The sequence below is a fragment of the Syngnathus floridae genome, chromosome 3, assembly GCF_059516105.1.
Source record: "Syngnathus floridae isolate MCC-2025c chromosome 3, RoL_Sflo_1.0, whole genome shotgun sequence".
NCBI lineage: Eukaryota > Metazoa > Chordata > Actinopteri > Syngnathiformes > Syngnathidae > Syngnathus > Syngnathus floridae.
In genome coordinates this window covers 8,473,214-8,717,006 of record NC_142415.1, presented here as the reverse complement: position 1 = coordinate 8,717,006, position 243,793 = coordinate 8,473,214, and the positions used below count along the sequence as shown (strand labels likewise).

The window sequence follows — 243,793 nt, the reverse complement described above, 5'->3', positions numbered from 1 at the left end:
GCTGCAACTTTGATGTGCTCTGCTTTCAAATTATCTATGCAATCTATACATTACTGATATAATATTGTTGCAAAAAGCATGGCCAAATGTTTTAACAAACCAGTCCAAATTCCCCTATATACACACTGTACATTCTTTACAAATTCAAAATGGCAGCATGGCCAATATATGTTTTACATGTCTGCCTCACAGTTGGCAGGGTCCAGGTTCGAATCTCAGCTCAATCCATCTTTACATGTTTATCCTGTGCGGGTTTCCATATGCTTGCGTTTAACAAAAACACTTTGAGGGATTAAACCTGCTCGTGCCTCACATTTGATAACACACGATTTCATATCACGAGAGTCCATTTATCGTCTCCCACTTGATAATTCTCCAGCTGCATCTCCTGCTTTGTGGCAAAATGAATGCTACTCAAGAGAGTGGCAGAGAGTGTCTTGGTGGTCGCTGCAGTAATCTCGTGTCAGTCGGCAGTATTGATCCGTGACGCTATCCAGCCCACTCAGGCACGTTTGCAGGACCACTGCAGCAACAGCAGCCATCATGACAGGCAAAGAGCCTCTTGGCATTCGCTCGGACAGTGTTTAGAGTATCGACCTTATCTCACAGGATGTTATCGGCCATTTTGTATTGCGCTAGTTCTTATTAGGGTAGTGAGTGAGCTGGCGCCTATCCCAGACGACTCTGGGGAAGAAGGCGGTCGTACACCCGGGATTGGTCACCAGCCATTTGGAAGGAAACCAGAGTATCCACAAAAAAAACATGCAAGCACAGGGAGAACATGCAAACGCAACACAGGAAGCTCAGAAGCAGGTGGCATTTTTGCTCTTCACTCTTAAAACTGCTGGGTCAAAAGTAACAAGACAGAGCCGGATTATTAATAGCAAGTGCATTGGATTGAGGATTTGACACAGCACCTTGGGACAATATTTTGATCCGACTAGAAAAAAATTCAAAGAAACGGATTACCACAGGAGTCACCACAGCAAGTCACTCACATGGTACGTTTGTCAGTTTCACACTACAGTAGCCCACAACCCAGTCGCCACTGATGTTTTCTAAGAACGTTCCATCACCTTAAATACTTTGTCCAAAATGGCCACCAGCTTCAGCTCTTCAACCCAATCTGCTGAATGAAAAATATTTAACCCAACATCGAGTAAAAGTAACTAAATCAGCCACAAAATCAACAGCAAGTGGGTTACAAAAACGAGACAGCATTTTTTTTTTGGGTGTGAATGTTAAATGTTATACAAATACGTAACAGGCAAGACATTCCTATAAAAATGACATTATGCAGCGCAATGTTTTTGTGAAACGAATCGGTCAATTTCTATAAGAAGACAAATGATCTATTTTCAGGTATTGGACATGGAAAAATATGCAATAGACCTCCCATAAATTGCCTCATGTCTATTTCTTCACAAAGTCTGTGACTGGCATGCCTGTGAAGTGGTGCGAGAAGAATGGAGCTGTTGTTGATGCCCTAATGAAAGGCTCCTTCCTCTCTAAAGACGATGCACTTTGGTGACTCGCAGCATATGCGCCAATGACACAATCACTGAGCCCGTGGCAGCCGAGTCAGATAAAGCTGCTCCACTAAGATGCCAGCAGGGGGTCTTTGAGCTGTCTCCGGCAGATGAGCAGAGGGAGGAATTTTGGGAGACGGTGCTCAGAGCAAACAAGCAAACAGTGTGTGCAGATAAACAACAATAGCAAAAAGCATGCGGTGCCCGCCACTGAGTGGCCTCAATTGAAATGCAAAGCTTTGCTCCTTCGCTTCCTCGCACAGCGATGAGTAGAAGGCTTCCCAAGCATCGTTATGCTGATTCAAACAGCAATCTTCACTTTTTTCTTTTTTTTTTTTTTAATCACGCATTAATAGCGTCATCATGAAACGTGGTAGGAGCGCAAAACTAATCATCAGGCCTGTCTCTCTCTCTTGGCGTGTCCATGCTATAATTTAACTTCAAGCTCAAACGCTGGCTTATGTATAAATCAGACATCAATAGAATTGCTAAAGGGCAACCACAACCGACAGAGCAGTCTTTGTCAAGACTTGATAAGGCTCTGTTTTCTCTTGTTAACCATATTGTCAGCCTGACCTCATTTTTGGTAAGCAAAAACATGCAGTGCACAAGTTGGAAGACAAATATACGAACTGCATTTGTGTTATAGAGGCGCCGAACTGAAAAAGAAACTTGAAACGTTGTAAAGTTGCATGAATTGAAATAGTTTTTTAAAGTTAGGTAGTTGGTTGTTTGTGTGGGAAATTTGGCATGTCAATCAAACAAATTCCTTTATTCATTACTTTTCTCATCACCTCATTCTTCATTTATTCTTTAATTCATTTTTTGTGAGATTTCATAAAAGTATGACTTAATTCTTGTAACATTATAAGGAGTCTTTTTTATTCATTCTATCAGCCGCAATGCTCAATTATAATTTTTCAAAGTTAAAATTTTTATTGTTTTTGTAATGCCGTGAGCTTTTATTACAGCCCTAAAATCAGTTATGTAGCAAATGCATGATACATACAAATAAACTAATTCCCCCATAAAGGAAGTTGTGCCAATTAAAAATATTTTTAAGCGCTATATGAATTGATCACCTTTGCTAAGGTAGTGAGCCACTTTGCTTTACAACTGAATGACTAAACTGCTTTCTCGATAATATTTATAGGGCAACACTATAAATTCTTCCATATTAAAGAGGCAAAAATGCCTCTGTGATGTGGAAGTGGCACAACACAGCAGACTGTTTGAGAACAGATCACAACTAATGCTTAAATTATTAAAGTTTTGAGCCACTGTTGGCATTTCAGTAAACACTGAAAAAGTGCTTTTTCTCAACAGTACAAATTACCTTATCTCCTCTACATAGTTCTTTACTTGTATTTGAACCTGACCATGAAATTGGCCTCAAAGGAAAAACATCTGCGTTTATAATTAAGATATATTTAAAGTTTTGGGCTGATCATATCCTTTGAAGCGAGAAGATTACAAATCAGGTCAGCTCTCCAAGCTCCACTTCGCCGTGTTACAACTACATCTGCTTTACAGCCCGACTGTAAACACTAGCATCTCTCTTAAATCTCATTTTCAATTGGACTGCCATGTTCCAGGTGTCAGCCACCAGCACTGCTGAGAGACGAAGACGTGTTCCACTGGGAAATTTGGTTCGCACTCTATTTGCTGTCCCCCAGTTACAACTTGGATGCCAAGCGTGGCTGTAAACATGTCTCGTTACAAACAAGCGCAGGCAGCCACATGAGAGAAACAGTTTTTTATGAGATGAGGAGGAAACTTAGATGATCTGTGAATTGGATCCGCTTAATTATCTGGAAAAGGTGATCTCTTTTTATGTCATTTATAGAAACATACATCACACACCCATCCAGGACTTGTTTCCATTCAGCGTTTTAGCTAAATGGCGGCCTCCACTCACATATGACATGATGTAAACACGCACTGTACATCTGTCTGTCAACTCGCATACACTTGATTTGTCCATTTAAATGTGCAAAACTTTCATGCATTTGCAGATAAATGTCACATGGGTTGTGTAACCTTCCCCACCTTTTTTAGGAGCTTCTAAAATTAACAACCTAAATAGCAAACTGGTCCCAAAGGGAATCTTACCTCGCTCCTGATAGCCATTCTGTCACTGCTGAACCTGATATTTATTAAATCAAGTGTAAAGGTTCATCATCTGTCTATAAGCAGGAACAAGTTTCACTTTTCAGAGTGAGCTGAGATTTCCATATTATGCATTGTTTTCACGGTTTTGAACAGTCTTTTGTGTTAGAACCGTGGAAAACATCTTTTTATTTGAGTCTTGCCTCAACTATTTACCAACCATCCTGTTTGTCATTATCCACTGATTAGCGGTCAGCAAAACTGTGTGAAAGCAAAAAAATCTTGGTGAAGATCCAAGAGCAGCATGGATAGTTCTAACCGCTGACCACTGACTTAGGTATGGAATTAAGAAATGCAAAAAAACTGATGTCAAAAATACTCGTTCTTCCTTAATTTTTTATGCAGACCAATGTGATCAGACTACTACATTTGGAATAGTAAGGCGTTAAGAGTAGTTAATTACTTAAAATGGCTGTTATAATTGAGTTATGATCATAATCAGCATCACTGTTGGTAGATGCAACTGATATTTGGATTGGGGCCGCTTTCGCAGGCGATGTGAAATGTAAAAAGATGAGGGATGGCAAAGCAACGTTCCACAAATAAGTGCAGCAACTCGCAGGCCATCAAGCAGCTTTGTTGAGCAAAACCACTTAAGGCATGCAGCGTGCTTAATGACAACTCCAGTCTCTTGGTTACCTAAGCAGCATATGTAAATATGATTCGCTAGACTGCAGTTCAATCAGGAAAGATCCAAAGAGAATGAGTCAAAGAGGTTGAGCAGCTCTGTGGCCAGTCAGGATGCCGTCATCTCGATTGGCCAGTCAGGATGCCGTCATCTTGATTGGCCCTGTCAGCCACAGACATCCACTCTGGGATGATGTGATGTGGCGCACTGCCGCTCATCAACTTGGGTGAACAGGCAATCGCGATGAAGACGAGGTGACAGTTAAAAGACGACGGGCGAGCCACTGAAATGACAGCTGACACTTTTGATGACATGACTCAAGTGGGCATGTGGATGTCCTCAGTTAGCGGATTGGATTGGACAAAAGTCAGAGAGAGGGTGTGTGTGTGTGTGTGTGTGTGTCTTGCTAAGACTCACTTTGCAAAACAAGACTAAAGTGATCATTTTGACTGATTTGAACAGGTCAAGAAGCATCCTTGCCATGGATTACCAAGGTTATTTTTACTCATTGTAAGAATCTTTGACAGCAAGCTACCATATCCAAACATTTAACATGCAATATGTTTAAAATAAATGTGCATTCTTGCTTTTAACGTTTATTGATTGCAAATGCAAACTTGTCACTAGCTACTGAATGAAGGACCGGAAAATTAATAAATAAGCACAATATGTAGGAAATCTGTACAACACTCTTGAATGTCATTTGGAAACGCATTACTCTATATACTCATGACATTTGACATATATATTTTTCTGTTTGAACCTGACAAAAACATTTCTATTTATATGACAAACCATTATAATCGTGTAAGCATCTTTGTACAACACTGATATTTATCTTAGCAGCATGTGTTTCCATTCCCGTCAACCTACTGTTGGAAATTCAATCGTCTCTGGTACAAACAAGTATATTTTTTTTGTAAACAACGTGAAACAATTGCTTGTTTAGACCATTTCATGACCACCAAGTGAGAGTCATGAAACAGAAAGAAAAACAGCCGATTTTACTGTAAAGCAAAACACTCACCCTATGCAGCTACATCTCATGATTTAGAGAGTTCGAATGCTAAATCTTTCTTCTCAACAGGGGGGGTGAATTTGGACAACATGGCGACGATCCCTCCATATGAATTCATTCCTCCACCTTTGATTTTCTCTTGGAGGTTTTGGGTCGTGGGTCCTCTGATTGGGCTGGTTCTGGGGAACCTGGAGGATCAGAAGGCGGGCTGGGAACACTGTCCACGTCTGGGTCAGGGTCAAGTGACGTGGAGGGCTCTTCAGAGCAAGACAGAGATGACAAAGAAATATAAGTACATAGTTTAAAGTACACGCACATTTCTATGTAGGATCAAATTCTGTTCTAAAAACAGTTACAAGCACAGTACGTTTATATTGTGAAAACATGACCAACAATTTATATGGATGCAGGCTGTTACCAAGTCAAGACAATAGCCAGTGTAGTAAAAGTGCTTAGTTAGAAACAACACAATGCCCATGGGTTTGCTTACCTTTCAACAATGAAAGAAGCTAACAATTATTTATATGCAGCCTTTGTATCACACACATAAAACAACTCTGTTCCAGTCAAGATTGTGTCATACTATAGCTTGAGGTCATTTTACGTATTGAATGGAGCAGTAGAAGGAAAAAATGTGGTTTCCATTACTCAGTGAAGGTGAGCGACTCTCTTGTGCGAGTGAAACATGTTTTTTGCCCAATAAACAAAAAGCACACATTGACTGCATATTAGAGAGGTCAAACGTACTTGTTGGTGGCTGGATATTCTTGTTGTAGCTGGCAGCAGAAGACATGGCCTGACCCAGGGCTTGGTTAGTGCCAAGGGGAGCGCCCGGGCTCGGAGTAGCTGCTCCCGAGCTCAGTTTGGACTTGGAGCCCTTGGATGGTTTAGTCCACACTATGCTCTCAGGCACCTGCAGTGCTGCTCCCATCTTCAGAGCCATGTCTATGAGCTGCGACAAGGAGCCAAGCACTTCAAGAGGATGCAACAGATTTAATAACGGCTATCGCCACATCAGCAGATCGGGTACCTCTGGGTCAAAGTCAAAGCTGCTGCTGCTGTCTCTCTGCATGTTGACTTTTCTCTCCATTTCCTGATACTGATTCAGCGCTCCCTTTTTGTCACCGTGGTTGTAGAGGAAGATTGAGAAGTTCAGGTTGACCAGAGGGTTTGCTCTGCAAAAAAATGTCACCAAGATTAACAGAATTAATATACTAGGTGTTGTGAGAGAGACTATAGGACAACCTACTGGTCCAGATTCACAGCTTGCTCGTACGCTCTGGTGGCATTCTCCACGTCATCCAAGTTCGTCAAAGCCACTGTAAGCAAGGATCCACTTTACTTCAAATATACGCATTGGCGGAGATAGAGATGGCACTGCCCCCGTGAGATATGCTTGTGCCTGGCCACATTGACTTTTAGATATTTTACAAAGTTTTTCCCCACATTTGCCTTTGTCCACTGTAAAGAATGTATACTGAATGTTCATCAGCATTTTCCGAGAAATTTGGGGTTTGTTTTGTGGACTCCATGAGATATCCACTGCTGCAGTGTGTAAAATGTAATTCAAATTTATTTTTTAAATTTTATTAGTGCTAATTAAGAGAGCATATGTATGAACTGTATTTGCCACAATGTATATAATTTAATCTATTTCATTTATTTATTTATTTTTAATTTATATTCTTGACATAAAACTTAATGTGTCTTAACTTTTCAGACAGCCTCTTGGAACCCATTGTGTTTGTGAATTAACTACCTGTACTATAGAAGGCCATGATGACCTGCGCAATGTAAATTCCAAATGTTATTGGGTTTTTTCCCTCCTCATTTGTGCTGGTACCTGCCAGAAGCATGTAGAGCTCGCCCAATCGTGGGCTGAGGTTGATAGCGGCGCTGAGGAAGTGGAAAGCAGAAGCATACTGCTGCATGGTCAAGTGTACCAGCCCCAGGTTGTACAACACTTTCCAGTCAAAAGGAGACAAGTAGTGAGCTCGCTTCAGGCAACTGATGGCCTGGGAAAGGAAAGATGAGAAAAAGAGAGATGTCAGGAGCTGACTCTGACAAGTAATTCAAAAAAGTAATATGTCAAAAAAAAACTAGTGACACTCCACAGACAAACTGCAGCATCAAGGTCTGTCCATCAATGTTGAAAATTCCTTTTTTTTTTTTAAAGTCGAAACTTAAAGTGGAAGTCGACCACAAACTTGTCTCTGAGATGGAAAAGACAAGTGAATTTTGCTGCTTAACTCATCTTTTACAACGGCAATATTGATCAGAATGTCATGTTTAGATTAGTGGGAGCACATACAACATATTATTGTAAAGAAAAATTTCAAGTTGACCACTTTAACGGTCAGAGTATTTGAGAACTACACTTATAATAAAGGAAGACATTCTGATCTGTGAAGTGTCTTGTGAAGAGTACAAGTGTAATTTTATTAGCTGTCAAGATGTTCTGGGTGGAGGGATGATACAAAATCAGTAGACTTGGGAATTTCAAGTTATGAATGTATTTATAGTTATAGACTGTAAAGCACATATCCACAGTAAAGACATAAAAAATATAATAAAAGATGACGTGACAACCAGCTGTGTATGTTGCTTTGAATTTCCGTTTTGGTCTTAACTAAAAAGCCTGACTTGACTGACGTGTTTTCCTTGTTGCATGGCTCTCCACCAGGCATTGACTTATTTTAAAAGTAGTGCCGCTGACAGACTGACCCAGATGAAATATATTTTATGAGCATATTGAAGAAGACATCCTTAGCAAATAATGTCTAGTCTACGTGAGATGAACTACTTTTATTAGAAGATGAAAGATTCACAGCTGACTTCACTGTAGTTTGAAAAAAACAATCATCTAAAAACCTTGGTGCCCCACTTTTAGGCACCACAACATAGTGCAAATATACCATTCACTTTTTTGTAGAATCCTTTTGTTGTGGATTACTAGATGCAGAGTGTAATCCAGCAGTACTTACGGCAACGTATTTCTTTTTGCCAAAGAAGCACATGCCGATGTTGTTCCAGAGAGGGGGGCTTTCAGGCACAGCACATGCTGCCACCCGGTACTTGTTCATGGCAACATCAAAGTCGCCGTGGGTCTGCATCATGCTGCCTGCGGCCAGGATGGCCTGCAGATGAAAACAATCATTAGCGAGGTATTACTGGAATCCTGCGTGCCCTTTGAAACAGGATGAACGATGGATCGGACCATCTGACGAGCAGTGACCTTTTCAAATTTGGATGATTCAATGTAATGCTATGACCAAAGCTGATCAAACTAAAGAAACCAAAGACGACAGCACATTGCGCATGCATGCACCTTATAATTGTTGGGGTCAAATGTGAGGGCATTTCCAAGGTGCTCAAAAGCTTTTTGGTATTTACCAAGCTGTAGGGGAAAAAAAATAGAACAACAATTTAACTGTCAATACAACACAATTCCCCCTTGCACGCATGATACCAATGATACCGTTTGACCTACTGAGAGAAAGAGCAGACCGAGAGTTGTCAGCAGTTCCGTGTTCTCCGGAGAGAATCTAAAAAGAGAAAGAGACAATAAAAAAAGAAATAAGTGACACTTAATGATCCATCTTAATCTTCCGCAAGCGTGGTTATTATTCAGAGATTGTGCTGATTATTCATTCAGGATCCATTTCAATGCAACGGTGGCATAATAATTGAAAAAGAAATGTTAACGAGGCGGCCCATCATTGTTTAAACCAAACGCGTTATTTAAGCAACCGGCGTTGGAGCACTTGATTAATTCATTTACTGCCACCAGGAGGCAGATTTAATGAGCGCCATGACATGGACGTCATTTCCTTATTTACAACAAGGCTGGATGTTTAAATATTCAACATATGAATAGATATGGAAATGAACCAAATCAATACAGAAGCAAAAAGTCCCCTCGAGTGAAAATTTCAGGATGGAAACTCAGTGACAAAACATGGGCACAAAAACCAGGAGGAAACATTTACATAAAAAAAAAAAAAAAAAAAACTCATTATGTCTTGTGGGATGCATCCAAAAGGATGGATGGCAGTAGTTCCAAGTGGTTATTGGAAAAGTGTGAGGGAAAAAAAGTCTGAGAGGGTTGACACACTGACAGTGCAAAAGTACAAAACATCCGAAAATAGAGTAAAGAAGCAAACAAGCAAATAAAAACAGAAAGGAAAGCTCTGCAATATGCTTCTGACTCGCAGCGCCCCAAAGTAATACAATGCAAAGCACTACTTTACTTTACTAATATTTAAAAAAAAATAAGCTCCTTCCCTCACATAAACAAAGCTCAAGAACACACCAAGATGCCTTAAGATGGCGCTAAAGCAATACTTTTACATTAGTGGGGCTTGGACAGATCACAAATAAAGCAAATAGGTGAGTTTTTGAATGAATAATAAATTACTAGATGAATTTGTGAGTAGCAAATCCCAAATATTTGTGGAAACACTACACGAATTTTTTTTTATTTCGGCATGACAAGTGCCCATGAATGCAGCGAGCTCCCAAAACACGCTCCACCTGCAGTGTCGTTTTTGCCCTTAGTAGGATTATGCAAGAACTCTCAAATTTAAACATTAAACTTTGGGCAGTGGTGAGGCATGAGTTGAAAACAATACATTTCATACTACAAATCTGGATTGGATGCAGAACTCCCATTTGCCCTGCCCCAGATTAGAAAGCAGCAGAGATACGTCACTCTCAGTCAATACACAAATGATCGTTTTTGAACTATTTTTAGGGTGTGGTCTTTATTCTATCGAGTTGAGACCCATTTTATTTTAATGTGATGTTAAATGCGCTTTTTTTTTTTTAGTTCAATCCGAGCTCAACTTACTCCACTGCCCTCTTGTACACATCAATGGCGTTGTCAGTTTCTCCGGCCAGCAAGTGGACTTTGCCAAGCATCATGAAAGTTGCGTCGTGTTTGTTTAACTGGAGAGCCATGTTGAGTTGCTCCTTGGCCTGACACACAGAAGACAAAAAATATATTTTCAAATTGAGAACTGATAAACAATGCTTGGTTCTATCAGCATACTCACATGTACGAAGTCTTTGATGAAGAGATAGCACACTCCCAGATTGTGACTGATCTCCTGAAGTGAGGAAAAGGTGGATATTTACCAGTGAATTTAAAGTACTATGTGGTCCTTTTGGACACAGTTGGATGGCAGCTTGAGTGCAGTCATCCTTCAATACTACTGATCCTGATTTCCCAAAACTTTGGCAAGCAGTGTAAAATGTTATGCCCCATGGCACAGAGCACATCACATGAAGGGAAATTATGCACATATTTGTAAGAGTGCAGCTACTTGACTAGACCGCCCGCAGGCCTGCATGTGGTGCGTTATGAAATTACCTATGTTTATTGCAAAGAAGGAGCCATAAGGCTGTGGTTAAGTAAGCAAATGGATCTGGTTCAGCACACAGAGGGTAGACGGCATTGTAAAATGGCCCGGAATATTTGGGCGAGCATAAACGTGCAGATGTTCTTTTGATAACACGGGGTTCAAATGAGGGTGAATCTGGACAGTTCAACGTTTTCTTTCTCTTTAAGCGTTATAAATAAGACTATCTATATTGTTCGGTACATCAAGTACCGTAGGAGTGCTTTTTTTTTTACCCAGTCTTTCTCATTGAGTCTTGCAGCTTCACGGTAGAATTCAATCGCTGCTTTGTGCTTTCCCAGTAAAAACCTACAAGACAAGCATATAAGAAATGCACCATCTTAGCATGCTCAACAGATATTCTATTCGTCCTACATAGGTTAACAGTTGTAGTCACGCATGGACTTCTAATCTTTGCCCAAAGTATTAGTAGTGCTGAGAGCATGAGTAAAATTCTTCCGGATGTTGGGCCAGGCTGAAGCTAACTTACAGTGATCTGGCTACTTGCTTCAGATTGTCAGCACTGCTGGGATTAAGGATGGCACAGCTCTGAAACAGCTCCAGGGATTGTTGAATCTTGCCCTCCAGGCGCAAGATTAGTGCTGTGGCAAGAAAAAAAGAATAGCTTAAATTGGATCCAAAAAAACTTCAAACATCTAAGGAACAGTAAGCGGTCCAAAACGTTGCATGTCAGCACAACAAGGGGATCTTATTCCACTTTATGTTCACCAGCTCACCTTGCACATATATGGCATATTCGCACATTCCATTTGTCTCCTGCAACTGCTCCTTAATGATTACCTTCATGGAGAGAATTGAGAAAAGTGAGTGAAACAGCCATTAACCTCTCTGGTTTGACAAGCACTGTGGAAAAAAGTAGGCTAGAATGAATTACATGGGTGAAGGCTATTTACCTTACAGATGTCATAATCTTTGTGTATGTAGTGTTGGTGGATGAGCCAGTTTCTCCTCTCAACTATTGGAAGCTCAGGGGCTGAAATAGAGCACATAGAAAAGCGAGTTGTGTTCATTACCATTTTCCATTCACATCACGTCTTTGCGGACGGCTGAGTGATTTATTCGAAGAGTCCCCTCCTTTTGCAGTCATTATTACATCTCTGAGCCAAAGCCGCACGGCCCGCTGCCAGTCACGGCTTGTAAGCGTTTTTCCCCTCTTAGAAACGCAAGCCTCGCTCTATTTGAGACCATTTTCAATTCATACAGTCCTAATTTGTCTAATGAATAAACAATCTGCCACCCAATCTGACAGCAGACGTTAACGCTGCAGACAAAATTGCAATCAACTCACAAGTCACGATGTGAATGTTTCCACACCTACAGTCTTTTTAGCATTGCAGCAGGTAAAGGTAGTCTGCTCGTTGCCCGGGCAACAACGTCTCTCACTAGTCAGGTGCTGGTGACAGAAGGACGATAGGATAGAGGAAGAATTTGGATCATTACAAATCGGACCACGACGGTTGAAATCTTCTTACCAATAAAGGGCAACCTAGATCTAAATTGTATTAAAGTCTAAAAATAGGATTAACGACATTGTGAACAGAGGTTTTCGGCTTAAATCTGCTACTGACATTTCAGAATATCATTAATGAACTGCCTGTGTGAGACTAGTATGTATTACACCAAAGCTCCCTTCGGTTTCGTTGCTGTCAGCACTTCAAGCAGCGCGCCTTTGATTTGCCGCTAAAAACGCGGCCACTTCCAAGTTGTTCTCAGAAATCCTCTCCATGGCTGAATGAGCTTCAAACGCACTCACTGGGTCAAGATTGGGAATGGTCCTATTTGTAGTGACCTAATCCGCTTTCCTCCTGCTGAGACAGCAATCATATTCTCTCAGCTGTGCCCCCAAAGCTCCTCGGTGTCCACTACTGAAATCTGGGGAGCAGCGATGGCCGACGTATATTCCTCCAAGTTTTGTATGAATAATAATATATTTTTTAAAAGTTGCCAGGAAAGAGGACACAGCATGGAGTCTTCTAAAAATAGTCTTGTACTGCAAAACTTCATCCCACACATGATGGTGTCTTCCATTGTTATATTTGATCAAGCTAATGCTTGCATGCGCTCCAACTCTGCTAATAAGGAAGAAGAGCAGACGAGACGCACGCTGAGATCAAAAGACGCTCTGGGAAAAAGAAATGGAAAACATGAAAAGTAGAACTTTGACCTCCCCCAAAAAACCATATATGCTATGTCATTCTGTATTTAATTCTTCATTTAGAATTAAAAGATTTTTCGATGAAGTATAATTACATAGCCATAATTTCAGTTGTACACGTCATCGGTTAAGTCGTATAAGTAGCTATGGTCTTTTAGTTTATTTTATGCAGCACTCAAAATTTTGTCATGCTGCTGAGTTATATAATTAAAATGTCACAGAGCAATATTTTTGTGAATGTGTAATGCATAACCTAAGTTGACCTCATTTAGTATGTTGAATAGTCAAGACCATTTAAATTAAGTAAGAGTAAAATGATTAAATGACTAATTATTTAGACTCAAAACATTGCAAACAAGACATAACCAAACATAATAGAGAGCGGTAGAACCGATTAAAGAACATAAAAGTACTGTTTAATTAACATAGGCTTATTTGCTCATCCGAAGAAAAAAAGGTACAGTATATGGTAAATTACAACCTTTCACATGAGTCACAAATAACAAGTACTACTATTGTTTTGTTATGATTGTTTTGTGAATTTCTGTACAAAGGGGTGGGGGGGGGGGGGGATATTTCTTCATTATAGCCCACGATGGGAAAGGAGGAGAGTGACCCCTTCAGGAGAGTTAGCGTCACACATGGATTAGTACCCAGGAGGGAAAAAACATCAAGTGGAAAATTTGGTCCAAAATGTGAAATGAAAACAAATACTAGTAACTTTGATCTAGACATTGTTTATTTAAAAAAAGGTCCAGTAACTTTACCTTTAGGTGCACGACGCTTTTTTACTTCTGAGACCATAGGGGGCTGAAATACATAAAATGCAAATATTCAAAATTAACTACCAGGATACAATGCATAGTAAAACACTGACATACACAGAAAAAAAAAAAAATCTCCACCGATCCTTGTACTCCTGCTGAATGAGTGCAAACGTTTGTTATTCCAGACAGCTCAAACATGACTTTATGATTTAGATACTATGAGAATGTGACTCGTCTGTCTTGATTATTCATTGTTTTGAGAACGCATATGGAAATGAAATGTCTTGACAGTGTAAACTACGTGTTTTTCTAAGCTGTAACATTGACCTCTATCAGATGAGGGGTTTAAAAAAAACGCTAGTTACTGCTAGCATTGGGATAATTAACTTAGCTCCGACTTGGGTTGGCTTCGTGTCGCCTTAAAATCTGTCCGTATTCATATCGTACCCCAGAATGACTTCCGTGCATTCTGACAAAAGCATACTAACTCCAAGTGTTGTGTAAACATGGATGTAAACGACATCAGGTTATGACTTAAAACTCACCACAGTAGGTTGCTCCACATCCGCCATCTTGAAGCTTTCAAAGCTGGAAGCTAGATGTTGCCATGGATACAAGTGGGGAAGGCGGAGTTGAGCAGCCTATCGAAAGTGCGCCCCCTACAGGTTCTCGAACTTACTTTTTCTTTGCGCGTTTCCACTGAGGATACCGACTGAACATAACTTGTAAAAATTAGACACTCGAAGGGGTTCAAGGGAAGGGTTGGATGCGGAAGCGAATATTTCGAATTCTAAACTGTTTGTTTCTCTGCTCTGTACGTGCAAAAGCCGGGGTTTAATAATAATAAACCTCCCAAATATCAAATAATACAATTTGGATGACCATTCTGGACGACACAACACCGATACTAAGATTAAGGAGGGATTTATTCAATCAACTGTCCCATCAGAAGCCCTAAAAATAAAAAATATATAAAAGTATTTTTCCAACATACCTACATACATACAACATACCTAAGAAAAAAACATTTCTCAAGACAAAAGAAAAAGAAAAGTGATACAATTTAAAAAATAAAAAATATATGGAGATAGGTAGGTTACATCTGCTTAAGGCACAAAAAATTTGCTAGGATTTAGAGTGCTTTAATAGTGACAACGAAGATTGAAATTATGTTAACTTAAAATGCATTCTGCGGCCTTGTAATTGTTTTCTGTACACAGAAAGTTCGCCACCCATAAATATTTTCTACCCTTCGAAGGTAAAGGTGAAGTATTTTGAGGGCATCCTTCATTTATTTAGCATCATCATCCTAGATCGGGAATTTCTGAACATTTGAAAGTAATTATCAATTCAGACTAAAGCTTCTACTTTTATTAAGATGACTAACAGAAAAGAGAACAGCAGAAGCCAAACAAGTGACACAGACATCAACCAGACTTGGAAATGCAATTTTTGATAAAATGGTGACTCGTAATAACTAGTAATAATATAAAATGTTTAAAAGCCATTGACTATTAAAAACAAGGCTGAATCGACAATCAACGTCAAAGGAGTTTTACATTGGTGAAATCTGTAATACAATTAGCAGTGTCGGGAAAATGGACACAAACATGTTCTTTTGCTCGTTAATCTACTTTCTTGGTTACGGTTTGCATTGTCCCTGAATAAACAAACATGTGCCGCGCACTTTAAGATTCCAAATAAGCATGGAATTCTTGGCAAATCAAAATGTATAAAATGCGATCATCTGTTTAAGACAAGTTAATGTTGGCTTGTGAACAATTTTCGTTTCACCCTTCATTAAAGCCAAATTCCTTCATTACTTATTAAAAGCATACACAAGAAAATATGCAAAAGTGGGCCGTAGTAACAAGTAACCTTCACCTAGAGATGCACTATTACCGAGGCTGTGCATGCAGAGACTATGAAAATAATTGACCTCAGCCATCTGTTTTCACAAGTTTGGACCGCAACATTTTCAGCTGCTAACCTGTTCTTTATCAGGGGTCCCTCGCTCAAGGCCAGAATTAACAATTTCACTTCATTTTTTTTTCATTTTTCCACTTCATTATTCCTTCGTTATTAAAAATAAAAAATAATACAATAATACTACTGGCAGGATCTAAACTTCAAAACTAATTAAACTGGGCTCTAAAAGTTGCACATTGACCTTATCTGACATCCGAGTGTTTTTCTTGTGGTGATGCAATGTTAATATGGCCTGCCTCCAATTCAGCGTTGTTTGATAACAGCCTCATCTTGCCCAATTGTGTTGAGGTGTACTCACTGTAGAGTGCATTTCAAAGCATGAACAAGCCATAGATCACTCAAAAGCTATCATGGCTGGACTTGTACATTCTTAAATATAGCATACAACCATGTGTAGCACATTTGTTTAACACAAACCACAACTATGTGGCAACACGATTGTGAGCATTGTGTTTCTTTTCCCAATTTATCATATGTACATCAAGGAATTGACAGGTTTAAGAGAACACGGAAAAACGTCACGTTTTAGTCCCTGCTAAAGGCTCCCTGAGCAGCTGTTGCAGCAGCAGACTGGAAGGTTCTGTTGGTCAGGACACCACTGGAGAACTCCTGCTGAGCCTTGCTGAAGCTGGCTCCTGTACGTCTGTACTTGGAATGGACCTTCGTGGCAAAGAATCATAAATCATATATTAACTGCTTAACAGCGATTTCATGATGAATTTCTACTCTACATTTTTATAATATACTGTATTGTTTAAAGAGGAAGTAAACCCCAAAATTGCCTTTGTAAAATGTTCTGTGCAGTACGACTAGACGACAGACAGGCTCAGCAATTTTCTGAGGCTGAGCCGTGATTTGTTGTGACCTGAGACCTGGCAACTGTAATGACATTTTCAGTCGACAGCAAGTGGCAAAATGGCCTCCCCGTGAGATGAATAAAAACGGGTGAATTTTGCTGCTTAACTCATATTCCACAAACGCAATATTAATCAGAATGCCATGTATAGACTCGTGGAGGTGCATACAACATATTATTGTAAAGAAAATTTTGTGGTTGACTCCCCTTGAAGTGATGACAATCTACGTATATGCTATGACTGAGAGAGACACACATGTACACAGTAACACTTAAGTGGTCTGCTAAGGAATAAATATCTTTAGCAAAGCTGTCAAAAGCATAGTTTGGAATACCATTTTTAGCAGCATGACGGCCAGGACGGCGTTGACAGTGAAAAAGCCAGCCACAACCATCATGACCACGGCCACAGCCAGGTTTTTGTTGATCATGCTGATGGACGCAATCCAGCCACTGTCAACATTGCAGACATGCAAACGTGCTATCAACAAAACAGGAAGCACTATGTAGCAGCATACAATATGAATGAATACATATGCTAGACCTTCACCAGTTTTTGGCGGCGGAAAAATAAGGTCAACGAACATACTGTATTTCAAGAGTATCAAGAGGAAATGCAAAGAGAAAGGAATCACACACTTACAAAGTATAGAACCCCTTAAAGAAGACAACAGTGATCTGTCAAAGAGACACAAAAGAGAAGCTCAAGTAGAAGCCAACAGTACAAACACACCCAAGAAAATGCATGACTCCATCCATGTGGTGGCCTAGGACATGCAGATTATCCCCCAAGTGTACCGCTCACCTGTTGCCCCACTTGGGGATCCCCACACACTGAACGATGTACACGGCCACTTGGAAGAAAAAGACGAAGAAGAAGAAGAAGAAGCTGAAGGAACTGTCGGACCTGGAAACAAAAGATGGACACACAAAACAAGGAAGGAAGTGAAACTGCAAAATTTTGATAATCCATTTGGTCCATGAGCACAAAGCCAGGAATTGAGCAGAGTATACCTGAAGGCTCTGTATACAGGTCTGTACCAGCAGATGAAGGCGACAGGAGTGAAGAGGAGGAACCAGAGGATGGACAGACCAAAGTCAACGCCATACTGAGAGTCCACAGTGAAGTAGGCCAGGCAGGCCAGCACGTTGAGGAACAGGGTCACACAATGAACTGCACAAGCACAACCACCGACATACATGAACAGTGAATGACTAGAACCTAAACCAACAGACTGTCATGTGCCTGTAATTAATGGATTACTAATTGTTTTGTTGGTTATCAAAAACAAATATTTGTGGGACACTGGAACTGTGACAGTCATGTCAAGTCATAATAAATACATTTAAAAATGCAAGCACTTTCCACATTATGAGGCAGATTTCTATGTGTTTATTTTTTTTCATCTGCATATACCGTTTAAGGAGCTATGTCTACCACGATATCTAGAATAAACCTTCTGCTATTTGTGGGTGACGGGGACCTGCTGTGAACAGCAAACATTGGTTAAAGACTGGGTTTGGAGAGAACCATAAAGTACCAACATTACGTCTGGCATATATAATTGTGAAGCCGAGTTATATAAACTACTGCATTCAGTAGTTAAATTGTTCAACAAACCACTCCCACATGAGGCTGAATAGTATAGGCAGCCTAAATAACACGCAAGAACAAACTGACGTGACCTCACTCAGGGGAAAACAGGCACTAGCATGATAATGAAAAATTGAATTTAGTAATTTATGGCATTTAGACACTTCGAGAAATATTTGGGCATACTGTATGGGCAAATTGTAACAGAAAAGTACGCATTGCTGGTGCATTGGGGAGAGGAGCTGCATACAGGGACAACCAACAAGACAACGCATCTCAAATACAGATGGGGGGAAAAAAACCTAATGAATTGGACCTAACGACAAACCCAGATAGCAGCAAAGTAATACATTCATTGCTTTAGCCTGAACACAAAAACAACACATAGCTGAGATTTTAAGCAAATATTGGTGGATGGGTTCCAAATAAAATCCGTAAAAATGCGATACATACCGAGTTAAAACCAATGCTAGCTACAAAAACAGCGAATGTGCTATCTGGTACTGGTGGATTGAACTCCATATTCATATGGGTGGGATGCAAGATACTTACACATCCACAGGTAGTACATTCTTTTGCAGATCCGACGGTATTCCTCAGGGATGTCTACCTCAAAGTCTTGGTAAAAGCATGGCTTCAACGGAAAGAACTTGGGCAGGGGTGGCCAATTGTTCTCAGTGCCTGGTGGTCAAATAGCAAACTTCTGTTACCGCCCCAATCGTTGAACAATATACTCATTTCAAAGAGTGACTTACCGCCCGTGTTCCGGGATGTCCTGTTCTGAAGTTCCTGCTCCTTTCGCTCCAACTCTGCTGCTTTCCTCTCTAGTTCTTCTTGCTGCTTGATCAGATTCGCCTGACCGGCAGCCGTCGCAGCTGATATCTGTTATCAAACAGGGAGGTTGCTGAGATATATACGTACAGTCAGACACATTTCATTCAAATGACCTTGCGATGGAAACCTGAGAGACATCAATGCTCCCATGACCATAAAATAAGAATTGATGTAGGTCTCTTGATGCTTATTAGATAGAGTGATGTCTGAAAAATGAGGCAACACTAGGTGGAATTTGGGTTAGTAAGTGTTCTGTTCTTGGTTGGAATCTCAGCTGGAGTCTTTCTGTTTGGAGTGTGCATGTTTTCCTGGAGAATGTGTGTTTTGTGTGTCAGGTTAACTGACAACTCTAAATTGTCCATAGATGCGAAAATGAGTGTGAATTTTGTTTGTCTGGCCGTATGTGCAGGACACTGACTGCCAGCACGTCCAGGGCCTCACCTGACTCTCACCCAAATCTGTTGCATGACAAATGCAAAATCATATGACGAGCTCAACTTCACATTTGAAAGTTTGTGTATTAAATAGCTTTAATCTAACTACACTTGTGCTTATTTCATTTCTCTCACTTGTGAACTCTGCTCCACAGATGTTTGCAGCACAGCAGGTTGAGAGGAAACGGCTGAAATGGGGATGGTCGTGTCACTGCGATCCGTCTGTGGAACATCACGTAATGCAGGTTCTTAAAGAATTAAAGGTTGGAAGAACTGCAATATACATCAAAAGACAAGCAGCTCACCAATTCAGTAGAGAAAGGGTTGTATTCCTGAATCCCATCAACGGCTCCTTGGGTGGCCCGAGTGACAGAAGCGTCCTGCAAAAGATATTATATTATTCATATAGTCATAGGGAACAACAGATGCTCAAGTGCATTTTAAGCATGTGGAGCAATACTAAAGATTCAGTGTTCAGGAAGAACATTGTTAGGCCACATTTCCTGGACGGTACATTAACTATTAAGGCGCAATTGATTCCTTGAGCCTTTGTTAAAACGTTTCCAGGTTGAACAAACACCTTTCCTGAGCAAATATGGACCAAATACGCGTGCCACAAATGTGTGACGCTCAAAATGAACATTACAGACAAGTGAGAAGGGACAAGGGGGCAGCCCATTACACAAAAGCCCTCAAAATGCCACAACGACCCTCAAACAGTGGATGATTTAATTTAGAAAGTGAGTTTTTTAAACTTCTTTATAAGTGGCGTTGTCTTGTGGCGCTATATTATTGGTCGAGTAGCAGCAGGCACCTGTTGCGACTCTTACCTGTTGAGGTTAAAATACCGAGTCATTATTTGAAGCATTTTTATGGGTCTTCTCTTTATAAACATTTCATATTTACGTCAAGGACGCTTGTTCCGGTAGGAATTGTTGAGGCCAAACCCAGCAACCGACCAAACAGGTTTCTTTAGCGTGTCCTCAACCCAAATTAAGGACCAAAGTCGTTTGTCCCTTAAAAACAAGAGGAAAACAGAGTCTCACCTGGAAGGGATTTACGTCCACAGGGTCGGCGAATGGGTTGTTGTCAAATCCCGACATTGTGGTGTTGGGGTTTTCTTGTCGATAAACAACGCACCTTTGTTGCTCCCTGGCTGGAGCTGATCCTGATGTCGGTGCGGCTGCGTTCTGCGCATGCGTCACTCCACAGGTACTCACGTCACAGCAGGACTGCCGCGTCACATAGATCGAGTTTAGGTCTGGGTGGCAAAGAGCTTATATTTTCGAGGTACCCTTATTTATGTTAGACTCTAAATTAGTGTTTGGATTTAAACAGAAATGACCGTGCAAATCCGAGGACATCTTGATGCATTCACGTAATACACCAGTATGGCTTTGAGACGTAGCAAAGCTTTTAATATCATGATGTCACTTTATTACTTTGTCTTTTTTCAAGGCGATTTAACAGTCACATCAATATTAGATCTCCCCATGTGGCCTTGACGCTCCCAAAACTACAAATGTTTCTTTTCCACTCCAATCACCTACTTTGATAAATAATTAAACTCAAATTACACAGAGAGATACAGAATTTTACAAAAATACTCAAGACTCAGCTTCCTGCATTTGATAAAAATAAACAAGAGCCCAAGGTTAAGAATTATATCGTCTTGGAACAAATTGTACATTATATGGATGGCACATTAATAAGTTGTTCTTAAACCTGATGAAATATTAATTATTAATCTTTGACAGACCTTGATCTTTTCCCATGTAACACCTTGAAATTAAGAGGCACTTCGAGGCTACAGATAAGAGAAAACAGAAAGCAAGACAGACAACATGGTGTTTTTTTTTTTGGGTTGCTATTGAGCAAATAGTCAAGGAGGGTTTGATACTGGGGTGTCAGGAAAGATGGCATTTTTCTTCACTATACTGTACATATGGACTGTACTGTACATTACAGTTGCTTTATGGCTGTTAAATAGTTAATGCAAGGATTTTATACACATCTGACATTGTTCGCAGTACATAGGTCCCCTTGGCAGGAATTACACACCAGCTAACTTGGTCCCTTTGATGGTGGCATCTCCCTTGCAGAGTGGAAAAGTAGCATTTAAGTATATAGACCGCTTGGCACATGAACACACATATATATCATTGCCATATTCTGTAACTTCTGACCAAAATAGTTCCAAAGAAAGAACAACAAAAAAAAAAAAAACGAGATGATAAATATGTGACTTCAACTACCCAGCATAAGCTGGTGTTCCGGCTTTGTACAGTATTTATAAATGTATAGGCTAATAAAATTTACGTGACAATAAAATTCATTAAATACAAGGGGAAAATACATTTCGTAATCAAGCATCCACTGTATACATTGATTGTTATGAACTGTAAACTCAAGAGCAGCTAATAATTGTGAGTTAGGTTCAATGCAACATCAGCTATCCCTGATGTCATGTTTGCTTTCGCTTCAACTTTCCAGCCTTGGAATATTCACTATCGCCGTCTTTGACATTTCCAAACATTCCCTTTGCTCTGCCCTCCAGACCAGCATGTCTCCTCTTGATGCCTAGTGCGGAGCTGCCAAGGCACAGTTGTGAGAGCTTCAGTGGCTGCACACAAGTGGAGCTCCTTACCGCTGACCATCTTGTACCTCTTCACTATACACGGCACTTGGGTACAATTCTTTTAGGTTTTAAAGGCTAAGTAAGCGTGCTTCCAGGGCGTGTCATCATTGAGTCCTTCATACCATGAATTCATTCTTGCCATACAACACTGACTGCTGCTGTATGTCAGGTGGCTCACTGCTGTGACTGCCGCTTTCTCTGCTATGCCTTTGGGATACATGTTTGGTCCCCCTGAGTTTCTGTTTACCTTTCTCTGGATTGAAGGTGCCACGGCTGGAAAACTGTGGTCTTTCATCAAACACGCTCTCCAGCTCTGCTGTAGGACTGCAGTTGAAACTGTCAAAGCGGGAAGCTTGAGGCGCATTCTGGGCCTGTGATGCACTTGAGCTTGAAGAGGGAGACTTTGAAGCGGAGTGGTACCGAAAGCCACGGCTGGTATTCGAGACGGGAGAAGGCGACGACTGGAAGTATGACAAGGAGGAGTAGGGGGAAACACTCGAGGAAGAATCCACTGAGTCCAGGGAATCGGGTTGCCGTCTCAGAGTGCGATGTCGTGGGCTCTTTCCATCGGACCTCCGAGACCAAGGGGAAGTCAAAACTGGACGTCTCTCTGAAAAATATGGACAGTTTACATTTTTTCAATCTTTTTAGAATTTTTTTCTTTATGATACATAAGAGTGAGAAATATGTTTTCTCAGTTTCTATACAGCGACATACCAGAATAGTCTGAAATAGCCTCAGGGTCCACGTTGAGGTTTTCAGAGCTGTCAGCAGTACCGATAGAGGCCTCTGACTCCAGAGTCTCATCATCCGATGCTCGTGGCTCCAGAGTCAGCATCTCAAAAGTCAGCTCCTCTCTGCGGGAGCACATTAGCATACGAGTTGAGAACGCATCATTAAGTGCTTGCCAATTATGTGCAGTGACAGCATTTACTTCTCTTTTTGCAGGTTCTCAATTTGCTCCGTCAGCACTCTCTCTTCCTGCTCCATCGCTGAGTGCTGATGCTCGGAGATTTCCACCAAAGACTCGTCTCCCTCGTTTCCCTCGCTCTCTTCTATTACGACGTCTGACAAAGACTGAATTCGTGGGCTCACGGGAGGCGAAGGTGAGTGGAAGCTTAGACGTTTTCTCTGGAAAACAAATCAATGAGAACATGAGCACGAGAGCAGTGTTCGTTATCTGGAAGTCAATGGGAATCTCCAGGAAGCGCACCTTAGCCCCCACCCAGAATGTAAATTCATCAGTCTGTCGGGGTTTTTTTTACAGGGTGAAAAATATAGCATCCTCTTTTGGCTAAAATGAACAGGAGCATCTCATTAAATTGGAGTATATCGAAAACTTTTTATTTCAGAACTAAAACACATACTTCACTCCTAAGAATCATTATGTATAGATTTAATTCATGCCGCCATTACCTCCCTATTATTATTAAAATAATTTTGATATTTTATGAAATATTAGCATTTCTTGAGCTGGATATAATCACCAACATGTGTATTCTATCTACAGTATAGACACTATTATTATTAGACACTTTTTTTTTTTTTTTACTGATGTCATAGAATTTTTCCAATTTCTTCAAACTTACTGAGATGCTCATGTATTCTTTGTGCTGATGACACTACAGACCATTTTATACTCTGATGACAACGTTGACAGCATTACGCTTGCAAATAAGTGTGTGAATCAGTATCCGCCTTCACAATTTAGATTGTAAAACTCAAATTGCCTAAAGTCGTGGACCTTATAGTAGTAGTTACCATGCTGAAAAACAGCAACAAATGAGCCTAACAAAGCTGATCGTTTTTAAAGACTTCAGACCATCGTCAATTTCATCTACTCTTATCAGTAGTTTGTTTTTCCTTTTAAACAATGTTGTCATGTTGATAGCATACATTTGCTGAATTTATAGAGACCCCTCCAAAAGCTTGTATTGCAACTTGCGCACACAAACCGGAATGAAAGGCTGTCTTCACACTAACTCCAAACCCTTTTCATGCATTAGAACTTGTTTCGTACCACAGAATGAAAAGTGGACACAGGCACTCAGAGGCACTTGGATGGGAAGCATTGGAAATGCAGCCGAGCACAAAAACACAACCCACAAACCATAAGACAGTTGACGACAGATACACCACTGATCAACATATATATACTTTACCTTTTTTGGTGTATTTGACTGTGAAATAGACATAAAAATGAAATGAGAAAATGTCAAATGTTTTTTCCTGACACACCTTCAAAATTCAGTTCAAGGCATCTACTTAGGTTTAATAAGTCTTATACTCAGGTTGTATAAGAAATCGTAAACAGCCATCACCTAAGAAAAAATGTACCGTATTTTCCGCACTATAAGGCGCACCAGATTATAAGGCGCACCTTCAATGAATGGCCCATTTTAAAACTTTGTCCATATATAAGATATATACATTTGGCCCGCGGGCCGGACTTTGGACACGCCTGCTGTAGTGGCTCAATATTGGTCCATATATAAGGCAACCTGATTATAAGGCGCACTGTCAGCTTTTGAGAAAATTGGAGGTTTTTAGGTGCGCCTTATAGTGGGGAAAATACGGTAATTTGGGTTTACAGTAGTCAAACTGATTTTGTGACGTTGGCCTACTTTCACGTTGGACAAAAGGACCCAGCTCACTCGTTCAATTTCATCCCAAATCATCAATCCGCCTGCCTACGGATCTGGCCTTCCCCAAACTTTTCACATTCACCTGTACCGTGTTACTTAAACACTTTTAATGTCAAGTTTGTTACAAATGTATATTTATAATTAGTATTAGTCTTACAACTATTGCGCAATTGCACAGCACAGACTCAAATATAGTTCAAAGTAAAGGTTACTGTGCAAAATAACGGACATGATAGAGAGGATCCGAAAAAGGGCGGCAAGCACCCATGCAGGACAAGTAACGTGAGACATTTGATCATACCATTGATCTTCGGATGAAAGTCAGTCTGTATTTGGCCTTAGCTTCAGCAAACTCCAGGGTACTGATGTCCTTCAGCCGCACTTTGTACTTTGTCATCTGCTCACAAATGACAAGTTCGACGCACCTATAGAGGGACAAAAATGCACCTCGGTGGGATTACAAACATTTCCTGACCACAAGAATAGTACACACAATTATCGTCATGTATTTTAGTCTTGACTACAGGTAGAGGACATGCTTACGCTGTGGTCTTGCTGATATCCTGGACACTCTGAAGTGGATCAATCGTGTCTGGACAGCGCAGGATACAGGGAGCAAAAACTATGGCCAGTGCATTAGCTGACATACGGTTTGTGTCCTCTTGCAACGCAATCCTGAAAGGATCAATACAGGTTGTAAGAACTCCATTAAGGTTTTGTTTGAACAAGTTTAAATCATCTGCATTTACCTGACAAGATGGAATATGAGCCGTTCCAAAGTGTTCAGGTGATTTCTGCTAAGCTGGTCAACAACTGAATACACCCCTCTTATCATTTCTTTTCTGTCCTGCAAACCTGAGAAAGGACAAATATTTGTTTTTTTTTATTTGAAGGCACTCACAGAATGTGCCGTGGAAGACGTTTTAACACACACATGCTGGTGGACTTACCCATCGCACGAATAAATTCCTCATATAGCTCAAACGTCATCAAAGGACTCGGCAGGTCTCGCAACCACTGCTTGAAGACACTGGCGATGACATGGATGTTGTAGTCATCCAGATTCATGCTCTCTACATCTGTGACAAGACAGAGCAGAAACAAAGTCAAATGTGTCATCTTGGAATTTTTGGCTTCAACCATCCTGGTCACAACAAACTTACCTGTGTCAAGTCCCTGCTTCAGTTCTCTTATTTTATTGGTGGAGCCTGATTTTCGGTAGATTCCCTCAGTGTAGAGGCCGTGCATCTCAATGTAGTTAATAAGCTTCTCCACCACAAGGGGCACCGTTCGCTCGTCATTTATCAGACGCGACACCTCCACACCAAATTGTCTCGGGGAAAGCTCAGGGTCGAACTGCTCAAAGAGAGAAAATAATTGCTCAAATAGTTACACGTGCACATGCAAAAACACCAATACAATAAGAAAAAAAAAAAAAAACATGGCATGATTCGAGCTTGCTAACAATATAGGCAAAAATGGGTCCGTATCAGCATACGGTATTAATGCATAAAGAACTGCATAGTGGCTCCAACGACACATTTCAAGTCATGGACTTCAACTCACCTTCTTACTGCATTTGGTGGTCGTCTTTTGGCAGCACTTTCTGTGGCAGGCGTAACGGCACACTGGGTAAACACAGGAAGAAAAATCAAACACACTCGTATTCCCATTATCCACAGAAAGGCGGTGCCTCCTCATCTTTCAGAGAGCCCAGTCAAAGAAAAAATTATTCGATGAAAACGGCAGAGCAGAATTGGCCGGCATGAGAAGAATACTGAATGAAGAAAGGACAAATTGTGAAGAGACATTTGTGGAGTCGCAGAACCACAGACCCACATGAGTCCAGTTGAAGACAATCTGATTAGGATATTGGAGGGAGAGAGGGCGGGATGTGACTTTCCAAAGTCAGACTCACTCACCCAGACACCGTAATGTGTTTTTTATGATGTAGGGTGGCCAGAGATCATGAGAAAGTCTTTATGAAAAAAGCATAAGCCTGAAGGCTAGCCAGCTGTATTCATAAACACAAAAACATTATCTAAGTCTAATCAAATCATATCTGGTTAAGTGTTATTCTAGGCCATAAGCAATCTATTGTGTGGGTTCATCACATGATTTGCTCAACCGCAACTCTGTTAGCAGTTAAGTGTTTTGGGGCAAGATGTGGACTTTCAGTCTGACAAAGTTATTTTTGGTTAAATTACAAACACACAAAAGTAATATTAAAATTATTCAGCAAAATAAAACACGTGGCCCCCTTTTACTTTCATAAATCACATTTGAATGAAATAGCATTTTAACTATTTTCACAAGTGATTCCTTTAAAAATCCACAATCGACTGTGTGAGCATACTCACATTTACAAACACAGGCGCGATCCATCATCCAAATGAGCGATGAGCAATATTCACAGTATGTGGGGATGCTGTATTGGGTGGATTTGAAGATGTGGCCGTTATGCTCCTCTACCTGAATATGGGAGAAGAAGCTTCAACTTCACTGGAAAGTGATAGCAACGTTTTGGACAAAAGCTCTGGAAAACACCTCTCAATTAATTCCTCAATTAGAGGTTACCCTGAATCTACAATCTTCAGTTTAACAATCAATTGTATGTTTACAACAAAAGTTACAAAACAGACGGTGTTTGTCTTATCAAATTCTCTGGATCCTCCTAAATACAGTTGCTAAAAAATGTATGATAAAACCATAGTCCACTGGTGTGCTGGCAGCTAATGCTAATATTTTGGACACTCTCATGCAACTGAGGTAAACAAAATAGGTATTCGACGCAGCTATCATTATGATGCAGTGCAGTTCTTCACCTCTGCACACCACAACCCCAATAATGAACATATTCGTTGAAATAACACATTCTTGACAACTTGTGACAATGTTACATTTGTAAAAATCCGAATATTTGATAACAGATAAAGTGTTGTGGTGGGTTGGTGTGTACGCCTTACGAACTAAACAAAATATAAATGAGGTGGATTTGACAAAATGCAAAAGCAACCAATCAAGATCAAAATTCTATGATGATGAACATCAATGAAAAAACTTACAACGTCTGCATCTTTCTTCCTCCGCTTTTTGCGTTCAGGTTTCGGTTGCTGTAAAACAAACACAGACATCACAGACATGAGCACATGCACATGAAATACTCAAAACTACCCTGGATGACTTACTTTAGTTTGTGTGCTGTCCAGAGGTTTATACTCCGTCATGAACTCATCCAGGAAGACTTTAAAAGTATTAACCCAAACTTTGACAGGAGACTCTCTCCAGTCCCTCTGCTCCTGCCGCATGGTCTTTTCCAGGATTTGCTCAAACAGAGCGTAGAGGTCTTTGTAGCGGATGCTCTTACCATCGTCCATCTGATGTAAGACGAGCAGAACATTTTTCAAGTTACACTGGGGAGAATTATTCAGCCAAAGCAGATTGAATTGTACAGTGTAAACCGTCCGTGATTGTGGAAAAGATTCTATACCGCCAGGGCTGTGGAAAAGGAGTTGAAGATATTCATACGGAATTCCTTCAATGCTTTTTTGAATACAACATCCACCATGGTGTCTTTCTTGCTGTCCTCTGTGTCCAAGTCGTTAATCTGAAAATATAACACACAAATTGGATTTGAAAAGAAATATCAACACGATGGTCACCAATGGTCACAAGCAGATTTAATTCAGGGGCTTTACAAAGAAAAAAAAAATGGCACCATCTTTGAGAATGCAGTGACCAGGTGGGCTTTGTATCATTGTTACTTGAAGACACATTACACAATGAAACTGAGTGGAGCTCCCCAAGTACAACAAGAAATGTGAAGAGGGCCATGAGCATCTTGCTTCATTTCAAATCCATCGTGAAAATATTCCACCAAAGTGTAAATATTGACCGGGGGAGTCATGAAACAACTCCACTAGTGTGTGGCCTTACCTTCTTCATCAGAAAGTCATTCATGCTTCTGTAGTCATTGATACAGGTGAGGATCTGCAGGCTATCACTTGGCCACTGAATAGGCTCCGCCGCCACATTGCTGATCTTGACACTGCGCCTCCGCTTCACCTTGGGAGAAGGTTCCTTATTCTCTTTCAGGTCTCGGAAGCCTCGCTCCCACGTCAGGTCGGGACTGTAGCGAGGCGACAGGCTTTCTTCACCTGTTCAATATAAGCCACAAACTCCATCAGTTGTAGTAATCTCGACGTGCGGTGAGGTTAATGTTCACATTCAACCTCCTTTATTTAATTCCATTGGAAAACAAAGCAAAATATTAAATTGATTGTGAAGACCTTCTCTTAGCAATGGCCCGCTGTCTCCAACGTCTCCTTCCAAGGAGTCACCCCCACAAATCAGCTTCTCTCTGGAGGCCTTCTTATCACCGTGTTTGGTCTTGCCCCAGAAGCGCATCTTCCCACGAACTCTGTTAAAAAATCGAAGTACACAACAACTACTGACTGCGATCCGTGCATAAAATTATGTTTCCAATGTACAAGATGTAAATGCTGATTTCCATTTTTTGTTACTTCTAGTAAAGTTCAGGGAAACGACAAACCTTCCGTCCTGCGAGTTCTTGCGCAGAGAGTTCACTTTTCTCAGATCTCCCGATGATGTAACTTTGTGTAGATCCTTGTTACCCTCTGAGCCTGCAGGCTGGAATAAAAACGTGTGTAAAGGTTTAAAAGTATTGGGCCAAGTCTAAAACATTGGTCTATATCACGATCTGCCAGTAGGTGGCAGCACAGCAGTAAAGTAGCACATCCTTTTTTCTCTTCCATCATGCCAATAACCCCCCCCCCAAAGAGTAACAAATAAATTGAATCATCTAAGAATTCAGAGTTGACAAATTCAGTGACACAAATTTTAGAGAGCACTAAAATTAAAACAGATTAGAACGACATGCACATTTTGCAACAAACTCTACAAAGAACTGCAGAAACACCTGTGAGAAATTAAGGAAAAGTTGTTAGTTGAAAAGTTGTTAGTAAATCCACTAAAAGTTTAGTTATAGGTCTGGGAAACACACATTTGCGGGACTGCCCACCTTTCATCGCTAGTCAAGTTAACATTTACTGTTGATAGACATTTACTGTTGAAAGGGAGGCTGAGTGACCCTCCAATCCATAAATTAAACTCGTTTTACAACAGATGTTTTCACCTTCTGATGGCAGCTTATTTCAATGCAAAATATTTTGGGGCTTTTCACAATGTGTCATCCACTGAGTCATTTAAATGAAACAGATGTTGAAGCTCAGGCAGGATAAAGAAGTGTGAGGTCTCTATGCTGTGGGGGGGTTAGGATAAAAACAAGCAGAAGAAAAGAGCATAGCCAAGGCCAGCGATGGCATAGGTGGGACCTGTTACCATTTCGGAGTCACTAAAACAGGAGGAGCCTCCTAGGCCTTCCTCTGTGGAGCTCTGCTTGCAGAGAGGTAGGGGGGAGTGATGGGGGCTGGTGGCCTCATAGTCATCCTCATCTGAATCGCCCCCAACAGAAAGGACGGGGGCGCGGGTGAGGAAATCTGAGCGAGTCCGTGACATTCGGGCTTTCTTTTTATGCCCCACTCTGCCCACCTGGAGTTCAGCGGAAGCGATAACAGCATGTTGAAATAGCAAGAGGATAGAACCCTGCTGTCATAACCTTCCTCAACAGGTTTGCGTATCACCACTTTTGGTGCGACATAGAAACAGGCCACCTAAAATGCAATTTGTCCACTCACTCATTCTAAGCATCAAAATGATTTCAACCACATCTATTGAAATAAAAACAACAGAAATTGTAATTTGGCTTACATCACGTGTTTTTGCTCCTTTAGCCAGTCTGGAAAATGCAGGACCCTCTGTCGGAACAGCTTGAGGCGTGCCTTTAGTGGCGTTACCGCTGTCGAATCTGAAGTGAGAATATTTAAGGAAGAAAAAAAACAATAAATGCATAGACATAAAGGATAAATTGGCCAGTACTAAAGTTACATGATGTCTTATCTGGTTCAAGTGGGAGCTCTTGATAAAACATCTCACGGTAAATTACATAAACAGTGTCAGTTTGTCATCCACTCAACCTGTCCGCTAGTAGTTTATTATTTTTGATACTTACTTCGAAAATGTTACTTTGTCCTTGGGAGAGAAGAAGATGTTTCCCGGTTTGGCTGACTGACTCACTGCGGAGCCATGACCACGCTGCACTTTCTTGGTGGCTGCTCTCACTCTGGTTGCTCCATCTTTGGACTGCAAGGTGAGTTTGGGTGCCCAGCCCTCCGCAGCAGACTTGCCTTCCTTACGGCGCTCTGTGGGGGCGGAGGCAGGTGGAGGAGGTACCTGGGGAATAGCGTCACCATAGGGGACACCCCGTCCTTGTGGGGAGTATACCGAAGGGTCAGAAGATTCCGACTGGGTTCTCTTAGGAGGAATTATCTCCGATGTTCCCTCAATGAGCAGAGATCTGGGTCTAGGCGGTTTGCTCGAGGTGGCAGGTCCACCATCATCTTGTTCACTCTGCCGACTCCGCTGTATCTTCCGCAGAGCCTCTCCCCTCTGTTTCTCAAACATGTCTCTCTCATACTGAGCAAAGTAAATGCGCTGACGCTCCAACGCTTCCTTCTGTTGTCTTATCTGCTCCATCATTTCCCTCTCATTCTGCTGTTTCTGGTTACGCTGCCTCTCCTCCTTCTCCTCGTTCAACCGCACCAGCTTTTCAAAGACGACCTGATCGACAGTGGAAATGGGCTGTGGTACGCAAGGAGCCGGAGCTGGAACGTGCCCTGGTGTCTCCTTCCGAGACCCAGACTCACTAACCTTGGTACAGGGATGGACCAGCTCGCTCAGCTCATCGCTCACTGGGGTTTCCTTCTGCATGCTGATCACCACCACCACCGGCTTACGGGTTGACTCTTGCCTTTCTATTGAAGACTGAACCGGTGCCCCGGTTGGATTACTCGTAATGACATTGCTACTCTTATTAGCAGGGACGTAAAAGGTCGGGAGGTAGTTCTCAAGTTTGGACGGATGTGTAGAGGAGACGGTAGGTTCCGTTTGTTCCTGAAAATGGCCTCCGGCATCTGTAGCCAGCACCCTATTGAGTTGCTCTGTCTTGGGGCTTATGGAGAGAAAGTCGTCGCTTGGGTCCGACAGTGCTCCGGGTGAGCCGATTGGCGAGCACAGGTCCTCACTGTCAGTCACTTCCTCTGTGGCTTTGGGAGCATCTTCAATACTCAAAAGTTCAAAGCTGCCTTTGGAGCTCTGACTGTCAGGTGTGCCCTGTGGTGAACACAGAGGGGGTGTGATGGAGGGCACCAGTTCAACAGACCAGCGCCTTTCCTCAGCGGTGGGCGAGCTTCCACCGCAGGTCGCACGGACCTTGAGGAGCTCCAGACTGAATTTGGCTTGCTCCAACTCTCGCATTCGCCGACTCTCTCTCTTGGCGCGGGTGGCTTTCTGGCTGAGCTCATCAGCTGCTCGGAGCTTCTCTCGCACCACGACTGCGCATGGAGTTACTAAGGGAGGTGACTCTGAGTGCCGTGTAGGTGAGTGGGCATATTCTCCTCCTATTCCTTCTTCCTTGAACTCTCCATCCTTGCTGCCACAGATATCCAGTGTCCTTTCCCCTTCTTCGAAGGAGTGGTCCTCCCAAGTGCTACGGTCCAAACCCATCACTCTCTCATGGGGCTCCTCTTCTGGTGACAATCTCACCTGTCCATTCTGTAGTTGCTCCTTCTTCTCCCTCAGCTTCTGTTTGGTCAATTCCCTGAAGCTGGTGATTGAAAGAATATAAGAACAGGTTTAGCTCATTCAAAATTCAATCTTGCCATATTAGTTTACACTCTGTTATGAACACAGCTCAGTGTAGTCAAATCAAACTTCAGCAAACTTCAAAAGATTTCACTGGAGTTAGAGGCTTATATGAAAATGTTTGCTTTCAGCGGATCAGCTGATTATTGAGCTGCTCTGTGGGCTTGCTCGTAATGAAATGCGGCACATTGACCAAGTACACTCTAAAACCATTGTGCAAATGTTCAATATACTGTATTTTCCGGACTATAAGGTGCACCGGACTATAAGGCGCATCTTCAATGAATGGCCCATTTTAAAACTTTGTCCTTATACAAGGCGCACCATTAATGCATCATGTCAGATTTTTAATCCAAATCAAATCATTCTCCATTTTATCTTTTTTATTTCAATTTCAGACGCAACAAATCCCAAAAACCTATGGGTGTTTCACCTCTGTTCTCGGTCTTACCGTTGCCGAGCAAGATAGCCTCGGATTGTAGCCTGGAGGCGCACCGTAGTAGCATACAGGCGCAAGTAGGCCTCTCTGGCCCAATGACAGCGCCAGGCCGTCTGAATGACCAGTGCTGCTGCACAGCGTCGAGACAGCCACAGTCGCCATGCCCTCTGAAGTACCAAGGCGGCCTCTTTCCACAAAGTGAACCTTTGACGCTCCCGGTAGCCCCGCCAATGTGTCTGCAGACACAATGCTGCCTCCTCATGTGCATTCTGCTCCATTTGCTCTTCCTCACTGTCCATGGGTTGGTACAAGCGCCACCATTTCTGTCAAGAAAAAAAAATAGGGGAATATTATTTGTTTTTCATTTTAATATTAGTCATTATTTTTTCATAGAATACACTGTTGCTTATGAACTTGGATAAAAATCTGCTGTTGTGGATGAATTAATTCCATGTGAGTAATTGGGAAACAATGTAATCATTACAATGTGTCAAAAGGGATTTCTAATGTAGCTAAAAAGTAAAACACACAAGTTCAGCCCTAAAAATGAAATTATTGAAACTATGTGCAATGGTGTATATTTTGAAGATTCCTTGCTGTTTGGGAAATGGAAGACAAGATGACGGTTGCCAAGGTCAAAAAACAAAGTGCAGGGGTAATCAAAAGTAGTTTGTCAGAAGTCATTTGCTATACTGTCAACAAAGATTATATATAATAGTATATAATATATACTAAAATCTCAGTAACGATTTTAGTTTGGAAACAATACAAGGTCAAAAGATTCCAAACGAAGTGTTTCAAAACTAGTAAAAAAAAAAAGCTCATAGTATAATACTATAAGGTCTTTCATTGACAATATTCAGAAATAGTTTCAAAACTAGTAAAAAAAAAAGCTCATAGTATAATACTATAAGGTCTTTCATTGACAATATTCAGAAATAGTTCTTCTTAAAAGACAGGATTATAAATTTCTCATCACAAAAAATCCAAAGACAGAAACATAAAAGATGACGATATAGCAAACTATCGTCAAACAGGTACGATTTTATCCAAGCACACACACAACTCAGTCCATCATGCGTAATCACTTCCCATCTATAAAAATGTATGCAGGCAATGAATACAATAAAAGTTAAGCAATACCTGGATGCAGATTGCAGCTGCTCTCATTCTAAGGAACTGCTTCCTTTCCAACCGGGCTCTGAACCGTTGTTGAAGCATGATGATGAGCCTGAGAACCTCACCGTGAAGTTTGGCCTGTAGATGCTGACGCTCTGCTTCCCGCAGAAACACCTGAGTGGAGGGAGCGCCACCACGTTAGCGTAAGGTAGCAACGGCTTAAGAAAGGCAGAGGTTGGAGACTCCCCCTTAGTCTGCACACAAACATCTGACATCTCTGACACATGGCCACAAAAATGTCAGGTATGAACTTGTAATTATATAGGCAGCACCCTCAAGACGTGGACCCTATCCATGGTGAGAACACACACCCTCCCAAGATGGGGTAGGGACTTGATTAAATCCTTAGACTAAGACAACTTCCATCAGTTATGTATTCCTCTTTTTAACTCAATGTGCAGAGCATTTTTAAACATCAGCATTATTATCCTGATAGCATTCTGACAATATTTAGCTTGTGCTTAATGAATCCTTGTGAACTACATTAATTGGTTCAATTAATTACAATTACATTAATTGGTTATGATTGGCATATCACAACTGTATGCCATCTAAAATCCATAAAAGGGCGTGTCACGAGAGGAAGGCGCAACTATACCATTGTCTTGCCCACTTGATAGCCATCTGGTTCCAGGTCCAGCTGGTCCAGCCAGTGCTGGATGTCCTCTCTGCTGGTACTGATGCTCTCTGGGAGCAGCACATAGAAGTGATGGACAAAATCCTATGACGGGCACAAAAGAAAGAGAGAAAAATGCTTATTTCGGTTAACCCAGTCCAAACTTATACAACTGGCATAGTTTATTTCTAGAAAAGAAAAAAAAAACATTTCAGAATTGTTAGTGTAAAACACTACACAACTATACATCCCTGTGGTCTTGCAGAAATACGTATATCCCAAACACAAGACACAGACATTGAGCATTCTTGATAAAGCATCACTTGACTAAAGCAGACGCTGCAAAGGAACAGGTGAAAGCCTTCGTTGTTCATTTTTGCAGGTCATCGTGGTGTAACTACGCTGAAGGCCAAACCCTCTTCAAACTGAGGCCCATTGTGCGGCTCCGATCCACTGCATCCTAAGCTGTCGGGGGTGGATGGGGAAACCGATGCCGTGTTTATACAATTATAAGCATGTGGGAGTGTTGCAAAATGGGCAAGACAATGGACAAGCTCTGTTCCAAGAAGTCAGGACACAATCAAATCTGTGAACATGATATCATGCCAAGAATATTTGTCATTAGTGTTGACCGCAGCGCTAAATATGTCTGGATGAATGTCTGGCAAATGATGAACAGTGATGCTCAAGTTATCTATGTAACCTCATCATAAAGGCTACTTTCATGAGGCTCACTTACTTCACCGAAAAATGTCGGTAATTACGGCCAGTATATTCACCGACCACAAAATTGGGTCCGCCTCCATATCACCTCTGATGACATTCAATATAGTTAGCTCTGAATTACCAGCCCACTGCCATCAAACTTTTGTTTCATTTCCTGCTGTTTGAGTTGGGCTTTCAACTGCAGGAAGGTTTTTCTTGGATGTGTTTAGTTCCGTGTTAAGTTAAAAGACGCTCCTTTGTATACGTTGGTTGAAATCAATTGGGCAATCTCCTCCAACCTTTGCCACCAATCAAGGCATGTTTGCCTAAAGCAATTTATGAGCTGTCTTTTTAGGGTAATTTGGGAATGGCAATGAAACAAGGCATGCACCTTCAAAGTAGCCTGTAGATAAGCTGTGCACATGTCACTGGTGAGGATCAGTATAACTTCTGGATCCACGAGCTCATTTCACATTTAAATTAATCAAAACAATTAGGGTCACCCTGGTATTTCACCGAATCATGCCTCTCTTGAGGGTTGTGCACAAATTTCTGGGTTACGCAATGGTGGGTGTGTCAGAAGCCTAAATGGGAGAATCGCCTGCTACTTCATCTTTGCCTCCAACTTCTAAATGCCATGAAAGCTTTGGCACAAATTTACATCCAAAACCGCAAAATGGCAATAGATAAGAGAATGCAATGAGCCTCCATCGCGCTGGATTGTCTTTGACGTCATTCTAACATATTTATACGGCACAAAGTGAACTCGTATTTCAGCAACATCAGCAAAACTTTTTTGGATGAGTCTTCACTGCCCGAGACTTGTGGAAAAATGAGTGTCAAATATCCTTCAAGCTTTGGGGGTTTTGAACAGTGAGATTGATGGTACATCTGTGTTCTGGCCAGCACATGCTTGCAGAGAAGGAAAAAAATGTTAATATGATACACAGATGCAGCCCGTTTACTGGCTAAACTTTGGCTCATTGAGGCTTTTCTAAACCACAGATAACCATCAATTTTATACATAAACTAGTCACATTGTTCACTACTTAGCTTGTGGGAAAAGATGAATAATGTTTTCTGTGGCTGGGGAGACAAGTAGTCTTTTTGAATATCGACCGTTTTAAAGCCTTGTTTCCACGCTTCGGTTCACTTCAGTATAATGCAATTTGGGCAATGTGAATTGTGTATTAAAAAAACACCATTCGTCACTGTTCCACTCAGATAATCATCGCTTTCACAAAGATTTAACAAAACACAGCTTGTCTTCTTGAAATAAAACAGCCACAAACCGAGACGAAAGAACACAAAATGCTTTTGTGTCCTTAATTGTGTCACAATGCTCCGAGTTCGATGGCAGGTCACCACTCTTGTCAAACTGTTCACATAAATCAAAAAGCATCCAATATACCCTGCAACCGGCTCCCTTCTACCGGACATTATTGTTGTTATCAACTCAACTCATCTTTGTTTAAATAGCACTTTGAAACAACCATTGCTGCATACAGGGTGCACTAACATTGTGTGAATGGCAACAGCATTTTTTTAATTCATTCATCTCATTAAACAATTGTTTTGATTTATTGTAAACAAAATATTTTATATATTTTTGGTATGTATTTATTTATTATAATGTATATTAGTTTAATTCTAATCAACTTAAATAGAAAAAATACATAATTAAAAATTAGTGGCAAATTCTTATTTCAGTATTGGAATTAAGAATGAGAAGGGTACATTTAACTATCTATTATTCTACCCATTATTTTAAAATGACCTGACACAGAAGCCCGCTCTAAAAGTACACGGCACCCTTGAGCCCAAAGTTTTTCCAGAGCTGGGCCATCCCATCTAGGAACCCAGTATTGTGAGCTGGACTGCACTGTTCCACTTTAAATACCCAAACTTGATAAGAAATAGCTCAAGGTCCACAGCGTGTTGTCGCCGCAGTGGGATCGTGACAGCGATGTTACCTTAAAGCTGTACTTGATGTTGTAGCCTGATTGTCGGATGCGGACAGTCTCCAGCATACCCGTGTAACGCAGCTGCCTCAGCACCAGGTTGTCATTAAACCGCAAGGGCAGCTGCAAAAGGCAAAGTGGAAGTTGGAGGAAAGGAAACGCACAGACGATGACACAAGAGGGAGCAACAGGCGGCGGAGGGCGAAAAGGAGAAGAACAGGAAATGATCAACAGCTCGAGTACTTCATATGCATTGGGGAAAACTAAACAATCAAGTGGCTGCAGTCCAAGTTGCTCTTACTTTACCTTGTCAGCATTGGAACGGATGCACTTGACAAAATAAGGCTCAGACTGACCCAGAGTCTCCATTAGCTTATTGAGAGAGGCCTGCACAATCGGACACATACACAAGACATCAAATTAAACAGAGTAAAAGCAGTAATAGGTTTGATGATGCTTTTTAGGAATCATTGCCGAGTGTGCCATGTGTTCGTTCATCTGTGTGTGTATGTGAGCCTGCGTCAGCTGCGAGAGGAATTCAGTCTCTGCCTCCTCCATGGGAGATTAAAGCAATCAGTACAGCACAGGATGTGGGAAGTGAAGTCATCCACGCACTCGGGCCAGCAGCTCTCATTGCACCGTTACCAACAACCATCTCTCGCAAAGAAAACAGAAAATCAGCAAATAGCACTTTGTGCGTGGTTTTCTTAACTGTTCAGTGGAAACTCTATAAAGTCGGAATCCCCTGCCGTTTTACAAATGCTAATTCAACCAAATAGTTCCTGTAAGATGAACTCGCAAGTCACACTTAAAAAACCAACAGGTCGAAATATCATTGGGATATGCACTACTCAACATATCTTGCTGGATATCAGCACATTCAGTGAAACTTCAAAACAGTAACTTGCCCTCAAGACGGTTACTTAAATTAGGGTCTCACAATGAATAATTGACGACAACAGTTTGACTTTACAGCAGACTCAAGTTGCCAAGTCACGATTCGAAACTCATAGTCACAAATAAACGTACAGTAAAAAACTTGAAGCAAACAAGGCCACAATTAAAAAATACAATCAGGTTCCAGTAACCGAGCGTGCCAATTGTGTTTGTGTCGAAATATTGTATGTCAGAACAGTCACAAACCGCCTGTACACTATTTCATGTTAATGGTACCTTTATCGCCCGATGGGTGTCAAAATGACTCCGTCGTCCTCTTAGCAAACGTGGCTGCTGAGTGATGACGCTGATAATGTTGTCTTTGCTTCTTCCACTTCCTCTAATCTTACGCTTCGTATTACCTGATGCAGTCAAACTGAAACCCGATGTGTATGGCTCATGGATTAGGTGCCATCCATATTGTTCCTCAGCACAAATGCCATCATTTTAAAGGTAACTTCAAATATCAAAGGTGAGGTGGCCACAAAAACCATGATGTGGCAACGATGCCGTAGTATCACCACAAAGCACTAAACTTAACCAATAACATTGCGCTGTTGTGGTCAGATCACGTAATGTCAGCAAGACTTTCAAAATGTTTTAAACTGGCAGACATCTGATATTTGAACGTGTACGTGAAAAGCATAATGGAAAAACTGCACTTTAATAAGACTGGCTGTTCAAGCATTTTGTGTGCATGCGTATCTGCCTGCCTGACCTGAAACTGTGCACTGATACTGGGTGGTTTCTTCTTTTTGTGAAGGTGAAGCAGCGACTTGGTGATGCGGTCATGAAGCGTCAGGTTGCTGAGGTACTTCAGTGACTTGACATTCAATAAGTGCTGCAAGTGACAATCAAGGCACATTACATAAACACTCCATACTTTTATCAAAAAAGAGAAAAGAGAAATTGTCAGCTAACCTTTGGAAAAACTGGCTTGGCTTTGTAGTTTTTGTTCCTCCTGTGTGTAAAAAATATAAAAAGGAATCCATCAGGTGTCATGCTTTCAGTGACTAATTAAAATCAATAGATCCTAATTAGTCTTGTTTATTGCGCAAAATTCAAGACCACATGTCGACATAAGGGTATCAGACCAGAGGTGGCAAAGACCGTACCTTTGGAAAACCTACTCTTCAATTTACTATGAGTACGATTTTTTTTCTTTCATTTCCAAAAAGGAAAGGTGCTCACATGAGAATGTCATGGGCTCGCTCCAGAAGCTTGCTGCTGGCAGAGTTGATAAAGACACCGTCTTCGTCTGTGGTGGAGCTGTGGGACGGGAAGCGGCTCTGTCGACCCACACGTCCATTACATGTGAGGCCCGGAGAATCTCTATGGTGAAGCAAACACCAAACTTATATTATTTTGGATTCATCTATTCTTTCTTGCTGAGACAAAAAAATAAAACACATAACTTTATATCTCTTTTTTGTGGCCACGGAAGAGAAGCTTATCTACAAGGACACCAATTCATCCCGTCTTATTCAGAATACCAGAGCAACAGTGGATGCCATTTGATGACATGCAAAGTAGCAGAACTGTAGCAGCATTCAAATGGGCCATCTGCTAAGCAGAAACTACACACTGCAATATTGAATAAAGAACAAGCACAAATCATCTGATCACCTCTGGCCTAAAATCTTAAACAGAATTTCTCCCCAGCCGATCATCAGCTTGAGTAAAGGATGATGCACAATATGGCTTTTGTGTTAACTTGTCTCTGCGAGAGCCCCATAAAGCACTGCAGTGTGCACCGTGCAGTCCAGCTGACAAGCACCCTGTCGGGACTGAATATTTATCCCACCCTAGGCATTTCTCACCAACACATAGCTGTGACTTTACATCACTGAGGAAGCAGCTGCTCAATTAATTTGGAGAGAGGAGAGCGTGTGAATGCGAGGAAAGGAGACCAAAAAAAGAGTGGGCAGAGGTTGCAAATCTAATTAAGGGGTGGATTTAACACACCCTCTGACAGTGCCTAACAAAAGTGGGCTTAGGCGGGTTGCTCTGCGCTACCAGTCAGCGCTATTAGCCGTGAATGACTAATCTGATGGTCCGCTGCTAATTAGAGAAGTGCTGCTTCAGAGTCTCAGTGGGACAGTGTGACAGCCACCACCTGGGACCAAAGCACACTTAATGGTCTCATCGTAACGGATCGCTTCCAACACCTCTTGTGATCATTTACAGGGGGGATTTTTTTTCTTATATAACGACTGACCTGTCCGCAAAATACATAGAAGAAACATTTATGTACCGTATTTTCCAGACTATAAGGCGCACCTTCAATGAATGGCCCATTTTAAAACGTTGTCCTTATATAAGGCGCACCGGACTATAAGGCGCACCATTAATGCAACATGATTTTTAATCCAAATCAAATCATTCTCCATTTTACCTTTTTTATTTCAACTTCAGACGCAACAAATTACTTTAAAATCACAAAATAATGATCCATAGTCTTTTTGATTCATGATTCATAGTCTTCAGTGGGCCACTTATGATTGATTTCCTGACACAATGCTTCGGGCCAGTTTAAATTTAGGAATTTGGTCCATATATAAGGCGTACCGGACTATAAGGCGCACTGTCGGCTTTTGAGAAAATTTTAGGTTTTTAGGTACGCCTTATAGTCCGGAAAATACGGCAGTACAAATGCATTATTTTAACAACCATGGCTTGACATATCCTATCATTGTTTCTATTTTGTATAATGGTAAATGTAATTGAACGGAGATCAGAAATATGCCAAATGCAAGAGAGAGTCTGAATGTAACAATTGAGCGTCAGAGTCTTACCGTGGAGATTTTTCATTGATGGTGTTGCTCCCTTGATGGTCTGACAGAGGTGTGCGTGCACTCCTCCTGCTCACACCTGTTCACCAACAGACAGTGTTGTGTAAGCATCACATGACTTTCATTCACAAACTCAAATTTAAATCATTCGACAAGATTTCAGTGTTATTGGAGTTTGTTATGTGCCTCTTCAGTGCAAGTGCTTTCTTTTAGAGATGAAGGTCTGTGAAGGTTAAAATTTGTTACTCTTGTTAGTGTCAAATTATAGAAGAGTGCTTTTGTTCACAGTGTTTTTCTTTTGTCGTTTTAAAACTCAAAACAGCATTGTGCTCTCATGTTGTAATAGTCCTAATATTAAAAAGTGTGATGGCAAAGCAGTGATAAGCTTACACTTTCTCAAGGAACATATTTTGAATGGCATTTAAAAGTGTTTAAAAGTACTATAAAGCATGTTAGCCTAACTAGAAAAGAGACATCAGATGCCTTGTAACAGTACTGTATACCGTTTTCAGTCTCATCAATTTGTACATTTTCACTCTCATCAGCAGCTGCAGGACAGTACAAAACAAAAAGACAGATCATGACAAAAGACCCATGAAAATGTCATGTGGTGAAAAAAAAAAACTTGAGGTCTACTATGTGTAAAGCACTGACTAAGAAAGAACATAAGCAGCAGGAATACACACACATACACTGACCAACTAAACTAGTTTGATATCTATTACTAGAGCTGTATCAAATATTATGGCTTTTGTGAAATAATAATGTTCACTTTAAGTGACGATGTCAGTTATAATTGTACAATTAATTTTTTTCTGTTGAACTTTGCAGTGGGGTAGAGCTGTGAAGTACTGTACTGCACAATGAGTTATGTCTATCTTTTGGTTACCTCATTTTGTCCTATGACAGACTCAAACATATGAGACATCATTTAATATTATTTTAAGAGGTCATAATGTTGTTGTTCGGTGTCTGTGATGCATCAGTCATCAATCATCATCACGAGCATGTGTAATTGTGCGACATGGGAACAAATCTGTAGACAACTAACAGTGCTCGAGGACAAAAAAGGTCAAAGGTGGACATGGAAGTGCCAGTGATGGTTGCCTAGCAGTAGCAGTGTGTTTTGACAAAGCAATGGCAACATGCATTTCTTTGCTAGCTACTGACATTTCAGTGGCATGACATGCTCGTGAACATCATAAGGTGAAAACAGCGGGAAAACAAAGCATTCAGCTGAAAATGCAAGAAGGAAGAGGGAGACAGGTGGGGGGGGGGGGGTGACAGAGGAGACCAACCGGCATCTAGTCTAATAACAAAAACAGGTATGCATATGATAATTATTAAGCAGCCGATGGAGCCAAGGGATGTTCAATACCACTTTTTTCAGACCGATACCAGTAGTCATTGATACCAGGCACCGATACCAGAAGTATTTGATACATTAAATCTACCCCCAAAATAATGAGCTCATTTTTTAACAGAACTTTTGCATCCCAAAATCGCAACTTTCCTTAAAATTGCATGAAATGAGTGACAATTTTCTATTCTTCTAATTCCTACTTTCTGATTATAAAACGATACTGGCACGGCCGTAATAGGGTGGCCGATACTGGTACCAGCCAATGTTGCGAGAACCGATCCCGAGAAATGAGGCTGGTATCGGTACTCGCCCATCCTTAATAAAGCCTGTGAACTCTTGTCTTAAATTTGGGCGTTATGCTTCCGATCTCTCTTGGCTTGATTCAAGTCGGAGTAAAGTGCAGTTGTGTTGATGTTGGTTGGCCTCATCCCTTATCCCGAGTTCCCCAGTGGTTTGTGGGCTGACAGGTAGAGGAGGAGGAGAAGGAGGGGGGGTTCTTTTCTTTGGCAGCCTTACTGTGCTTCTCCTCTTTGCATCTCTGCAGGATCTCTAAGCTTCTCTGATGCACAGGGTGCTGCAGAAAGCTAAAACTATCCACACTGTTCAAAACTGCACAGGGAGCAGCGTCATCATGCCCTTGGAGAAGCAAAACAAGATGAGAAGAGAAACAAGGAGAGAAAGAAACACATGGACATACAACACAGGGAAAAGAGAGAAAAACGTAAGATTAGACAGTGAAGAAAAAGATGCAGTTGTCTACTGGAGAGAAACTGGTGCAAGACGTTTTGACATTGGAAACTGCATTTGATGGAAATAGTTGGATGCTTTATTTCCCATTCCACAAGATGTCTTCTATGGATAAGTGTTAAACACCACATGGCTTTCCTTTTAATAGTTTCAACAAGTGAGAGGAATAAGACAATTTCGTGAACCCTTTGAGTTTGGTGTGTGTGTGTGTGTGTTCATTTGGGAGTTTTAAAGATCGGAAAAAACATTTGAAGCAAAGGCAAATGATGATAAATGTATCGGTACTTGTTATACGCTAGACCGGGTAAAACATCTGCATTTCAAATTTAGAACAAAGGACATGTTCTATAGTGAAGAAAAGCGGCACATGTTGACAGAAAGTATAAAGGAAAGGAACAGCTGGAGTAAATAAATACATGTATTATGTCTGTATGACTACAGAACAGAGCACAAAAACTATGGAACGACAGTTAGAGAAGCATCAAATATGTCATGATGTGACAAAAGCCACCTACAATGAACAAATGGGACATAACTGTGTGGTATGTATGCTATTTTGTCGGCGTTAAATCACTTTTATCTTCTGGTTGGAAGTTTGCTAACAACAGACAATAGTCCACTATTGTCTGATAACTATTATTATTCAAATACTTGTTTCGATTTCCATATTTTGAATTTGATGTGCATTTACAGCACGATTGTTGTTGTTTTTTTTATTTCAGTATCACCAACATCAAGTAAGGCACCCGTTTTGCAATGTGCTAAATAACTGTGTCTAATCGTGCCAAACCAAAAGTTTTTGTCATTGTCTATGAATATCCATCTGTCATGGCACTTCTATTTGCACTCACCGGCCCGCCTGGGGGTGTGCCTCTTCCCAGCCTGTCTGAAAGCCACCATGGCCCTGAAGTAAGCCCTGAGTACCGCCCAGCGGAAGGTGGCTGACGGATCGATGCCGATCAGACTGCAGATGAAGGCATTCTTGCTGCTCTTCAGCAGCGCCACAATGTCTGGTCTCATATGGTCGGTGTTCTTCTCCCTGAAATCCTGTGTCAAAGACACAGAGAGACAAATGTTTTGTAAATATAATGGTATGGTCTGCCTGATTGCCACAATACTCTCAAATCTAAAATGGGATTATTTCATAGTTTCTCACAACAATGAATTAATACTGGCAACAGATCACATGAGTAACTGGAGAAATACACGAATAGAAATAGCACACAAGTTGAAATCATTACTATAACCTACGATTGATGTGTGGTCTTTAGTTGCTGCCCTTGATTGACAGCCAGCGGAGGAGCACATCTCCAGGCAAACAGGCCTTGTTGGCGTGCTGCTATCTGTTTTTTTTATTTGATCTTCATTCGAGGATACCACTTTGTGGTTACTGCTAATGAATCTCATTGTGTTTGTTGTTTCTGCTAATTTAGAGTAAATGGTGATGATTTTGAGGCCTTCACAATTAGTGTAATTGACTTTCTGAGACTGAGTTGCATAAGTTAGTGAGCGATGTGAGTGTGTTACCGAGGTGGCACGGTAAAACACTGGTTAGCACGTCCGCCTCACAGTTCAGAGGGTGCGGGTTCTATCCCACCTTCGGCCCTCCCTGTTTGGAGTTCGCATGTTCTCCCCGTGTCTGCATGGGTTTTCCCCGGGAACTCCGGTTTCCTCCCACATCCCAAAAACATACTTGCCCGTGGAGACAAGTGGTATAGAAAATGGATGGATGGATGGATGGATGGATGGATGGATGGATGGATGGATGGATGGATGGATGGATGGATGGATGGATGGATGGATGGATGGATGGATGGATGGATGGATGGATGGATGGATGGATGGATGGATGGATGGATGGATGGATGGATGGATGGATGGATGGATGGATGGATGGAGTTACCATGTTGCCATAACCCCCCAACCCAGTCAATACGGAATGAAAAATTGCAGAATGTACGTAGGTGTTAAAGAAGGGTGTCTCCAAACGTTGAAGAGAATTCCAGAAATTGCAGGACAATTATACCCTTAGATTAATACTAACCTTGACACCATACTTGACCTTCCCAGCATAGTGTCGGATAATGAAGGCGGGCTCCATGACAGCAGGGAACTCGATGTACCTATTCCCGTCATGCTGCCGCTTGAACTTATCCAACAATGTCTGGTTGGTGGCTTGTGGGAAGCTGAAATCAAAGACAAGTTTTTAACACGCAATAATCTTGGCAAAGGGCAAAACAATGGCTTTTGTCATCTGCACTCCAAATGAAAACATCTTGAGTGAGGATCTCTGCAAAGAAAACACTGTTTAAAGCCACGTTGCAAACACAAAACGGGCAACAGTCAATTCATTCCTGATATGTGTTCATCTCATTCAAAAGTGATAAAGGATGCATCTTTCATCCAGACAGTATAACAAGACACTGCTACCTCCAACCACTATTTTTCCAGACGAGTTAAAACGATTTGATCTTTAACCAGTTGGACATTTTATCTTCTGACACTGCTGTCATTTCAAGTCAATTGGAGCTCATGCTCCCTTTCTTATCAAGAGCCAGAACTGCTGCGGAAAATCAACAGATTACAGGAAGAGCCAAGGAATGAGACACCAGGGGCTTTGAAATCTGAGCTCAATCAAAACAACACGGACCCGATGCCTTGCAGCTTCTTAAAGCTGGAGGAACTTCAGTGTCCAAATGGTGGGTCGCAATAAAGTATAACAGACAAAACTGAGGATGATACAATAAAATGATACAGATGATCTACATATGTTAAAGGGCAATTTATTTTGGGTTGATGAGTTTTGTGATTCCCCATAGAAAAAAAAGAAATGTTCTCCAATGAACCAAACTGTGGACTCACTTGCATTCTTCATCCAAGAGGTGGAACAAAGCTGTGGGCTTCTTACTGATGAGATTGATGCAGCCTGTATTGTCAATGTAGTCGATAGTTCTCCAGCTGATGCCCTCCGCCCTGTACTCCTCCTACACGGAACACAAAAAGTGCGCTCAGCCCTCAACAAAACTATTCCTAGACAAAACCGAAGGCACCGCAGGCAGTTTTGCTTTTCAAATATTGCTTGGCTGTGCATGTTATTTTTCCTGTGTCCATGGGAAAGAGCTTTAGCCAATAAAGACTTCATCTCAGTGACTTTTAATGAAAATCCCTGCAGCCTTTTTCTCGAGACCTCATACACTAAAATACTTGTGAAATTCGCTTTACTAGAAATTAATTTCTGTTTGAGGACAAATATTAGTGACAGTATGGATCTATTGGTCTGGAGGAGTGGCATGTGATGCCAGGGGCAGAAGCTGTGGCAAGCTCCTGCTCAAGCGTGGACACTGAACATATTGACTGAGTTTCAATGGTTTCTTGGCAATCAATAAATGGTTGAAAAGTGTATCTGTGGCTGTATATATAGAGTTGAGTTGCGTGCACTCACCTGTTCCAGTTTGAAGGTGTGCTGATTGAAGTAGTGCTGGAGACGCTCATTGGCAAAGTTGATGCAGAACTGCTCAAAGCTGTTGTTCTCATAGTCTTCAAAACCAAAAATGTCCAACACTCCGATGGACAAGATCTATGAGATGGTAATTTGGATTAAATTAACAATTGAACTTAACGTCTGTTCTCTCTAGCGAGAGCCTGGAGCCTATCCAGGCTTCACTGGTTGCCAACCAATCACCGCAGACTAATTTCAAGCCAAACTCTCTGCCTATATTTATGCTAGTGGGCATGTCTTTTGTTCGTTACCTTGGTGGGTTCATCCAGATCCTTGATATTGAGCAGAGCATGGTTGATTCTGAAGACAATCCAGTCAAACAGTGCACTGTATAGCGACTTTGCCATGGAGTCTCTCACCGTACCCGCCTACAAGTACATACACAAACATACATTAAGAGTACACGGATTAGAGTACGAGGCCACTTAAACATTCTTGAGGCTTAAGCCGCTTCCTCCTGCTCTACAATGCTGTTTTATTTATGATTACACCTTTTTCTGTTTATTTTTAGAAGCGTATACTCGGCCAAAGTATAGTTGACCAGAACATTGACAAGAATATGAATATGAAAGAGAGTGAAAGACAAGCTACATTGAATGCTTTCAATGAAAACACACAAATGACAAATGAAATGAAATGCCAGTGTCTAAATATGATATGAATATCCTGCATAGCTCAATACTTTTGTAATTTACATAAATATCTCAGCATAAGTTCACAAACTTGGGCAAATAAAGTTTTCATAAACAATGAGTTTTTTTAATAAAAGGCCCCTTGTCAAATTATCGAGGTTATCCAAATCATTTACATTTACGACGGAAAGCTTTGACCTTTCCGAAGTAAAGGTGAGTCGAAAACAAACTTTAGAGTGGTGACTTAAAGCAAACAGCTCCCTTTAACCCCAAATAATCTGCCAAGTAAGATTTGAAAAGGTCACCCCAAATATCGAAAACATGAATCAAGGAACACGTCAATGTACAGGTCTCCCTCTTTTTCTAATCAGTGAAAAGCTTTTCATTATTTAGAGGATGTCGGAACAACTTCACAACTCTAACCAAATGACAAATCTCTCAAGAATTTCTCTGATGTCTTTGAGGTTTTAACTTGTATTAATTTGTTTACCGTTTTGCATTGTTGTTTTATTGAGCAGTTTTATCGAGAGACCACCCAGTGTGCAACAAAAACAATCACAAGAGAACCCAAACATCATTGGGTGGGAGGTTGTGACAGTTTTGATGGGAAACGCCGAGTCTCAATGTTGGGACACTTTCTTTGGAATGATAATAACTCTTGTTTTGGCAACCTCTTAAAGTGGTATCGCACTTACTGGTGAAGTGATGCGAGTGTTAGCGAATGGCTTGAATGGTTGCAAACAGTTTTTCTTGTTACCATCAAATTTTGAACAGAATTAAATTTTATGTACAGCAGTTTGTTACGGCTGCGTTTTTTTTGGTTATAAATGCTCCAGAAATTTTATTTAGATGAGTTTAGGAGATGTCCCCGGCATAGATCGATGAACAGAGGCACTTTTTTTTAGAAAATAGAAACTTTCAGACAAGTTGTTTTCCACTGACACCCTGTTTGGATATGACTGTATTCGAACATCTTTCACCTGTTACCATGTTGAACAAAAATGATAAATGTTCCCTTTTCATAAAAATATTTGAGTCATTTCACTTGAACTTTTCTCAGAAGCACAGCACTCATCTATTAAAACACCCTTTTCTCTTCAGGAATGCAAGTCCATAAAAATGTTCCGCAACTGTAAATTTGAAAACTAATGGGTAACATCGCCTGCTCCGGAGGTCCCAGAGTCTCCAATAATAGCACTAAAGATCACTTGATCAGTTCTAATTGCTTTTTGTAAACTAGTCGCTACAGTGTTTGTAAAAGCCACAAGCTCGCTAAGTTGACAGTAGCCCAACTCAACATTGCGTTAACAGAACTGCCCTCCCAAAATTTACTGCCTTTAATCAGACTGCGAAGTGAATATGGTAAATGTTGTGTATTTTGCAATCTGTGCATTCTATCAAAATAAAGAGACCTTAAATTGGGACACTGTCAATTGTGGCACAATCGTCCATGTAATATAATCGTTTCCATACAAAACGCTATTAAACATCACAAAAAATATCTTAATAAACACCAATGCTGTAAACATAAGGCAGTTCTGGCATAAACTTTACATTTGGTGATCTAATCCATTTGTTTGGCTGTGTATGTCCACGTTGTCCTTTCCCTCATTCTGATGGCTCTCATCTGCAGACCATGACTTTTGTTTGTTTTACGAGCAGGGTTCTCAATGAACACTGTACGGGGGCTTGAAATGCCTTCCCGTCTCTAAACACACTAACAGCCTGCGTGTGTTTGTGTGCGTGTCCGTGCGTGTGTGTGCGCATGTGTTGAGCATGAGTTCATGTGTGCGGCCATACTAGACTGTCAGAGCAAGAGCAAAAGTGCAAGAGGAGATCCGGTATGGGTCCAAGCTGTCCTGTAAACATGGCCAGGTCAGGCTGGAGAGGGGAGGCCATTACCGAGTTGGCAACGCGCCTCCAGACACGCTATATACACCAAGACACTCATCTTGAGCATATAAACATGCTTAACCGCAATCAGCTTGAAGTTGTCCATCGTCTTGTACATCCATGGCTGACTAAATTATTTATTAATGGTTGATACAAATTGAGAATTGCTCACCTCCGCCAGTTTGTAAGGGACAATCAGCTTTTCTCCTACGGTAATAGTCTTCCGTGTTGTCAGAGCTTCAATCAGCATCTCCTCTTTGACCTGAGCAAATAGAATCGTTCAATCAGCTCAAAGCCACAGTGTGCAAGATTAAATCTACGATTACCACAAGGATTTAGCTTTGACTCAGCTATTAAATCAAATGCCAACATTCATTCAGGCATATTTAGGTTCAAGATGACTAAATCGTTGACATCAGCGTCACTCAGAAGTCCTACAACTAGTATAGAACTTTGTCAGGGGAGATTATTATAACTACTCTCAAAAAAGATGGCCAGCCATGATTAACCCTAACCCTATCTCAATTACCTTATAGTTATCTACTCTCAAGATCACATTTGTGGAAAATTTCTCATCACTGAGTAAAAGTCAGTACAGATCATAGACAGCAGCTGTCATTTGTTTTCATTAACTCCTGTACACTCTGAGGAAATTAAAGAAACTGCTTAGAGAGTAACAGCAAAAGGCTGATTTAATGAGCAATGACGGATTACAACTGCAACTGGACAGCACTGCAATTGAGAGACACGGGGGATACCAATTGCACACCTTAAAGAAATGACAAACATTTTACATGTCAAAACGGTGACTAGTACTGTTTAAAATGAGATCCCACTGAAGATGAAGAAAACAATCTTGCTCCAATTGCGTCCAGCATAATGTTTAAATCTCGTTGCTGGGATAAGCAATTCTGTAGTTTACTTTTGACCTTTTTGGCAAGATTCCATTCTTTTCAGTATCCATGCTGATTAGACTGAGCAGACAATAAGAAACACTTGAGTGTTTCGTTTTTCAGCACAGCATAATGTAGTTATACCTGCAGGAGTTCTGAAACCACAGGCAACACCTCTGGGTTACAGATGTCAATAGAGTCATCCCTGTAGGTTTTTTTCTTGTAGCGAATGTTGCCCAGGTGGAGGATGGCGGATAGCAAAGAGAAGATCCTTAAAAGAAAAGGTTGTGGGGTTCAAATAACACTGGAAATATACTGTACTCATCATATATTTGAATGAAGTTAAGGTTGTTTCACACATTCACATACTTTCTTCTTCTCTTGTTAGGTGGACAACATTCACAGAAATGGTTCTTGTGCACTGAGAACACGGTGCTCCAAATTTCCTCTTAGGTGCTTGTAATTGTAGCTAAAATCCTAACATCATTCTGATTGTTTTTAGCGATATTATATCGAGGGCAATTTCTGTTGATCATGTGTCTATCGTCATACCGTACATAATAACTTGACTAAAGTGATACGCATGTTTTCTGACATCAATGTTAAAAACCTAAGAATTTACTGTACCGGTTAGGATTGAATTACATTTTAAGATATTTACCCTTTTTTTTAAATTAGTCAATGTGGTGACATTTGGGGGCTGATAGTGTACAGCACAGGTGTCAAACTCAAGGCCCGGGGGCCAGATAAGGCCAGCCACATCATTTTATGTGGCCCACGAAGACAAATTGTGCATCAAATTCGTGTGTCATTACTAGAATTGCAAATTGTCTTCACTTTTAATATCTTTTTTTTAAATATTTGACCAGTTTTTACTCATCTGATTTGAAAATGAGTTATTTGTCAGTTTGTTTTGTAGCTTTCACTGTATATAATATGAGGTGCTCATACATTTATTTGGGTTGACAGTCATAATGGCCCTCACGAAAGAAGCTATGACTACAATGCAGCCCGCGAAAAAAACGAGTTTGACACCCCTGCCGTACATAATAACCTGATTAAAGTGATACGCATGTTTTCTGACGTCATTGTTAAAAACACAAGAATTTATTGTACCGGTTAGGATTGAATTACATTTTAAGATATTTACCCGTGATGACATTTGGGGGTTGATAGTGTACAGTATGACATGTTTTATACTTAGTGTTCGTATTCCAACTCAGAGGTTGTGGGTTTGATCCCTAGCCCTTGTAACCATGTCAAACTGTCCTTGAACAAGATACCAAACCCACAGTTGCTCCCAATGCTGCGTCAGTGTGTAAAGAAACAGTCGCTTTGCATGCTTTGTAGATGGAAAAATGCTATTCACCACATGTTAGACTTTTTAGGGTAATTATTATTATTTATCCTCCGTATGTTATTACTTAGCTTACGCAAGTCTATATGTGCATACTTGCATGGGTGGGTGCGCGTACGTCACTCACTGTTTTCGCATGTAAGGAAGAAAGCCAACCATCTCCATCCCGAGCTGAAGCCTCTCAAAGTCATGCTTCAAATCCTCTCCTTCAACTGTGAAGCAGTCCTGCAAAATGTGGAAACCAGGAGTCATCACACTCACAGTCACTCCAGCTAACGAAAACTGGCTATGAAGTGGAGAAGCACTTACTAATACTGTTGAAATAAACAGTGAACCAATGTTTTTGTGTTTACAGTCTCTTGCTAAGTTGTTTAAGAAAAGGGATTTTCGCTTAGACTGGAGAGTGGAGGAGAAAAACGGTGGCCTGAAGCATAATTAGGAAGCAAACAAATAGGGAACACTGTGGTCCGATGTGTGGAGCAACAAGTGGAGATACAGCAACTGAAGTGGAAAATGTTGCCACTTTCCATATGGTGCATGATCACAAGATGGCTGACATTGGAGAGGAATGTTCACTGGCCACAACAAAAGAAAGACAATCTCATTTACAATGCAAAAATAACCTGAATGCCACTCAGTAAACGGGAACGATATGTTTTTGGAATGTGGGAGGTCGTCGGAGTACCTAGAGTACAAGCACGGTGAGAAGGTGCCAACTCAATAAGGAAGGGAGAGCCAAAGAATCAAACCCAGTCCCTCAGAATTGTGAGGTTGACATGCTAAGTAGCCACTACACCACCCTGTGGACTGTGTCAATATTTCTGTTTTATTGTTCTTTAAACTAAAAAAAAAACAAAAAAAAAAACAATCACACTATGTAGTATTTTTGAATGCCAAAACATCATCATGGAGAAAGAGTGTATTAATGTAAGTAGAATTTGTAAGCAAATGACGTAATCTGAGAAAATCATGCGTTTTAAAATGTGACATGCTGACATCTTCTGACTGGCAGCTGTGATTTTTATAATCAGATCCAGTGAGAGGTGTGCCCTTGAACAAATAACTCATCCCCACATGTAAACATTCCATAGTTCACCTGCACGCAAGTGAGTGAACACCTTGAACAAACATAAGCGTGTGATTTGCTACTTTTCTACACGTCTTACATTATCTTTAGGTTGGACTGGAAGTGGAGATTCATCTCTTACACCGGCAACAAAATGGCATCAACTACCTTATTCTATCATGTTAATAGGAATCTACATCTCTAAGAAAGTTTCCAGTCCCTTGTGAAATCTACACAATCGACTAAAATAGTTGTGGAAGCAAATGGGGGTAAAAATGGAGTGTTTAATGTGGGTCAGACGATCAACCAAGACGCCTACAGAGATCCGGCGGTGTTTGTTTTGTTCAGTACGTGTGAGGTGGTGAGAAATGAAACAGGACAATTTGTGGCCTGCCTGGTCAGAAAGCCTTGAGCATCTGACAGTTCCTGGCCGAGAAGAAGACCACAGGGCATAAGCCAACTCATTATTCCTCTGGCTCAATGTGATTTTGTCCCTGAGTGCAGGGAAGGCTGGAAAATAGCATTAAGACTACACATGCATTACTGCAAAGGGGAAAACTTATGACATAGATCCTGGAACTTCTCTGACACACCTTGTATACGCTCCACAAGTAAACAGGTGTGAAAAATTCAGAGTGCTGCACGTCTGATTCAGTGTATTTAAGCAACTTATTGAGAACCTTATTTCTGGCATGTGGAAGCATTTACTCCCACCATACAAAAACATTACATTGTCCAAGAAAACGATTACAGACAAGGGCTCCAAAGTGGTCAGGATATGACTAGACATACCAACGGGGAAAATATACACAAATGGGAGGGGGGGGGGGGGTGTTTTTGGTCAGGGAGGCAACGTGCAGTAGCTTCTATGGCTTCTATAAAATGCACACTCAGATACTGACCACTTCACTCTCACAGTAAGTGTCCCGGTGCAGTCGGTGGGTTGTCTTTGTCATCTGGAAATGTTAAGGTAGAGTTTACAGGGCATGAGGTTAGAATTAGACAGCAGCATTCCATGATGACATAATCCATTATAGACTTGAACACGGACTACACACAGGTTACTAAAAATAACGAACATGCAGTTAAAAAACATGGTTGGACGTCACATACAAGTACAGACTTTGACATAGTTTCTGCACATGAAATGAAAGCTGTGGGATGCTGCTTGTAGAGCTAAAATAGCAAGTTTTTGTTTTCCAAAGCCAACTATGAGTTTTATGATTTATTTCCTACATTTGAGTATCTTATCATTACCCCCTGGTTAGATGATGTACAAAAATAAAAACTTGAAACCTGCTGTTAATTCACGGCTTTCCTTTGAAAATGACAAGAAATTCCAATCAAAATTAGCCCCTTATTCAAAATACTAACACAATGCTAAGAAACAAGGTAGTTGTTGCGAATTAACCACTAATGCAATTAAAGACTGGCAATAAACACATTACAGTTTTTAAATTCACAAAATATATAAATGACTTTTAATTAATTTTAATTAATTTTAATGTTTTGAATATTTACTTCTGCTTGACAAACACATAATTTGTCGACCACAAAGCATGAAGTCATTATTCAATATTTTGGGGAAAGAAGGAAAAACAACACACATTGGGATTTTTATTGAGTATTTTTCCTTTAACTTCGGGTTTGCCCATCTGATTGAAGCTTTTCTTACAATAGCAATAAAAAATGTATTTAAAACACTTTTTTTTCTTGGTTTTCAAAAACATTGAAGTACGACTTAGAAATTACACTACAGACAACATTGTATTCTATTGCAATATTAATAAATAACATTTTCAATTTGATTCTCAATATTTGTAATGCAAGGGTTCTTTGCAAGGTTCTTGTGAATTTGATACAATTATTGCTGTCAGTGACCACATGTCCAGACTTTTTATTATTCTAAACATCTATACTGAAAAAAAATAAAAATACTGTAATCACCACTTTAAAAATGTAACTTGGTAAGACACTGATCAAGTCCATTAGTCATAATCATATCAATATGAAGCTATTGGGCAGAGTTTAATAGCAATATAGAAACAGTTCAAGTCAGTTCAAGCTAACAAAGTTCAATTTTGTAATTAATATGGTGATTCAAATTCTCGTCTAATCAAAAACTACTGGGAAAAAAATATCACAAGAAAACTCGTAGTTGGCTTGGGCAACGCTTGCTGTAATATTTACAGAGTTAGGAGTAATGCATAAAAAGCAAGATGAAAACGCCATTTTGTCCGCGTGACAACAGCAGGGTCCAATAAAAACAGAGTAATGAATGTGGACAAACAAGTGCTAATCCATAGCGTGTTTATGTAGTCTGTAAATGAGTTGCCTTCACTTTGCCGTCACGAGGGGTTTGTGAAATCTGTTCAAGAGTGTGTATTTACACATTGCAGAAGGGACAGATGGGGGAAGAAGCAGCATCCAAAAGACAGGAAGACACTGAAGAGAGAGTGCAAGAATGTGGTAGAATTTATGTACTATGCATGTGTGTTTGTGCGTGCAGTTCTGGGGTGAGGAGGAATGAACGGAATTCCCTGCTCCTCTCAGTGTAGGCGTTAAGATTTCATAGAAGGAGAGGAAGTCGCTGGTCGCCATGGCGTGGCTGTCAAAGTTTTACACGCCATCCACATTCCATGTATACGACTTGACCATGCCTTTCGTTCATGCTCACAGTATTTGAAACCTGTTTTCCTGATGAGCCCAAGCACAACTACCATTTGTTAGCATGTGTTTATCAGAGGTGAAGTAAGCATATGGGTGTGTGTATGCGTGCGAATGCACAAATGTCAAAGATGGAGCTAAGTATTTTATTTAGTATTTTAATATTGTAACCATGCATTTGAAACCCTAACAATGGCGCAAGGGAAAATAAACAGAATAGCAAGTCTGTGTGTGTGAATGTGTCCCTGTGTAAGTGTGCGAGCGCGTGGGTTCCATTTTTTACTGACATTAACGTCAACAGACATACAGCCCAAGCAAACTCTACAGTTTTCTACCTAATGATCCAACAAAACGCCAAGCTTAATCAAAATACCCCCAAGCCAATACTTGACCTTGTACTGTTTAAAGTGAAACATTTGCTGAACCTTCCTACCTTACTGAGGTAATGGTATTCTTCAGGTTTCATGAGGTGAAAGGCAGTCCTTTCTTCTTCACTCGCTCCTGCCAGCAGGTAGTAAAACACATGGTAGTTTCTAGAGGACACAAGAAAGAAACCTTATTTATTTAGTTCAACACAAAACCAGAGATGACATTTCCACTGCCAGCAAGCCATCAGAGCAGATTAAATGGCTGCGGAACCTGAATGGGCAAGAGCATGACACCGGACCCTGGGTTACATGAAAATTAATATGAAAAGATTGTTAACTTTAAAAAAATAAAAAAAATAAAAGCACTAATTGATTTTAAAAAGAGTTGTATGACAGCCCGAACTGGTAAGTGCATAACGAATACCTACTACTTGTATCTCACTTAGCGGAGAGTGCTGATGTACATAGTGAATTTTAGGTTTTATCAAACTTCATAAAAAGTTGCAAACATTCAAAACAAGTTTGTCACAAGGAGGTTTTGAACATTTCAATGAAATTTGTCTCACAAACCGTGGGAAGAGTTTTCAAAACAGCCATGATCATTCATATATGGCCGCAAGGCTCTCGCCAAAGTTATTTTTGATTTGCTAAAGCTAAGGACCACATGACCATAGTTACCATGGTTACCAAAATACATCAACCCCATGCGCGCATAGAATTCACGACGATCCGCCACGCTAACGCCTGTTAAAAAAGGATAGCAGCAGCAATCCTCCACATTGATCATCAAGCCATAAAAAACCTCAATGGGTGAAAATGTTGACATAATGCCAATCAATATTGCTACTGTTAATGTTTGCATTTATACCAATGCAAAAAGAATAACAAAAATAAACATACTAGATATTTTCATGAGTTGTAGCTTAAATGTTTGTGCAAAAGGTTTATCATGCTTATCATAATGCCCAGTTGATCTGTCACAGAATAAAAGAAATGAAGTATTTATATCAATTTTGTTAGCGAGCATGTGCTCAGAAAGGTATACTCAAGCGCTGACATCACTGAGCAGCAGCACAAAGGTTAGAGGTCATAAGCTGTGTGCAGAAGCTACACAACCAAGAAAAATGTGTGAATACATTTTATGGGGCTGGAGTCAGCAATCCATCTCATTAAGGGGCGGCTAACGTGGGGCCCACAATGAGTTCCCAGGGTGAGGTTAACCCTCACTAAAACCGGCAGTCAGCAGGCCACCACATTAGTGTCAAGCTTGGCTTTGAAGTGAATTTGCTCACAGGATCACACCGGCCCACACACAACAATGTTACTTTATGTAAACATTCAAACATGAACACCACTGAAAGCCAATATTTATCAAACAAGAGAAAAACAAGATAATATTTTATGGTTCAGTGACATAAAAGGTGTGACATAACATGGGTACAACACATAAAACACTTTTTTCAGATCTTTAAATGACTAAATAGTTTACAATTTATCAACAGCTTTAGCACTCGGGCTAATTAGCAGAGTGTATCTTAATTGCAGTTGTGTGTTTGCATAGGTGGACAACCTAGCAAGCATTTTTGCAAGCAAATTAAATATACAAGTAGGCCACCTTCTTCTGACATAAAAAATTGCATATAACTAGTGAAAAAACACAAAGTAGTATTTTTTGTGTGTGTGGTGACTTGATCTTTCCACACACATTACACAATGAGCACCCGATGACCTCCGAAACATCCTGTGACACATATGCGTCTGATTTGAGATTGACCATCTGGCTTTCTAAGAAGCACTTACCGCTCATTGTGTTCGTGAGAGACCAGCCTCGACTTCTCCAAGAGATACTTCTCCACATATGCCCTGTAACAACCAGAAAGATTAATTTTATTCATTACTGAATTATCATCATCATCATCCTATTTAAACGTACGGTATACTGTATTTTCCGGACTGTAAGGCGCACCGGACTACAAGGCGCACCTTCAATGAATGGCCCATTTTAAAACTTTGTCCTTATATAAGGCGCACCGGACTATAAGGCGCACCATTAATGCATCATGTCAGATTTTTAATCCAAATCAAATCATTCTCCATTTTATCTTTTTTATTTCAACTTCAGATGCAACAAATTACTTTATAATCACAAAATAATGATCCACAGTCTTTTTGATTCATGATTCATAGTCTTCAGCGGGCCACTTATGATTGATTTCATGACACAATACTTCAGGCCACTTTAAATTTAGGAATTTGGTCCATATATAAGGCGCACCGGACTATAAGGCGCACTGTCGGCTTTTGAGAAAATTTTAGGTTTTTAGGTGCGCCTTATAGTCCGGAAAATATGGTACATTATTCCTTAGTTCCTTACCCTCTCACTGTTCCACTCTCTTGGTAGTTGACCTGGATGAATTTGCCAAACCGACTTGAGTTATTATTGTGGGCTGTCTTCGCATTGCCAAATGCCTAAAGAGGAAAAAGAAGGAGACATGATTGTAAGAAGAAAAGCTATGTAGCACAAAGATAATGTCAGTCAGAGGACAAGTAGAGAAACAGACTTCTTGTATACGTAATCTGATATGTTGAATTTTGTGCTAGAGGACACGAAACACGTTTGAAGCAGAATGGACGTGTGAGGTACTTACGTGCAGGTCAAGCATACATTTAGTTTTGAATTTGAGCCAAACATTGTTGAAATGCAGTCAGTCTGCATGGAACAGAACAGGCTTTTCCTCTTTCATTGTTTCAAACTGTGTCATTCAGAGACAAATTAATAACATGGTTTTAAGGTCTATTTAAACCAGAAAAAGAAAATTGGCAGTGTAAGCTTGGCCTTGCACTTCTGTTAAAAAAAGTGATTCGTGGGAGTCATGTGTCCATGTGGAACATGTACTGTCGTGGTTATGTCTTTGCAAGACGCAAGAGTATTTTCCCTTTACCACCCACTGTTTACGTTGTATGGTTGCCTGAGGGGAAGTAGTTTTTTTTTCCAACCTAGATAAACCCTGCAGTTATTTGTAGCTTTGCCACGAGTAAACAAATTCTTCTGTGAATTACTGATTGCTGCTCTCTCTGTCTGCAGAATGAGAATACACTGCTTTGCGACCTTGCTTCCCTTACATGCAAACCTACTCAAACATTAAAGTAATGTTCCTATCAGGTCGTTAAGTCCTACCACACATGTAAAACAAAACTTTCGCCAGTTAATTGGGAATGAATTAGTAAACAACATACTGTTTACATTTAGTAAACTAGTTAGTTTCTTACTTTAGAGCAATATAATGCAAAAAAGTGATAATAATAATAGTTTGGCGCTCCAGCTACAAACCCCAAACAAATCAAGCCAACATTGCAATGGGTTGTTTGTCTTCAGGAAATAATTTTTAAAGAACTAGTGCTTAAAGAGGAAGTTTTCAGTGCGTGAAGAGGAAGAGGAACATTTTCTTTGTAATGGTATGCTCTGTGCAGCCAAACTTGTCAAAACAAAGTGTTCTGATTCATGTTTGGTTCGTGGAATATAAATTAAACAGCAAAATCCACCTGTTTTTATCCAACTCAGGTAACAACCAATCACTGCTCAGCTTCAGAAACCTGGTGAGCGGAGATTGGTGGTGACCTGAGACCTGGCAACCACGATGTCGTTTTCAGTCGACAGTCAGCAAGTGGCAAAATGGCCGTCGACTGAGATTGGTAAAAAGGGTTAAGTTTTGTTATTTAACTCAAATTCAACATGCGCAATATTAATTAGAATGCTGTGTTAAGACTAGTGGGGGCACATAAAACATTATCAAGAAAATTTCAGGGTTGAATTCCCCTTAAATATTTATTAGTGAATGATAAAACAGTAATACCAGTTGTACCGTATTTCCCGCACTATAAGGCGCACCTAAAATCCTCCAATTTTCTCAAAAGTCGACAGTGCGCCTTATAACCAGGTACGCCTTATATATGGACCAATATTGAGCCACTACAGCAGACGTGTCCAAAGTCCGGCCCGCGGGCCAAACGTATATATCTCATACATGGACAAAGTTTTAAAATGGGCCTTTCATTGAAGGTGCGCCTTATAATCCGGTGTGCCTTATAGTGCGGAAAATACGGTAGTAAAAGTAGTAGTACTAGCACAAGAGACCACAATTTTCTTATTGCGGCATTAATTGAAGCAAGAATCAGGCAAGGAGAGTATGGATCATGACAACAGCTACACGTGATGCAATAGGGTGACATCGTCCTAGTACAAGACAGTATAATCCGCCTGTGTACAGTATTCAACCAGAGACTGTGACTACTGGTGTGACACTTTGTCTTAGCATTTTCCAGAAACAAGCATCATACTGTCCTCTCTCTGTGTCTACTTTTAGACATTTTGTCCCAATGTTGCACAATGACAGCCCTCTATTGACCAATCAATGGACTCCCCACACGTTGGTACAAAAACGACAAAAGCAGAAGTAAAGGATTGTTCATTGCAGACTGTTGTTCTTAATACTACTGAAGCTGCAATGTTGAAAATGATTCTTAATTAGGATAATTCTAGTTCATTTTCAACTTTTGAAAATGACATTTAAAATGATAAAAAAAACTGTCCAGAAACAGCTGAAATATTCCGCCTGGGGGGAAAAAAAAATGGCTGCAGGCATAAAAGTGTTTTTTGCCAACTTGAAGTTTTTGGCGGGGAAGTTCAACCTTTCCATTCAAAGGGGACCAGAAGAATTTAGAGGTATTGGCCTCTCTGCTACTTTCACATCCTGGCTCACAAACACAGGATAACCGCCACAGACTTGTCCTTCATGAACCTTCTCTGAAATCACTGGAATTGGAAGGCAAGGAGGAAAAATACATGCAAAGCTGTCATGATAATTGTAATTGGATGCACACTATCACTTCTCATTAAATAAGTGGTTTAATGAAGAAGCAGTTGGTATTCTGCTCATTTCAGAAACACGAGGTCAAAACAGGGATAGACTACAATTGGTCAGCGTCATTTTGCTAGGTCGAGCCGATTAAAACTATGCAATACTCTACATATGCATATATTCTTTTTTTTTTTTTTAAACTAAACTGGTTGGTATTCAACATCAGTGATGGGGCCTGGCTGTAGGAAGAAACTCGAAAAGTTTATTTATGTTGAGATCTGTATAACAATCAGCTGGAAATTCAGAAATGTTGGTTCTTTTCAGATATCAGCAGCTTAAAGATTTACATGGCTGTTTAAATTTATATTTGACTGGTGAGTAGGCCTTTGACAACCATTGGTATTAGGGGTGTAACGGTTTTGAACCGAACCAGTAAACAGCGGTACAAAGTACTTTGGTTGAACTACTCGTTCTGTCATCCTGAACCGCGGTTTGGCCGCACACATCATAATTCCAAGGAACACTTGAATGCAGCATAACCTCATAGGCAAGTTGACGGCAATGACGGCAAGCGAAGTTTGAACCAAAACTGCCGCTTAAAAAATGAAACTTGAACCGAATCATAGGTATGGTGAACCATTACACCTCGAATTGGTATGAAAGCAATAAAAAAAACAAAAAAAACATCAAATTTCCACAGCATGTCTCCTTTAAATCATCTTGTGTGAACCAGAAAGCACTGTTTCCGATTTTAGGCAGATTTTTTATCAAAAATATGTCGTGCAAGATTTAAAGGTCTGGGAAGCTGGTTGACCTCAAATTTGTATTTTAAAGGGAGTTAATCAATTCCCGTGTCAAACATTTAATACCTGGACCTCTGGACCCTATTTACTTTCGAGTTTCTACTCAAATATATTCAGGTGTGTTTAATGCCATGGTACAGTTTCAAAGCAACTAACACACAATGTCAAGTGAATTCTTTTGAGTCGATTCATTCAGAAAACACCATGCGCTTATCTATGTGATGGAAAAATAAAACACACAAAAATAAAAATCATAAGATGTTTGGTTGGATGTGGCCCATAACTGTAATTATTCACCGATTTGGTTAATGTGTTTGTTACTTTAAAATAGAATATCCGACCATATGAGCTTATTTCCCTTTCCCTCTGGCAAAGCTGAAACTGTTTATACAGAGATAACTGCACCACTTCATAGACTCCAATATTGTAGGTCAACAAACATTTTCCTAGCTTTAGGGTACCAAGTGAGCCAAAGGCGGACCAATGACAGACTTGAGATGGAGCCAAAGTATTGTGGGTGCAATGTGACTGCATGCCTGCAAACTCAGAGTCTTTAAGAAGAACCAACACACATGGATGGTTTGATTTGATTAGCTTTTTCAGCTAGCTTTCACATTGCAAACACTGAAGTCTTTGTGGTGGGACTTTATCTTAACGTTCGTGGTAATGGCAAATATTTGCTATGTTTATATACTGTAGTGATTCTGGCAGGCATCCCATAATCAGGAAACGTAGTTATGGAAATGTAAATAAAAAGACCTCGTGAGCATTCAGTATGTATTTGAATGAACAGGGGATATACGTTAATACAGTAAATATACTGTAAAAAGTCTACGCTCCTTCCTACCACCACCAAACATTCATACACCAGTGTGAGTGGCGTTGGAGGCAAGGTGGGGGAAGTGTCTACCCAAAATCAAAATCACACATGACTCAAGCAGAGCGGGAATCAAACAGCCGACCCTTCAGTTAGTGGACGAATGCTATACCACTGATCCACAGCCACCCTTATTATAGTACCTCTAATTAACCCCAAATAAAGTTCAGAAGTTCTAATGTAGTGGTCCCTAACCCCCGGGCCACGGATCAGTACGGGTTCGTGGATCATTTGGTACCAGGCTGCACAGGAAAGAATAAATAACTTGTATTATTTCAGTTTTATTTATCTGAGTTTGAACAATCTTTTTTTTTTTAATTGACACTGTGTGTAAAGTTGCATAGGAATACACAGTGGATTCACATTTTATTATTATATTATATTATATTATATTATATTATGTGAAGTGTTCACATACAGAATTCCAGCATGGAACTAAGGGTTGAAGTGCGCGTTGCATACATGTTTATCTGGTAACGCACTTCCGTTGTTCTTTTTATTCCTCGTTTTATGCGTATGTCCAATAAAGTCTTTTGCGGCACACCACCTGCTTCTTCTTTCCTTCATCACGACAATACCATCTTTTCATGCTGATCATTTTATTTTGTTGTATTTATCCGCCACACCTTAAAAACCGGTCCGTGAAAACATTGTCTGACAATAATCTGGTCCTTGGTGCTAAAAAGGTTGGGTGTTCTAATGGATTAAAATTTCTCGCCTCCCAGCATAACCCTGATGATTTGGTGCCAACACTGACTACTCTGTCCAATTGTTCATAATCATCTTGACTATAGTTCCTGTTGAAGCTTCAAAACATGATGCTGCCCATTCTTCATTTTAGGTAGTATAGTGTGCTTTTTCTAGTATCCTGGCCCATAAAATTTAGGAAACGTGAACACAATGTTCAATTTGCAATCCTCGTCCACCAAATAAATACTTCAATCTGGGGGTCGACAAAGTGACTTAATTTGTCTGAATTTGGGTCTTTTGTGTTCCAGCTCGACTGTGCCCCAGTGCACACCGAAAGTTCCATAAAGATGTGCATGGATGGGTTTTGGTGGGGAGAGAGCTGAATACAAAGAGATGAACTATGGAACTTTTGTTTCTCGTAAAATCCGCATGTGACGTTTTGTCATTAATTGTATGTTCACATGGGAAAGTTTGAGTAAATGTTTTGTCAACTTTGTGTTTTTCAACAGTTCTTTTTCCAAACAATCCACACTCACAAAGAGCTGCAAAGATGCCTTTGCATATCCTCCCTGCCAGATTATTCCTGGCAGCCATGGGTGTATTAAACGGATGAATGGATCATACTAGAAAGATCATCAGATAGATGGTGGATAAAGTGCCCGATTTAGCAAACAGAAGGATTATCCATCCTTCCCAGTTGATAAAATTCATTTCAATGCTGTGAATTGTCCAGATGTCATGTGACTGCATGGTTCTAAATGGAACAGTGAGATACTTTGTCTACTACATTTAGACCCAAGTCAGATGAGCCACCATAGAAAAATTTGCTTTCTTCTGATTGACTCATCCTCCTTTGCCTGACAGAGGGCCTGGTGTGACTTATTGCAAATGTGACCTTAGAGATTCTCCTGTGGACAGTCAGCCCTGACCAAGACCTGGCCCTGGGGGTGCTCAAAATGAATCAGGCTTATGTCAGTAAAGTATAAGTGAGCAGATAGCTTTCTCCTATGGGGTCAAAATACATTTCACCATCTACTCTATGAAGCAGGAAGGCATGATTAGTTCCAATTATACGGAATGTACTGTAATGCAGCAGCGCAGTAGTGAGTATAAATAGCTAAATCAAATCACACAATAGTTTAGAATCAAATGTGCCCTGAAAACGCAGTTCAATCATGAAGTGACAGAAAAAGCCTTCTTGTGATTTTTTAAGAAACCAGCGAGAGAGTTGTTATTGAGATGAAACAATCAGGCTTTTCAGCAATAACACAATACAAAAGCCGCCTTACGTCATTTCTCGGAATCACATCACCCCTGGGAGCAGATGTGATGGTTCAGTGAAATGGGTCATATAGCTGTCCACATCACCGGTTTGTGACACTGTGTGACATGGTCGAGAGACATCACTTCTTTTTTAGACTTAGGTGATGTATAATAAATAAAGTAGAAACAGTTAACTGGTAGATGGACACAAAGTATTTGATTTTAAAGTGAGAAATTAGCTGTGATCTGTAAACGGACTCAACAAAAGCAGTTTCTGCACTCACAGCTTGTCTCGTAAATGATCACATGAGAGTATCATCAAAGTATTTTGGACATTCAAATGAAGAAAGAAAAAAAAAAGGATGACTGTAGTGTAGTAGAGCATCTTTGTGTTATTCCTACATGAAATCATATTCAGCCACAGTGAAATGAGCTGTGGCAGACTTGGGGGACTCAAGTCATATGACAGGACTCGAGTCAGACTCGAGTGGCTTGCTAAAAACTTGGGAAAGACGTGACTTCCACTTGGCCAATTGTTGACTTCACTTGGTGAGAAGTGGCCATCTTAACACCAGCAAGAGCAGCAGTTTTGTGTGTTAGCACCAGTCTGATTTAAGCCTGCAGGTATGATTGTATCTTAAAATATTGGGCATTTCCAAGAACTTGTTTTTTTTAATGGTGGATCACATGACCAGGTAATAAGCCACGTGGCACAAATGACCCACTAAACTTTAAGCGTTCTAGTGTCCCGCATGCGGCCAGCTGGTTTGTATAGTTTGCCGGTGGCAGACTCTCTGAGCCGTTCGTTTTAGATGTTGCAGTTTGTTTTGCATGTAGTTTCATATAGTCCTGCATGTTGCCACACTCAAACATTATGCTAATGTATTTGCATTGAACCACTGGAGAAGCCAAACAAGACTGTCTAATCTATTTTAAAAATGCGAAGATAAAAGGTTATGACTAAGTTGAGATTTATGTGTGACTTAGTACACGGACTAAGTAATACTACAGCTTAATTGATATCACACAATCATTCACAGTGTCACATCACCAAATACTGGCTACATTGTTCTTTATTATTCCTGCCCTCACACTATCATGTGACAATATGGAGGAAGAAAAAAATAGACTCCACTGAACTTTTGACATTGTGTTACATAAAAGTGTTTGGTTCCTGAAGTGTGAGAGCAAGTTAGGTGAGAGCAAAGCTGAAATGGCTAAAGCTAGTTTACCCGAACCTGCAGAAGTTCAAAGCACACTGGAACAAACTGGGGATCAGACGAGATCAAGCAAAGAAGCATCTAGTTTCAGTATCTACTTTACTGGGATATTCGAGGCAAAACAATGGTGCAGTGTTCTACCGTTGTCATGAGATGAGGTCAACCAGGCCAGACAAGAAAACAAATTTTACCCTGAGAGATTTGTTCTGTGACAGTAACTGCTGGTAACTGGCATTGCATGTGGAAATTGTCAAAATAATCACTTTTCAAAAGACCCCCATATTTAAATAGTAGCACGGTACACGGCAGCATTAAGAGGTGATCCATAAGCAGACTGATACTTCAGCTTGTAACTTGTCTTCTTGTATCCATTCTCAATAGTCTGCGATTAGGTGGTTTGGGGTTTGAAAAAACTTGTAGGAGAGCAGTTGTTTGACAGTCAGGAAATGCCGCTATTCGTTCCACTCAGCCCACAGGCTTGGCTCAGTTTGGGTCACTCCACCGACAGAGGAACAAAAGCTGATTGTTGACTCAAATATCAAACTGGTCACTGCACCCACTTCAATGAAACTCATAACAAATCTCCATGGAATTTGATTTCGACATGATACAAAACTGTATAACCCTTGACTCCATCCTTAATATTCTGCTTCAGCACCCAAATTGTAACCCGACACAATGTTATCATATACTATGTGAATCTTTTTCATCTTTGTTAGTCTATGTTGACTTCCAAAGGGTTTGCATGTATATAAAAAGAAATTTAGGTTGCTGTCATTTACAATTCTGAATGAGCACAATAATAAAGGTTTCGTCACAATAATCGCAATACAAAATGTCCGTATCTGAGACGATCAACAGTTTTTCCTGTTGCAAAACCGTCTTTGCGACAAGAAAATCTATTTGCAACAGTTTGCAACCTTTTAGGAACCCTGACTAAATTCCAGCATTATCTACATGTGTACATGAAGCTCAGCGAGATAAGGCCTTAAGAGGTTTGGTAGATCTCTGATGGTGTAATCAATAATAATAAACTTACCACACCCATCCTCTTTGCTAGAAAATTTGTTGAAAGTAGGAAAAATGTCAATCCAAAGCAAATGGGATGACTGTACTAGTACAGGTGTACAAAAAATACAATATATGTTTGAACTGTGAAGCTAGCTTCAAGAAAAAATTATCCCTAAATGTATCCCTCTTGAATGATAAAAGTAGAAGTATTTGACCAGCGCAAAGTAAACATGCTTAGCCATTAGGAAAACAGGCCTATCTTTCAGAGCAAACAAATGGACTGCTGCTGCTTGGAGCTTGTGCCAGTATGTGTTTGTTTTCAGTGCCAGCTAGTACCCTGCTGCCTCAAATCCTTTTACATTTACAACTTTCTTCAATATTCCTCACTGAGCACATTTAAACTGGATCATCCCTTGACAGCTAAACATAAACCAAATGACAAGATAAAATCTACCCCTCTTTATTTTTTAATGTGTTTTTCACATGAGCTTGCTGGTGCTGGCTAGAACCCATTCCTGTTTGTTTATACTGAACATATTTTCACATTAAAGACAGACCGAGTTGATAAGCACAGTAAAAAGCAAGTTTCCTCTGGTTATAAATGTCATTTTGACAAAATCCACTGATATGTTCACAAATGTCATTACGTCCCACTATTCTGTAATAAGCATATCACTTGTGGCTCTTCCATCCCGGAATCATACAGCTATAGTGTTTTTCCACATGACATACATGGTATTGCAGCGGTTAGGGTTAGCGCAGAAGAAAATGGCATAAAATTTGAGTCATTTTTCCTCTGCCAAGGAGGTAATGTTCCTGGTCTCAAGTTTATTTTTGAGGGTGTTCAGGGTGTCTGTGGCTACCAGACTTTTTAATATACCGTATTTTCCACACTATTAGGCGCACCGGATTATAAGGCGCACCTTCAATGAATAGCCCATTTTAAAACTTTGTCCATATACAAGGAACACCGGATTATAAGGCGCACCTTCAATGAATGGTCCATTTTAAAACTTTGTCTATATATAAGATATATACATTTGGCCCGTGGGCCGGACTTTGGACACGCCTGCTGTAGTGGCTCAATATTGGTCCATATATAAGGCGCACCTGATTATAAGGCACACTGTTGGCTTTCGAGAAAATTGGAGGTTTGTAGGTGCGCCTTATAGTGCGGAAAATACGGTAATGTAAATTAAATGTTTTAAATCAACAAATGATGATAAACACTGATATTATAATCATTAAAAGTTGTTAAATACTAACTCTTAAGTGATGCACATAGACTGACCTGTGTGTACAAACAGTGATTGTAACCTCCAAGTTAGCCGGTGCATAAAACGAATAAAGTACATTTCATGCACAGACTTTGTATACCAATCTCGCTGTCGTCTGATGTTATGAGAGTCATAAAAGACATTCAAAACAGGTATTTGGTGCCAGTCACAAGTCTGGCACGCGTAGCCAATTTTGTTTGCAGCGCCAAAAAGAAGAGCAAGCATGTGCACTGCCATCATAATTTTCTCCTGAAGGGTGTGTTTGTTTGTAGATGCACTTTGAACACACTCTGCTACACTCTGGACCATTCAGAAGCTCAAAGCATTGTTGGAATGTAATTGAACACTCACAGACTCAGATCAGAGTTAGGGCGTCAGATTGCATATCCAAATCTTTGTGCTCTTGAGTGTACACGGCTTCGCAACATTAGTAAATGGGGGGGGAGGGAGAAAATTAAAACATCAAACCAAACAGTTAGGATGGTTTTCAATAACAGATGCTCCTCCAGTTGTCAAAGACATTAACCAACGACTTGGCTGTCTTTTTTTAAGTAAGAAATCCTTCCAGCTTAAAAAAAAATCTTTTTTTTTTTTTTTTTTTTGTTCAACAGTGATATTGGACAATTACTCATGTTAAAAATATTAAGTTGATGGTAACATTATTACCAAACGTAACAACTGTGAAAAGCCAAATTTGTCATATTTCTTGACTCTTCACCGTGATGATAAAACAGCTGCAGGGCATTTTACCACAGAACCTCTCCAAGTATGTATATTGGCAGTTCTTTCCGTAACAGTGTGAGAGCGTTGCTAATTATTGATACAGATCAGTCATTGCCGGGCCAAGCTTTTCCCAGTTTCTCAAATGAACACAAACCAGCCAAGTACACACACAGGATGAGAGCAAATCAACAATGGCAGTGAAGAACAAGAAAAGTAAGTTATGATTGTGAGTGCAGCATAACCGGTTCGTCTTCCGCTTCATCTAGATTTAGAAGCAAATGTGATACTTTAGCAGGCTCGTAACATCTCCGATGAGTAAACAGTCTGTGGAAAAATATAAAAGAACTTAAAATAACTAATAATACCTGATGACTGGGAGAGCCATGATATCTGATTTGATTTGACTGTATTTAAGATGTGGAACAACCTACATAAAATACTTAATTTTCAATATACACGATTAGTCATACATGGAAATGTTACTGCCAGGATTAGTAGACTAGCCATGATTACGCCCTATTACGAACTTACTTGGATGAATTCTGATGTGCAGCACCACCTATTTTTGGCATTGGACTGTGTTCTAATTTTGACATCATTTTGAAGGAAATTTTCTTTTTTTTTTTATGTAAATACCTTGATACATGAAGACACGGCCTGATAAAAATGTTGTAGAACTTAGCAGCAGCGAAAATATAAGTTGTGTACGTCACTGAAGTTGAACTGATATCCTATTCGAACTAGTAGCTCTTGTATATAAATAAACAAAATACCCTGAGGTAGAAGATTTGCTTCATTGATTATTGCCCTTCTGGTTTATATATGACATAAAAATAAAAATTATTTTGGTTATACATTGGTTCAACTTCAAGAAATGTTTTTAACTCAAAAAGACTAAGAATAAAATTCCTTAAATTAATGCATGAAGAGCACAAATTCATCTGGATGATATCATTTGTCATTTCTTTCTTGCACTCCATAAATGAGAATGTATTTCTTGGTATTCCACTTCAGCACTTTTCTAAAACATTTACGCCCAAAACAAACATAAAACATCACTTTGCCATAAAAAAAAAAAATCACAAATATATTGGTTAATACTGAAATTCAGATCTAGGCAACCACTAAGATGCAAAGTCGAGCTCGGAGTAGGTGCCAACACGTTCAAATATAGACCACATGTCAAGCAGTAGTTCTGCATTTGTGCAAGGGAGAGCTATTCAAGACAGATGAGGGTGTGACATTGCACGTCCACTATGCCAAAGCTAAGCTCTGTGGTCAACGGCAGAAAGAAGGTCAATCCAATTACATAGACCTAGAGACACAAATATAGGGCTTCTGTTCAATCTTGAGCCAATTCAAGAATACCCAAGCCATCGCTCAAGCAACAATACACTAATGTGTTTGCTTGTACTGGAAGACAAACTCTATAACTTTAAATTTTACTATCATATATTTACACCATAAATGAAACACTATGTGCAGCGATAGAAATGAAATGATTAGTAATGTAATCTAAAGGGGTGGCACGGTTAGCACATCATGTCACACTTCAGAGGTGCAGGGTTCGATTTCATGTGTTAGATTTCTGTGTGGAGTTTGCCTGTTCTCCCTGTCCTCTGGTTTCCTCCCATGTTCCAGACATGCATGGTAGGTTAATTGGCCACTATAAATTGTCCTTAGGTGTGGTTGATGGTGAGTGTTAGTGGGTGGTTGTCTATATGTGCCCTGCAATTGGCCGACAATCAGCTCAGAGTGGACCCCGCTTACTGCCTGAAGTCAGCTGTGAAAGGCTCTAGCACGACCGTGACCCTCGTGAGGATAATCAGTTTGGATGGATGGATGGATGGATGGATGGATGGATGGATGGATGGATGGATGGATGGATGGATGGATGGATGGATGGATGGATGGATGGATGGATGGATGGATGGATGGATGGATGGATGGATGGATGGATGGATGGATGGATGGATGGATGGATGGATGGATGGATGGATGGATGGAATCTAAAAGCTGTGTGTAAGTGTAGGTATAGTTTCATGTGAATTTAGCATTTGTTTAGGAAGTAGGCAACTTCATCAGGGGCATCCTGCAGGATCCCATGAAATGGAAGACCGCCTACAGTTGTGTGTTCTATGCTCACAATGTGTCTCGGCAACTCGCTAAGAACAAGTAGACCGCATTACAAAGCAGAGTTTTTTTCTGAACGTTGACTTCACTGAGCACGTCGTCCAACTTGACAGGGCACACAAGTCGTGACCCTGTAATTGTGTGGTTAAAGGCTTTTAAGTTCCTTAGTGATTAAAGTATGAGGTCAATGTTTACTAACTAGATGCAGTAACGTCTAAAAGCTAGAGGTTGTAAAATTGTCAATGGAAACCAAATCACCACACCTATAAAATGCACGGAAGTTGGCGTTAAGTGTGCGTACAAACATTCTCACATGAAGTAAACCACTCACCAGCAAAAAGAATCGGAAGGCCAGATTGGACTTTGTAAAGACGTTCAAAGATGAGGCACAAGTTTTGGAACAAAGTTTTATAGAGTGGCAAGATCAAGTTTAATTACCTTCCACTAAAGTGATGGAAAGACCAAAGTATGGAGAAAGAAAGAATCTGCTTGTGATCCAAAACACACAAGCTGCTCAATCAGCAGACCTACACAAAATAGAGCATGCATTTCACCTCCTGAAGAGGAAACAGAAGGGAGAAAGCCCAAGAAATAAAAAGTAAGTGAAAGGCTGTAGAAAAGGCATGCAAAAGCATTTCAAACCAAGAAAGCAACAGATTGGTAAAGTCAATGGGTCGAAGGCTTAATGCAGTAGGTGCAAGACTGGTTTTGCCACCAAATATTAAATGTTTTTCACTTCAAGTTAATTTAATGTCTGTTCCAATATTTTGCTCACTTGAAAAGTGGATGGCTTCCAACAAAAGTTGTTCTGTCCAGAGTTATTTAACACATCTAAATGTAAATAACATTTACATCATTTTCATCTTTTGATCTGAAACGTCTTCAATATACAACAAAAACAACAAAACCTTGCCGTTCCAATACTTTTGGAAGGGACTGTATATAGGATCATTACTTCAAAATTCTAATGTTTTCATTTTCAGGTATATTCATTGCCGAGTTCCTGATGGGGGAAATTTTTGATAATTTTCTTTGCAGTACTTCTTTTTTCAAAGATTTACAACCTGTTTTAAAAAATGTTGTAGTAAGTAGGTTGTCGGAAGTACTCTGTAGTTAACCTAAGTAATGATAATGACCCCCTCCACCATCACCACCACCACCACCCATTGACAAATGGTTGCTGCCGGTCTTCGAAAAGCATATACTTGTTTGAACCGGTTTGAAATGGTTGGGGACCACTGGTGTAAGGAATGTCCTGGAAAAGAATTTAAGAAGTGTCATTTGTTCTATTCAGTCAATCTGAAAGCAACCTAATAACTGACGTCACAAAATTGAATTGATTGTAGATGGATTTGACGCAACAACCACAGCATAGAACCAAGCCGTCTTTGTCCATCCTGTTTTTGTTTGACGTACTGCTACAGGTGTAGTCCGGCAGATGGTCAAGTTTGAGATTCAGTTCAGATTGCAAATGTGTGTGAATACATGTGAGGGCGATTGCCGCGCACGTGTGTGCACGCGTGCGTGTGTGTGTGTGTGTGTGTGTGTGTGCACCTGCAAACTCTGGTATGCTGGAGTATAAATACAGTGTCTGTGAGTGTACACAAACAGCCACATTGTCAAGTTACTTGGCCACAGCAGTGGAAAGAGTTGCACACAAGCTGAAGGAGCTATACGTCTATCTTTTAAAAGAATCAGACAACTCCAATCCTGATTAGATTTGGCCTTTTTTACTGGAGAAAATGACTGCATCTTTCAGATGTCACAGAAATTCAAGAAAATCTGATAAAATACTGCAAAAAATATAACACTTGATGACAGCGTGGATAGGTTTTAGTAGACACGTACTTATTCATACTATTGCTGCAAATAATTGTTTTTCTAATGGATTTAAGTGACTTAATTTTCCCATTAATTGATTACAATTGAGTTACTGCTGTCATTTGTAATGTGAAAGCAGATGTTTGCAAATATCATACTTTGATTCAACACAGGAGCTTATCATTCTGCTTTAATGAAGGATCAAATCAGAGAATGTTTTCTGTTAAGGAGGTGAAATAAGACCATAATGACCTTGATAATGGTCATGAAAAACAAAGAAAACAACACCAACTGTATTAACTGTTCTGAAGCCCAAAGACTGATAAGAGATGCACAAAATGAAGTGGCTAACAGTGATAATGTGCGCTGCAAAGTCATTCAGCAGCTCACAAAGATAGCATTTTCAGCACTGAGCAATTGTTACTCATAAACACTGCTGAACTGACACTGAAGTTGCCTACAACAGACTCCTCTCCAGTTCGAACAAGTTCTGACAAATGTTCAACATCTTTTAACAGCCAGTGGTAAGAATAAAAAAAAAATTAAAAAATCAGTCACACATACAACATAAGGTAACGCAGAAGTCGAACGTGTGGAGGAGTTACTGCATTCTTAAATGAATCAAAACATTGCACACATAAACAAGACATTTGTAGACAGTATATTGTCACAAGAATGTAGGTTCATTCAATTCGATGTGACTAGAAGGTGAAAAATACCTTAAGGACCAAACATTAGCGTTCAGGTTTTCCCGAATAATTAATCAAGCCCTGACAACAACCATCAATAGCTCAAAAGGGGATTTTGGGGAGTTCCAACAATATTTTAAAGTCTATTTTGTCACCTTCGACCACAGCTTTATTCACTGAAGCACTTGAGTGACAAGGCTCATCAGGGTTTTAACACGCTCTATACAATGAGGTCTTGGCTGACTTCCAATACCACATGTAGGAGATATTCTCCTTCAAGACAGGCTTTAGGCTTCAGGCAGGTTTTGCCTGTAAGTCACGGAAAGAGATTCTTGGAGCACAAAGACAACATTATCTTTAAAAATCATATGATCAAGCTTTAGTAAATGATCCCTTTACATGGTACTAGTAAAAAAAAATCCTCGAGAACAACAAAGAAGTCAGTTAAGGTTTTCAGTATTGTCCGATTAATAAAATAAATTGTAAATATTTTAAATTAATGTACATACTATGCAGTACTGTATGTACATTGTATGCATGACACAGCAAACATCTCGTCATGCTTCATGAATGAAGACCAATTAAGACGAAGAATTATCAACGAGGGTAATTTTGGCTGCCACTAGTCTTCCTTTCCTATCTCTCTCCAGTAGCACCATATCTTGGTATCAATCACCCCATGGGCAGATATACAATCCAACTGTGCAAACAATTTAAGGCAACTCCTCTGCAATCCAAACCCCTCAGTCGTGTTGCTGTGTACCCAAGCATGCTTACACATTAACTCCAGAGACTCATCGGTGAATGGCATTTTTTTCAAGTGTTTGCTGAACTGTGGACAATAAAAGGGTGAAGCTACCTGTGGCAAAGATTTGTACCTTTGAACTTGTGTCGTTTGAACTTCTGTTTGCAACAAAAAATGGCAATACAGAAACCCAACTAACCCATCCAAGACCAAAGGGGTAGGTGTGAACGGGAGGGTGAAACTAGTTTGTTGATTAAGACCCCGGTCAATTTAAGTCTCCAAATTGTGATAAAATCAAAACACTCAAACTATTTCCGCTAGACACTGAGAACATTTTTTCCATGCCTGGTTGTCAGATTAAGAAGGACCCTAAGGCATTGTCTGACTTTTGGAACGTTGCCAAGTTATTTGGGGCTAAATCAAGTGTAAATAGCTGGTGGCCAGGTGACATGACGGTGACACTTGATAAAATTCAGCAACGCGGTTGACCATACCCGCAATGAATGTGCTTTTCTTTGCGCATACAATTCCAGAGAGCGTTGCACAAGCTTCGAGAATTCAGCCGATGTTAAATATTATAGCGAGTGCTGAAGTGACGAGAAGAAAAAGGAATATGAGCGGAATGTTTTGAGAGATAATAAAACAACCAGTTTCCTTTACAACCTTTGGCTGGGCCTCTACCACAACTACCCTGAAACAGTCTTCATCTGTGCTGTAATCACAAAAGCAAGAATCTACTAGTGTAACCGCTGACATCCATTGGTCGCCCACAGACAGAGCTCCTGTGTGCACTACATAATCCCCACACAGCTGGACTCGAGTGCAATAAACCTCTGTAAGGGGTTCACACAATTCAATACCAAGTGAGCCAAGAGGCAGGTGGTGATAAGCACCGTTGTATAACTCTGTTTAAAAATCCACTTTGACTGAGTATTCACAGCAAAGCCGCATGAAAACACAATAAAAAGTCTGGAAAAAGACAAAATGTAGAAACGGAGCAGCAAGCCTCTGTAAACGTTTATAGAGTGAGATGTCACCAATCAACTGAAAGAGCCAATCGACATAATTACGGCCAGAAAAGCCATGTCAAGACTGAACGAACACTTGCAAGTATTTTCAAGTTTTAAATCAGGTCTACTGATCAGGGTGCTAATTACCAATACGCTAATGCCCAACTCCACTTACCTCTAATACTGGACCTGCCCCCAAGATTATCTGCTCCACTCCACTGGCAAAACCTTTCTGGCTGAGAGCAGTCAGATGATGAATGAGAAAGTTTGTACTTTGAGTCTTGCCGGAGCCACTTTCCCCAGAAATGACAATGCATTGATTCTTCTGTCTCTGGAGCATTGCATGATAAGCAACATCAGCCACGGCATAGATGTGAGGCTCTAAATCTCCCAGTGAGTGATTATCATACATCTTCACATATTTGGGATTGTATATGGGCAGGAACTTGAAGGGGTTGATGACGATGAGGATACTCCCAACGTAGGTGTAAATCTTCTCCTGGCGGAAGCGTGAGCGCAGGTTGTCCAGCAGCGAGCGCTCATTGAGCTCCGGTAGGCGACATAAATCGGCATGGTCACCTTGAGATTCGGGCTGTGGCAGTAGTCCACGTTCCACCATGCGCCTGCGCTCTTCCGTGACCTGCAGCCACATCTGGAGGCTGCCGCCATAGTGGATCGAACCATCTAGGTTCTTCAGCCGGAGAAGGAAGCGATAGTCTTCACCTCCAGATAAAGAGCGATGCTCTAGTGCCACACGGGGCCAGAGCATCATTCTCTGCACGGGGCAATCGCTGGGGTTGAGAATCCATTCTTCTCCGCCAAACTCTTTCACCTCTGCCAGAACATAACACTTGGTACGGTCCAGCTGGAGTCGGTCAATGACGCGTTCGATGGTCTCAGCAGCTGAGGTAGTCTTACGGGCACTGATTGGGCAGTAGATGGTGCCTTCGGCCAGGGTGCCTGGGTAGACGCGCACGGTGAAATCAGAGTTCTCAAAGCGCTGCCGCCGTCCCAGACTGCCCATGCCGGCAACGCCATCGCGAGCACTCATGGCGGAGGAAGAGTTCCCATTAGCAGCTGTCAGGCACGTCCTTCACTGGGCGGTAGAGGCCACCGACTTCAAGTCATCACTGCGAAGACAAGACAAGCAAGGACATTGGATGAATTCATTTCACGAGCTTGCTTTCACAGTACTTTGACACAGTCTTCAAGGTGCACGCTCCAGTCAACATTTATAGAAATAAAAATATGGCAGTGGCAGGACCGACTTCATACGCAATGTGACTCTGCAATCACCGAGCAGTCAATCTGAAATTTGACGGATTATGATGACAAAAAGATGATGCTGTTATGTAATGGCCAAATTATTTCGCTCGAGCGCACATAGAGGATAAAGGCCAAGTCGCCAGGCTCTACAGGATTATCATTAACACACATCCTTACTCCCATGAGCACACATAAGCTCCCCCAAACACCAAGACGAGCAGCTGCCATCGCCTTTAATGAGAATACACTCACGCCATTCACAAGTTTCCTTTCCTTATAGCAGAGAGGAGATGTGCAGGCAGCCACCTACACTGTGCACTGCTTTATATGCCATAGCTCAAATATTGATGAAATTAAAATGAGAAATATTTTCAGCCTGCTGTACTTGATGACCAACCATACCTCTTGCCCAAAGTCAGCTGAGGTCGGCTCAAGCTCACCAGTGACCCCAATGAGGACAAGCGGTGGACAAAATTGATGGGCATTTATTACATTGGCCTCAGTCTTGCACTCAAAAACGGATGTTCTGGAGAATGTCTTTTTAAAAGGAATAAACTAAAATGAGTGCTTGCTGGGTAAATGTCAGCCAATTTCTTAAACATCCCACTGACATTAACTCAGATCTCTTATCAGAATTTGTAACGCACTTTCCATTACCATTTCACACACTCGGCAGGGGGAAAAAAATGATGACAGGAAATGGATCAGGGTCATACAAAGTCCAATTATTGTGGCCAATAAAAGCCTGCACCCTTGCTGGGTCCTTTCCTGTTGTCCTGCATCTGACCTTTCTAGCTCTGCAATGGTCTGGAGTCCTACAAAAAAACACCTGACCATCATCCTCTTTGGCCTCCCGTACATAGCACGCTCAATCCGTCCACAACGGCAAGGCTGGAGCCACACAAATATGACCTGAGGAGGCATGTGTGTGTCTACGTGAGCATGTGCGTGCATGCCTAAAACAGATGGTCAGCTTGCTGCTTAAAAGATGGGGGGGGGGGGTATTTGGCCACATGGCCATGCTAGTGGCCACTGTGATAACTATCACAGCTCATGGGCAAAGACACCATTGCATTAATAACTCAAATATGCAAAATAAATGATTCACTGCTAGTTTGTAAACATTTTAAGAAAATGAATAATATGCCAACTTTCTGGCTTCAACCCAGTGTGAAGATATTGGGACAAATTCCCTCTAAATCATTTCAATCAGTATGTCAAAAAATCAAGTCAAATACAAGAATGATTATTAGCTCAAGATGATTTTGTTGTCTTCTGAAAACCAGAAACACAAATCATAGTATAGCACTAAGAATAGATTTAATACCACACACTACTTGGAGCAGCAAATATTGTCAGCTGAGTGACGGAAAGGAGCAATACAGCAACAGAGAACGGTGATTGAAATAGGCCCCAGGTATGTAAACTGGAGGAAAGTGATGATGCGGGAGGTGCTTTGATGGCGAACCACTGAAGAGGCCTCCTGTTGTCTCTTTCCTTCACCTCCTCCAAATATGCACACAGATCTGGTTACACTGATTGAGCAGTTAGTCATTTGGAGTCAAACTCAAGTTATCTGACCGAAAATCTGTTTTGGACATACCACAGCACACTTCCCTCTGGCATGAGCAACCTCTACTCTAAGAAAGACATGATGTCATACGTCAAAGAGAGAACATTTTTCCTGTGAGCCTTTCTGCTATTTTCGAGTATTACGTTGTTTCACAAAAAATAATCTGACAATATAACAACCATCTTAACGTTTGTTTTTGCTGAGGAGCTGGGTGGTCTTCAACCAGCTGTTACGAAAAGAGATACAAATCTGATCACGTCTAGCATGTTTTCTGATAAGTTTTAGATTCGTTTCCACGTACGAGTAAAAACTCCTCTCAAATATTTTATCCCGTAGTTTGTTTTGAAATAAAAAAACGTGCCCTTAACCTCATTTAGTGGCATTTGCTGGCATATGTGTGGGGAAGAAGATGCTAATTATGGCCACACATGACAGCACAGACCACAAGCAAAGAGGGCAAAGATAGTCATGATAGTTATGCAGCATAAACGCCACATACGCCCGTCTCACTCATTGTAATATTTAGGCTCCCTTCAAAAACACCCAACCCCCTTTCACTGCACAAGCAGAGGGATATGTACTTCAAACAGAAAAACACATACGGTCCAACATGTCGTAAAAACAACTGTAAAGTCCCGAGCCGCGGCTTTCAAGAGAACGTGCTTTGATTTAACATATGGTGGATGAGGACTAAAATAAAACTTGCGCAAATACAGTGCACGTGGTCAAATGGAAAACAGAGCAGTATGTTAACAGGAAAAGTTACCACAAAGCATCTATAAAGTCACTACAAATACAGATTATAATCTTTAAAAAGTAAAACATTAGCAACTCAATGTTCTTGTTGCTACCTTTTCGTATTTCGAGCTTTACTATGCAACCACAAGCAAGGGTGTGGCCCCGAGAATTCACCTGAGCAGTGACATTTTCACCCGAGCAGTGACATTTTTTTCAAGGCATGTTCATCATTGCAGATGAAGGGGCATCGTTCTTTGATTGATGGGCGTAAGTTTAACTCTGCCCCTCCCTCCCCTGTTGACAATATTTTTTAGGGTCATATTCATCATGGTGAAGGGGCATTCACCTGGGGAAAATTTCCACTCTCTGACCATCAATATCTCGTCCTAGCCTACCCACTCCTTTGGAAAATATATCTGGGGGGGGTCTTCAAAATTGGCCAGTTGCCCCAGTTGTGATTTGCATGACACGGACCACAGGATCTTCAATAAATTAGTCAAAAAACGTGCAACATTTTGAAGCTAGGCACTTCTCAATAATAATGTACAAATGGAATAATTTATCAACGTTGTGAAACAATCCTGTTAAGTTTGAAATATAGTACGACGTAATGATGCTAGGAGGAGGAGCCAAGCATTATTACGTGAAAAACTGGAAAATGAGTTCAACTTGAAAATTGTCATTATTACTAATAGCGTGATAAAAATGAAACTATGAAATGACGTCCAATTACATGATTTGCCAATCAAAAGATTTTCTCATTTCCGTGGCTTAAAAGCATCTGTAATGTATCCTGTCTTTTGTCTTTGTGTTGTCACAAAGACATGCACATATCAGATGTAAGGTGAATTAAATGTGCAACGCTCTTAATCTGTATATGTTCACATCTTCAGCGCACTTTGCATTTGGTCCACTTCAGCAAAAACATCCGCTCACAGTATACTTGCCCAACTGGAGCACCAAAACTTTGCAAGGTAGGTCATTTGACTGATGAGATGACGCACAAGACATTCAACTAATGCACACATGCACATGTGCACTTTTTTTCTGCACCAAATGTATCATTGTGTAACATAACACTACAGTCTCACAGAAATATTTCACCTTAAGCCTAAAGGCAACACTGATGTTCTCAGACAGAGGCCTTGACCTTGTCAACTAAAGAGTTACAACTCCAATTTGTTCTGTTCTCTAAGTAAACTTTTAGGACATTATCATAGCTGCAAAAAAGCCGCCACCAAATTGAAGAAAAAAAAAAATGGAACTAAGACAATCAAGAGATACTATTGACAGATAACATCGATACTGACTTGTGACTGTACGAAAGGAACCGACTTGCTGTGTTACCGTTGAAATTCAATCTGAATTTGTACGATAATTTCTTTTACAATCTTCAAATCAATCCACATCAGTAAAAATAGACTCCATATTTGATTTCAATGGTTGATTCTTTCCCACACTACAAATTAACTTGAATATAACATGAGGATATGGCAGAGAAGCAACTCCTCCCTGTATTTAACGTCAGATGAGTTGCCATGTATGGCATTCATTTGGGTCATTTGGGTACATGAAAAACTGAGAAGGCAGGAAGCCACTTGTTGAAGTCAGTTTCAAACTTTTTGTTTTGGGTATGTTTCGTGACAAAAGAAAAGTGCTCTTGATAAACTCAAGATCTGTTGTGCATTGTGAGCTCAGAGTTTCAGATTCGAGCCATGTTGCACCTCAAAAGGTCACGTTTATGTTTGCATTGCAAGGCCACAACCCAACACAAGAATATAAATCTGTGGAAGCCAGCAAGGATAAACTGGACAGTGTTAGAAATCATGAATGTGGAAAACAAAAACCTCCTAACATTATGGAGATAGATTACAAATACCTTATGGCTGGTAATCTAGTTGAGCTCGATTTTCCACTTTGCTGAAGCAAGAGAGAAGAATGAGTATGGATGAACTCAAGGGAGTGGAGGTCAGGCTCTTTTTCACTGCCATTCCAACAAAGTACCTTCTTACGTTGTTTAGCATACTGTTTCACCTTTGTCTGTAGTTTCACACAGTCACATTTTTGTACAAAAAAAACAGTAAAATGCTCCAGATTGAAGATGCTCATGGCTAACGAGACAGTAGAAGTGCAAGTAGAACTGGAGGACTGATCAATACAACAAATAAGAAATTAGCTACCGTACTATTTTTGAAAGAAAGACGAACCTATACACTTGAGGTGAATGATTTATCATAGGTTCAAAATTGTAATCTCAGACAACGTCATTTTGTGATTTTCAAAGCTGCAGTTTTTAAAGTGGCCATTCCAATCATTGACAGATCAAGCTAACCAATCAGCTCTATTGATACCCTTAATCCTATGCTTTTGTTGTGCTCGGTGGGAAAATATAACCTAATGTATCCAATTAAGAGCCAAACTGCATGCTAGTGAAAAGAGCACTCAATTCTGCACTGCTGTCAACTACACCACTCCTTTGTTGTAGTCATACAAATCCACTTCCTGTGTCCACTCCCAGGAAAAAAAAAATCACAGAAATACAGGGTGAGACAGGAAGTACAACTTTGAGGGCTTCAACATAACATGTTATTAATGTCTACATATTTAAAATAAATGAACGTTTTTGCAGGCTTTGGGTGGTTTTTTTTTTTGTTTTTTTTTAAGATTATGTGGTTACATAGAGAAAGTTTAAAGGCAAACAAGTCAAACCTCCAATATATATTAGATACACTGTAGATGAAAACGTGTTGCATGGAAAGAAAACAGCTAATTTCACAGCATCAATTCAACATTTGAAACATAAACAGCTATGCTTTTTAGTCAATACCACATGTTGGGTTTTGTGACTACGACATTTATGGAAATAGTAATGTTTGGCAGAAATGGAATTGGGAAACTATTTTGGCCAACTGGTTCCTGATACAGCTGCCGAAGAACATTTTGAAACTTCATGGCTTAAAGAATCCATTATACCTTTCGAATCTTCACAGAACAATGAGATGTTTCTCATGTGTAAACTCAACAGGAAGCTCCTGTCAACATTCAAGATACCCATCACATATTTCAGGACACACATTCAGGCATGTGCCAAAATTAAAGTAACAATGGCCATCTAAACTATAAGCTAGTCATCACAACACACATTTGGAAATATGCGCCGAGCACACACTGGTTCACTCCAAGCATTGCTCAAATTCAACACTCGGTTATTCGGAGTGCACTATAATCGAGTGCCAGTGTGTGCACTGACAAAAAGTTTTTCTTTCAATAAAGAGCCTTCATTTAATGTTTGGCTAGTTTTTTTCAGATTCTCATACTTTAGATTGCTACATTTCTCTGATGTGTGGCTTCAGTGTAGTGAAGCATTTTTATCTACTGTAAAATAGTTGTATCTTAGCTCACTACATTTTGAAGGTCGCTTGCCCATCGCTGGAGGGTAGCCTTGTTGCTTTCACGAGGTTGAAATAACAGCAACAATGACCTCCTCCTGACAGAAGTGGATTTTTCATTGCTTGTGGATGCAACAGTTTAGGAACATTGATGTCATGTCTAAAACAAGATGTGCTCTTGGACTACCCTCACATTTACTTTTATTGTTTTGGAGTGTGGATAATGTTTTCCATACAGACTCCATTTTAGTCCTGGAAATATCAGTATGACGCTGCAGCAATTGGCCGGTGAAGCTGGAAAAGTACTCCACCCCACAATGAAAATGAGTTGGCGTATGAAAGTCACTTGAATGAAGCCTCTGATATCCACTTCTAATGATGTTTTCATTTTGAAAAAAGCAACAAGAGCACCAGATTTCTATATGAATATGGGATGGCCAGATGTTTAAGTCAAACCATATAAAAATAGAACTGCAGACTTCAGAGAATTTGAAGTATGAAACACATTTGGCAACATTATCGGCACCCATATGTTGCAGCTAGAAAAAGATTCACACATATATGCCAAATAAAGCAACCGCGTGACACACGTATGTTAAGAGCACGACTGACATTTGATGACCGTGGTATGGAGATTCACTGTTCTGTTAAAAACCAGCTGATGAAAACAAACCGCAGCACTTCCCCTGATATACTTTGATAGACCCCGAGACGAACCAGACTGGTTAACGGTCATTTGATGATACAGTATGTTTTGCCAATAAGGCAACTCTCCTCTTGTTTTTGCAATAATCACAGCAAAAAATATGATTTCAGTGTACTAGGAATTTTATTAAGGATTTAAAACACCAATGTCATGTCAATGGGATGATGTATTTTAAAGGGAGGCACAGGATCCACCTTTATATTTTAATTTCTAACTAATTGTGACGATCTTTTTATATTTCCGTTAAGCTCATTTGATGACTGAACTCCAACTATGTAGCCTGGGGAAGATATGTCAAGTCAATCCCTACGCTGCCGTTCATTGCCATGAAAAACTTCAAAATAAGGGTACACCTGGTATCCATAAATCATTTGTTAAGCTTTTATTCAAAAATCGGTCTTCTCACCGCAGTGGAGTCGTGCTACAATTGTGCAAAGCATGAACAACTGTTGTTGCAACTAGCTTGACTGTCTTTTCAAAGTGCACACCAAAAAAACAGGTACCTGATGCAGATGAAATTACTCGAGGACTTGCACATTGACAGATACTTTTGTCTACTTTATCCAATGCTGTCTGTTAAAGACAATGTTACCATTTGATGCACTGAAAAAAAGTCATGGGACAGTTGAATCCATTACAAACCGCCTAGACCCGACCTGCACCAGTTTTATTGTAATGGCAGGTCATCAATGTTGAACATGGGGTCTGAACGTTCAGCATTATTTGGAGCACATCTGTTTAGAGGATTAGAAAAGAAAAAACATGACCTGTAATTACAGGGAAACGTTACTGAGGCTCTCACTGTTTCTTCTGAGCAAGGGGCCTGGCCCCAGAGGTTGTCTATCTGCCTGCAGCAGACTGCAGTCTTTTTGAAATCTGAGCTTGATCCTGCAGTCGACAGAGAAACGGCAAAAGCTACTGTTTGATTAGGAGGCAGAATGAGACTTCAAGAACATGGCAAAGATATTCTGAAGAGATCATGTAAATATGACATGATCAAGCTTTATTATACATGAGCTACCACTTCAATAAATGTTCATGTTTGAGAGAGCCTTGCGGCATAGACAATGGGATCATTTACATGCGAACTTAACTCCAATATAGCACTTCTAACTCTTCAGTTTAGTTTATCTTTCCTGGGGAGCCATTAACAGAATGCATGCATGCTCTTGTAAGTACAGGTTTCATCAGTAATAAAAAATTTAAAAAAAAGTTCCCTGACCAAGAGTAACTAAAGTTGTTTCGACAGGAGAGGACCAGCCTGAAGTTTTACGTGTGTAAATCATATATGGCCAAACAGTTTGAGATTTTCTTTAAATGCATAACCAGAGTTTTAAAAACAAATGTGTAAAATGTATTTTTCAATGTTAATCATAATACGTATGTTGTTGCAGGTTTAATTCTAATTGTGACTGTGAGTCCTTGTAGAAAAAAAGCATAGGAAACAGCATATGAATGGAAATCCCAAATTGAAAACAAATGATAATACGTAAAACTTTATCCAGAGAGACAGAATTGCAACAGAGTTTTCAAAAATCAAACTATTTAGTGCCGAGCAATAAAGCATTCTCAAATGACAAGACCAAAACAGACCAAGACTCTCACAACCGCAAAAGACTAATTCAGGAAACCTTGTTATCGGATACAATCAAGTGGACATCCAAACCTCAAAGAGTCCAATATGACAAGAGGGACAAAGCTATGCTGTTAAATGGAATCCTTCAGTTTAAGTATATGGCTTCCTGGAGCCAATTCAGCATATAATCATCGTTAGGATGTCTAACTTCAGTTATTAAACAAATCCATCAAGTCAATGAAGTGGATGTCTGTTGTTAAGGGCATCAGAGGGTATTCAGGAAGGGAGCTAGGAGCTAGCCTGGCAAGCAAGACCCAATGCTGAATCAGTGATTGGGTCTGGTGGTGAGGGCCATTCACCACCACTTGGCTAATCTCCAAACGAACCAACAAATCAAATTTGTTTACTTGTTGTGACGTATCTTTGATGCGCAACGTCCCGAAATAGCACGCGAGAGAGACGGTAGCTTGTTTCATTCAGCATTAAACTCAGTTTTAAATAGCTAGAGTCACAGATTCGTTAAAACCCCAGCAACCGATGCCGTGGATTTTTTTTTCTTGGCCGTCACATCTTTTCGCTGATTGGTTCATTTGAACTGTCTGTTTGCTCAGAAATCTGCATCAATGTGACTCCCCACCACCAGACCAATCGCTGGTAAAGCATTGGGTCTGGTAGCGGACAACATACAGCAAGAAGGCCTGGACAATGCGGCAAGCTGGGTGTTTAATTGATCTTATCAAAAACTAATAATTGGGGCTGAGCATCTTTGTGAAGCTGGCGATACAATACATACCTCAATATACAGGTCACGATACAATATGTACCTCCATTTGATTTAGTACAATTTTATATGATGCGATTTATACGACTTATACAGCATGGCCTTACTGCTCCTTAGTTTATTTTGAACACATCCATGTTCTCAAGAAAGTAGAAATGTGCATATATTATCAATTTATTTAAAAAAAAAATATATATATATATATATATATATATATATATATATATATATATATATTATATATATATATATATTTCTCATTCAGATGCTTCCTTTTCATGTGAGTCGCTGGCACCGCTGTACCTAGTGTCAGGGAGGAGTATCAATACTCAGAACCAAAATATTGATTATGGTATCGATTCTATCAATATCGGTACATATCTCGGTAGCGATATTTTACGGACACCCCTAATATTATTTGTAGATTCTATTTGTAATGCACTTCAAATTTCCAAGACATCTCGAGTAGTACAGAGTTTAAAAAAGTTTTAAATTAAGCAACATTTGACCTATATAAAAAAAACTAAAAGGTTGCAGCAGACAAGTGATTAAATAAAAGAACATTTACATCTTGCTTAACCAACGCCCTCCTGTACATTCGAGTTATGAGTCAGATTTAAGACTAATCTTTGGGAAGTCTATATCATCCAGATATTTACTACATTGATAAAGCAGATTAGGCAAGAGAAGCACTCAGCAACCAGAGCCCATCTTTGGCTGCATTTCAAACCAACCTTATCGCAGCCTGTTTGTTGTCAGTCTCAACTATCTTTGCTTTTCCTCCCCTCTTGCCTCTTTCTGACAGTGCCCAGACTACTGTAAACTGTCAGAATTGCTCACTCAGATAAGAGCTGCAGCAGAGACTAAACTCTTGCGATCCTCTGGATTATCTTGAGCTGTAAACCACCGCAAGGTGTTGCGTACATTTTGAAATCAAGAAAGTCACATTTTTGGCTGAGAGCGATGTGGTTTCACAGCCGAGTGAGTGGCAGTGCAGGCCCTGTAGTATTGTGCAGCATTACACAAGCGCACATGCCTGAGGATTAGTCATGGGCCCTGTCCTTTCTGTACTATAAGGCAGCAGAGGCCGCTTGCTATTGTCACAACTATGTCACAATACTCCCAAAAATTCTGCAAATGTACAACTTTAGTTTCTAGTTTCCATTGGCATCCAAAGGCACTTATTTAGTCAAACCTCTGTGAAGAAAAGTTACCAACAAAAATATCCTAGCAATGACAAAGCAAGAATACCATGAGTGTGCTTTTCTGGAGCCGGATACTTGTTGAGAGCTGTTACAGGGTTTAACTTCAACAGAATCACTTAAAGCCACGCCACCAATACAAAAGAGAAAACGTTCTTCTCTCTCCAAAACAAGCTCCCAGCTCAATCAGAATTGCTTGTCTCTATTTGAAGGATTAATTACAAAAGACAATTTAAATTAATTTCACAGGAGCAAGTCAAGTCAAGTCAACTCAAATCAAGTTTATTTGTATAGCCCTAAATCACAAACAGTCTCAAAGGGCTTCACATAGACAAAAATTGACAATTATTCTCAAAGCATCCTCTGATCTTAAGCTCCCAAGATTGCGACAATCAAAACAAAGCATTTCTCTGCATCTCTTAGCACCAATGAGTTACTGATAGCAAATGCAAAATGCTGGGAAGTTGAGCTACCGAGGGCAAAGCCTCACTCGTGTAATGACCCACTGAAAAAGGGTGCTTTGTTCGGTCCAACACAACCAAGTTACTCTTATAATGACTTCATGTGCATGCCAAAGTCTTTCCTCTAAATAATGCGACCATGACTCTTTTTGGGTCATCCCCATCATGTGAGCTACCAATGCATGACTTCAAATGCTACAAGCGCGTGATTTAAAGACATAAAACGGGGGTGTCGGTGGATCAGTAGGAACAAGAAGTAGGCTATAGGACCTTGAGATAAAATCCAGGGTAAACTATTCTGAACCAATGATGACATTTTAATCAATCATTAAATAACATGGAAAAGGTGAAAGGTGAACAAACAACAGAACCACTGGACCGACTTAGCCCATCTGAGTGTACAAGACCCACTGTAATGTAAATTTACTTTGGGTGACTTACTCATGATTGAGTGTGCTCAGCTCGTCCTCATAGTTAGATATCTGTTTAAGTCTATTAACTGCATCATGTGATTAAAGAGCAGCTAAATGATTAAATATGGCATTTATCCTGAGTTGGACGCGGCACTGAGGATGGCAACAAGGTCCACACGTCAGTGACATCGCATCACAAAGTGCGCGCTTCAGCTTTCTGCAATTTGAAGCCACACGCAATGAATTAAAAGTACGAGACCACGTTGGTATTTATAAATTAGTGAATTGTGAATTGACTTGCGTGTGTGAATTTGGTTTTGTTTTGATCAATATACTAATGTTTGTATTTTTGCAATGCTGAGAAACATGCTGGCAAACAGTACTTTCTATTAATATACCTGTTCATTTCTGTTTTCATGAAAAATAATGGACATGTTTTAACAGGGTAATTTATTTGTCGATTTTATCATGGGATAATGCTTTTTTACAAGCGGTGAATTCATATAGAAAAAGAACAATAATCTGTAATGAAATTGAATAGTGCTGCTAGAACTGAATTATTATACTGTAGTCCTGCATACATTTCTAAAATCAAGAATAAAATAATGATTTCTTAACCCGAGTTGAACTGCTCGCTTTATAGCTATATAAAAAGTTCCCAAGTTGAGACAGGAAAAAAACAAAAGACACATTTGATATCAGATTGAGATTCTGCAACAGCAGATACTAATAAAACAAACAACTCTGACTTGGATGCAAAAAAATGTGATTGGTACGCTCTATTACAAAAGCAGCATCACAGAAGCAAAGGTTGAGCTTTCGAGGCACAGCCAAGTGAAGTGAAGCGCTACTGCTGCTGCTGCTATCAACAGACAAGAGCTGACGTGATAAACTGAGGCCAGTTCTTACAAATAGCAGACAGAGATTTTGCCGGGTGTCGGATGTCGACAGAGCCCAGTTGCTGGTGTCTCCGCCCGGACTGCCTCTCATACTACAGCAGCTGCTTCTTCTCAGACCTCACATTCCCGCAGGACAGGCCCACTTTACTCTCATCACCTGTGTACAGCCCAGGGCTTGACAAGCTCCTGTGGGGAGCAAAGTCATTCTCCTCAAACCACTAGCAAAGGATGCTTATCTGAAACAAGAATGCAAAAGCCTGTACTTAACCAAAGAAAGACTGAACAGGTCTTGCTCTAATGACCACACAACGGCAGCTCTCAAATGACGACACTTAAATCGTTTCATGCACAATACCTGTTGCTTTTTGGTTCGCATTCTGTATCTGCCCAAGTTCTGAGGTTCTGGATTCAACTCTCAGCTTGGGCCTCTTCTTGAGTGGAGTTGGCATGTTCTCGCTGTGCCTCCTCACACATTCCAAACACATTTCATTATTACGTATCTCATTGAGCCGCGAGTGGTTGCGCGCATAGCAAATGTAAGTATATCGTTGGGGTTCCTAAAAAGTTGCAAAGGGTTGCAAACCGCTTTTTCTCTCGCAAAGAAATTTTGAACATGTTCGAAATTTTATGGAGACAATGAAAACTGTTTGCAGTCATTAAAACGGTTTAAGAATCTCTGGCAAACATCTTTGCAACTGTTTGGAACATTCAACAAATCCTGACAAAAACACAACATTTGCAATATGCGTAAATTTTCCCTGCTTATTGAGATACTGGATTTAGGTTAAGAGATGTCTAAATTGCTTTTACTAAGTGTGAATGAGAGAGTTAATACTTGTTTATCTATATGTGCCCTGCAATTGGCTTGAGACCAGTCCAGGGGTGTATCCCACGTCTGACCCAAAGACTGCTCTGGCTCATTGGCTGACCCTAATGAGGTCAAACTATCCCTGCTCCATTCTTCTGCCATCCAACCAAGTGAAAAAAAAAACCTCAGCTCTATGACATCGGAAATTTTCACACATCATATGGAGTTGCTTAAGGACATGCATCAGCAACTTTCAGTTCAACTTGGACTTTCTTTGCTCTCCGTTTTCTTCACTATCAAATATTACGTGGAAACGCACAAGGGCTCAAATACGCACGCTGGTTCACACACACCTCACCCCAACACACGTAAAACCCATGTTGAGTTTGTGTTTGAAAAGCATCGCAAAGCAACAAGTCACTGGAACAGTCGCATGCATGACCGTCCCTCCACAAACGCGCCGTGGTTGAGCTTGTCAACGAGCCCACACGCACACAAACATCCAAGCAACGATCGTGCAATGGAGCGCGCCCAGAAGAAAGCTGCCCAAACAAGAAATGACTTGTGAACGTCTATGAGTTAAAGAACTCTTACCTCCAAGCGAGGACGCCCAAAGTCAATTATAGCAGCTGAAGTTCGAATCTGGAGCTTCCCTCCCTCCTCGGTCACCAGCACTGAAATCTTATCTAATTCCCTGTATTTTCACGCCATCCCAACGTCTTTTTTCTTCTCAGTCGCTCACCTCTGAAAAACTCCTTGCAGGTCAAATCTGTGCCGAGGAAGTAGACATTATTTATCCGTGCATGTCATCCGTTTGCTGGGATTGAGAGACGCTCGTGACTGACGTTGAACCTCCAAACTCTTCTCTGAGCAGCTAATCAGCGCGGCCCCGTTCACAAGCGCGCACACGAGGTTGAGCGACATAACAGGAAGCCGACGCAAGACGGCGACGTTCTTTCACATACCACGTTTTTATATATATATATATATAATTAGACTATATGTAAACATATACAATATCCGTATGAAACACGTCTAATTGCAGTGTTAAAATAAATTCTGAACAACACGCAATAAACTTTTCCTTTTCTTAACTTTTCCTCCCACTGTCGCAAATTGGAATGTTTACTCGACGTGGTTTACGGCAGCCGGTGTAAGGAATGAGGTTGGAGCTACGTACGCCTCTTCAGTCGAATGCTTCTTTTGCAGGTACTGATAGGAAATCTACCATTCTGATTTGGGCTAGTAAAACGGGTTTAATGAGCCACGGGATGTATATGCCGTTAAATTGTTTTTGATGCTTCATGTGACGTTGAGAAAGATGATATGCATGCTCATGCTAACGCAGCATTGTGCTATGACCAGTAACATGACACGCCACTGTACCATATCATATATCAAGAGTAATTATTTCCTTTACATATACTAGATACGTGTTTACGCCTTCATAGCATGTTACAGTTTCTTTTTGTCCCGCGGATGAAGGCGCTTTCTAAATTTGCTGCCTGATTGAATCCACCAGAAGCAGTCCTTGGAAATTTGATCAGGTAGTAGGTGAGTTTAAGTGCATCGGGTCTGATTCACAAATCTGGAAGTGGTAGAACAGGATTATTAATAATTTAAAAATGCATTTCTTCAAAGTGTTTATTTGGCTGACATTTCGGTATTTGTGTTTGAAGGATGGATCCTGTCGTGCTGAGCTACCAGGACAGTCTACTTCGACGCTCCGATGTGTCCCTCCTCGAAGGAAATCACTGGCTGAACGACCAAATCATCGGATTTACCTTTGAGTACTTTGCCAGTGAGCGTTTTCGACTCCTGGGAGAGAGTGTCGTCTTCGTCAGTCCCCAGGTCACTCAGTTTATCAAGTGCGCTTCCTGCCCAGAGGAGTTGGCCGTGTTTCTTGACCCTCTGGATCTGGCGTCACGTCATCGCATCTTTTTGGCTGTGAATGACAACGATGACGAGCGCGCTGGCGGGTCACACTGGAGCCTTCTGGTGTACCATCATAAATCCAACCACTTTGCTCACTATGACTCTCAAAATGGAAGCAACTCTCAGCATGCCCAGCGCATAGCTAACAAACTAGAACCCATTTTGGGTGCAGGAACGAAAGCCTTGTTTGCAGAGGAGCCCACTCCTGCACAAGAGAACATATATGACTGTGGCATGTATGTTATTTCTATAGCTGAGGCCTTGTGTGAGAAGCCACACCGGGCTTTGCAAACTCTCACCCCAGCCTTTATTAAGCAGAAGAGAGCAGAATGGTGCAAAATTATCCAGAGTCTCGCTCAGAGTGAACTCTGATGCAATCTGACGGTCACTGTATGCAAAATTGCATGTACATTAGTGGATTAAAACTTTGGTACGCCTCTCTTAGTGAAAGAAAAATTCTCACTAATTGTTACTGAAATAACAAACAATACTATTGAATGCAATTTCAAACTTTGGTCAGTTTCAAGTAGTTTCAGTGGTCATTATAGACTACCAACAAGTTTGCCTGTGTATCCTCTATAGAGCTATATAGATGCACTCCTAATAAAACAAATCATATTTCAATAACAGTCAGTCTGCAATGGAAGAAAGTGACATTATTTTGACTCTTTTATGATTCATTCAACCAGCACTGTCATGTTTATCTCTAATGTAAGCACTGCAACACGAGATGTGTAAAGCCACGAACACCAGCGTGCCTATAAAAGGCATGTAGTCGGTTATACGTTTTAAGTGAGGACGGACGGAGGCAGCATGATCTGTCGCTATTCTCCATTTTATGAGTTTGGGGCCAGACTCAGATGGACTAGAATTGACAGAATGTGACTTTGATGCCATAACTGTAGTCTTGGTTCTCGTCACGCTGGAATTTGAAAAGTGATCTGTCTGCAACATTGTTGGGTTGAATCATCTTTTAGATTATTTTAATAAAATCAGTTTTATCCTAAGATTGTTATCGTTTGTCATGTATTCATTTAGATTGATCCACACTCAAATGTTATAAGATCAAACTTTTATAGCATCCGTCCGACATTCCCTCATAGAGCTTGTCCTCATGAGTGAGCATCAGTTTATCCCCTCTAAGTCACTTATTGGTCACTGTCCTTTAGTCCTCTAGAAACAATTTTCAGTCTTCCAAACTCCAATTGCAATGCAATTAGGATGTTGTGTTAAACATAAAATAAAACAATACAATTTCTTTTCAACCTATATCAAGACAACATATTGAACATTTTGGCAGCCAGCACATACATGTGCTCAACATTACAAAGTAAGGCTAAACACAGATTACCTGTTGTGTTGAAGGATGTGAAATGAGCTGAATGATGCTGGTATGCGAGACAGGACGCCATCACATGACACTGTCAGAAACACAAACAATACCTAATTGTGAACCACTATCAAAGTAAAGTGACGGGGCAGGTGCATGACTGCACACCAGTGACATGCGCTTGGGTGTGTTGCAAGTGGCTAAGAGCTGCCAAGAATTTACACAATCTTCAGCATCTCTTAAAAAACTAACAAGGAGGATACAAAGAGGCTACAAAAGAAGGATGGAATGATGCAAGACATTTCTATGCTTACACACTGTTAAAATAGTCGCCATGGCACAAGGTCAGGAGTTGCGTAAAGCGGGTTACCTCCATGTAAGTAGCACACTTCAAGCATGAAATGAGTAAACTGACATAGGAGTCGAGTTTCTCTTCTGTGTTTATAAGCTGTCGCTAAAATGTTGAAGTACCAGCCAAGCTTGTCCATTTCTCTTGCCCGAGCTGCTGTCGGTCAATTGTCGCGTAAAATCAGAAAGCAGCTTAATTTAGCAAGTGTAATATGATAATAGATGACTAGTGTTTGTCTTTACTTGCTCGGATTCAAAGTGTATTTATTTTACACAAAAGAACAGTTAAATGCAACAGTTTTGTTTTTGCTCCCATTTTCTCTTTATGGAAGTAAGAGCTTAAGATTTCTTATCTGCCAACAACTTGAAATGATTTTACTCAAATATCAACACTTCACTTGAACTCATTAATCCACTTGTCAGGTTCTGTGACCTTACAACCTACAAAGTCAAAGGCCCCAAGTCAAGTTTGAGGTTGAACCAAAACTTGGAAACCTTAACTTTCAACTGACTTGAATTAGTCAGTACTGAAAGAAACATGGCTTGAAAAGCCGAGGGAGCTAATGAAGTGCAGATGCCGACTCGGGGAAACAAACCAAAAAAAAGTTCACGCAATGCCGATCACTCTTGCGTTTTCTTTATTATCAGGACTCCAGTCAAACCTATAATAATGTTTTAAATTTCAGTCATCCACTGAAGAGAAGCAGATACAAGGGAAACACTATTAACTGTGATTTCTAGGTGTCATAGGTGTCATTTATTGTTTTGGTTCATTGGACTGATTTTGTAGAATGACAGCTAGCTCTCCAGAGCGTGGGCGTCAACACGAGTCATGGTGGGCTTATGAAACTATAAATATCTCTGGCTATACAATGTGTTACGCCTGCCTAAAGCAAGTGTAGGAAAATGTTAGCCTTTTTTTTTTGTTGGTTGCACAGTAAATTTCGGATGGCACATTTTATTTCAAAATTACTTTATTTGGTCCCTCTCTGAACACAGAGTAAAAGATTAACACTTGGAAGAGAATAAAATGTGTTCAATTTACACTGAAACAAATTTCGAGTGATATTTACTTTGAAAAAAGACAAAAGTTTTTGTCACCCAGAAATTGTACATAAATTGAGACACACGGCCTGCATAAAATTCAGGTGGATAAACACTACACCTTCGCTAACTCCAAATGTAACTATTAATATTCTAATAATCATATATTACAGTGATAAACAATGTGTGGTCTGAGATCATGTGCTAATCATTAGCAGGTAAGCTATATTTTTATGATATGCTTACATGCATCCACCCATGCAGAAGCACCCGCTGACAGTCTAGATGACAATTACTGAAGGAGGATTCTGTGGAGGATTTATGAGAGCGGAAGGAAACGTGTTTGACCCTGCAGAAAGCGGGTCATTTTGGGGTTCAAGTGATACTTTTCGATCAACTCCTGCTTTTCAATTCATGATGTTTTTATCTACAGTAATTCCCTTGGACTCTCAATTGCAATGCAGCTGATCACATGCAGGACATACATATATAAACGAAACAACAATTTACACACACAATGCCACCGTGGACAATTTCGAGTTTTAAATAAACGTAAAATGCCTATTGTCTCAGATCTTTTTGTTTCTTAAAATTGAACTGGGAATATAATAATCCACTAATCCTATATCAACAGTATTCTGCTCTCGTAGAAAATTTAACAAGGTCCAATAGATTTTTAGGAAACATAAATGAAGATGTGTGTTCAAGGCGCACCTCTCACTTTGTTCACTGATGAATAGTCATGCGTGTTCACAGTACACATCTGTGTTCAAGGCCCTCCAAGCAAGCGTGCTGATGATCTTCGCGTGTGTAATGCAAACCCTTACCGTGACGTTACAGTCAGCGTTCTCAATCACAGCCGAGAGGTTAAAGGTCATCTGGGGAGCATTCCCGGACTGACGATATGACTCCCTGGGGGGCAGCAGCCCGTCTGGCCATCTGTCCTAACTTGTCTAACACAACCACAGAAAAGAATCACTGAAACTGAAATATATGGATTTGATAGTGACTAATAATAGTGGAGTGATTTTTTTTATACATGCATACCGTAGTGCTGTAAAGTACTGTACATTACTTTTTTCCTTGGTTCGAGCAGGTTTTAGCACCCGCAATAAATCCTCAAAATGATAAGTAAACTTTCACATCATGTAACTCATGACATAGTGTTGGCAAACAATAACAACATTTTCATCCCAAAAGACAAATGTCCATGTAAATTCCCTGCGTGTCACAATGAATAATCTGTATCATAAAGACAAAGCTCACCTAATATTGAGAATATATTTGACCACACACTTCATCCATCTTAAATCCAGGGTTTCTTTGGAATAAATGGGGAATTCCTGTCATGTTTTTTGTCTGATCCTGATGTCTTCCTTCCAGTTTGCTCCCGCTGTAATGATAATCAATTTTAGATTCTTAGATATTAGGGTAGTCTTTTGTTATAATATCCTGGCTATACCTCAGCTGCCAAACTGTACAGTCACGCACATAAATGAACGAAAATACGGTGAGAGTCCGCCTTCTAGTGGATGTGAGGATTAATGCTCTCCGCTTTTTTTTTTTTTTGCAATGCACGGCATGAGCGCTACGAACAAACCATTTATTAAATTTTTCATTCTCCTGCAATAAACGTTCGGCTTGCTGTTAGTCAGATATGAATATCTATTTTTCGCGGGTGTATGTTTTCAAAGTTTTTATAAAAAGGAAATTTGTGAATTTATAGGTGCATCTTTTCTCATGAAATTAGAAACTTTTTATTTCAGAAGTTCAATTTAAAAAGTAAAGTCCATGTGTGCAGTTTCATTAATTTCAGAAGGTCAATACATAATCTCTATTTTAAATTTGATTTGTTTCTTATGTAAATTATTGATGATACTATCATTTGTTTGATGTTTAAGTATTTAAACTAATTATAGAAATGACACACAAAGCTTCCTGGTCTGGTCTATCGTAATTTTAATCAACAAGGAGCTCATTGCTAAACTAGAGCGACAACCAGTTCGCAAAAATCGACATACTATCCTTCAACAAAGTCAAGATTACGCTCATCATTAGTATGAGTGAGCACTTCATTTGAAATTTATAAAATAAACTACTCTTTGAGAACAGATTAATACATCTATAAATAGACATATGTTACTAAATTACAAAATTGCATTCACATTGTAATTAACACACAAGGTGTTATTGCTTCATCATATTAGTTTAAAGATCTTTTCAATCAGTCAAGTGCTGCAACCTCCGTTGCATAAATACCTTTAAAGGTGACAACTCAGTACCTCCATTCAAGAATCATCCATCCATCCATCCATCCATCCATCCATCCATCCATCCATCCATCCATCCATCCATCCATCCATCCATCCATCCATCCATCCATCCATCCATCCATCCATCCATCCATCCATCCATCCATCCATCCATCCATCCATCCATCCATCCATCCATCCATCCATCCACCCGCCCACACCTAAGGACAATTTAGATTTATCAATGAACCTAACGTGCTTGTTTTTAGGAAGAAGCCACTCAAGCATGGGGAGAACATGCAAACATCAGAGCTGAAATTCGAACCCCTGAACTGTGAGGCACATTTTAACCACTGTGCAACAAACAATACATACATTTATAAATGCTTTGAAAATTAGGATGACATATATTTCTTTTTTTTAAAAGTGCAGAAGTCAAGACCGTTGTAAGGTCGACAGGTTGTAAGTTGGCTGAACCACAAATGAAATGCCTCTATTTTCAGTCCTTTCAAGTAATTACTGAGCTGAATGATTGCTTCGGGGTGATTACAGGACACAAATAAAAAGTCCGTGTGCATAGTCTCAAAGTGATCACTAGTCCCACAGAGAGATGTCTGGGGTCGTTGCTTTGTCATTTGATGAAGTGGAGAGCCGGAAATGACTGTGGATCTTTGCGTGGCAGGCTTGACCAGCAGCCAAACCAAAGGCCCATCTAGGGGAGCCGAGGTTACCTGGACAACGGGAAAGTAAAACAGGTTGATGGAACCTCTAGGCAATGACTCTCCTCCTCTTCTATTGATTCACACAGAGTAAGTATGCATGTCTATTCAGGAGGATATTAGGAGTTTGATTGAGAATAGTCACCTCTCCCTGAGGGGCAAATGTGGGTTACTGAGGAAGGAGAGCTGCTGCTCCAGACTGCAGACACGGAATGCCAAGTAGCATGAAGACAGGATGAGGAGAATGATCCTGCCAAGCGAACACAAACATGACACACGTATATTGATATTGACACATTTTGTATGTGTTCTATGGTCTATATATCTATATGGTCTGTTTCATTATTGTTATGTTCTGTAAAGCTTTTTGTTAGCGCTTTAGCTGTTGTAATAATAAAAATAATCATAATTCAATCAATTTATATAGCACTTTTCAAAGACCCAAAGACGTTGTGAAAGCAGGTTTGTGTGTTTTTTGTTTACGCTAAATGCTACATGACAGGACAAGGTGACTATTTATTACCTGTTAGTTGTTATGTTCAGTGTGGACCTGCGTGTCAGCTGTTATTAATGTGTATAAATGTGTTCCTGTCCATGTTCAATACTCACAGCAGGGTAAAGAACTTGAGCAGCTGGTACTCCATCTGGCCCAACTCTGCCACTGGCTCCGATAAAAGGCCTCTGTCTGTCTCCAGGGCTCCCTCTGTGATACAAACACATACAAACGCATCATAAGAAATTATAATGGTTTCTGATTTAATGTTCTACCAGGCAATTTTTTTTTCTTTTTTCACTAGTTTTCTGAAGCTGAGCCGCGATTGGTTGCAACCTGAGACCTGGCAATTGTGATTTCCTTTTCAGTCAACTGCAAGTGGCAAAATGGTCGCCCCGCCCCCCGAGATGGATAAAAAATAAGAATATTTCACTCATATTTCACAAATGCAATATTAATCAGAATGCCGTGTATAGACTAGTGGGGGCATATTAAAATATTGTGAAATAAAAACATTTCTGAGAGTGTCAATAAAAAAGTACCCTAACTGTTTAAGAGCAAAAACTCTTAAATAATGGTGGATAACTGTAAACAAAACCAAAACAAAATAGCGTGAGTGCCTATTTTCAATCCCAAACCTATCGGTCTGAAAGCATCTAAACTATTCTCTGTCATCACATACTTTTTGGGATTATCTGGATTTAATCCGCGTTCGCTCCAGCTTTTTAATACAACCCTTCCTTGACACGCCATTTGAATCGTGACATCCTGTTGCGTAACAGACAAATCGCTCTCCAATGCAAAGTATTTTGCACTTTCACTCACATACAGCCATGAATAATTGAAATATTTTATATATTAAAACTACAGTTTGCATTTCATACAAATTATTTTGATCTCAGACCTTCTAAAGGCTGCTCTGACTTGAAAGGTGTGTTTGCAACACTCAGACTGCTGCTGGAGTTCCCTAGCAGGTCAGGAAGGGAGGAGGACACAGACACCACTGAGGCCTTTCTTCTCCACTTTAACACTGAAGGGAATTCATCCACCACTGGAAACCCGTCAGGGGTTGGGAATTCATCCTGCAGTAGATGACAACATATAACAAACCAGTTATATAAACCAGTTGAACATATTTGCACATACCTGAATTTGAGGTGCTTTGGCGCACCCTTATAAACAGGCAAAGATCTTTTACAAATTATCATTATTCCCAACTATTGCTTTATGTCTGATTAAATTGATAATTTGAGTGATTTGCACAAAAACCCGTGTTCTACTCCTAGCAAGTCAAACCCTAGTATATCATAAATGTTTTTTTTGTTTTGTTTTTTTAAAGCTGTTGTCACTCACCAGTGACAAGGTGGGTTCCTCCATGTACTGCTTCAAACTCAGACTCTTCCCATTGACCTGTAGAGGGACATGACATCACACTTTTGGTGGCACACTGGTGGTGTGTATGCAATGCGCCGTACCTGTAGGTGTGTGCAGATCCTACGTAGGACGTCATACACACTGTCTCTTGATAGAAGCGACACAAATACATACTGAGAAAATAAAAGCATAATGTCAACATACAAGGTGTTTCACTGATTGCTGTGATGAGGCCACAGTACATCTGACGGAGCTAATCTGCAATTTGTAATTTTTTTTTGTTTTGCATTGACCCAAAATAAGAACACTATTGGAGATTAAAACGATTTAATCTAGGGCACAAAGAGGATATAGTGATTTCAATCCTATTTGTATTTCGAGAAATAACCAAAAGTACAGTTGTGATGTACAAAGAGTATGCTACATGTATTGTATAATCCCCCAGACACATGAGTGCGTGATTACAGAAAATGAGTCATGCATGTATGACACTTTGCAAGGCCAAACTTTATCTACTTCAAAAAGATCTCCAGCTCATATCAGAAATGCTGTGTTGGCAGGTGAATCTTAATCAGACTTTTGGACAGTGCTCTCATATTCACTGACATACAATAATGAGACATCTTGCTCCTTATTGATATTAGTATTTTGTATTTTTGAAGTGTAAGACGTGCTGGCAAAAATGAGTGGAGAGAACCATTCTATGAATCTGAGAATTAAAAGTGAGTCCACCTGCTCCGGTCACATTTTTGCGGATTACACAACTGACTTTGGGCGAGAGGCGGCGTACACCCCGCACTGATCGCCGACCAATCGGACAATGAACATCTCTTTCTGGAACGTGAGAGGAAGCTGAAGTACCAGCAGTGATTGAGCAGAGATTTAAACCTTTCGCCTTTCGGTAGTCTAACCTCTATCGCTTGCATCATGCTGGCTGTGCATGATTTGCGTGTCATACTGAGATTCTCAGAATGTGGTGTCGGAAAAAAAAACTCCACTTGAGCACGCTTCCGGGCTGCTGCTATCTATAGCACTGCTCTTCCGGTCACACCTCGCCTCAGACAACACAGACAGCCTGCGCTAATCAGTGCAAGCATTTGAACTCAAAGTGAGTGTGACGGGAATGTTTACCTTCTGGTTAGTGTCTGTGGTGATAGCCAAGCCATTGGGCACCAGGCCTGCCGTTTTGTGCTTTTTCACCAACCGCACTGAGACAACAGGGATGGCCACCTAGAAGCGGAGGAGAATGATTTTTTAGTGTCTAAATACTGCATGTGGGCAGTGGAAACAAAAGCAGTCGTGAAAGAGGGCAAGAGACATTTCTTATTTAAGTCAGTATGCAAGGAATGCCGCCGTAATACGAAGCTTATTGTCTCTCAAATGTCAGGAGAGGTTGAGTTTCAAGGAAATGAGAAAGAAAAGGAACAATGAAAGAAAAAATGACATGGCTGCTTCAGGTGGACTTTCCCAGCGCGCATATTATACTTGAAAATATTTAAAGCCCGTTGCATTCAAACTAGAAGTCAAGTTTCATCTGTACGGTACCTTAATGTCCTTGCCGAAGAGGTTGGCATAGAAACATAGCCAATTTCTAGAGATGTAAAGCCTGCCTTGGAGCAGGATATCTCTGAGAAGAGCACAGGAATACACTGACGAAACAAGAGACAAACACATTTTTAAGCTTTAGATTTCACATTTACATTAGGCGGAGTATTGATTTTGTTTTGTACAGCTGTGTCAGTCAGTTTCTCATTTATAGGTATTATGGGTAGCAGCAAAATTAATGGTGAAGCCGTCGGAGCTCCGCAAACAAATAGGTATTATGAAGTTATCCGAACATATTTATTGATCTTGGATGAATTACGTCATCAACATCTGACACCGTGGTTCAGCCCTTTCACATAAGACGATAAGAGCTGATACACTATGAGCCCAAATTTTCTGCTCAGCGCATGGGTGGAGTTTTTATTTTTTATTTTTTTGATGACTGAAAATGACATCACATCTGCTCAGACAACTACCGATCACAGTTCAGCTTGCGAACATCACATGACCCATACGGTTCAGTAATAACACGCAGCATGATATACAGTCAATATAAAAACATTAAATAATGTGACAAAAGTTGATCAAGTTACAGTTGGCACAGGTACCTTTCATAAGGAGCTCATCCTTGGGCACACACTGGAACAGTTTGTGGTACTGCGAGTTGTACTTGCTGACAGTCTGTGCAGAGGGACAGGGCAGAGTCATGAGCAGCTCCTTGGCGGACCGGCCCGCCTGCACAGCACCGGAACCCCCTCTCCAGCCGCCGGCCGCTCCGACCCGGCTCACCGCCGACACCACCCGCTCCCTCAGAGGCGGCGAGCTCTGCACCAGGCTCAGCACGTTGGCACCGTACACACACACACACTCATCCATGGCCTGAAGCAAGTCACTGCAAGACACACACTGTTCCCCTGTGGCGTGTCAGTATGGGCAACAGGCTGCTCTACGAGAAAAACACATCTGGCTACGGGGTACACAGACTAGATGCACACGACTACACTTGAGCCATCTTCAAACTCAAGGCTTCCCTGTCTTAACTTCTTCATCAGTGACTGACTCCACACTCAGTATACGCCCCTTCGCCATGCACACACTTGTACACACTGCCCATCATCGAGCTGGAAAAACGCACACACACTGCCCAGGACTCTGACGTAAGGTGACCCCTTTCCTTTTCAGTACATCCTTGCGTCTGTCAGTGACACCTTCCAAAGTCCAAACCATCCTGTATGCGAATACGTGAGTGGTCTAAATAATTTCCTGTTCACTTCCAGCATTCTCCTACCCGTCTCTCTCTCTCTCTCTCTCTCTCTCTCTCTCTCTCTCTCTCTCTCTCTCTCTCTCTCTCTCTCTCTCTCTCTCTCTCTCTCCTCTCTCTCTCTCTCTCTTGCTTTCTCTCACTCTCCCCTCCTTCCCGGCTCACTCATTGTCCTATTAATAGTTAAAGGCAGTTCCTCTACACAGGAAAGTGGACCTAAAGGGAGGTCACAGTGAAACAGACAGATGGTGGTGGTTGGGCTCCTCATTATTGACTTGGAATTCTGATTCGGAAACTAATTCACGGACGACTTAATTTATGATTTCTTATTATCACAATAGAATACTAGCAATTTTTGACATGTGTGTGACGTCTGGTGCATAGAGTATGTGACTTTGCCCTCTTCAACAATGTATGAATGCTTTAAGTGTACCGTGGTTAACCTGTATGACAGTAAATGCAATTTAAGTGCTACTAAACAATTCATTTGTATTTTATAATGGTCACAGTTTGACGCCGCCACACATGAAGTCAACTCTGATGAATCTGACTTTTAAGATTCCATTTGCACCTTTGCTTTGTAGCAAGAGGAAACGAGTTTATACGAGAACATAAGGAATCAAAACAAAGTATGCATAAATTCATCAGGCTGCTACATTACAAGAAGTAAAGATGACATATTTTTCGAATGATTCTTGGAATACATCAAAGTTTAAGTGAACAGCCGCAAAAATGCATGGCTGAAAATATTTTGTTTTTTTAATATGTATTTTGTCACGTTTACTTCTTTTCGTGTGTTAACTATGCACTGGGGAACTGTCCCAATTCAGGGAGCTAACACACACACAACAGAAAATGATGACACTCACCGAGCCACGGTAACATTTTTTTACATCCTCGTAGGACAGCTCTTCAATCAGATGAAACCTGGAATGGAATTAAAAGGCAGACTTGTGATAAACCAACAAAACAAAATGGATGCTACCTCCCATTCATCATGAAATCACTGCAAACACTGTAAATTATTTGCAAACATGATTATTAGTTGTGCATTTGAGTGTTCTTTGCGCTCATGAAGTCATGGTGTTGTTGGCAGCCTGACAAATACTGGTGAGCATGTGTTTTCATGCGTGTGCATGTGCACCGCATGACAATCCCCGCCGGCAGCGTGCCTCAGCACGACACGTAATCAGTGTGTGAGTGTGTGTGTGTCACTGCAGGATGCAGGTGAATTCTATCACATCCAGCACAATCAAAGAGGTATATTACGTTGTTTGTATGCAAATAGTGGCAATGCCCTGGAGATTATCCAGTGGTTTACTGTTTTGTTTATTGTCAAATAACATGAACGCACACCGACATCATAGACTCTCTCATGCCTCAGGAGGGCTGATGTAATGTGATGCTTCGTCTACCAGCAGATAAAATACGGGATAATCCCCTCTGGAGGAGAAGAAATATTGGAGGTGAAACTCAAGACTATAGAGAAAAATCACTTCCTTTTTAAGCATTAGCTGTCAGAGAAGTGATTGACAGTGCAAAGCGATGGCAAACACGACTGTTCACTAAGATAGTGAAAGATTATGGATCACTTCTCAAGACCAAACATTCTTTCAGAGTTCAGTTATTCATGTATGATTTGCCCATCCCTTTAAAAATGATTAAGTATTAATTCAATCTACCCATGAATCAGTTAGTAAAACGGCCAGGAGTTTCCACGCTGAAATACATATCCTAAAAATATGTAATATGGTTAACATGCCAGCCAAAATTATATTAAACCAAAAATAGAAACACTTTTGCTAAGATATTTTGAATGGACGGTAAATAGTATATATCTTTCTGTCTTTATTGTTCACAAATCTGTCTAAATCTGTGGAAGCACTTCTGTGCCAAGTTAATCCATTCGCCACATAAGTCGTAGATCTGGAGGGAAAGAGGAATGCCCACTTGATCGGCATTGTCACCTCTGAACTGTGAGATAAGACATTGCTCCACGATTCCGCCAAGCTTCCCTGATCTGCTGCCAAGGTTTATACACTAGACAGCCTCAGCCGTCACTGCGCCACTTCCTCTGGGGAAGAATAATAGTCTCTGAGACAAAAAGATCTAATCACTGTTTAGGTGTCAAAAACCAGATGCTGTGCCTGCTGTGCGTGCCTATGCCTAAATATGTGTGTGTATGGGTCTGTGCATGTGGCGTAAGATCAGGATGTTGTTTACAGCATGACGGTGCAGCTGTGACAGCACTGCCTGCTGGGCCAGATGTGCTCAATATCACTCCCAGTTTTCATCCCAACTTTCACATGTAATCAAACATTTTTTTGTTTTGTTTTGTTGGGTAAATACATTTGGATAAAGGGTCTGCTGTACATGTTTGTTTGGTAAATACAAATAGTGGTTTGCGGTGTTTGCTCACATGACACGGGGCCCGAATTGGGACACAGCTATACAGGTGGCCCTCAATGTTACAAATTAGAATTCAAACTAGTTTACAACCAAAATCAACAACTGAATTAACCAAAAAGACAAAACTGGTGAGTTAAGCACATCCAATTTCATAATGAACAGCTTCCACCGGCTTATCCTTGTTTAGTAATTGTGTGCGCTTGCTGCTCTGACTGCTTGCTGCATGCAGCCTATAAATAGTTTCCGCAGTAGCCGCCTGTGCCAAAGTGGGGATGAGTGAGTGATTATTAAAAAATACAGGCGTCGGCCCCTGCAGGGACTCACCATGTGTTTTCTCTGCTCACCTTCCATCTGCCGCCTCTTTGCACATGAAAATAATCTTCATGACTAATACTGCCGGTACAAAGAGAAAGTGAGGTCTGAAGGGACCTGTGCTATGATTACATTTGCAATGTCAAAGTAAAGCAGGTTTTACAGGGTCACGCTGGGATGGGTAGTTGTAAAAGACAAATAACTCTGGTCCTTTATTTTGGACTTCAGTCAACCTTTTTGAACATGCTAAAGGATGCACACACGAAAATGAAAATGCACGTGTCTTGAGCACAATTCAGAACTCCATGCAGACAACGTCAATGGAATGTTTGAATGTAAATTAAACATCGTATGCTTTTCTGTAAGCAGCAATAAACTGCCTTCATGCGCCTGCTTTGTGCCGCAGGCTGTGAAGCAGAATACTGAGACTAATTATCAACTCTAAGGCTCTAAAATTGAATCTTAAATTAGAAAGGGAACACTTCCCACCGGCAGCAGGTGTAGCTGTGGACTCCCGCGTAATAATTGAGCTGCAAGAGGAAGGGAAATTAACAGCATGAGCTTGGAGACAAGTGGAAAGACTCACACCTTGTAAAGATTTTTACTAGATAAGACATGATGTGGAAAGTTAACAGGGCCTTTTCACATGAGACACTTTCAATTTAGCTCCGTGGTAAATTAGTGCAAAAGCATAAACGTAGAGGTTGGAACTAACTCAGAGAAGTCACCATTGCTGGTATGCAGTCCATGTTATGACACAACAATATATAAAAAGGTAATACATTCGGGTGAATAATTATCTCGGCATATTTTCTCACTAGAAAATCCATCTAGTCGTAATCTGAAGAAGAGGAGGTCCTACGATGGTCTCTTTGTTAAAGTCTCGAGTACAAAATGACAAAAGCTGCATGTTTGATGTTGGTAACAATCCAATCTGCGTCCAAATCGCTGCAGAATTAGACGAGTTATAATGAACGGAGCCAAACACAAACACTCTAGTTGTTCTATACCTATAGTCTCGACAACTAGCTCCCAAGAAGGAAGCATACAAGCTAACCCATCCAGTGTTTTCCAGGACGAATTTAATTTATCACTATTTTGCAATACTGACATGTGGAATAACCGACTCAGATTCTACTGTTGGCCAAACCGCAATGAAAGATTCAGTTCACCACAGGATTTAATGCAATACTGTAGTTTGGTTTTCTTTAGAAACACATTGACTGTGTCTGGCAGCAGGTAAACAGGAAGTGTTCAGGTTCCTGCCTTTCACTTGAATCCAACACATGACACGCTTGTGTGCTCAAGTCCAGAGTAGATTCTCCAGGATTACACGACTCCTGCCGACAATCCTTTTTCTATAAACACAAACAGCCTCTCTGTCGGTAACACACACTAACACGATCGCTTTGCTTTCAGACCATTTTACTGGCAAAGCAGCAACACACAGCATTTACATAACTTAACCACATGTTTAGCAGACATTTGATTGCTACACAACTGCTGGTGGCATCCAATGCCAATATCCACAATTCAGAAAAGTTTCTTTCATAGATAAATTAAATTAATGTAGCGCTGTCAGCAAGTTAATAAAGCCATGTATACAACAACTGTTGTCACTATTACGATTTTCATGGTAGTGGTCTGCATTTGAATTCATGAAATTTACCTTAGGAATTTACAGATAGTAGGATCGGAAAAGTTTCGTGAAGGTTGTATGTATATATCTTTAATCTTCAAGGCATCACCAAGTCCTTTAAATTTACTATATTTTATGCTAATAAAACGGTATGAACCTCACAATTTTTACATACTCAGGGCCACCATTTTGGATGAGGTTTCTTTTGCTTGAGGTTCAATTACATAGATTTTGAGACACATTCTTTTCTTTATACTGTACCAGGTTTGTATGAAAAAAAAAGTACATTAGAAATAATTAAAAAAAAAGACAATATCAGAAACAGCTCTGTGTCATGGAATGCAGTACTAAAACATTGCAGACTCCAACTGCAGTAATCAACATTGTTCAATAAAATATCTGATATAGCATCCAGCAAGCTAAACATTATTATCTTGCATAGAATTTGCAGGGGCCTTACAGCGTGTTATGGCTGGTGAGTGTCTATCATCTCAATGAGACGTCAAGTCTAAAGATCTTTTGTGTGCATGTGTTTTACTATTGTTTGACATCAAGTAAATGTTAAAAAAAGGACAATGAAAAGAAATCTCCTGCAGCTGTAGCTCATGAGTGCACACACGCACAAACACACAGGAAGCGGATGATGTATTATAGAATATGTCTGCGTTTGCAGACCATTGTGTGTCAGTGAGTGTTTGTGTGCCTGTGTGAGAGAGAAATTTGCCTGAGGTGTCCATGCGCATCTTCGTCCTTGGAGGCGTCCAGGTCCTGTGTGGTCAGCAGGCCTGTTTCTTCAGAGTGTTCCTGCTGCTCAGTCATGCTTCTGGCCCTGAACCCACAAACACACACACAAATGAGTGCACAGCGGCCATCCACTTTGCTCTGATCTCATCCCCGCTGTCGTGTTTGTTTTCTATCTGCAGGTACACTTTTTGCAGTATGGAACGAAAGGTTTTTGGGGATAACACATGGACTCTGCCTTTAAAATCAACATGGCGGTGATGCAACTTGTGCTAGAATCACATCCTCAACTCAAAAAAATAAAAAACAGTTAAAATGGGTCAGTGAAGTTAAAAAAAACATTGGGGGAAATGTATGAAACTCTGGCGTAACTTCATTTACAAATAGGGCCAGACCGATGCCAATTCCAATATTTGGCAGAGTAAAATTCAGATAACCAATTAATCAGCTGATTTTCTAAAAAAAAATCACAAAAATTGAATAAAATAGAGATGGAACGACACCAGTGATTCGAACATGACAATAAAGTCACTGGCCAAGTCTATTTCTTTGTCACTGATGTTATAGTGTAAAAAAAAAACTGTATATTGTGCCTTTTCTTTCATTATCACAAGTATTTCCTTTTTACAATATTGTGAGTTTTTATATAGTATTGAGCTTTTTTTAATTGAAAACCTCTACAAAATATCATGATAATTATTTTATCGTGATAATATAGTATGTTTGGATATTGTGACATACCTAGAATAACATTTAAATTTAAATGTTATTGCCAGAACATTTCACTGTTACATGACTTTGCGCTTAAGTAGTTGCTTAACTTTACAACAGAGAGGAAAAACTGTCACAAATCAGCTGATTGGGGGGGCTTAGAATGTCAGAGGTTTTTGTCGCATGTGTTAATGAGTAAAAAAAAAAAAGGCAAAAAAGTTGGCCATTTTTTGCCAATTTTTAAATAACTAAAACTGGCCAATTTAATTGGTTGGGCCCTATTTACGAGTGCCCCAACATTCAGCCCTTAATACTTATACTTAAAACGTGCCCCTTAAAGCACACATCCTTAACAAAAATACTTCTGCGCAGTACGTACATACAGTAAATAATTGTACTATAGTTATACTAATTACACTACACACCATTTCTTTTACAGTGTGATAGTTTAGAAGCTTTCACCCAGCTATGGTTTAAATGAACCTATTACAATATTGCAGTTGACCCCCCACACACACATACACACACACACAGGCAAAAACATAGCCAGCCGCATTGTACCATAACTCCCCGTGGGAGAGCGAAGGCTGTTAGCACCTGCCCTGAATAATTACAGGTGCTGATGGAAAGAGCCTCACACGTATGCACTTTCCTATGGATTATCTCTAATTGGCCAGAAGCTTCACGTCAGACGCTGGCTTGTTCAAACAACTTAGCTTCCTGTGTCGAAAGGGTCCAACTGACTAGTTATCTGTGATCACAAAGAGGCTCACAAGATGGCCTGGTAATTAGAAAAGAGAAACGCTTGTGGATATTTCAAGCTGCTGCCCCCGCGACCCGACCCGGATGGATGGATGGATGGATGGATGGATGGATGGATGGATGGATGGATGGATGGATGGATGGATGGATGGATGGATGGATGGATGGATGGATGGATGGATGGATGGATGGATGGATGGATGGATGGATGGATGGATGGATGGATGGATGGATGGATGGATGGATGGATGGATGGATGGATGGATGGATGGATGGATGGATGGATGGATGGATGGATGGATGGATGGATGGATGGATGGATGGATGGATGGATGGATGGATGGATGGATGGATGGATGGATGGATGGATGGATGGATGGATGGATGGATGGATGGATGAAACTGCGTAGTGCCGAGACACAGCTTTCTTTGACATCAACGTCAGGCATGACGTCACGCATGATATCAGAAAATTTATGACTCCTCCGTTCAGCCAGCACCAGATGCACTCTGCATGGGCATGTTTCGCTTTCTTTGTTGACTGAATTAGCCTTACACGACAGTTCAAACATTTGTCCAATTATTAATCCTTTTTCAAACATTTGAATATTTCTTTCCTTGATGATTTGTGGACAAACGAACGGCAGAACCAGCAAGTCAGGTTTGTAGTGTAGAGAATAAACATGGCAGGGCACAACATTGTGCTGCATTTCCCCACAAACCAAGCGAAGTCTCATCAGTTCATAAACAATCAATAATAATGTACACCTACACTTTCCTATGGGAAATTTAGAAATGGCCAAACAAAATGTTCTTGGATTTTTTTTCTTTTTTTTTACAAAAAAACACAATCCCGTCTTTTTTTAAGAACATATTCAAGCAGTTAGTTACAGTGTGAATATTTCCCTATAAGTGCCGAGCAATGTATTTTGCATCGCGCCAAAGTCAGCTGGGATGGGCTCCAGCTTGCACAAAAGAATATGGATGAATGGAAAAGTCACCAAGTCCATGACTCTTGAAGGCCACGTTACTTCCTGGTTACCAGTTCATGTAAAATCGGAGGAAAAATGCCATGTGCTAATTTTCCACGCAACACCAGCTTGTTTTCTATTTCCAGGCATTCATGTAATGACAGCCAACATTGTGTCAAATGGCCTATTGAGTTCAAAATGCCATTCTGCGCAGTTAAACATGTTTGACAGTAATGTTCTGTGAAAGGTTTCCACCTCTCCTCATTGTCTGCGTAGACAAACACTGTGTGCTGTCACAAGACATCCTTCAATCCAGTTAACTGTAATCTCATTAATGCTGCTGGCCACTGACATACTTGACAAGAGAAATCTCTCCGGATTCCTTCGAAGAGTCACAGAAATACTCCCGGTATTTATATGGCCTCTCCATCAACAAGTTTGTGTGTTCACCGTCGACAGGAATAGTTGCTTGTCTGGCCAAATAAACACTAGGAACATTCAGTAAACATTAACAGTCTGCATTTAAAATGTGTGGGATTTTATTTTTGAACTCATTGAAAGCAGTGTGAGTTTGTTTGCGTTGGGTGTGTGGACCTCTGGAATACTTTTGTTTGTCCCAAAAGCTCAAGCGCAAACTGTTTGCAGTCATTTCAAAATGTTTTTTTCCACTGACTGCGCTTTCAATTAGAAATATGATTGCAGAGTCATATTCCAACCTATATTTGTATTATTAATAGCAGTGATCAGATGGTGCTCATGCAGTTACAATGACTGTTTACAATGCAGTTTATTATTCTTCATTTCATAGATGAGTGTTCAGCCTTTTGAGTCAGAGAAATGTGCACGGCTTGAGACCTCCTGAAATAACCTTCCCATTGTGCAAGCACCTCAAAACAAACTTTGATAAGCACTGGTCAGTACTCTAACCCACGTTATTCAACATCAAATAACGGCGCATATGCATGCAGTCAAATAAATTATTTTACAGGTAAGCGATTGTCTTTCTGTTTGTACTAATAAACGCATTACTACATAGTTGCATCCAAAGTATGCAACAAACTATGTTCGCTGACGTGGCATTTTGTTGCAATATTCTTTGTTCGTCAAATATCAAGAGAATTTAGCTTAACGCAACGGTACACAATACATAATTTGTGCAATGTACACATATAAATAAGGCACTTGTCTTCAATAGCGGTACGCTTTCCATTGCAAGACAGTGTTAAGTTTACCAGTGAAAGACAGACTGCTATCAAAACACGGTCACTCGGTCTTCAAAATAAAACTACTGAGGTTCTACAAATAAAAATATATCATATTTCCTTAGAGCTATCCGGTAAAGTGTGCATAAAATATACAGTGAAAAGATTTGCTTACATTAACAAACAAAAGTGAGACATGCAAGCGAAACCCTTTCAACAGCTATAAACCAAGCGTACATATTTTATTTTGATATATTACCGGAAACGATTTATTTAACTGTAGCGAGCTTACCAGCCCTCGACGTCCCCTACCTGTAGCTCACAAACTGGTTGCAACGTCGTTTTGAGGCTGTGTCCTAACTTTGTCGACTTCCAAAAGGTCTTCAGGAGTGCGTCTCATTCCTCCGTGGAGACATTGTCTTGTCTTTATGTGCGAACAAACCCGACAATCTTTACGACTGTCACAAAATCCAACAAGCTAACGCTAGCAGAACGCGCTATGTGCACTTTCAAGCTCCTCTCAAGTGCGTCGTTGTGGCGAGGGGGTGGGCTGAGCTGAGGCTTACCTATAGCCCAGTGTGGGCCCGCTGGGCTGTGCGCTCTCTGCAAGGGGATTACATGCGCTGATTTCTATTTACACGCTACGGATGCCCAGAATAACACCCTTGATTCACGGCTGCACGATCTCACATGGTGTAGGCACTCACTGGCCACAACCTTAGGAACATGTTTGTACCGTAATTACGCAAATACATCCGTTTGTTCGGTATTAAACAATCTGCTTAATTTGTTTTTCTAATATTTTGAGGTCCACAAGGTACAAACATGCTGACGGATTTGAGAGGGGTTTAGAGTGCAGTACTGCAGGTTGTTGAAAGTGATTTACCCCCCCCAGCCTACAACCTGTTCGGAAAATAGTGTTAAGTGGACTATAAACATCTTATAAACAACAACTTGGCCCATAAGGCTGATTCTGATGATAAATGGAAACAATTTGATCCGGATTATCAGATATCTATAAAAGATTTCCTCTTGATTGTCCTGTGTGACTAGAGATTTCTCCTCACCGACCTGCTTGGAAAATGGTGAGAGAGAATATTCACATAACGATAATCAGGAAGTATTTGATTCCGAGTCTCATTTCCAGTCAAGTAAGCAAATGCCTGCCTGTCGGATGTCTAAAATATCGCCATCGCATGTGACGTGCGATAGGACTGATTTTTTTTTCTTATCAATCGTCGTGAAATATTTGTGGCCCATATTTGTCCATTTTAAGTTGAATAATTAAGAAAAACCTAGAGAATTCACAGGCCTGAATATCAGATGTCTCTAAATGGTTATTCTGACTATCATGTTTGTGATGTGTGTTATTCTTCCCCCCCCCAAAAATCACACAAATCACAAATTCATATGTGTGCATCAGCCTAGCATGATTTACTGTTTTCATCAGTCTGGAAGCCCTGTGGCACCATACTGCCCATCACAGGTCAGTCTTGGTTCTTGGTGCAGATGTTTGTGGCATGTTGTGTCGGTCACCTAGAGTACACCATACTCCAGTGATGAGAGTGACATTTTCTGAAGCTTCCCTAATGTATGTTTCAAATCTGCCATTTTTCTAGCACATCAGGGTTTCATCATAATTATAACAGCAATATAACATAATGTATCTAGTGAGATTTTTTTTTTCAATGAAACATAAATAATAATGCATTATAAATCAGTACAATGCAAGCTTTTACAGGTCAAACTCAAAAACAAAAAAATAAACCATCTCAATAACCGAATGTGCGGGAAAAAATAGTCAACCTTTTTTGGAATCTCCGTCAACAATAAGTTGAGCAACACATCGAGCCATCTCTGAATGAAATTTGTTGGTGACCATGTGTTACAAAAATAATTTGCTGTTCACGATGAATACATAAAATTCATTCTCATGAGATCACAATTTTTCAATACTAATTAGCACCCCCCCACCCCGGTAAATAGATTGCATTATTTATGTATGTAGTCATCATAAATGATGGAAGATGAGCCCTCAAGTAAGAAAATACCTTACCTGCGGCCAAATGTGATGTACTTCCTGTGTGTGGCTCACCTGTCTGCTATCCTCTGACTGCAGTTCCCATGAAGGTGGCGGTAATACGCGTCCTGGCCCGCTGGCTCGTCTGCTGGCTGGGCCTTAGGGCTGGTTGCGTAGATAGTGCATCCCATGAACAGCTCCTTGGGAGACGGCCTCCGCGATCAGCGAGGTATCCTTCCTCGGGGCGGCCCGTCTCGTTCTGATGGCGGCCAGCTGCTTTGTGGGAAAAGCCATTGGCTCAGCACGTTGGTTTCTTAACCCCTCCTCTTCTTCCCTCTCGGGCGACCCCTCCCTCTCTTGAGCCCAGAGCACAACAGCGGATAATCACATCCCCCGTTTAAACTCCACAAAATCATGGCCACACTAATGGCTCTCTGTCACTGATGTCGCATTACGCTAATGCACGCAGCTTACTCCCGCCACTGGGGTCGGTTACAAATCATGTACTCTGTGCAAACACACAGTGACAGATGGCAATACTTGGACAAACACAACACAACTCTAGGGTATAAATATAATCAGTGAAGTAATGGCGATCTTGTCTCGGTGTGAAATCCTGGCCTGTAGTTGAATGCAATAAAATAATGCTGTTGTAAGAATGGCAGTGCCACTGACAGACAGATGAACAAAGGTCAATCAAAGTTCATCAGGGTGCACATACCGTATTTTCTGGACTCTAAGTTGTTTTTTTCATAGTTAGGCCGGGGGTGCGACTTATACTCAGGAGCGACTTGTGTGTAAAGTGTTATGTTATTGTCACACTAAAACACAAGAGGGCGCTCTAGGCCTGTGTGTCAGGATTCAGAAAGGCTGGAAAATTGGAACACCTGGTTACATCGCCACTAACGCAACAATAGGTATGCAATAAGTATGCAAAATGAAAAGATCAGAGATGAAAATGCGAATGCAGAAATTCCGTCATGCCATTGCCATGTCTTAACTATCAACACATTTCCTACATTAAGAAAATTAAATAGAAACATTTATTCACATTGAAAGGATCCAGAGCTGGGGGTGCTGCATTAAGCCTCTGGAGGTACAGAATCCTCGTCAGCAGTTTCAGCTCTGGAAAAGGGCAAGACAGTTGACATCACATATACAGTGCAGTGACAATGTAGTTGTCCCCTTGTCAGTCTTTTTCTTTCTTTTCTTGCACATTTCTCCGACTAAATGGTAATATCAGTCAAATACCACCAAAGTAAAAATAACATGGAGGCTTTAAAGAGGTTAACCTGCACATTTTCTTTGTAATAATATGTTCTATGTTGTGCTTGTTCCGTTTGTGGAATGTGAAATAAACAACAAAAAAATCTACTATTTAAGTAGTGCAGTTACTTCTGTATCAGTCAGAATCTCTGCACATTGTTCAAATTCACCCAAATCGGTTCCAGCAGGCAGTTTAGTCGACTGCTTTCAGCCACCAAATTGTCAGGTGCACTGAGAGCATGTCAAAGAGAAACCCCTCAGTATGCCGGGTGTGTTTCAACTCCCCACTCCTCTCCTCAGCCTCCCTGGTAATGTCTATTCAGGGTTTCTACTCTCCGTAGGGAAGTCAAATCTCAGATTCACGAGTAGTAGTGTGCTTTTCCTCCTTGCTGTGGGACAGGGGACCAGCTGTACACCCTCAGTCAGTCGGATTCAATTCCAGACTTTAGACCACTCAAAAATCTATTTATTCTGTTTATTTTAGCCATTTGGAAGTTAATATGTGTGTGTTTTGGGTCATAGTCCTGCTGCAGAACCCAAGTGCTCTTCAATTTGAAGTCACAGTTTGATTGCCAAACATTCTCCTTAAGGATTTAATGTTTGACAGCAGAATTAACGATTCCATTACATCACAGGAAGTCATCCAGGTCCTGAATCAGCAGGGCAGCCCCAGACCAAAACACTCGTTTGACTGTATTGTATATTTCTCCGATAAATGGTAGCACTTGTGGGCGTTTGACTTTGGAGGTTCCACTGCGTTGGCTACTACAAATAAAGTCAAGAAAGTTGAAGCAAGGGAGCAGTTATCAGGACAGATTGTCTCATAAAAAGATTTATTTTTCCAGCCCAAATTTACAAAGGCAAGTTACAGAGTATTGTATAAAAAAAAAAAAAAAACATGGTAATGTACACTTTTCACAAACTCCTGAAGGGAGGGAGAGAAAGGAGACGAGGTGGGGGAAGAGGAGAGAGACGGTTCTAAATGTCTTACACAGAAGAAGACGCTGTAAACATCCTTGCAAGCACCTCTGCGGGTACTTTGAGGGGGGTGCTGGGTGAGGGGGTGGGGTGTCTGTACGACACAAATTGGGTCAGGGAGGGACAAACGAGTGAGTGTCTGTGTTTCCACACAAGAATGTTCAACTAGGCACCAACTGCTGGCCAATAAATATACTCTGCACCATTGAAACAAAACACAAGAGCCAAGCACTTTCCATTATGTTGAAAGCAAACATGAACTTTTCTGGCTTTTCATACACTTTTAGAATATAGTTTCGATTTTTCACTGGGCTTTGCTGACTACCGAGATAAAAGTACTACTCTGTGAGCAAACAAATGCACTTGTCACAACCATTGTTTGATAAAACTATATGTACTGTATATGTATGAAGTCTGCTGGTACTAAAACCTCACTGACTTGAATGACAACATCACAGCTGCCTAGATTACCCTTACAGATTAAATACTAATCGAACACCACCACATTCACCCGATTCAGCCATTCGTCATCTTTAAAAAGCACAGACGTCAAGGAAATGCCGTTTTGATAAATGGCCGGGGTGTACTGGCAAAGACCAACAACATGTAGGACCTGCTAGCTGGGCAACAATGCTAACAAATGCAAATGACTGCAAAAAAAAACCCCAAAAAAACATGTATTTGGTGTCAACTCCATCCCAGACATGTTCTTCTCACCCACCCGACTGCTCAAAGAAACAGACATTTGAAAGCTGAGGTTTTGGGCGTGACTTGATGGTAAACAATAGATTTACACCGAAGCACCACTTATGTGAAATCCAAATACATGAATTGAGAGGACATTGTGGACATATTTAGTATTTACTCATCTTTTCACACTTAGGAGTATGTAAATCAATGTGCCGAAGTTACATCCCAAATAGCAAATGACCAAAGTAACAAGTTTGGACTTGAAGAAACAATAATTAAAAAACAAATGATAAAGAGATGAATGTGTTCAAGAGTGAAGCCATATCAGTCATAGATGGACACATTGAACTGCAAGTCCGCGTCAGAGGAGTTCCGGATATTGATAGAGGATTCAGGTGCCTGCATAAATTCTGGGACTCATTTTACGTTTATCCGTGGAAGGTTGATATTACAGCAGAACTTAAAGTTTATGAGGCAAAGTAAGCTCGGAGTAACCTGACTAGTGTCGCCATAACTGATGTGGCTTGACTGGCTTGACTGTGAGGCGAAGCAGCGTTGACACCGGCATTCAAGACATTCAAAAATGACCGTCGCGATTGAAGTTTAGTCAGTTAACGAAAGCAAACATTTATCACGTTTTATTTTATTTTTTTATTAATCTCGGTTGAGGTGTATGAGGTCCCTTCGCAAAAACACGGTGACATCGGTCCCTGAAACATGAACTGAGGATTTGACATATGGGAAATAATGGTGACGGTGAGGATGAAAACTTCAGTCTCAGGCTTCTAAGTCTCTGAAGAAAGCAAGCAGCAGTTGCCATATTCCCCTTTCCCCAATCAAATAGAACCAAACATTTGTCAAGTTTAGGATATATTGTTGCGTCATGGCATCAAAACGCCAGCGACATAAAGTTGAACGCATCTCAATAAAATTTTCTCTGCAAGTCTTTAATTTAATTCGACTCCCCTTTGCCATCAGTCACCCGACTCCCCCTCCGGATCCTCCACTAGATTCTTCTGTATACGACATAAAAATAATGTAGTCAAAACAAAATCTTAAAAAGTCCAATAGTCCATTTTTGCATTGTATTTGTTGACAGTGCAAAGACTAGATCATCAGAGGGGAGGCATTTTTTTTCCCCTGCATGAAGGAGTAGAATGATGGCTTTGAACTTGGATTAGATCAGCTTTGAGATTCTTTCGACGGGGAAGAAAGACGTCAATAAGCTGCCGACACTCGGGCAGATCGGCTAAACACACAGAAACACCATTGAACTGATGTCTTAAAGGAAACACCTGGGAAATCCTTTTCTCATGTGAGCCAGTCACATGAATCTTTGCAGGGTTGAGGTGTGTCGGTCTGGTTTGCCTGTTGAAGACAAACAGCAAAACTCCCATTAATTGGCACATTCATGGCAATGATCCTGATTTGCTTTTGCAGACATTCAAGGTGGGTTTTGCAGCTGTCCTTCCAAAGCCCATCCACTAGGTGTCAGTGCAGCCTGCCATCTTTTCAGGCTCATTCTTCAACTCTGATATCCTCACTGTGATCCACTTGTCCTTAGAAGACCTACTTAAAATGGATGAGCTGAGGGGCTGCACTGAATATTGAATACTAGACAGCAGCAGAGCATACCAAAGAGTACCAGCAATGAGTCCATTTTCTTTGAGACAAATCCAGGACAAAGAACAAATCTGACAACAATGTTTCATCAACTGGAAGCCTGCCTGATACTCAAGGCTGTGTCAAGTTGTTAAGATTTTAAAGAAGTCTGTTGCATTTGAGTCTTTACATGTCTATTTAGTGTTCCTTTCTTTATTTCCAGCTTATTGTTCTCCCCTCCAAGAAGGTGAAGGAGGTTAATAAGGTTAGTTGATAAGGACCAACTTGCAGTGATTGAAGTGCGTGTTGCCATTTCGTCAATTCAGGTTTGCCCTTTGAAACCAAGTTGGCTGTCTGGTCTAGTTTAACAGTCCAAAGTGGTGACTTAACTGGTGGGTTGGGCCCCAAAAGTGGGTCGCGAACAGCTAGTAAAAAATTAAAGGGGGGGTTTTCTCAGTTTACAATGATCCGGCCACTGCATTGTATTTCAAGGTAACCAAAGAGGCTACGAAGCACAATAATGAATGCTCCGTTAGCACCATAATTCGTATTTTCATTGATGTGCATTTTACATTCTTGTATTTACTGTAATTATGACCATAAGTGCGTGAGAGAAGGTTAGCACTTCCCCACTATGGAAGGCGGACTCTGGTGTAAAATGAGCACCACCTGTACATTGAAACATTTAACATGCATCACACAGTGAAGCTCGTGGAAGTCTTGGCTTGCAAAATGTTATTAGCAAGACATCAAAACCATTTGAGAAGCAACACATGAACATGAATATGGCTGCAGCATTAAACCAAACACAGCTCTGAATGCCATTTGAACAGCTTCTCGCAGGCTCCTTAGATGGAGCCAAAGCAATGACAAAATGTAATGTATTACTTTTAATACATGCAGGTAGTTTCATTTAGTTTTTTAAAGGCGTTCTGACATACATGTATTTTGTACATAGTGTATACATTTTGTTTTTCCAAAGGACGCCTTTTTCCTTATCCTTATCGTTCTTAAGTTCATACATAGATGGGACTTTTGTGACATTGAACACATCTTGTATGTGAGTACAGCATATATATATATATATATATATATATTGTGCGTGTGTGTGCACATGTAATATATATAATAATTTTATATATGTGTGTATATAATTACTTATATGCATGCCTATAATTGAGGAAAGCTTCAGATAGCATGATAGCTCTCGAAATGGTTTTCAAAAGCCGTTCCACTCCTCAGGCATAAGAGTAGATGTGAGTGCCAACTTGCACACGGCAGCAATCAGGGTGACTTACAAAAGAGGGAATGAATGTTGATGACGTATGTAAGTAAACATGCATGTAAATCTGGGGAAAAAATCATTGTGTCTATTTTTGTTCATTGGGCGCTAAGTTTATATACTAATTATCCACTGAAAGGCCTTGTCATGTATAATCGTCAAAGGAAGAAGAAAGTGCAAGTGAGGAGTGACTGACCTGTGGCGTAGGAAAGATCATACTGCCCTGAGAGCAGGGGGTATCCCAGGTGGTGGTGAGAGGGCATGATCCGCTGGGAAGGCGAGGAGCGCGGCCGATCTACATCTCTTTCACGATCCCTTTCTCCGCCGGCTCCTCTGTCCTGCTCCCGCTCTCTATCGAGAGAAGGTTTGTCCCCAACTGTCGGAGATTTGCTTTTGTATTGGCTGGCGTGTTGATGTAGGATATCTAGAGCTTTGGAGTCTGTAGCCATTTTGTTGACAGTAGGGCTCGTGCGGGATTTGTCGTTAGCCTCTTCACCTCCGGCTATTTTAGTGCCGTATGGAGAGAAAGGATAACCTCCAGGAAGGTAAGAACCTAGATGAATAGGAAGATGGACAGGTTCATTTCGGATTTGTATTCTGCACCTCATCAAAACATACTGAATAGCATTACAGAGACTCAACCACTGGCTAAAAAATACTCGCTTAGCCGGACGTATGCACTCCTCTCAGGACACTTACTAAGGGTAGTCGGATGCCAAGGCTAATTCAACCGCGTCGGTTAGCTAGCAACATGTTTTGTCTGAGCAGAAAGAGCAACCTCTACTACACTCAAAGTCGGTCGGGTCTGAACCTGACAAGAAATGTTGCCTACGTGCCAGTGAATAAGCTACATGCCATGCTAAATGACCTAAGATTGACACAGCTAGTAGTTTTAGCATATTAATGAAGTGCTTGGTGATTAGTGATTGAGCCTGTACCGCGTTAAAGCGGAAGCGTATCCAACTTTGCACAACAAAGTAACGGACAAATTATTCAATGTCTGGACTGTGGAAAGAACCAGAAACTACAAATGATTAACTGTATGCTACGCCCTTTGTTAGCCAGGAGTGGCCTTTAAGATTTATAATATCAGTAATGTTTAGTTTAACAAGTTTTGATTTTGACTGCTTAATAAATATTCTCCAAATTACATTACAATAGACGGATTTACAAAATCTGTAAATTTTTTGTCACGAATATTCAATACAGTGTCCTGTAAGATGTAACTCAGCTCACAACTTGTCAGGTAGTGTTAATAATTTTCTCATGAATGTAATTGTCATACCTGGGTAGTTCTGCATCATGACCGAAGGCATGCCCCTGTAACCAGGGTGGTTGGGGTCATAACCTTGTCCATAGGGGTAACCATGCATGTACGGCATGTATCCTTGGTGCTGTGCTAGTGGTGATGAGAACTGCAAGTGGGCATTAGTACGAGCGTCTTTGCTCAAGGTCCGATGTTCCTCAGAATTAATTCGAGGGTCAGTCATTTCTTTGCCGTCCTCCTTAGGCCCGCTTTGACAGTCCTTAGGCCTGCACCTTTCTTCCTTTGATTTGCGATCACGCTCCCGTTCTCTGTCCCGTTCATCTTTCCATCGAGATTGTTGTTGCTGGTGTTCAACTTCTGCTTGAGCCTTCTGACTCTCAGGGTATTGCTGGTGGTCAGAAAAAGCACAACAAAATGACAACAATAGTAAAAAAAAAAAAACTAAAATGTCAAAAGCCAAACAGACTCCTACTACTTTTTGCAGGTTTCCAACGACAAGTGTGTGCACATCTAAGCTGAACAGAAAAACTGAAAACAAAAGACAACCTCTCCCACGTGGACATATTGCATGTCTCTACCCTCTATGCACTCATAATCAACCATTAAAGGTCAATGGCAAACCAGCACAGAAAATGCTTCTCAATGAGTTTGTTTGATATAAGTCTTTGCAACTTTCAGGCCCTTGTTTTGTGCTTAGGACTCAAAACCAAGTGAGGACCTTGCTCTACTTATGATGGTCTTAAATTGTAGTTACCTGTCTGTACCATACAGCCTGCTCCGTACCAGCCTGAGCTCTTGAATCCAGCGCTTGCTTTGAGTCCTCCTTCCCATGGTGCCCCCCTTCTGTCAGCTTCATCTTGAGACCTTCAACTTGCTGAGACTTTATGTCCTCCGCCTTGATGCTTCCCATGGATTTGGAGGAGACCTCAGAGGGCGAGTCCCTGGATTTGCTGGTTGGCTGCGTCGTCTTTCCAATCTCTGACTGACTCGCTGTTTTGGAGAGGTTTGGCTGCATTGGGTTCTTTTGTTTCCAGTCTTCCTTGATGGAAGCTTCTCTTTCTTTCATGGCCATGTCGGACTTTTTCTCAGCGGCACGATGCTGCTCTGCCATTTGTCGCTGACGCTCCTCAAATTGCTGTCTATAGGCTGGATTGGTATTCATTAAATGGTTGTGGTATGCCTGATCGGAATGATATGCATATGGGGGTACATAGGCATACTGATTGTAGTAAAGTGGTTGCATATACACATTGGATCGTTGTTGAATGACGGAGGGTTGCTGTTGTTGTTGCTGCTGGCCAGGAGCAATGTCAGGTTTGCGATCCTCATGAACCTCAACCTTGGCTTTTTCCTCACCCTGATCCTGGTCATCCTCCCTTTTGATCTTCACCTGACCGTCGGTCCCCGGCGTGCCTGGATTTGGTCCGCCGGGACTGGGGTTGACGTAATTGGGTGAGTAATACGTCTCGTAGCCAGCATAGTATGGGGAATCTTTGTTGGGTGGCGGATTTGGAAAAAGAGCTTTTTTGACACTTTCTCTGAGTGCCTGGTCTTCTGTCCTGTTTTTGACACTCTCTAGTTTGCCTTCACCATCCTCACCAGCATCGGAGATATCCGAGTATGCTGGGCTGTGAGTTTTCACCGATGAGTTGTCAGCACCGTTCTGGTTCATGTGAAGAGGCGTAAGTGGCTGTGGCATTCCACTGCCATCTATGCGACTGGCTACTCCTATGGATGGGCTTGGAGCGTTATCTGTAAAACTGTATATCTTGTCAGCCTCAGCCTTGATGCTTGCCAGTCGACTCTGATGAGGGTCTGAGGACCCATTGAGAAGCCCTTCAGCCTTGTTTCCTTGTTCAGTTACTTCTGTGTACGATGCTTTGCCCTCCTCCAGCTTCCCCCCCTTTCCCATTGACTTGGGGCTGTCAGCTTCCTTGCCGCCATCCTTTTTCTTCTTGTCTTTCTTCTTCTTGTCTTTGGTGCTACTTGAGGGAGCATCTCCTACGGCAGGGGTTTTTGCCTGTGCGCCTTTCATTTGGGGACTCTTGGGGATTCCTTGCAAAATGGGGGTAAGCCCTGGGGAAGAATTCGGGTTTCCTGCAGGGAAAGAGTACATTTGCTGTGTAGCCGAAGGACCGGTGGCAACAGTTCGTGGCGACTTCACATTTCTTGGGCCCATTTTATCGGCCTTTGTGTTAGCTTTTTTGGACTTGTCCGCGCCTCTTTTTTCATCAATGCCATCATTACTGGCCTCGTCCGAAAGACATGCCCCATCGTCACAGCCTTCCATTGGTGTACTTATTTCCGGTTCTGTTTCGGCAATTTTCTTTTTGCTTTGCTTTGAGCAAAACTTGCCAGGTGATGGGGAAGTACTTTGAACATCAAAGTTCCTTCCTTTCGGCGTGACTGAGCGTGCTGGAGAAAACGATCCCTTGTGTGAGATGGATGCACCATTACAATTCTCAGGTTCGGGGTGAAGTGTCGAATCTTCTCCATATTCACTGTCCACATCCAATTCCAGCTTCACGTCATCATACGTGTGGGCACGGGCTTGGTGGTACTTGAGACCATTAATGTGCTTATACCTCTTGTTGCAGTTGGGATGAGGGCAATCGATGAGAACAGGTGAAGGACAGCTCCGATCAAGGGGGGGTGCAAGTGGCTCGGTCTTGATAGAAGGAATGAGAAGACCCGATAGACCCGCCCCTCCGCTGTTAGAGTTTGTCCGCATACGTTTGTTGCCTTTGGTGTCCTCTGAGCTGGAATTAGGCTCCATGTCTGATGCAGGCTTGGCCTTCCGTTTTCCAGCTGACGAAGGGCTGGCCTTAATATCCTCTGTGTTGCTATTGGGTGGAGTGCGCCGCTCCGACGGTGTCTGACTGCCCCTTCGGCCCTTACTGTTAGAAGCGCCGCGCGTTTTGTTGTTGGTGGCGCCTTTGTTATCTGATGAGTTACTGTTCTCGTTGATCGGAGTGTTGCTGTTTGGTCTCATCCGTTTACCTCGGCCACGGCCATTCCTCATTTCCAGGTCACTTGTAGGGGATTCACAAAATCTGGAACCAGGCGAATGTATTATGTTATAACGATTCATCATCATAAACTGTTGCATATTAATTCTTTATCTGCTTCCTACTTTGCTATATCATTGTTAATATTTGTGAAAAATCATTCACATCAGTGTCTTCACATTCATAAATATTATTAATTATTAAAAATCCAATTAATTCAGGTTATTTGAATAAATGTATGCATTGCAGAACAATAATCTATAAAAAGCAGAACATCCTACTTGGGCCATGGAGAATACTCTACGTTCTCAGCAACAAATATTTTCTCTTTTGCCACAGAAAGCAGTTATAAATGGGAAGACAGAAAATTCTTAATGAAATGTTTACATCTTGCAAACTGAAGAAATTGGCTTTCTTGTTAATCACAGCAATATTCATTTTCAAATAACTTCTTTGGAAGCAAAGGATGTGAAACAAAAGCATTCACAGTATGGTAAAGCCTTCCCTTGTAGCAAAAGGCAAACATTTCTATAACAATTACATTTACAGATGTTCAACATCAGAATTTTGATCTAAAGAGATTTCAAACTTCAATAGCACAAGCCTGAGTGTGTGTAAGGTAGAAAAGATGCACTGACTCATCCACATACAAACGCAAATACTAGATCCCTCGACATATAACAGACTGTATGAGAAAAATTTGCGTACACCAGTCAAAGGTCATTAATATAAAAACGCAGATATAAAAAGGCTCATTAAACAGTCAAATATTTCTTACCGAGGTGGAGCCCAGTCATGCCGTGTACAGTCCAAAAGCGTACCCACATACGTCTTGTTTCTCCAAGTAACATTTACCACCAACATCCCTGTGAGAAAAAGATAAATATTTCAATAATGAATATCACAGCCGCAAATGAAAATTTGCGCGCGTAGGAAAATGCTCTTAAATCAATGTATGGATCTGTTAGCAGAGGGGGTTTAAAAGAGGTTTTCAAGAAAGTCACATGAGCCAGAGCCCTTTCCTAATACTGTAATGGTTTGGGGAGTGATTTATGGCTAAATCTTCTAAATTACTTGACAGGAGGTCCCTCTGGGAATGATCAGACTCGGGTTACCAGGGAAAATGCACTCAGCACATTTCCCATTCAAATAAACTATCTTGCAGTCCAGGACATTTCCCTGCAGAGTCATTATTTATAATTTTTGACATTCCTCTATCCTACCTTATTGGAAAGAATATGACTTTGTTCTAAAATTCTCCATGAAGTTAGATAAGCTCTTGGGTTTAATAAATGTGGTGTGAACAGTTTAATTTAACTAGAGGTGCCTAAGTGTGCAAGAAAAGCAATGTGACTTCATTGGTATTGCAGCACATTCTGTCACTTCTGTGCCGCTATTTGACACGTGTGATTTTGGTAGCGCTCAGCGTGAGTGACACAATCTCACCTATTCTGAGTTGGATATCTGACCCTGCATTTCAAATCTAAACTTAGGTCTGCGAGATTCACTTCTACATGCTATTCCCCTCGAGATATGTTGAAGTAAGTACTTTTTATTGGGCAACACTTTTCAAGTCTATGAAATATTACATTTATATCATGTAATACTTAAAAACACACTTAATTGGGGGCTTGCTTGGATTGTACGTCGTCCGACAAGCCGCTTCAGATGATTAGGTGCAACCATGTTGCTAAATAACATTCTAACATCACTCTCATCACCATCCCCCCTTGACTTTGCTGTGATGGTGACCTCAGTTTGCCACTTCAGCACTGCGGAGAAACTAAGGGCTGCAGTGAGCTAACTTATCTAATGGCACAGGAATGCTGGCTGGCAGCTTCCATCCCTCAGAGCATTTTATTCACTGAGGAAACCTCTCATGCTCACCTCATTTTCCCTCTCTCCTTCATAATCACTTTTTTTCAAACTTATAACCATTCTCCACTCACAATATTTTCCCCTCCAACACATGGGTCTTACTGATGACTCCCCCCGGGTTGTGACGTGCATTTGGACTTCTGTCAGTAATAATAATTTTGGCACAAATTGCTAAACAAGTCAATATTTTCCTCTTAATCTGCACTAATATTTCTGCTAATACTTTCCTGATTTTCCTTAGTTTTTTGGAGCACAGATTTGGCGTTATAAATATAATTTATTATTATTATTATAGTATGTGATGAGGTCTCCGTGCAGTGGGAAGTAGTTTTGGCTGGGTCTTACATCTGCTTTAAGGTAATAAGAGTGTCTCACATCTCAACAAAATGCGACCAACTTTACCACTGATACCTCAGAGCTTTTGAGATTGCCTCACTGTCAAAATTATCCATGCTTTGATATCATCCTCCTCCTCCTCTGCTACATTAGTAGGAAGCAGGCTTGAAAGGTTTTTCCTTTTTTTCAACTGTGATAATTAGCACTCCCACATTATTAAGTCTCTAACTGTCATAGAAAGTCAACCTGCACAACCAGCAGCCGTGTAAACAGAATGCTAGTTCCGGTTCAAACCGGAAGTCACTCACCTAATTCACGCAAACACTCGTGGTGTAGGAAAAATGTGGATAGCAAGCGTGCACCACATTTGCACCAAACAGTACAGTTATGATCTTTTTTTTTTCTTTTCTTTTTTTCCCATTTATGTTGTTCAGAGTCTGCAAAATATGGAGTTGCTACATCCCACTCCACAAGATCCAGTCACTGGGGTAAAGTGGGAGTACTGTGGTACAATAATACAGCTGTACATTGGTAAATAGAAAATTGCTGCCTACATATTAAAATAATACAAGATTGGAATGATGTCAAGGGACTTTTGGAAGTAAAACTATTGCTACAAAACAACATTTGTAAATTGTTTGTACTGTCAGACCCAGTTATTGATACTCAATTTTGATCTGAGGATATATATACTGGGTAATAAATACAGGTATCCAAATTGTAAGATTCATTATAGTCATAATGTGGGCGCTTTCTTTCTTTTGTTTGTTTGCATCAGACATTTCCCGTGAAGGGAACCTGCATAGAATTACATCTACTGTACACTGTCTCAACAAATGTTTGTGTTTAGAAATGTGTAATCTTGCTGGGTGGTGACAGCGGGTGAGCCATATGTTGTTCTTTCCTTGTTTGTTTTTTCCTTTTTATACTGATTCTGGAAAATATTTAAAATTCCAAGCATTTGCATAACAGGCAAACCTCTTAAGTTCAAACAAACGTGATGATTTCATAAAAGCATCACCATCCATCCATCAGTCAGTCCGTTCATCCATCTATTCATCCATCAACACTAGGCTCAACACATGCTTTTGTGAGACGCGACTTGTGTTTTCACATACAATGACATACATAAATCTCTGTCACGTCATTAAAATACGCTGTTTTCAGGAAATATACAATATTAATGATGTAGCTTGTGATTGATGATACTGCTTCAATTAACAGCAGAGTTGTTTTTATTGTCTGAGGGGACCCAAAAATGTATGTATTCACCTATTTACATGTGTAGACATTACTACCATTAAAATGTTAATTACATTGTAGGGAAGTGATCTTTAAGTCACACACAATGTTTTATGGTAGAGTCAACTGTTCATGTGCAAGTGGCATTTATTTTGAAAGAAAATTAATCACGTTGTTTTGACTGAGCGGTTTCAATCTTTTTTCAAAAATTCATATCCATACATGTATTCACAAAGGCACACAACTGGATACATATTAGGTCAGTGCCAGAACGCATCAAACCAAAAATGTCATCTTAATTTGCTATTACAATTTTAATAGTGTCAGAATTTAGGGCATTGTATAATCTGTCAAAACATGAATTAATCACCCAAAAGCAAAACTGACAAGAAACAATTCATACGGAGGTTTATTGCTGACATTTTAATTACTCGATGCACTTATGACTATTTTTTTCCTCGATGCTATGAGGTGAAGAAAAGGATTGGAAAGATTTAGAGCAAAAAAAAAAAAAACTGATCCCCTGCACACTGGCCCACTTAATGACACTCTCATTAGGGTCACCCAGGACAGCTCAGTGAAGTCTGCATTAATGAGAGAAATTGGCCTGTAATTTCACCAATCATTTCCATTCTGTGCTGTTGAGCAACACATGGCAGCCTCTGTGAGGCCCCAGAGTCTATTGCGTACTTGTATAGGATTACGTGAAAAAGAGGGTAATGAGAGAGGAAATTTTAAGTCAAGAGTATTTTGGGCAGCTGCATGGGTGAATGGCCATTCCCATCATAACCTCTTGTCCGTTTAAACACTTTCCCTAAGGTTGCAGAGGACAACTAAAAGGTCCTCTGCTTTTCAAGTTTTTAAGGGGGTGCAAGTTCACTGGCTGACCTTTTCTTTGCACACACTCAGAGTGGGGGATTCACTAGGATTAATGAGTGCCCTTGTTCAAAATTTGATTTAATATCAGAACATTGCAATCTGATTTAATACTTCTCAAAACTGGAGGAAATTGTGTTTGAATTCAAGGTTTGTTTATGTGCAGACTGAGGACCACATGTAAGTATTTATAATTTCCAAACATAGAATATTAAGTGCAAACAAGAGGACGAGTCCCGGGAATCATTGTATAGAGCAGAAAATGTAAACACAGCTGGTGTGCTGCCATGAGAACGCTGATAAATCAAGCATTTGAGATACTAGTATTACAAAAGTATTACTTCATTGACGTTTTCATTTTAAAACATATTTTCCCCCCTCTGTATAAAATAAAGCAGAACTTCCCAATCATCCTGACCGGAAATGTCACAAAGCAAAAGAAAAAGCAATCAAGGACAAATAAGAAACCAATGTTTGAATGTTAATAACCTGACGAGCTGAAAGTATTAGCTAAAAGGATCAATTCGTCATCCAGCGACATCACAAATGTCGTGATTTTTACATGAACTTCCTCCGAGCCGCATGTGTTGAACAAAATGTGACGTTTATTGCCATTATAGGCGTACGAGTCCTCCCCCAACATTGATTAATAAATCAATTAGATGATTTTCAATTAGAAAAAAAATATTTATACAAGAGATCAGTCATTTGGAAGTGTTTAACTTGATGAATGTCACGTGTATTGCAACAGAAAACAAAACCTGGAATGACATAAACATTGTTCTCAGTCATACGGGAATCAATTACATGTGGCTAACAGACACAAAACACCAAGTAAGGTTTTATTTTTAAGCCCACATCTTTCACAGGGACTCCATCTGGGCCCCATCTGAAATGTTTGCAGGCTACAATCTGGCTCATAGGATGTAAAATGTGAAGTTGCTCGCACTGACAGGAATGACAGCTTGTGAGAAGGTCAATTTTACCAAAGAGAGATGGAAGAAGTGAGTATTAGTATGCTTTGCACTTCTGGAACATTATCAGCCATATGCAGCTGCTGATGGATGGAAAAATCCATCACAATATGCTTACTTTTTATGTTGCTACATTAAAAATAGCAAGCATACATGCCAGGACCTTTGTCTAAATCGGAATGTGATAACACACGCAGATATTCTTGAAAAGAATTTGTAGACGGAGAGTAGTTTTTGGTCTGTTTGTTTTTTGTGTCACCTGGGAAAGTCTATAACCATTTTGTTTAAACAAACCCTCTGGTGTTTTCCTTTAAGGAGATGGTGCTGAGATTAAGAGACAGTTCTGCCAAAGACACGTTGCTCAAGCATGCGTTGACATGTATATAGCAAACATGATATCTTATGACAAACACTGGGAAGGACTACAATTCCTTCAGGGGTAAGATTGATGTTTTCAAGGTTATTTACGTGCTTGGAAAAAGAGAGTTCCTGGCCAATTTGAGTAAGAAGTAACTCTCCATGGCCTTACTCTTGTAACACAATCCAAAGACTAAATTTATGACTGAAGTATATCAAGACTGCAGATTTCTCAAAATATCCTTCAGAGTAATCTACAAAACATTTTAAACTTCTGTTAGAATTTCCCCTGAAATTTGATGACATGGACTTTTTGCAGTGATGAGAAAAACTATTGGCTGAGAAAACAGGAACCAGACAAACTGATTGGGGGGGGGGCAAGTATTGTCACGTGTTTGTCATATAAATTATTCAATCGACAACAAAAGAACACTATTTGAAAGCCAGTTTATTTAACAAAATTGTTCAAGTGCAGACCATGTTCTGCTGACACAGCAGAACCAGAGGTTACTAACAGGTGGTCTTTGCAACGGCATTAAATCATTGCCTGCAAGTGTCTGTCAGCCACATTTTGTAGACCACTTGATTCGTTTTGGTTGAATAGTCGATACTGTGCCACTTGGAGCAGCAATTCCTGATGTGGGTTGTGTTTCCACCATAAGGTGTATATTCGAGATGATGCAACACATTCACAGCGGCACAGTGGTGTATACCCCAACAATTAATTAAATAAGAGAAACAGCATTGTGCGCAGTCTTTTGTGCAGACATATTCTGTAAACAAGGGAACCAACTGCTTTGATTGTACCTCTTTTCCAATCCACTGCCTTTTTCAAGTTGGATCATATGGGGCGCAATTAGTGTCCAAACACGAGGGTGCAGAAAAGTGGGACTGACTTTTACTATATTTAGACAACATGGGGAATGGGGAAAATTTCCCCTACAGTTTAAATGCAATAAATACGCACTGTATTGAATTGAACCATAGACTACTTGGTGGAAGCATAGTTGACTCCCTAATTTTCACACTCTAAGATGATTCAGATAAGTAAAACAAAGGCAACTAATTCAAACTGTTTTGTAACTTTCACACTGAGCTCTCTTTCCTTGAAATGCCAAATATATTTTGACCCATATACTCAAAGTTCTGCTCCTCGTGCTTCAAATATGTTATGGATAAATACATAAATAAATTCATGAGACAAACACTGATCACAAGCAGCCCGTATTATTTTTCAATTAGGGATCTTAAGAATCTGTGGGGCCTGCTGTGGTAACCGCCTGGCGTGAAATACGTGTGTGTGTGTGTGTGTGTGTGTGTGTGTGTGTGTGTGTGTGTGTGTGTGTGTGTGTGTGTGTGTGTGTGTGTGTGTGTTGGGGCTTCGGGGGAAGGGGTGAGGTGCACTGGCAGTGAGCAGGACTATTTGGCCAAAGAGGCCCCTCTGTGTTCCTTCTAGCCTAGAGCAGGAGCCAGTGCATTCTGGGCTGTATTTCAAGAGCAATAAACCTCTCCAGCACTTTAGAGATGACATTTGGAGGTATCAGCATGCTAAGCCTGGGAGGGGTTGGCCCATCGCTATGCTGACATGACCCTGGGAGCTGCCACTGCCTCCTCTGTGCTGAAGGGATTTGTGTCAGTACTGGGCCTCAAAATACCATGGCTATGACCCTCTACCCCCACAGCCTCCCCTTCTCCTGTCTACGCTTCACTTGCCACCAGACTGACTCAACAGCACACATTTGCTTTTCCTCTCTTCTAATGACCCATTTTCCTCCATCATCACCCGAGAAAAGGAGTCTGATTGCATTTAGTTCAGTGATCTGGAGCGGTAATCCACATAGCTCGCGAAAATCTATAAACCACAACCATTCCGTAGTGTCATTCCAGTCAAAACTGAATGAGCTGATCCATCTTTGTTCAAATAACAGAGGAGGAAAATGGATTTTGCCTTATCAGCCGAGATTCTTGTCATCAGCGTCCAAAGGTCAAGCAAGCTTCTGTGATTGCTTTTTGTTTGCAGCTTGCCGCTTGTTCATCCATTTCTTTCTCTTACACAGAGTGAGTTCTGTGACACTCGGCAATTACTAGAGTCTGTTGTTCATTTACTCCCACAAGGCTGAAAGGCAGAGGTGATGAAGCAGCTGTTAGCTGGCATGTTAAATGCAATGCACACGCACACGCATGGTACATGCTAAAACAGCTTTGCGTGAGCCTTGTCATGCAGTGGCAAATGGGATTGCTCACCACCAACCTCGACTAATCAGGACGGCCCCATTATGTTTTTCAGATGTTTCTTGCTTTCTTCGCATGCTATACTTAACTCATTTTCAGATGCCTCACGATGAGAGAATTTGTTTTCATGAATATCTTAAGCCACGTTTCCAACAAGTGGCAGCGTTTGGTTTGGTTCGTCATATACCCTGATCAGACTTGTGTTTCCATCGTTGTATTTGTTGGCGGGATGTGGTAGCTGCGTCGGTGGCATAAATAGCGTGAAATCATGGCAACACGTACTAATTCGATTAGTTAAAACAACAAAAACATAAATGCGACATGAAGCAGTACCGCGTGGTGATCGTCTCAGTGACACCTAGGTGTAAAATCTTCTCTGATACAATCCACTGCTTTTAAATGTTCTTAACTTTACACATTTACGTTCCCTTGTAATGTAAGTGACAACTCTGTTAAGCAATACATAGACAACAATGAATCAAACCACACAACAAACTATCCTGTACTACTGCAACTTGTACCCCAACGAAAGGATGATGAAAAATAGGACGGTAAAGATAGAATATTAGGAGGTGTCAAAAAGGGTTATATGAAAGATCGTGATGGTTTCTACCACCTGGCTTGCACCTGCAGTGCCCTTATCCTGCCAAGCCCCTTTCAACAGCAACATCTACAGTAGTTTCCCACCATAACATTTAAAAACCACTTCAAGTATTCCCCCATGCCACTCAACAGACTAATCCACAGGCTGTTTTAGCCAAAATAGCAGTTTCAAGAGAGTGCAGGCAAAGGACAAACTTAAACTAGGAAGGGAAAGAGGGGGTATGTCAAGAAAAGGTGGGGGCAGTCACATGGCGAGAGGCGAAGAATAAGCAAAGACAAATGCAGTGCTGCGGTTGGCTCTGAGCCATGTTTGTGTCACTAACAGAAGTCGCCTTGTGTAACTCCCACCCCTGCCGCAGGCCCTCGCCTGGCTCGCTCTCAGTTCTCATGAAGAACAGTCAAAGGGTGAATGGCAGGATACTTGGTAGCAGAAAAGAAAAAGGATATGTCAAGACAGCTTTGGGCTGGAAGAAAAATCGCAAGTGGTAAAGGACTAATCTTTGGACTTCATTACGCAGAATGATCTTTTGATGACTTATGTGAGGGCACTCGCTGGCCATTTGAAGAACCAAGGAGACAATTTCTTTTAAATGTTCTTATAATAGTGGACTGCAAAATATTGTCTGCCACACAGGAGCTGTTTTACTGAAGATATCTTCATTTCTTTTCAAAATTTTGTTCAAGCTATGCTTTTGAGGAATACATTCATCGACAATACAAGAAGAAAAAGTTTGATAAAAAGCAGCAATCTGAATAAGTCCATATCACATCGTTTATGTTTTATGAAGGGCCTCTCAAATACAAATTAAGGACCAAAAGTTCTTTTACTTCACACGTCCACACGTACACTGTACTGCACTTATTCAATATTTATTCAGGATTTGTTTGCTTTCTGATGCAATTTTAACAACAGTTTGCATCTTTGAGTCGAACTGATCCAAATGGCATTCGACTTCATTAAAAGACCCAATTCTTACAGCTAGCTCTCTGTCCGACTGTTTCGCACTTGTTGTGTTCACACTTGATCAAACAAACCACATTCAAAGAAATTGAAACCAAAATCATTATAAAGTTGTCAAATGTGAGCCGACTATTAATAAAACACTGAAAACAAGAGCTGTGAGCAATATGCTCTCATCCAACATCAGTGTCTGAACTCACAAATGTTCTCCTTTATGACTAAACCAAATTTCCCACTGAAAGACTCCAAAACCTTGTAAAAAGCCTTCCAAAAACAGTAAAAAATGTTTATGGCTAAAAAAGGATTTTTTCCACATCTTGCCTTCACACCATTGTTTTTATAGTAAAGCAACTGAAATTCTGGTTATTAGCTATTGATTTTGAATTTGTGTACCAGTGGCAGCCATGGGGTAGCCTGCAATGATTTTGTTTTGTGCTACCCCTGCAATGATTTTTTTTTTTTTTTTTTGCTTTTAACACACAACTTGAAGCCACTATATTGTGACAGGAACATAAAACTCTGCTGAGTAGCTGAGCCAAACCAAACTGTGCAGGCCAGTATTTGCAGAGAAAAACACTGACAGTCACAGCTCTGGTTTTATGGCTAGTGAGAATCCCAGGCTCATTTTTCAATAGACTGGCTTGCACGTGAAACAGAGCATTGTTCCAAGTCTCTGGATTTCAACGGTTCACAGCTGCAAAATATGGCATTGTTTTATTTTCTACTCACCAAAGTTATTTTGATCAAGGTTCTTCAAACATTTGCACCATCTGATACGTAGCTTTTTCACTCCATATCACACTAAACAGATGTTTTCTCCCCTCATCATGACAAAGTAAATTGTGCACTCACCATCTTCAGTTTCTTGCCACACAATGCCTTCGAGATTGACACTTGTGCCGGGTTCGCAGGGTCCTAAGCACTCGGGTTCCGTGGATAGGGCCACATCGGATGTGTTCACTGCTACTGAACGTGTGCGCACCATTATCTGTTCACATGGCGAGGCAATCTCACTGTTGCCTACTGCAGCCAAAAGATGAAGCGGGGGAGGGACTGGTGTTGAGACAGGAGATTCCATCTGTAAGGAAAAATTGGACATTTAGAGAGACCAGGAAAGCGAAAGAATTCCCAACCATTATGTAAACACATACAGAGACCCTGCTTAGATAGATTCACGGAATGCCAGTTACCGGATGTGAAAATTGCGCACGGATTATACTGTGGTATGTCTGACCCCGGTGAGACTACTTCGCCTAGTAATAAGTCGGCAATATCAGCGGACTGTCTTTTTTCTTCATATTCTGAGAACTGAAGAGCTGAGAGAAGAGGCTGAGAGGGGCATGCGAATCATGTGCCTTTGTAATGCAGGTTTGGTCCAACATGCCTTCTCGCGGTTTTCCTTCCTTACACTCCACACAGGCGAGTGTGACCCATGCCGCCAGTCATCTCGCAGAGGGATCGCTCATTAAATCCCTCACTTAAAAAGCTAGTTGTGATAACGGTGCTGGGGGCATTGGGTCAGGAATTGATTCCACCTGCTCTGACACTGTGACAGCAATGAAGAGACAGTCGGCCTACATGGAGAAGGAAAACGACAGGAAGGGAGGAGCGAGCCATCAGGGAGCAACCGATGAAGTGCGCTGCACGCTAGACAAGTGTGTGGGTGGAAGGAAGACAGTGAGACAGGAAGACTAGTGGTGATTAAACAGCTACAGTGACAGAAGGCGAGTGATGCACTGATAACGGGCAGAAGTACTTACTTTTGGGCACTCGCCTATACTACTATATACTAGGGATGGAACAAACTATTATTTCTATTATTGATTAATCTGTAGATTCTTTTTGTTAATTAATCGATAAATTGGAAGGAAAAAACTGATGTTTACATTTCCATTCCTTAATTAAACAGGACATTTTTTCAAATTGACAACAAAAATCAATCATAAGTGGTTTGGTTCGTAACATACCAGAAAATAGGAAAAAATGTTGATCATTGTTTCCTAAAGTAAAAACGTTTTATTTTAAATCAACATCAAAATCACAAACTGGATAATATTTACAGTTAAGCGATTGAATGCATTGGTACAAATTTTAATTAAAAAAAGATGTAAACAATTAATTGATTATTGAAAATTATCAATTAATTTGATAATCCACTAGATGTTGATTAATTTTCGCAGGCACGCACGCATACGCGCACATACATATATATGTATATAGATATATGGCAATCTAATTTCTTACGCCTGGTTCACTAAAGCTCCGCCCACCTTCGCTGTACTCACATGTTTATGGGGAAACTCGAGATGTTTTGACAAAAACAACAATGGTTGTCTCATCTTAATTAACACAAAAAGAAAAAACAACTGCTTGACACAGGCTACATACTTGTTATACAAGTGTGGATTACCCTCAAAGTAATGGTGAATTAATGTGTGCAGCCTGACAAAGCCAAGCCTAATGACATCTTAATCACTGTGTATCAGTTTCTGATTCATAATGTGGTGTGCTGAGTTGATGAGACAAGAAATTCTGCATGATCGCTCTGTGGGCCTTGTGCACAAAACAAAATAAAACCCAAGCAATCTTTCTTTAAAATCAAAGAGTGAGTGTTGTTAACATTAATTCTGAGAGAGACTGTTCAGCCGTCAGTTTCAAACAATTCTGAGTGGACCGAAATGTCTCCATGTAGATGTGAAAGACTTGCCAGTTCAAGAAAATGCTTTATTTACATTGCTGCTGCTGACAGTGGCCAACAAGTTAAGTTAAGCTGATAATGCCATGTAGCTTTGGAAGTTTGTTTTTCCTTATCTAATAAGATTAATTAAAGATTTGCATGTCTACTTGGGTGCATCTTTGTATGATATTTACATTTGTTTGATGAAGTGAGAAGCGATAAATAGCAAATAGTTCATCATGGCGCAGTAGTTTCACTTATGTATTTCACAGATTTTGTTCACAGCTTTTGTGTTAATGTTAACGCAGGGATTAAAAAAAACTCAAAAAGTGAAGAAATCCTCCCTTTCCACAAGACTTGACACATGGATTTTATGACTTCTCCAAACCATAATGCTCGAGTTTCACACCGTTTTCTTCACTGAAACCCAAAACAGCAGTCTCTTGAGAGACTCACAGTGACAAGAGTAATGTTTAACTGACCTACAAAGAGCCAATGAACTTTGGGTTAGTGCAGTGCATACCACAAAGTGTTGAAAGAGGAACATGGTAAAACTGTCAGGATTTACTATAACTGTATTTCTGTGAAGACTATGACATGTGAGTATGGGTTACAAAACAAATATCTCTGGATTGTAATTTGTCCACTGAATACTGGAGCAATGAAGCAAAGCCTACTAACTACTGCACGGCCTATTAATTGGCCGATTTTATTCATTCTACAATGGTAAAACTCCTTAGCAAATTTTCCAATGTTTGTTTTTCCCTTTATGTACCCTAACCATTTACAAGGTTATATACACAGATAATGATAATATCATTTACCCATTCATTATCTGAAGCGCTCATCCTCACGAGTATCGCGAGCGCGCTGGAGCCTAGTCCAACAGTGGAGCCATGGTTGCCAGATCCACGTATCATCGGTCACTCGGGGCTTCTTGTTTTGATAAAGTGCTTGTAAATGTTGGCAGTCGTAAGTTAAGGTTTTCCTTTGCTTGTTCCAAAAGTAGAGCCGCTATTTTGCAGAGTTTACAGTGAATGTGAGGAAGCTGAAAGCAAAGCCGTTTTTTGTAACGCAAATATTGCTAGTTGCATTAGATGGCTGTTAACGTAGCAAAGTACACCTTCAGACTTGGACTTGTATTTATGTAATTTATACAGGAAGGATTTAACTTGACATAAATTCGAACATCTGAGTGCAATCTGACAGATACTGACTTTGAGAGCGCCTTCACTGCATATACCAGTAAGAGCATTACAACACACAGTCACGCTGTGCAATGGGATGACATTTTTACCAGCACACATTGAAAAAAATGGGAGCATTTGCGAGCATAATGGTGGTAGTGACCAGCCCTGATTTTTATTGTTTTGGTTATGTTTCTCGTAAATCCTTGGTATTTCAAACATATAGCTTTACCACAAATCACAGTTACTGAATCAAGGGTAGACTGCCAAATATCTGTCTTCACCTTTGGCTCACTTACTAGTCTAATATCCTTGTCACACAAACTCATGTTAGGTGCTAAATTATGAATGAATGTTACTGTTATGGTTGCATATTCAAATGAGACTGCTGGCACAGGTCATAGAAAATCATCTATGCAATAGTCATGCACACATTACTGCTGAACTTTGGCATGTTAACATGAAACAGTGAAACAAACTGCCACCTACTAACTTATCTTAATTCAGTTTTAGACACATAACATTTGAGCTGCGTAAAAGACAAGAAGAAGAATAAAAGAAGCGTGTTTAAATGCTAACAGAGGTGACCATTTTATTTACAGTAGATTAGGATTCTATGCTGTATTCGTAGATATCACTCTTTGCCCATTCCACTTCCTCAAAGTTTAAGATCAGGGGATGTTTTGAGAATAATTGTCAATTTTTGCACATGTTGTCCTGAATGTTGTTAGCGACCTAAATGTTGGCCGAGATGTACCAGAGTCAAATTCCTTGTTTGGCATGCTCAAACTTGGCAAATAAAGATTGATTCTGATTCTGATGACGAAAATACAGAACCAGTACACCTTCTGACAGTGCCACCACAACTAGGCTGTCGAGCCACCACCAAAAGACTTAACGCTGGACCCTGTTTTGACAATGTTTCTCATTGAATACGAAGTGAAACTTTGTTTAAACATTGAACTAATTCTGTACATTGTGTGGAAAATAAAGCATTTCTCGTTGGTGTAATGTATGTATAAAGATGTTTACGATGACTTTCAGTATCGTACAATAAACATGAAGGCTTTCTTTATGCTCATCTCATAAGACATCCTTTTAGAGATTATGTAAGGCTACTCCTGTGAAGCCATCTGCAAATGCTAATAAAAGAACAGACGTGAGCCAAACGGTATCTCTTATAGCCATGAGCAAGATGGGAAGTATATGTGATGTCGAGCTTGTGTCTGAGTGTGAGTGTGCGTACAATTCCTTCTACTGTTAGAACATTTTGGCTATTAATTATATACAAAAACACTCATCTGACTCGACAAGCCCACAACGGCAAGCACAAATAGGATTAGTAAATCATATATTTAAGTGAGCTGAGATTCACAAATAAGCCATCTATTATAATAAAAATAATTAGCCGTGGCTGGTTTTGCGGTTCACATAGGAGACTTTTCATGCAGCGAACACTCAATGCCCCATTTACAAGGGATTTGCAATTCACTGCCGACCAGTCGAGGGTTTAAGCTCCCTTTCCCCAACTCCCAAGTTTGCAGTACAAAAAAATGAATGGCAATAATTAACTGCTATATAGCCAATAAGTAACGTTTGTTACAGTGATATGTGTGGACAATAAGCCATACTTGCAGTCATTCCGTCTCTGTGTAGTTATTTTATCTATGTCATCTAGCACTAGTTTAGCTGTCATGTGTACAATAAACACTCACACCTGGCAGTTCTGGCCATGATGTGTATGTAGGTGACAGGAGCCCGGAGTTTATGTTGGTTGAGGAGCCAATCCTAACTGAAGCTTCTGGGCTATGTTGTTTTGTATCACAAGAACATGTGAAAGCCTGAGTAATCCTGTCGCTGCCAACAGAGTTAAATACGGAGTATAAAAATAGCAATGTTGTCGTCAAGAGTGCACGCAAATGCCATTGAAAAAATGGTGTTAGGTGCAGTTGCACCGATAAGTGTTTCCTCTGAATGGTTGACTGACTTTTTGAATTTTTATCCAATCTGATTTGAACACGTGGGGGGGGGGGGGGAAATCTTGGGTTATAAATGCATTTTCCAGCAGTACCATTTTCAAATGTCCAACCATACTATGATGCTTAGTAAGGTTTACATAACAAGGAATACTGTAAGGCACTCGGTGTTCACTTGTCAAATTTGCGCCCGGTCTGTTTATTATTCCTGCCCCAGGCCCAACTTTGAACGAGCTTTCCTGCCCCGGGCCCAATTTTGAACAAGCTTAAATAACAGTCAAGCAGTGAGAGTTAATCATTTGCTGAAAGTCAAATGGATCTTTACACTGCATTGCATTCATACTGCTTTTTTTTTTCACCTGCACTATTACATGAACGACATGGGAGGCAAAAGTCTGTGTGATTGACTGTCCAACATTTGGCAGGTGGTTTGGTATACTTTCCACTTGCCCTGGTTCAACATGACCTTACCGACCCAATTCCTTCCTCTTCCTGGCTCAGCATGCTGCCTGGAAGCGATGCCTGGCATTGTTTGTAAAATAAAAGTGGGAGGGGGGTTGGGTTTTAAGTGCATTAGAGCGGGCAGAGCTGGAAGCTTTACTGGTAACCTAAACAACGTTTATCGTGTATTTACTGGTAAACACAACACTGAAAGCCAGTGAAACAAACTGCAAACTACTAACAGTCTGAGTAATTCAGTTTTAGACACAAAACATTTTAGCCGCGTAAAAGACAAGAATAATAATAAAAGAAGCGTGTTTAAATTCTTACAGAGGTGACCATTTTATTTACAGTAGATTAGGATTCTATGCTGTATTCGTAGATATCACTCTTTGCCCATTCCTCTTCCTCAAATCCTGACCACAGTTCAGTCGAAAATAACAATGAGCTACATTCTTGTCAAGGTCATGCACTCGCGTCAAACATGGAGGGAGGCTATGCTGAGAGAAGAAATCCAGATAAACTGAGCTGAGCCCACAAGGATTTCTTTGTCAGCTCGCTCTGCAGCCCTAAATGTTATCTAACAGCAAAGGGAAACCAGACAAGAAACTGAGAGGCTGTCATCATTGACACCTCCTGACACCAACAAGTTAAACGGATTTCTTCTTGGATCAGTTTGGGAGATCAGTCTGCAGTGAAAACAAACCAAATGAGTCATTCATGAATCGCCATTGTTTACTTTGACAAAAGCCGTGGCCCCTAAACTAAATTAACAAGCTCTAGGCAGATCACGTAAACAACAAAGGTGGCTCTTTTGGGGAAAAAAAACATACAAAATCTTCCTCTGCTGAACTCCAAAGCTTATTTTAGAAGATTAAGATAATTAGTTTCAACAAAACAATAACCACGCTTGGAGATTCTTTGGGGAATTCCCACAATTCCATTTTATTTAGATATACTCAGAACTTTTCCTTTGTGTTTAGTAACTTCTCCAAACAGCAAGTCCAATGATAAAACACGATGCAGAACTACTTGATCCCCCTAAGGAGTAGTTATGTCAAGGAAGTGGGAGCTATGTTGGTCCTACTGTCTTTTGAGACTTTCCAAAAGTGACCATGCTCACTCGTGATGGATACGACCAATAGAGCAGCTGTTTTAAGTGTTGCTATTTTATTGCAGCTCGAGGTGTGTTATCTGTGACCATGACAACAAAGCGATTTCATAATCGCATGCGGCACTAAGAACGTATGACACTTTTCATGTATTGACCCTCTTGAAAACGTAATTATTTGCCCTACTTTAAATAACACATAGTGCTGCAATAGTTCACGGTAACACTTTAACCAAGCGTATGATGGATGATCTTATTGAATTTAAGCAGTTCTAGGAAACCAAAAACAGGTTTAAAATTGTTGTCAGCATCATATGAAATATTACTGTAATTCCAGTGAGGGAAAACTCACAGGGCACTGACAGAGTGGCCAGATCAAGTTACAGACTTTTTCTGACGTAGACATCTCTTTTAGTCTTGGACAGACTTGAGTATAAGTGACATGTTCTTCTGTTAAAGTCTCCATTAGCAAGTATCAAATGCATCAAAAAGGCACTGCAAATGGTTTGCAACTAATTACGTGACGCAATTTGGCGCAATGATAAAAGCAGCTTGAGCACAACAATGTCACTGAGACATTTGCTTAATGATGACATGTGGCTGCAGGTCAACACAATTGTGTCAACTCACGAACTGGCAGGGTATTTTGAAACAAATTATCCTCTGCTGCTTTTTATATTATTCAAACCACTAATAAGTCTTTTTCGGTAGTGTTGTCGGGGGAGCAGGGGTAAAGTGAAACCCACTGTAACGTACAAAATCTTGTCTCTTGCTGCCAGCTGCTCAGCAGAGGTCTGCTGCTTACAGCCATCTGAGTTTGATGACCTTGTTAGTTTGAGTGCCTAATCTGCTAATGCCCTGATAAAAATAAACAGTCAGTCCAGTCATTGTAGTCCTCCTCCTATCTGTCTGCAGCTGCTCTCCACAAATACTGATGATACATCCATCTTTGTCCGTTCGTTGGATTTAGTCACACCGGCAGCCTCAACTATGGTGTTTGCCAAAACTATGACTGATGTCGATTAAAATATAAGAACACCTAAGATTTCTAGTTGTTATTGGGGAGCTTTGACCAAGTGCTTAAGAAACCCTGAACTGTTCCCTGGGCACCAACTCACGTATGCATTACAACTGAGATGGGTAAAATGCATTCATGTAAAAAGTGTGCAATATCATGGTCATAAGATATACTGGAATAGATCAATTCAACCACATTCTTATCAAAAGTGTAGGAAAACAATGCAATAATGCATGTAAATAAATCAATGCTGCATATGAACAGCCAGTCTCACAATTTGAAAGTGGAAGTTTTTTCAAAATTGCATGTTGTGTATTGAATAGCTCTGTCCCCTTCCGTCCTTTCGCTTGCAAACCCATTGGCATTGAGAAAAGAAGCGTCAATTATGAAGGGATGGAATCTTGCCAAGGTTGCACTATTGTACGGATTGTTACTGCCCAATCGGGGTTTTTACATTTACAAATATAGTTCCACCACAACATGCATCCAATGGGCAGCGCGGCTAAATATTGTCATTTTCACGCTACCAAAATTAGGTCAGATAGCAGACAGGACAATATAGAGCTACCTGGCACTTTAAACATCTTATTATGAAGCGACCAAAGTGTTGAGTCCTCCAGAGTAATCAAATAGTAATATATTCAGCTATAACATTAGCAATGAGAAAATACCTCATTAGTTTTGACATATGACTCCAGTGATTAATTTAAAACCAAATGGTCCCTCTGTTCAAGGAATACACAACCCTCACGGATATAATTAAATATAATTTAAACATCGACATTGAAGAGCGAGGCCTCGCTAACAAAATTTAATTAAATATGAAAGTACATAGTAGAAATAATACATTGCTAAAGACTAAGCAACCCAACCTCAAACTCAAAGCCTCAAAACTTTTACTGATGCCCTCAACACATTGTTGAAATTGTTTTCAAAATAACTTGTGATGGCATATCATTTTTATTAGCATTTTCAGTCAAATAATTTTCATGAAAATATAAACAACTGTAAGCCATATAAATTGGTATATAAGTATCTTTATAATAACATAACAGTTATATGTGAGAAGTGAAGTTGAATGAATACATGATCAAGAACAGATAGCGACAAAATAACAGAATGAAACGTGTAATTTTTTTTAAAAAGAATATGTAATTAAATACGAACAGAACACAATGTCAGATTATGTTTTTGAAATAATAGATTCGGGAGATAAATGTGTACAACGCATTCAGTCAAGAAAAAGCTGCTCAAACACATGTATATTATAAACATGCTCATGGTCCCTCGGGGTATAATCCAGAACTGATATTTACTTTGCTCAAAACACAACATCAGCACTGAAAATTCAAAAATAAAATAAGCATAAGAGTGCAGAAAAATGATTTCGCACTCTGGACTATTAAACAACCTACAACATAATGGTACAGTAAATCAATATCCGCTGAGACTGAGTATGCAAGTACTTATGTATGCTGTGACAGCGATGGCTTAATGTATATGGCTCTTATTCCCAAGAAAGGAAATCTTGCATTGCATTGAAGGGATTTAGATGAAGTGACTCGAGCAAACAGCTTAAGGGAGAGAAATAAGGTATCAATATTAATGTAACACTGCAAGACAGCTGAAAGAGTAAAACGGTACTCTCGATGGGAGAATACAATCCAGCTAAGCAGAGTTTATTATCCACAGTCAATATACAGAAAATGTTTGGCAGAGTGATTTGCCATCTAAGGCTAGTTTATATGGCTGCTCTGCTGACAACTTAATCATAACTCTGCAATATTTTAACCAATTTGTGCTGTATGTAGCCCTGGAAAAGGCACCTGAGCCTATTACACAAATGTGATGTGACATTGAGGTGACTTGATCTCCAAATCAAATCGTTTCTTGTCACTGAGTATTAAATGAAGAGTGGGATAAAGGAGAAAACACAAACACGTTTGTTCAAAGCAGAATTCGTATTTGGTCGATCTATTTTTTTTTTTTTTAACTTAGAGTGTAAATGACATTTTGAGGTTGAATTAACATCTTTGAGCACATAAAAATTGGTATTCTCATGATGGTTAGATAAGCAAATACTGGGAGATCATTCATTATTTAGGCAATTTTGCCAATCGGGGTGAGCAAAATATTGATACTGTTGCATATCACATTTATTCTCACGGTACATGATAAAACAGAATCAGATATGTCCGGCTTATGTGATGATTTTGGCTTTCAAATGAGAGCTGAAATACCATGTATTTGCCTTTGTTTCATCAGCACTAACCATCTAAATCACAGGTGTCAAACTCAAGGCCTGGGGGCCAGATACGGCCCGCCACATCATTTTATGTGGCCCACGAAGACAAATTGTGCATCAAATTCGTGTCATTACTAGAATTGCAAATTGTCTTCACTTTTAATATCTTTTTTTTTTATATATTTGACCAGTTTTTACTCATCTGATTTGAAAACGAGTTATTTGTCAGTTTGTTTTGTAGCTTTTACTGTATATAGTATGAGGTGCTCATACATTTATTTGGGTTGACAGTCATAACAGCCCTCCGAAAGAAGCTATGACTACAATGCGGCCCTTGAAAAAAATGAGTTTGACACCCCTGATCTAAATGAACGATACCATTATACTTTGATGTGTTTTTTTCCAACATTGGGTTAGACAGCTTCATATCAATCTATGAAGAATGAAGCCTCAACAATGATCACCTTTACTTGTGTGTTGTGCTGTTGCATTGTTGTACTGAAAATGGCTTCATGCTAAAAGCATGAAACATACACTAAGTGTTATAGTCTCAATATCAAAACCACCCAATGCCGGGTCAATTAACTCCTTTTCACTGCATTGTGTTATTGTGGGATTGCAACCCATGGTAAAATACATCTTTGCCATTCCCACCTATAAAGACTACAAAGTCTACTATATAAAGCATCGAGAACTAGTGTCTAATAAGACCTTCCAGCTCAGATAAGTAAAGCGACCCATATTCAAGCAGAATCCATTGCATCATGAATGTTTGACATTGGTCCCAAAGGACGGACGTGTTCTCGCTTTAATTTCTATAGCTTGTATAATCCCCTTTCGAAACCCTTTTAAGGGTGAAATAGAAAGGCCCTGCAAGCAAAGAGATGAGTGGAAAGAACGGGAAGGGAATAATCACAAGGGCCTAGCTGTCTATGTGGATTAGAATGGAAAAGAAAATCCTTTCATCTCCAATGTGTTATTCCGGGCTACAAAACATGTATGCACAGCCATACTGTGCTAAACATCAAATACATACTTGACAACACAGACAATCCAATACTATAATGTCGTCAAATTATTTTAGAACAAAAAAGAGAGTGACAACGTGTAATTATGTTCAAAAACAGCACAGTCACCGGATGTGAGAAGAGCCTCGAAAAAACTTCTCATTTTGAAATAAGCACGGCTACTATTTTTGCCATACAAGCCTTATAATACTCCAAAAATACAACAAGGGGAAAATCTGAATGAGAACAAACTACCAAAGTACTCTGATGTGAGTGAAGCAAAAACACGTTTTTTTTGTTGTTGTTAAAATTGACAAACGTACAGTAGTTGAGTTACAAAAGGTAACAGTAGATTTGGCAAAAACGACAACAGTCTGTTGAAATGCCCAATCTGATTTAGAGCTGTCACAATCAATTGTTTTGATGGGCGACTAATCACTGATTATTTTTGCAAGTAGTTGACTAATTGGATTATGTGTAAATCACATCTCATCACACCAGCAAGCAGTTGCTCTTATACAACAATCATTAGCTTTCATCTTGAAGTGTTTAAATCGAAGTGTTGTAAACTCTCGAGAATAACACACACTCGAATATTATACGCCGCCCCTGAAGCACAAAAATCACCCCTGAAAATCTGATTTTACTTCGTGCTCACGTAATACGCGTTCCCCTTATTTGCTGGTAAACAAGATCATAAACTGAAGGATTAGCTGCATAGCGACTTGATAGCGTGTGATTTCATCTGTTGACATTTTTTCTGTGGAAAATGAAGATCTTTTACTTTGCTACTTTGCTATTTTTAGGGTCTGCTGAAAAGTGATTATTTTGGACGAATAAGATTTTGCTCGGCCCGACGCCAGTAATATGTTAATTACAGTTGACAATATTGGACTGCGTTCATGTCTGGAACCATTATTTTCTTGTTTTGCAAATCTGGAAAATTCTGTGTCTGGGACATTAAATGAACGTACCTAGTTTCATTTTTTTGTGCCTACCCACCTAGTTTCATAGCAAGCGTCCATTATGGTATCTTTTGTTGTGCTCTAATTCATGTCGACGCACTTTCGTTCATGTTGACTTTAATTCATGTCGACGCGGTGTGTCTTGTTTGTACATTTTTGTTGATTTATAATTGCAAAAGATGTGCATGCAATAAAAGCTTATTCCAAGGAGCCGCCCATGTCTGCGTTGTTGTGAAGAGTTACACTGGCTGTCAACACTCGAGCCCACAGTTATGAATAGGTGGTCCTTAGGAGGGGTAGACTTGTCAGTGGATTTCATGTGTGTGGATGAAAAGACTTTTTTTTTTCCAAATGTCACTATTGATAGCATATGTTTAGGTGTTGACAACCATAAACCTCTTGAAAATCAGATGAGACATGACAAGTTATGACTTGTTATAGGATAGGAGATTAAGCTAAGTGATGGAAAGGCCGAAGCATAAACAAAGAAAGGATCTGCTTGTGATCCAAAACATACAAGCTCAGTTGTGAAGCATTGTGAAACCTCATGCAGTCTTTATTGATGATGTAACTCAGGATGGTAGCAACAGAATCAATGGTTCTAATCAATGGCTCTAATCAATGTCTTTAAGATTAAAATTGCTGTATCGATTAATTTGATAATTGTTTAGTTGTCAATTTATACAGATGACACAAGAGGTGGGAATCTTTGTGCCCCTCGCGATTCAATTACAATTCGATTACAAAATGATTATTTATGTATCTTTATGTAAAATAATGAACTCTCAAAACACATTTCTATTTTTCTCACTATCACTTGCAATGGAATCCTTAAACAACATTCAATCAATTTAGAGAGCTAAAAAAATGACTATTACACTGACACTGCATTGTACAATGCCTTTTGCCAGTGTTTACTTTATGAAACGTTCACAGGAATAGAGAAAGATGACATTTCTTATTACTTAAAGGTGTTTTTGTGACATGGCACCAACATTTCCAAGATTACGCACAATATTAAGCTCCTTCATTGTTTCCAAAAGATGTCATATTTGGTAACTGCAGCATGTCATCATGCAGGCTTGGTGGGCTGACACAGAAACACATTACAAAAATGGTTCTGAAGTTAAGTATGAAACCCGAATTGTCACTATTATTACACAGAAAAAGACAATGGTGCAATAATTTACGTGGAATTTCTCTGACTAGATAAAATATTTACAAATTAAATGCATTTTAGTTAGTTCTGTCTTTAGTTACATCTAACATAACCTAACCATCGAATCTGGTCAGTTTTCTTTCCCTCCAATGGTGCACTAGAACAAAAGACAAAATCGGAGCTGTTAAGTTATTCGCCAACTGTCCATTTGCAGTGACAGATGTCCAGTGTTAAAAGCAGCGAAACAATTACACAACCCCTATATCACTTGGTTTGAAAAAGGCCATTCTTGACATATAATTACAATACAATTACCTTTGTGGCGTTCTCCCCATTCACTCATTACAGAATCCTGCAATCCTTATCATGCACATGTAAAATGGCAACATGCAATTAGTCTGAAGACTGCAATGTCCGGGCACCACTTTGTGTATGTACTTTTACAGCCATTCTGTGAGTAGGACATAAAAATGGCAGACCAACCTAGCTGTTTTTTCCGTATGCTGTGTGCCTTCAAATGTATTTATTTTTACTTGATCACTTTATTTTTACTTGATAACTTTAGTATCACTATGACCAGAACAGGCCCGATCTCAGAGTGGCGAACAATTAAGTGTTTTTGAAGGCAGTGAATTTTGCGTTCATTTCGGAGTTTGTCGGGGTTCGTTCAAGGTCGTAAAACGTTCGCCGGATGTTTGCCAAACCCTGATGATAACGCAACATTTGCTGTCTTCGAAAACACTCGCAATCGCTCGCAGCTCATTGGTGCTTTAGGCAAATGTTTCTGTGAAAACAATCAGAATTATACACAAAAATGGATAACGTAATGAACATAATGATAACAGAAAAATCACTTAATAGAAGAAATACATTTTGCAAATTTACCCCATGTAGAGCAGAAGCACTCATACGACTGGGCCAACTTCACTCCAGCCATTGCAAATTACGACCCCGTTTGAGCCACCTCTTCCCTCGCTGGTAGAAAATTCCACTTGTGGGGGGAAAGCCATGTCTGCTCCTCCCCACTGTGTGGGTTTTGTTCTGTTAATCAGACCACATGCCTCAAGGATTCAGGAATCCAAGAGCTCTCTGCCAGCTCCTCTCACAGCCGCAGCAGCCTGTGACATACTATTCAGTGGATAGAGGGTTAAAGAGTCTGTCTATCCATTCATAACACTGGCCAACTATCCTCGGGCAGTTTCTTCCCCCCACCCTAAAGCCCACCTTCTCTACCCCACAGACACCCTCTCCTTCATTTCACCACTCAAAAAGAACATTTTATCTGTCTTCTGGAGAAAAACCCGAGACAATCCTCAAAGCCAGGATCAGAGACAAACCTGGAATGTATCAAAAGGTCACTCAGATAAAATAAAGCATTAGGCACTCAAAGCATGTCATTAATACTACTCTTTTATCCAACTCTTCTCTTATTTTCAACAACTATTCCACTCTAAAAGATTCGGACTCCCAGTCGTGATAATTTGGGATCCCCTAACCATCTAAAATGAGAAGGCGAAGCAAATACAACAATTTGTTTTGCTTGATTTGCATTCTCTTAACTTCCCTCCACAGAACACTCACTACTCATGCAGAGAGGAGGAGAAATGAGGCACACTGGAAATTTGTAGGCTAACAATGGAAGACAGCTGCTCTTGCTGCACATGTCTTTCAAGAGCTGCATTAGTTGTACAAGCCTTTGCTCCCTTCCCCCCTCAAGGCTCCCCTCTTAAGCAGGCTGATCCAGACACAGCAATACACTTCATGGAAAGCTTAGGAGAGAGGGAGGGGAAAAACAAAGCATAACAGGGGGGGCTTTGTTTGACAGGTCTGTGGTTGCTTTCTGCTCATGTAGACAAACATACATGCAGATATGTAAACACACTTACTGATAAAACAAAGAAAATGCAGTCTCATTGCTGATTTCAAAGACAAATTAAGCTGTGCTTACTCTTGAAAATTCTAACTGCTATGACCAAATACTTAATCTTTGGGGGCTTAACTTGGAACAGACAGCACCCTTATCTGCAACAAAACCATTACAAATGTTTAGATGGTGCGCATGAAAATAAAGCTCAAGGCCAAAATATCCAATCACACCGATTAGCAAACAAAAAGACTACTGTATCCCCGGTTAGTTCATTCTCGATGACACATTCAGAAAAGCAGCACTTTTCGCACACAGATTTAATAAAAACTGTAATGAAGTGAGGGTCATTCATAATATGCAACATGACCTTCTTCCAAACTCTAGCTGGGTACCAATTTCATTACCAGGTCACAATTATTTGAAATGTACATTTTCCGAAACGGATATACAATCTTCACACTCAAAAGACAATTTACGGTGTCAAAGACTCTAAAGGTTTGACTTGCTAACCAGAGACTTAAATTGGGACATTTAGGAAAAGATTTCTCATGTAGTGCGGTGAGGTCTTATTTTGCCAGCCAAAGTTGAGGACATGATTTACATTTACCAGCTGTAGCTGTTTTTTGGCTGACTACATTTGTGCCTGGAAATAAATGTGTGGTAGGACAAACAAGTAAATGAATTCAAAGAGCTTATTTAGTTCCAGATCACCACAGGCTCCACTCGAAATGACTGCACGCATGTGACACAAATGAACAAAACTCATGGTGTGTTGACTCAAAGAAGTCTCAAACCTAAACTCAGCTCAACATTGGCAACAAGCTTAAAACTACAGTCATGCATAATGCTTTCAATAGTAGTCATGAATATGCCTTGTCAAAAATATGAATTGAAGCATAACATCTGGATGCAAAGTAGTTGCATTTTTGATTGAGTTTGACACAAATCAACAACGTCAAGGTGACTACAGCTAGAGTTAAAGACTTAAACGTAAGATTTAGGGTCCAAATGTGGTGCCACTTGATAAGGATTTGTATTACCCTTGGAATTACCCCAAACCACAGGGTGCCTGGTCTGTTCATTAATCTCGTACAATGACCGTCGTCACTGTGTTAAGGATCCTTGAATGTCAAGATAGATTTTTGAATTCCTAACCGACAGCATTCAAGTCGACAATTTAAACACGACGCATGGAGAACATTTAAAAAGCTTCTTCCAGTGAGTGAACTGGCAAACAATGTCAGTCCAGGCAGAGGTAAATATAAATAGAAGGATCCGTTCACTTCATCTGACATTAACAGCAACGGTGGCAGTGGCGGCTGAACTCTTTCATTAAAGTGCAGCCATTCCTTGCTCGCCTCCTTTCTCAAAGTAGCACTGGCAATGTAATTTTCCATGAGAGCTGCTCCATTTATCAAGGCCAGTGCCAGATCAAGGCAGCTGAGGAATGCCTCGCGCCTCTACAAATGCATAATGAGAGGTGGGAGAGTGAGATACACTCAGATGTGGATAATGCTTGTGTGAAGAAACTAGAGAAGATTTATTCAGCATCTGCTCTCCAATGCTTTGGGGAGTTTTAACTTCATACACTATCAATGAAGCTACACTGTCACACCCAATCCACAGAGAAAAAGATTGCTGGCCACATGCATACTAATCATTCTTATTACTATTAATGGCGAGACAGGACAGCTAGCTACTACAAATTAATATAGGCAAAGTGCACCCGCCCATTTCATCTTCAAATCCTTTTCCCTTGATTATTTCTTTTACAGTTTATTTAAGGGAGGAAAAGCGGTTCGGAAGATGAATGAATGAAAAGCAATCAGCATGCTTTTAGAAAATTATTAAGACTGCAATTTAAAAATACAATTTGCTAAACTGTATCATTTTGAAATGGTTTGAAATTGTCCATCGTACGACCATGGGTAGGGAACTCCAGTCCTTGAAGGCCACTGTCCTACATGTTTTGAATCAGGTGTGTTGCAACAGGGAGACATGGAAAACATGCAGGCCCTCGAGGCCTACTCATGATCTGGAGATCTAGACTATCACAAACATTTTGAACTCCAAAAATCTCATCCATCAATATCTACGTCGGATAAATACATGATGGAGGTCAGAATTTTTCATCAGTGCTACCAGGGGGCTACATAGGACCACATACTTTCTAAGCAGACGCATGACAAAAAAAATCCATTTTAAATAAGTGTTGTTGACAAATTTTTTTTTTTTTTGTAATATATTACTTGGGGCGGCCCGGTGAAGCACTGGTTAGCACGTCCGCCTCACAAATTGCCCCTAGGTGTGAGTGTGAATGGTTGTTCTGAGAATGCGGATGGTGGTTCATTTCTGTGTGCCCTGCGATCGTCTGGCAATCGGTCCAGGGTGTCCCCCGCCTACTGCCGGATGACTGCTGGGGTAGCCTCCAGCACGCCCGTGACCCCCGTAGGAACAAGCGGTATAGAAAATGGATGGATGGATGGTAATACAGTTCTCATTACTTAGTGCATGTGCAAAAAAGATTTATGAGTCAACAACAAAGGTGTTGAAGCAAACAGCAAAATAACTACATTCTGTGAAATTTCCATAATGCTACCATTCAAGGACAGCACAAAACTGCTGATCAGCAAACCAACATTAAGTGCAAGATCTCATTTTAATGTAAAACTGCACATCGTAAAAGCAACTTCGACGATATTATTGACGTCGGGCGCGATACACATCTAAGCGGAGCTTCAAAGGGGATAGAGCGTTTTTTATATAATGCCCTACAATAAATTGTATTGTATTGTTTATCACCCACCCCTACGTAAAGCTCTGCTAGATTTCAAATTTAGTCAGTTTGTGAGTAGACTGAGATTAGAGCCTCAATATTTACTTTTGACAAACATAATGAGAATTGCTAAGGTTGCGCCATTAAGTTACATATCCTTTACTACCTACCATTCAGCAAAGATAATATAAATTTATATATTCTAAGTGTTGTGGATGAGCTTGGTGACCTGACCAAGAAAATTAACACAGGTTGCCATGAAGACGTTAATGGCATGTGTCAAGGCTGCCATATACTAAGACAGCCGAGGCTAGGACATCCACTAAGCATTGAGCAGAGACAGCCTCCATTTCACAAGGACATTGGATTATGAGTATGCGGATGGCCAATGCAGTTGTCATTTGGTTGGCAATGCTGTTTAACTCTGGTGACCTTAAAAAATATATAATCTGACATAACATGTGGTGTGACGACGATGGAGTTTAATATATGTTTATTTGATAATATTCAATAATCCCTAAAGGCAAAATTCAATTTATCTGATGCAAAGTGAAAATGGCTGGCAAACAGGACTGCTTATGAGGGGGTTGGGTTGATGCACTGTTCAAGCATATCTCCAAAGTAGTCAAAAAGCAAATAACATCTCATCAACAAACCTGTTGCTATTTTATATTGAGGAGCAGGATTCGGATTGTCACCTTCTGGTTCCAAAGCTGAAGTCCTTACAGATGAGCTATTGTCGTCTCAACAATATTCACACAAGCTGATGAAGACTACAGAATTCAACATTGCATGGGTCAAGTGTCAATTCAATTGTTTCACTCCCAAATGGCACAAATCAGATATGCTTCATGGAAGCAAAAAGAGAAAAGGTCACACGGAATTCTGCAGTATATGTATCGGATCGGAATCAGGCCCTATCCAAAAGTGGGGAAATATCACTTGTAACACTGCCAACTAGGATTTTTTTGTAAAATGATTTTCGTGGTCATTAACATAAACACAAATGCATCTTCTTATGTGAACAGAATTGTGTGTGACTATGTTTACATGCAGTCAATAACGCTTTCAAAACCAGTATATTCCATATAAAGAACTGCAATTACCCGAATATCTTCATATTCTAGATTTTAAAAAACCTGAATAAGGCTACATTTATATGATCTGAGCCAAAGAGACAAAAGTGGCACTTCCTTAAACCAGGGTCAAGAGTTTTCGGGCTGTACGTTATGTTACAAATACAAGCAAAATTAGCAGTGGCTACACAAACTAGTTTGACTACATTTTTTAGTATCGTCACTACAACACCAAATAGTTTTGCGGTAGTTAAACGACACATTGTGTTTTCCCTGGCAGGTGTTAGGAAGATTAAAGATTAGAGTAAAGATTAAATTCACAGACCTTTACGTTACGTACATTTTCTTTCTGTCAGTGAAATGTGCATAGAAGAGTGAGACAATGCCAGAGGTCTGTCCATCTCTTTAATATAATTCCCATGGGTGACTGAATTTTCACAGTCCACTTTAACGTCCAAGACTTCCATGAAAAGGACGTGTAAAGCTAGACTGTTAACACCTGAAGCTCAATTTTACACCCTTCGATTCTACAGGACTTTCGGTCTAATGCGGTTTAGTCATGGACCCCAATTCTTTCGTCATTAATACATTTTCCAGTAGTATTTTAAATGGACGATAGAAGAGCCGTACAAAGCTAAATAACTACCACGTAAACCTTGGCACTAGTGATTTGATGAATTTCTGTGACCAATTTAAAGGCGTTAGATCATAAGAAGTCGGGCTGTTTGATCTTTATGACTGCTTCATGACAGTGTTAGGGATAGCTAGGATCGTTTCTGATTCAGAAAGGGGGAAGTTCTCGGAAGACACAGTCACTCACTAGTCAAAGAACGTGGCCGGACACAGGAGTAGAATAAATGACTGCTTTATTCTCTCTTACATCCAATTCACATAGCATCAAGATGACTCACTTAATCCACCTGATATTGTCATCTGCAAATCGCTTCTCTTGAAATGACATGAAATGTCAATAGACTTTGATGCGTGTGTGGAGCATTCAAGGTGATGGACGGCAAACACACCCCTTGGGCTGCCCAACATGCCTCATGCCTGACATGTTCCCTGTTTGGCATGCACAAACATGGTCCATAAAGCTGATTCTGATAAATTAACGTAACAAAAGGACCCCTTCGGCTGCCTAAAAACACGCCTTTCGAGAGAAAAAAAACCAAGACTTTCCTCGTGAGTCATCACCTTATCGTGGTGGAGGGGTTTGCGTGCCCCTGTGATCCTAGGAGCCATGTTGTCTGGGGCTTCATGCCCCTGGTAGGGTCACCCTAAGAGATAGGGTGAGAAGCTCGGTCATCCGGGAGAGACTCGGAGTGGAACCGCTGCTCCTTCACGTTGAGAAGAGCCAGATGAAGTGGCTCAGGCATCTCATCAGGATGCATCCTGGGCACCTCCCTGGGGAGGTGTTCCAGGCATGCCCCACCGGTAGGAGACCCCGTGGACGACCCAGGATGCGCTGGAGAGACTATGTCTCTCAGCTGGCCTGGGAATGCCTTGGGATCCCCCCGGATGAGCTGGATGAAGTGGCTGGGGAGAGGGAAGTCTGGGAGTCCCTCCTAAACCTGCTGCCCCCGCAAACCGACCCCCGATTAGCGAAAGACGATGGATGGATGGACCAAGACTTTCTATAGAACGTGCTTTCGGGGATTCCCAAATTCTAGACCCCAAAGTCCGCGTAAAATCGAGATTTAGCTGTATTGAGTTCACTGTTGCAAGTGCACGTTTAAACATTTAGCTTTTGGAGCAGTGCGCAAACTGCAGATATTGTTAACATTTTTGCTAGCCCAAGACCTATATAGCTAATATCCCAGGAGACAACAGATACATTAAAGCTTTCTAATTTGAAAGGGAATTTTAAGACAAAGTTTCTAAATTGAGACTTTTTTTAGTTACCTGTATTTATGTGTAATTGGCTATTTGCATCTGTAGGTTGGTTTAAGCATTTGGTTGTAAATGGTCATTTTGGATGCATGTGTATTAGGCCTACTTGAAATACTGTAAATACACAGGAAACCCTACCATAGATGTTCCTGAAATGTCATTGGACAACAAAAAACAAGGCAAAGTGTCCTGGATTTAAGTAATCAAATGGGCTTCCTAACACCCCCCTCCCCCCTACAAGGTTTAGACCAGCAGGAAAATGATGAAGGCGTGCTTTGCACAAACTCCCTCCCCCACACACTGCTCCAACAAGCATAGCGGGGGCTTGTGGGATTAAGAATGGAACACGATGACAGACAAAAACCGTCCTCAGCACCGCCCTGTTCTTCTGTCTTTTAAATTGTGAGAGCATGAAAAGGGTGCTGGGAGGCATACAATAGACACACTGATAGATCAGCCCTACGAGTGAACAAGATAAGTATGACTGAATAACTTACACAGATCATTACATTGTTCTAATGTGACAGTGTTCAAATGATGTCACCCAGAAAGGAAACAAGATGTTATAGGTTACCTTCCTGCACCATGTCGCTCTCTCTTGAGTTTTAAAGGAAGATAGCTACATTGCATTAATGAGAATATATATTCAACTACAAAACAACCATATCACCACCCTCCTAAAATAACACTTTCTTCACAAAACACAAAAAAACAGAACCAAATACTGATGACGTGAATTATTAATTTAGTTTGAGGGTACAATTGAATGATCTGGGTTAAGGAGGTAGCCATTTTGAAGCAGCATCAAGAAGAGATTTTTTTTTTTGACACAATATGACTTTGGCCATTATTTTGAGATGGTGGCTATATTGATTCTGTGGAAAAAAAAGAGACTGCCCAGAAGCAGCGTTTTGAGGACAATTTTCTGGAGATGATAGAAAACTGGAGGATTTGTACTGCATGATGGCATCATCGTGCCAGACAGCCACAAATTGGAACGGGCCCCACAAGTACAATTTCAAGAACCTCACAATCCCATGTCCTGAAATGTACTTGGACAATAATAAACTCGGCCAGTTCAAAAGACAATTTTCACAGATGTTAGGTCAACAAAAAGCAATTGTGTGTGAGCCATTTTTGTCCTTTTGTGTTAGTTTTGCATTGTTGTAATTAACCCCCGTATCACTACAGGGTCTCTTGTGCATTACCATGCATTGCACAGGGAAGTTATAAAACCCGCCGTGAATTCGAACACCGACGGGTTTGACAGGAAGCCAGCGGTTTTCGACTGTGTCAATGCCTCGTAGCTATTTGTTTTTACGGTGAGAAACATACGTTGTTATTTTGGTTACTATTATGTGATTAGATATTTGCCGTGTTCTTTCATTTGGAAAATAAATCTGCACGTCTTTCCTTTACCTACACCAACCCAACTCTCCGTCTGCTTACTACATCAAGGGCCAAGGCACACGTCCTAACTCCGTTCATCAACCCTGGGAAGCGACTATAATGGGTTTAGTCACTTCATGTGCTGTTATTGCCTTTCAAACCCATTCAATTCATAATGCTGATATCTTCATCCAACCCACTCAGGGATGACTTAAAATGTCTCTTTTTTGTAGTATGTCAAAAGGAAACCTATTTTTAAAGAAAATCTTGTAACGACAAAGAAATTCAGCAAATCCCAAATAATAAAATAAAAACGTAAAAAGTCAATGCAAATCAATCAGTCTGCACTAATGAACTATAATAAATTATGCAATATAGTGTCTGAAGTAAAAAAAGGACATACCTTTTCATTTTTCACCTTCTTCAAGGCCTTGCATTCAGCATTACCGTTTTCAATCTCCTCTGGCTCAGTTTTTGTGGTTAATGCTGGTAATATCCCAACAGGTTCAAGAGCAATATTCCCAATTTGATTGGCTTCTACTAAGTCCGTTGATTGTGTGCCCTCGAAGGGTGCATTACGACAGTTCCCCAGAGCAACTTGAACTTGAGACACTACCTCCTTCTCCACGGCAGCAATTGCAACAACTGCAGCTCCCTCTGTTTTGTCCTTTTTACTTTTGCCCGGAGCCCCTTCTTTGTCCTTCTTCCCACTCAGAACACCTCTGGAGGTTTTGCCCCCTTTTTCAATGTTCTTCCCAGAGGTCGAATTGCTGCCTGCGACCACTGCACTTGTTGCCGTGCCAGTTGGCTCGCCTTGAGTCCGTCCTGGAGTTTCCTTTTTTGCCCCATCTCCAGTTGAAGCTTTGCTATTATTGTCCTTGGAGTTTTTACTGCGCTTGTATTTGGATTTGCTTTCCTTGCCTTGAGAGCCAGACACTGGGCTCACAAATCTGATGTTGTCAGGCAACGCTGCTACTGCACTGGGTGGCGCCGCCATGCCGTCCTTGGTGTTAGACATCTCAAGTTTGTCCTTCTCTAAGTCAGCGTCAAGGTCAATAATCAGATTTCCAACACCAATATCCCATTCATCCCCGCTGTCATAAGTGTCCACCGCATTAGAGTCCACACCTTTCCCGCCTGCAGTGCCACCACTTAGGGACATTTTAGTGCCAACGGCCCAGGATTGCTTCAGTGAGGTCCAACGCTATCTCGGACGGTTGGGACTCAGGGGCAGGGGTTAAATAATCTTCACGGTCTAATCGTTCCAGTTCCATTTGGCCACATTTTGTTCTGAAAAGAAAACACAATTCAATATAGTCAATCATATGTAAGAATGCAGACATCAATAATCCAGCAAATAGCATTTCATTAGTTACAAAGGAAAATGTTTTCCCATAAGCCAGTCATTCTGAGATGATCACTGTGCAAATCCCTGTGATACTACCCACTGGTGTTACAGAAACCCTTTCTTCATAATCACTTCCCCCAGTTACCATGACAACTGTGGGAAATGTAGCCTAAATCCTGCTTTGACAGCCAATGTGGCCCCACTGTTCTGAATGACTGGCTGTATTTTCACAAGGCATTGCTGTTAGTGTCACTATGATACACTCTCACATGTTGTTTATGGAGTCGTGCTTTTTCCAAATCAAGATGACACTGATAATCTTGCATGATCGGGTTTTAAAACAAACAAGTAAATAATTCAAGTGGTTTATGTCAAAGAGAATTGTTGTACAAACATGGACTTAAGATTAAAATATTTCAGATCAAATAAAAAAAAAAAGATACATTCTGGTATGTTTCAATAGTTAATGTGTTCTGTTAAATCTGTTGAATTAAAATACATCCCATCAGTTGGTATCACTGAGATTTCATGGATCCAGTTTTGGATGAAAACCTTCATAAGGTGTCAATAAATATGTGTCCGCGCTAAGAAATGTTGTGGCTTGCAAATTAATTTTCAAGAGTGGTATGAAATGGTGTTTGCCTCTATCTCAGTTTTTGTTGTATATTTAGAACTTAGATATTTCGTAACATCAAGCCAATTTTAATACTTTCCATCTACCCATGACATTCATTTGGGCGTGATCCAAAACCTCACTCATCTTATATTTGCCAGGAAACATGAAGGAATATTCTCTGGGCTGATGAGACAAAAGCTGATTTTTTATAACGTGCGCAAACTTTGTGACACAAATACGAAAAGGTATTTGATCAAATTCAAACATTGTGGTGGTAGCGTGATGGTGTAAGGTTGCTTTACTCATTCAAGATCTGCACAACTTGCCGTGAATAATATAAAAATATAAAACTGCTGTCTAATTCTGCAAGTGAACATCCAACCATCAAGTCACATTTGCTAGCAAACATTTCAAAAACATTTCTTAAGTGTTTAAAGGATCAGGAAAAGCTGCTTTTATCCTGCTAGTATTTTTCAAAGGGCTCCAGTTCTTAGAGCATTTACTATGTTGTAAACTTCCTTCGGTTTCTGACATGGCTGGCTGAGCAGCATAACAGCAAAATAAATCAAATTACACTTAAGATGAGGAAGAAAATAAGTGGGTGTGCACACTAGCAGCAAAACCAAACTCATGCATTGGATTTAGTGAGAAATGCTTGTCAAATGCTTATTACGTGTGTGTGTGTGTGTGTGTGTGTGTGTGTGTGTGTGTGTGTGTGTGTGTGTGTGTGTGTGTGTGTGTGTGTGTGTGTGTGTGTGTGTGTGTGTGTATCAGTGGGGTGCAGTCAGGGCCTTCAAAGCCTTTTTCTGTAGGTATAAACACTATTGGCAGCACATACCTACAATCTACAATTTAAATAATTGTTTGTTTCATTCAACAATAAACTCAATTTTAAATGACCCGAAAACACAGAGTCATTAAAATCCCAGCAACTGACATTTAAATCAAAATAAGTGTTTTATTTTTCCTGTCGTCACGTGCACCCTTTGTTGATTGGTTCATTTCGCTCCGTTTCTCAGGTTTACATTGCCTTCGAAATGTTCGAAATGGCTTACCTTAAATAGAATCTCACGTTACATCATGGCTAATGCTTGAATCTAGGTCAGTAATTGCACAGGTTGGTGTTGCAAAATAGTGATAAATATTTGCTGCAGCAAAGGCTGGATGATCTATCTATCTATCTATCTATCTATCTATCTATCTATCTATCTATCTATCTATCTATCTATCTATCTATCTATCTATCTATCTATCTATCTATCTATCTATCTATCTATCTATCTATCTATCTATCTATCTATCTATCTATCTATCTACTGAACAGTCAGAGTTATGGACTTGTCTGGGTGACTGCCTTGCACAATTATCTCCAGTGCAGTTTGACAATACTTTGGTGACTGTGGTATGTCACCAGCATAGTTTAGTATACACATCCATGCTGGTAATCCAGGACTGGGTAACACTAATTTTAGAAGGTACTCTATGTTCAGTATGCATTAAAAATGCAACTACAATATGTTTGCCAATAAACACTTGTCTTTGGCATACTAGTCAAAGCGGTCATTTGTCAGCATACTATACTAAACGGCAATCAATTCTAAAAGTATTCAATAGTGACAGCTCTAGTTCTGAGTAAAGGAATGTTTTTTTGTTTTTATTTTTTATTCCATTGCAGATTTTTACTCTATGTACAGCACTTTGTGTGCAGCAACGGCTGATTTAAAGTCGTTTAGAAATAAAGTTGAGTTGAGTTATGAAAGGAAATCTATCTTCTGTCTCTGTTGCAACTATTTTCGATGTGTAAAAAGGGCTCCAGATTATTCATATCAAATCTGGTTGTGATAAAGACAAAAATTGTTGGATCATTTTATTTCTTTGCTTGTTTCTTTCTATAGAGGACTCTAAAGTGGAACAGCAGTCAATAGCATGTTTTGGGGGGTGTTACGATGCAGCTGTCTCTGTTTGACTATGAAAACAGTTGTGGGGTCTAATTTGTCCAACACCCCCACAAAGGAGATGTTGTAACTCTATCAGCAGTTGACCTACTGTACTGCCCTTAGCTGGAACTGCCATGCAAGCCGTTTTTGAAAAAGCCCCCACTGCGGGAAATGTCCCAGTGAGATTCTCATTGAGCAAAAGGCATGCAGGTTGCGCAACACCCACAGTGCTTGCCCTTTTTCACAGATCCAGTTTCACCAAGTTAGCTATGACAAGGGACCACATGAGGTGAAATCTGCTTTGAACTTTAAGACTCATTTACCAAGCAAAATGGGCTCTTCTCGTAACTTTTGTGGTTAAAGTACGATTTGTAGACTATTTCCATTTATTTGATAAAGCATCACTGGGAGAGATGTGTGAGGAAAACAGAAAGTGCACATTATCCGAGTTTAACACTCCTATTAATCTAGGTAGAATTAAATTTCCAATTGCATTTATTTTGGACACTATGTGCAGAGCATTTATATTGGAATTTACTTGCTCCCCTGGGAAAGTTCAGTTATTTCAACTCTTTCCACAGTTTGTCATTTATAAAAAGTTAAAGACCATTCTCGTTAAAGACCCAACTATTCCCTCACTGTTGGGTGGAATTCAGAGAACAAAATCAATGCATGGATTAGTGGTGACATGAAACAAGACCATTTGAGAACTATTTTTCTCTGCAGGTATTCAAACGGTGCCATCAGAAAGAGAAGACAGTGTTCTTCACCAGAATCATCACATGATGTTCCTCCTGAGGCTCAGCGCAAATCTTGTTTTGATTTCCAATGCAATTTTTACAATAAACTGGACATTTAGGTACAGCACAGAATGTTTTGCAGTGTAATAATGAAACGATACTAAATGTATCTAATCTTAACTAGAAAATATTTAAACGTGATTAATAAAATGTTTGTATTGTCACAGTTAATCGCACATTTTATTTATTGTAAAAAAAAATTCCTTGATTTTTTTCTGTGCTATTATTTTAGAACATTTTGATACCCTTAACGTGAAGAAGAGGATGGATTTTCTTATGCAAACACATTCGTTCATGAAATTGGATTCAATTCATAAAAAGTCCCACAAATTGCCCTGATACAAAAGGTACTTGTCGCCAAAAACAATATGGCCATAACAGGACATTGATGCAAGCCAAAACCTTTAAAGCATGAAATTCGCCCTCATTCACCCAGTGCGAAATCCTGGTAAACCATCTCCAACGCTTGGGAAGTCTCGGTGCACTGCCTTAGAGCTCGGGGTAAAATTAGGCTTAGAAAAAGATCCGTCCCAGGGGGTAGTGGATGTCACATTGCTGTGGTCACCCAAAAAAAAATCTTGGTCGGCCACTATTGATGGCCGGCTGAGCTGGGCAGAGGTGGGTGGCGGTGAAATTAGCCTGAAATCCCCCCATCACGGCAACTGGCCATTATCATGGAGCCTGGCAAGCCACACCGTCTCAGAAAGTTGGTCGAGAGAGCACGCCATTCATCACGGCTGGGCCTTGGTTCAAAGCAAATCGTCCAATAAAATTTGCTGATTTGCTGTAATATATTTTAGTCTGATGAGTTGTTTATTACACTAAAAGATTTGTTTCGAAATATACTTTACACATTCGATGATAATAGCTGAAAATGTACCATTTCAAGTTAATTTCAGGTTAATTCGATAATCAATTAGTTGTTAATTACGCTAAAGCAGGGGTGTCAAACTCATTTCTTTCGCGGGCCACATTGTAGTCATAGCTTCTTTCGGAGGGCCATTATGACTGTCAACCCAAATAAATGTATGAGCACCTCATATTATATACAGTAAAAGCTACAAAACAAACTGACAAATAACTCGTTTTCAAATCAGACGAGTAAAAACTGGTCAAATATTTTTAAAAAAAGATATTAAAAGTGAAGACAATTTGCAATTCTAGTAATGACACACGAATTTGATGCACAATTTGTCTTTGCGGGCCACATAGAATTATGTGGCGGGCCGTATCTGGCCCCCGGGCCTTGAGTTTGACACCTGTGCGCTAAAGGATTTGTTTCGAAATATACTTTACACGTTCGATAATAATAGCTGAAAATGAACCATTTCAAGTTCCCAGATTTGTTTGTGGCATGACTAAAATGGCACCCAGATGCAATTGAAAATCCATCCACTCAACCCAAAATTAAAATGGGCTCAGTGTCCATCAAGTCTAATTGAGCAGAGAGCAAAGCCCCCACGACAACTCTGAGTTATATCCCAACCACAGAAGTATTTAAGCAGATCAGAAGGTGTTGGTATGTTGACATACGAATGAATTTGATTGTCAGATGAAAGTTCAACATGAAATGTTTTCAGCTCATTTAGCAGTCATGCCCACATGTTTGAGAGCTGAAAACACAACACTTGAATTTTCATCATTTTTAAGGCCGATTTAATTTTATATTCATTCAAATTCGGCGAGACTATTTTATGCGCGGTTCTCCGCACTGAGAGATTTTTAAGACATTTCCATTTTCACTTGACAGGGAATATAAAGACAGATTTTTTTAAAGTAAAACAGCACAAGGGCAATTGATGGTGAGAAGTGAGAATGAGAAACAATTAAAACAAGTGATTAATGCAAATGTACATTGAGAGATCTAACTCGAATGTTCAAGTAGTACATTCCTCCAGTTAATATTGAACATTTCATCTTTTAGGATGTATAACAGTTTTAGAGATCCACACAGCGCTATCTTGATATGCGGATAATAGATGGAGGCCATCGTGCTTTTATTATGGGCTCAAACGTGAACGGCATGTCAGAGTACAATGTTACTGTTTAAAGTGTAAATGGAAACTAGTTTCACTCGTCGAACAAAATCATGGAGTCCCGCCAGGCTCCTCGCAGCTGGTGTCAAAGTAATCAAATAACTTCACGTAGCTTTGGTGGAGCGTTCACTACTTACAATCTAAGCAAAAGGGCAAATGTTGATGAAGTGATATATTGTAGATCTTCCACAAAAATACCAAGACAGGATGGCTGGTGTGGAAAACAATTGGGATTTTAGTGTGGTTTTAAACATAGGGTTGGCTAAAGAAAAGCACGAGATGGACATGTGCGTGGTAACTTAATATGCTGTCAGCTCAAATGCTGAGGTCAGAAGCCAAGTTATACAGCAACAGTCCTGGGAAAGTAACAATTTACAGCACTCATATAATCAGCATTTAAATAACACATTTGAAAACGGACATCCATTTATAATTTTATTATTTGAAAACACTAACCAGGGGGCAGGGCTAGGGTTGCATTGATTAAAAAGTTATATCAAGAGGCAGCTATTTTGTGCGGATAGGGAAACGCTGGTCTCCACTTTTAGATATCACCTGTGGTATACTTCAAGGATCAATATTAGCACCAAAATTATTTATATTACATAAACAACGTAGGCAATGCTTCTAATGTTTTATCTTTACCTGGCGTTATGGTTCTGTTGAAGCTATTTTTGATCTGTGTAAAACGGGCTACAGACCATTCACATTAAATCTGGGTGTGATAAAGATAAAACTGTTGGGTTAACCCGTTTCTTTCTATGTATGACTTCCCAGTGGAACAGCAGTCAATAGCATGTTTTCACACTACATGGGCTGCAATGCTTCAAGACAACACAAAATGTCATACAAGACACTACTTTTGTCTGTGATACGTCAGTCGCGGTTCAAAGTTAGGCTACATTTTGTGTCTTATAATACAAAACGGAATGTTTATGAGCAACAGCTTCAACACAATGACTTTAGTTGTGCTGCATCGACAACAACATAACATGCCTGACATGCAGTGAAAGGAACTAACCCATTCTAGAAAATGAAAAGCGTACATGCTATAAATAACATGTCACAGTTAAGCAAACAAAAATCGCAGGCTGTTGTGCTGCATGGAGATTATTATCAAGCAGCAAAGACTGAGCAAGAACGCAGCTTTGAAACATTCAAAATCGTTGGTTTTCCCGTTGGAATCTGAGAGATTTGATTTGTTGCTTTGTCAGCATCAGAGCCTCTGTGAGACATCAGCTGGTAAATAATACTCTACTGCACTGTTTCATGACTCACTTTTACTGACAGATTACTTTTACCTATCTTTAGCTATGAAAACAATTCCGCATGGTAGCAAATTAATCACTGAAATGGTCTTTTAGCACAACAGACCAATAGCGCGGTGAGGATAATGAATACCTTTCGATGTAGACACATTTGTAGACGTGAGTAAACAGACTACAGATATAATCTAACTCTGTTACAACATAAAAAGAACTCCGTCAATATGTGTCCGCTGACATGCAAACATTACACTCTGAGTGAGCACTGTGAAAAATGATTTTGCTTTTTCATACTTTTATAGCACATGCAACCACTAAAAGAGTGCCAAAACCACGCTTTGAAACTAAAGTTGGCTGGGCTGCAGTGAAATCAGAAATAACATTCTTACTGCAAGCCAGAGCACTTAGACTGTCAAATACTATTAATGATCACCCAATTTAGGTTTCATATTGACACAAATAAAATAACCTTCATAATGTCAAACAAGTTGCTCATCTTTCTTTGGACATAGTGCAAAGCAATGCGATTCTTCGGGAATGAGCCATTAAGCTGCCAATTACAACTAGAGTGGAAAGCTGATGCGGGTGACAAAGTGCAGTCGAAGCAAAATGATCACAGACCATTAGAGAGGAAAGTCAGTTGAGAATACTAGAAGAACCCAAAACCCAATGCAAGCCTACAACATTTAAAGCTCTCAAAAAGCAACATGTACCAACCAATATGGCCACTCAACTCCTTATAATTTAACATAAAAAATGTGGTCAACATAAGTGCGAGATATTGACCTTGAAAAGTCACCACCAGCAAACACTAAACAACATGAGGGAATTCTTCCAAGTGTAAAAGAATCCATCAATTGGTTTCCTTCTTATATAATCAGTTTCTTTCTAAAATCTCATTCTTCATACAAGTACAGCATTTTCAACCAACTTTACCACATGTATGACTCAAAATATAGCCACTTAGAGCAGTGTTTCTCAACCTTTGTTGAGCCAAGGCACCTATTTCACACTGAAAAAAAATCACAGCACGCGACTAAGCAAAAAGAAATTAAAAGAAGGAGAATAGAAAGGTCAATTATGTATTTCTTGTTATCTACTGGAATTTATTATTTTGCCTGTTACTGTTTTGATTGGCATGGATAAATTAAACCAACAAATCAACATTTTTAACCCAATTTTTTTTTTAAACAAATCAACTTTGGATAATTCAGATAAATTTACGAGGAAGTCAATTTCTTAAGGTTGGCAGCTTTGTGATTGTGATGCGGTTGAATATTTTGTTGCAACCCAAAAAAAAGTTCTGCGCACCAGTGCAACCTGTGCAAAAAGTCAGTCAAGAGCACTGCAATGGTACAAACTTATACATTTTGCCAGATTTTTTTTTTTTTTGCTTCCAAGAATGTCGCTGATTTGCAGAATAAAGACTTATCATTTCCTCTTCCTTTGACCCGTCTATGCACGCTGATTCACCAAAAGATTTCATCTCTTCCTTCTGATTAACAGCCAGTCAACAGACTGGTTTGCATTTTTGTGCGGGTCTGTCGGGATTAATAATGTAAAATTGCAAGGGAACAGCTCAGTCTACATACAGCAAAGAATTTGAGACCAGATAATTGCCAAATCATTGAAATGCATGATGAATTTCTTTGGACGATCCGATGTGGCCAATCCAATCAGTGGAAAGTCTGGTTACAGCAAAAAAAAAAAAAAAACAGGAATTGGCCTTGCTTTTGGAAGGTGGCATATCTTCATGTTGGCAGACTCTACTAGTGAAATCCAAACGTTGCACATGCTTATCTAAATACCCCCGCAGAGTCAGGCCTCTCCTGACAAAAACATAACAGGCCACCGCTGAGCGACTAATAAACTGCTCCTCTGTTTGCAGCACCGACAGTTGCTGTGTTTCCATGTAAATGTCTAACTAGAAAGAGGGCATTGGCAACCATTAACCTTTAAATAACTGCCTCCCTTGCTCCCAGCGGCAGCTCAACATGAGGCAGAGTCAATGAGAGATCTTCTTACAATCTTATCAAACAAGGCGACATGATCTATCTGTGATCTACTCAGTTGTCAAAACTGCTATTACAGTAGCACTGTAATTGTAGATAACGGCTTTAATTTTGCCGAACTGTGGAAAGGGCTGTTGTCACAGTATCGGTACATATTTAAAGCTGCATTCCGTGGCATATGCTCACAATAACCTTTTCATTTGGCCATTTGTGACTCACACATTTTATAAATAGCAGATTAGCAGATTAAGCTGCCCACAATGGGTATTCTTGCAAGCCTATGAAAAGTAGTTTTCAGACTGGATCGGGTTTGAATTTTCCAGGCTCTTTCTGCGGATGACGTTAAGCGCGTTCTCATGTTAGCTCGTTGTCATAGCAACTTAAGCCATTATTTTGCTGCAATAGAACTGTACCACTTCTCAGAAGAGACCGCCATCGAGCACAACCCAGATACCCGGATCTCGGAGGAAGGCTCCAAAAAGAAAACCATGATAAGTGAGGAAAAATAAAGATTGAAACTCAACGCCAGGCAAGAACTCGGGTAAACATTGGTTACGCATTTGAGTGGTAGATAGAAGTGATGTTAGGGACACACAAAATGATTTCTACTTCAAGGGTAAGAAGCGATGATTGAAAATAGCACAACATTTGTTTGTATTATCAGTTACCAAACGCTTGACCACTTTTCGGTCAAAACTACGAGTGAGAGTGAGCGGTGAAATTTAACATGATTGAAACAACAACAATGGATGAAACTGAAACGTATGCTAAATGCCAGAATATTTCTCTCTGTAACCGTAGCATATTGTCGCTAGGGTATGCTAGTGGAATGACAGAAAGCATTCAAGGCCATATCACACTGACCTGTGAATGGTTATTTTTCTTTTTCACCGGCAGGTGGCAGTAGCGATTACAAACTCAAAATCCAGCGGATGAGCAAAAATTCTCATTCAGATAACTGGTTTTGGTTTTCTTTTAAATAGTTTTGGTTGGGTGTTTTTTTTCTTTCAATACTGTCAATATTGTTCCCATCGCTTGATTGACATACAGGTAAGCCTGTCGGGAGGCAATCACAGTGAACCGCACCCCCTCACCGCAGCAAATTTGGCTGCGCATACACAAACCTGGCACTAAAGCTAAAAAGCTAATCAACGCATTATGCATTAATGCAGGCACTCGCTTTTTTTCTTTTAAACTAAACGAAGTTTATGACCATCAAAAATGAGTGGGGTTGCTGGACCAAGTAAGAAGCCAAACCGTATCACTTTCATACGGAATGGGAGTTGGACTTTTTTTTACCTCATTGACTGGGTTGACAATCCCTTTAGCACAGCGCCATCTAGTGGATGCCTAATGCAGTAGCTTCTATTCTATGCGCCTTTTAATCCGGTGCGCCCTATACAAATTTCTAATTTATAATCCAGTTCGATTTATAGTGCAGAAAATACTGTAATTTGTGTTGCGCAAAGTAAAGTATTTCTAAAGGACAGGTCACATTCTGCATGACAGTAAAAGGTTTTTACTATCATCTTAGATAAAACCGGGGGGGGGGGGGGGGGGGGGGCATACTGGTTCTTGTTAGTGAACAATGATTAGCATGGCAGTGATACTTCAGATAGCGCTTAAGGGTCAGATTGCTGCAGTCTGTAAAAGTGATGGTGTCTATAGTATTTATGTAGCCTAAAAATGATTCTCAAAGCTTTTCTACTCACACTTAGATTCACTTTACACAAAGAATACAGGCAACCTTTGTTTTTTTTTTTGTTTTTTTTTTTTGCAAATTTACATTTTGGTTGATGTTTTAGGTTTTTTCCAACTTTTTCCAACCTGATATTACTTGACTGATGCTCCTTTGGCCTTTCTGTGGGCGTTCAGCCAACCTGTCTTCCTCTCTCGTTTCTTTTCTTCCCTGTTTTGCCATACATGTTAACCGCTGTGGACCACTGTGTGGTTACATACCCTTCTTGTGTTTGATACAATTTTCTTTAATGACTTTTATGGGCTTTAAAGATGATGTCTTAGGTTCGATGATGCGACAATGTAAACAACACAGACAGAAAAAAGAAAACTATTAGATCTGGATAACTCGAAATAAAGGAAACTGGGTTAAAATTATTAACAGGTATTCAAGTAGAGTTGTATGGGCTTTAAAGATGAGATTTGATGATGCAACAATGTAAATTACACAAACAGAAAAAAAAGAAAACTATTAGATCAGAATAACTGGAAATAAACGAAAATGGCTTAAAACTATTAAGTTATTCGGGATGGACGATCATAGGAAAAAAAAATAATCACAATTATTTTGGTGATATTGAAATCACGATTAATAAAAAATATTTTGTTGATTCAAAACGTATCCATTAAACTACCTAAATTCAAGTCCTTAAAACGACCATCATAGCCTCAAGACTATTCCCCTGCATGTTGGCCACGTTATTCTTGAATAAACTTTTGTGACCTTGTAAACTGGCCCTGTAATTGTAATTTACAAATAATGTAGCCTCCATTTGGCTTATGGGGGTCTCTTAAACCACACATTGAAATTTCATAAGTCAGACGGAGGCACAGATTTGCTGCTTGAACGAACTGCCTAAATAAATGACTCAAAGGCATAGTCAACTTGATAGAAACCAGATAAATTGGATTGAAGCATAACTGGTCAAGTATCCATCCGCAGTGCGAGTAAATTCGTCATAAGCTATACATGGCTCAAAGGTCAGAGTAAAACAATAAACTATGCCTGAACAAACTCGACAAAGTTGTGACTTTCGTTACTGATATTATCTACTGGAGCAAAAGTGGTGAGGTTCCAAATGCTGAACAATCTTTAACCATATGCCTTCTAATCAGCCTTATTAAAAAAATAAAAAAATAAATAAATAAGTTTAGCCTGCTTCTTTATATTTGGGTATGACATCGATTTTTATTTCAACTATTTAAATCTGGCTCCATTATGCTGCCAGACTAATTGGAAAAGGAACAGGATAGATGATAATTGTGTTACGCAGCCTCATCAGAGCTGCCTTCAATTTGATTATGAGAACCAACAATTGAGTTGAGGATTAATAACCCCAAATGAATATTTACATTTAGTTGACATTTGTATTACTTCTTGAAACATGTTGACACAATATGTTTTAGAAATAAAATGGCACATCCTATACTAATAACTATAATTTTGGTTTTACATTTTACAGTTTAATACCACTTATGACATAGCATAAAAAAAACAGTTGGGGGGGTGTCAAGACAGCACTAAATTACTTTTGAACTGGCGTATAGGGGAAAGTTTGCGAGGACTGAACATTTATTTCTGCCATCTTAGGCCTGATTTATAGCTGGAAAGTATATGTGATCTGCAGCATTAAGAGCAACTGAAGCGAGAGCAATTAACAAGGTCATGCTGCTTTTGAACAGCAGACTGAAAGCAGCACTCAACAATATAATGTCAAAGATGCCCAAGTAATTTGATACGGATTTGTTTTACAAGTGCAAGTAAAACAAATTATTGAGAGGCCGGTACTAAAACTTACATTTTACAGTGGTCCACTGTCCCACAATATAAAAACTAACAATATTTTCATGGCTTGTGCGGAGAAAGCTTTGAGTATAATCTGGGCACACATCCGAGGAAAAGATGTATCACACATCCCTGGCAAAAAAAAAATGCAATTGTGCAACTAGCTTTCAAGCTGTGCAATTTTCTGCAGGGATCAACTCTTGGCTTGTGATAACTCCAACCGATGCACTAAAAACAACTTTACTAGAGTGCACCATTTTGTGAGCCATAATAAAACTTTACAATTCCAATAACAAATTTACAATCTATTTTTGGGTATCGATAATGGCTCTTTTATGCTAGTCTGAAGTGTATGCTTTGGGGGAAAAAAGTGTTTTGTATTCTTTTCTACAGTTTGCTGTTTTATATTAATTGCAGGCCAAAGAATCCATGAATTGTTAAAACAGAACAAATCTTGAAGGCACATTGGAGATTTCAAGGACTTGGGTCTCTACACACAAAAATGATGTACGCCTGAAATTCATTGCAAATGAGACCAAAGAAAAGTGACTTAATTTCTTCATGCAACAGGAAATGTGTTCCATTGAAACATTTCCATGTTTCATAAAGGAAACATCATGTCTCATAAGTACCTTGAATGAGCTTGTTTTTGTTGTCCAGCTGAGCATGCAAGAAATAAATTTGCATGCAGGTTAGACCTTCCATTTGATACAAAACGTTACCTCTCTCTCTGCATCGGGATTATACTAAACACACTACAAAAGTCTGGAATCCAGGCATATGTACTGTTGTTCATACTGGATACATGAACTTTCTGTAACACTGCCGGGGGTTTAGTCTTAAGGGGTGACATGCCATTGCATTCCAAATGTTTCAATTGCTGCAGTATACCCCAAAGGTGAGGCCATTTAAGTGCAGTGACCCAAGTGTCATATTGAAGAAGACAGTCTAAGATGAGCCGTGTGTAATGGTCCATTATCCTGCTGACAGTGGGTACAGTCAGGTTCACTCTTGTCATAAAGGACACTTTCATCAGCATTATAAAAGGATAGTGATGTTTTTACAATCCTCCATTTTTAAATCTGATCTAAGGTTGACAGTAGCTTCTGCAACTTTGGAGCGTTAAAAAAAAAAGGGAACACAGTGTCTAAGACTTAGACATTGTGTTCCCTTTTTTTAACTTAAACTCTAAGTTAAGTGAACTGCACATTGTTCAATGAGTGATAATTTAATGACTGTTCCATGACTTTAACCTCTGTCATCATTCAGGAATTTCAGACCAGGAAACGTGGCTTGTTGTTTTTTTTCTTTGTTTTGAGACATTCTCTGTAAACCCAAGAGGTCTGTGTAAAAATTCATCAGATCAGCAGTTCCTGAAATAGTGACACGAGCCCATCTGGCAACAACAACCATGTCACATTCAAAGTCACCTAATCATCCGTCTTCCTTTCTTACAGTTCACTTGAACTTCAGGAGATGCTTTCTTTGACTGCAGTCTTAACTAGTTATTGTGCTCGTATTAGGCGGTTAAACAGATTTAGCGCCTACCCAATGCAACAAACGGCTGTAGACATTAGACAAACTCAAGAGCTGATACATAATGCATTCCGAAAGCGCCATTTCAAAGTTGCTGATTGCGATTGGTCTTTTTGACCAACCCCCACGGTTTGTGGGAAACATATCTAACCCCTGGGGAAACTTCACATTACAATGTGAACCCGTCCATTCCTCCATCCCTTATTCCCTCCTTCCAAATATTATCCATACACTAGCTCACAGTCAACTATGGATATCTAGGTATTAATTTACAATGTTATTTCAATTGCTTAGAGAAAGAAGATTTCCCTATCTCAGGTCAATCGAAAAAAACACATTTGCAACAGCATAATTTTGCTAGTCTTGAATAAAATGTTGAACCCAATTGATTCATAGTAGGGTTGCTCAAATAATTGCATTTTAATCATGATTACGATTTTGGCTCCAGACGATCACAAAATTCCTATAATCGAGGACAAAAGATTATTTGGGGTTTCTATTCTGAGATGTGCAACTCAATCGCGGCGCCCGTTTTGTCCCTTAACGTGTTCAATGAACAAAAGTTCATGAGCTACTTCATATTTTGGACGAACGTGAACTGAACGTAGCGCATTTTAGCTCTGTTTTTGTGAACACGCTCATATAGGGGCCAATGAATGGTTTTGAACGGCAATTTACTTTCGTTCAAGGATGTCAGGTTTTCTCAGACTTCAAAATAAAACCCACTAATCAAGGCGGGGGAGTTGACAACCCCAGTCACAAACAGTCGCACATCGCGATGGCAGACTCTCTATGAGAAAAATGCCAAAATGCCAGAGGGTAACAGCTCAAAGCAACTTTTTTTTGATAGGGGGAAGAAAAGAACTATAAACTTTTCATTTTTGGAACCATAAACTTAGTTCATAAAATTTCAATTATGAACTGACAAGTTCATTTTAAAAATTAAGACTGAACTTTGAAGGAACTTTTTTTAGCCATTCACACAATGACAAGTGATGTGCATGTTGCTTCCAACTCCTCATACAATATTACTTTGTATTTTTAATTCGCAGAATTGTGGCAGATAGTGGCAGTCAAGAAAGACGAGCATTGTTACAAAAACGTGATATTTGAAAGTCGCTCGCTTCCACACAGTTGAACAGACCGGCAAAGTGTGCAGACTGCTCGTACATTTTAACCAATACAATACTCGCTTTTTTACCATCAACTACATGCAAAATCATAATTATGGTCACCTCATGTTGTAAAACACATACATGCACATCCCAAAAAAAAAAAAGGAGCTAAACCAATGAAAAGAAGCAGATGAACTAACAAAGAAGTCCCATTAAAAGCCGCAGGGTTCAAAGAGTAGGGGGGGGGTTTGCGGCTCCATAAATTATGGTGCATAATTACTGGTCCGATCGTTGACAATTAAAAAATTATAAATGGATTCAAACAGCACGGTTAGGGTTAAAATTGAGAAGTAGTATCTGGATGTGGCAGCAAAATGTTGGACCAAAATTTAAAAAATCTAATTCAAGTGCATATATTCAATGGGGGGGAATCCACATTAAGGAATAATTACTTTTACATCAAATCATGCACGTCACAATTTTTAGAACCCTTGATGTTGAGATTGTGGACAACTGCATTTTGCCAGCAAAAAGCACTTAATCTTCTCCTATAATGTTTCACAAGATGGGACAGTGCAGAAAGAGAGACCTTCGACTATCCTTCTTCGCACAATCTCTTCAAATTATCTAGCGACGTGGGTCCTCTCTTCTGAACTCCTCGTTTAAGCTCAGTCCAAAGGTTTTCAATGGGGTTGAGGTCTGGGGCCTGAGATGGCCATGGGGAGATCTTCATTCTATGTCTGGTGAGCCAAGTTTATTAACCTCAGTTTCAGACTACACTTCTGCAAAAAAAAAAAACTATTCATTTTAGAGCATTTAACACATCTCAAACAGGGGGGAGGGGACAATAATTATGTAGGGTCCTGTATAAAGAACTAACAGTTATGTAACATTACATAATTGTAATACTTATGTACTTTTTAAGACATGGGATAATGTTTGATGATTTAGATGTGCCAAAAATGAGAGGGTCTAGAGACTGTGTAGAATGCACCAGTAGCTATTATTCCAAGTGTGCACTGAGATCAAATCATGAAAGGCAGATTAGACAAAGTCCACAAAGTGACCCTGCAGTCTTATTTTACACACAAGTTAACAATGGTGTCATAAAGCTGCCACGGCACATTAATTTAGATAGCTTTTTGGGGTTCTTTTACTGAGGTGGAACAGCGTTGTGGTCTTAAATGAGCTGCTATCGTTCAGGATCTCACATTGACACCGATTTTTAATGTCCCGTGTCGCCATCTTCTACACTATTGAAATGGTAAAATCGTCACTTCATGTCACTCTGCTATGACGTCGCACGTATAGTATATACACACATATGGACATAAATGTTAACGAAAGAAAAACGCATAGCGGTCACAGAAATAATTCAATCTGACAAAAGTGAAAATAAAAAAAATGAAAATCAACTAATGACAATCAGACACTACTTTTGAATTGTACTTCAACAAAATCATTTTTTATTTTGAAAATCCAAATATAGTGGTAGCCTTCACTGAAACTGCACAACCTTTTGTGGCAATTACCTCAAGAACACTTTGTTGCTTATAAACACGCAGTTTGTCAAATTCAGGTCTGGCGTACGGCTGCTCAATTAATTGATTTTTAATCGTGATTACGATTACGGCTCCAGACGATTATTTAGCGTTTTTGTTCTGAGACGTGGATGCGCAACTCAACCGCGAAGCTCCCACGAAAGTTCTTGAACTCGTTCATATTTTGGACGAACGTGAACTGAACTAGCATGAAGCATGTTTGCTCAAATTGCTTTTCCAATTTCAAAACCATAATCGTGTAAATATTCGTCATTTCAATATTGAACAGAATAATTGTGATTAGGATTTTTACCCATAATCGAGCAGCCCTAGTCTGTCGTTTTGCATTATTCATTTTTAACAGCAATGTCCTCCTTGTTCATCTCCCATAAAGGGTTTTTATGGGTATGTATGGTGCGATCTGACACTCATGTACCTTGTCCTTGGAAATTTCCTTTAACTTTAGAGCTTGTTCTGGGTTCTTTTGTTACCACTCGCATTATCCATCTCTTCAATTCGTAAAGCTTTTTCCTCATGCAGCCATACCCAGGCAGGTTGGCTACAGTCCCACAGATCTGCAGTCACAGGGGCTTAACTCATCTTTATTTATGTAACGCTTTCGCAACTGCTGAAATCAAGCTGCTTGGAGGAATGCCTTATAGAATGAGAATGTCTTTCTTTAATGTGCTTGTCTACAATTTTCTTTGTAATCTCCTGAGACAACTTTCACCGTTGTTTCCTACAGTGCATGTGGTACACACCCAAACGGCACACTATTTGTCAGGTGTTAGAAACTGTGCATCAGGTCCTGCAAGAGTAAAGTTCACCAGTTACTCACTTCTTCCACCCTGGTGTGTTAAAAGCAATTGTCACCGTACGACAAACAGACTCATCCCAACCCATTATCTTGATTCCACTGTGTTAAAGCAGACACAGCTGCGGCAAAATCCTGCTTTAGTGGATTTCGGAGTAAAAGGCAAAAGTGGACGATGGCTGGTCTTCTGGTTTGATTCTGTGTTAAAGAGGCTCCTCTAACCACAACATGTTCCTCTGCTTTTCAACACAGAACTCATCGATGCCAAATCGTATTCCAGGATGTGCTTTTAGACCACAATTCGTGTGTGTCTGCAGCAATGGAGTAATAAAAGCTGTTCCAGTATTCTGTCACTACCATTTATAGATACACATCAATATGGTACAATATGTACACCCAAAAAAAGTGGGAAGTTGGAGTTACTACCTGTTAGACCTTTTTCTATCAATATAATTAAATGTACAAAGATCAACAAAGCATTCTTGCATTCCAGGTATGAGACAACAGTTTACATGAGGCTGCTGTTTAACCTAGCAAGTTCATAATAAGTGAGCTCTTCCTATAGACCGTTCCATATTATTGATTTATTTGAATATGTCCTTTACATAATTAAGACAAACAATTACCACAATACTATTGTAGTTGAAGATTTGGCAGGCATTTATATTGCAAATGGAATATTGACAAAAAGTTGATTGAACGTTGACTGATTACAAACTGGTTATGTGACCACAACAGACACTTAACATATAGTCTCGCTTCAGACAGGCTATACCCAGGGACCACACCCCCATTTCAAAAAGTATTTCCTGGAGCCCAGATTTTGTCTGACATGGACAACCTCCAATGCTCCCTCGAAGCACTGCTCGCAAATTCTCACCGCACAAGAAAATCTACGCGGCGCATAACATAAAATTCACCATAAATGTATTAATTAATATCTAATAGTAGACCTAATCCAATTAATTAGATTAATTATGTGTTTTCGGTACCACTTTTTAATGTGATGCAGTGAGTGACAGGTGTCCAGTTAATGATACCATACGGTTTACTTACGCTACGCAGCCAATCATAGCATTGATAATGTTTGCATATTTGCCTTGCTCATACGCACCACGAAGGTTAGCTAGGCAACAGTGCAGCGGGGTTAAGAAACGCAACCTTTTATCATGGTAAAATGAAAGGGCAGTGTGTAAATTCGGGTCTTTTAGGATGTAATGAGAGTATGTTTATGAGGGTATCATTGAAAGGGGACGTTAACCCCAAAATGTTCTTTATACTAATTTGTTGCGTGGGCCCCCACTAATCTAAACATGAGATTCTGATTAAAAATGTTTTTATGGAATATGAGTCAAATTCACCCATTTTATCCTTCTCAGGGGCCGGCCATTTTGCCACTTGCTGGCGACTGAAAATGACATCACAGTTGCCAGGTCTCAGGTCACAACCAATCACGGCTCATCTTCTGAAAACTGGTGAGCCGTGATTGGTAGTGACCTGAGCCCTGGCAACTGTGATGTCATTTTCAGTCGACACCAAGGGGCAAAATGGCCAGCCGGTACGAAGAATAAAATCAGGTGGATTTGACTTGTTTACTTAATATTCCATAAAACAAAACATTAACCACAACAGTTTCAACCAGTTGAGCTGCATAGAAAATATTATTACAAAGAAAATTTTAGAGTGGACTTCCACTTTAACATACTACACATTATACATTTCATTTTAAGTAGGCGAAATTGCTTCTATTAAAAGTAAACTCCTGAGAATTGCTGCTGTAAGGTGATTCTTTTAATAAGCCATGTAAGTTGCTACGATTCAAGGTTTTTGAACAGGTGGGACACTGGTGTGTGGCCACAGCATGCACATCTGATGTTGCTCACAGTGGTCCTCGGGTGTGCTCAGGGATCTATGCCCAGACCCATGAAAAATTAGAGGGAACATTGACAACCTTATGTTGACTCTCCAGCAAGAAAGACCGTTTGGCAGGCATGTAAACCTTTAGATGATTAAGCCGCTTAGTAATCACCCCAAAATACCAAGTACCCAATGACACAGGAGCAGCCATATTTGTTTAACTGATGCTTGTGTACTTGGAGTGAAACAGACAAGTTATAAACAAACCATTTGCCACATGCAGGCAATCTGCTTTGGGGAAAAGCTGGTAACCATGGTGTTATCTTTATCTCCTAGGAGTGCTACTCAAGATTTACTACCGAACTGAAACACTGCACCTACTCCTGTTGACAGCAACATAATCAAACGGGGAAATACCCTCAATAGTGACACCGTTCACGGTATTCTTTCCCTTCGGGATGTTCTCGAAAACTATTATAGGACCCCTTGGGGTACCTGGAACACTATTTAAGAAGCTGCATGAGTTTGTTTGTACATGTCAGACACGAGCAGGATTTACACATCAATGTTTATTCGACAAATCACATCAAATTATGTACCACTTGTTTACTTGACTTACAGTACTCGAAGTACTCTACTGTGTGAGGTTGATCGTTCGTCGGTAGAGCGTGAATATCTTTAATACTTAAGCGTGTTTCCAAGAGCTGAACTTCAAAGGAGTTCAGTTGGCTGTGATAAGCTCATCTGACGAGGAGTAGACTGAAACAATGAGCTCAGCCTCAGCTACATTAGCTTACTCTCTGCGGCATGCTGTGTTGGCTATGTGCTCCCAAGCTAGCCAACCCCGGGCTAACGATAAACAGTCATCATAATAAAGGAAGATCAACTTACTGACTTAGCTAGTCATGCGTATTCCAGGTCCTCGTTGTTCCATTGTGACGGCCACTCCGCAAAAAAAAAAAAAAAAAAAAAAAAAGTACAAGTCAGAGTAACAGCTATTGAAATGCAGCTCAAGAAAAAGCCGAAGCAGTCGACAGCAGTGGCAGCGCAATCCCCAAAGACATCCAGCACAGGAGAGAGGAGGGGAGGCCAGCGATTCACTGGACTTGTGCCATCTCAAGTGGAGATAACGTTTGCGTCAACAACGAAGACGACCGAGCCCGGGGGGAGAGGACATGTTCGAGGTGCAGCCGGCAGACCAACAACAAGCCCGCTCCTCTCCCGCGACCCTCGGCCAATGTAATCCCAAAGCCAATATCTTTCCACTCGGGTTAATTCCTCCGTATTTGCCGTTTGAGCGTGAAACAGCGTAGCGGCTCTCTGTGTGGGAACTGATATAATGTAGCCAAGCAGCAGCAGCAGCAACAGCGGAGGCAACAGAAGGAGACGCCTGGAACACCTGGAAACAAACTCCACACGGATTGAACTCATGGAACACCCGGAATTGGATCATTAGAGGAGGAAGAGTCGCAGGTCACACAGCAACCAAGCATCAAAAGCACTTTTTACCATTTGGTTAAACGTACTTCCATTTGGAAACAAACCCAATTTCATTTGAGTAATCAAAAAAAGTTAACAGCCATATAGTTTAACTATCTGAAGTGTCAGTCAAAAAGACTGTAGTAATTTCATTTGAACAGATAAATTGATTACATGGAAGCACTGTTGCCCGCTGTCGATTAGAGAGAGAGAGAGAGAGAGAGAGAGGAGAGAGAGAGAGAGAGAGAGAGAGAGAGAGAGAGAGAGAGAGAGAGAGAGAGAGAGAGAGAGAGAGAGAGAGAGAGAGAGAGAGAGAGAGAGAGAGAGAGAGATAGCTGCTAATATAATATTACCTGTAATTGTGAAGCACTGGAATTAAGTGCATCGGTAATTGTGAGGATGTGACAAGAAAATCAAAATCCTTTTCAATTCCAGCAAAACCAATGTCACTGGAAGAGAGATGGAATAAAGGAACAAAACTGTGTTCTAATTTTCTCAATATGTTAAGTATTTCAAGGTTCTTGTACTGCAGTGTATAAATGTTCTCCTGCAATGAAATAATCGGACAAAACTTTGTCAGCATGTCACCTAATATATCAAAATTATGTTGTATAAGTCGATGTAGTACTGCGGCGAGCTATTTGGGTGGTCAAAGATGATTTATCCTGCCGTCTATGATTGGAATACTGAAATTCATTAAATAAAAAATACTTTTTTGAACAAAAAATGTCAAAACAAGGCAGTGTCACGTACCTACTCAAAGTTAAAACTATGAATATAGCATATTGAATAATAATAATATCAGTACAAATATATGTACGAATACATCATCACGTGGTACATGCAAATATTTACTATGATAAGACGTAACTATTGTTGTCGAGAAAACTAGTGATAGCCTCCAGCATAATCCAACAAATTGAGGTTGTTGCCGCCAATGGAACCAAGGACCGACCATCTGTATAGTGATTGCTATTGGCAAAAAACCAAAAAAACGGTTTCTTTGACAAATGACACATGTATTTTCGTTTCGTTGTATAGGACAAACATTCCTTTTTGACTCTGTAAACCTTTGCTTCAATATTAGCACAGCGAATCCAATTGAAGCAAATCCAAGAGGGAGTTTCTCATGAAACGGTGATCTTCTCCGAATAAGAGCCTTTCAGATATGTCAGACCTCCAATTCTGGCAACACCATGAATAACCTTTCATGTTCCAGCAGCTTCAAACACCAGTCAGGCTTTAAGTCGTTGTCTCTCTCAGCACTGGTTTCCCAGGCAACAAGAATATGATAATGTTGCCTTTGACATGACAGAGGGAATCATCTTGCTAACAAACACAGACAACAGGCACAGAGAGGACTGGCAAAGACGATGGGGAGGAGGAGGAGGGACTGGGCTTGAATTAATGGACTCATTTTCACACAGAGGGGGAAGCGGCGGCGGCAGCAGCAGCAGCAGCTCCTCACCATCCTCCATCTTGCTCGATTGCCTCAAATGCATTCCTGCTGGCAGGCACACTCATGCCTTCCCGAGGGAATTGGCAGCCTCCAATGGAGGGCTAAGTAACAGTCAGTGGCTAGTAGGACTGCAGGGGACACATTTGAGGTGGTGGCCGGCCCTCCGAGGCCCTTTCCAAGAGTCACGCCGACTACAAAGTGAAGGGAACAGGCTCTGTGGAAGACATGTGTTTTCCATCAGCTCCAAAGACCCAATCAGCCCAGCCATGTGGAATCTCACAAGGGCCGCCTTGATTTGTGCGCGATCATCTTTCCATTACTCCATAAAAGACGCTGTAAAGCTCTTGGACAGATCTGAAACAGTCGTGTTCGCCGCCACACACTCACAATTAAAGCTCCGTGTCAAACATTGTCGCACATTGGGCGCATTGCAGCCAGCCAGCCAGACAGCCCGTGATGGGCTATACTGCAGCGTAATTATATATGATTTCAAGTGGCTCACCAAATCCAATTGATCCTCCCTTCCCTGATTGATAGGTAGAAGGGCCATTTCTGCTGATCTGTACCTCTTTGTTGTGATTCACGTTTGCCTTCCTCTTCTCTATGGAGTGGAGCTCTGGGGATGGGAGCGTACAGAGACTGATGGCTCCCACAGGGTTTAACCTTAATGACAACGCTAGCACCACCAGCAGGTTCATATTTATGGTCGTGAGAGGGATGTCGCAGCAATCTATTTGATCGATCGCAGAGAAATTAGATAGCGACCCTCATGCACTTCTTGTGATAAATTGTACCGTATTATACCGTAGTTCTGAAAATAATAACCATAGGGGGGACATTTTTGGGCATGATTCTGAGCAGTATTTGTCAAGTGACACTGCAGGTTAAAACCACAAAAGAAGGTCAGGAGAAATTAGGGAGGTGGTAAGAATCAAGGAAGTCTGGTTGGCAGGAAATGTGTGCGATTGTGTGTCACAGATCATCTTTCAAAGAGACGGTCTGCATTTTATTTCACAATTCAAAGCGGTTCCAAAAGTGTTTGAATCACCTTTTTGTCGCATGCTTTCATCAAAATACGCCAAGGATGAAGAATTGCAAAACATTGAGATGATGAAGGAAAAGCATAAAACCTTCTGCACAGGAAGTTGAAGTTACACAAAACTGTCACTCGTAGTTAGTTATTTGACTTTTATCTGCCCACATAATTATTGCCAATCGTCTGCTAAGAGAATTACCATTTCGGCTCCACGCTGTATTTCTATTGGCCCGGCTTCCATTTTTTTCACCCAATTGGGAAGAGAAAAACAGTTTTCATGGCGGTTGTTACAAAACATTTGTTGCTTCAGCCATTTTGCCAAATCGCTCTTTATGGTTACACATAACGGTCGAGGCGAGGCGAGGCGACCGCATTGTCATTATCTTGTGGCAAACGTGGCTTTGCGTTTATCGTCTCTCAGATCGCAATAGGCTAATGGTAATCTAGACTAATCTTGTTATGAATCTGCTACAGTTTCTATCTGGTAAGAAAACAGCAACCTGGACGAAGGTCTTTTACATATTCAAGGGAGTAAAGCTTGACAAATAACTGTGTTCAGTCGTTTAGCCCTCCTGACAGAGAAGCCCTTGAAGGCAAACTATCATCTGAACTGTCTTGTGGTGTTGAAACACTGAGCAGGAGGCGCCCTTGGGAGGGGCTGGTGTGGACACACATTAGATCCTAATGGCGCGAGCTCGAGGGACTCTCTTTATCATGGATCATGTTACAAGACTATTGGCTCTTTCTATTTGTTTACAACGTGTGGATGTGACTCTGCGCTCGCTCTTAAAAACGCGCGTGAACGGCCCTAAGCTGGATCTGTTTTTTGTGTAACTTCCTACTACGTGTTGTTATAGTTGTTACAGGTCGCACCTCATTCAGCGAGGTCAAAGGGTTGCGGACCAAATCAATCTCTCGGCAGCGACTCTTTGAAAATGCAGATGTATGTAAGCTATTTGTAATGGGAAATCCATTTTTAATTGAACAACAGTTTCCTCTGATGAGAAAGGAATGGCGAAAAGATGAAATGTTCCCATTTAGGTTGGCTGGTTATTGAGCGCTAACAGATCCTCATAAGAAGAGAACACAAAGCCGCATCCGTGTCTTGCCTTGAGGGACAACCACATTCAAACGTACATGTGCTTCCCCCTCCCAGATGGGGCCCAACTTAGACCTCCGGTCTAAGCAAAGCAACATGCCGTCAAGCACTTGACGAGCGAGAATGTCTGAATTGTACATTACACAGAGGATGTTGGGAAATGTTTGCTGTACTGTACACAAGGGCTGCAGCTATGGAATATTTTGCTAGTCTGATATCCATCTGAGAATTCTCACGAATTGTCACATAATTTGTTAAAAATATGTTTGTTTGTTTTTTGCCTCTTAAAAGAACAATTGTGAATACACACACATTTCCACTTAATAATGAATGATCAACTGGTTTTCATTTTTGGATCATCAACTTTTTCCTTAAATCAAAACTGTGCTTCGCAGCACACTATTTTCCTCTCTGGTAAGATTTTTGACAAATCTCTCCTCATAGATTTTGGTCTATTTAACTAAGTGACATCAGAATCCCAGTAGGCTAGCAATGTTGCTGGCTTAAACAGCAATTTTGAGTAAGCCTGGTTTTTTAAAGTGATCAGTGGGAAAGGCAACTGTGTCAGACTGTTGGCATCAATATTTGCAAAGTCATTTTCAGCTATTAAACCGTCTTGAAAAGTAATACGACGGCTTTTGCCAGCCTTTATGGGGCATTTGCTTACATAGCGGCTAGCTTCTAACACTGGAGCTGCCGCTAAGCACTGGCAATAGGCATTAACAATTCAATGTAAGCAAAGTGTTTTTTCTTTTCAGCATCCTTAATATGCCTGACTTTAGTGCAGGCAGGTTGGGTTCAGTTCCAACTTTGTGCCAGTGTGAACGTGAGTGACAATGGTTGTCTGCTTCCTGAAACTGACTCTCACCCCATCCAAGCTTTATTCCGCCCTTCAACTTGAGTCAGGCATAGGCTTCGACTACCCTGAAGAGGATAAGCAGCATAGAAAATGAATGGATGTCTCATGTCTTAAATTATTGATACACATTAAAAAAAACACACAGCCAACCACTCACTGAAAAACCACTTCTTTTATGCATGTTTTCTCCAAGCTAACAGCTAACTTTATTGCATGAAGTGATGCGCTGTTATGCAACAACAGGGAGATTATGCTTCTCTTTGGGTAATGTTGATTTTTATGACACTTATAGTAGTTTTTCAATAATGTGTATGCACATATACGCCTAAATATTGTTATCCAATATATCGACTGCAACTTCACATTAGATTGCTGGTTTGAAATTTACTTTTAATATTTAAAAAAAAAATAAAATAAACATTCATGTTAAAACTTGTCTGGGTTTTATTCCTTGTTTTTATATTCGCCAATTAAAACATAAAAATCAGACATTTGGGTAACTGCTTTATATGACAATATGTGTTTTATGTTGTTATATGAGTTGGTGTCGCCCAAAATAACAAATGCCAGCATCGTTCACTCACGAGCCAACACTAGATCTAAATTAAAAACAGAAAAAAGTGCTCTTGATTATGTTTGAATTTACATTAGAATGGTGCAAAAGATTGTGTTTCCTTTGAAATGTTGTATAAGAGTGTCAATCAAACTGTATTTAAACAAACAAACAAATCTTTGACTGATACGTGATATCAGTCTGATATCGCTTAACACAATGTTGACAGAAGGAACGATTGAAGAAAAGCAACTTTTATTTCAGCCGGCGTATAATTTAAAAGTCCTCAAATAAGACAAGTACAACTCTAGAAAGGCTTCTTGCAGTGTTTCTCGTAACTGCTAATAGATTCAGCAGATAGAAATTCACTTCCCACTTGAGAGTCACTCACCATTAGGGTAGGACATGAATAATTCTGGTCTTAATATCATGTTGTTACTCTATCATCAGTGAACCAAAGAGGGACAATTTCCTTCCCTAAATATTTCCTTTGTACGCCCATCCCTCTGTGACATTATGAGATGGATGAGCCAAAAGAAGTCTCCAGTTTGTATTGTTCTGCTGCCTGACTGCCTGCCACCACCTCTCCCAAAGACCTCCAAATCCTAATTCCCCCTCCCTGTCTGCCTGCCTGCCTGCCTGCAGCGGTGGGGGATGGGACAGTCACTGCCCTTAGTTCAATCAGCCTCTTAGTGAACACACAAAAGGCTCTGCTCCAGGAAATTACACCAGGCGACTTGTAAAAACCCAAACCAAGAATATATACCACGTAGTTGACGGAATTAAAACATGGCGGCACCGGCATTATAAGAACATTTTCTTAAATGCCTCCTGCACTTAATTTATCTAAGGTGGATTAAGTTGAATTAAAAAATGAATTGCAGTCTATCAACATTAGCTATGTCTACAGTCTGAAGGGAACAGATTTGAATATGTAAAAAGAAAGCAAACTTTCTTCACTCAAGGATTAAAAATAAATACATTGCATCAATAGTCTTTTTTTGTGCAATAACACTCCAACAGCTGGGCTATGATATCAGATTTGCAAATGATATCTATGTTCCCATGGTAGTCAATCTATTCCACTCCGTATTAGTTCTACATGAAGTGGCTCATATTATCCTTTGTGCGTGAAAAACCAACAGCACATGAGGCTCGCGCTATTTGTTCAGAAAAAAATGAGAGCGCATGTGCTTAATTGTTCCGCCGAGCAGCACAGAGACCTTGTTTATGTGAACTTGGATGTCTGCTCTCATCCAGAGGAATGTCCCTGATGTGGGGGACAGAAGAAAAGGCCACCCACAGGGCAATGAGCTGTCATCGTTCATTCACTGGGGGTTGAATTTAGGAAATTCTTAAGCAGCCTCTGCAGTGGGGAAAAAAGCAATTCTATGGGAGAAACTTCACAAAGGAGACTCTTGGAGGGAGATTACCGGGAGGGCTTGTGTTTGGATGCCGAATGCCGTGGAGCGAGGAGTTGTAGCTAATCTGCAACTCAAACAAGAGTAAATCGGAGATAATCAACAGCGATTTACAATGCCAAGGCAGCGAGAAACACATCGAGCCAGAATGACCGTGTGTGTGAATCTGTTGGTGATTCATTCACTATGATGAAATACGCCCTCAAGAAGAGGCTTAGTCGGGAGTGCCACTCAACAGGCTGGGGAGGAAACCGCAACGCAAGAGCAGGTAAAATGTTGAAACCCCACATTGCAGTGGCAAAAGAGGAAGAAAAAACCAACCACCAGTCATTGAACTAGATTATTCAGTTTTAATAAAGGTTCTCAAAAGCCCTGTGCAGGGAAAAAAAATTATAATGTCCAAATGATGAATTACACTTTAAGTCCAACGAGCTTGACTTCATGTGGAAAAATACTTTCATGCAATCTGTTTATTTCCCTTGTAATTGACTTGCCGTTCATAAGAAACACACATTTGTGGGATAAGCCGCATAACTGTGTTGTGGCCATGTCAAGTGAGCCAAATCTTCAACGTTCGTGCCAAACAGCTTATTCTGCTGTCACACTTGACTCTTGCTATTATTTCTTTGGTGGATTGAAGTCTTATCAGTAACAAGTAAGAAACAATACATATTGGCTATTGTACAGCTGGAAGGCCCAATAGCGTGTGAATGAGCCATAAAGAGACAACCATGAGTGCCCAGCATCCCCTCCTCAGCCAACGCGGTTATATCGCTCGGTGTAATATGAACAGCTCATATCCCATCAGCTACTCGTGAGAACAAAACAACATCGATCCACAAATTGTACAAATGAGAGTTCCTGTAATATCAATGCAAATCCACGACATTGATCTTAATCGCTTTCCAAGACTTTAGAGCAGGGGTGTCAAACTAATTTTTTTCGCGGGCCGCATTGTAGTCATAGTTTCTTTCGGAGGGCCGTTATGACTGTCAACCCAAATAAATGTATGAGCACCTCATATTATGTACAGTAAAAGCTACAAAACAAACTGACAAATAACTTGTTTTCAAATCAGACGAGTAAAAACTGGTCAAATATTTAAAAAAAAAGATATTATTTAAAGTGAAGACAATTTGCAATTCTAGTAATGACACATAAATTTGATGTACAATTTGTCTTCACGGGCCACATAAAATGATGTGACGGCCCGTATCTGGCCCCCGGGCCTTGAGTTTGACACCCGTACTTTAGAGAGCTTATAAAAATAAAATGTATCACCAAATCGGCCTTACAGTTTTAGCAATCCTCCAAATAATTTGCAAATATGCCATGAATGTTTACTCACTTCTGCATTTCACTACGCATTCCCCTCGTGTTTCATCATCAAGATAAATTTTTGTTGGCTTAATCTCAAAATACCAAGGTGCAATAAATAAATAAACCAGTGAGTGCTCAGTGCAAAACAATTTAGAATACATTATTGAAATATTTTAATAATTTAGATACTATTTAAATAAAGCATCAAAAGTAAAACAACTTGTCAAAAAGTAGTAGATGATCCTTTTCAAGAATATTTTTCTTCACTGGCTTGGATATACACAAAAGAGAAGCACCATTGTCTCTGTAAGATAAGTGAGCCAGCCTCACAGCATTTTAGAGCATGTTTGACTAGTTTGCACGGTATACTAAGCACATTTGGAAGAGGGTGTGCTTGGGCACAATGCATAAAGCAAACTACAAAATATGTGCGTTCGTTGACAGGGTGGACAACAATAGTGTGGACGTCAGCAATTAATGTGCTCAATAGTGATTCAGCTAGCAAGCCACTTTTTAACAAACATATTTTGGATTTGTAAAACATTTTTTTTTTTTTAAATCCATTGGTATTTCACAATGACTGGGTTCATCTTGACATCCTCCACAGTAAGATAAATATCACAAAACATACATTGCACTGTTATGTGTGAAACTGTTTGGCCACTTATAATAAGACCTGAGAGTTTCATTATTCTGCTACATTTATGATGACTGAGTGATTCCAATGAGGACACCCAAAGGCACTAAAGTGATATTGACCCATGCATATTAGAATTCAGGCGCACCCCTGATGGTGTTGCTGGTGTTTATTTTATTCTCAACTGCTTATGTATATATTTATTGCATACACAAGCATAGTACAGTAAATCTACCCTACCATACGTAGAATCTCAATTTTTCATATACATTACTCATTCACAACTGTATAAATATTTATAATTTATGTATGTGCAGTTTACACACACATACAGCTGCTCTTTCTGCTACAATTAAAACTGGAATTTCTACATTGCTTAAAAAAATGCCCCAAATCTGATATTTAGTTCTGTTCTTTCCTATGCAGGGTTGCATTCCAACAGCAGCCAACGGCCAACTAAAGGCCTTGCATGAATACTTCAGCATCATCATTGGTACGCGTGTGCAAGAATCAGGTTGCAAAAGCCGAATATGTTAATGATAAATGAGTCAATTGTCAAGTAGACAAATACGTGATTTTCCATTTATAAGAAAGTTACAGGTCACTTCAGACTAAAAGGCTCTTCCTTTTACAATTTACCAACAATCCTGAAAATGGAAAAAATATTTTAACCTTAATTTCCTTCAGTCAGGTAGCAAATAGAGTTCAGTATGATGTGCCATACACCCTTAAAAAGGCCACGATTAAAACAAGCCGATTTGGGTTAAAAATTTGACCTACTCAGGAGTTTGGGTCAATTTTAAAAACAACCCAGCAGTTTTAAAGTTGTATGATTAAAATATTATTTTTTCTTTAGTAAACTACAAATGTTCAATGATGCCTATTGTGCTACTCCTGCATAAAAAGTCCATACTGTACATATTGCGTACTAATGTCATGGTTTACATACGACTCCAAGAAAGACAAATTCACACAGGGAAATCATAAAAAAATGACATATTGTGACATATGTGCCCCGGGCAGTATCAGAGTATGATAAACATGCTGCGTGGCAGTGTTTAGACTGAACATGTAACAAAATCTTCTGGAGTTATCTTACGCAGGGCGTGTTGGTACACGTACAACGACGAGATAAAATACCATTGAAGGACAAAAAAAAAAAAAAAGCATGAGTCGTAGTGTTTCTCAGTGTGTTTATTCTTGTCGGAATGAAAGTGACCATGGTTGTACAACAAAATGATCCAAACTGTGTTTCACACAATGCAAGCTTTTGTACCTCAAATGGGCAAACAAAGGAAAGTGATTAAGGCTTGCTGTACGTTGCCGCACTGTGGGAAAGAAATGTAAGCCATTTGGATTGTGCTTGGATGACCCTGCCTCTCTTGCCAAAGCCCTCCGCATAATCACCCCTCCTGTGCTGAAGTAATTGTCTCTCAGTCTGAAATAAATGAGTAGGCTGTGTTTTTACTTCCAAACTATTGTCGGTCTAAATGTGGCCGTAGGTGCTAGGAGGGTAATGATAGGCTGGGTATAAAAAGGAGGGGTCTCCGCATTTCTTTTTATGTCTCAATCCGCCAGTAGTTGCTCCTCTGCAGTCTCTTTTTAAGATACTTTAGAAATCTGATAAGTGAACAAAATAAACTCAAGGTTTACTGGTATTAAAGATACTGTTTCATTCTGAATAATTGTGCAGAAAGTGAAAAGAATGGAGGTGCCTTGCTTAAAGTTAGTTTCTCCATCTCAGTCTTGTACTGTATTAAAACTGACAAAATCTTGGAAGGTTGTGCTTTTCTTATGAATCACTGAATTTCTGCTGCAGGGAGTCGCCCACCTTCTGACACCAGTGAATATCCATTCATGATCAAGATCAACAAACTACATTTCACAATTCCTTACCCTTTTCAGGTTGGTTCGACACTGTGTGTCTAAGTGCCATTTCATTTTTTGACTGTTTACGTGCACATTTGAAGGGATAGTTTCATGTGGGTTTTTTTTTATGTTGTTTGAGCATACATAGGTGAACGTCACCAATCTATCTACTTTGATGATGTCAAGCTCGCATTGACTGGATTTTTCCATTCTGTGTTCACGCTGCACGCAAGTCACTAGATATTCAATACGTACATCATTTTTTAATTCAAGAATCCAATCCATGGGTCATTTCTCCTTACAAAGGCATGATTCAAATACAATTTGAGCTTCCTGGGCACAAAAAAAAAAGAATTGTGAAAATCCAGCCTTGGGGACGCCTATGCGAAGCCAAGCATTGTTCAGTTTAATCAGTAAATATTTTGAGTTTGCAAAAGTCAGTTTTCTTAAGTCTTTTTACAGGGGAAAAAAAATCACACTTTTCTTGTTTGGACTTAGAATAGAAGATGCAATGTTCCCACCACATTTTCAATGCATTAAAATAAGAATGTTATTGTAAGGATTTTGAACTTTTACTGCTATTCAAACACACTGGATGTGAAACATTGTCGGTTCATTCTTCCTCATTCCGTTCGTTGGGACGTCACTCTGCGGCCGAACCGACCAGCCCCTTCTTGGCACCCTGGTGGTAGTGACTCTCCAGCTTCCCTGCAAGAGAAAAGGGGTGAAAGGGAAGGGCGGGAGGAAGGGGAGAGGAAGAGATGAATCAAAACACCATCAAAGGGACAGGGTGACCTTTCTGAGAGCTCAAGGCCTGCTGATTAGAGGCGGCCTTGGGTAGACACGGGAGAGAGCGGAGCACCGAGAGAGACGGGACGCGAAGAGAAAGCGAGAGCTAAAAGGCCAACGAGACTCTTTAATCCGTGGCTGAAGGAGATTAGAATACAGCCTTTGTTGACGGCAAAGTAAGGTGTCCTTTAATCTGGTTATAGAGATGTACATCAAGTACGAAAATACACCGGAAAGAAAGACTTCCTATCACAAATCCAAAGACAGCCCCCCCTAATATGAATAGAAACAATCAAAAAACGAATCTACTGATTGATCCTTGAAATGTTTCCGAGCCTTACAGCATATTAAATTGCACTACTATCAAGATGATCTTTACGGAAAACACTTGAGATTGTTTGCCATGGTGTGACTGACAATTAACATTGGTAATTATGAGGGATTAAATGTTAGACACTTGATATGCTTTTAAATGCCACGCTTCAATGAAGAACAAAAGGCCGTGCCAATAAAGCAGATGGGTTCCCACCAAGGGTCTGCTAAGTTTTTTTTTTTTTCAGCTGTCCTATGCTACTCCTGGTTACTGGAGCGTTTTGTGTAAAACTACAAAAAAAAGAGCAACACACACACACTTGACAATATCAGGCAATTGTGTTAAAGCAAACCAGACTTGCTTTTAAAATGCTTGTAAACACCTTAATCTGACTGTGTTTGCGTATTAAATGTTGGATGAACACACTTTAGCTACTGTTGCGTGTACAGTCTACTATATACAGCACTTCCATTGATCAAAAGTCAATGCTTTAATGCATAGGTGTCAAACTCAAGGCCCGGGGGCCAGACACGGTCCGCCACATCATTTTATGTGGCCCGCAAAGACAAATTGGGCATCGATTTCATGTGCCAATACTAAATTAAAAATTGAGTTCACTTTTAAAAAATAGAGTTATTGCTAGCAATTTGTATTTCCATTCATTTTGGAAAATATTTGAACTGTTTTGGCCCTCTAAAGGAAACTATGATGCAGCTCGCGACAAAAATTAGTTGCTTTAATGCATATTGATGAAAGGAAACCATAATGTACGTACATTTGCATTTAGAGCGTAAACAACATGCACATTTTTGCAAAACTGCATTTTCGCATTCAAAGTTGAATACAAAATAAGAAAAAATAATTGTGTTAATCCATGCGTTGCCTCTCGTTACCCTAATGGAAGTCTCTCTGCGATTACTAAAGATTATAAATGAGTGCAAAACATTCACAAGAAGCATGGCAGTGTCTGTTTAATCAAACTATTTAGTGGGAAAGCCCCATGCACAGCGACTACAATGAATGCATTCAAAAGAAAGGCTTGCAGTTGATCAGCAGTTTTTTCTTTTCATTCACTGTGAAATGATTTTCTTCCACCCAACAACTGGCAGGACATCTTTAGTAAAGTGAACACAAAATGGACACACACGCAATCACGACACTTCACAAGCATTCTGAGATTTTTTTCAGTATTCTGAGGGATGAGAACCAGTGTGGAGAGAAATCTCGGGGAGTTTGTTTGAAAATGGCTTAAAAATATGAGTCATCCATCAAAAAAATACTGACTATACAAAAACAGTTAAGTGCCATATTGACCGTTACAAGCTCACCCTGTTCTCGTTGTGAAGCTTTTATTTATTTTATTCGTTTATTTGACAGGGACAGTGTACATCAATGAGCATTTCTGTAGATGCAGCAGAATTAGCCAAGGGGCTATTTTTCATCTGTAGTCCCTGAGGCAAGATGTGTGAAACGTCTTTGCCCAAGAACACAATGACACGAGCTGGGTTTTGAACCATCGACCCTCCGGTTTCTGAACGACCCACTATACTGCCTGAACCACGACCGCCAAATATAGTTTAGGGGAAACAAGACATCAAGACACCAACAGTGAATTGGGGCACTCCAGCAAATGATTTGGAATAGCAGTTAGCAATTCATAGTGGGAAGGTGACGCTTTAGTGCAATCCATACGTCAGCACGACAGTCTATATGTGGGCCAATAATCCTGTCTATGTCAAGAATGAACAGACCAGGATATCATCACCGAGCATATGTTAAGTGCACCTGCTCAAACTGTTAAGCACATTGCCTTTTAAACGCTGCAAAGCCCTTTCATTGCTTTGGCAATTGCCGTGGTGATAAAACGATACTACCACCTCGACAACATTTGTCGGGAGGAAAAAAGCAGATTCTTACAAAAGAAGAATCTTATGAGTTTGCCGTTGAAAGGTAGACTCATTATTGCCGAGTAAACAACCACTGCTGCCGGATCAACGGTTTTGGCCCCGGGGTTAAGTGTCCAGTCCGATAAGCGTCTAGTGCATCACTGTGAAACACGGCTGTTCTGTTGTCCAACACTGACATTAGCTGGCTGTTTTCACGATGGCTGACCCAAGGGGGGAAAAAAAAAATGCATGGGCAAAGTTGGTGATTCTCATTTGCGCTCTCACTTCATGCTGTCACATTATGGCCAGACTCAGTGGGTAGCGGCAGAATAAACACGGTGCCTGAGAGAAGTGCTCTTTGCTCACCATTTCCAAGCCTTGTGAATGGCTGTCAATCAAAGTGGTCTGTTACCACTAAGTGCTGCTCAGCTGTGGAAATACCTCAATGAAAAACGGCCGGGAGGAAAATGCTTATTAAGTGGAAGACTCAAATCTGGAATGATACGTGTGAGCATCATTCTACTCACGCCTCTGAGAGGGAATAAATATTAGATGATAAGAGCTCATTAACTCAATCGAGCCACTTTATTATAAAAGAACAAAAGGTGTGTATGCGTGAGTAGACATTCCTGCAATGGAGCGAATCGGCACATTGCCACTTAAACCCAACAGCAAAATAAAAACCATGACCTGTGTGGCATGACAGTTAAGCAGTCAAGTTGTTTCTTGCCAACAGACTCTGTCTACCTCTGTAAACATTTAAGAATTCTATGGTTTCGAGAGAAATGTTAGATAAAAAAACAAACCAGCTGATTCCCGAAATGTAAGACTAGACAAATTGTACACTTAGTACATTTGAAATCCAATCGCTCAACATTACGTATGGCATAAGAGTAAAAAAATAAAACTGTACTGTGACGATTTCCTGCAAATATGAAACAAAACAATGGTTTCTCCAACGATTAACAGTCACATTATTTTGCATCATGGTAAACTACATCTACTGTACACTATAGCATTCTTACTGCCAAAGCTAACCACTAATTTTCAGGGTATCTGGCTGTAATGCCATCTCATAAAATTATCTTTCGAATAATGTTTTCAATTGGTGTATCAAAATGGAGTGCGCTATTGAAATTTTAAGAGCAGTTCAATTGATTTAGTTGCATAATCTAATGTTGAAAACGTAAAGGTTTTGTATATGAGTAACGATTCAGATTGTGAAGGTTATGGTGACAAGTAGTTTCCTCAGTAAAGATTCATTGATTTCTCTGCACAACTGCACCCTGAGTCAGAAAATAAGAAAGTCTTGTGAGCTGTAAAAACAGCAGTGGAGAGTCAAATAATATAGTTAGAGAGGACTTTAACGTCATGTACGTATGTTTGTATTAATCTGAATAGCCAACAATAAACACACTTCATTATTATTATTATTTTAATTTTACACATGGAAAAAATCTGTGAACATGGAACCATGAACAACAACCTAACCTGTGGCGGGAGTAGGCTACTCTAGCGGGTGCATGTATTCAACTATTTTAAGAGCAAGGTCAGTCTGTCTGTGCGGATGAATATCGTTAATGGTTTTGAAACTGCCGAGGGACAAAGAGAGGGAGGCGTGGAGTCGAAAGGCTCAGGAGGACAGCAGGAGAGCTAGCAAGAGGGTGAAGTATAAAAGGCTGGATCATCGATTGGCTTAGATAATTTCCCATTGATTGCTGCACTGCTTGGAGTTTGCGAGAAAAAATAGAGGCCATTAAAAGAGCACAGGTTGTCTCCATCATCAAGATTGTACAACAAGCTCTTCAACACAGATGCTCATTCAGACACCCGAACACTGTGTAACATATTTACTAATTATTTTCCCAACATACTATATCATTGAAGACTAAAGCTCACTGGTGCTGCAAACCATAATCCCATGAGAACTCCTGGGCAGTCATGAGAAAAAAACAAAAGGCATCAACATTAATAACACACAAGACCACCATCAACCTTGTATTAATGATTGAAATAATGATTTGATAATTAGTACACACACATGCACACGTGTGTGTGTGTGTGTGTATACAAGATACATATTTATATATACATAAACACACTATATAGTATATATACACACATCTTCTTTGAATAATTCATTGGCGTTTCATTTACGCATCCATCAAGCCTATCCCAATGCCGCCAACACACCCCAGAAGGAGCATAAGCCAAATCAGAGTTTACCATCCTGTGCTGAGCAAAACTGAACTTATAGGTTAATTGAATATGATATTTCATTTGAAAGCCCCAGGACAGTTGGAACATCTAGTCCTTAGAAAGCCTTAGAAAAACATCTCTAGTGAGTACTTCCAGCCAAGATCATGTAGGCGTTACTATCTCAAAATACAGTGCCAGTTGCTTTCAAAAGAACACATCTCCTTGCCCAGCGGATGACAGTTTTCTTTTTCTGATCCTAAACCTCCAGCTAATGGAGTTTGAAATGTGCAACCAAGCTGAGGGTGCTCTAGTGGATGTGAATATAAACCCTTAGAGCCATGAGACAACAGCAAAACAGTGAGTGGAAAGCCCCCATCTTGGATTCTCATCTTGCTGTTAGTCACACCTAATTTAGATTCCCTTTCTATGCGTGTGACCGAGTTCATTTCCAAATGGCGAGAGAAGGAGCTGTTTGAGACTTGTGTGCAAAGGCTTTAGGAGAAGCATGAAGCACACATCCCACTGAAAAGGAAACAGCCTCTCCACATCTCTTGGTCTCTCTAAAATCTTGTTGCCTGAAGTTGTTTTTACAGACTGCAATGGCTGAGTGATTTCTCCAACCAACAGTGGGATGTTGAAATGGTTTAGTCACGCGCATGACAGCTCGTCACCACTCACACGAGAAGCAGCGTCTGACAAGTCATGGAAAGCAAAAGTGTTGTTGGTTGCTGGGTTAACGTAGTGGAGTAGTTATGACATTATGATGGCTGGATTATGTTACTGCCGAAGCAAACAGCAGCTTCAACCATATCTGTTTTTGGTCTTGAAGGGAATCTTCAAGGGTATTATATCTCTGTTAATCCCCCCCAAAAAAAACCTATACAATTCATTTATTTTAGGATAACAGTGAACATTTTATGATTTGGTAAGGTCTTAAAAGTAATCTCGTTCTCATTCAGGTTCATTAGCATTTTGTACACTTTGCCGTAGGCCAATAATTGTTTCTTCAACTGTAAAGGCAAATAAACAAGAAGAGCCTGCTGCAACCTTATTAAGACAGGATAGCACTACAAAAGGCTTTAGGTATTGTGAATTCATAGGGGTATAACAGGAGGTATGTTACTGTTGTGCTTCACTTGCTGCTCTTAATAACGCATAAATATAATTATAACATGTTTGAAAATATGTAACGGAAACATCCACAAGCATTTTTGTATTCAGGAATTCCAAACGTGTGAATTTGTGTTTGTCCCCCCCCCCCCAAAATATACTTACAACACAGTTGAATATAAAAGAAGGAGCAGATGGCCGTTCCTTCTGGAAGCCATGTGTTACACGTCCTACTCTGTCAGAGCACCACTGATGTTTGGTCCTTCATTTGGAAGTGTGTTATTTACAAAAATGCAAACATTGGTGAAGGTTTTTTAAGCAGTGTCGACATAATGCATAGAGACTGCACATAATTGTCAGTTTCTGCTGAAAATACTTGCATCCAACATTCCATAACAGGGAGCAAGCTCTCCCCGCAGTCATGAGTCGTCGGTGACGATGAGCCAGAGCTTATCAATCATTCTGCTCCCATGCTGTGTTAACAAGCTAGTGATTCACGTTTTACTGAGATTACTGCAGATCATGAAAACATCACATTGACAGTCATTTAGTAGATTCGGAATGTACACAAAGTAATCTTTAATATTGCATGTACAATTGTAATGACTCAAAGAGTCAATTAAGTTAATGATATACGTATGTGTCGTGAAAAAAATTCCTTTTAATTTTGCATGTACAATACCCCACTATGCAATCCCCAATAGTATAGTAACAGGCAAATCAGAAATGCTATCTTAAAACAATTAAAGAGTTTCTGATGGAAAAAAGAAATCTTACCTTTTAAGTTAATGATTAAGATACTTCAAATGGGGCTACCAACCTATCAAACTTAGATAGTTTGGACCTTTTGTCAAGAACATTTTGCAGTATAATTTGTAATAGGATTAAGAAAAAACGTTCAATTACACAACATAATCATCACTTCAGGTTCCTAATTTGTTATTTCAATGCATTTATATTGCATCAATAGTGTAATTATTTTCCCTTCACATGGGATTTATTGCGCGCCAACAGCAAACCATCATCAGCTTCCTCACTGGGGTTGTTATAGTGGAAATTAGTTTCTTTAATTTTCTTTCCATTCTTAACATGGTTAACTTGGTTTACCCGGAAATGTGCAAAATACAAAATTACAACCTTACTAGTACAATTGCTTTAACGCCTATGACTGGGTATTACGCTCATTAAAATCAAGACTTTGTACAGAACAAATTAATGCTTCAAAGAATAAATCAAACAATATTAAAATATTTACTTTGCAGTTGACATTCCAACAATACGATGCGCACATTCACACAGAAACGAACATTTTACTTTGCCGTTGACATTCCAACAATACACATTGCACACATTCACACAGAAACGCACACGCATTTTATTTTTAAAATGCATTTTCAATTCAAAGACCGAAATAAGAGCAGATTAAAAATTTGACTCATTGTTAGCTAGGCTTCAATCATTAAGCCGTGGCTGTTTGGCGTATTCCAACAGTATTACGAAAATGACAGTACAACACAGTGCAGTGTGATTGCATTTAATATATATATACGTATATGTATATATATATATTTTTTTTATATATATCTGTTCACCACATGTTTCAGAGATTTTTGGTGCAAAATACAGACAATATTTTGTCTCTTTAATGCAGCTAAATGAGGTGCCCAAAATATTAGAAACCAGTAAAACTATCAGGTACTTTTCAGGACAGTGTAACACAGCTTTTGCAAACTACGCCCCCCATTAAGATATAGTTGAATACATTTGATGCATGTGAAGCTCAGTTTTACCTAAATTATGTAACATCAACATCAAATGGAACATCACGTCCATTCCTCGGTAAACACTGTTTAAATATGCCAATCTGCGTTTTCAAGCGCACGCGCAGGATCTTTTTGCCTCCAGCTAAGCCACACCCCCTCAAATGCCACCATATTGTTTACAAACTTTGAAAGGGTCCATTAATAACGAAGACAGTATGAAACAGAAAAAGAGTAAAACCAAAACATAGTCTCATGTTGTGTCATCAGCCAAAGAATATAAATGTGCTTTAAGATGTTTTAAAGATGGGCTGTGAGGGGAGGCTTGGCTAACATTTAGCAAGAGGTCATTCTAAAGAATAGGAATGGCAACGGAAAAGGCTTGATCCCCTCTAAGCCATCATTGTGTCCTTGGTACCTCTAATAGAAGAAGCTTAGAGAGGTAAGGTGGGGCGAGACTATTTAAAGAATGGAAAACAAAAAACAGAATCTTGAAAATAACTAAAATGTACAGGGAGCCAGTGAAGTAGGTGTTTTGTGCTCCCTCTTACAAGCTCCAGTTGGGAGGTGAGCCTAATTTTGCACCAACTTGCTAGAGGACTGGCTGACTCCAAAATAAAGTACGTTATAGTAATCCAACCAAGATGTGAATTACTGTTTCAAAGTGCTGTTGAGGAAGAAGAAGCTGCCATCTGCCTATGATGAAATCCTGGCATCAAATCCATAAGCATTCGCAAATTCTCAAGTGGGTTTCAATATTTTCTTATAGATTTGTCTGAAATGGTAAACAAAGTGGATCACTAGACAGAAGTCCTAATCTCAACATCATGCTACTAAAAGAATGTCTGCTTTTCAAAACACATACTGTACACACACAACTAACTTACTGACTCAGTGTATAAGTAGCAGTCCAAATCTTAAATACTGTTGAAGTAACCACAATATTGCTACAATAATTCAATCCTCTGCGACAGCTCCAAACAAGTATTCCTCATTTCATCCCCTCTGACTCTAACTGAGACGTTCTGGGTCTACAGTAAACCCAAATGCAATCAGTGCAAAGAAGTTTGCAGACACATTCAGATATGAACTGTTTATTATCGACTGGTTCAGCTTTTACTGAAGTGGAAGAGAGGAAGTAGTAATAACTACAAAGCATCAAATGAAAATCATCAATATACTTCAGACTAAAAGAATAACACATTTTCAGTAGGTACTCTATAAATAGATTTTTTGCAAAAGGTGCACAAAACTGGTTAGTTTGTGAATGTTAATGATGCTCTCAGCCTGAAGCGATAGTGATGCTATTAGGGAAACATGGTGACACCCACCAAAAGACAAGAGAAAATCAGGGCAGTCATTCATAAGATGTTTTATTCTGTTTACATTAGCTTCTGTCATAACATCTACAGTTCCAGCAATGAGATGTCACCAAGCCCGAGTCTTGTTGCATGTTGTTTTAACTGCCGTTACTCACAGCAAATTAGGCATATCCATATGAGAGAAAAAAAAAGCCTCCTAAAATGAGTGTGCATAATCCAAGAGTTAAACCAGAAACAGTAATGTGGAAATACCAGGTCAAAGCCAATTGGATCCAGATTTGAAGACTTCCAGCCGTTTCAGAAAGTGGGTGGTAAAGAAGACTTTTCTTGTCACACATAACTTTCAAATGACAAAATTGGCTGGGAAGGTCCAGGTTCCATCTCTTTGAGAGAAAATGTTCTTAACATCTCTCTAAAATCACACAAAACTCCTACTATTCCACGGAAATCAGACTATTATGATCTGTGACAAATGGAATACAGAGGATAATATTTAATTTATTATTCAACCATATTTATTGAATTCTCATGTGGTAATATATAGATATTTGGTGACACATGAATAGTGTTTCTTTTGCTACATACACTGCTACTGACATTTCTTGCTGCAGTTTAATTCAATTCATCCATTTTCTTCCACTTGTCAGGTTGCGGGGTCGCGGGGTGACCTAAGCAGAAAAGCCCAGACTTTCGTATCCTCGAGCACTTTGTCCAGCTCTTCCTTGTCTTTGTTTTTCCCTGGGGCCTCATCTCAGTAACTCATGCTCAGAACACGTGAGCTGGGCGATCTCCAGGAGGAATTCTAACCAGATGCCAAAACCATCTCATCTGGCCACTTTCAATGTTGAAGAGCAGCATTTCTACTATGAACAGCACTTAGATGAACATGCTTGTATCTCTAAGGGAGAGCCTTGATACGTTCTGGGGGGAAATCATTTCAGACCACAGCTCACCATAGTTGTGATTGTGAACGTGTAGATTCATCTGTTAAGCAAACAGATATGCACTGGGAAACCGAGAGCTTCGCTTCTCAGCTCAGCTCCTTCTTCACAACGACAGATTGATGCATCACAGCAGACGCTGTGCCTATTCACCTGTTGATCACCCGCTCGGCCTGCACCGCCCTGCCCTTGCTTGGCTTGGCCAAGCCTCCATTGCTTCTCCATTACAAATAAGCACCAAACAAACGAGGTGAGATTTGAGCGTGATCAACTCAACTGAGCATCCTCCACTGCACTCTCGTAGTATGCGAGGTTCTGTAATGATATTTGAAGTCGGGCCAGAGGTTTTGCCGCAATTCCAAATATGAATCGCTGAAGTGTGATGTGGCGACAATCAACAGTCAATCAAATGTACAGAAGCTTTGACACAGACTAAAAATTCAATTCCAGGCTTAAGTTTCTGAGGAACGACGACCTTCATCACAGTCACACCTTTTCAGATCTCACTATGATTGCCTGTCTGACGATTGAAGTCCCGCAGCATGAAGATGAGGGAGTTTGCAAAAAGAGCACTCTACATCACCCCCTGCAATGACTGCAAAAAATGAGGGTACTCTGAATTGCTGTTTGGTGAATGGGCACAAACAGTCCGGACTAAAATAAATACGAAAAGATGTCCATTCACTCCAAGAAAAACAACAGGGACAGAATGATATTCTGCAAAAGGTAGAGTGATGTCAATTCTGAAGTATGTATTGGGGTGAATTCATTTTCTGATGAATCCCTTTTCCTAGACAATCGCAAAAAATGCTTAACTGCAAAACAAAATCAGGCTTGTGCTATGCCAACAGTAAAGCATCCTTTGACATGCCTTTCTAAAAAAACCAAGATTTTCTATGCAAGACACTTTCGGGGTTAACGCAATTCCCAAATTCTGGACCCCAAAGTCCACGTAAAATCGAGATTTAGGTGTAGTATGTTTGTGTCAATTCACATGCAAGATGCAGCATTAGCACACTATTGGGCAAAACAGTTAGATAAGTTCAGTGGGCCATGTTAAAATGATTCCAAGACAAACTTCTCCCACCCATTCAAGAACTGTTTGGTGACAGACAATGATTTTTTGAGAATGATTGAGCACCTTGTGGTCAGGAAAAAATAACAAAAATAGTAATATTTTTGGTTCATGGCCAGGAAAATGTGGAAGCCAATACTTTTGGTGACAGCTGTAGAATGTATTATTCACAGACAGTTGCCACATGCAATCTCTCTCTTGTTATCAGATGTTGTAGATGTTTTTAGAATTCTTGTGAGCTGCTACTGTACATTTTGCTGCTGAAAAGCCTCTAAATAGTTTCTTCATTACGTGAGTAATAAAAGTTTATTTAACAGTTTTGTATTCTACTAAAGGTTTTGGTGACGGGTTGACCCTGGGATTGCTTAATTTAATTTTATTTATTTTCCATGGATTTTTTTTTTTCCCATGCCTTGGATTATGTTGGACCTCTCGAATTCCACTGTTAGTTATGGCGAGGTCGAGAATCCACATCCAGAGTATTTTAATCAGTTAGACTTGTATAATGGGATGTGGCAAAAAATAGTCCTTCATCAGAGGAATGCCTAAAATAATCCTATTACGATGCAATTACATGTCATTTATACATACATATCTGTGGAAATGTGTGATATATATATAGCATCACACTTCCATTACTACTTTGACATCATATCTCTTGTTCTTAGTATTCCATTTATCATTCATCCTCTTGAGAGCAGAAATCCTCCTTTTACATGACACATAGTACATTTGAATGCAGAGGCTTTAAAACGATATACATTCTTTATTCTATTCTAGTACAACCACATTATTACAAAGGGTCCTTATAAAGCAGCCTCGGTTTCATCTAATTAGAATGTAAATGTAGTGTGGGCTGGGAATGGATCACAGAGGATAGACATCGGCATTTAGATTATGCTGAGACTAGATTAATGATGACACTACGTGTTGGTGAGATAGCCTTTTTGAGAGCAGCTTGGCAACTTACTAATTGTATTTTACTACTAGTAACAAAGACTGTTACCTTTGTGGTAATTAACATATGGACATCACAAACAACTCTTAAACTAGATCATACTATATACATATATATGCACACACGCACATCTATCTATCTATCTATCTATCTATCTATCTATCTATCTATCTATCTATCTATCTATCTATCTATCTATCTATCTATCTATCTATCTATCTATCTATCTATCTATCTATCTATCTATCTATCTATCTATCTATCTATCTATCTATCTATCTATCTATCTATCTATCTATCTATCTATCTATCTATCTATCTAGCGTATTCATGCCGACTATTGCGGTAGGAAGGCGCTTTATAAAAACATAACATAAAATAACAATGCAACAGAAACATCGGCAATAACACAAACATAACTATATATACAAGAACATGTGTGCTTTAAAACACACACTGACATCCCATTTTACGTCTTTGCACTAAACCTCAACTTGACGCTTTGCAGTTGGAATCTGTTCACCTCTCAGGAATTCCTCATTGGGGGCAGATGCCATGAACTGAACAGCAAAGACCAAACAGAAAACCAAAGCTAGAACAGAGACAGCAGGGAGAGGGGATGGGAGAAAGGAAAAAAAAAGAGAGCAGAATGGAATAAATTGAAGCTGATCCGGTACTCTGCATTCTGAGGAGCCTCCATTTGCATATCTGTGCAGCAGTGCAGAGGGAAAAATGTGTCGGTACTGACAGCAAGCTGCATATCTTAAACCTACGCTGACACCCCTGCAGGCACTATCCTCACAAACACTGATATAGAGGGAACACCAAATCTGCACACTCTCCACACACACTAGAGGTCAGAATGGAAAGCTTTGTGTATTGCTTTGTCCCTGGACGGTGAAGTACAGTGGTGCTTGTTGTTTAACATTCAGCTCAAGTACAAGACTCATCTCTAGGGAAAGGAGCCAATGCGGCAGGCCATTCACTCACCACTCCCAGACAGAACTAGTCGTATGTGTATAAATAGGTATGCATCCGACTAGAAGATTTCGAAGGCACTTTTCAGGGTTTAAAAAACACACATACTTGGTACATAAGCAAGACATTTAGGCATGAGGTAAGACAATATGAGGGAAGAAAGGATCACAGAAACGTTGTAACATGCACTTATTGTTAAGACTCATGGGAGAGCATTGTGAGTCCACTGATCCACGTCTGCTTGCATTTACAGCTCTTCAGCTTTTTCCTCTAAGTGATTGAGCAGCCGTAGCATAGCATTAAAAAACGAGGCAATACAACCAAGATGAGAACATATTCGACTCCATATTGATTGTGCAAGCTGCTCAGACAAATCGCTGATACGGGAACGGAACCTTCCTGAATAATTAATGTTACCATTTTTAGGACATGCAGAAATACGCAATAAATCCTTTCATAGCGTTTGGGTTTCTTGCTTTCAAATATTTAACATCCTCTTGTGAATTGAGCCAAATCTCAGACAGCTTTATTAGACAAGACATGATAGTGATGTATATTTTTTTTTTGCAAGGGGGGTGGCAGATTCATATTCAAAGACTTTCTTCATGTAGTTTGTTATTAACAGACAGTGTTGGATTTGATATGGTATTGCATCAGCAAAAAAAATGATCTTATTTGTATCACACTGTTTGAAAGACTGAGTGGTCTTCCACCAGTCTAGCTTTCCTCTTTTTTTGTATGCTCTGTGTGGGGGAGGAGTGCAAGCACAAACGCTGGCAGACTTTTGCGCCTCTACTCCCACTGCACATAATTCTTACTACTTTGGACAAAAGCCCATACCAAACGTTATTTGCGTGAGTGCACGTTTGCAGTGGGAGGGCTACAGAGCAAGTGGAATAGAATTAACAGCTGGGGTTTAAAAAGTGGTTAGTGATATTTCCTAATGAATAGTTTAGCAAGCAGTATCTCTTCATTAGACATGTGCGACGGGGTGCTTACGATGAACACTGCGACTGGAAAATAATCAGAGGATTGATTCCCTTGGGACTGGTTAAGTAGCTCATTTGCTCAAGGTTAACTTGGCTCAAGGTTATGTTTGGGGCTTCGCACACTGGCTGGCTGTAAAACCGAGAGGAGGAAAAATGCTGATGGGCCTGCCAAATGTCAGAATATATCCTGTCGACTGACGGGTGAGAAATGGCAAGGAGAGAAGGTGAAGTGGTGAGAGACAAAGTATATATATTACAAAGTAGATGTACTTGCCCTTTTTAGTGGATGAGTGTGAGGGGGAAGGAGGAGTGGAAGTCAGGGAAGTCGCAACACAGTGAAAAAGCTACTTGGCATGCTCCAGGCACGATGACATTAATCCAGCAGAACTCATGGCATCATTTCCCATGACAGATGTAACAGGATTGTTTAATAAGAATGGAAAGTGAGCCATGTTATTCACATTTCAGAGCACGGACTAGAATTAATCTAAATGTGTGTATAGGACAAATAAGCTTAGGAAAACACACGAATGCTCAATGTTATCGCTACAAGGACTACCAACAATTCCGGGAGACCTATGCCGTCTCTATACAAACATTTCCGAGACCGGTGCAACGCTGTTACTCAAGCAAAGACACACTTCAGACAGATGTAGAGCAAATAAACAGAGGCAGCTGTGGGAAGGAAGCACAGCCCCTTCCTGATTAACAGTTTGCTGTCACGTGTCTTGTGATAATACTTAAAGAGGCTAACACTTCAATCAAGCGGGTGGCGATGGTGGGTAGGGGTTTGTAATTACGAAAATATGCCACAGCATGCAATTAGCTCCCTTATATGTGTCATTTGTTAACTTAGCTGTGTTCTGTGTCACACGGTAATTACCCCCAAGCACTGTAGGCATGTGACAAATGCTTTGTGCTCACTCACCGAGTGAGCTCAAGCTCCTTTATCATTATTTCAAATGCCGTGACAAGCGACAGTAACATGTTAATGTCGGAGCTGGCCGTTCAGAAATCACTTGTTTTGATCCCATAAATTCAAAGCACCATCTTTACTGTTTCATCAATACGGAGAATCCTGGAAATAATCATCTCTAAATATAGGGAGGATGGATACTCGATCAATGTACCTCACCTACTGTTTGTCTCCTTCAGCAACGTATCAGGCTAAAGCTGTGCGGTAGCCAATGTTATTGATTTTTTTTCATTGAAGAGCGGGGGTTGGGAGACACAGAGGAGGTTCGGCTAATGATGGAAATTTTCAGAGTGGCTTTGGAGCTCTAACAGCGAGCTGCATTAATGGAGCCTTGAGCCTGATAAATGATATAGTTATGTTGGACATGGTGTAACTAACTCCCGCAACACAAGTGGAGGGATGGCAGTTTGTGCCATGCAGTGCAATTCAAATCAGACTGCAATTTACACAATCAAGTCAAATTATGCATGTCTAAAGAGTACCAAAATAACCTCTCTCTTCAGGAACTAACCGAACTTTTATCATCGTGGAACACAGACTCGAGTCAGTGGATTGGCCAATCATTTTGTTAAACTCTGGGATAGAAAAGCATACGAGACTCGTCGATTACAGAAAATTCACCGGGGATTACAAGAGAATAAATTGAAAGTTATTTGCGATTTTTGTTTACAGATAATGGTAGGAAGAAGCACTATACAGTCTTCATTTCTGTACAGTATTTGTCTTTGAAATCGTTAGTAGGTCACTCGGACAGGAAACCAGGATGCAGTACACTGTATCTTTAATTTCCCGTGGTACAGTGTCATTGTACAAGCATTTATCAATACTGCCGCTTGCGAGTAAATTTCACAGCAAAAGACCAATTTGCAACTCTTGAATTCAATGGTGAGTTTGAGAGACGTTTGTTGCAACTTTGTTTTGACAAACACATGCTCGCAACCTTGGGTGAAGAGCACAATGTAGTCAAATGATGATTTAAAATCACATTTTAAATTGGGAATGACACACACATGGATACTAATTTCAATGCTATTAGAACCTTCATGTGACATTTTATAATATTATCAATAGTTAAAACGTGATTAAGACCTTTCTCTTTTCCAAAACAAAAAAATGATCCAAATTTGTCTCCCATACTGTGTAAGTGTCCATAACAATTGATGACTTTTTTGTTCTAATTTTATGGATGTTCATCGTAACCAAATTTTGTCACATTTTAAAGATGTACTGAATTCTCTGACGCTGTTGCGCAGATTTCTTTCCTGTTTCTGTTGTGATCACAGCAGTACAACTACAAGTATAGTTGTCTCCTTATTTACATCATTAATATTCTCAGCATTGGTCTCATGATGAAAAGTAAGTAAATGTTCTTTGCTCATATACTTCAGTTAGTCTGCATGGTGTTGTATGAATTAGCCACATTAGCTTGTTGACACTGCCACCCAAGCTGTTCACAGCAGTAACCTTAACTAATTGTCGCTCCCTGCAAAGGTACTGTGGGAGGGTGTGGAATTTATGAAGAAAATACAAGCGGAATTTATGTATATATGTTTGTCATTACATGACACTTTTATAATATTATGAGAATTTCAAATTATTTTGTCAGTAGTTTCCACCCCCGCAGGTCCTGCAGCATCACACTGGGATGATTTAGGTAGCTGACAGCGCTATCAACATCCAACCACACCCTTCAGTGGATATGCAAACCAGTTCAGAGGTGATAATTTCCATTTGAAGAGTGTCAAACCAAACTGTGCAGGTCGCAGGAAACATGTCTTTAAAGGGAGGTTTGTGATCAAAGTAATACTAGACACTGTAAAACAATCACTGCTCGAGCTGCACAAGGGAATGCCAAATGTGCTATGGACAGGGGGTGGGTGTCGCTTGAGTCATTCATACAGATATTATTTGGAATAACAACCTCCTTAGCTAAATTTGAATGCAAATATGCTCACACATATTTACAGTACAGCCCAGAAGAAAACACAATTTCATGTCTGCCAATATAATTTGTGATATAGGAAGACTGAAAATCACAGATTGGTTTGGGAATTGGTGACAGGATATTTGCCTATCACGCCGCTAAATAAATTGGCATGTACTCATAACAATGTATTGGTGTAAAATTTGCTGAACAATCTCATTTCTTTCCTCTCCCAAGAAAATGACATTGGTAATCAATCCCTCACACTTAAATGTTATTATTATTTGTACATTTCCACTTGACTAATGTGATTTAATAAACCCTTAATTGTGATGGGTGAGGAGATTGGTTGTCTCTTCTGTTATTCTCAATCATCACTTTGGAAAAATTGGTCAGATATTTGCAAAAAGAAAATACCTTCTGAATACATATCAATAAAGCAGCAAGTCTGTGCGGGAGGTTGTTGTCCAGATTAATGGGCCACAATAAAAGCACAATTTCACACTCAGTACATCTTAACGACCCAAGTATGCAAATGAGAGAGATAATTCAGCTGCATAAAAACATGGTGGTAGATAAGAGAGCAGAGAAAAAGAAGCCAGGGCAGACATTTGTTCACAGGCTTTTGCCGCAAAGGTGAACATTGCTTTCTTCAGTGAAAACTGATTAAATACAGACTTGGTGTTAGTGCTTATTAGATCAAAAGATGACAGCAGATGTTCCTGTCATGTCCGCAAGTAGATATATTTCCACTGTTAACACCAGGAGATGTAGTATTAGTTATTGAGACAGTTGTTTACCAAGGAGATGATGGCAGGCCAACTCAACACAACCATGCAACATTATCATTTTATATCAGAATTTGTGATGTGCTTTTGCAAGAAATAGAAGATAAAAACCAGCAATATGCTGTAGCTTACAAATATTTTTTAGATGTTTACTGCACTTACAGATTGGTGAACAAATTTAACAATTTAAAATAATGCTAGTCAATTACAACGACAGACATGAGACTTTATTGACTGAATCTTTGCAAATGCAATGTGCTTAGATTTTGGATCGTCCATCAGACAATACATTAAAAAAATCATGAATTACTGAAATTCCTAATACTTTATTTTTAAAACTTGTTTTGGCTGGCCATTTTTACAACAATGTTGTCATCTGTATGTGGAACCTTTAAAAAAAGACAAATTCTCGTGTAAACAAAACCTGAGGTGAAAGCACTGAAGTTAAAATATGACATGATTCACCAAACAGCATTAAATATTCACCTTCTTTATTCATGACTGTATATATTTGTGCAGATATGAAGTCATGCAAGATAAGATTCACCAGAAATAAGAGAAAGTTTATCCTCCAGATTTGATTGCAAAGTGGGTCAACTATGCTCCTGGAGAAGTTAACAAGTAGCTGGAGGAATACAGCCACCCACTTGATAATTAGCAGGAAAAGGAAGGCATGCTTGAGAGGCGGGGGACATCACATTAAGGAGTGGCATCAAGATGAGAGAATGTTTGCCTATGAAGATGGAATTTGACTAATTCTAGACCACATTTTAATCATTTCTCTTTGGAGTCTTATTACCGCAGTACTGTTTTATATTGCTTTTGCTCTTTTGAGGCAGCAAAGCTGCTTGATGTGAGTGCCGACGAAACTGATTAGAGAGGCAATCTTTTTTATGTCCTATGGTAAAAACACTTCTATTATTCTCTGTCTAGCTCCGCCCATTGCTGGCTCGTCGACAAAGAATATCACAAGTTGTAGGCATAGGTGTATGAACGAGATCTAAGACATTAATTAAAATGAAAGACAAGACAATTAAAGATAATGAGGCCCGTTGTTGTGTAGTTGTTCACAGAGGTGACATTCATGCAGCTGGTGTGGGATTAATCTCTACTCAGCACTTCGGATCCAATTGCACCATGACTGGCGACTTGTCGAGGATGTGGTCCAACTTTTGATTCAAGGCTCACAGGAGAATTACTTGAGTCAGGGTTGACCATGATGACATGATTTTGTTGATGCCCTTTTTTTGGGACAATAAAAACCAACTACCTCTGGTTATTTGATGATGTAGAGTTGTGTGAGCTTTTGTTGGTGGGTTTTCTGGAAGACATTCAAAATGTACACTAACCGCATGCCAATTGTGGCCACTCCCATGAAGAACAAACTACTGTCCATTCAAAAGTGAATTACTCAACAGTCAGCTTCTTAAAGTTTTCCACAAAGGTCCTGCTGCAAATGGGCTGCTAGATAGCTCCAGGATGAAGTTAGTTTTTATGCTAACTTCAATTCATGACCTCATGCAACGTTAGCTTCTTCATAAATTATGAACTGACAAGAGATTTTAGGCTGGTGAGGCAAATGTAGCATTTTAGAGCTGGCGTTCTCCCCATGCACATAGAAACACCAACCCCAATCGTACAGAATACTACCTATTTTTAGCCATTGCTAGTTATGTCACATTTTTGTTTTGCTTGTTTGATAGTTATGTCATACTATTTTTGTAACATAAATTTGTTAAAATTATTAAATGTATGAACTTTTATTAATTAAGTACAAATGATTAAGATGAAATAAAAATATATATAAAACATGTCTGGAAAAAATGCTAACACCTTTTTGTTTTTGTTTATTAAAACTTGACTACCAGTAAAACCTATTTGAGTTTTCATTGATTGTCACATAGAGATTAATATCCAGTGTGGCAAGATTACTTACTTCAGCCATTTTGAGTCTTGTCTTTACTAACGCCTTGGTTGAAGCACAAGTTACATTCTTCATCCATTGTTTTTACATGTATAACTTATATCCTATAATCTTTAAATTATGTGTATGCAGTAAAACAATTAGTCAGTGTGCACATTCCAGAAGAAATAAAAGTAATTGTCAAATGAAAGCGTTTTTTCAATTGTAAAAACTAACATATTTTGTGATGGAATAATGTCATTTTTGTGCATGTTTACATTTGCACACACTCAATTTGCCTGACTAAACATATGCATTGATCCTATTCCTATCGTTTCATTTTCCACATTTCAGTCTGCTTGCAGGGGCTTAGGAACAATCCCACAGGGAGCTGGCAATCTCGCATGAAAAGGCTTTTCAAGTGGCATGCTGATCAAACACATGCGCATACAAATTTGAGCTAAAAATGATTAATACTTGTGTAATGTGGCAAGTAGATTAAGAGAGGCAAGAATGGAGTAAATATAGAGAATTCTTTCTTGAGTGTTTTCCCTCTATTGCAAAGGAATTCCGAATCAGGCAAATGGCTAATGAACCATGCTTTATGAACCTCGCCTGAGGGTCAAATTGATGTCCTCAATCTGATAGCAGTGTTTGGCTTGTCTGAGGATGAAAATCCATCTACTGACAATAAATTCAACATGCTTTTTAAAGGCAAAAATACATTAACTGTTGTCCTTTGGTTAAAACTTGAAAGCGGCTTGTAATCAAATTAATTTAATCTTTTTAAACACGCTCAAACTATATAAGGTACATATTTGAAAATGTTTGGAAGCAGCCGCTAAAGGATAAAGCATAAAACAAAAATCTGTCAGAGAAAATGTAAAATTAAGTATTTGATAATGAATGTTTAAAAAGAAAATGCTTGTACTGCATGATTTATTTCTGGGGAAGGGAAGCCAAGACTGCAGTGTTTCCAGTGCACACTGGAGTAAATGGATCAAGATCAAGCGAAAGGAATTCTCCAGAGAGCCGTAGGGTTCCATCAACAGCAATTATAACCATATGCCAGAGAACCCACGTGTTTTTTCTCCTATTTGCATAAAAGGGCAAACAAAATCCTTTTTCTTCACTCCCTCTCAGCTGTTCTATTTGACCAAAATTAACTACCACAGTATGCCGAATGGAATTTTGCCACAAGACTATGAGAGTATTGATCATGCCACAGTAGCACACATTATTATCAATTTCAAAAATTTTTTTGCTTTGACTGTATTTCAAACATCTGCACAATCTTAAACAATGGAACCTCTTTGTGTGTCTTTATTTTCCTCCTTGTCTAATATCTTTTTTAAATAGCAAATATTTGAAAATATGCTGCGTTTACCAGCCCTGCAAGTAGGTACGTATTTAAAATAATGTTTTATTCGACAGTGTTTCATCACCCAAAACCAATCAACACCAGTTGATACATTTTACAGTGTACATTTTTAGATTAGGTTAGTTCATTTACACATTTGTAAAATGGGCTCTCGTGAACTCACATTAATTCAAACACATCTTTTGTGCCACTCGTTTGCGAAAGAAGACACCCGGCGAACGTTCGCCAACAGTTTTAATGTTCGCAAAGGAAATTTGGTGCAGAATGACTGGCAAAGGGTTGGCAACCTTGCGGTTTGGTGAATTAATGAAAAAGCTCGACTCGTGTTCTGGTTCATCGACTTTACAAGCGTAACAGTTGGATGAAGCGTTGGGTGATTGGTCCACAGGGAGTGCAGCCATGGCTAAATGGTCCATGCTTAATCCAACACTTACACAAATCGTTGTTTGTGTTTACAGTTTATTTACTTGAAATAAGTTATACTATTCAGTACACTACAAAATGCACTTAGCAAAGTGAAAATACTGAGGGTAAGCCAAAAAATATTTCTAAAATAAGTCTGCCTTGCCTGATATGAAGCCGCCTCGTTGAGCGACACTGTCAAAGTTGAGAGAGTAACAGACAGGTTCGGAATTGTCACACGTCCAAATGACTCAACTTCAAATAGAAGTTTAATGAGGGTAAATTATTTGGTGACAGCAAGCTTGTTCTCCATTAGTTAACGGGTGGTGTTTGTAGATGATAAGTAAAGTAGGTACCCACCCACTACGTAAATCCATGTACTTGACATTTTAGCTTGCAGACGCCAACAAATAACGATGATTGTTTACCATTAGCTAAATCAAATGTACTAAACAAAGCAATCCCTAAGTCTATGTTAACAAATATACGGGCCATTCCATCAACACAATTCCATGGCCTGTCTGAATAACAAGCCAAATAGACAAGAAATGGGTGCAATGACAATGGCTTCTTCTAAGCTGGCTGAGTGAAATAAAAGCTGTGGGCATAGAAAAGACAAAAACATGAAAGCCTGTTGATGGGCTGGAGTGTAGATATAAAAAGTCTACACACATCAATGCTGAGTGGGTCTTGAGAGATCTGTCAAAATAAGCTGAAAACGGCTGGCAGGGAATGAATTGAATGTGGAAAAGGATTTGAAAAGATTTATGGGTGAATATCTCATTTTTTGACAACAAAGATTTGACAGTTAAAGAAGGTGTATTGGCTAAGTTGTTGTACTATGTACTGCATATAGACACTGCACTATCATGTCAACAATTTCTTAAAAAAAAAGAAGAAGAAAGAAAGCAACAGGAAACTTTACTATTTTAAGGCATGTTGCCATATACTTTGCCAAGAGCGTTTAACTTTTCCATTCGTGTTTGGTTTGGCGTGAGACAATCTCTATTAGCAGGGGGCCTGGTAAACTGTTTCAAGGTACAGTCAGAACTTGATGATGGCATGTTTTAGTCATATTTTCCAAACACACATATGCAGTTGTGTTTACCCCCTTAATAAGAATGCTCATCACTCAAGAGGGCATAGTAAATACAATTGCGTGAATGATTTTGTTGGTCAGCCAAGACTAATATTATAATACGTTTCCAGATTGGTACCGATACAACTTGAGTCCAAACAATCATGATATAATGAAGTGCCACAGCAAGCTATTTTACCATATCACCATCTTTCTAGGCAGCTTATTTTCCCGACCACCCATTACTTGCTGCCTTGCCTCATTAGCATTACAAATAGCACCTCGAGCAAAAACAGTGAAGGCAGCAGAAGAAATAGGACAGAATTAACAGATTATGTAAGAAGTGAAAGAACAGTGTGTTGCAAAGGGGAGGTGGCTAAAAGCATATTGCATTGCAGATAATGCTTCACACTTGATATTCTTAGATTACAACGTTATCAACACACAAACTCCATTGTTGCCCATGACAATGAATGTTGTGTGCATTGTGGTTAATGTCAAAAGTTATCAGACACACAAATTCAGTGGACTTTACTGGATTTCACTGACATAGGTGTTCCATGGAGGGTGTACACATTATACTTCAACAGCCAGTCATTTTCAGGATGGCTTGAGCTCTGACCTGCCAAGTGACTGTGTTCAGAATTGCCTTAAAGATTATAAACAAAATTAGTATGCATATTGTTTCATACGTGGAGTGCAAATCTGTCAATTGCCAAACAAACTAGATCAATGCAAATATCTTATTGAACATGTACAATTGATTTGCATGCCCCGAAACAACTCACAATCAGTATTAAGTATTGTTAGATTATGCGAATTTTGTAATTGTCGAGAGTAATCGAAATCGTAATTGAATTTTGATTAATTGCATAGTATGTATGTGGTATGTATGCATGTATGTATGCACTGTACATACAGTACGTATGTTTCAGTGTTTGTAAGTGTGTGTATCGACATTTAATATACACTCGATACATGTGTCTAATATTTTGGTTAGGAAGTACCATGAAAATCAAAAATAGTGCTAATATTTGGATTATATTGTGGCCAATGAGTATGATTGTGACATCTATTGGCTGTTTTAAAGCATATTACTTCAAGGGACAATACAATACTGAATACATCATGAGCAGGACAAAAAAACAAGGATGATACTTGTGAATATTTTGGGCCCATGTTGGTAGTGCAAGAAAAAAAAATGCACCTCTGAATGATTATTTGGAGACAAAGCAGAACTAGTTTGTATGGCAGGCTCGATGTGGATGCTTGAGTTTTGTGGCTACAGCCCCACTCAACACTCAGTAGGAGGTCACACAAAGAGCCCCATAGTGCCACAATGCAATATTCATGGTGGGGTGTGAGCAGAGCAGTTAAACACAGCAGTATTGTGGAGAGACTTTCCAATCTTCTATCAGGGAGCAGCTGCTGCTTGAGCTTGCCTGTTTCCTAGCCTGCCCTCCCTTGTTCTCTCTCTGCTGTCTCTCACTCAACCATTAATTTTTAATCACAACTTAAATGGCTGCCTTGGCTGTGGCTGTTGGGGGCAGTAAGTCAAGGGCTCTTGCTTTTGGTTATGGAGCAGGAAATAAATTTGAAAAGATCAAGCTAAACATACTGTGAGAAAAAGTGTGAGGGTTGTCAAGAAAAAAATGGCCATTTAGGAATCCAAAATATATATATGATACTTTTATGATAGCTTGCGTAGCATTTCAACACATTTACCTTTCACTGCGACCGGTTGAAGAAACTGATCAAATTAATATATGGGAGTTGAATTTTCTGCATTGAATTTAGGGATTTAAAAGATGGCAAAGACATAAGGAATCGGTTTAGGTAATTTTAAGGTTTACACAAAAGAAACATAATGAAGTCTCTATGTAGGTCTTGTCAAAATTAGAGCTCGTGTTCTTGATCAGGCCCAGGCAAAACTAACTATTCATTTGATTGGTCTTCAAAATGTAAATATACTTTAACAGGATAGCAGAATCTCTTTTTAGTCAGAAAAACAGCTGGGAGTAAGTAAACACTGCCTCTGTTGGTCGCAACAAAGAAATGCACCCGATTCTAAATTGTGTGATTAAACAGAAATTCTTCACATCTAATTAATCGATGATATGTATATAAGACCAAAATACACCTCATGGTCGCATAAAGGCCTGAACCACTTAATATGTGACGGTTAAGGCTGGGTCGCTGTTGTCAGTAAGGTGGCAGCTTTCAGGGTTTCTCTTGCATTATTTATTTTCCATATTGGGGTGGTCTGACCCACCACTGATGTAATGAGTAGAGTCACGGTCTGTTTGGAGTCCCAGGGCAACCCCATGCGACCATATCCCTGGATCACTGCTCAACCACACAGGGATCTTTACAGCTACTGTTTGCTCAGGATTCACTTGGACTGTAAAAGTCAAGCCTTGTTGACACATCTGCGCTGTTGCTCCCTGAGGCTAATGGCTATTACATCTGTCCGCTTCTTTTCAGTGGAAGTGAGAAACTCTCTAACAATCAAATTCTCTTTTCTAAAATGGGAAGAGCAAAAACGCTGACAGCTGATGGAAGACTAAAAGCCACATCTGAGGGATAGTTACCACTTTTGATCTCACTCCCAAGTGCATTTGAGCTACATTGTGTAGTTAATGTCAAGATGGGTTTGGAAAGAAATAGCAAAGGCCTCCAACTGTGACTGGACCATTGCGTTGTTGCGAGTAAAATATTAGTGTCTCTGATGAGATCACCATTCATACAAAGAGGTGCAATGATTAACCGACAACTACTCAATTAACTGATGAATATTTTGATAACTGAATAATTATTTAGAAACCTTGTTAAACTTAAAATTGCCCAAATCCTCAGAATTTCAACATCTCAACAGTAAACATTCTGAGATTTTTGTAGTCTTCCATTAAAGCAGACTGATGATGATTGCTTTTTGAAACTAATAAAATATTACATTTGTAATATTAGCAAGACATCTGCTTTTACTTAGGAAAACAATGATCAATATTTTTGCAGATTGTCTGACAGATGTTGCGGAGCAAACTTGCAAATAAATCCTAAACTACATTTGTGAATTTTCAGCACTGCCATTTTGAAACAATGTCCTGTTTTTTTTTTGAGGGATGGGAATTAAAACATGATTAATTGATAAATTAATTGAAGATGAAAATGAAATAAATGAAATGTTGCAGCTCTTAAAAAAATGGATCACAAATGAGTACCTTAAACGAAATCAACTAAAGTTTTTTTTGACAGCAAAGAATGTGCCCAAGTGCAAACATAGGCATGATATCAACAATGGCACCCTACAAAGAATGAACTTTAAAAAGAGAACCAAACACAGCAATTTATGAAGCAAGATTTTATTGTCTGTGCCAGCTAGGGCCATGACTATAAAATTTTTAGAGTAAAGTATCCTTATGACTCTTCTACTGAATAAAAAAACAACTGGAAAAACTGCATACTTCTAAATCTCAATTTTACTCGCTTCGATCCTACGGGACTTTCGAACACGGCTTCGTCATGGACCCCAAAATATTTTATCATAAATACATTTTCAAGTAGTATTTTAAATGGATGATATAAGGACGCTAGTGATTCAATGAATTTCTGTGACCAATTGAAAGGGGTTAGATCATAAGAAGTCGGGCGGTTTGAACTTTATGACTGCTTTATTACAGTATTACGGGTAGCTCGGATCGTTTTTGATCCGGAAAGGGGGAAGGTCTCGGAAGCACCTCATCCACACAGTCACTCACGAGTCAGAGAATGTGGCCTGACACAGTAGTAGTAATAAGTGGCTACTTTAGTCTCTCTTCCATCCAATTCACATAGCATCAAAATGACTTACTCAATCCACCTGATATTGTCAATGTCAACAGACTTGGATGTGTAAGGAGACGGATAGCAAACGGGCCCCTTCAGCTGCCCAACAACATCCCTGACCTAAATTAACGTAACAAAGGACCCCCTAGGTTGCCTAAAAACATGCCTTTCTAAAAATACTTTCTATACAACGCGCTTTAGGGTTTAACACAATTCCCAAATTCTGGATCCAAAAGTCTGCGTAAAATCGTGATTTAGGTGTATTTATTTTAATGTTGAAAATCCCGGTTATGGTTACATAGGATGTTAACAGATGAAAAGAGGTAATGAATCATCCAGAAACAGAATTAATTTTGGAGCTGAGGGACCAAAACATCAATAGCACAATCTGAGAGTTGTTCACTCAATAGGCCTTAAGAAGAGGTCTGTGTTTTGTGCCTTATCTAAATGGGTTGGGTTAAGGATGATAGGGCAAGTGGTTTCATTTAACAAAAGACTTTCAAAAAAAGCCACAAAAATACACCACACAATCTTAAAATCGTCTCATCTGCAAAAAAGCATTAGCGTATGTGTATAAAACCTATGTATATGTCGTTTGATTAAAAAAATATTAAGAGGGAGAAAGGAAAATAATCTTTTACACACAGTTATCAGTGAAAGGGTGTTCAGTGGAACAGGAGTGTTATCAATCTAAGAGAGCAGGCTGATCTAGTGGAGGAAATTTATTGCTTGGGGCTCCCAAGCCTGTGTGCTTGGCTTTCAGCTCAACAGCTCAGCTCTCTCCTTTCCTCTCCTCTTCTCCCCATTAACCGGCTGACAGAACCATAATAAACACAGCCTGTCACCTTCAAGGCCTGCCTCTCATTTACTAGAGAACACATGAAACCCTGCTCTCACATTCCGTCTCTTTCCTTCCCACTTCCCTTCATTTGCTGGACTCACTAGAGCTGAAACATGAGTTTTGGCCCCTGCTGCCTCAGAAGCTACAGATTCTCTCCTTAAAAATCCACACTGACCTGAAAAAGCATGAATATTAAATAGAAATATGAATTAATACCCAAGGAGCTTTTTAGCTCTCACAACCTCTTTCTGTCTCCCAGCGGTGGACAGCAGAAAAGGGAGACTAATAACTACATTGAAAAAGAAGGAAGACGTTTGTTGGGTAATTGGCTTCTTTTTCATTTGCAATCCCACAGTGACTTCACATCTAACACAAAGAGGGAATCACACATTCATGGCAGAGGCGCAACGTTCAAAGAGGGATATTTTCATCAGGAGCATATGATGTTATTTTATGTGATGCAACCTGAGAGATGCACACAGCATGCATCTGTCAGGACACAAACTGAGCGTGTGAAATGAATACAATAAGCAAGGGCATGGGAACCCATCAAAACATCTATGGCACATTATTGTGAATCCAATAAGGCAGTCCAGTTGACAAAGACTGAATTCATCATTCGTCTCATTTATAAACTTGCATAGTTTCAATTATATTACCGTAAATGAGTTCTTATAGATTATAGACGTCAGTATATGGCACGCTATTTTCCCGGAAGCTAGTAGAAGCAGAGCGGAAAGGAAACAACGCAAAATAACGCTAATGTTTAAAGTAGAAAAGGACGGAGCGATGTTTTGTTGACATGGAGGTTGCTACGGCTTCTATTATTCTTTATTCTATTATTCTACTATTATTCCTGGTATATTTTGTCAATCTGCGCATGTCAGAATGATTTGTTCCACCCGAAAGAGTCTTGAATATGCATATTACATTTTTAATGTCCATATAAACAATGCATCATAATTTGAAGACAAACGCTGAAGAAATTTTGTCCACATAAACGTAGCTAGCGTTTTAGGTTTAAACAAAACAGTGATCGTACTGCATGTAAATTGACAACAAGATTAGTTAAGAAATGTATGATCGTTAAGATTATTTCTTTCATTCTGCACAGTATTTGAAGAGGGTTTCAGATCAATTCAAGCATCAGGGAAGTGACAGACATAGAGGAAAGCTGAAAGAAATCTGGGCTCATGACAGACAGCCAAATAGCTTTTAACACTCACAATGACCTTCAGGTTAAAAACAAGCGTGCACACAGATACAAATGTTCAGAGGATGTGAACATAAACCATTATGCACTTCCCTTATTACTGGGAGTCAGTCTTGGCATTTTGCCATTTTAAATGTCACAGACTCCTCCACAGGGTAATGACTGATCAACCTCAGCCGGCATCCAGCATAACCTTGCATAATTTTTTGATAGGCAATTTTTAAATGCGGATGAAAAAAAGAGGAAGCAAATTTTATGATTCTGAAATATAAACTACATTTCCTTCCTATTTCAAATAAAAAGGCTGATATCTTGTCATGATAATGCTTGTTAAAAATGACAGTCCTCCAAAAGTAAAGAAAATGCAGTTTCTATTGTGTTAAGCAAGATTGAAATAACGAGGTTGACAAAAGAATTTCATCAATGAGATGTAGGTATCATCAAAGAACATCCATATTCATAACCTGTACATTAAATCCCAGTTCATCTCATATTGATATTGCAAGAGACTGCAGACATTAAAAGAGACACTGAGACAATATATCAATTGCCATAATATGCCCATGCTATTCTGCTCCATTGCTTATGTTTGCAAAATACTGTAAACCACACATCCTTCTTAAAACAGCCACAAATAATGAGTCTGAATGAAGTGAATGAAGTTTGGCGAGATGGATTTGTCAGATTATATTCACATAAGTGCAGGTGCAGCGAAGTGATAGAATCCGAACAGTACCGTTCATAAAACAGAGGTGTACATTAAGGGACTGTCTCACTCGAAACCGCTTGTGTTTAAGTTGCGATAAAGGCAACTTTTGGGAAACAGCTATAATTACATCTCTTCATCTTTTTTTTTCAGGAGAGATTGGAGCTCTCATGGTGTGCATCTTTATTACCACAGATTTCATGTCTACTTAAAAATAGTCCAAAGTTGAACCATAAAAACAAGGTAATCCTTGTGCCAAATTGTGACAACCTCTATATCTAATGCAGATGGAAAGATATGAAAGAAGCACAGCTGTATAAACAATCACTCTCAAGTCTTGAGAGGATTTTGACATATTACCAAAAGAGCTAACAAGTACAGCAGTTGAAATCGCAGATGATGTGTGTGGCACCTATTATAAATCACACAACACACCAGCAACATTTTACATACCTACATACTTACAGCTTTGTCCCCCGGGCAACAAGAAACAAAATCTCTTGGAGAGAATGTGTGGTGTAAATTAACTTGTGTGTATGCCTTCGTTTCACTTGTGGTATAGTTACCAGCATTAATCATTCAAATCTTCATTTAATGTGTGTATGCTGGTGAGTATGCAAAATTCAGCACAGAAGCATTACAAAAAACTGTCTTATGCATGAAAAGAGATTGGACTTACAGATCTTGTGCTTCCCTTTCATTGGAAATTTCACCAGCAGCTCCTGGGGGTTAGTGCAGATGAAGACGAATGGGGAAGCAGACTCGTCGCATGTACCGGGAAACTGTGGGTAGAAATGGGGAAAATTAGCATTTGAATGTTGACTGAAGATGACCATATTTTTCACTGAATGTAAAACTATGATCCCTAATATCTTTGCAATGGATCATTCAGTGTTCAAGCACATCGTGACAGCCGATATAATACAACCAGGGTCTTCTCGACTATAACGTAGGCAAATGTGAGAATAAGATAACGTGTAGTCAAACCAACACCAACCACAAATCCTGACAGTTTTTCAGATTCAGGGCTAAATCAATTATTAACTTATCACAAAGATTGTGAGAAAAAAGACATTTGTAATAATGAGATGTTTTACTTGGCCACAAAGACACAAAGGGACACTATTTTTCCATTTGTTATTGATTGGTCTTTCAGGTGAGAGTAGGGAATTGACTGACACAGTGACAAAGGAGTCATCTTTTCCATCACTGGCAGCCAATGTCTCTCAGCTCATCCAATTTCCCTCGGTGCTATCAGATAGTGCCCATGATTGCATCTAGGCAGCCAGGAAGCGGCTCTCTTCCTGACAGCATGCTTCCACTCCCCCACACCTCCCCTCTCACTTAATCACAGATTCTCTATCTCCCTCAAAGGAGCACTGAAGGTTGTGACAAATTTGGGGCTTTTAGGGGAAGATCAGCAGAGTCAGTAACATAGCCATATGGTCTCTGACAAACTGGGAAGAGATGATAGAGATATTCATTTCAGATTACAGTCCGTGACTGTCGACCAGAGTGTATTACACAAGTGATAAAATATGTAAACACTCAAGGGTAGTCAAAGATAGATGGTGACTCAAGTCGAGTCCTTTGTCTCCTTCATCCTATGGCGCATTCCAATTAAATTAGGGTCTTGTGGTCAAGTACACTGTCTTCGGGTTGGAACATTTCTAACAGTCCTTGAGTAAATTGATCTGAGTATAAAGTGGTTTTAAAAGGTGAAGGTTGTGATACTAAAATGCGATAAGCTGGTTGCATTTTATGTTGTTAATGGCAACAAATTCTTCAAAGTTACAGAAAAACAAATATCTTAATAAGTATAGCTGTTTTTTGTAGTTCTAAAAATGCCACATGAGTTGTTCTTTGAGCCAGTGACCATTTAACTTAAGAACACAGTGAGCCATAAAATATCATAACACACATACCGTAATTTCCAGACTATAAGCCGCTACTTTTTGCTCAAGTTTTGAACTCTGTGGCTTGTCGTCCGGTGAGGCGTATCTATGGATTTTTTGGGATGCCTTGATCACTTATACACTCGTAAAAAGCCTGTAGACCGCTGTTGTGCAGCATAGCTTTGCTGGGCGGAAGGATATGTGACCAGACACACGGTTACTGGGGAGAAGAGTGGTGTGGTGATCGCATATCCAACCGCCAGGCAAATAGTGCCGCATAATTCACACAAAGAAGAGACAGAACGAGATCAAGACGGACATTACTGACGAAAGGAAGCTTTTATACACAACTGATAAATCCATAATCCATAAAAATGGATTTCGAATGTTTCAGATCATCACGTTCTCATAAAATAATCACATAAATAAAAATAAATAATAATGATGGTTTGTTCCTGAGTTTTGTTAAGACAGGGCATTTGCGAACCAAGATTTCCACTTATTCTTTGTGCAGCACTTGGCTACAAACCACACAGTTCAGATTGAGCTCTTACTCTCTCCCACGACAAATAAAACCAAAGTTTATAGAGTTGAAATATTTTTTTCTCTCTGTCTACAAGCGGACCTCAGTGATCACGGTACTCCCACAGTAGCCACTGCAGCACCTGCTTGGCTCGCAGTCGCCTTCTAAGAGTTGCTTTAGCTTGGACGAGGGAACCAGAACGAGCAGTGAGCTATCAAAAATTTCTTTATTTCAAAACAAATGATTACCGTATTTTCCGCACTATAAGGCACACCTAAAACCCTCCAATTTTCTTAAAAGCTGACAATGCACCTTATAATCCGGTGCGCCTTATATATGGACCAATAGTGAGCCACTACGGCAGGCATGTACAAATATATGGACTTACATATGGACAAAGTTTTAAAATGGGCCATTCATTGAAGGTGCGCCTTATAATCCGGTGCACCTTATATATGGACAATTCTAAAATGGGCCATTCATTGAAAGCGCGCCTTATAATCCTGTGCGCCTTATAGTGCGGAAAGTACGGTACTATATTATAAACTATAATCATGCCAAAACTTTAATGTGCTGTTCTTCGTGACCATCTACTTACATCCTGCCAAAGTACATTTCATGTTTGCTGCCTTTTTCTCTCTACTTCCTTTCTTCCTGCTCCTCGAGTCACTCATACAAACAAAAATCACACTCTATTACTTCATGAGCTTGCCAATCATCGGAAACTACAGCACTCAAGATCAATCTGGTCAACGCAACTGCAGGCTTGCAACAGCATTCAACAAGTATTTTGTGTTAAAGTGAAACCTCAAGGATAGCACAAAGCACTCTCTAACTCCATGGGTGGAGTTTTCGTTATTTCGTTTTCGCAGATGCCCGCAGTCAGATACAGGTGTTTGCATGATTATGGGTGTGAACGCAACCGAATTCCTTCACGGCCGACAGGAGCTGCTCCTCACATTCCCTTTAAATTCAGCGTAGGAGAAACAGAAACAACTGCAGAAACAGAAACTGACTCGCTGGAGTCCATGCAAGAGATTAACGTGCAAAGTACATTTAGAAGGAACGGCAAGAAGACCGGATGATATGAATTTGGCCAGGGCGATCACAGATCATCAAATATCACTGCGCTAAGGTACTAAGGAAACAAAGGAAAACAAAGGAAAACAAAATGGTGCATGGTGTTGAATTCAGATGAAACCAGCCTTTGCAGTAGAAAAGTGTGTTCCTGTGAACCCCCCTCCCCTCCAGTTGACTACTTTTTTTATCCTCCATTAGTTTATTAGCATTTAAAGTCGTTGAATGTGCTACTTTGCCTCACTACCTCCCCCATCTAGTAGTTTCAATCCCATGTTAATCAAAAGGGCACTTAACATTGTGGTTGAGTGACAAGACGCTTCACAAAAGCACTCCATATTCATCAGGAAGGATCTAACAGAGTGAAAGAAGACTTACTTACAAATTCAATTGATGTTGCTGGAAACACACGCACGCGTGAGCGAGTGCACACGCGCACGCACACACACACGCACACTTATACACGCACGCATGCACGCACACAAATAGGATATTAACTAGATTTACATGAAAAGGCTGCTGGTGAGGATAACTGCCAGATCAAATGAATTTATAGGTCCAAGTGCTAATTCCTCAAATAACTACTGTCTATATGAGGGTATTTTAAATAGTAAAGCTAAGGGTGTACAATTAAAAATGCATGCCTTGAGTTTTACCACTGGTTAAAGATGATGCTTTGTAAAATAAAGTTACGGACTCATGAATGACAGTTATGCAGATTGCAACATTCATGCTCCAATTTAACAAAAGTTTATAAAAAAATATATGCAAAAATGATCCCAAATAGAAATAAAAGTCAAATGTAATAAACCTTCACAAAATCAAGAGCCAGTTACATCAATACAATCTAAACAAATTATTTCACTTGGAATTTCATAAATGACAGGGCAGCAACCTCATAAAATTGTTCACTAGTAAAGGCTGAAATGAATCATTGCTTTTTCGAAATGATTATACAGCAGTGATTCCCGGCCACTGGCCCTGTACTGGGCCGCGGCAGACCACAAAAAAAAAAAAAAAAAGTAGATAGCTTGTAGTTTATTTATACCTGAGGCTGAAACGTATTTTATTTTGAAAAGTAACCGGATTCTTTCCTTCACATCCATCTCCGACTGACTCTTGATGCATGGCAAGTTGTCCGGGTTGCATGATGCTAACATTAAACCCACAAGCTAGCAAAATGAGTAAAATAAATTAACGTATTTCCTTTGCACTGGGGAAAAACCTAGTGACGATTCAATACAAGAGCCTATGGAAAATAAGTAAAAGGTGCATTTTACAGATATTAGCAGAAGGCATACTTGAAATATAGTTTCACGTCGAAAGGGGATTCATACGCATAGTGAGCGGCTCTCCTTCAAAACTGATTCATCAACAAGTGCCTTGAGAGTGTCATACTTGATGGTTAACTGCTAAAAAGCCTAAAAAGTTATTCAATATTGGTGAAAAAAAATACCCACCCCCCAAAAAATGTGTGTAAATGCTACAGAAAATTAAGGTGTTATTAAAACTTTGAAAACTTTTCCTGTGTACCATCTTTCTTTGTAAATAACTCGCGCACTTTCTGTGTACCGTCTTTCTTTGTGAATAACTTGCAGGCACATGCGGCTTTTAGTATGGCGTGGCTTATGTATGAAGAAAAAAAAAAAGATTTTCCCCAAATTTTTGCTGGTGAGGCTTATAATCAGGTGCGTCTTATAGTCCAGAAATTACGGTACATATCTTATTTTTTTATCTCAAAAACTAACAAAAAGTGTTTTTTTTCTCTACTAACTGGCTGTCAAGAAAATGTACCTTAACCCAAGCATGTGCATTGTTTAAAACCTAAATTAAGCTTATTGTGTGCACTATTTCTTACAAAAGCAGAAAATCATGAGCCATTTCTCTGGTGCTAGGAAGACAAACTTTGAGTCCATGCATGTCAAGTAAGAGCTCAACAAGCAAACAGTGTACCCTCTCGTAGCTTTCTACAATGTCTCTCTCTCTGACTCCACTCAGCTGCTGTCAGCAATTAAGGGCAGCAGAAACAAGTAATCTCCTTCTGGGCGACAGGGCCAGACCAGAACAGGCATGTGGAGAGGGCTATGCTTCGGGGGGGAGGGGAGGAAGTGGCAGTGGTATGTTTGCGTGCGTGCGAGTGTGTGTGGACATGTGTGTGTGCTTGTGCATGCGTGTGTGTATGTGTGCCTGGCCTCAGCCAGGCACTGCTTGGCTGCACACAATCTCAGCCCAATAAAAAGACCTTCATTGGCAGGGAGCAACTGAGCCAGACGGGCTGGGAGCATGTGGCTTTTAAAAATGAGTAGGGCGGATTGAAGCAGGAAGGAGGGTGGGAGTGGGGAGAATAAAGAAACAGGGAACTAGAGAGTAAACATACAGAATGTGATATGGTGAGAAAGACAGAAAATAAGAGGAAAGGGAGCTTGAAACAAAAAGGCAGATGTTGATGGATACTAAGCCACATATAGTGAGTCTTCCTGGAAGCACTACTTAACCAATCTTGTCAAGGCTGTTTTCCACCCGGGGCAGGGAGAAACAGATGGGTAGTCTGAGATATGAGCTACATGTGGGAGGTGAAAGGGTGTTGTTGGGAACTGTGTGCAGAAGCAATTGTGCGCCAAATGTTCTTTAATCTATCATGTTCAGTAAGCAACACAAGCCTGTTTTTTTGCATTCATTAACCCTTTTAACGGAACACGGCTGCCCTCAGGAAACGTCACTGTAACTGCTGTTTGTGTCGTTGCACATTATCACAGGATTATTTGTTTTTCCACTGCTGCACAAGACCAGACGACAGCACACGTTAACGAGCAAACCCAAGCAGAGTGCTGGTAATGGAAACAAAGTGATACTTGACTTGTTTTGCTTGGGCTAAATGTATTTGTGTCTTAGTCATATTTTTATACAAGTATTATACGTTATTCTCTCAAAGATTTTAGAGCTACCCCAACGGAAGACTGCTTCAATCTGAACAGGCAGTTAATTGAAAATCATGCATCGTTGATGAATCTCAAGCGAAGTTGGATGCGATGCACGATGATGATTAAAAATTAAACAGTCCTTCACCGACAGAATCAACTGGTGTCAATTTGGAGAGGGAACATTAATTATATGGGAGTCTCAAAGACCATCTGCAGAAATTTTGCATTTTTAATAACCCTGCCAGAGAAGGAGCCTTCCTTATTAGAAGCATTTATTACTTTGCACATATCCATCTGTTCAAGTGCTAAACTAACTCACGTCCATTCAATATTATATTTCAGTGCAACGTAATTGACATTTTACTCCACTAAAGCCATAGATACTATTTGGAAGCACTCAGTGGTTTAAAGTGCGGTACAAGTGTGGGCGCACTCTGGGAATATGTGAACGAATCACTGAATTACACACGCAAACTGTACTTTTTTTTTTTTTAATTTGGTGCACTTAAATTTATTAGGCCAAGTTCAGTTAAGAACGCACTCACATTTCATCTTTTAAAACACTTTTAAATATTTATTTATCCATTCATTTTCTATATTAATTATTTTAATTAGGGTCGCTGGTGAGCTGGATTCTATCCCAGTTGACTTGGGACAAGCGGTGGGGTAGGCGCCAAACTGGTTGTCAGCCAATCACAGGGCATTGTGTTTTTATGTAGGTTCAATGTAGGTTTATTCATCCATTAATTTTCTATATTATTTAGTTTCATTAGGGTCGTGGGTGGATCCTATCCCAGTTGACTTAGGACAAGTGGCAGGGTACGCGCCAAACTGGTCGTCAGCCAATCACAGGGCATCATGTTTTTATGTAGGTTCAAGTCGAGATTTTAAAGTATGGGGGGGTGAAAACTATTTGCCTTGGGCCACCAAATGACTCGGTCAGAAGAATTGCCGAACCGAAGCATTTTACAAAGGAGAACTCCTTGGTCGCATTATTAAATGATGACCGAATAAGAATAAGCATGCACAGGCCAGGATTTTATTTTAATTTGTCACTGGCAAAGTGGCAGGTGGGCAACATGAACGTGGAACAATGCCATGTGAGCAATCAGTGTGTTGTCAAACGCGTCACAGTTGTTTACCCTTTTGTGCTTGTTTGAACAATTTGACCCATAATGGTTTAAAAATACCTGAATAATCTGTGTTGCAAAGGATTAACATTTGTTGAATTCCATAATAATATACAGACAATCCGTTACATCTGGCAGCTCTACATGTACCTTTTAGGGCACGTGTCAAACTCAAGGCCTGGGGGCCAGATACGGCCCGCCACATCATTTTATGTGGCCCGCGAAGACAAACTGTGCATCAAATTCATATGTCAATATTAAAATTACGAATTGTTTTCACTTTTAAAAAATAGATCTATTTCTAGCATTTTTTATGACCATTCATATTTTTAAAATATGTTAACAGTTTTTCTTAGTCTCTGTTTTGAAAACTAGTTATTCATCTAGTCAGTCACTAGTTTGTTACACTATATATAATTTGAGACATTCAGACATTTATTTGGGTTGGCAATTTCAATGGCCTTTCGAAGGAAACCATGACTATGATGCGGCCCACGACAAAAATAAGTTTGACACCCCTGTTTTAGGGAATGAAATATCTTCCTTCGTTTTGACCACTTTGGCTTACCACTGTACTTGTGTTGGTCATTACAATGAGAAGTATTTTAAGTGTTTTATGAGGTGCTACTTTGTGTAAAATGTTTCAGAACCAACACTTTCCATTTTCTATAGCCATCGTGGGCGTACATATATACACTTTATGAGAATGGCTCAAAACATAACATAACACAAAACACTTGAACATTACTATGAAAAACATTACTACTACGTGCAATCCTGTGCAATCAATTCCTCGAGTGTGAAGGATTTATAGAAATTGCCTCAGTGTAATTATAATGTGGAATGTTGAGCCCACATTTTGCCGGGAGAGGTATTCTAATCAAGTGTATGTGTTCTTGTTTGCATAACAATTCGGCTCTGGGAGAATTTTGGTTAAAAGCCAGCCACAGATTAGCCCTTCAGCGAGCACTAGTGCTGACAGGTGCAGTAAAGCCATGTGGTTGCGCAAAGAGATTCACACAGACTTCCTTGCACAGCTCAGTTCTATTTTCCCAGCCATGTTTATGACTTCACCTCCTGCGGTGGCCCTCTGGCAAGAAGCAAACAAGACTGCCTGACAACAGTGTAGGCTTTTGATTCTCAAAGAGGTAACTGTGGGAACTTTCAAGCAGGGAGCGTTCTCGCTTTCAGTCATTCTAGCATCTGTTTGTGTTGAAATGATGACTAAATTATGAAGAAAAGATTGTATTGCGAGACTATACGTAAAACCCAATTGCACAGCAGGCACATCGGTTTCTTGTACAACACATGCATGCATAAACACAAACACAGCAAGGAGATAATTAGAATTTAAGCTTCCAATCCATTTCACAATAAAGAAGTATCCAGGGAACCAACGTACTTAATACCAAGACTTTACTTTTTGGAGATTGGAGCCACGAGCCCAACTATTCATAGCACAGGTGCCGTCAGCAAAAAAGCTCTCATGTATCCAAAAGTAACAAAGCGTTTCACAGCAGGAATGATTTCATTACATGAAAATTGAGATGGACTGGGGAGTTTATGAATGTGACAGTTTCTTCTTAAGAAGGATAGTTGCTTTGAAATTCAGTCCAAGCCTTTCCATGTGAGTTTACTTAAAACTCTCTGGAAATGTACCTTTGAAGGCACCCCGGGATGAATTTAAAAGAAAGTCCATTCTTGATTTCTTTAAATCTTACTAAGAGCAAGTTCAAAGATTGCTAAGACCACAGCCTTAGTTCTATGCCTAGAGTTGGTCACCTGCTTTGCAGCTAAAACAGCTTTGACTTTGTGGCACTGGTTCACAATTGCTATAGAGTGTTTAATCTCAAAGGGGGTTTGATAGGATTGAAGTCAGGGCTCTGTGTCAGCCAGTCAAGTTCTTCCCCACACCCAAAAAAGCTTTGCCTGTACGGATCTTGGTTTGCGTCTTTCGACTGCAAGTAGCTGTCATTGATTACTAATGGGTGTAATGGTTTAAATAAATTATTATTAAAGCATTTGATTGAAATTTTCTGTCAATACTGTGATTTTGTTCTTGAGATCAGCGATTCCCAACCAGTGTGCCATGAAAGATTATCAAGTATGCTGCAGGAAATTATCCAATGTCCATTTTTGGATATTTATTTATTTTCTATAAAGAATATTTAGGTAATTGATCGTATAGTGACAGGCAGAACAATTAAATCCTTAAGGTAAGTAATGGCCCCTTTTTTGAACTGGTTAGTTAAGTTGCGGGCTGTGAATTTTTTTCAGATGTGAAATGAGCCTGGCCTCAATAAAGGTTGGAAACACTGCCCTAGATTAATATATCAATATTAGTTGTTTTCATTTCTTTTAAATACTACATCTCTATATTTTAAAAAATCCTTGAGTCTTCTGAAAAGTAGTTACTAAAATGTTAAAAGAAAAAATAAGATTATTGACATGATTATGTTAGATCTTAAATTCTTTCTCCAACTACGGCATATTTTTTTTCCTCATAGCACTTCAAAGCACTGCAGTTACTGCAGAAGAAAAAAATTTATATCCTCCTGGCATCTTCTCATTTTCTCATGAATTTCAATGTGCAAGTTAATAAAAACATTTTTCGAGCATAGTTTCTCCACTAAAGGGGACTTTTTTTTTAATTTGAAGAAAGAGATGATACATTTCAGGTTCTTGTTGTGATCTTAAACCAGTGAGATTTATATTGTAATAAAATTAACCATTTTAAATGTAAAGAAGTTAGACAAGAGGGTGACATAAGTGAATGTGAATTTATAACGCAAGAGTAAAAAAAAATAGAATTCATGGAATTCCTCTATATTTTTATTACAAAGACAATTCTTCTTGAGCTGACAAAAAAAAGTGATCATGATTTTTGACAAATAGTAACGGCAGAGTTCAGAGAAAAATAAAGTGCCAGCAGTATTCAAGCAGTTATGCTGACTCCCATTACTGTTGCGCACACCACCGGAATTTCAGTGGAAAGAGAATGATGTTGCATATAAATCAATATTCTCCCCCACAGACTAAATCTGCAAAAGCATTTGATAGCATATTTGCCTACTGGAGCGTGGCAAGAGCTCCTGCCTGATACGGTTCAATGCAATTTTAAAAATATGAGTAAAAACATCAGCAAATATTTGAAGCAAGGAGTAAAAGAAAAAAAGAAAAAAGAAACTTTGCAAGTTAATCAGTAATTCAAAGGACACCTGATACTTCCTTATGGAGTACAGACGGTAGTATTTATTTACACATAATGTCCTCTGATTGGTTCATTGGGTACCTGTATATTACATACATCTCTGAGTGGCAGAAGCCACACAAAACAACTTTACTGATTTGCACAAACGATAATATTTATTCACCAATGGCGGCAGAGGTACGTAGTCCTCTACGTGTTACATCTAGTCCTCTGAACTTTACAGATTTTAGAATTTGGTCCACACAAAAGGCGCACCTTACTAAAAGGCGCAGCTTCATTTCTTGAGAAAATTAAAGGCTTTTAAGTGCGCCTTATGGTGCGAAAAATACGGTAAATGGCTTTTCATGTCCACTGGCATTGGGCGAAAAACTTGTATCTCCACAACCATCACTTTTCAGGAATTTAAACAAGACCAATGGTAAAGATTAGTAAAACAAAGAAACGCGGTGAATGACTTTACAAAATCTGGACATAGGATGCCCGACACTATTTAGCTAGATAGCTAAATACCTAGAAAATGTACCCTCCCAGAAGGCAATTTCACTGCTCCAGCAGTATCCACAATAAAAGAACACACGGCTCAAGACTTAACGAAATGCCACAATTACAATACTGGCAAGTTTATTTTTACTTTAAAATGACAAGAAACTCATTGTGTCATTTCATATACATATTGAACTGTGACACTCCATATTGACTCAAATCCTAATCCTACTGAATTGAATCGAATCACTGTAAATGAACTGTCCTTGAATCGTACTGCACCACATGTATCGAGATTCGTACGGAATCATCTTTTATTGGAGTGCTGCACACCCCTACTCGGTACGGTAAAAAATAGCATAGTCTGAGTGGTCCTATTTTCGTGTTCAGCCACAATCCAGTTTTATATATGTTCTGTCAAAGATTAATAATACTGTAAGAATAGGTAGCCTCACTTGCAGCTCCCTTTTACCATATATTCCCAGGAGGAAGATGCTGAGTTGACAAGTTCCTGCAACACCAAGAACAATCAGGTTTGTAATCTCTGACCATGCGGTGGAAGCGACTTTTTCTGTTTCTAAAAAGGAGTGTTAAGAGCTGCTATGTTAGTTCTTGTGGTAAAATTGCTCGGACAGCTAAGGCAAAAACATGAACTGGACACTTATCACGTTTGACTGGTGACTAGCATTGCATGGGGGGGAGAAACTGATAGTTAAACTACCGTATTTTCCGGACTATAAGTCACTCCGGAGTATAAGTCGCACCAGCCATAAAATGCCCCAAAAAGTGAAAAAAAACATACATAAGTCGCTCTAGAGTATAAGTCGCATTTTGGGGGGGCAATTTATTTGACAAAATCCCACACCAAAAACAGTCATGAACGAGCAACAACAGGCTAAACGATAGCAACAACAGGCTAAATGATAGGTATGCTAATGTGACAAACACAAACAAAGAGCTGAGAACGGGCCTGACGTAACATATAGAGTGATTAGGGACAACTATTACATGAATAACATGTTTATAAAACCATCGGTGTCACTCCAATTCATTAAATCCATCGATCGTTCGATACGATAGCGACAGGCTAAACGATAGGTATGCTAACGTGACAAACACAAACGAGGAGCTGAGAACGGGCCTGACGTAACATATAGAGTGATTTAGGACAACTATTACATAAATAACATGTTTATAAAACCATCGGTGTCACTCCAATTCATTAAATTCATCGATTGTTCGATACGATAGCAACAGGCTAAACGATAGGTATGCTAACGTGACAAACACAAACGACGAGCTGAGAATGGGCCTGATGTAACATATAGAGTTATTAAAGAAAACCATTACATGAATAACACGTTTATAAAATCATCGGTGTCACTCCAATTCATTAAATCCATCGATCGTTCTTTGTCAACAATGGGTGCGCGCGGCTGAGGGCGCTTGTACTTCAAAATATTCCACAGGCTCATATAATGATACATAAACTATATTTCAAATAACTATAATATAAGCAATAATATCATCAAACCATCCGTGCACTTTAAATCCATTAAATCCATCGATCAAATTCCTCGTCCTTTGTCAACATCGTCAGCCTCGTCTTTATTCCACAGATCTACTATATAACTATATTGTAGCGTTAACAAAGTACAAGGATAGACGTGGGTTTGGTAAACGGCTCTTTATTCCACAAAACTAACTTCCAAGCGTATGGCGGCGTGGACTTCCAGACACGAGAGCTCCATGGCAGAGGACCGGGCGTGCGTAATGGCCATGTCCGAGCCCCATGCACCGTTCACGGACAGCCACTCGGCCGAGCGCCGGCCCCCGACTCAGTAGAGTAGGACCGGGCGTGCGTAAAAGCCATAATAGTTTTTCAAACCTTCGATGTCACTCCAAATCCTTAATTCCTTCAAACTCTTTGTTCTCCATTTCACTTAGAAATGATCACCGCTAATGATGCCGGAAGTCCTTACGTGGGTACGTTTGTCCTTTATGTAAACAACCGCCGCGCCGCGCCACTGACCTCACTTGAAATAGTAATCCCTCGGTACATCACGGTTCTCCAAACTTTCTTTCTGCTGCTCGATTACTGTTTTCAGCTGCATATTTTACAACTTGAAGTTTGTAACCTGCAAAATATGAGTTTCTTTTTGGTGCCATTTTTCTTAAGCCCACCCAGTTGATGAGTCACGGCCAACGGTGAAATTTAGAGCGCCCTCATCCAGTTTCGTTTGAAAATATAATTTTTTTCAGATGTAGTTTTTAGTTTTGTTTATTTGGTTGTTTTATCAAAGTCAAAGTCTGCTTTATTGTCATTTTTTTTTCATATACCAAGACACACAAAGAGATTGAAATTACGTTCCCACTATCCCTCGGTGAGATAGTACACATATGCATTCAAGCAACACAAAAAAACAATAAGGCACAAACAATGAATAAATAAGAGTGTTGAATAAATGATAAATAAACAAATCATAATAAATAATAATAATAAATATAAGAGGAGCAAAAATGGAGCAAGTATATATATACAGCAGACAGTGGACTTGGATATGGTGCTTCAAAGTGTTAATTGCTTTATTTGATGTTTTCTCTATTTTTTATGTTTTGAATATGTTCAAGATAAAGATATAAAAGCATGTGAAGTGATCAACTATCCTAAAAATAACATGGGAAGTGGTCAACTATACTTGTAAGTAAGTGATGTCTTAATGATCAAGTAAAAATTTGTGGAAAAAAAACATATATAAGTCGCTCCTGAGTATAAGTCGCCTCCCCCAAACTATGAAAAAAACCGCGATTTATAGTCCGGAAATTACGGTAAAATCAAACTTGGAGACTTCAGTGAAAGAAGATATATGGAAAGAGAGCTGTCAAACATACTGTATTACTTCTATGCTTCATTACAGCACATTTTGGTTGTTGGGAGATTGTGTGTGGCAAGTTATTAAAATCCTCTTGGCATATCATACACAGGTTTGTGCCAAATGGACTATTGCAGGACAAAACAAGTGAGGACAAAAAGATAATATATACATTGAGCCCTAATATGCTATTCTCAATTCAGGTTTGCTTTATATTTCTTAATCGAACATTTGTCTTATACTTAACTGACATGTAGATGTGCAGTATTTGCCAGCAGGCATTCTTGTTCACGCTTGTGTTGACACTTGCGCCAAAGATCTTTACAAATAAGAATTGTTTCAGGCACATTTCTGTGATGTAACTTGAAGAACCACTTCAGGATATATATTCAGTCTTCATCTTCATTATCGTTGTTGTCTTTTAAATCAAAGAATGGAGCTGCTTCACTGACCAGTACGCCAAGATTGGAGCCTGTGTTTTAAGAACAAAAAGCCTCAGCTGTACATATAATATAAATAATAGAATATAAAGAGCTAATTACCCCAACAGCAGAAAGTGACATTAAGTGAAGTGGACTGGAAACAGCAGTGAAATTCTAAACAGTGCAGCAAATCATTTTTGTCAGTGTGATGGTTCTTTGAATTTTTCATGCTGTGGAAACCTGTGACTGAGCTTTGCTTGGTTGTCATCCAGTGCCTGGGGACGATGGGCTGAATGCATTCTACACACAACTGCAGAATCACATGGTGCTTGACATCTCTGCTATGGCAAACTGCCCAGTAAGGAGAAGGGAGGAATGTGAGGGAGGGAATGTATTAGTGTGCCACTGAGGTTGAGCAGAGTGAGAGAGAAGGAGAAAGTGTGCATATCCGTTGATAGAACATAAATTAAATCCTCTGCAAAAGTTAATTTACTCCACAGTCCTGGCCTGAACCCCATAGCGTTGGATGCAAAATTGGAGCAATATGAAGACAGAGGATTTACACAATGTTACAAAGAAGGACGGGGAGTGGAAAAAGTAGCACTTATGCAGAGCAACTTTAGTTCTTTGGAATGCATCCAACATATCCTAAGAGTCTTCTTTGTGCGCGTGTGTGTGCGTGTGTGTTTTTGTGTGGCTTGCTGGAAGGAAGGCTTTCAGCATATAAATATCACATTACCACACAAGGAAACGCAGGCATCAAATTGAGCTCCCACCCAGCCTAACAAGCAACGGAACTCCACTTCAGAGGTCAGAGGCAGAGCTTGTACAAATGGAATTCAACAGAAAACATTACCTCTGTTGCTGATAAGTGGCACAAATGTGCATGAGCATACAGTGGAATGAAATATGCATAGTATATAAAGATTTAAAGAAACAGGCTACAGAAGTTTCACTTTGAAACAAAATGTCAATATATTTTTATAATGAAACAACCAGGAGTGTCACGATCAAATATTTTTTGAATCAATTAAACTGTTGACTATTCCATCGGATAATTAAGTAATTTGCAATCAGATGGCTTTGCACCCTCCTTGAAGAATGTTCCCCACCAAATGTGACATCTTTGTGTTTGCTAAAGTTGAAGTTAAGTAAAACTGAAATCAATAGTACGGAAAATTATGATAAAATTAATTTCAGCAAAAACCTGTGGGAAAGGAAAAAAAGGGTCCCTATGTATTTCATGTAAACATTTTCCACAATAGTTACATTGCTTACACTTGCACTTAATCTCTGCTTAGTGATATGTTGATAACAGACGTGTTTCGAGCTATGCTAAGCTAAATTTACTTTTCTAGCATTTTAACACAAATTAGTTTCCATTTCGAACTTTCCACATCTTGACATGATACTTCTCTAGTCTACAAAGACAATGTACAGTACGTTAGTGATGCTTGGGTAACTATGTTCCAACTAGTAATGGTAGACTATAAACGTGTTGCCTATAGTGGCTGAGCAAAACAATGGATTGCTGCCTTTGACACAGGGGAATAGGGTTCAAATCCCAGCCATGAACTAAAACCTCCTCCGGGTTTCCCGGATCCAAATTCCCAGCTACTACCAGTAACAAACCCAGATTACAAAAATGAGTGGGTTGCATCAGGAAGGCCATCCTGTGTAAAAGACAAATAATCACTCTGCCGACACCTGATGAGACATGCCCCTAACCGGGAATATCTCACTGACTGCAGAATGAACTTTGCTTATGAACTGTGAGAAACTCATTACTACCGTATTTTCCGCACCATAAGGCACACTTAAAAGCCTTTAATTTTCTCAAAAAATGAAGGTGCGCTTTTTGATAAGGTGCGCATTTTGTGTGGACTGAATTCCAAAATCTGTAAAGTTGTTTTGTGTGGCTTCCATAACACACAGGTGTAATATGAAGACCCGATGAACCAATCAGAGGACATTACCTTTTACATAGATCGGGGCAAAAAACCAATCAGACTGTACATAAAACGTAGAGTACGTACCTCCACCGCCACTGATAAATACTATCGTTTGTGCAACGAAAACAGCATTAGGACCCTCTTAAATGGCATAGACAAAGAGACATGCTTACGAGGCACAATTAGAGCTTTCTGGAAAGCCAGGATCATTACAGAAGAGCAACGACGAGAAGGAACTTGGCATGTTTAACGGCAAACTTGCCCAACTGTTTAATTTGGATGCAGAAGATGAAGACTTGGACGGATTTGCGTATGAATATCGATTAACAATAATGTGAGTACAGTACAGTACATGGTTAAACAGTAGAATAAAGTGCAACCGAACTCATTGTCTTGCTCCTGTGACGTTTTTTTTGTTTACCATAAGTCATGGAATGCATGCGCCTTATAATGCGGTGCGCCCTATATATGGATTAAATACAAAATAGACCCTGAGTCTGCGCCTTTTAACCCGAAGCGCCTTACGGTGCGGAAAATACGGTAGCTTTGACTCAGGAGAATGGAAATTTCCTGTATGTGACCTTTAAATGCATGTGTAAATATATACCGTGGTCCCAGCAAAATCTCGGGGCAAAAGTTTTGTCATTCTCCATTTGTGGCCAATTTTTTCGACTTTGTCAATGTGTTACTCAAGTACTCGTATCAATCAGAAGTTCTTTATATTTATTTTTTGCAATTCATAGTAACATTGGTTGTTGATTAATCACTGACACTAGGTAAGAGACATTCTCTTGAAAGGGCATTTTTGTCTTACATGCTAGTAAACGCAAAGTCAATCATAAACATTACAAAGGACACAAAACTATGGGGAAGGAAAGTAAAGAAATTTCCTTATAATGGTTCTATGTGACCCTAGTCTGAACACGGTATTCCGATTTATAATGCCTGTTTAAATTAAGATGAAAAAAAGTAGGAAAAAGATTTAGAGATATATTTGATCGTTGACCAATACCAAATAACAATGATCGTTTCAGCTGATACTAAATGAGCAGGAAAAATGATTTTTTACTATAATTATGCAATGTTTTAATCCAATTAATAGCACTACAATAAAAACTGTGATAAAATTATTAATCATATTATTCTAGCTTTTAAAGACAAAAGCAAAAAAGGTATATTGTAGGGCTGCCATTATCAACTATTTTTGGAACAGATTGTTCCATTGATTATTACATAAAAATAAATTAAAAACTGGTGTTAAGATGAGCTATTTGTTTGATCCTTGACATGGCAATAAAGTAGAAATGTGACGCATCTGTCCTCGCCAGTTGGCAAACAGCAAGCATTAAAGCTATGTATCAAATAAGAGCGTATCTGATATGAAAAAGCTGGAACTCCAAAGCTCCCCAGACACCTGAGGTTAATAAAATATTGTTATCCATAAAGTATTTGGCACCATTGTCTGTATTGTTACTGAAAAATAAAACGCCTGACTGAAGACATTTCCATCAAAATGTCATCATTTCAACTTGAGAGCTATTTGATAATGATACACTATACATTGCAATCGCACATTCAAAGACCACGTTGGCCTGTTGCCCTGTTAAAACATTCAATTTGATCAATGCAGATTTAATAGTCACTGGATTTGCGCTTGGCATGCTAGTCCAGGAGATTAGACCTCTTTGACTTGTATTCACTGAGACATGTAGCTTGCCATCTGTTGATACGGTGTTTGGAACTGGGTAAGAAATCAGATCCTTATTAGGGCCGTGCATTGATCCAATCAATTTTTTTCTCTGCAGGAGTCAGCAGAAAGTGGTATTTAGGCGCTGTATGGGGTGTGCTGTGCTTTTACTAGTCTGCGAATCATTTTGACAACCAGGAGTAAACTTAAACGTGCGTGCATTGTAAAAATATGATGACATTTCTGAACGATTCTGAATACATTATTGTTGATTGGTGCTCTTTTTGTTTATACACCACCTCAGGTTGGCCAAGATGCACACCCAAATCATTTATCTCAGTAAAAGCTTTCCTCATTTCCACTTTGTAAAATACCTTATATCTGTTACCTAACAGACCCTCTCCCCATCTGATTAGGCTCTACTGTTGGCAAGTTGGGTGTACATATCCATTTAAGTACTGACAGAGCACAGGGAGGCAGGGTGGAGGGACTGAGCACACATCATAATGGCTAGCCAATTACCAGTTGTAAGGGGGTGAGGGGAGCTGGGCGGGCAGAGGGATTACTGGGACTGGGAGAAGGGATCAATACACTAGTCAGTTTCTAATGAGGGAAAGAATTGGGCCAAGTGAGATCCGAGTTTGCCTGAGGTGTTTTTTTTTTCATAATGCAATGCTGTAGTTCTTCTTTGTCCAACTTTGGAAGTATTGTTGGGCAAATGCAGTTATTTGGGTATTTAGTGTTGTTTCATGCTCATCTCCCCATATAGTAATTTCTCCCAATGTTTTATATACTGTACCTTTAGTAAAGCCTAAAGATTAATGGCTGTCAGTCCTCCACGACCCCCCTTTAACCACCTACAGCTGCCAGAAATGGCCTGTAAATCCTACACTTCACCCTAACCCTCCAGCCGAGAAGCATGGATATGTGCTACTATGCATTACGCTCACACGTCAACTTACATGAATGCGAGCAGACTTAAGTCAGCTAGCAGTGTCTGGCACGCACTCTTCAAAATGGCAAATGGAGAAACGGGCTTACTGTTCAGAACCATCATTAGACTTTTGATACTTTTGTCCCTCAGTTTTTTCCCCGACATCTGCCTTTCTTTTCTCAGTGGTGCCTTGTGTGGGGAGGGGGTGTTATTTATGGCTCTTGTGTGCAAGTGGACACACGCACGCATCCACACACACTCGCGCGTGCACACACACTCACATGTGCACACACACTCACACGCACACACACACACCCTTTCACAGGATGAAAGGGCAGTCACATAGCCTGCAAACATGATTTTACAGCCCAGGGTGGAATGAGTGGTAGAGGAGAGAATGAGGCCAGAGTACAAAAGGGGAAAGCCCTGAAATAAACAGATACCAGTAGTCAGAATGCAAACCATGTAGGAACACAGAAGCTTTTTTCCCCCCTCTCTACACTTCTGAAAACCGACCTCGGTAAAGATATGCGAGCATACGTGAGATGCATGCAATGACTGTTATTCTCCCAACAGTCAGGGTAGGACATGATGTGCAATATAATGAATGTTATACGTTTCCTCTCCCTTGAGTGTTTGATGTGAAGTCACAAATAAAATAATACCTTATCAAAATGCAAAATGTGTCCAATTAACCTATAATGTCGCCTGTTGTGCAGGAGCAGCTGCATTACAGTTGCTTATTGCAGTGACAAATGAGCTATTGACCTTGTAGGCATGTGATGACCTAACGGCGGAATGGGATCATATTTTCAGGAGTTCGCAGTACACTTCATCTCAGAATGGATTTTATTTAAGTGCCCATTGAGGAAATCATAGAGAAAGCATGGAGAGCACCACAACATGTGTGGCTCGTCAGTTGGTAAAAGTATTACTACTCTCAGGAGGACTCAAATGACAGACAAGATGAGACTTTTTTTTCTCTAGTCATTACGCAACTCCCTTTTGGCAATGAATTGCAGATACACCACCATTTTGTTAACTGGTAGGATGAAGGATTACATTTCAGATTCACTTTTAATTTTATGGCAGCGACTGCCTCTGGTGGAAAGTATTGTATACTATTAAGGAAGAATGGGTGAAGAGGTGCAGCCTGACCTCTGCTGGTAGCAAAACGGCCTTACATCTCTTGCACAACCAATGTGAGAATCACTCCTGCTATAATTATTCCCAGGTTATTTTACAAATTTAAAAAGATAAATTCCCCCAAGACTGAAGAATGTGGAGCTTCTAGAAATTACAATTTGTTGCCATGAAATAGTTCACCAAATAAATATAATTTTAGATATTTTTAATATGTCTATTTTTTCTATCTGACCTGATTTAACTAAATGGACTTGTCACAAATTCATAAGATTTATTAATTTGCTTGCGGTTCATACTAGTGTATCTTTTTCCACTTGTATGTACCATTGTTCCTGTAATATGAAATATTACTGAAAATAAAACAACTTTAAAATAACACAGTATATTTCACTAACCTGCTCTCTAAACTGTTCCTGAGAAAGGCAATCGGTGACATTGACACAGCCCAGCAGGCAGCCAGTGGGATAGTCAGAAGGAAACCTGGGCTCTATGCAGACAAAAAAAAAAAAAAGAAATACAGCACCATTATGACAGAACATTCAACAATGTTTTACAATATCATCTTGACCATGATGTTATAGCGGGTATAAACTGATATCAAATAAAGGTCATCTAGCCAACAAGGTACCTTGGATAGTATATGAAATAACATCCCAACTTGACACCTCGCAACAAAATCAAATGTATTCTTATAAGTGTCTTCTTCAGATGTATTTTAGGCTTTGCACATCTTATAGGTTACAGTCCCCTGAGAAGAAAAAAGCCTGTATTTTGTTTTCCAATATTTTCTACCATCAGTTTTGTCCAGACCTGTTCCTTAAGTTTATTTAAAAAAATAGTAATATTGTGCCACAATTGAAAACAATGTCTGATTTTCATCATTTAGTTATCATTCAATTTGATATATTTCTACTATTATTCTTTCATCATTATTTCTTTCTTTCATTTTGTAACCGAGCGAGAGCATCACTTTTGTCCATATGTGTGTGTGCTTCATTGTCTTAGATTAATCAACGCTCACTGCCCCGAAAATTGAGTTATTCCACTGTAATTTATGAACAGAAAAAAATGTAAACTTTTTCGGTGAATTTAAATGTTATTAAAGCAGTTATTAAACTTCTCTTGAATATTTTACATCATAAACAGTGGTGGTGTATATGGAGGCATAACCAATAAAATCTCCAGATCCTATCTTAATGCCAGGTATTCTTTTTTTTAACCCTACGCAAACAGTAGTTTACATTGAAATATTTCATAACACAGTAAGATGTTTGTTTATTCTATGAAATTTTGCGGGCATTTCTCTACATTTAAATAAGAAACACGCTTGGTCCTATTCTTTTAGATAAAAAGCTTGCCAAGTCTATGGACCCACTTTATAAGTAGTGAGGGCAGGGAAAAACAACGCCAAACTACTTTCACAACCAGAAATGTCAAATCCAGATGCAGAAAGTAAATATCCTGCCAGTTTGGCTTGAGCCACGGGTGTTCCGATTGACCTGACAAGTAAACCCACTCTCATGAGCTAGCCCGTTTACCAGTACCTTTTTTGTAGATAGAGCAGTACATGGCCTCGACCTCAGCAATCTCCTGAGGAGTGGGCTTCTTGGCCGCTGCAGCAATCCAAAGACGGCCTCGGTGGGAAGTGTACCAAGTTCGACCCTCGACTCTATACAGCACATAAAAGGTTGTATTTGAGCACCTTAAGCCATTTGATTACTTGAGGATGATCACAACTAAATTTTAAAACGCTATACCTCTTGATGCCTTTGACGAGGAGTGATGCCCATGGTTGGTGCATGCTTAGACACCAGCCACCGTCACTCATTTCCTGCAGCTCTTTGTCTTGAAGACGCAACCTGGCCCCTTTATTATCTTGTGCCAAACTCTGTCCTTTCTCCGTGTTTCTTTTGTTTCCCCTGCTGCCAACATCTACCCACTGAAATATAAACAGGACGAATGAACACACGGTGAACCATTTGTATAAAAGAAGCTGCAAACAAGTCCATGTGAAGAAATAACTAGTCAACAGTGGCATTTGTGCTCACGTTTCAGACTTGGACCAATTGAACAATTGTAGTACGATTGAAAATGATCATACCAAGCTTTAATTTACGGTACGTTTAGCATGTTGGGTGAATTATATCTACTGACACATGTCGTCTGGTCAATTTAAGGAAGAAGGACGAAGATGGAAAACAAACAAGAGAGGAGTTTAATTTCAGTCAAGTCCTGTACCTACCAATTCTTCCATTAGGATGCCTGCCATCAAACCAAGATGTGAGTTTACATTCTTTCGCCATGGTCATGTCATTATCATGCTAAGCGGTTCCAAAGAAATTGTTCAGTGGAAGAGGGACATGTAAAGAGAATTAAGACATTCTACGAAACACGTTTGTATAATAGTGTAATGGAGTAGTCAAATGAAAATTGAAGAATATGCAGGACAAAGCACTCCCTTCTTATTACCGAGAAGGGTTAAAAAAAATGAAAATGTAGAGGAGACATATGGTATGTATGTACGTAAAAGGTGACCTACTTCTGGTGCGCTCTGCTTTATGTTGGGGTTTACAAGATCTCTGAGGTTCTGATGTACTCCTTGTCTTTTATACAGTGGGGATTTTGCCGCAGCGTTGGTGTTCATTGCCTGCAGGGTCTCATCTAATCTGCATTGTTGAAATATACAACCGTGGCGTGTTGTCATTGAAAGTTGAATGCGTGAGAATCACGAGTGAAATGGTGCCACGGCATCTTTCCTACCTGTTGTAGTATTCGTTCAGGTTGTTTCCCTCATCAAGGACTTGTCTACCAGCAAAGTCCAAGGTGATTTTCCGATCTTTGCGAGACGCATGCCGAAGGTCACGGAGCTCCTCTTCCTTTTTCTTTAGCTTGTCGCGCTCAGCAGGTGACAACCACTGATTGGAGTCAGTGGCGAAGTAATCAGACTCATCATCAAGTACCTGAGTTCTCTTGACACTGCACATAAAAATAGCAGCAATGTTAGATGGAGTTTATGTCATTTTGATTAGATTGAAATTTACAAAATAATGTTTTACTACCTAGTTCGGTCATATTCCAGAAGTTTGTCTTTATGCTGGACAGCCTTCTCTAAACCAGCCTTCATCTTGGCTTCTTGATGCGCCAGGTAATCTTTGTCACCGCAATCTGTTGCAAATAAATGCATCTATGAAGACCGTAAAATACACAATATGCAGCGCAACACTGTACCAGCTGCACCCAAGCAATTTATCATCACGATGAGGCGGAGTGGTCCGAATTCATTTCATATATTAATCAATTCAATTCATTCAATTTTGGTGTGTTGAAGAGAAGCTACAGTAAGAATAGTTGTGAACATGGTGCTCGTACGGTTTGGAGAAAAGTCCATACATAAGCCATTTTGCTTTAAAATGCATGGATTAAAGAAGGAAATGTTCTTTGAACAAAGTTGCATCTTATATTGCAGTTCAGTTGTTATGGTAGCGTAGGCTAACAACAGAGTCTCACCTCCCATCAGCTTCTTTCTTAGTTTCTGGCTTTTGTTTGAGTCTCTTAGCAGAATCTCCTGTTCCTCTTTGGTGCAGACCTAAAATGGCCAAGAAATGTGTTCAACTGACTTTAGATTATATACGTAGTCGAGCCTGGGGGGTGGGGTGGGGGGTGGTAAGGGTTGGTTGGGGGGATGATAAACAATTTTTTTTTTACCAGACTACCACAGAAGAGGCAAGGGCCAGACCCCTCTTGCTCGCATACAATGCGACCACAGCTGATGCAGTTGTTAATGAGCCTGTGCTTCTGAGCAAGGCACTCGCAGCCGTGTCGGCCGGGTAGTACAACCGTCAGCTTGTCTTGGCCCTCTTTAGCATAAAGGTTTGTGAACTTATTTTTCTTCTTAGTTGAAGAAGTACTGGTCCTTTCTTGAACCTGTGGGTGAAGAAAATGAAAACAAAACAATAATACATATAGCTACAAATGTGTTGTATCCATATACTTCATATTTATTTGTACACTGACCCTCATCAGATCCATGGGGGTTTTGACTGCCTCTGGCTCAGGGTCCATTTGACTCACAGTCAACACCTCTTGTTTGTTCCGACCCTTACGTTTAGACTTCTTCTGGGAATCTTTGGTTATATCTTGGGAGTCTAATTAAGAAAAGTTGAAAATTAGGGCCCGACCAATCAAATTGGTGTATTATAAACCTTTTAACATCTGTAGTGATTTATTTCACAGATAATTATTTCAAAATTTGGATTCCTACATTATATATGTGTACCAGCCAAATATTATAATTGGCATCCGCCTCAAAAATCTATAGCGGTCGGCCTGTATTGTAAATTGGATACTTCAGAGATGCTTCACTCATCTTGGGGAAATAATGCATGCCTACCTGTTGCAGACATTGACTCTGTGAGGATGTAAAGACCAGACGTATCTCCAGCCTGTCTTTGAGTCTTCCTCCACCTGCAGAGGAACTCTTCAATAAACTGTCCTTTCCTCCCATCTGTGCCCTGGAGAAGGTCGCCCACATACTCCTCAATCTCCTCAGCATTTTCAATGGATATAATGTATCTAAACAACAGGATGGCAGAAATTCAGTCACAATCCTTCTTGTGTGAAGGGTGCTTCATTCAGTGTCTGGAAATTATATTTAATGCTTTAGTGGTGGTTTGGGAAGATTCTATTCTCTTCCATAGAACTGCACCCAGTCAGGTTTACGCATATAATTTTCAGTTGATAACAGGACATTTATTAATGAATAGTTCAAACATGTATTGTCCTTATGAGAGAAAATCATTTTGAGTGTGCATGATCACAACTATGAGAAGCCTAAAATATTTCTCCTGTTCTTTTTACCCCCTTTTAAACGTCCATTTAAATATAAAATTAGAGCTGTAATAAACAATAAATTAATGACGGAAAATACAACGATTAAAACAAGTTAATTTGCAAAATCCCAATTAAAGCATTGAATGTAAACAAATAATGCACGAATAAATGCATGATCATACGACGTGAATAAATAACGACCAAATAAGTAAAATCAACGGTTCCGTACTTATCATCTGGAGGTTATCAACCTGGCATATTCATTCTATTGTGAAACAGAACTGAGGATTCACAAAGTGAGTTCAACTTAATCAACAAATGAAGAACACCGTGTCGTAACATTGTAATAAATTACGTGAGCTGCTTGCTAACAAATTTCATGACAAGCATTCATAACGATAACGCTTAGAGAAAAAGCACCACTCAATACATATTTTGTCAAAACAATGACACTGAAATTATTATACAGATTTTACTTAATCATAACATTCTGCCGAGCTCGTTTGACACACGTAGGTCGGTTTTTGCATTAGACAAGCAGCAAGTTCTCTTTTTTAAAGCTTAATTACTTGACAATATCTTCAGATGCCTCCAGACCAAACTGGTGCTGTAACTGCTCCAAACACCACTGCAACAAATTGTTTGACATTTCACCACGCCAAGTTTTAGGATAATCCAAAGATTGCTTGTCAAACTCAACACAGCTGTGTTTCTACACGGCGGGATTAAAGGCACACAACTTGTGCAGTGCAGCACGAAATTCCTTCCTGACGAAAATTAGCACAACAAAATTATTGTTCCACGCAGGAACAGAACAGGCGGAAAGACCCACATTAGTCTCAAACTCCAGGGAAGGGACGCAATGCCACGATCACTATAGCTAACTTTGTTGCATCCAGTAGATGGTAGCACAGCAACACAATTTGTCTGCTTTCTAATCTACACCAGAAAAGATACGATTTAAACGAGGCTAGGCTATTTAAATCAGGGATGCGTAACATAAATGTTGGAAGGGGTCAACATTTTCGATCACTGCTTCTCTGGGGCCACTTCCTTCACATGTCTGACAAAAATGATATTTTAGATATGGACAAATGATGTGCATAAGTGCAAAACATGTGTTCCTAATATCTTTAATTGTTGCTAATACATTTTCAGCACATGTATTAAAGATCCACTATCGAACAAAGGCTTTGAAGGAAACGAAACAAAAAACATATTGTATTTTACACTCAGTGCAAACGTGTCCCTTGCATAACAATTTCCATTCAAGTATGACACAAAACAGTTGGACACGAAATGCACTTCATCCTGACACTCGTTCACAAAACTAGCCTCACTTAAAACATCAATATTATTGTGTGTCCTGTATGTTATGTATATTATTCCAAGGCAAAAAATGTATAGCCCTACTCACGTTGTCATGTGAGTGCAAAAAAAACACCATTCCATCTAGTGGTGAGTAGTGTTATTACAACCTAAAACGACAGTCAACCCATGAATATATGCGGTTTGGCGGTTTCTCAAAATCAAATGAACAAAACTCAATTTTTTTACGATAGCAACTATCTCTGGAGAGTCTTTGTTGCTGAAAATCACCGCTACTGTCAGTTTTTGTCATGATGCACATCAGTCCCTTTCACCAGCCAAAAGTGTCTTGCAATCTGGGTTACCTACTTGCTGATGCGAATGAAAGGGTGACTCGATGCCAGGGCACAGATACGTTACATGGCTCTTTTTTTAACCATCCACAGAAAATCAGGAAAAGGCGAAGAACATTATATTGCTACATCTCCACAGTTGTGTACTCCTACTAAGTGCATAGTTGGACATTTTTCAGTTGGATGGCCAGGGTGACGCCACACGAAAGGGTGGCCATACAAAGCATGTACATGAGTGCACATAATTTCCATTCTTCAAACCCCTTTCTGTAACCAGGGGTGGAGCTACAGGGGGCCAGGGGTGGCCATGGCCGACCCCACAGCTCGGGGAAGATTGTGACTCTGCCAATTTTCACTTGGATGCAGTCTTCTTATGCCCTTGATACTCTGCCACAAATCATTTATAGTAACTGTATGTTTAAAGAACAAACTCACATTTAATCTGAATGGAAACTTTCAAAAGAATGTTGTATCTGTTTTTAAGCCTAGGCTACTTTCTAACTCCAAATCAACCATTCTATCCATCAAGCCATCTTGCCATCCGTCAATCCATCCGTTCGTCCGTCCATCCATCCGTCCGTCCGTCCGTCCGTCCGTCCATCCATCCATCCATCCATCCATCCATCCATCCATCCATCCATCCATCCATCCATCCATCCATCCATTCGTGTGCATAAAAAAGCATGCATATTAAATCCGTCTATAAGTCAAAAAAGTCCATTCAAGTACTGTACACTGTATAGAGTATGTGTGTATTTATTATTACATATTTCATGCAAACGTGTAAACGAATCAAAACGTAATTAAAAGTAATCAAGTTACATTACATTGATATTATGATACTTGAATTATGTTCCTAACTAGATTTCTTAACAGGTAACTAGTTAGTGGTAATTAGTTAGTGTATAAAAATACTTATTTAAGTAACACTCCCAAATCTAGTATTTGGTGATCCAAGACCAGAATATACAGTTTTTAGAAGACAATGTGCTTGAAAACAGGAAATTCTGAACTAAATGATGTTCATGTTTGCCTTGACTGTGGCTTCAGTTTGGTGCAGACACAAAAATCCCCAAGGTGAACAGGACAATGAATAGCAAGAAAATGACAAAACAAAGACGGTCAAGGACAGCAGCAGCAAATTTCCAATCACTGCGCGTAGTCTTTCCCTGTTGTTGCTCTCGGAAGTGTTTAGCAATATAGCGTACTTCATCAAGGATTTTGGCGATCTCTGGTTCATGGCTGTGAACTGTGGGGCTCGGACCTTTGGTATGGAGAACCTCACCCTCACCAGCTTGTCCAACCAACTCAAAACCATGTGAGGCCGGTTGAACCATTCTGTCATTGAAGTCCGCACTGTCCTCACCAGAACGCTTCATGCGCAGAAACCAGGCACACCAATCAAAGAGGACCACACGGATCTTTGGGGTCAAATAAAGACAGATAGGACGTGTTGACATCAAATGCAATGCAGGATACCATCAATCCACTCGGCAGCTCGTTCAGTAATCCAAATGTGTGAAAGACAGTATTGTCTGACTTCACAGTATACGTAGAGATCTTCTAATTTAATTGGCAATTACCTACAAAATCCTGATCCTGTAACTCCTCACCATTTCACACTTTTGCTGGTTGGAGCATCTTCATTCAT

The 243,793-nt window shown here is 39.9% G+C and overlaps 8 protein-coding genes and 2 long non-coding RNA genes across 29 annotated transcripts in view; 2 read left to right on the top strand and 8 right to left on the bottom strand.

Annotated features, from left to right (window-relative positions):
* Positions 1 to 4,808: 4,808 nt before the first annotated feature.
* Positions 4,809 to 14,311, bottom strand: bbs4 (Bardet-Biedl syndrome 4). The gene is made up of 16 exons (XM_088371979.1): positions 14,232 to 14,311; positions 13,687 to 13,729; positions 11,658 to 11,737; positions 11,481 to 11,544; positions 11,234 to 11,345; positions 10,980 to 11,052; positions 10,399 to 10,452; positions 10,194 to 10,321; positions 8,835 to 8,889; positions 8,673 to 8,741; positions 8,329 to 8,481; positions 7,188 to 7,359; positions 6,594 to 6,663; positions 6,375 to 6,519; positions 6,092 to 6,296; positions 4,809 to 5,601 (listed from the first exon to the last, which is right to left on the bottom strand). Exons 1-16 carry the CDS (start codon positions 14,256 to 14,258, stop codon positions 5,459 to 5,461), a joined length of 1,593 nt encoding a protein of 530 aa, XP_088228105.1. The 5' UTR covers positions 14,259 to 14,311; the 3' UTR covers positions 4,809 to 5,458.
* A 283-nt stretch (positions 14,312 to 14,594) lies between these two features.
* Positions 14,595 to 20,675, bottom strand: scamp2l (secretory carrier membrane protein 2, like). Of its 2 annotated transcripts, XR_015857397.1 has the most exons (10): positions 20,440 to 20,675; positions 19,699 to 19,773; positions 19,529 to 19,615; positions 18,881 to 19,007; positions 18,678 to 18,806; positions 17,546 to 17,705; positions 17,337 to 17,438; positions 17,175 to 17,209; positions 16,867 to 16,984; positions 14,595 to 16,335 (listed from the first exon to the last, which is right to left on the bottom strand). XR_015857397.1 is itself a non-coding variant. In XM_088370320.1 (9 exons), the coding sequence occupies exons 1-9, from the start codon at positions 20,494 to 20,496 to the stop codon at positions 16,201 to 16,203; spliced, it is 990 nt and encodes a 329-aa protein (XP_088226446.1). In that variant the 5' UTR covers positions 20,497 to 20,675; the 3' UTR covers positions 14,595 to 16,200. The 2 variants fall into 2 exon arrangements, 1 of the variants encoding a protein (XP_088226446.1); XM_088370320.1 differs by lacking the exon at positions 17,175 to 17,209.
* A 126-nt stretch (positions 20,676 to 20,801) lies between these two features.
* myo9aa (myosin IXAa) lies at positions 20,802 to 89,431 on the bottom strand. 11 transcript variants are annotated; one of them, XM_088370316.1, is made up of 46 exons: positions 89,099 to 89,431; positions 74,868 to 75,822; positions 57,946 to 58,040; positions 57,372 to 57,434; positions 55,637 to 55,736; positions 53,439 to 53,492; positions 51,598 to 51,695; positions 50,258 to 50,384; positions 49,393 to 49,482; positions 46,947 to 47,063; positions 46,639 to 46,773; positions 46,059 to 46,180; positions 45,241 to 45,382; positions 44,048 to 44,243; positions 42,966 to 43,085; positions 41,590 to 41,634; positions 41,090 to 41,165; positions 39,486 to 39,626; positions 39,216 to 39,255; positions 39,013 to 39,135; positions 37,665 to 37,745; positions 37,371 to 37,481; positions 34,675 to 34,797; positions 34,041 to 34,190; positions 32,910 to 33,220; positions 31,466 to 32,420; positions 30,768 to 31,375; positions 30,467 to 30,563; positions 30,038 to 30,247; positions 29,229 to 29,326; positions 28,966 to 29,099; positions 28,613 to 28,833; positions 28,167 to 28,283; positions 27,865 to 28,053; positions 27,742 to 27,789; positions 27,037 to 27,148; positions 26,243 to 26,304; positions 25,840 to 26,032; positions 25,627 to 25,755; positions 25,426 to 25,531; positions 25,220 to 25,351; positions 24,978 to 25,101; positions 24,194 to 24,211; positions 22,966 to 23,162; positions 22,749 to 22,888; positions 20,802 to 22,641 (listed from the first exon to the last, which is right to left on the bottom strand). In XM_088370316.1, the coding sequence occupies exons 2-46, from the start codon at positions 75,741 to 75,743 to the stop codon at positions 22,148 to 22,150; spliced, it is 7,920 nt and encodes a 2,639-aa protein (XP_088226442.1). In that variant the 5' UTR covers positions 75,744 to 75,822; positions 89,099 to 89,431; the 3' UTR covers positions 20,802 to 22,147. The 11 variants fall into 11 exon arrangements, with proteins under 11 accessions (XP_088226442.1, XP_088226436.1, XP_088226434.1 ...); XM_088370310.1 differs by having other exon boundaries at positions 28,966 to 29,096; positions 30,768 to 32,420; XM_088370308.1 differs by having other exon boundaries at positions 30,768 to 32,420; positions 89,099 to 89,430.
* senp8 (SUMO peptidase family member, NEDD8 specific) lies at positions 89,417 to 91,446 on the top strand. The gene is made up of 2 exons (XM_088370321.1): positions 89,417 to 89,713; positions 90,184 to 91,446. The coding sequence occupies exon 2, from the start codon at positions 90,185 to 90,187 to the stop codon at positions 90,809 to 90,811; it is 627 nt and encodes a 208-aa protein (XP_088226447.1). The 5' UTR covers positions 89,417 to 89,713; position 90,184; the 3' UTR covers positions 90,812 to 91,446.
* Positions 91,447 to 91,599: 153 nt separating this feature from the next.
* On the bottom strand, positions 91,600 to 94,623 carry LOC148400334 (uncharacterized). The gene is made up of 3 exons (XR_015857398.1): positions 94,428 to 94,623; positions 93,989 to 94,114; positions 91,600 to 91,860 (listed from the first exon to the last, which is right to left on the bottom strand). It is a non-coding gene; the product is annotated as an uncharacterized LOC148400334 (long non-coding RNA).
* Positions 94,624 to 95,103: 480 nt separating this feature from the next.
* Positions 95,104 to 111,849, bottom strand: gramd2aa (GRAM domain containing 2Aa). 6 transcript variants are annotated; one of them, XM_088371649.1, is made up of 12 exons: positions 111,648 to 111,849; positions 105,890 to 105,994; positions 101,675 to 101,732; positions 100,153 to 100,450; positions 99,545 to 99,648; positions 99,131 to 99,229; positions 98,101 to 98,172; positions 97,979 to 98,035; positions 97,530 to 97,707; positions 96,742 to 96,835; positions 96,278 to 96,382; positions 95,104 to 96,144 (listed from the first exon to the last, which is right to left on the bottom strand). In XM_088371649.1, the coding sequence occupies exons 1-12, from the start codon at positions 111,761 to 111,763 to the stop codon at positions 96,141 to 96,143; spliced, it is 1,290 nt and encodes a 429-aa protein (XP_088227775.1). In that variant the 5' UTR covers positions 111,764 to 111,849; the 3' UTR covers positions 95,104 to 96,140. The 6 variants fall into 6 exon arrangements, with proteins under 6 accessions (XP_088227775.1, XP_088227780.1, XP_088227779.1 ...); XM_088371654.1 differs by having other exon boundaries at positions 100,153 to 100,225; positions 111,648 to 111,846; XM_088371653.1 differs by lacking the exon at positions 111,648 to 111,849 and adding an exon at positions 110,119 to 110,282.
* A 1,788-nt stretch (positions 111,850 to 113,637) lies between these two features.
* znf609b (zinc finger protein 609b) lies at positions 113,638 to 175,788 on the bottom strand. 3 transcript variants are annotated; one of them, XM_088370484.1, is made up of 8 exons: positions 175,200 to 175,788; positions 154,312 to 155,198; positions 131,977 to 132,202; positions 122,444 to 122,531; positions 119,412 to 121,710; positions 118,676 to 119,045; positions 117,587 to 117,943; positions 113,638 to 115,874 (listed from the first exon to the last, which is right to left on the bottom strand). In XM_088370484.1, exons 2-8 carry the CDS (start codon positions 155,068 to 155,070, stop codon positions 115,831 to 115,833), a joined length of 4,143 nt encoding a protein of 1,380 aa, XP_088226610.1. In that variant the 5' UTR covers positions 155,071 to 155,198; positions 175,200 to 175,788; the 3' UTR covers positions 113,638 to 115,830. The 3 variants fall into 3 exon arrangements, with proteins under 3 accessions (XP_088226610.1, XP_088226612.1, XP_088226611.1); XM_088370486.1 differs by having other exon boundaries at positions 175,204 to 175,788; XM_088370485.1 differs by lacking the exon at positions 175,200 to 175,788 and adding an exon at positions 165,750 to 165,878.
* LOC148400332 (uncharacterized) lies at positions 134,302 to 158,780 on the top strand. The gene is made up of 3 exons (XR_015857416.1): positions 134,302 to 134,400; positions 134,962 to 135,046; positions 158,536 to 158,780. It is a non-coding gene; the product is annotated as an uncharacterized LOC148400332 (long non-coding RNA).
* A 9,562-nt stretch (positions 175,789 to 185,350) lies between the features above and the next one.
* Positions 185,351 to 241,245, bottom strand: trip4 (thyroid hormone receptor interactor 4). 2 transcript variants are annotated; one of them, XM_088370487.1, is made up of 13 exons: positions 241,051 to 241,244; positions 240,042 to 240,223; positions 239,666 to 239,796; positions 239,357 to 239,575; positions 239,159 to 239,237; positions 238,711 to 238,816; positions 238,412 to 238,627; positions 238,191 to 238,317; positions 237,409 to 237,590; positions 237,196 to 237,320; positions 236,047 to 236,138; positions 216,077 to 216,179; positions 185,351 to 186,748 (listed from the first exon to the last, which is right to left on the bottom strand). In XM_088370487.1, the coding sequence occupies exons 1-13, from the start codon at positions 241,128 to 241,130 to the stop codon at positions 186,684 to 186,686; spliced, it is 1,707 nt and encodes a 568-aa protein (XP_088226613.1). In that variant the 5' UTR covers positions 241,131 to 241,244; the 3' UTR covers positions 185,351 to 186,683. The 2 variants fall into 2 exon arrangements, with proteins under 2 accessions (XP_088226613.1, XP_088226614.1); XM_088370488.1 differs by lacking the exons at positions 185,351 to 186,748; positions 216,077 to 216,179 and adding an exon at positions 229,198 to 229,982 and having other exon boundaries at positions 241,051 to 241,245.
* A 1,637-nt stretch (positions 241,246 to 242,882) lies between these two features.
* The window catches only part of LOC148400329 (neuronal acetylcholine receptor subunit alpha-7-like), a 9,586-nt gene continuing 8,675 nt past the window's right edge, over positions 242,883 to 243,793 (bottom strand). Inside the window, exon 10 of the mRNA XM_088372278.1 lies at positions 242,883 to 243,563. Coding sequence (XP_088228404.1) covers positions 243,189 to 243,563 — 375 coding nt within the window. The 3' untranslated portion in view covers positions 242,883 to 243,188. The remainder of the gene's footprint in view (positions 243,564 to 243,793) is intronic.

Excerpts from the sequence above, each read along its gene's own strand:
- bbs4 (XM_088371979.1), bottom strand. The coding sequence starts at position 14,258 with ATGGCGGATGTGGAGCAACCTACTGTG. Across the intron at positions 8,742-8,834 it reads TCGGTCTGCTCTTTCTCTCA|CTTGGTAAATACCAAAAAGC; the intron begins GTAGGTCAAACG and ends TTTCCCCTACAG. Across the intron at positions 8,482-8,672 it reads TTGACCCCAACAATTATAAG|GCCATCCTGGCCGCAGGCAG; the intron begins GTGCATGCATGC and ends TTTCATCTGCAG.
- scamp2l (XM_088370320.1), bottom strand. The coding sequence starts at position 20,496 with ATGTCGGGATTTGACAACAACCCATTCGCCGACCCTGTGGACGTAAAT. Across the intron at positions 19,616-19,698 it reads ACCCTTTCTCTACTGAATTG|ACGGATCGCAGTGACACGAC; the intron begins GTGAGCTGCTTG and ends GATGTTCCACAG. Across the intron at positions 17,706-18,677 it reads AATGTACTACCTGTGGATGT|TTCATTGTGTGACCCTGTTC; the intron begins GTAAGTATCTTG and ends GTGCTTGTGCAG.
- myo9aa (XM_088370308.1), bottom strand. The coding sequence starts at position 75,743 with ATGAGTGCTCGCGATGGCGTTGCCGGCATGGGCAGTCTGGGACGGCGG. Across the intron at positions 33,221-34,040 it reads CAGCTGCAATCTGCATCCAG|AAATGGTGGCGCTTGTACCA; the intron begins GTATTGCTTAAC and ends TTTTCTTGACAG. Across the intron at positions 25,352-25,425 it reads CTCATATTCCATCTTGTCAG|GATTGCGTTGCAAGAGGACA; the intron begins GTAAATGCAGAT and ends TGATCCTTTCAG.
- senp8 (XM_088370321.1), top strand. The coding sequence starts at position 90,185 with ATGGATCCTGTCGTGCTGAGCTACCAGGACAGTCTACTTCGACGCTCC.
- gramd2aa (XM_088371649.1), bottom strand. The coding sequence starts at position 111,763 with ATGGGATGCACTATCTACGCAACCAGCCCTAAGGCCCAGCCAGCAGAC. Across the intron at positions 100,451-101,674 it reads AAAAATGTTACCGTGGCTCG|TGTGTGTCTTGCAGTGACTT; the intron begins GTGAGTGTCATC and ends ACAGGGGAACAG. Across the intron at positions 96,836-97,529 it reads GTCAGAGCAGCCTTTAGAAG|AGGGAGCCCTGGAGACAGAC; the intron begins GTCTGAGATCAA and ends TTTGTATCACAG.
- znf609b (XM_088370484.1), bottom strand. The coding sequence starts at position 155,070 with ATGTCCCTAAGTGGTGGCACTGCAGGCGGGAAAGGTGTGGACTCTAAT. Across the intron at positions 121,711-122,443 it reads CATGACTGGGCTCCACCTCG|ATTTTGTGAATCCCCTACAA; the intron begins GTAAGAAATATT and ends GCCTGGTTCCAG. Across the intron at positions 117,944-118,675 it reads CATGATGCAGAACTACCCAG|GTTCTTACCTTCCTGGAGGT; the intron begins GTATGACAATTA and ends CTATTCATCTAG.
- trip4 (XM_088370487.1), bottom strand. The coding sequence starts at position 241,130 with ATGTCAAACAATTTGTTGCAGTGGTGTTTGGAGCAGTTACAGCACCAG. Across the intron at positions 240,224-241,050 it reads GCATCTGAAGATATTGTCAA|ATACATTATATCCATTGAAA; the intron begins GTAATTAAGCTT and ends CCTGTTGTTTAG. Across the intron at positions 238,628-238,710 it reads CTGGAATATGACCGAACTAG|TGTCAAGAGAACTCAGGTAC; the intron begins GTAGTAAAACAT and ends TTTTATGTGCAG.